This window comes from Podarcis tiliguerta (assembly GCF_965153285.1).
Source record: "Podarcis tiliguerta genome assembly, chromosome: 5".
In the NCBI taxonomy this organism is placed as follows: Eukaryota; Metazoa; Chordata; class Lepidosauria; order Squamata; family Lacertidae; genus Podarcis; species Podarcis tiliguerta.
Window position 1 is genome coordinate 40,842,178 of NC_139538.1, and position 237,340 is coordinate 41,079,517.

At 45.6% G+C, this 237,340-nt stretch overlaps 5 protein-coding genes across 11 annotated transcripts; 4 read left to right on the forward strand and 1 right to left on the reverse strand.

Moving 5' to 3' along the window:
• Positions 1–7,476: 7,476 nt before the first annotated feature.
• On the forward strand, positions 7,477–16,871 carry GOT1 (glutamic-oxaloacetic transaminase 1). The gene is made up of 9 exons (XM_083443855.1): positions 7,477–7,762; positions 10,867–11,048; positions 11,377–11,500; positions 12,375–12,487; positions 13,453–13,557; positions 14,257–14,407; positions 14,695–14,860; positions 15,372–15,514; positions 15,889–16,871. Exons 1-9 carry the CDS (start codon positions 7,639–7,641, stop codon positions 16,026–16,028), a joined length of 1,248 nt encoding a protein of 415 aa, XP_083299981.1. The 5' UTR covers positions 7,477–7,638; the 3' UTR covers positions 16,029–16,871.
• On the reverse strand, positions 16,701–37,329 carry CNNM1 (cyclin and CBS domain divalent metal cation transport mediator 1). Of its 2 annotated transcripts, XM_083443789.1 has the most exons (13): positions 35,249–37,329; positions 31,828–31,971; positions 30,848–30,988; positions 30,330–30,499; positions 29,543–29,642; positions 28,050–28,097; positions 26,724–26,786; positions 23,766–23,932; positions 22,735–22,903; positions 22,305–22,421; positions 21,844–21,960; positions 21,431–21,539; positions 16,701–19,450 (listed from the first exon to the last, which is right to left on the reverse strand). In XM_083443789.1, the coding sequence occupies exons 1-12, from the start codon at positions 36,915–36,917 to the stop codon at positions 21,460–21,462; spliced, it is 2,985 nt and encodes a 994-aa protein (XP_083299915.1). In that variant the 5' UTR covers positions 36,918–37,329; the 3' UTR covers positions 16,701–19,450; positions 21,431–21,459. The 2 variants fall into 2 exon arrangements, with proteins under 2 accessions (XP_083299915.1, XP_083299916.1); XM_083443790.1 differs by lacking the exon at positions 26,724–26,786 and having other exon boundaries at positions 35,249–37,328.
• Positions 37,330–74,534: 37,205 nt separating this feature from the next.
• On the forward strand, positions 74,535–186,836 carry HPSE2 (heparanase 2 (inactive)). Its single transcript, XM_083443819.1, has 12 exons — positions 74,535–75,399; positions 76,274–76,431; positions 92,228–92,389; positions 151,806–151,979; positions 152,799–152,970; positions 163,045–163,092; positions 169,234–169,327; positions 171,499–171,605; positions 175,999–176,113; positions 182,015–182,160; positions 184,520–184,666; positions 185,702–186,836. Exons 1-12 carry the CDS (start codon positions 74,795–74,797, stop codon positions 185,865–185,867), a joined length of 2,094 nt encoding a protein of 697 aa, XP_083299945.1. The 5' UTR covers positions 74,535–74,794; the 3' UTR covers positions 185,868–186,836.
• A 5,457-nt stretch (positions 186,837–192,293) lies between these two features.
• On the forward strand, positions 192,294–208,846 carry HPS1 (HPS1 biogenesis of lysosomal organelles complex 3 subunit 1). 4 transcript variants are annotated; one of them, XM_083443814.1, is made up of 19 exons: positions 192,294–192,657; positions 193,882–193,998; positions 194,441–194,578; positions 195,370–195,512; positions 196,660–196,768; positions 197,412–197,572; positions 197,899–198,013; positions 199,237–199,329; positions 199,631–199,700; positions 200,112–200,179; positions 201,637–201,804; positions 201,882–202,061; positions 202,319–202,386; positions 203,980–204,105; positions 204,714–204,778; positions 205,458–205,603; positions 205,810–205,923; positions 206,270–206,352; positions 207,001–208,846. In XM_083443814.1, exons 2-19 carry the CDS (start codon positions 193,882–193,884, stop codon positions 207,161–207,163), a joined length of 2,127 nt encoding a protein of 708 aa, XP_083299940.1. In that variant the 5' UTR covers positions 192,294–192,657; the 3' UTR covers positions 207,164–208,846. The 4 variants fall into 4 exon arrangements, with proteins under 4 accessions (XP_083299940.1, XP_083299941.1, XP_083299942.1 ...); XM_083443815.1 differs by having other exon boundaries at positions 197,899–198,001; XM_083443816.1 differs by lacking the exons at positions 199,631–199,700; positions 200,112–200,179.
• Positions 208,847–210,614: 1,768 nt separating this feature from the next.
• PYROXD2 (pyridine nucleotide-disulphide oxidoreductase domain 2) lies at positions 210,615–228,072 on the forward strand. Of its 3 annotated transcripts, none has more exons than XM_083443837.1 (16): positions 210,797–210,997; positions 211,820–211,839; positions 212,053–212,146; positions 212,241–212,314; positions 213,887–214,042; positions 214,722–214,875; positions 215,856–215,917; positions 216,049–216,146; positions 217,366–217,507; positions 218,284–218,418; positions 219,984–220,056; positions 222,093–222,249; positions 223,810–223,964; positions 224,450–224,556; positions 224,812–224,932; positions 226,077–228,072. In XM_083443837.1, exons 1-16 carry the CDS (start codon positions 210,865–210,867, stop codon positions 226,145–226,147), a joined length of 1,752 nt encoding a protein of 583 aa, XP_083299963.1. In that variant the 5' UTR covers positions 210,797–210,864; the 3' UTR covers positions 226,148–228,072. The 3 variants fall into 3 exon arrangements, 2 of the variants coding, with proteins under 2 accessions (XP_083299964.1, XP_083299963.1); XR_014512115.1 differs by having other exon boundaries at positions 210,811–210,997; positions 223,539–223,964; XM_083443838.1 differs by lacking the exons at positions 213,887–214,042; positions 214,722–214,875 and having other exon boundaries at positions 210,615–210,997.
• Positions 228,073–237,340: the final 9,268 nt, after the last annotated feature.

Consider the following 237,340-nt stretch of genomic DNA (forward strand, 5'->3'; position numbering starts at 1 on the left):
GGATGCTACCTGGAATTGTTGGCAGTGGCAACAAGAATCTGCATGGATGGCTTTTCTGTAAAGCTTCAGGTCAGGCTAATGGTGCAGGTAAATAATAATGCTGTCATTGCCATTTAATCTGAAGATGGAAATGGTGAGCTTTGCGGGAGGTGGAGTTAGCCATGATACCTATGCTCTGCCTCCACAATTGGAGTTACAGGTAGGTAGCCATGTTGGTCTGCCGTAGTCGAAACAACAACAACAACAAAATTCCTTCCAGTAGCACCTTAGAGACCAACTAAGTTTGTTATTGGTATGAGCTTTCGTGTGCATGCACACTTCTTCAGATACATGCACACAAAAGCTCATACCAATAACAAACTTAGTTGGTCTCTAAGGTGCTACTGGAAGGAATTTATTTTTATTTTGTTTCCACAATTGGAGGCAGTAATGTTTCTGAATGACAGTCGCTGGAAACCCCAGGAAGAAATAGCACTCTTGTGCTCAGGTCCTCTTTGCAGGTTTCCCACAGGCATCTGGTTGGCCACTGTGAGAGCAGGATACTGGACTTAGATGGGCCATTGGCCTGATCCAGCAGGCCCTTCATATGTCCTTGCAGATTTGACCAACTGCGACAAACCAGAAACTGCTTTGCATCTACACTGAGTTCTCCTCTCCTGGGCCCCCTCTCCACTCTGTGGGGAGTCTCTCTCCACAGCCTCCATGGTGGATGTGAAAACATAAACATGGATTCCCTGCCAGGGCATTGCTGCAGGGTGGGGCTCTGTAAGTGTGTGGGGTGGGGGGAGGGTCTCCCTCTCTCTCGGCTCAGGTATATGAATGCTCACATTGACTGGCAGGTCATTTCTCTGCGTCAATCATAGTCAAGAGATTATGGGGCAGAGGTGCCTCCGGGCCTCTTTCTATGTTTTCTCTTTTTACAAACTTTTCCATGGCAGCCTTTGTGTACCTGTGCAAGATTAAAGTACAGTGGGTGGGGAGCTTGAGGGGTAGGGAATGATAGTTCTGGCAGCAAACTGCCACATGCATCATTACCGGAGGGCCTAAATGCCTCTAGTTTGGGGGGAACCTGCATATGCGTTTCCTCCAGTACTGTCCTAATATCCTAGCAACTACACTTGGTTCCAAAATGAGGAACCGCTAAGATGGTTGTTGTCGTTGTTGGTAATTAATTTACATGGTGAAATGGGCTCAAAGCCCGAGAGCAAATATTCCATTTGAGATTTGGATAAATGTATGGATGAAAGCATATACATTTTATCTGAATACAGTGGTACCTTGGGTTAAGAACTTAATTCGTTCCGGAGGTCCATTCTTAACCTGAAACTGTTCTTAACCTGAAGCACTACTTTAGCTAATGGGGCCTCCTGCTGCCGCCGTGCCGCCGAAGCACAATTTCTGTTCTCATCCTGAAGCAAAGTTCTTAACCTGAAGTACTATTTCTGCGTTAGAGGAGTCTGTAACCTGAAGCGTATGTAACCTGAAGCGTATGTAACCCGAGGTACCACTGTATGCCAGTTAAGAGAGAATTGTTATAAGCTGCTGAGTAGGTGGCATATTATAAAATACATAATCAATCAGAATCACCTGTATACGTGTTGGAAATGTCAGAAAAAGGAAAGAGGTTTCCTCCTCCCCCAACGTGTGGTGGAATTGTGAGGAGGCTTTTTTTTTCAAGGCGGGGAGGAGAAAAAGTAATACTGAAGAAGGATTGCTAGAGCCATTGTTATTTTTACTGAATGAAGCAAGAACATGAGGAACTGGCTTCTCATATGCTGGCAGCAGCCAGCATCTTATATGCAAAGAAATGGAGATTAATAACAATGCCATCTATTAGTGAGTGGATTGAGTAAGTGTGGGAGTTTGCTATAATAGCTAAACTAACATATTACATCACTGAAAGAACAAAAACAAAGACAGGATATTTCATGGCTCATAAGATTAAGCTTATTGAATATTGCAAGCAAAATTGGTTACCACCCAAAGTTCATTATGGGTTTACAATATTCAGTTAGCTCAAGGAAGCATATTTATAAGGTACTGAAATAAATTGGGTGCCTGTTGTTATAAGAAGGTAATATAATTCGTTTCTGCAACAGTCTTGGCAAAGGCTAGCAATTTAAAGACTTCTATCAGTCTACACAAAATATGGATCTAGGGATCTCCCTTGCAAATGATCTGTAGAGCCTGGCGATTCTCTCCTGGTATGCAGAAAAGAGAACAATAGATTGACTGCGGGGCAGGATCCCAACATTTTTCTTTCCTGTATCTTGAGGGTATCACTGAGAGTAGTGGGGACCCCCAAGTTTTAAACAACCACAACCAGAGGAGGTATCTTCCTCACCTTCTTTATTATTACATTCAGGGCTTTCCCCCAATATAATTCCAGGTCCTAGTCCAACACTAACCACTACACCATGCTGGCCTTCCTGACAAAGGCACTTCCCAAATTTTACATAATTTCATTGTGAGGTTCCACGATGTGTTGATTAAGCAGCAGAGGATATGAATAGAAGGGTACAGAAACTTCCTAAGCTACATTTTCATTTAGCATGATTTGGTGTGTTAGGATTTTCCTTCAACTTGCAAAAGAAGTAGCAAGGGGACTAAGTTATGGTTTCCGGTCTGCCAAAAAAATATTTGGAGACAAAAATATGGGCAAAGAGGATGAATGTTATAAAAAAGCTTGGTCTTACAAAGCTGTAATCTCTTGTTGAGAGTTTTTTCCTTTTCTTTTTTAAGAACCAAGGGCCAGTCCATAATTGGGATTATCTCTCTGGGAATGGGAGATTGAATTTTAATCACAGAAGCTTGTGTTACGTTCTGTGTATCGAGTCTCTGAGAAAACTCCCAGAAACAGAAGATAGTATCTTAATTTGGATTCATCTGAAACTATTTTTAGATGCATATTTGTTTTATAGAAACATGCACAACTTTGTGGAAAGAAGAGTTTTGTAAGAATCCAAGTTTGATTCTCTTTCTACTACGCTGTGGTTATAGGGGTGGACGTAAAACCAGTCAATGGAAATACTTCTATCCGTTAAAAAATTAGTAGACATTATTTTTATTTCCATGAAAAACCACTTCCACAAGTAATAGATAATTAGGCACTTACAATTTGGAATCTTAAATACTTACACAATTTTAAATATTCTGTTAACACTTTAAACCTTTAAACTTTAAACCACAGGCTCAAACTTTTCTTTTACAACATCCTTTCCCTCTTCTTCAAACCTAGTTTTAGACCGATGTGTCAAAGTACCAGATCCCAGCTTCTTAAATTCTTCATGTAATTCTTAGGGTTCCTTAAAGATGCCGCAAACTTAATAATTTATATTTGGTCCATTCCCTCCCCCGTTTATTGCAGGATCTGTGCTCCTCATGTGTGCAAACTTTTTGTAGCAGGATTAAAAAAAAAATTTAAAAAAAACTTTTATTAAGAATAATGTGCCAACGTATTAGATTTTAGGTCACAAAGAACCACAATACTAATGTAAAATCTAATGTGTTGGCAGAACCTGGAGTTGGTGGCTCAGTCTTTCAGAAGCAGCAATGAGCATGACTTTACTAACTCAATTAGCAGGATACTATTTTTAACATAGAAAAGGTATACTACTGGATTACTTCATTCCTTTTTTTTCATTTAACAAAATTTAGGTACTGCTTGATTGTCACAAAACTTCTCAGCAGTTTACAGAAAATATTAAACTTCTCAATAAACACACTGAAAAGCAAATAATTGGGAGATGGGTATGTTTAGCTTAGATAAGAGGAGACTAAGAGGAGATAGAATGGCCATCTTCAAATATCTAAAGAGCTGCCACATGGTAGATGGAGCAAACTTCTTTTCTCCAGCTCCAGAGGGTAGGACCCAGACCAGTGACTTCAAATTATAGTGGTACCTCGGGTTACAGACACTTCAGGTTACAGACTCTGCTAACCCAGAAATAGTACCTTGGGTTAATAACTTTGCTTCAGGAAGAGAACAGAAATCGTGCTCCGGTGGTGCAGCAGCAGCGGGAGGCCCCATTAGCTAAAGTGGTACCTCAGGTTAAGAACAGTTTCAGGTTAAGAACTGACCTCCAGAACAAATTAAGTTCTTAACCCGAGGTACCACTGCACAAGGAAGGAGATTCTGACTAAACATCAGGAAGAACTTTGACAGTGGAGCGGAATCCCTCAGAAGGTGGTGGACTCTCCTTCCTTGGAGATTTTTAATAAGAGGTTGGGGAACCATCTGTCATGGATGCTTTAGCAGAGATTCCTGCACAGCAGGAGGTCAGGCTAGATGAGCCTCAGGGTACCTTACAACTCTACCATTCTATGGTCATCTAATTAAAACAGTTAAAACTAGCAGTAAACTAAATCAGGTTAAAACATATCAACATCTACTTGTCTGGATAGACTTGCCTAAACAAAAATGTTTTAATCTGGCACTGAAAAGAACATACTGAAGAGGCCTGTATGATGTCAATAGGCAAGGGCTAAACAAAGGGTAGGTGTTCCACTTTAAATTGAAATATTTCATGTATCACTCTCAAAATGATCTTCCCCAAAAGTTAGTAGATATAATTGAATTTCAGGGGCGTATGGATAATGTGGCAAGTGCTTAGTATAGACCTGAGCAAACAAAAAGAGCATCAAATTCACAGTAACTGACACCATCTCCACTAAACAAAAACAAAATACCATTGTGCATAGACGTGGTTTAATGATTGTGTCCTGGAATACTGCTAGTTGGAATTCACTTTGCTTTGGAAAGGAAAAAAAAATCTACTTTTAAAGGAGTAGGGGGATAATCTGCTTCCAGGAAATGTGGATTAGTGTTCCAGATCTAGTTAAGATATGCATGTTGTTGATTAGATCAAGCCTGGGGATAACAAGCAACAAAAGTAGCAGATAGAGGCCAACTTGCTGAAAGTTTTACTTTCAACTCCAAAAGGAAGCTAGAATCTGAATTAGTAAAGCTTTCTAACTGCCTCTTTCTTCTGATAGACTGAGTATGGCATGAAAAATCTAATTGTTTAATTTTGGTTAGTATTTATAATGCTCATGAGCATTATCTGGCTCTGGTTTAGCAAGAATTGAGAGCTGCCATAGAAATCACTATTTAATAAAAACACAGAAATAAATTGAAATAAAAAGGGGTTATTATACAGCATTTGCTTTGAATGTTGTAGCAGTCCTGGTGCAGTAAAGATGGTACAGCAGCTCCCCCCAGTGACCTTACAGAGATAACTAACTCTATATGAACAGAACCCTGCATCATGTTGTTCTGCATCATGTTGTTTATAGCTGAGTTCTATAGCTACAAAAAGTGGACATTTGCTTATTTACCCAGTAGTCCTAGGTGTAACCTGAAAAGCACCTAGTATGGTATAATCCATTTTGCAGTGCAATCCTATACATGTCTATTCAGAAGTCTGGGTTAAGAGGCTGTAATATTGCACCATAAATTTACTATCACTTGCTACACTTTAAGGCTTATAAATGCAGACTTTGTGGCTTCAATACCTTTTTCTTCCCCATCCTGCTGTGCCTAACATCCAGCCGAATGAAGAGTTCTGGTGAACACATTGTCCACCCAAATATTTATTACGGTTATGTTGTACCTACTAGACTAAGATTGAGAGCAGGGATGCCACGTATTTTAATGATATCAGGTGCTTCATAGTTGTTAAATAATAAATAAGCAAACAAGCAATATATGTGTTTCTTTTTATCCCATGTTGTTTTCTGAGAAACAAATATTTTATTTATTGACATAATTTTTATCCTGCTCTTCAGACAAAAAGGGCTCCCAGGGAAGCTTGCAATTCACTACAGACAAGACAATCCCTGCCCTCAGGTTTATAATCAAAAAAGCTGCAACAGAAAAGGAGAATGGATTGGAAAGGAGGGAATGTGCACACTCAGGTACATGATCATAGTTAAAATAATTGTGTTGTACACTCAAATGGTGAGAGAAACATATTGGAATATGGTGTGTGAGAGTGCTGCACAATTGTCAGTCACAGGTGCACACAGAATAGCCCCCAAAGCCCTTAAGATACAACAGCTAAAGAAGTTTTAAAAGATAAATGTGGTAGATTGAGTTTCCTTTCCTTGCAGGGGGCAGTTGTTGACACTAGACATGTACTTTCATGGTGTTCTTTTTGGTGCCTGCTGAAAACGGTTCAGCGTCACCATCAGTGTGACGAAGACCTGGGTTAGGACATCTCCAGCACTCCACACATCAACACTGGTGGCCGCATGCTTGGGGTGGAAGATTATTTTGTCTACCTGGGCTCCATCATAACCAGCAACCTTTCCACCAACGCTGAGCTAGACTAGCATATTGGCAAGGCAGCTATGGCTCTTCTCTCCAAAAGACTATGGAGCAATGTGATGTTAACGGCTGATACCAATATGAATGTCTACCAAGCTTGTGTGTTGAGCACACTGCTTTATGGAAGTGAGTGATGGGCAACTTACACCCACTAGGAGAGACACCCCAATGCTTTCCATATGTGCTGCATCAGGAAGAATTTGGGCATCACATGGCAGGACAGAGTCTCAAAGAAAGATGTGCTCTCTCAAGCCCACCTTCCCAACATGTTTGTGCTTTTTCTGGCTCAGCGACGCCTGTGCTGGACTGGTAATGTCCATAGAATGGAAGATGGCAGGCTCCCCAAGGATGTGCTGTATGGGCCTGTTGGCAGACCAACTCTGTTACAAAGATGTCTGCAAAAGTGATAGGAAGGCTGGCAACATTAACCTCGTTGTGTGGGAATCCCTTGCAGACAACTGGAGTGTCTGGAAATGGTCGTGTATTCACAGCAGTGACTGGAGGAGAAATGACCGCTCCTCTGGGAGGAACACAGAGAAGAAACACCATGGTACACCTGCATCAACACAAGCTGCAACAAAACATTTCTCTCCTGTATCGGTCTCTGCAGCTGCAGTAGGCGCTGTAACTTTCCAATGGGTTCGACTCCTCTCTGGAAAGTGAGGTTTGTAACTGTTTTTTAATTGATAACTTTAACATTTCTCGTGACCCGCTTAGGGCTTTTATTACAATAATACTAGTTTGTTTAATTAATAAAACAAGCGCCTCCTCCTCGGCCCACATAATCTCCTCTCCCAAGAGCAAACACAGTTGACCCTCCACTATTTTGGGAGCTTTCCAGGTGGTTTTTGCAAATTCCAGAATCTCCCCGCCTCGCTCCGCACCAAACCCCGCGCTCCCGCCTTTCCTAGCGGCAGAGCATCTGCCCGCAGCTGGGCCTTATTAGAACTCGACCTATCCCGTTTCTACAACAGGCTTTATGACTCCTTCTCCTACCACGGAGGGATTGGTTATTCGTAGCTTTGTCCCGCCCTTAGAAAGCAGTGGTTGGCTACCCTTCAGGGGCTTCCCTCGTATGCGGTATTCCATTAGCCGGCAATCTCAAAATTCGTGCGATTGGCTGTCCCGCCTCGCCCCCCTCGAAAGCGGCTCTCCGATTGGCGGGAGGGCGCGCCTCCCTGCTATTGGGGAGCGGGGATTCGCTCTCCCCATCTCTCTCTCCCTCTGCCTCCGTCTGCGGTGAAGGTGACACTCTCCGTCTCCTCCAGGCAGCGGCGTTCGGGGGGTTCCAGCTTTCGTATTGTCCCGCAATGTCTCCCGGAGGGAAATCCGTGTTCACCAGCGTCCCGCAGGCCCCGCCCGTGGCTGTGTTCCAGCTCACGGCGGATTTCCGCGCCGATGGGGACCCGCGCAAGGTCAACCTGGGAGTGGGAGGTAAGAGAGCAGGGAGGGAGGAGGGAAGCACGCGTGGATGCGGCTCCTGGGCAGAATCGGGTGGTTGAACTTGGAGCGGGGGGTTCAAGGACCTAAATCTGATCCCAGGGAGCCCTGGGGAGACGGGAGCTGTCATTCTCTGCAGGCAGGGTGCCCATCACCGACCTGTCCTTTTTAAGAGGGGTCCTCCTGAGCCTTTGAGCAGCTGTGTGACAGACAGAAATCCGTCAGGTGATGGCGTCTCTAGAATGGCAGCTCCGTGCCAGGGAACCTTTGCACTTGTTGAATTTCTGCCTACCACCCATCTGTCAAAGAGGCACAGAAGAGCTCTGTCTGAAAAGAAATCGATGGGAGTCTGACAAGGATGCAAGAATCTGACAGTTGGGAGCAGCGATGAAAACAATTTGCTATTTGTATGAATGTTTCACAATCAGCTGATTCAGACATATTTTCTATACTTTCAAAATCCTGCATAAAGTCTAGACTCTAGAGAATCCAGCTCCTGCTGATCGTTGTTGTTTGATTCGTTTTGTTCCTTGCCTAATACCAAATGGTCTCTATGCGACTCTCAACAATTTAAAAATATGCAAAATTGTAAAGCAACATTGCAACAATATTATCAGCAGCACAAAACTGCAATGATTAAGTGCATAGCAACCATAAAACATCATAGGCCATCAAATGGTAAGAGCACTAGTGGAAGGGACCATTACTGAAAAAGCCCTTACGCTTTCAGTTGAACATGCATTGGTGTGTGTTTACAATTTTAACTACATTGATGATCTGAACTACTTGGGACCATCTGTGCAACCTCTGGAAAAATTCTTTACTTCTCTTGATGGCTTTCAGGCTTAGCAGGGAAAAATACGCGTCAGAATACTTTCCAATTCTGTAGATAAAAAATGGCTAACACTCAATGATCCCTGATCTGCCTTGCACACAGTTGAAATCCAAGGTGCTTCTAGACTATCACTATTTTCAAGAAAGATTTGATCACATATTGGCAAATTGAGATTGCACATTTATAGTTTGATTGGGAGGTTTTGTGCCACAAACATGCTCCCCCAAAATATTAGACTGCTTGCGATAAGGCGTGTGTTGGGGGAAAGCACTGGAAAGTGCAAAATAACACTGACTTTTGATGCAGTGTCAACTAATCTTGTCTTCTAATCTCCCTGCAACCAAATCCGGATAAATCAGGTTGTCTGGAAGCACCCCTAAAGATAATCACACTGGCAGGTTGTGGGGATGAGATGCTCTAGTCTCCTGCAATTTGCACCCTTTCTTATGTTCATGCCTTTGCCATTGGATTCATGAAGGAACACCTGAGAAAGTTCAGCAGGAAACTACATGTAATGATTGGGTTGTGGTTATAGGGTTCTGCACATATCATCTGTTTTGCTTAAATGGAAGATTTGTACGCTTTTATCTGCAGCAGACAGAAGAATGCTCTGTATCCTTAAATACTGTTTATACTTTATGGCATGTAATTTCTCACAGCCAAGTTCAGTTTACAGAAATTGTATTTGTACTTCATCTCACCTGCAGATCTTTGGCTGTACTGTTTATAAATATTAACATGGGGTTCTATGGTTGATCACAGCAGATCTGCAGAATACAAAAGGAGGGTGCCAAAATTGATGCTTTTGATAGGTGTTAAAGACCCATATGGACATGGGCACTGTTCTGCTGTTGATCTGAGAGAGCCATTCAGAAGAAGGTAGAGCTACCAGCAAAGGGGCTGTGTATTACAAGGATCGGTGCCTAAATGGGGGACTTCTACCAATGGGACTACTACTGGAAATGTTGAAGCAATATTGCTAATGAAGCTATGTATCCTGGTTTATAGTCAAAAGTCCAATAATGACAGATGGAAACAAATTGAAGCCGTGAAGAGAAAAACAAGAAAATGGGTCAGGCTGATTGTGGAGATAAAAGGAATTGTTGTCTCTTTCTTAATATAACGTTATCAGATCCAGGACTTTTTTTTTGATCTTTACCCTTTTTTAAATTGCACTGTCCCTCCTGCATTCATTTCCCCCTTTCTTCTTTCATCTCTATTCTGTGTCCTGTGACAATCTCGATGTATCCTTTATTTTGGGCTTGCTTCCCCAGTACTTTCTACAGTCGCTACTGATTGGCTTCCCTCAGGTAGGGGGCTGTGATGCTGCCTAGACTTTTGGCACCTGGTGTTCTTATGACTGGGCTACAGCTGTCAGGAGATCTGGGCCGGTGCCCATGTTCTGCTTGGGTGAACCACACGACCTTGAGCAAGTTAATGCCGGGGCCTTGCAGGAACTGGAAAAGGGACTCTGCCCTTAAGCAGCAGAGACCAGGCTGAGTGTAGTGTTTAGTTAGCTGCCAGTCCTGCAGTTTCTAAAGCATTACCCTTTGCTCACAAGTTGTAAAATCTATGGTTGCCTGGTTCCCCTTTGCCCCAAAGTCCCTGCACCTTCAGCAGGTGAATAGCTCAAAGCTTGACCCTCAGCAAACTAATTAGAAGCCAGCTTGCTAGTTCCTTCTTTGCCAGTATCCTCTGGAATACTTGTCGGTGGTTGTTTGTGGTCTCTCTTTCCTGTGCTCTGCAGCTCATGCTCAGGATTTGAAGTCTACTCTCTTTAATGGGCCATGCTAGCCCTTTTGCTGCCTTCAGGCATACTCTCCATGTTCTTGGCCTGAAGATCCCATTAAGCTCTCGACATACCTGAGCCTCCAAACTTGCTAGGTGCAGTGACCAAACTGTCATATTTGATAGCCTTTTCAATTGGAATAAAGTGCTTGGATTTGAATATGCAAGCAAAGGGGTTGTGGGAATGGTGCTGCATTGGAGACCTCCTGTGTGAGATAGGCATCCCTTTGCAAAAGGATAAAGTGAAAATTGGTAAGCGAGACTGGAAGGAGTAAGGGAGAGAAACCAGCTCTCTGCAGTAAGCCTTTTTGGTCCATCCTTTTATTTTGTACCATACCACTCTTCTGAGAAACTCAAGGCATGGCACATGTCTCTCCCAGACCCCTTCCATCTTCTCAACAACCCTGAGAGGTAGGGTTAGGCTAAGAGATGTGTGTCTGTATCTAGAACAATCCCTTCCCCTTCCACCTTGCAGCCTATCGCACAGATGAGGGGCAGCCATGGGTCCTGCCAGTGGTTCGGAAAGTGGAGCAGATGATTAACAAGGACCTCAGCTTGAACCACGAGTACCTACCCATCCTGGGCCTGCCAGAATTTCGTTCCAATTCCTCACGAATTGCCCTAGGAGACGACAGCCCAGCCATCAAGGAGAACAGGGTGAGCCTGAAGAGGAAACTCCTATTACGACCTTCATCCGTGCAAGTTAAGCCTTATTGAACACAGAAGAGCTTGATGGCATGGAAGAGTTAGGGTGGGAATAGATTGGCACTGGGGCGTATAATCTCTCTCTCTCTCTCTCTCTCTCTCTCTCTCTTGCTCACACACACATATGTAGAAACTGGGGTTCGATTGGAACAGACGAATTTGGGGACAAGTATAGTTAAATGAAGCTATTATAGGAAACTGCATTCTTGCTTATAGGATGCCCAGGCATCTTGCTGAAAAGAGCACCTGCCTTCTAATTATTGCTTTCTCTTTGTTCCAGGTGGGGGGTGTCCAGTCCTTGGGGGGCACAGGGGCTCTCCGTATTGGAGCAGAGTTCTTGAGACGCTGGTACAATGGAACCAACAACACTGCAACCCCTGTCTATATCTCTTCTCCTTCCTGGGGTGAGTACCAAGGCCTGGCTGGCACTTTTGGCATGGTTTGGGGTAGAGAGAGAGGGGGGGAGGGAGGGAGGGAGGGAGGGAGGGAAGGAAGGCTGGGCTCCCCATTGTTTGCAAGCCGCCTCAGTAGACACGCGTTGCACATACATGTTCTAGGAGTCTTGTGAAGCTTTAGACAGTGGCAATAGCACATCTTAGTAGGTTTCCCCAGGAACTTAAACTCACATAGGCCTTAAAATGAGGGTTGTTTATTGATACACACACATAGAATCAAAATATTCAGCACTTCTCTTATGGCAGTAGGGAAAGCCCAACTCTCTCTCTCCCCCCGCCCCCCTGACTTCTTTGGTTTAGAAGAATTGGCTAAATAATTATAACCATGACTAAACTAATACACACAATATAGAAGGAGAAGAAAGCACCCAGGGCACCAGAGAAGGAGGGGGAGGAATGGAGAAGGGGGAGGAATCAAGCAGTTTTGACAGAAATACAGTGCTGCTTGAAGCCTGCTAGTCTGTTTTCTGCCCCCTCGGCTCACATTGCAGACTAGGCCTGAGTCATGTGCAAGTGGATTAGGGAGGACCTGAGGGTGGCTTCTAAAACGCAGTGCCACTGCCAAGCCTTGCATGAAGGTAAGAAGTCAAAAACAGATCTAGAAAAGCAGTATTTTCCCACTCTCTCTAAACGTAGGAAGGGGGAGCAGATGTGGAGGCTACAATTTATAGGGTGAAGGACAGGATAGGTGAAATACTTTTCCTAGCCCTGGTGGGCAATTCTGAAGAAATAGATCTGGGGCATTTTTTTAAAGAATCCCTTCTAATCCTGAACAGCTTGAGCTTTGGCTGAAGGATGAATGCGTCTCTTCTTTTCCCCGCAGAGAACCACAATTCTGTTTTCACGGATGCTGGGTTCAAGGACATCCGAACCTATCGCTACTGGGATGCTGCAAAAAGGGGTCTGGACATCCAGGGATTCCTGGAGGACTTGGAGGTGAGCCAGATATCCTTATGGATTGGGTGTAACATAAGCTAGAAGGAAATCTGAATAGGGACTGTGTAGATGTTCTACGGGAGCAACATTTCTAGCCTATTGTAATATTGGATTTAACATCTGGCTAGCCAAACATTTGCTAGGATGGGCTGTGTCTCTTGACTGCAAGGCAGCACCGTCCAGGAATCCCATCTTCTCACTCAGTGGGATTCAGAGAGCTGTGAATGGATCTCCCTGTGTGGATCTGATGCTTTCCGTACCACATCTGTTCATGCTTCCTGAACAGTCATTTCAAACAGGGGGCCCTTTATAGAGCTGCAGCTGGAAGGGGAAATTTGGAGAGCTTAGAAACCTTGATGTGTGTGGAGTTCTTTGGATCACAGTCCACGCTAGTCTTGTAAAAATGTATGTGTGTCATTGTGGATGGCACTGTTCTATGTGAGGGTGCCTTGTCTTGTTAGAATCTATTTTATATACATAGAATAACAGAACTTTATAGACATATAATATATTCAACAATTCTTCACTATCTGATTGAAACCTGTATAGCTCCTAAGTCTTATCCATAATGCATATATATAGAACAGGTTAGTCGGTAGAGCATGAGACTCTTAATCTCAGGGTTGTGGGTTTGAGCCCCACGTTGGGCTAAAGAGTCCTGCACTGAAGGAGGTTGGACTAGATGACCCTTGTGGTCCCTTCCAATTCTACAATTCTGTGTTCATCTGGAACGCAGCATCTTCTATCTGGCTCTTTATTGTACAATCCCATCAGTGAGTATCAAACATAAATGGCTAGTGCCACTTGATGCTTAGGGTAATTTTTAATGTTTGATGTTTTGTCGTGTTTTTGCTATTCTGCTGGGAGCCACCCAGTGGCTGGGGCAACCCAGTCAGATGGGCAGCATACAAATAAATAATAATAATAATAATAGACTGGGGTTTTTTCTCTCTCTTTCTACCCAGAAAGCTCCGGAGTTCTCCATCTTCGTCATCCATGCTTGTGCTCATAACCCAACTGGCACAGACCCCACACAGGAGCAATGGAAACAAATTGCTGCCGTTATGAAGGTATTAGCAATTCTGCAACAAGGTACTCCCAGAGTCTGTGCCCAAAGCCATATTTCTGGACGTTTTTGAATTAATTTATTAGTACTGTTATATTTTTATCCTGCTCTCCTACCAGGAAGCTCAGCTAAATGGTATATAGTCCCCCCCCCCCCCCCAGTTTTAATTTTACAACCACCTTATGAGATTGGGGATACCAAGAGACAGTGATTGATTCAAGGCCACCCAGTGAGCTCTGCAGCTGAGAGGGGATTTGTACCTATATCTCTCCAGACTTACTGACACCCTGACCAGTAGACACCACCAGAAAACAACTTTTTAATTTTTAAAATAAATTTAAATAAGTTTCTTTATAGCCACAAATACACTAGGTTCCATACTGCTGAGTGAAGGAGTGTGTGGAACCAGTGGTTTTGGTTTTTTTCTGTGAAGTGTTTTAATACCTCACTTTAATCCTATTCCCAGGGCAGGTTAGAAAAAGAAGAAAACAATTAAAGTGTAAATGCAAAAATGAAAAGCTTGGGAAGCACCAAAAGGGCAATAAAGTAGGTGCTGAGGAAACCTCTCTGGGGGGGGAGAGAGTTGCATCACTGAGAGGGCCCGGTCTTTGGCAGCCATGTGCTTTCAGGGATGGCAGTTGAGGATGCCCTGAAGTAAGTGCCAAAGACCAATCTTCTCCTCTTAATTATTCATTCCTTGCAGCGCCGGTTCCTGTTCCCCTTCTTTGACTCTGCCTACCAAGGCTTTGCCTCAGGTTCTCTGGACAAAGATGCCTGGGCTGTCCGCTACTTCGTTTCTGAAGGCTTCGAACTCTTCTGTGCTCAGTCCTTCTCCAAAAACTTTGGCCTGTACAGTGCGTATATTCTTTTAACTTCCCTGCTTCTTGGATTTTGTTCTGCTCTAATGTTAAGCTGCTTTTTTATTTTGGCCTGTAAAAGAACAATTACTGCATTGTATGGTTTTGCTGTTTCATGCCACTATGGGAACCTGGTTTTTTGTTGTTTTTGTTTTTGAGAACTACAAGGTGGGATATAACTAAGTACAGATTCAAATAAAGGGTAGTAAGAATTTTCTTTTGCCCTGAGGGCTGTTGCACTGGGCCTAAGGCTTATGGCTTGACTTTCCTTTCTTTTCCCTCAGATGAGCGCGTGGGGAACCTGACTGTTGTTGCGAAGGATGCTGACAATGTGCAGCGCACCCTGTCTCAGATGGAAAAGATTGTCCGCACCACCTGGTCAAACCCCCCCTCGCAGGGCGCACGTATTGTGGCTACGACACTCACGACTCCAGAGCTTTTTGATGAGTGGTAAGGAACAGCAGGGGATGCGGGTGGCACTGTAGGTTAAACCACAGAGCCTAGGACTTGCCGATCAGAAGGTTGGCGGTTCGAATCCCCGTGACGGGGTGAGCTCCCATTGCCCTGTCTCTGCTCCTGCCAACCTAGCAGTTTGAAAGCACATCAAAGTGCAAGTAGATAAATAGGTACTGCTCTGGCGGGAAGGTAAACATCGTTTCCGTGCGCTGCTCTGGTTCACTAGAAGCGGCTTAGTCTTGCTGGCCACATGACCTGGAAGCTGTACACCGGCTCCCTCGGCCAATAAAGCGAGATGAGCGCGCAACCCCAGTCGGCCACGACTGGACCTAATGGTCAAGGGTCCCTTTACCCCTTTACCTAAGGAACAGCAAGAAGTGGAGGGGTTAAGTTGATCCCTGCCACGAAGGGATCATGGGCCCTGTTTACCGCTCAGCACTTCCCCATTCTTGCCATTTTAAAAAAACTGGTGCTGGACTGAACTAATGCTTTTCCCTTGTGACAGGAAAGGGAATGTGAAGACCATGGCAGATCGAGTCTTGCTGATGCGGGCAGAGCTCAGGTCTCGTCTCGAGAAGCTGCAGACACCAGGCACCTGGAATCACATCACGGAGCAGATCGGCATGTTTAGCTTCACTGGCCTCAATCGTGAGTACAGTTTTGGGCAGCGTAGAGAGCCTGGGCAGGGAGGAGGGGGTGTGGTACAGGGAATGAAGCAGCTTTCCTGACTTTGCTTGTGGCGATCTAGCAAAAAATGGTTCTGGCTTCAACAGTCCCTCCTTGCCCTCCACTGCAAGTCCAAGCAACCATCTTTACACAGCTCTCCACTATGAAGAGATCTACCTGTGCATTTCCTTTATCAGTCACTTCACAGGATCTCTTCACATTGCACCCACTTTCTGGTTGCTTACCAGCATCGTTTCCTGCTGTGCCCTTGGCTGCAGCTGGCAAACCTTAGTCAAGGCTGCTCTGGGTGCCTGATGAGATGCCTGACACAATTTCCCCTCTTGCTCTTTCTCCAGCTAAGCAAGTCCAATTCATGATCAAGGAGAAACACATCTACCTGATGGCCAGCGGCCGCATAAACATGTGTGGCCTGACCACGAAGAACCTGGATTACGTCGCCAGCTCCATCCACGAGGCCGTCACCACGATCCAGTAAATCGGTTGCATGTAACTTTCCCCCTACGTTTTGGGTTGTTTTAAAACCAACAGCAGCCTTTGGAAAGTGGGAGTTTTAGGCAAAGAAATAGAACACCTCTTGCCACTTTTCTGGTTAAATTTCTACCACTCTCTGAAGCTTCTACCAGCCCCCTCCCCACTGCCTCAGTGTGGGAGAACAGTACCCATTTCTTCCTTTGGCTAGAGAGAATGGAGTAGAAAAGTGGCTGTGGAGTGAGAAAGGGTTAAGCTGCCCCCCCCCAAGCATCCCTAAGTTTTTGAAAAACCCAAAACAGTGGAAGAAAGAAACACACAACTGCATGTAACATCTAGTTTGGCCCTATGAAACCAGAAAAACTGAATCCCTCCATACTGTAACACGTAGTTTGTCTGCTCCACCAACGGAGCTAATCTCCCATACCTCTTTGCTCAATATGGATTGAGAACAGCACTTTTGTCTGCATAGCTTCTTCCTGTCTGTTCAATGGCCCTCGGTTTGTGTGTGTGAGCAGGTGGCAGTGGGAATTTTCCTTCTTGGGGTCCACTTTGTACACTTGGTATTAACAGCACCTAACTCTGGAATCCAAGCACATGGCCTTGTCTGCATCTCCGTTTGCACTTTATGTAACCAACCCTCTCTGGCCCATGCCTGCTCCAGTGGAAGGGTTGGGCATTGTGGGATATGTACCAAAAACGACTGGTCTCCTTGTATGAGCTGCGCGGGTTACTTCAGGGAGCGAGGCTGGTGCTCCTTCCTTAGTTTCCAGCCTTGCACAAGCAAAGATTGTAATCTTAAGAACCACCTTTTCTGTCAGTACAACCAATAAAACATCTCTTCATGCCATACCTGTCTTTTGGCCAACTTGGGGCTGGGGTGGAGAAAGGAACAGAGCTCTTTGTTGTGTAGAAAACTGTGTGTGATCCTCGACCGCCATTGGAACAACCCATTACTATACCCAGGCAGCTATTCTTACTCTCCACTTGACCTGAAATGACCATTCCCTGCCTCAGTCTCTCCAGTTGTCAGGTTAAGAGGTGAGTCTCTTGTGGTAGCTCCGAAACGAGATACTCTGCCTGGAAACCTTGATGAATGGACTATCAGGAGTGTAGTTTGCTAGAAGGGAAGGGTGATGTTACTGCTGACGTAGTGGGTGAGGGTGATGCTCAGAGTCCACAAACTCCTGATCCTTGACTACAGCACCTGAAGCTGCTTTCTGCCATACAAACTGAGGCATGGGATGATCTGCAGAGAGCTGGTGCCGCTGCTGCCTTTGCTTCAGCAAAACTGAGTGAAGAGGCAGGCTTTGAGCCTTCAGACATGGAATGTGTGTGTTTGTGTGTGTGCAGCTCTCTGCTGCTCTAGAGGAGCACACTATTTTGCCCATTGTTACAAAAGTTCCTAAATTTGATCCTTCTACATTGGAAAATCTTTCAGCGGCTCTTTTTCAGTGGGAACAACGTAATGATCATATTTGCTTTTCCATCTTTGTATGGCTGCAACCATCCCTCTGTTCCTACCAAAGCCACACTTTTCTCCTTGTCCGCCAAGTTAGCCCCACTCTATACCAGAACTGGGTTTGAGTCCCACCTTGGGCAAAAGATTCCTGTATTGCAGGGGGTTGGACTAGATGGCCCCTCTGGTCCCTTCCAACTCTATAATTCTACAGTCCTACAAAATAATAGCTACAATAAAGGACATATTCCAGCTTGAGAAAACTAGAGGAGAGCAGAACATCTTGGTACCTTGACTGCAAAAGTTGGCATTAACCAAACTGAGTATGAAATGATGTAGGATGAGAATTTACCTGCACTCTAGGGGTGAAAAGCCTTTTCCTGCCTGAGAGCAGCACTCCCTTCTGGGCAATGGTGGGGATGGGTGGCACATGTCAGTGGTGGGCAAAGCCGAAGGTAAAAGCAAGCAGAGTAGCTAAGGTGAATCCTGCAGCAAGCAGGCTGCTCCCTTTTAACTGTTGCAATAGGCTACTTACACATACACACCCTCTAAGCAAGCAATAGGTATTATCAGAGTTGAGGAACACATTTCAGCTAGGCAAAAGGCACTGAAGGAGGGTACAAAGCAGGGCTGGTAAGAGATATGGCTGAGGACAGGGTGTGACCTGGGGAGAGTCCCAAAGACACAACTGGCCCCTGGGGTTGAGGTTCCCAATCCCTGTTGCAGTCAAAGTGTTGCCTTGCAAGGAGTTAATGGAACTGAGCATTCTAATGTATTGACCTAGAGATAAAGCAAAGGAAACTCTGGTATTCTTCAGAGCAGAAATTTAACAGATAGTGTACAAGCTTTAGAGGAAGACAAAGGGTGTCCCTTGGGATTATGATAAGCAAGGAGAAGTAGGGCAGTTATTTAAGAGAATGAAGCAATGCTTTCCTGGCTACAGCAAAGGCAGCACAGGCCTGTTTTCCATGCTTTTGCCCGAGACCTGGAGTTGGCATGAAAAGCCACTTCTCACTTGGAAACAAAAGGCTATAAGGAGGAGCTAGGGAATTGTCACCCCAGATGCCTGGACACAGGGGGGAAAAGGCAAATCGTTCCAAGCCTGTGTGATGCCAGCCACACTTCTTTGCCAGTAAAATAGTGCACTTACAAAACCTGCTTGAAAATGGCTCCTGCTAGACTCAGGTCTCTAGCTTGACCACTAAACATTAGGAATGTTAAGACCAGGGCTTTTGGTCCCCCCTCACACCAGAACCTTTAATGCATGTTTGCCCCTTTCTCAAAGACATACTCAAAAGCTACACGTGAAAGGGGTTGATTTAATGTAAAACAAGAACATTTTATTTCTCCCTGACAGACGCTTGATGTCAAAACATTTTTTTTCTCTGAACCTGGAGGACAAGATTGCTCAGTGTGCACAGGTGACAGGTGAGCAGTGCGCTGACCTGCCCTTTGGACTGCCAGCCCAAAGCCAGCTGGTGCTGGTTACAAACAGCAACGGGTCTGGAACAACAGATCTGGGATAATGACCAGACAGACATGAATACAAGAGGGAGCAGATGGTACGATGCTGTTGGCTGCACAAACATGCACTGGGGCCCCCTGTGCTGGACCATGCATAAGGAAGGGTGGGCACTTCCAGCAGGAAGGGGGATGGACCGTGTGGCACCCCCTCCCTCTGGGCATTACCCCATGAAAGTAAGATTTGAGATGGTGAGGACGTTGCCCTGCTAGGACGACCCACAGGGAGCCACACGCACCACCACTTCGCGGTCGCCTTCTCGTTTCCACCTCTTTTGCTGGGCCTTCCTTGCTCAGCTTTCTCCGCGTTTTGGCGCCACCTCTCAAGCTCAAAGGGCTGCCATCTGAACCACAAGCCCTGGAGGTGGGGGGTAGTTGATGTGAGACAGAGAAGCAGGTGCCATCACGCACACATGGATCTTGTCACAGTCGGCTGTCATGCTGCAGACCTGAGAGAGGAGGAAAAACAACAGCTTTTCAGCACAGTAAACTAGATGCAGGGAACCTCTTTGCCCCTGCCACGTTGTTTTGTGCAGCCCCCTGTATTTATGTGATAATTCAGGGCCATGCCCCCTACACACAGCACTTGGAAAAAAGCAGAAGGCCATTGTGCACAGAGCCAAGTGTGCCCTAAGCACATTCCTCTCAAGCGCCTGTTGGTTTTGAAGGAAAACATGGCCACTCCAAAAACAACATGGCGGTTTACAGGTTCTTGAGAATGATATAAAGGTCTGTAGAACTATGAAAGCTGGTGAATGGGAAGGACATTAAAAACCATCACCCAAGAACGACCTGGCAGGAACCCATGAGCTTGCGGAATGCTGATGGTAAAAAAGGTAAAGGGACCCCTGACCATTAGGTCCAGTCATGACCAACTCTGGGGTTGCGGCGCTCATCTCGCTTTATTGGCCGAGGGAGGCGGCGTACAGCTTCCGGGTCATGTGGCCAGCATGACTAAGCCGCTTCTGGCGAACCAGAGCAGCGCACGGAAACGCCGTTTACCTTCCTGCCGGAGCGGTACCTATTTATCTACTTGCACTTTGACGTGCTTTTGAACTGCTAGGTTGGCAGGAGCTGGGATGGAGCAACGGGAGCTCATCCCGTCACAGGGATTCGAACCACCGACCTTCTGATCGGCAAGTCCTAGGCTCTGTGGTTTAACCCACAGCGCCACCCACATCCCTGATTGTAGCTAGACCTAAAAAGGAGAGATTGGAGAAAGGAAATTTCTAAAGCGGTAAAGAAGGGTGAAGGCTAATCATCCCCAAATCACCTTTTAATGAGAGCACCTCAAGACACGGAATGTTCATGTGTGAACTGGGGATGGGACAGAAAAGAAATGGAGGAAAGGGGGGAATTATTCACTTGCTCAAAAACCTGACAGCTCATATGGAAGGGAAGGGGGAGGGAATGCCTTCACAACCTCCAGAACTGAGTGCCTCCCATAAAACAAAAACAGGTTCCCAAACTTATTTACCCCACAGACCACTACAAAATTGCTAAGGGTCTTGAAAAACCTGGTTTTTCTACTTGTTGCAGCAAGTGTAATATGATATGTTAGATGATGTACAATTTAAAACTGCATTTTCACTGCTTTTTTACGGTTTAAGAACGTACACAATAAAATTCAATATAAACAGTAAAAGCAGCAATGAAAAATCAATCAAAAGCAATAGGAATATTTAACGTGATAGATATGCCGTCTCCCATCTTCAACCACAATCTACAGATGTTGTGGACTACCTTATTGAAACTCGCAGACCACACTTTGGGAACTCCTGCTTTAAAGGACTCAGTTCTAGAGCTGGCAGCTACCTGAGCAATATAGCACAGCAGGGAGAAGGCTGACCAGTGATAATGGGAGCTCATATAAAATATAACCATTAAAATATAATAACTCCTCTTTCAGATATCTGGAGCCAGGAACAAGACAATTCCCCTTTAGGGGTTGGGGAAACACATTTTGTGCTTGATCCACTTATTCTTAATGTGATAGTATCAGAAAGCCAATTTCTCCCTCTCAAGAATACATGGAACCGGATGAACACTAACAGTGGTTTTCCACAGCACGGAACTGCACAATTAACACACTACTTTAAAACACTTCTTTAAAACATACTTCTTTAAAACGTACTTCTAAAAAACTTTAAAACTCCACGAAAGTACACATTCATGAAATGAGACATGCTATTTAAAAAAACACACACCACCGCACAATAGAGCTTCAGTACTGGGATTGCACAGCGAACGGGTGAAGGACCACTGAAGAAATAGAAAAATCCCATATACCAAGAAGTTAAGAGAATGGTATTTGTGTGTGTGTGTGCGCGCGCGCACATGCAGAGACTCGTGTGCCTAGCTCACAGCTGATGTACGCAGCTTCATGAGAGACCAGCAGTGCCAAGAACACAGCAACACGTGCCACTCACCTGTGGGCGGGGCAAGGCCATGTTGCCACTCATGTGATGAGAGGTGTGAAGTTGGAATTATCATCTGCACTCTTTTCGCTATCTGCTGACGGTTTTCTCCTCCTCCCACCTGCAATGCCAAGTAGTACACTGTTGCAGACCAGCGCCTAGCTTTAAATGGCAATGTTAATGGGAGGGTACAAGACCCTTCGAGCCTAACACATCAGGCATGACTTCACAGGCTCAGGGAATTTCAAGCAGATTGGTGGCTGGTGAATCTATACAGCCTCTGGGGAGCTTCCTCCCTAGGAGCTGAGTCCAACCATCCCTCCCCAGTGGTGAGCAGGTCTACACTCAAGTGGTCATAACTGCACAGCTGCGTCAACTGCCCCCCTCCCCCATTTACCCCCTCCAGGGCCTTTGATGTGACTTACTTAGGGTCCGGAGTAACTTTTTGCCCAGGGGCTCCTCTGGGCCACTTGGGGATATGCTCATCTCCATTTCTCTGTTTGAAGTTTCAGGTTCCAGCCTGAAAAGGCAGCCCTCGTTTTCTGTAAGGCAACAATATCCAAGATAAGGTACAACACGCTTCTCTCCCTGTTCCTGGCCCACGTAAATGCCACCGTGCTCCCAAGAAGAAGAAGAAGAGTTTGGATTTGATATCCCACCTTTCACTCGCTTTAAGGAGTCTCAAAGTGGCTAACATTCTCCTTTCCCTTCCTCCCCCACAACAAACACTCTGTGAGATGAGTGGGGCTGAGAGAGTTCAAAGAAGTGTGACTGGCCCAAGGTCACCCAGCAGCTGCATGTGGAGGAGCGGAGACGCGAACCCGGTTCCCCAGATTACGAGACTACCGCTCTTAACCACTACACCACACTGGCCCAACATACTTACTCTGCTGTGTGCCGGTCTCTAGGCAGCCTGCCACCTCCTCCTGGATGTGAGGGATTCCCTCCATGTGCAGGAACACAGAGTCTGTCGGGCTCTTAAGATGCAGGTCTGAGTGGCTAACTGCAGGATTCATAAGGAGAAACCACCACAGCAAGTGTGTCAGGACATGTGTACATTTTAAGTGTGGGATACAGGGTGGCAACAATTCAGTGAAGGATGACCAGGGATAAAGTCAAAGGTGGGCTGTTATCAGTTAATTTAGCTTCCTCCCATTTGGCTTGGTTTTAATTCACATTGAGCCTTTGCTCCAGGGCGGGCGCACAAGCAATTTACACATGCAAAATCTGTCAAAATCGGCAGCGAATGTGCTTCACCACGGTGTTCATTACTGTACACCATCACATGATCAGAACATGCCTCAAGCTGTACCTACTTCTCTCATGCAGGAGGATGGCAGGGTCGTCCTTGGGGGTCTGTGGAGTGCCTCTGACAGTGGGCGCCTTTGTGGAATCGGCATCATTGAAAACCTCCATGTCAGGAGTCTGGGGTGAGCTATCCATGTGGCTGGCAGCCAGCGCATTCTGGTACTGCTGCCGTGTGATCTGGGCATGGGAGAGAGGGACCCATATTTAGATGACTCGCTTATGTTCATCATCTCCAAAATCTACCTTGTATCTTCTGCTACAACCCACATCCACATCCCTTTGCAACTCAACTACTGGAGGTTCTTCCATTTTACTGCAACATCTCTTCCGCCTTCGCTATCTTTAAAACTGTGCCACCTTCATGCCCGGCTAGTGGCTTTCCCATTGGCACCTAGTAGGAAACAGGGTGTTGGGACTAGGCAGATCTTTGGTCTGGTCCAGCAGAATCCATCCTCAGGGAAAGACAGCTGTGCCTCAGCAACCAAAGGATTACAAGGATGCCCAAACCTGCCTCAAAACAAACGGTTCTACAGAAGCTCAGAGCCTTGCAAGTTCTGTGTGATGTGCTATTCGTCAACCCTCTCCCTTCCATTTTTCTTTATCAAACCTTGCTCTGCCTTTTCATTTCCGTCCACCTAATTCAAGACTGAAATCTCACCAGGCATCAGCTCTCTGTTCTGCACGCTGTCGATGCTACTTGACTGTTCAACTGATGAACAGCTTTCACATATAGTGGTACCTCGGGTTACATACACTTCAGGTTACAGACTCCGCTAACCCAGAAATAGTGCTTCAGGTTAAGAACTTTGCTTCAGGATGAGAACAGAAATTGGGCTCCAGCGGAGCAGCGCCAGCAGGAGGCCCCATTAGCTAAAGTGGTTCTTCAGGTTAAGAACAGTTTCAGGTTAAGAATGGACCTCTGGAATGAATTAAGTACTTAACCCGAGGTACCACTGTATACGGTAGCCTTGTACCACAAAATGCCCAAAGAAGCAGCAAGGAGTCTGCACTTGCTCCAGTTGCCCAGCCCAGCAGATACCTTGACAAACTGCACATCACAGAGGATGTGCACGGAGTAATCTGGCGTGTAGATATTGTTGCTGCTGCTGTAGAGCTGGGTACTGCTGCCTCCATAGTCATTGCGCTCTCGGATGGGGGACTCGCCCGAGCGGTTTAATCCACTGCAGCGGGATGGCGACTGGTTCACTAGAGACAAAGAGGAAGCAGTAAGCAAAACTATTATCCCTCACAGCGAAGAGGCAATGGCTAATGTGCAGGCTCTCGGGGAAGCATTTCTCAAGTCCCTCCTCCAGTCTGGCATGTAAATTTGGCCACAATCACCTCCAGCCATGAAATCCAGGGTAGGCTCAGCCCAAAACATTTTACAGGCGGAGGACAAAATGTACCCTCTCTGTTTCCATACAGCTGTCAACTAGGCTGACAGCCGAATCTTTAAATCGTGGTGATGTGAGCAGGGTCCTCTATTGGCCCTGAAGCAGCAGGCTTCATGAAGTACATGCAGATGGGAGTGGCTGGGCAACTTAGGAGGAACAGCTCTCCATTCCATTCTGCTACCCGAAGTAACTGCCTCACTTTGCCTAAGGATAGGGCTAGCCTGACCAGGGTAGCTTCTGGGGTTAATGTCACAGACTTGCTCAAGGATAAAGAATGCTGAGCAGGGATGGGGCATTGCAGATAACAAATACAACAGGCAGAAGGCTGGAGGGAGCAGCTTGCTTACTGAAGGATTTTGCCCCCACCCACCAACATCTGCTTTAAACCAACATCTGCTCTTTCAAAAAAGCCAACAGCACGCAAGCCCACACCATGCTTCTCAAGCTGATTTGCTGCAAGACTATGCAGAGAGGATATTAGCAAGAGGAAAATTTGAGGGATTATTCACATGATGTGGATTCAGGTCACCACTGTAGCTCTGCCTGCTTCAAAAATAAGCAGCTTGATGGGGAATAGAGCAAGAAGAGATTGAAGTAAAAACTGGAGAAACTGCGGGCTCTCTCTCGCTTGACAAGGAACAGAAATGGCTCAGGTTTTCCAAATGAGCCTGAGAGCATGTAGCAGTGTTGCTTCCTACAGAGTCACTGAATCAATGGCTTTTATGGATAACACAACCCTTTGCAGGTTTGAGTGGCACCTTTGTCTACAGCAGTTTGGGCAGCATTGAGCAGTTCTGAGAACAAGAAGTGGGTTGTTGATCTGCTTAATTTTTTCTCCTGGTAGAAATTTGGGCACCTCTGTGGAAGTTCTGCTTGACCCATCAACATGCTGAGGTGTGTGATCCCCACATGGTAAGAGAAGTGACTTTAACCAGGACTCCAGTCAGCCTGGAACAGGAGTCTGCTAGCACTGTTCAGGGGAGACCTTTTCCTACTCCATGCAGAAACCTTCCCTCCATATTGCTTTATGGTGCTCAAGGGCCTGGTTTAGGCATTGGTGATCAGTTGCCAAACTGAATGTATTAAGGGGGGAGGTTTCTGAAAGCTGAAAAGCAAGCATCCTCTCTCCTCTTCCACTCACTCCTCAGATTTCCTTGTGCAGTACAGGGAGGAGAGCTCACCATGAACGTCTCCCTTGTTTATGAACGGCAATGGAACCCACCTGAGAGGTGCCAGAGCTGAGCTCTGGCTGGAAAAAAGCAATGCCTACACCCTATTTAAGACTGTGTTTCTCCTGCCTATGAAGAGCACCAGCCTAAAACCTATTAACACAGCACCTATAGCATTGGAGTTTACTTCAATATCCTTTGTTACTATCATTTTCCTCTTCAACACTGCCACCACCACACTTTCCTGTTTTATTACTGACAAAGCTGGTTAACACTATATTCTTTCATTCTCTCCACTAGCTAAGATTCATATTTTTAGCTTCGTGTTTTATGCAGCGTTACCCCCACCCTGTCTTTTGACCATTCTGTCTTGCAACATTTCATGTCAAGTTCTCCACTTTTCTAATTCCCTTGATCTTAATCTTTCTTGTCTCTTTGATTTCCTTTCCTTTCCTTTCCTTTCCCTTCCCTTTCTTGCAAGCCATAGCACATCAAACACCTTGTAGGATACCTACCGCAGTAACAAGAGATTTGTGGCCCTTAATGAGTATTTATGGCAAGAGCTTTCAGAGACTAGAGTCCACATCATCAGATGCAGAAATGTCTCTAACAGTGACTTAAAAAAAACAACCTTACTGCTACCACAAAATTTCCATATAACACCTCCCCGCAATCCCAATTTCCTAATATTTTAACTGCTGTTTATGTAAGATTTACACAGGAAATGCATGTTTACCATTTTCACATGCAAACCTTGCTTTCCCCTTCTTCTTTGACCGGCACTTTCTTAGCTCATTTCCCCCATGTAAGAAGGTCCCTCTTAATTTGGGCACCATGCACGTTGCTTGAAATTCTATTCTATTCTATTGAAATGAGGAAGCATGCACAGTTCAGATGCAACAGTGAGACCACAGCCCATCTAGTAAAGAGGTATGCTCCTAGACCCTAATTTTGGAACTGGCCAATTGAGCGTATTCCTTGGAATCTCTAGAAACATATACAGCACATTTCTGCATATGCACACATTTGTATATGGATTTGTATGCACATATTCTGTATAAGCACACATGCATATTCATATGCAATATTTATTGTTTGCAGCTCCTCTATGTGTATGATAAATTATGGGAAAGTGGCTATCCCTGGTGTTTTATGTGCAGCCTTTGACGTAGATCACCGCTCAGCACAGGCAAATAGGTAACAGTTGTGGAGAAGCACAGCACATGCAAAAATATGAAGAGTGTTCATTTTTGCATGCATGCAGAATATATGCCGATATGTGGACTTAGAGGAAGGGCTCGCATTTAAGCACAGGATCATGAGGTTGCAGGATAGTGTAGTGTGTATTCTTCCATACTCCAATGTGCAGGGCTGGAAAAAGGATCAGCAGGCAGCAGCATGGGAACTCTTGCTGGGTGCTATATATACAGTTACCTGGGGAGCCAGCCAGAGATTCCCCTCTGCTGAAGGCGAAGGTACGAGACACGGACACAGGCACTAGACGGGGGGCCAGAATCAGGAGACAAAAACCAGGGGGCAGGGGAAGGAGCAAGGGAAAGGGTTTAGAAGGAACAGAAAAGAACTAGGCTGGATAGACAACAGAATTACAGCTCAGAAAGTTGCAAGGGGCTTACAGATACAGAGTGGAGCTGTCTTTCCTGCAGCTATTTATAAAGTGAACAGGTAGAAAGTTCTGGCAGGCAAACTGCCAGAACTAGATCAGGGCCTAAGTATCCATAGTATTGTAGGGTTATATTATGGAGAACCTTCTCCAGACTGTGACGGGGGGGTGGGGAGTATAACCAGAACAAGGTCCCTGAAAAGAGATTTCACTCCATATGCTACCAACATTATTTCACAGACACAATGCCTCACCTAGCATCATAATTAGGGCCCAGCCACACTTTTGTTTGCTCTGCAATTTCAAATCATAGGTGCTAGAGGGGTTTTGTTTGTTTGCTGAATCTGCAGATTGACATTTGTTCCAATTCTGGGTAAAGCTGGTGGGACCAGAAAAAGAAGCAACAACCCTCTTGGACCCATGATTTGAAATCATGGGACAAGTGGAAAAAGAGGTTTTAATAAATATGTCGTGAGCGTTTGTTGTAGAACCATGATGCAACTCCGCCAATCACCACTGGGTGGCACCAAATTATACATTATGGTATGAATTGTTTCTGGGCATTCAAAAGAGATTATGGACCCAAGGTTCGGGGCCGTAACTATTATTCCTACAGATTTTCCTTATTTGCATGGAGCATTACTGTCTTGAGGGAGAAGGTGGGTGTTCTGCATGTGAGCAAGGATATTTGTTATGCACACACAATGCATGCATACATGATCAAGTTACCACACATATTAAGTATGTGCAGGACCAGCTCCAGCTTTTTCTGAACCCAGAACAGGAGAGATGTGGGCAGGAGAGGCTTAGGGTTCCTCCGCTTCGTTGCCTCTTGATTGGCTGTAGAGGCAGAGGATGAAGAGATAGGAAGGTGGGATGAAGAGCTGGATGCGGCCGAGTTTAGGACCCTAGTAAATAATGGCCAGCCGAGTCTCTGTGTGCAGCTTGGGAAAACGAGGACTGCCTGTTCTGGGCTGGGAAGGGGGATGGTGACAAGGGGCAGGGGATGTGACAGGGAGGTGTGGTAGAAAGTCCAGTCTTCTATCCAGACTGGGTGTTTCAGGGGATGTCCCGCCTGAGCAGTCCCGCTCCACATTATCCACATCAGCAAAAGATTAGGTTGGGGAGAAAATACGTACACAAGAAAGACGACCCGGCCAAGCTGCTCATTTTGCGCACGTCGTTATCTGAAAATACAGGAGGCAGATGGAAGGTGAGTCTCAAGTCAGAGCTTTGTAGTACCAGCCCTACACAGTACAGGGAAGATACCCTTTCTCTGAAGGGTATGGATATCGATGTTCCGTTTCACCTAAGAGGAACAGATATGTGGATTGTTGTGTGTCACATGTCTGTTTACATTCCAGCACAGCCTGCTGGGAACTTTTGTGTATAGCTTTTGCTTAGTGCCTCCTGCTCTTAGATATGAAGGAGAGCAGACATGTTTTCTTTGTCTTGATCTATGCTGAATAAACTGCTTGTAAATATGCTTTACATATGCCTGTCTGCCCTTCCGTTGCGAAGTTAAGTACTCTGCTGATTAGAGCGTGCTCCAGCTTCTGAAGAGTTCTGAAGCTGCGGGTCGCTGATTTATGCTGTGCCAAGGACTGGAGATCGCCCGGCTACTGGCTGGAGCCAGCTGGGGGCCTGCAAACTGCCCCCGTTTCCTTGGACGCATCCCAACAATGGAAAGCCAGGGTGGTCATACCAGCTGCAGCCTGCCTGGACTGGCCGCAGATTGGCAGTCCCTGCTACAGCGATGCTTTTAGTGTATCTCACAACGTCTGCCAGCTTACAAGGATAAGAGAGCACCCCTGTCGCAGACACTGCTCCTTCTGACTTTCCATTAATGTTTCCCATACTGCAGTTCCAAAAATGTTATGGGGGGGACTTGTTCTTTCACATCTAGATGAGAAGCCATATAGACTGCTGCCAACTATGTGAACAGGAAGCTCAGCGGTCCAGAAGCTCAGTGACTTCCACTTTACCACTGACCATTTCCCTCTGGCAAGGCTGTTCAAACTGTACATGCTCAGGTGGCTGCAGCACAGAATTAAAGGGCAACAGAGAATTAGAGTTCATGAGTACCTGAAGTCAAAACATTGTACTTGGAAAAAGCGTTTAGGCCTTATGGAGAAGAGCCTTCAACGGTGTGGGCTTAGCGGCTCCAGAAAGCTCAGGGCAAGGCCCAGAAATGGGAAGGGGTGGGGGAACTGCCTTTCAGCAGCTGGCAGAGCAATGAACCTAAATTTCACCCTTGTACAGTAGGCTAGTTTCTGCACACATTCCTCCACCTCTCTCTACCCTCCATCTGGGCAAGCAAGAGGCATTATCAGAGTTCAAGGAAGTACCGCAGCCAAGCAGGGACCCTCTGGGGAAGAATCCTAACAGGCCAGATAGACAGGCTGGGAGGACTACAGCTGGCCCCCAGGCTTGTTTGGCACAGTTACCAAGCCTTCGCCATTACTTTTGCTCTACTTTCAGACCTTTGCATTCCCTCTTCCTTTGTTCGCTTTCTGCCCTATTACAATTTGCTAACTCTGCATTTCTGTGAAAAGCCAAACGCTGCCATCAGCAAAAGCCCCTTCCTTGGAGCTTCCCTCAACCCATTCTGTGGCTGGCTCTGGATTTTTACCTGAGCAGACAACAGCCATGATAGCTGGGACTCCGTAGTACGTGAAGGCTCCATTCTCAAAACGCAGGCCTTCCTTCCCCACTTCCACCTCCACCTTCCCCTGAAGAAGCATAAAACAATGGAAAGACAACTCAACCCTTGTCCTCACAATCTTTGGTCATTCATTAAAAAATAGAGAGGAAGGAAAACAAAGCCAGTGCATCTTAGCAAAACTGCTTTGAACCCAAACAAAGGCTGTTTACACAGATAAGTGTGGGTGTTCCTTCATAAAGGCAGAAAGCAGAAGGTGTGAGCCAAGGCTGTTGGGGCATCATTAGGAAAAAACACAGGGTAATGCGAGACACATAAAAGCTAGGAGTGAGGGCCCCTGGACAAACTGGGAGAGCCCATACCTGATAGGTTTGGAGTGACTGCCTGATAGGAGTCTGAAGCATCAACAGAAGGGACACAGAAAGAATGATTCCAAGGTTGGGGGTTAAGGATAAAAGCCAGCCTTGGGCAGGGAGAAAAGTATACTGGAGTATCTAGTGGTTGGCTGTCATAAGCCAAGCTCAAGCTAACAAGATATTTGTTTCCCCCCAATATTGGTAGCAAATTTAGAGCATCGTCAACTTTACTGCAAAAGAACTGAAATCCAACACCTTATTCCTTGATCTAGGCTGCAGCACTTTTAAAATCCAGCTGGGGAAGTAAGGCCTTGTAGATCCAAGGGTGGGTGTAGCTGTGCTATACTTAGCAGTCACTTCACCCTCCGGGACTACGGATTCTCAAGGAATGTTTGACCAACCTGTAGGATGAGCACGAAGTAGTCAACTGGCCGATTGCGCTGGAAGAGGTAATGTTCAGGGGCTCGCCTGTTCTTGTGGTCAAACTTCATCTCTTGGATGACGTTTGGGTGTTTGAGCAGCCGCAGCAGGATCTTCTCTGAGAGAAACGGGGGTTTGAAGGGCTCGACCTCTGCAAGGGAACAATGGGAATGGAAAGCATTTCCAGGTTAGTGAGATGGGGCTTTACACCTTCTATGACCTGCCAACAACAACCCAAAATGCTGACCAAGGGTGCCATGGAAACTCAGGAAGAGAGAGGGAATTCTCCAGTCCCTGCACCCATCAACTTCTCTGTCCAGATTAAAAAAAAGGGAGCTCAAATAATTTCCACTGTACCATAAAGCAGATCAGATCTTGAGCTGGGGAAGCTGAAGAGTATAGCTCTTTGAGGTATGCAGGCATCATGGCTGCTGACAGCACTGGCTCAAGGCAAGGACTGGACCCTCATCATTAAAGGTGCTTTGGAGGGGCTGGGTACCTGTGGCCATGAAGCGGTGGGTGGCCAGTAGCAGCTGCGGGGAGATCTTCACCTTCATCTCACTATCCGAAAGTCGGAAAATGGAGAAGTCATGAGGTTTCCGACCCCGGTGAGGGGCCCGTTCCTTCTTCCGATTGTCAGCTGAAAGTCAGGATAGCACAAACAGAGTTATGGCGCTGCTAATCTACAAATGGTGCCCTGTCTCCATCTCTTCTTCCCCTGAACCTGGAAGCAAAACAAAACTGATGATTTCTGGGACTCTAGATAAACAGCTGGAAGATTTCAAGTGTTTGCAACTCCTCTTCCCTTTCCTCAAATCTTTTATTTGTTGAGTACATGATGGGGTGGGGGGAAGTTCTGAAACTGGAACCTCCTGTCTGCAAACTCAAGAGTTCCAAAGACTGGTGACATTTGTGGATTTCTTGAGCCATCTTGATTATTTTTATATGGCAATGACCAGTAAAATGCAGCCCCACATTTGCCCTGCTCTGCACACTGAGGAGTTCCCACTACATAAGATGTTCCGTTCCAACGTTTCTTCTCTCAAGTGCAACACAGAGCGGTTATTTTATAATATCTGACAAGATGCACATCATGAAAGCACAGAAGTGCAGAAACTAGTTGTGGTGAGATGAAGACATTCTGTACAACCTCAGGAGCTATCTGTTAATTCCTCTGTGCCTCAGAGCTGAATCATGACATTGAAACAAAGTCTGAAGACATGGCTTCTTTGACCACCTACAGCTCTTTCCCAGTGTTTCATTACTTAAGCCCTTAGCAGACCACCCTTTAGCCAAACAGTTCTGATGCAGGAACATTGCCTCAGACCTTTGGGGGAAGCAGCAGCTCCACTTTCTGTCAAGCAGCAAGATCAGTAAGTCATAAAATCAGAGTGAGAAAATTAAAAGTGAAGTTGCTTCTTTCTAGATGCTTGTTTGAGGGTTGGGGGAGCAGTCACCTCTGTGCTTCCAAATACTCACTGTAGAGGTCTGTCTCATCCAGAATCTCAGATTTGATTATCTCTTCAATAACGTCCTCAAGTGTGACGATTCCCATCACTTCATAGAAGGGGTCTCCTTCCCCTTCATTATTCACCCGCTGCACAATTGCCAGGTGTGATTTACCTGCAATGAGAGAATGAACACAAGCAGGCTGAGCAGTAGTTCGAGTGAACTGCCCCACTGCACCCAACAAAAAGGAGTTAGAATATTTCAGGGCCCGTTGACTCAAGTGCTCAGTTGGGTAGCAATCCTCTCCTGAAATGAGTATGCAAAGCAAAAGCACTCCATTTTATCCCATCCGTGCCAAGGACAGGTAAGCAATGTATGTCTAGGGAATACATTCTATTTGCTGTGGAATGAAAGGGCTGTGGGGAAGGTGTCTTGATAGTTGGTACAGGTGAGAGGTCCATAATGGTGTGAAGGAAAAGAGTAATGTCAAGGAAACACTGGTTCTGTGACAATACAAAACATACAATCAGGTGCCCTTCAGCAATGAACCAACCTGAAGCCTCATCCTATTTTTGCACTGAAATCAAGATTAAAGTATTACAGAAAAGGCCATTAATTCAAGAACTCTTCAATAAACAACCAAGGGACCATTATGGGTGCCCAGGAAGATGCTTTGGGAGCCGACTAGGCTTCCTACTTCAAAAGGCGTGTGAAACAGTTAATCATATGATTATTATTTTAATGTGATTAAAAAACAAACCCTGATGTTCCATTTTAACAGGGCCTGAGCAGTGAAACAAAGAACATAGGCTTAAGAGTTCAATGATCATGGAAGAAACACGACAGGTTCCAGACTTACCTCTCATTTTCTATGATTCTCTTCCCCCAGAACATTGCACCTAACTCTGAGAAAATGCTGGCAGCTGCTCTTTTCCATGTATGCTGCTTTAAGAACATTCCAAAGCATCTAAATGGGGAATAATTTGCTAGGAAGTAGCACTACTGAGAGGAAAGCAAGCTGAACATGACTCAGCAAGATTGTGCTCAGCTTCATCAAAAGGAACAATGAAGACAGGCCATGAGATGTCATATTTAGCATTGGCTGCATCTCAGCTTCCATACTGTGGGTAGTTGCTTTCAAATATTTCTCAGCAAAGTGGATGTGAATGAGAGCCAAGATGCATAGATCTAATAAATGCTTAGCCTTGGTCTCTTTGCTGTTAAGCAGTGCAGACCCATTATCTGCCCACCCTGATGATTTCTGATCACCAACATGACAGCATTCAAAGGTGCAGCTTCCACTGTGTGCCTATTCGTTTTAATACTAACTTAAGTGTGAGGATTCCTTTGAGTTCATTTCATCTGCTCACACAACTGGGTACATTTCAATGTATGTATGTACTAACCCCCTCATCAGTTTTTGAGAGAAGCAGTTATTGCTGTTTGCTCCAAGGCTTCTGAACTTCTCCAACTGTACTGCAGAGGCAACATCTTAAAAAATGCTATTAAAAAAAACAAAACAAAAAACCATATAGGGCAAAATTCCCACAATTTCAGCTGCTGCAGCTTTGGCACCAGATACCACAAGGTTCACAATAAAATTGTGAATGCTGGTGACCCTGAACAACATCAATGGGTATTAATGATTTCCATATGGCCAGAGCAAAGCTGAACAGCATCAGGGGAGCCTGTACTGCACACCTGGAGATTAAATAAGCCAAATTCAAGACCAAACATAAAACTCCCTGCCTTTCAAAAGGGCAGCTGCTTTAGATTGCCTGTGTCTGGCACAACCAGCTGCAACTCAGCCAAGTGACCCCTAGCATCACTCAGGGATGACTAAGTAGAACCACCACTGGACAAATCTTAAACATGGTATTACTCTGGTTCAGTGTGCTCACATATCCCTAACAATTAAGGTGCACAATGCTAACTGATGAGAGGTATTGAACACAAAATAAGTTGTCTGATGCGATGTTTATATAGCAAAACTATAACCTTTGTTCTCTCTTCCTAACAGCAGCACTGCACACCCATGGCACAATCAACCATGTTACGAAGCAAAAGCAAGGGAATATGGGCTTTGTGTCTGGAAAAGTTATCAGGAAGATAAGTTATAGTTTTGGGCACTGACAGGATGCCACCTACTCATCCACAATCCCAGTTAAGTCCAGTGCTATTTGGCCCATCTTTTTCATTTAGCTGGACAATCTATACTTGGAATGGGAAATCTGTGGTCCTCCAAATGTTGTTGGACTCCAGTTCCCATGATCCTTGACTACCGGCAGCCCTTGCTGGGGCTGATGGGAACTGGAGTCCAACAGCATTTGGAGCGCCACGCTGGATTACTGACTGTATTGTTCCCTACTGTTTCTTGCACCTTTTTCTGCTCTGTTGCCCCTCTAATAACCTGGTATCTAGCAAGCTGCAGATTCCTACTGTAGCTTTCCCCTCAGATACAATTTTCAAAACCCTTAGCCAACTACAGTTCCCAGGATTCTTTGAGGGAAGTCATGTCCTTGAAATGTGCACCAAATATGCTTTAAACGCCTGGTGTGGATCTGTATATGATATGAGAGGTGCTGTTCTCTGTGATATTTTAAATTGGTGTTAAGAGAAGCCAGGGCTGGGTTATTTGCTTTGCAGCTATCTTGCAACCGCAGGCATGCGCACAGATGACATGGGAGGGGCTATTTTCTGTAGACTCTCTGTTGAGAACCGGCCCATAACTCAGTGGTAGAGCACATTCTTTTCAAGCAGAAGGTCTCAGGGTTAACTCTATATTTCTAGATAGGATTAGTAAAGAGCCCTATCCAAGACCCTGGGGAACCACTACCAGTACCAACCTAGATGGACCCAAAGTCTGACTTGGTAGCTTCATATGCCCGCAGCAAGTATATCTTGCTGTATTCCTAACACTCAGCTGGAATAGGCAGATTATAGCGCAGTCATCTTCCTTACAAGAGTTGCTGAAGGCAAAGAACTGGCAGACCAGGTTCAGGCTTCTGTGAAAGGAGGGCTAAATGGCAAATGCATGAATCACTCAGCTGAGAGCAGAATATTCAGTACATATGCGTTTATGCACACTGTGTGCAGGGGGTTTTTTTTTTGGGGGGGAGGGGAGGCCGTAGGCCTATACAGCAATGCATTCCCTCTCAAGCAGCTCCAGGAGAGCATTGCTTACTCACTTAAGATCTAGGGAATATTAGGATTGCATGAGCCATGCATGACAAGAACACAGAAACAGACACACACACACACACCCTTGCACCTCTCCCAGGAGTCCAGCCACATTACCTAGGCAGGACAAGACTAAGCTAAGACAAGAGGGCAGGCCAGTGCAGGAGAGGGCAATGTGGAGTCCCAGGGTACCTCGCAAGCAGGGCACGCAGGGAGCAGAGAGGCATGTGATGCTGGCGGGAGGCGAGCGGCTGGGGCCCCGGGCCCTCACCCGTCTTGAACTCCTTGAGCAGCACGTCTAGGCGGGTGTCATGGAAGACACAGTGCAGCGGGCGGCGGTAGAAGCGGGTGACCGTCTGCAGCGGGGTGCAGTCATCGGGATCCACGAAGGCCAAGTCCTTGACGAACAGCAAGTCGACAATGTTGTCGCGCCGCTCGCCTTCGTAGACCGGGATGCGTGTGTAGCCTGAGCGCAGGATCTCAGAAATGGTGGCAAAGTCCAGAATGGCATCCGAGTGCAACATAAAGCAGTCACTGAGGGGCGTCAGAATGTCCTCCACCACCTTGGTGCGCAGCTCCAGGGCACCTTGCACCATGGCCAGCTCCTCGCTCACCAGGTCATGGGGCTCCGCTGCGCGCAGGGTCTCCAGCAGGCGCTCCCGAGTGGAGAAGATGCTCAGCTCCTGGCGCAAGGCCCAGTCCAGAAGGCGGCTGAGCGGGTAGCAGATCGGGAAGGTGGCGGCCATGAGCAGGCGCGTGAGGAAGAGTGTGTGCGCCGCGATGGCGAGCCCGTGGCGGGAACACACCGAGTAGGGCAACACCTCCCCGCCCAGGAAAACGACCCCGGTGCAGATGAGCACCGGCAGCCAGGGCACGCCTTGGCTCGCCTCGGGCAAGGGGCTGTGCACGGCCTGCAGCGAGGCGCACAACCAGCCCGCCAGCGCGGCGTTGGCGCCAGCCTGGCCGAGCAGCAGCGTGCACAGGAGGTAAGTGCCGCTCCCGCCGCGGCCGCGCGCCGCCTCCACCTTGCGCGCCTGCTCGCGCTCGGCCGCCGAGCCGCTGTTGCGCAGCACGCGCAGCTCCATCGGGTCGAGCGACAGCACCGCCAAGCGGAGGCCGCTGAAGAGCGCCGACAGAGCCAGCAGCACCAGCGCGCCCAGCACCCGCAGCCACCCCTCGGCGGGCAGCGGCACCAAGCCCGCCGACAAGCCCGCGGCCGGCGCCTGCACTTGCAGCGCGAAGCCGCCTCGCGCGCCGTGCAGCTGCCACGCGCGCCCGTCCCAGGCGCACAGCGAGAAGCGGCGCCCCTCGGGCCCGGCGCCCGACTCGCCCTTGCGCGGCTCCCGGACCCTCACCTCGGCCAAAGCCGAGCCGGCCGAGCCTCCGGGGAGCAAAGGGCCCAGCACCTCCACATCCGAGGCCCAGGCGCTGCGCTCCGGGCAGCGCTCCGCCTTGGTCGGCTGCTCCACGAAGACCAGCCGTCGCTCGCTCTCCTGCCGCGGGCCGCCGCTGCCGAAGCCGTCGCTGGCGTTGCCTTCGGCCGCCGGCTGGAAATAGACGCGGAGCAAGAAGCGGGAGCCCTCCACGGCCCGCAGCGCTCCCCCTTCGAGCCACACGCGCCCCGGCGCCGTGCTCTCCGGCCGCAGCCCCAGCAGCCACGCCGCTCCGCCAGGGGGCCGCGGCGACAGCGAGAAGAAGAGCAGCAGCACCGCGCCTCGGCTCCGGCCCCAGCAGCAGGCGCTGCGGCGCTCCAGCGCGGGGCCCAAGCGGCTCCAAGCCTGGCCCACCATCCTCAGCATCCCGGGCGCGCGGCTCCGAGCAGGGCTCCGAAGGGCAGCCACCGGCCGCACGTGATACTGCAGCGGCGGCGCGGGGGGTGGGAGCGGCTGGCGGGCCACGTGGGCGTGGGGCGGGCCGGCCAGCCCCTCGGGGTGTCTCATTGGCCGAGCGGCGCCCGGCTAGCCCGCCCACGGCCCCCCGCGCTGTCCGCGGCCGAGAGCGTGCGCGGGCGAGGCGGGATGCGTGCAGATTGCTCGGCGCCCTCCGGATTCAGGCGGATGCAAATAGTTGACTTCGAGTCGGAGTTCGAAATTCCGTCCATCATCCGTTGGCCTGGTCCCTTGTGACGTCGCGGGCCGGGGCAGGGGAGGGCGTTGTCCAAGGAGTTCATTCGACCGTCTAAGAAGGCGTCTTGGTGTACAGCAAAAGTACGGGTGCCGTGGCTCTCTGCTGCTCCTATTGCTGCTACTCTTGGTGACCCCTTGGACCAGAGCACGCCAGGCACTCCTGTCTTCCACTGCCTCCTGCAGTTTGGTCAAACTCATGCTGGTAGCTTCGAGAACGCTATCCAACCATCTCGTCCTCTGTCTTCCCCTTCTCCTTGTGCCCTCCATCTTTCCAAACATCAGGGTCTTTTCCAGGGAGTCTTCTCTTCTCATGAGGTGGCCAAAGTATTGGAGCCTCAGCTTCAGGATCTGTCCTTCCAGTGAGCACTCAGGGCTGATTTCCTTAAGAATGGATACCTTTGATCTTCTTGCAGTCTATGGGACTCTCAAGAGTCTCCTCCAGCACCATAATTCAAAAGCATCAATTCTTCGGCGATCAGCCTTCTTTATGGTCCAGCTCTCACTTCCATTCATCACTACTGGGAAAACCATAGCTTCAACTGTACCAAACTAGGTAGACCAATGGTGTGACTTGCTCTATTCCTGTGCTTTTCTGTTAATAAGGCAAATACTACAAAGAGGCTATAAACGCTCAGACATGAAGCACATCCAAAGTCCTACCTCACAATCTGCTTGTGCCATTTGGATGCCAGGACATTACAGGCACCTTCAGCCACTGTCTCTCTCTAATGGTCCCTTTCTTTTTGGAAACTGCGAGCTCATTTTCTCTAGTGAGCTCATTTTTGCCATCTTGGAATGGAAGAAAGGGTGGGATACAGATGTAAGGAAATAGATAAATAGTGCTAAAGTGCACACCTTATATAATTACATGTTTTTACTTGTAGAAGGTGTGCCATTTCCCCTAGCAGCTAAGGAAAAGGGGGCATTGCTTGAAATGCTGCTGCCAGTAAAGTACCAAGAGAAAATTGTATTACTAGCTCACCCTTAGGAAAGATATCTATCTGGCAAAGCCCTTTGTGAAGTTATTCTGTCTTGCTAACAAAAATCCACATTTGTGAAAAACATGTTAGTTTAGATGATTCACTATAGCCTCAATCCTTTGCTGGTATTATGAAATCAGCTTAATCTCTAATCTGGTTAGACTAAATCTGTCCCCGTCTTTCTAAATCTCCAGGATTTAATATAAGTGTTTAGAAGTAAGTTTCACTGAAATTAATAGGAATACTTCCAAGTTAAGATGCTTAAGATCAGGGTACAATTAATTATTTTTCCTAGGAAGAAAACCCTTTATTTTTCATAATATACTACATAATTGTAAATACAAAAACAGAGAAATACCTCAACGTATTGCAATACCATCTTGTTAGACCATTTTATTATTATTAGTGGAGGGGAATGGCATTCTGCCCTGCTTAGGGCTGCATCTTTATGTAGCCACTGCTTAGCATTGGCAGGGCAGAGCAGGGAAATCTGACAAGCTATGTCTAAACAAAATAAAAAAAGTTCCTTCCAGTAGCACCTTAAGGTAAAGGTAAAGGGACCCCTAACCATTAGGTCCAGTCGTGGCCGACTCTGGGGTTGCGGCGCTCATCTCACTTTACTGGCCGAGGGAGCCGGTGTACAGCTTCCGGGTCATGTGGCAAGCAACCAGAGCGGCGAACCAGAGCAGCGCACGGAAATGCCGTTTACCTGACGTGCTTTCGAACTGCTAGGTTGGCAGGAGCAGGGACCGAACAACAGGAGCTCACACGTTTGTTATTGGTATGAGCTTTTGTGTGCATGCATACTTCATTTTTTTTATTTTATTTTACTACAGCAGACCAACACGGCTACCTATCTGTAAGTAAAGCTATGTCTACTTAACAAGCTAATTAGACAGTGCACGTGACACAATGGGGAGTGAAAAGTTCAGACAAGACCGGAGCCAATGCATACATCCACATACTGCATTTGTTTACCTGGGCCAGGGCACAATCTTTGGTGTTCCCAATACAGTTACACAAATCAGTGAATTTGTATGCTGATTCCTTTAGTTTTCACAGAATCCATGGAACAAGGAGAGACATTAGGGGTTGTATTCAGTGTAGTGTCAAGCAGATCACTGGTCAGTGCAAGGATTTCTCCTTGAGCAATGGAATGATCTTCCCCTCTCCTTCCCCTGTACCCCCCTCAATCTGTTCTGGGATTCCCCCCCAACCCTCCAAAGCAGATTATGGAATGGTGTGGGGTGTGCACGAGGGAGGGGGTGGAATTCTCCTTGCACTATTCCTAATCCTTGTGCTAGCTCAAAAAAATGTAATTGAATGCCACTCTGTTATCTAATTGGACCTCTTTCCTTAAGATAATGCTATTTATTTTTAGGATACCTGATGAATTACAAGGCACCACTGCAGTTTGCCAGAATCTTTGGAAATGAGTGACACGCAACTTGCCTTCAGGTCGGCTCAGTGGTATAGTGGAGCAGGGATGAGCAGAGTGAAGCACCACTGCTAATTTCACTGCTGTGACAATAATATCATCTCCTGGAGTGCCATTTGCTACTTCTGTACATAGGGACACGGGTGGTGCTCTGGTCTAAACCACTGAGCCTCTTGGGCTTGCCGATCGGAAGGTTGGCAATTCAAATCCGTGCGATGGTGGTGAGCTCCCGTTGCTCTGCCCCAGCTTCTGCCAACCTAGCAGTACAAAAGAACACTAGCGCAAGTAGATAAATAGGTACCACTGTGGTGGGATGGTAAACGACATTTTTGTGCGCTCTGGCTTCGGTCATGGTGTTCTGTTGCACCAGAAGCAGTTTAGTCATGCTGGTCACATGACCTGGAAAGCTGTCTGTGGACAGATGCTGGCTCCCTCAGCCTGAAGTGAAATGAGTGCTGCACCCCATAATTGCTCTTGTCTGGACTTAACCAACCAGGGGTCATTTACCTTTGCCTTTACCTGACCTATGTAGCAGATAAGTTTTTATTTGAGGGCAACCCTCCAGGTAAGCTAAGCAGAGGTTGCATGCATGACAATGGATTAAATCATTTCTGTTTTGTCCCTTTGTTAGGACCAACAAAAACGTCACAAATTAGGGAGCAAGCTTTTGAATCCGTCAGAACTCGTCATGAGGATCTATGTTGGGCAAAGAATTTTAGGGGAGGAGGTGGAGAAAAAAACTTTTTTGGTCCAAAAATAATTTTTGCTGCATAGTTTACAGCAACACCACTGGTTTTGTTATTGCAATGTATTGCTGAATGTACAAGATGCAGCTTTGCATTCAATATAATGGCAGCTGTCCTAGAGTTTATTGATGCTGCATTCCTTTTGTAAAAAGATTTGGGCTGCACTTTAACATTTGCCCCTTCCCTTCTTTAAGCCTTTATTCTGGCCTCCCTTTCCCACTCTGTATATTGAAAATAGCTGGAATAACCATAAGGTGGCTCCCTTTCTCCATAACACAGGCTCTGCAGATCTGGTGGTTTTCAGAGTGGGCTGTGAAGTTCTTTAGGGAGGCTGACTAGCAACTGTTGTGATGCTTGTGTTGAAGAGAATAATTTTCCATTGTGGCTGAGTCTTTACAGGAAAAATCAATAAAAATAAGAGTGTCTGCAGAACCCAAAAGCTGTGGTTGATCCTTGCCTGTATTCATCTCTCTCTCTCTCTCTCTGTATAAGGAAAGTAATGTTTTTCATGGCAGCAATATATATAAAAAATGAAGATTCAGGGAGTTTTAATGGCAGATTTTCCAACTGCACAAATTCCCCATCAGACAACCCACACTGGGGAAAAGAAGAAGCTGAACCAACACAAAGTGTGCATTACTTCTTGCCTGCAGCATGTACCTGTGGTTTTCCCAAAGGAATCAGTACTTATCTACTGAAAAGTGACAATTAATGTTATGAAACTGTCCACAAAAGGAGTACTTTAAAGGTATTTACAAGGAGGCAGTGAAGTATGAAGGCAGAGAAGAGGAGATTCTGGCCAAAAAAGAAAAAAAGTGTTTTAATATGGGACACAGGAAAGTCTATGGAGCATGCCCACTAAGCTATATCCCTTCTTCTCAGGGACTTGAGATGGAGAAAATGATCTTCATTAGAGCATGTCACTCACAGCCTTAGTTTGTCCTAACAACGAGTACAGCTCAAGTATTTCATTGTCTTAATAACCTTCATAGCTGAAGAGACTTTGTAATAAACCATTCTCCTTGCAGAATGCAATGTAGTGCAAGTACTAATGAAATACCAACTGCTCACAATTGCCTGTCAGTCCACAGCATCAATGTGATCAAGGCTTCTGTTGAGGTATCAAAATACTGCCAGCTCTGTGACAGCAGTATTTCCAGCCTTGTATAACAAAACAAGATGGGAAATAGTATTTGAACACCTTCCTTCCACTAGATGAGATCTCTCCTCTACATGGGATAAACAACTTACGCCCTCTCTTTCTTTGGCATGTGTTTGCTTTTTCTTTCTTTCTTTTAAACTCTGTAGATGACTCAGAGGAGTGCAAGAGGCACCCACAGAACAGTGCATACCAGGGGGGAGCAGTTTGCAAGATCTACTTTATCTTTTGCTGGAACCCCAAGTTCCATCAAAGCCAGGTGCAAAAATGTAGGTGAGGGAAACACAAGCTTAGAATAGGTAATGGGATGCCTCAGAGCGCAAGCTCAGCACAATAAACTGAGCTCCTGCTCCTTTCAAAAGGTCTAATGCTATTTTACTCCCAAACTTAGTTTTGCCAACCTAATTTAGGAGAAAACAACCCTAACCCTTTTTAAAATTAAAACAATAAGCAATTGGGGGTCACAAACCCTTACTGCAAATTACCCAGCGTTTTAGCAGATCTCAATCTAACTTCTGCTTGCCCCTAGTGTAAGGATTATTTTAGGGAGCAGATTGAAACAGACATCCCCAGAAAGGGAAGCTTCCTGCATGCACATTCCAAAATCTTTTTTGTTGTTGTTGTTTGGACTGAGCTGCAGTGCAGTTTATCTGGAAGTCCTCTGGGCAGTGCCTTACAAGTTGTGGGGCAGATCTGGGACAGTGGCCAAGGGCAGTCTGTTCTCATAGGGAAGTTAAGGAGAGGAAATTGTGGGGTTTCATTTAGTTCTACAATTTAAATATATAATCAGTGACAGATGGTAATGCTAACTGCAGAAGGGGCTATTGTACAATTTAACATTTTGCACATACCAAAAAGTAAATAGCCTGAACAACAAGTTAAACAGATCACCTTTCCACTGTGCCCACAGCCCAGGATACAAACTTTTCCAGACATGTTGCCCTTGCCTCGGGATATCAACAGCCAAGAAAGATGACCAATAGAGAGCAGCTTCTAATGTGTACAGTTAATTAGATTTCCATCTATATTCCTTTGTGCTGGAAGGGATTGTGGTGGTGAAACCTTTACATCTGGGGCAGAGGTACAGAGTATGGGCCATGTTGCACGTACAGCAGTTTGCAGTAACAGCTATGTTCCATGTGTATTGTGTGTTGGGAGATACTGCCAGGGAGATAAAGTCCATCTTGACTCCTCGTCGTCTCCGGACATCCATTGATCTCCCGCAGACACGCAGTATCAGCAATTAGCGACAGGAGCTCCAGAAATAGCTTCCCTCATTCTAGAGCTCTTGCACACTCTATCAGCAGAGTTCACACAGCAAAAGTTGCACACAGGAGAGCATTATTTCTAAGTTTATTCAGCGTTGATCAGAACAAAGAAAAATCATGACTGCCTGCATGAGGGAGTTCCCGGCAGTGAGAGAGAAACGAAAGCAAAAGACACAACAGAAACATCCTGTGAGACAGGAAATACGCAGGCTGTGACACAAACATCCTGCTCCCTTTTAAGGTGGAACGGAAATATCCCAACATCCTCCCCCTTTCCGTGTAACCTGTAGTACCTGTGGTTCAACCCAATTGCAACCTCTGTACATAAACCTTAAGTTGTTCTCTGTTAACAACCTTCGACAACAGATCAGCAGGAATTTCATTTCCTGCCATGTAGGACACCCAAATAAGTCCTTTCTGAATACACTCTCTTGCACGATGTAACTTAATCTGCAAGTACTTGGTTCTTTGCTTGCAACTCTCTGAGTTCAGCAAAGCCAAACAGGATCTATTGTCTTGATACACTTTTATAGGACATTTCACAGTAACTCTGATGTCCTTAAACAGTTGCATCAACCATTCACAATCCATGAGTGAAAATGACAGAGCATTGAGTTCTGCTTCACAGGAACTTAGGCTCACTGTCGTCTGCTTCTTGCACAACCAGTCAAACAGACAGTGGTTGTACATGTAGCCAGTGGCGTAGCGTGGGGGGTGCCAGGGGTGCGAGCCGCACCGGGCGCAACATTTGGGGGGGCGCAAGTCCAGAGGGAAGGAGGTAGAAGGCGGACGCCCTTGGGCGCCCCCAGCCGCGGGCGCGCTGCAGCCGCGCGCGGAGTTGGTGCTGCCACAGGATTCCCAGTGCCAACACGTTGCCCAGCAGGCCGGCCGCGAAGAGCAGCGAGCCCGGCAGCGCCGACTGGCCGCCCTCCAGGTGCCGGTTGGCGCGGCAGCGGTAAGCGCCGCCGCCGTCCATGGAGCCGGCGGCGGGCGAGAGTCTCCGCTCTTGGCTAGGCGACGCCGAAGCGGAGGATCCCGAGTCCGGCGGCGCGGTTCCGCCGGGGGCTCGCCTGCTCCTATCCTTCAAGGAGTTTCTGAGCTCCCGCAAAGGGAGGCTCCTGCTGGCCGAGGCGGTAAGATGGGGCGCGGAAGGGGGGGCGGGGGCGAATGCATTGCAAACTCGAGTCAAGGGCTGCGCGTGGGGAAGGGTGGCGGAGAGGACGAGGAAGTGGGGCGGCGGCGGAGAAACTGCAGGCTCTGCTCGCAATCTCTCCTGGCAAAAGGCTTCCACGCCGCGGGAAGTTTGCCAGGAGCAAAGGAGGGAAACGAGGTCGGGTTCCTTTGCCCTGAACGTGACCCTCTCCCACAGCAATCTTTCCTGTGCCCGTGGACTCAGAATCGAGCTCTGTCCAGGAGGCGCTTACTCGCAGGTAAACTGGGCGCGCTGGATCGCAGCCTGAGGCCCTTGGAAAACCAGGACCGGTTCCAGCAGGCGTCGTGTAGGATTCGCCTAGAAACGAGGATCTTTTTTCCCCCCGCCTCGCAGGGACCCCGATGGTGGCCACCACGCCCACCCCGGAGGGGAGAGGGAGAGACAAGAGAAGGCACAGGCCCGGGCGACTTCTGTACTAGTAAAAACAAAGAAAGAGGCTTCCGGCACCCTGGAAGCTAAGCAGTTTATTACGGCGCAAACGCTTTTCTGGGCTAGAGTCCACTTTGGAAGCATGAAGTTGCGGATGTGAATAGCACTCGTGGCGTTGGGGTTGTAGAATAGTGACGTATGAGGGAAAGGAACTGTATAAAGTCAAACAGATAGTGAGGACGGGGGTTATTAACGGTGGCCTTTTCCAGGCTGGCTGTATGTTGCAACTGAAATCAGTTTGCATCCTGTCATATTCAAGTTGAGCAATTAAAGTGGATTTGGCGCTCTTGGGCAACGAATGTGCTTAGCACCCCCACACACCCCACAGTCTTTTTAAGTTGAGGGGGAAATGCAGTGGAAACCGTGGGATAACATTTGGTTGACGTGAGGTCCTGGCAAACAAATCAGAATGAATGCTCAATACATTGGATGTGCCTATAACAGTCCTAAGGGCCGGCCGGGCATGGACTGAGGCAGCCGCTTTGAGCAGTGGATTCCACACAGGTGTGGTGTCCCACCGCCCTGGAGAAGTGAGCAGAGGCAGCAGCTTCTGCTGAGATGTCGCCACAAAGTACTTTGGCACAACCCTTGTAAGCAAGGCTTCAGTGGGGGTGGCAACAGGAGGGGCAGTGAAACAACAGGATGAGCCACCCCTGACATCCCAGCAAAGTGTGTGCAAACAGATGAGGATCAGTGGCGTAGTGTGGGGGGTGCAGGGGGGGCTGGCCACACCGGGCGCAACATCTGGGGGTTAGGGTTAGGGGGCGCAAATTACTTGCCTTGCCCCAGGTGCTGACAACCCACGCTACGCCACTGCATGTAGCATACTCCAGAAGTGCTTGTACCATCCGTGGTGTCACTTCCAAAACTTGCATCAGCAAAGATTTCAAGACCTCCAGTCTTCTGACTGGTGAACCTCAGCCTGTAGTGCATAGTCCCTTTCAAATAGCGGGCTATGCGCTTCAGAGCTTTCCAATCCTGAACAGTAGGATTATTAGCATGTCTGCTAAGCAGGTTAGTGCTTACAGCTATGTCAGGTCTTGAGCATCTAGCAATGAAATTCAACTTGCCTAGAATGCATCTGTACAGCGTTGTGTCAGAAAACGCTTCAGCAGTACTGTCTACCTGGTAACCTGTCACCATCGGTGTGTCTGCTGGGTTTGCATCAACCAAATTCAACCTGGTTAATACATCAGCAATTTTCTGTGTTTGGTGAACCAGAAAATTACCTGCTTGGTCCCTCTCCACCTGCAGAGAAAGATAGTTGGATACCTCACCAAGATCCTTCATGTCAAAGTGCTCCTTCAGCTGAGCTAGGGTGCTTTGGTACAAAGCCTGATTCTTCCAGAACATCAGAAGATCATCAACAAAACATAAACAATACAGTTTGTTTTGCCCCTCCTCCTTGACAAACACACATGGATCAGCTTTGCCCTGGTGAAAACCTAGAGAAAGCAACGTCTCAGTGAGTTTTGTGTTCCAACACCTGGCACTCTGCTTGAGACCATATAAGGATTTCCGCAGTTTACAGACCATTCCCTTCTGTATCTGCATTCCATCAGGTGGAAGCATATACAGCTCCTCCCCCAAAATCCCGTACAAAAAAGCTGTATTAATGTCATGATGGGAAACATGCAGTTTCTCCTCCGCAGCAATCTTGAGCATCAGTCGAATGCTCTCATATTTGACGGTGGGTGAGTAGGTCACGTGGTAATCCTGTCCTGGTACCTGTGAAAAACCTCTGGCAACCAATCTGGCTTTGTGTCTGACAACCTTGCCATTCTGGTCTGTCTTGGCCTTGAAGACCCATTTGCTGCCAACCAGTCTCATTCCTGGGACTACCGGTACCAATTCCCAAGTTTGGTTCCTGTTCAAGGAATCAACTTCAGCCTTCATGGCATCAAGCCATGGCTCAGCATCTTTAGAGGTTAACTCCTGGACCTCTTTGAAGCTTGAAGGTTCCCACACCTTCTTTGAGCTACTAAGAACAGCAGTTGCTGTCTTAGCAAACTCATCAGCAAATCTCTTTGGAGGTTTGCCCTTGGTCGCCCTTTCAGATCTGCGTACTAGACGCAAGTCTTCTGGACTCATCTCCTCCTTCTTAGGAGAAAAACGACCAATGGTGAACAGTGGTTCTTCCAGTTCATTGTCAGACGCATCAGATGGTCTGACTGAGGCCTTTGCGCTCTTGAAGTCTGCTGTGTCATCACTGTCACTGACACCAGCAGCCGCACCGCCCACTGAACTGGAATCCGAACTCTGATCATCATCATCAGCAGCAGCAGCAGCAGCAGCAGCTTCCTCAGCTTCTTTAGCATCATCTGCTTTTTGCACATCACCTTCATCCTCCTCTGGGTAACTCTGGAAAATTCCCACATTTTCCCCCCACTTAGGATTGTACTCAACACTCCTTGTGAACTTAATGGACTTAGAGTCAGTCATCCATACCCTGTATGCTCCTTTTTCGTACCCCATGAACAAACCATGTGCCCCACGCTTCCCAAGCTTGTTGCTTTGTGGGGTGTGTACCCACATGTCAGAACCAAAGATTCTCATGTGCTTGACATTTGGTTTCTTACCAAACATCTTCTCGTAGGGGGTACAACCAATAGGTGATGACAGTCTGCGATTAAACGTGTAAACATACGTCGACAGAGACTCCCCCCAAAACTTCTCAGGGAGATTGGCATCATGCAACAAGGTTTTCATGCCTTGAAGCAATGTTTGCTTTGCTTGCTCACAAACCTCCCATGGGGATCCAGGACTTGAGAGGCTATGCTGAATTCCCTTCTCAGTCAGAAAAGCTTCAAACTGCTGAGAAGTGAATTGCCCGCCTCGATCAGTAAACAGACAGCCGATGCGTTTACTGTGAACATTCTCCAACCAAGCACAGAATGCCTTGAACCTAGGCAACGCTTGCGATTTCTGCTCAAGCATAAACACATGAATGTACCTGGAAAAAGAATCAATTAGAACCATGAAGTACCTTGCTCCACCCAAAGAGGGCGCAAGAGGACCAACCAGGTCCGCGTGAACAAGCTGGTAGGGTTTGGAAGCCTGCCTGCTAGACTCCTTGCCTTTTGGAGCAACCTTCACCTTGTTCTCTGCACAAGATACACATTTCATGTGAAACTTACAGGGTTTGATGTTCAAACCCTCAACCAGTTCAGGCATCTTGGCCAGCGCCTGCCAAGACATGTGACAAAATCTTCTGTGTGCTTCATGAACACATCCTGCATGAAGAACCTTGTTAGTTTGTGCAACACAACAAGAATCAACATTAGACACAGCAACAGCATTGTCATCATAAGTTATACAGAACAACCCATCCATAAACTTAGCATGCAAAATGTCCTCTTTGCCTTTCCTGATGACACAGACGTTCCTCTTGAAGGAAACTTGAAAACCACGCCCAATTAGCTGTGGGACACTGAGCAAATTGTTCACAGCACCTGGAACATAAAGTACATTTTTGATGGTCGTGCGCAGACTTGCAAGTTTCACAGTCCCTTCTCCTGCAATCTGCAACGTCCTTCCGTCAGCCAGGTGGACCTCACCATCTTGAGGTTTGAAGGAGATAAACAGATGCTTATCTTTTGCGAGATGGCGGGTGCACCCAGAATCAACAATAAATCGGGGCTGGGCCTTTGGAGCAGCTTTTCTGGCAAGCAAAACCTTGTTTTCCACCGGCGTGGGCTTAAACTGCTTGCCCCCCCGCTCCTGGCCATGAGGCTTGCCTTTAGCCTTTGGTGAAGCTGTGCCAGCAAACAAAGCCTTGTTTTCCACTGGCGTGGGCTCTTCACCCCCCTTCTGCTTCTGGCCATCTGCAGGTATCTGTCTCTGTTTACCTCTGGCCTTCCGGCCTCTGTAAAGGCGATGACCTTGGTTCCCACGAGAAACAGAGCTCTCATCTGCCGACTCCTTGGCTCCCCCTGGAGGCTGGAATGCTGTCCCACATTGCTCCCCCTGGAGCTTGCAACCGGTCCCCTCGGCATCCCTGCATCCACTTGCATTCCGGGAAACAGCCAGGACCTCCGATGCAGTCAAACTCTGGGCTGGGTTGACTGGTAGATGGGCCAGCTTCAAAGCATTCCACATCCCACGAGCAGTGGTATTGCCAGCTAGTGTGGCAATTTCCTCCAGAGAGACGGACAAGACTATTATGTCAATGGCCCTTGAATCTTGGGTCTTCCATCTCTCTGTCAGAGGAACTGGAGGGGCCTCACTCACAGTATGCCACACTCCAAACTGTTGCAGTAAACTCTGACACCACTCTGCCCATGCCTCATAATTTTGCCGATTTAGCTTTGGGCACTCAACAGCTTCAGAAGCTGTTTGAGAAGCTTGGAAAGACTCCATCCCAGCTTTTCACTCTAGCCGAGCCCTTTTCAACTTCAGGGGCTTCTTATCTTGGCTGTCCATAAATCACGAAGCCTTTGGCTTGGCTCCCAGGCCAATTAAGCCAGCCGGACATCAAAGGCACTTGCCGCGGCAACGAAAAGCCTTACTTTCGCTTTTCCCCACATACCTCAGCATTATGTCGCAGTCTTACTCTCCTGTAAGTGCTGTGTATCTGGGCCCGAAACCTTGTTGTTGGGAGATACTGCCAGGGAGATAAAGTCCATCTTGACTCCTCGTCGTCTCCGGACATCCATTGATCTCCCGCAGACACGCAGTATCAGCAATTAGCGACAGGAGCTCCAGAAATAGCTTCCCTCATTCTAGAGCTCTTGCACACTCTATCAGCAGAGTTCACACAGCAAAAGTTGCACACAGGAGAGCATTATTTCTAAGTTTATTCAGCGTTGATCAGAACAAAGAAAAATCATGACTGCCTGCATGAGGGAGTTCCCGGCAGTGAGAGAGAAACGAAAGCAAAAGACACAACAGAAACATCCTGTGAGACAGGAAATACGCAGGCTGTGACACAAACATCCTGCTCCCTTTTAAGGTGGAACGGAAATATCCCAACATTGTGCACTATCTCAGCTTCCCTCCCATCAAGCAGCTTTAGATAGCTCCATTTGTACAGCTCTCCATGCTTTATTTTTCATTTTTGTTTATTAAATTTATATACTGCCCTTCCTCCAAAGATCACAGGGTTGTTTACAGTACAAAACACAAAAATAAATAACATAATAACTAACAAAACTATAACTAACATACCCAGTTTAAAAGGTCATAGATGGTTTAATTAGCCAAAGGCCTGCACTCCCACCCTCCTGTGGACAGACACAGGAGCTCTCAAGACCTAGGAAGGCAGGTGTGGTGATGCATCTCCTTTCAAGGAGAGACAAGCACAGAAAATAGAAGGAGAGACAAGCACAGAAAATATTGGCAACTGCTGCTACCTGCCTGACAATCTGTGAATCCATGGCAGTGACTGTGATTGGTCGCAATGGTGACTTTAGGTTCTAATTCAGATTAATATTGTTAGGAATGCATAGGGTGCCTCCAGGCTGTCAGAATTTTCCAGGAGTGATTCACACACATACCAGAAATTTAGGTTTGTGCATTTAAAGTACATTAAATGCTCTGTTGCCCTAGCACAACAAATCCACTTAAAAATAAAAGGAAAAACCTAACTAACTTCTGGCAGTTAGTAAAGTGATGGGGAGATGCCCTGAAAAGTGTGGGATGATTTCCTTGCTTAATAAAATGCTTAATAAAAAGACATAATCACCCTGCAAGCAAACCAGGATGAATGCTCATTGTCACATAACCTCCCACTAAACTAATTCAAAATAATCTAACCTTTGCATCGGCTTTGTGCAAGGAAATCAGGATGAATTCTCAATAAACAGGTTGCCTGGAAGAGTCATAGTAACAACACTGGTGCCATTTGAAGTGAAGTGTGGGGCTTTTGTGTGTGCTCTGTAAGAACTCAAATACAAGGACAGCCACCAAACTACTAAAGAGCTAACTTAAACTCACTGGGTGATACATAAGCAAGTCACATTCAGAAAAGATACACTGAAATCAATGGAATTAAGTTTTACTTTCTGTCCTCAGAGGGTGATTGAAAACAGTGCTCTGGTTTTAATCCAGCAATACATTGCAGTACAGTACTGCCTCTGCAGGCTTAAACCAATTAAATTAGTAATAGAGTGATGTTATGTTGCTCACAGAAGTCTTCCCTAACTGGAAAACTAAAGAAACTATGGAAGAGTATCAATAAATGTCTAGAACTAAACACACTACATGAAAGTGTGTCCTGCTGAAAACAATGGAACTTACATCCAAATAACATATTTAAGATCTCAGTGCTGAAAACATTCAATCTGTCTTACTTTTTCTTTGACTTTTGCCATCTGAATTTCTTTACTATTCTCAGCTAAAAAGCTTTTTCCTTGCTTCGCAGGAATAGTTGCATCATTTTTCATACATCCTCTGGGATTACTACTCTGCTGTACTGGAGAAGACCACATATCAGATAGATTGTGCAAAAAGCAAAACAAAACCCCATACACTATGCATTAATAAATGCACAGCAAACATATGTGAAGAAGTGTGAATTCCTGTAATGCAATGACTTCATAATATTTTTCTGCTGAACAAAGTTGTATATTATATAGTGTGTGTCAGACTTATGATCTATAAAATCTTATTTATGGCACAATCCTACGCTACCTTACCTTGAAGTAAGTCCTACTGAACTTGGTGGGACTTACTTCTGAGTAAATGTGAATATGATTACATGTCGGTTTGCTGATTAAAAATGTAAATAAATATACTCCTATAATCTATGGTGCCTTAGAGCTTGCCCTGGAGCTACAGAATGGGCAAATTAAGTTCTTGTCCCCCGAAAGGGGCTTAATTTTTCCCATACAATAATTCAAGTAAATTGCCCACTGCAGACCTGACTGTTACTTATACAACATATTCCTATGCATGTTTACTCATAAGTTCCACTATGTTCAGTACTGCTAACTCCCAGCTAAGCATGCATAGGATTGCAAAAGGGGTCTCAGTGACAACATTTGCAAGTTTCCATAGGTCATTTTGCACTTTGGCATCACTGCTTCAGTCCAAGTACATGAAATCACTGATCAACAACTGCTATCCATGATGGAGGAGAAGAGAGGATAGCTTCTACCTTCCATAATCTCATTAGTGAACAGCAATGACGGATATGTGAACTCATGTGACCGCAATCCTGAATGCTTACTAGTGTTAATACACCATACCAGGTCAATTCCTGGAGGTAAACTACACCCTGTGGTCTTAATGAGGTTTATGACCCGACAGAGAATCTTTCCCATGGTGCATAATTTTGTAATTATGTGTATGTTCACTTCCACAATCTTTTTGACTGGACAGGGGACTTCTGGTGATGGATCAAGAATCTCCATCTTGGGTCAGTTGTAAGCAATGCTCATCCCTTGCTCCAAGAGAACAAGAGCACAATCCCACCCAAATTGCCTGGGATTTTGGGGAGGGAGAGAGTGGTGCTGGTGCCTCCCCCTTTTTTTTCTTTTAACTGTTGGTTTGGGATTTCTGGCTTACTATAGATGCCAGTTTCTTCATGAGAGCTGTGCCCAAACACATTTGGCTTGCTAGCTTGGCTCTGCCATGCCTTCCATCCTGCCAATGCTTGGCCTTTCTGCTTTCTCTCCTTCCACATATAACACTCAAAGTATCTGGCATTCATCTGTCACTGGGGACTTGTTTTTGCCACATTGTGTAAACACACACACACACACACACACACACCCCGCCGCCAATGTTGCTAAACAGACCTACCTCTTCTCCTGGTGCTATTGCCATGGTATTTCTCCATATGGAACGATTCCATTTGCTTGCCAAACTCACTGGGCTGGGGGCTTGAAGTTTCTCAAGCTCTGATACCTTCCAGATCTTTTGGAAACAACATGCTATCTTTGCCGTGCTGCATTCAAGAAACCCGCCACCATATTTGTTTCCTTTTAAGGCACTGAGAGCAAAGAATATAAGGAAAGTGCTGATTGCTGAGCATGATATTCAAATTAGAGAAAGTAACAAATATAAGCTTGAAGGGCCAGTTAGATCCTGTGGCTTAGAATGAGAGATTCTCCCTACGCAACAATGCACAAGTAACATTGCAAATAACAGTCACATCCTTGCTATATACTGGTATGTGCCCCAAACAATTCATCCACTGGACAAATCCTTCCTGCAAAACTAAAGGATCACCATGGAAAAGCAGAGTCAGGAATTCTTATAGTAACCATTGCCATGTCTTTGTGTCTTGGTTGTCACTACGGTTGCATTTTTTATTTTTGCCACCAGCTTCTGTCCTGTACTTTGACCACAGCTTAATGTGCAGACATTGGCAGGTGATCATGCATATCTTGGTGCTCTAAGATGCTTCTCCTTCCTTTTCCTGCATATCAAGTTGCTATCATATCTGCACAGGAGCAGGCCAGGCTGGTTTTTTTTGGCTAGTTGGCATTGCTAGTATCCACTTTTAATTGTTATTTCCTTTTGTTTCATTGTGTGTGTGTGCTCTAGCTAGCTTTCCCAACTTAGCTGTACTGGATAGACTTTCCCCAACAAATAAATTGCAGACACAGCCTAACTTGCTAAATCCTTCACTCTCTCCATATCCCAAGCCATCTGGATGTGATCTACAGCAGTGATTTCAGCACCTGGCTATTACAGCGATAGGGCTGTAGAAATAGTTTAGATAACTCCACTGTTGCAATCTCCGAAGTATTAGAGACTGTGAGGGCATTCTGCTTTCTGCACAATTATCTGTAGTGATAACATCACCAAAACTCTCCTGAAAGTAGAGATATTCTCTGGGCACTGGCAAAAGCTCTGCAATGGTTCTATCCATATTCCTGTTAAACAAAAAGTCCCGCTGATTTTAATGTGGCTGGATAATGCCTATTGCTTTTAATGCTGTAACAAAGAAGGTGTTCAAGTCCTCCCTTTTGGAAGATAATCCCATAAGTGGATAAGTAATGCTGCCATTTGTGCCTTATTTGTACCTTAAATTGGCAGGAAGCAGTGATAGCAGCATAATATGAAACCCAGAGGAATGTAACATCAGCAAACAATACCCAGATGTTCACAAGCTAACACTGCATAACCCAAGTACATTTATGGAATGTGCACCAGCAAAATAACGCTTACACCACCACTATCCTATGCATTTTGATTATGAGGCAAATTCAGCTGTGTCCAATTGATTTTAAGCCCTTGCATGGTTACAAACCCTTGCACACCTCCTGAGAAGTTCTATTGAACTCAGTAGGACTGCTTGCCTATGTTGTGAGTGAGAACCTAGTCAGACCTATATATCAAAGAGGCCCAATGTGCTGTGAATGTGCTTTGAGCACACTTTGAAATGTGTGTGTGATTGCAGCACAGCAGGCAGTTGGACTTGCATATGGATAGAGTGGCCAAGTGCCATACTATAACATGGACAGTCCTCTACTTTTAAGTCTGATTTAAAGAGAAAAGAACAATTAAGAAAGGAGAGCAGGGTCTTTGGGAGTCAACAGGCTGCAGACACAAAGAGATCACCAGCCTTCTCCACTGGTGACGAGTTGCCTTTCTACTTAATTTATAATATTTGTTACTAAACTGGCAGGTAGGCTTAATATCAATTAGCATATGAAAATCCCAGGGCCCTCCTTTGGGGGAGAGGGGCGATGCCTAAATGGTGACTGTATGTATGTGAGAGAAAATCTGGCTGGTCGCTACAATTCTGTGATTCTATGACTGGGCAGAGGAGAAAGGTTGGTGGGAACTGCATCTTCTGTGATCCTGAAAATGATGCGGGGCTGAGGGGAATGCGGCCCTCTCGCAGGCACCGCCCTCGCTTGACTGGGACTTGGTAGGACCCAAGTTCTCTTACCCTCCGGGTGAGATAAGCACCCCAGGGGAGGTTCTTCGCGGCGTGTCGCTAAGGAGTGGGCCGAGGCCTAGGTCTTCCTTTTTGCGCAGACCTGAAGGAAGAGCGGGAGAGCGGCGCCGCTTCCTCGCTTGCCGGGAGCTCCATGCAAAGGAAATGATTGACCTGGCCGGCCCTTCGTTGAAGGCGGGGGGACAACAACAACTCCCCCACTTCCCCACTCCTTGGCCTTCATTTTCCCGCTATGCGGCGGCGGCGGCGGGCCTCCCTGGGGAGAAGGAGGCGGCGCAGCAGCTTCCTCCCTCCTTAAACGCCCAGAACTGAGGGGATGGATGGCGGCCCACACCTCCTCTGCAGCAGAAACGACAGTCTTGCAAACTCCACGTTAAAGGTGAAGGGCTAAAGGGCTTTAACCCCGGACTAATATTTCTTTTAATAAATATATTGGGGTTTTTAACCAATTATGTACGACTTTAAATTTAGGTTTATCTATCTATCTATAAACCTAAATTTAAAGTCGTACATAATTGGTTAAAAAAACCAAAGAAACGGAAAACGGACATTATTCTTGCGATGTGACAAAAGTATACTTCAGGGCCGCACAACTGCCATATCGCGTTTATTTGTCTGTGCAATTGGGGGGATTACAATAATACTGTAACAATATCAAAATTTCTTCTGGCTGTCACACAGCAGCGGTGGCAGCTGAGGTCCAGTGAGAGCAGGTATTTTTAATTTGTAATGCTGCGGGGCCTCTTAAACTTGGCATAGTTTTAGGCCCTCAGCATGTCTTAATTCATGCTGAGAAGTGAGAAGGAATACAGTTGTGGGCAAGCAGATGTACCCTCCAAAAGATGATACAGGGGTGTGCATCTAGTAATCCAGTACAGTGGTACCTCGGGTTACATACGCTTCAGGTTACAGACTCCGCTAACCCAGAAATAATACCTCGGGTTAAGAACTTTGCTTCAGGATGAGAACAGAAATTGTGCGGTGGCAGCAGGAGGCCCCATTAGCTAAAGTGGTGCTTCAGGTTAAGAACAGTTTCAGGTTAAGAACAGACCTGTGGAACGAATTAAGTACGTAACCAGAGGTACCACTGTAGTACCTTTTTACTCTTTCAAAGGTACACCCCAGTCTTAACCATATTGTACTGAGATAGGTCCCATTGAAATGAATTGAGCTTGGTTTCAAATAGAATTGATGGTGTTATGTATATTCTTCACAGAATGTAGTCCAGCACACATTTTCTAGGGAAGTCCCCACTGAACTTAAAAGAGACTTCCAAGTAAAAGTGTGCTTGTTAGTCACTCCACTTCCAGTGAGGAGCTAAGGGCTTAAAGTAGGATTGTGCCTTTTTTAAAAGGCAGCTTTGATGTGCGGACATTAGCAGGTGATAATGCTTATCTCCACAAAAAGCTTTTTCCTGCTGATTCCTGCATACCAAACTTCTGTTAAAAGCACACACAAGGGCAGTTGCTTTTTGGCCAGTTGGCAGCCCTATTTCATTGTCTGCAGCTGACTTTCTTTGACAATGAGCCAGATCCAGAGCTTCTCTGTGCCCTTTAATAGATATTAATTCTTACAAAAGACCAGCAAAAATGCTGGTATCTGATTATTTTAGTTACTAACCATTTCAGAAGGTTCAGAACTACCTTGGGAAGAGCAATAGGAAGAACCCTGCTGGATCAGGCCAGTGGCCCATCTAGTCCAGCATCCTGTTTTCATGGTGTCCAACCATATGCCCTGAGGAAGCCCACAAGCAAAACATGGCTAGTAGCCATGTTGGCCTCCAACTGTCTCGGGGAAACAATGGAGTTGTGCTTCTGGGGTTGAAGCCAAACTGCTGGAGAGTCACAGCGTTGTGACTGCAGAGACCAGTTGCTCAGAAGTGCTGCCTCCCGTGTTGTTTTTGCTGTATTAGCAGCACCAAAGTGAACTCTCTGGGGTACAAGTCTGGGCAGTGTGTATAGAGATCCTGTGCTGCCCAAACAACAAGACCCTCCTCTCAGCCTCACTGATGTGGTGCAAAGGAAAGCAGAACAATGCTTTTGGTAGTACCTTGGCTGAAGGATTTGCCAGAAGGAGGCAGACAAGACGCCATCCGTCTTAGGGACTCTGCTCTGTATTTGTGTCAGGGGGCAGCAAACGTTTTCAGCAGGGGATCGGTCCACTGTCCCTCAGACCTTGTGGGGGGCTGGACTATATTTGGGGCGGGGAGAATGAGTTCCAATGCGCCACAAATAACCCAGAGATGCATTTTAAATAAAAGCACACATTCTACTCATGTAAAAACACCAGACAGGCCCCACAAATAACCCAGAGAAGCATTTTAAATAAAAGAACACATTCTACTCATGTAAAAGCATGCTGATTCCCGGACCGTCCACCGACCGGATTTAGAATGCGATTGGTCCGGATCCGGCCCCTGGGCCTTAGTTTGCCTACCCATGGTGTAGAGTTTACTCCTTTGCCTTTTCTTCTCCTGAAGATATCCCACAATGCAGCAGAGGGTTAGAGTTTTCCTTCTCCTAGATGGGCTACCTTCCCAGGTTGACAAGCCCCATCTGCCCCTCACTTCCCTCTGTGGCACATGCAGAAACTGCCTTCTTGACCGTTGGACCCATTATTGGTCTTGTCCACTCAATCTGCCGGAGGCTGACTTCACATGCAAAGGCAGTCCCTAACTCACCAAGGGTTTGAGACCCCTCACCTGGTTTAGTTGGCCAGTTGAAACTGTTCCCAGGGTGTGGACAAACTACCCCAGAACCCCATACATCACTGATAGCCTTATCCGTGTTTTGCCATGTGTCCTACTTTACAGAGGTCTGTCTTTTATCTAAAGGGCTGTCAGAGGATAGTTAAGGTATCTATTTATCCAGCTTAAGCCCAGTTTATAGATAGCTCTAAGAAGAAAGAACAGGAGACATTAAGTTGCCTATCAACAGTTAGCACTGGGACAGCAAACTGAACAGGCATACAGGTCACCTGGTCAAAGTCTTCTCTACCTTAGTTGGATATATTATATTTCAATTTAAATTTTACTAATTTTCTCTAAATGTGCACCTGTATCTATAAGTTTGCATATGCAAATATTATACAAATCTGTGTCCCATCTCTCTCATCCTCTTTTTTTGTTGCATTTTCCCTTTCTTGGTCATGTGCAACTTGCCACTCCTGGATTTTGCACTGTAAGCAACATATGGATTTTGAAATGAATTGAATGCATATGAAATGAATAATAACATTTCTTTTGGAGAGTTATTGTAATGACTTACTATTTCTGTAGTGCTTTTCATGCATCAGGTCTTATTTATAAGAAATATACATTTCTCTGTATTATTGAAAGAACAATTAGCTAGCTAGCTTTTGAGCTAAGAGTGCCTCTCTGTTTCCTCTGATCTCACTAAGGTTAGTGAGGTTGCAATCCTATTTATTTACTGAGAAGTAAAAATACATAGGACAAACTGCTGTGATTGTCATGTACATCAGTAGGAACCAAAGGGAATGGAATTATCTGAATAAGCATAGGAATAAATTTTAGATTATTTATACAGTAAAGATTCACAAAGGCCTTACGAAATCATATAGGAAAAGTCCCCTGGCTACACTCTTAAGGAAAGTTGAAAAAAAGAGCCTGTGATTGGATGGAAGATTCTTTGAATAGTTGATATGTATGGAGATTTATCCTGCATGTGTATACATTGTGCTGTAATGCAGGTTTATATAGAAGTAAGTGCAACTGAGCTCAATGGGACATTCTTCCAAAGTTCATTTTTCTGAGACAAAGAGATGGGGCAAATAAAGGGCATTTCTAAGGGGACCACACTTAAAGAACACTTTGAGAAATGGAACATGTCCAGAGGCAGGTGGACAGAGATGGTGAGGGTCTTAGAGACCAAGTCCTAAGAGGAGAAGAGACTTCAAATATTTGAAGGGCTGTCATGTACATGATGAACTCAATTTGTTTCCTGTTGTTTGTTTCCTGGGGAGGTAGACCAGATGCAATGGGTTTAAAGTACAAAAAGTGGTTTTTGATTAAATATGAGGGAGAGGTTCCTGATAGTATGAGCTGTTCAGCTGTGGAACAGACTGCCTCAGAAAGTGGTGGACTCTCCTTTGTCAAAAGGTTTTAAGCAGAGGCTGGATAGCTACCTATCAGGGATGCTGTAGCAACAGATCTCCTATGTCAGCAGGGCATTGGGCTTGTTGATCTTTGAGGTTCCTTCCAGCTATATGGCTCGTAAGATAACCCCATGCAATATCACATGCAGTCTTACATCCAGTTTATGTGGGACCTGATTGCATTGGAAGTGGTATCAAGCAGCTGCCTGAATGTTCAGATTAGCCCTGTTACCTAGTATGTTTGCGTGGGATTGTAACCTTATTAGCTAACCCTGCTCTGGATAAAGCTATGTTTGCATCCAGCCCTTTGCATTCCCCTCTATCATTCCGTTACTCTCAAAGGATGCTTTTATGATTAAAAACAGCAAGCTTAGGAGAAGAGAGGGGGTGTTATTTACAAGCCTAACAAAAATCAGTGGGCTAAATATTTACAGGAGAAAATAGTTTAAAAGGAGCCAGGCTTTCAGAAGTAATTATGATAATGTTCCAAAGAAACAACCCATTCACACCAAGTGGGTGCCTGAGTCACAGCTGGTGCAAGCTGATAAAGCTCTTGGCTGGGGTCTGTAAATTGTGAATGCCCCCCCCCCCCCAAATAAGTCCTTCAAGAGATCTTCTGCTCACAGATTCTGGTTAAGAAGAAGGTTCTCTCTAGTTCCTTTGAAATTCCAACATAAAATGTTGCCTCAAAGGAAAAAAACCTCTTACTTTTTGAGCAGGTGGGTACAGAAAACAGTCCTTGAATTTCTTTATTTATTACTTATTCCAAGGCAGCCAACAGCTGTAAAGTGCAAACTACAAAATATTAAGAACATAAAAACAAAGCAGTTGAATATACAATAAAAACAATAAAACTGATAAAAAACAGCAGCCAGTTGAACAAATTGCAACCTATTTGCAGTAGTCACAAGGAGTCAGAATATCATCAGGCCAAAGGCCCTTCTCGATAAAAAGGATTTTTGCTTAACCAGCAGAATTCTCATTTTATCTTACTCTTGTTCTTAGAGGTGATTCTTCAGGAGTTTAATCTTATTCATTCCAAAGAATAATTTCCTCAGATCTGTTTGTTTAGTTCGCAGTGGACCATCTACAGCTCTCAGTTCTTCATCTTCGCAATCCAACATGAAGTCAAAAGCAGCCCCTTGACTTGTTGCTGGTGATTGCCAAAGGGTCATTTTGTGAGGGTTGGAAGTACCGTAATTCTGTGGAAATTGACTTGGCTGGAACACCCAAAGTGGTGTAGTGGTTGGAGCATTGAGCTAGGTGTGGAAAAACCCTGATTCAAGTTTCCACATAACCATCAACTACCGCATTGGCCTGAATATAACCCTCACTTTTTTTCAAAATTCTGACTCTGAAAAGTTAAAGTGTGGCTTAAATTCGTGATCTTGCAAAAATAGGCCTTTATGATATCGCTGCTGAACCAGACATACGGTAAAACGGAATGGGTGTGCACGCCTGTGGAATTTTAAGGGAGCAGCTTATATTCGGGTATTGGTTTTTTTCTCCCCCTCCCCCCTGAATTTTGAAGGTATGTCTTATATTCAGGTGTGACTTATATTTGGGCCAATACTGTACTTTGAATCAGTCTGCTTTTCAGTCTAACTCACCTTGCACGGTTGTTTTGAAGAAAAAGTAAGTGTGTTGGTGGGAGAACCATGTGTGTAGCCTTGAGTTCCTAGGAGAAAAAGTGGAGTAAATAATAATAATAATTAATTAATTAATTAATAGTAAGTGTCCTGGTCTTAGAAATTAATACTGTGTGTTCTAGAATGAGAACAGCTGTGTCTAAAATACGGGAGTTTGTGGGGGGGGGGTGATCCGTCTGAGGGCCTCATTCCATTGTGGAAAAACGTCTCGGGGCCACGCCAGTGATGGGTGAGGCCGGAGAGGAAGAAAAACTTCTCTATCAATGTCATGCATACAAATTTTATAAGCTTTTATAATTTCATCTCTTTCTCTCCCTTTTTTCTAAACTCCCAAATGCTGCCTCTTTTCCTCATGGCAGTGCCCTTGATCTTTTTTGTTGCCCATCTCTGGCACTGTTCCAACTTTACGATATGTACACAATACTCTAAATGAGATTGCACCATAGATTTTTATAACTACATTATATCAGCAATTTTATTTTCAGTTCCTTTCTTAATGATCCCTAGCTTAGAATTGCTTGTTCCACAGCTGCTGCACAACTGGGTTGATGTCTTCATCAAGCTATCTGCTATGAACCCAGGGTCTTGTTCCTGCTCATTTAGCACCAGACCCCATGAACATATATGTGAAATTAAGATTTGTTTGCTCTGACATGCATCACTTTACAGTTGTTTACACTGAATTGCAGTTGCCATTCTACTTAGTTTGGTAAGGTCCTTTTAGAGTGCTTTACAATCTCTTTTTCTTTTAATGCAGGGGTGAAACTAAGCTTTATTTCACCAGGGTCAAAGACACAGGCTGGGAACCTCTATAACCCGCTCCCCCAACTACAGCACTGTTTAAGGACCCTGTAGTGTCATCAGCAATCTTCGCCTCCTCACTGCTCACCTGTTACACTAAGTCATTTATGAACAAGTTAAAAAGCAGAGCCCCTAGTTCTCATCCTTGGGGGACACTACAGTCTACATGTCTCCATTTGGAGAACTGTCCATTTATTCCTTTTATTTGCTTCCTGCAACTTACCGTAATCAATTTGTGATCAACAACAGAACCTCTCCTCTTTTGGATCACCTCTATCTATATGCTTGTTGACACTCTAAAATAACTTTACTTTGTCATGAGACAGGACTAGTCCTTCCAGAAGCCATGCAGGCTTTGCTGCAGCAAGGCTTGTTCTTCTATATGCTTGGCTATTTTATCTTTTTTGGGGGGACATACATTAAGCTAGGGACGCAGGTAGCACTGTGGTCTAAACCACTGAGCCTAGCACTTGCCGATTGGAAGGTCAGCAGTTCGAATCCCTGAGATGGGGCGAGCTCCTGTTGTTTGGTCTCAGCTCCTGCCCACCTGGCAGTTCAAAAGCACATCAAGTGCAAGTAGATAAATAGGCACCGCTCTGGCGGGAAGGTATATGGCGTTTCCATGCGCTGCTCTGCTTCACCAGAAGCGGCTTAGTCATGCTGGCCACATGACCAGGAAGCTGTCTGTGGACAAACGCCGACTCCCTCAGCCTATAGAGTAAGATGAGTGCGCAACCTCAAAGTTGTCTGCGACTGGACCTAATGGTCAGGGGTACCTTTACCTTTTTACATTAAACTAATTAGTCTGCAACTTCCACAATGCCAGTGATTGGTTCATTTTTATTTTGTCTAGAACTTTGTCTCTCTTCACCACTGTCTGCTTCGGTTTCTCAGACTCCCCTCCTCCAAAAGTTAATTCAAAAGTTAGTGCTCTGCTCTACATCTTCCACTGTGAATATAGGTGTACCCTTTCAATTCTATGATTCTATGAAATAATTAATTCAGCTTCCCCCCTCCCCAATCTCCTTATCCTCCTTTAGCACATTTTTGACTCCCTTGTCATCCAAGGGTTCAGCCACCTCCCTAGGTAGTCTGCTGCTATTAATGGATGTAAAGACCTACTTGCTGGTCTAATATGTGTGTGTGTGTTTGCAACATGCTTCTCCAATTCTTTTTTAGCATATATTATTCTCTGCTTACACTAATTTTTTTTTTTGCCAAATTTTGTGTTCCTTCTTGTTCTCTTTGTATGGACAATACTTTTTTTTTTTTTTTAAAGAAAGTCTTTTTGCCTCTGAGAGCTTCTTAACTTTGCTAATTAACCACTTTGGCATCCTCCTGGCCATTGTGAGACCTTTATTCATCTGCAATGTACAGATTAGGGCCCGGTTAACCTGTTTGACATTCTAGCACCAGTCAAACTAACCTTAATCATTATTGTCAGAAAAAAGAAATCAATTGTACACCCAGGTACAAACAAGAACAGCTGACATGTTAGAACAGTTCCCTCCCAAGAGCTGTGCTGCTGCCACTTACCCAGATGGTGCAGGGAGCAGCAATGGCATACTGATGGAAGTGCCAGATTGCCTCCAATGGTGCACCTAGGCTGCCCTAAGCTCACCACCATCTGGCCCCAACTCCACACCATGACACTGCCCTATCACATGACTGCTACTGAGTTCAGATGTTCTCATCTGTTCTGCAACCTGTTAAGGGACCATCTGAATGGAGCTCATGGACCACTAGTAGTCAAAGGACTACAGCTTGAGCATCACAGCAGGTAGGTAGGTAGGTAGGTAGGTAGGTAGGTAGGAGCTTGGTAGGTAGGCAAGCTAGGTAGGACAGCTTGCCTTAGGACTCTTAGGCAGCTATACAGCAATACTTTCTCCCCTGGAGGACAGCAAGAAAGGGTTGCATCTGTATCAGAGCTCATCTATTACCTTCCATCATCAGTTCAAAACAAGAAAGAAAGCACAACTCAGGAAGAAGTGGAAAAATGCCTTGATCATCAGTGATTCCTGAGTCACACGCATTTCAACTTAAATTCTTGGTAGGGGTTCCTTTTCTGCCTGGAAGATGAATACTTCTCTTTCTCAGTGCATTCTGCCAACATAGGCAGAATCTGCTCCAAATTATGTACCTCTTCTTCACTGCGAACCACTTACATCCATATTCAGCAAGCTCTCTGTTAGCTGCTGTTGAAGACCCAGGCTGCCATGTTTTCCCCAATATCCTCACCTTCCTAGCTTTCTGTCCTCATAGAAGTATCCCTCTTTTGACAAAACATTGGCATAATTTGAAATAGTACATTTGAAATAGAGGAGTCCCTGCCAAGAGTAAGCCAAATAAGCTGTTACTACTACAGTACAGGACGCGGGTGGCGCTGTGGGTAAAAGCCTCAGCGCCTAGGGCTTGCCGATCGAAAGGTCGGCGGTTCGAATCCCTGCGGCGGGGTGCGCTCCTGTCGCTCGGTCCCAGTGCCTGACAACCTAGCAGTTCGAAAGCACCCACGGGTGCAAGTAGATAAATAGGGAACGCTTACTAGTGGGAAGGTAAACGGCGTTTCCGTGTGCTGCGCTGGCTCACCAGATGCAGCTTGTCACGCTGGCCATGTGACCCGGAAGTGTCTGCGGACAGCGCCGGCTCCTGGCCTATAGAGTGAGATGAGCGCACAACCCTAGAGTCTGTCAAGACTGGCCCGTACGGGCAGGGGTACCTTTACCTTTACCTTTACTACAGTACAGCTATGACCCTCACCTTACCCTGGATGTGCCCACTTGACTGCTTCAATCTGCAGAAGTGGCACTTTTACAAGGGTTGCAAAACATTTGTTCCACTCTTGTGAGAAATTGATTTGTTTTTACTGTGACATCAGCTGATCTATAGATATTAGGTAGGCATCTTCGCTGTTCTGTTTTTGACTACTGCTAAAAACTTTTCTGTTTTGGCAAACCTTCCCAGACATGTAATTTGATTAGGTGCATTTATTTTTCAGTTTCAATTAGATGCATTTCCCCCCAATGGATTTATCTCTATTTTGATCATTCATTATGTTTACTGTTTCAAAGTCTGATTTTATTACAGTGTTGATGAATACTATATGTAAGCCACTTACGGATTATTATTATTTGATTAAGTGGTATATAAATCTTGTTAAAGAAATAAAATAAATACCATTTGATCATTACACATAATAGTCCCTTTCATTCCACTGTGCATCAGTGTCAGCAGAGCTGATGGCCACAAAAAAGGGATGCCTGTTTTTCTATGGTATCTTTTGCTCTGTGATGCTGAGCCATGAGCTTCTTTGTGTTACCTATCTCCTAGTTTGTTGTCAGGCAAAGCAGCGTCAAAGCTTTGCCAGGAAGGTCTGCTAGCACGGAGGGTTCCTCTTATTCCGTTGGAGCCTTGGGAACCAGCTTCCATGCAAAGGTTTTCTCCAACTCCAGTACAAACACACACAAATACACACCAACTGCTGCAGTTAATTTAAATTTTCTTTCCTGAGGAGGCCAGTGCAAGGCTGGGTTCTCTGAGATTCTGCATGATCTGACACCACATCTCAGCCTGGCCCTGCCCTCCTCCCCCTTCACCCGGCCTGGCTTTCATACAACGAAGAAAAGAAATAGGGGAAGACACTTTCCCCCCAACATTCTCTATTTATCTTAAATGAGGCAAAAAGGGCTTCATCAGTCTGTTTGAAACAATATCTGAAGCAGAGCTGGGCTGTGAGGGAGCGTCACTTCATCAAAGGCTGGGCTGGATACTCCACTGGGGAAGAAGCCCACAGGCCTGGTGGTTACTTTAAGTTTATAATGTGCAGGATTTACTTACATCATCTGCTTTCTGTAAATCTGCCCCCCCCCCCAAGCAACACTTTGCTCCAGCCTCACCCAGTCATGTCTGAGCACCCAATTCCAGAGTCTCTGAATTAACTTGTACCTCAAAGTAAGGCTAGACTGGGGTGAAGGGGGAAATCTACAGTGGGAAATTATAATCAGACAAGCTTGCAATTTCAGGGACAAATCGTGTAATCATATTGGGCACAATTCCAGCAAAGCTAAGCACTTTGAAGGTTCATTTATTTCAACGTGAGAGATCTAATAATGCACTTGAGACTGCAGTCCCATACATACTTACCTAGGAGGAAGTCCAACTGAATTCACTGAGCCTTACTTCTGAGTAGACATGTCTAGGGTTGCACTGTGGCTGTTCTAAATGTTGACTAGATCTAGATCACGTCTTTCATTTTGTAAATCAGTTTGCTTAGAACTTGGATTTCTTGAAGTCAGGCCCATACCTCACAAGGTAAGAGAGTATGATGGGATGGAGTAATTGTACTTACTTTCCTTACTTCATCATAATACATGCTTCATCTCAGTCAATAATCTTAGTGAAAAGCCTCTTTAAAAACAAACCCCCATGTGCTGCTTTTAGGCAATATTTTAGCATAAGTAGTGCGGTAAAAATCAGAAATACATTATTTCCATACTTGCCTAAAAAAGGGAGAAAAGGCTGCAATCATTAGCAAATTTGAGGAAATAAGCCCCATTCAGTTGAAACTTTCTCAATAGGCATGTTTATAGGATTGAGCTGCAAAAGTGTGTGATCCATGGAGCCCAACTAGGAAGTAAATATCAAGAGCTTGATAGGACTCCTATTAAATATAAGTATGCTTATTTTGAAGTAAGCAGGCATATAATTGGGGTATGTATATTTTTCCTGAAAATTTAAAGGGCTCTGAAATCAGTGGTGTATAGTTCCAAGCAGATAGCTACCTTTAGGATCAGACTATAATACACCAGCCTCATTTATTTTAGTGGGACTTCTTTAGGTGAATGTGTTTAGAGTGTGTATAGGAAGCAAAAGGAGAGACATTCAGAATCTACCTTATGCCTCTTGGGGGAAGGGAGAAAGGAGGACTATACAAATGTTAATTTGCATCCAAGAATTGTCATAAACCCATCAAATAATTGTAAATCTTGGGCACGATCCACTGAAAATAAAGCATTGTTTTCAGTCCCTTGGGAGAAAATTGCATACCCACATATAAATAAATGGGACACAAAAGTGCTTTGCTTTGGCTGGATCATGCCCCAAGGTTTCAGCAGATTCAATCCTATCAATCCAATCCACTGTTTTGTTTTTGTTTAAACCCAGCAACTCAACAGAGAGAGAACATATCAGGGGCATTTTAATTAATATAATCGTTCAGGGCATGTAAAATTACACCAAAATAACTGGTAGAAAATAACAATTGACAGTTTCAGTCAAGAGCTAATGACAGGTTTACTATACATTAATCACAACGATGATGACGTGCACATTAATGATGATGAGGGTGATAATCATAAATAAAACGTTTTGTACCCTAAAATCCTGTGCCATCCCTTGCTGGATTGATTCCTATAGGCCACGGGTGGAGGGTAAGGAGATAGTGGAGTCTCCCGACGTGGTGCGGGAATCAGAAAGAGTGTTAAGATAGAAAGCCCCGCCGCGTTCCTCTTGCCAAGCTGCTTTTCCTTTAGTTAAAACAAGAAAGGGGAAAAAAGAGAATACGTGGGCCTCCGGCGCTTAGTGGTGCGCATCCTTTCCACAAGAGAAAGAACTGCGGAGAACTGCTCATTCCTTAACCTATTTAAGCCATTTCTATCCGGCCTTTCCCTCGCAAGCCTTTCAAAGCGCCTTACAACCCAGAAAGAAGGGCAAAATCTAACACAGGGGGCAAATCCAAAACAAGGGCAAAGAAATTAAACGAATCAGTCGATCTTTCTAGCTTTCAGATTTATGTTTTCCAAGACTCTCGATAGGGTCCGAGAAGGAGAATCCCGAGATCTTTACCTGGAGGTTTTAGATTGCAGTAAGAACCCCGCTGCCCTATGGGATTCAGTGGGGCTTAATTCTGCGTGGACATGGTTAGGATGGCGCTACAGTGAGACCCTGGGAAGAGACTAGAACGGTCAGATCAAAATAGATAAGGTGGAAAAGGTAATCTGCATAACAAATAAGGGATTCCCCACCCCAGCAGAAACTCCCTCCGTTACGCAGCTAAATCCCAGCCACGCGGGATTTCCAAAATCTTTGCAACATAACCGATGATTTGCAATAACATTGAATGAATGAAGCCAGTACAAACGAAATCCCACTTTCTTTTGGGAACGAGCCCGGCAGTGGGAATTCCCGGGGAGGTTGTAGGACTCCCTCGACGCCACTGCACTGGGTGGAGGAAGCCGGTTTCAAGCGCCTTGCCATCCAGCCTTCCCCTTGGAGTCTCTGGGCCGCTTGTCAGCAGGTAACAGTCGATGCCATCGGGGATCGGGCGCTATTTTGCGAATGGAGGAGCCAAGGAGACCCGAGAGGTGCATTGGTTTGGGGGCGTGTCTCCCTCACCCAGTTTGCTCGGCCATCGGAGCGGGGAGAAGCCCGTCGGGGTTCCAAGGGGGACTCCGCCATCACCGCCGCGGACCGGTCTTCAGGTCTTCTTGCACACCTTGATCCTTCCACGTCTCTACAACCCCCTTCCCCAGTTTCAAGGCGGATTGTGTGGCTGAATGTGTGATGCCCTGGCTCAGCCGAAGTGATGCCTCCACCCCGTTCCCTCCACACAGCACCCGGCTTAATTCTACCGAATTCAAGCAGGGAATTCAAGTTGCTTCTCGGGGAAGTTACGCATATGTTCTGGCCGGCTGGATTCCGGCAGCGGATCAGCCACTTCTTCCCTTCCCTTTCTGGAGCCATTGACTAAAAATGCTCTTCGACGGAGCATACAAAGTCTGCGAAAGGCGCTTTTGAAGGAGGCCAGCTCCTCCGGCTCGCTCTACCAGCGGCAAATGACCAGGAGGTTCCGTCTGAGTCCCAGGAGGTGTCTTCGGGTTCCCATCCCCGTCGCTCTCAGGCTTGGGGCCCCCGATGGCTTACCGTGTCCCCCTTGCTCGGCTTCCCCAGGCCCGTGGTTCTCTGTCCTGCATGACTCTTTCTCGCAATATCCGCCGGCAAGTTTTTGCGCGCCCTCCTCCAATTCGAAGCGTGAAATCGGGCCGTCGGATTCGAGGCGCGCGTTAATTGTTTCTGCTCAGCGGTACGCCTGATTCTCTCTGCAAAGTCAATCCCGTTGGAAATGGGATTTCATGCTGTTTTCCTGGCCCGGTAATTGATCTTCCGAGCGCTGCTAAGTGGAGAGATTTCGGACAAATCGAGCTGTCTAAAGTTGCTAAAGTCGATTCGATTTGAGTCCCACGAGGGTCTGCAGCGGAAGGGGGGTGGACAGACGGGAGAAGGGGCAAGAGACCTATAGAGTTCGGGTCAAACTCCGGTATTTCGCCCCCCCCCCGTGATACCCAAACTCTTGTTCAGTTTCCCAAGATTCCCCCCTAAAAACCCGACGGTATAGGCAACATGCCCAAGTTAACGGAGGGAGCAGTAGGTGAGGGTTAGAAAAGACATTTCTAAGTCTGGGCTTTTGCAGGCAGAAGGGCAAAGAGCAGTCGTTTAGGGAGGACTCCAATTCCCATCAGCCCCAGCCAGCACGACCTGCGGAGCTTTGGTCCAGCAACCTCTCTAGAGGACCACAGGCTTTTAGATCATTCCCGCTGGAAAAGGCTCCCCCTTTGATCTTGACAGGTGTGAAAACAGGCTATCCGGTATTTGCACCATTCTGAAACGCAGGACGGTGATCGTTTGGGAGGCAGTGTTGTACAGTGGTTAGAGTGCTAGCTAGGACCTGGAAGACCTGAGTTCAAACCCCCATTTGGTCATGAAGCTCACCTTGGGTCAGTCACTGCCTTTCTTCCTAACCTACCTCACAGGGTTGTTGTGGGGATTAAATGAGGAGGGGGAGAAGAACCATGTAAGCCACCTTGAGCTCCTTAGACAAAAAAAGGGGGGGGGTATAAATGCAGTAAAATGAAGTTTTACTGAAGGAATGTGCCAAGGGGGTTTGTTACCCTGTCGCGCATTCGTTTACTCCCTTGCGTAAAGGACAGCAGGCTACCTTCCAGGAAGCCGGTGCCCTGCGGTTATACAACGGGGACGGATTTCCCCTGGCAGTTCCTGGGAATGTAAACGCAGCGGGATGGGGCTAGTTCACACACGGTAGTGTCTATTCCTCCTTTTCACATCGCACCAAACGCGACGCTTTACCGCGGAGTCTTAAACGTGTCATCACCTAGACGGGGCCAGCCTCAGGCAGCTGGAACTGGGTGTCATGGAAGGGCAGCAAATTTAACTGACTTAAGGATAATTGTATCTCTGCTGCCAGGGAAACGGAAAGGTATTTCTGTCCCGGATGCCCAAATTACTTGGCTGGCCTGGCTGTACGTGTGTGCCATTTTGCTGTTTGGCGTAGGGCAACGAGGTGTCTTCTTGCGCCGTCCTTGTGAACAGAGATATCAAGAGATGGCGCTTCCTGGAACCGAGCAAGGAGTCAGCTGGGCTTACCCAGCGAAGCCAGGCACCTGCTGTTTGGGGATTTTCTTTTTCGACCAATCTAAATTGTGCCCCCGCCTTTTAAAAATGTGGCTGGCCAAGGCCAGAGTGTCTTAGTTAGAGTAGCATTGTTTGACGGATCTTCCCTTCTCTTCCTAGCCCTGCAGAAGGGGCGCTCAGAAGGATGGACCGGAATGCTAAGTATTCCAAGTTTATGCCCTAAATGGCAACGCATCGGGCTTTCGGCCACCAGGAGGCGCTCGTTGAACACCATCAAGCTCTTGGTTGCCGTCTGTTTTGTACTAAAAGGCCTTCGGAAAGCCAGAGGCTCCGTGCAGTGCGCCCCCTGCCGGCTAGTTCTCTTGGCAATGCCTGCTTTCGGCGAGGATCCCATTAAGGATGGATGGATGGGGCGAGGGCACCGCTGCGGATGCGACAAAGGGGGGTATTTGGGAGAAAGAACTTCGCTCCTGGCTATCCTTTCTTTTCACCTCGAACAATGGCTGAGGAGATTCAGCTTAGATACATCAGCCTGCCCGCTGGCAACCCGTGCTGCCCAGTCCCACACCCACTGGGGATTTTGCCTGACTATAAACTCGGTGGAAATGCCCTTATACGGGATCTCATGATTCCAGCGAGGGGTCAGGCTGGGAATTCAGGATTCTGCTTTCCAGGGTTTTCCTGGAGACTCCAGCCTCATTTGCAAAGCAGCCAACGTCAGCACTTCGTCCCTCTGCTAAACATCTGTCCATGCGAAAATGCGTTTTTAAAAAACAAAACAAAACCCAGGTTTCCAGACACCCACTCCACCCTCGATATTTATGTCTGCAACATCTCATTTGGAAATGCCATCGACTCAGTTTGCAACATCCCATTATAGGGGGTTAAATCCCGACTTCCCAATTTGCAGTTTATTATTATTTTTATATATTCCTCTACTTAGAGGTTTTGGCCTTGGAGCATGTGTTACCAGTTAGAGAAATATCAAAATAATGAATGACAAATTCCGAATTCTGAGGCCATGAATCACAAACTGGAGAGTCCAGACTGAGTAAACGGGGGCCATGGAGATTCCTCACGGATCACCCAAGCAAATACATTTCATTTAGGAATTATAAGACTTCAGTCCTATACCCGCCTGCCCATTGAGCTCAATGGGACTTCTGATTAGATACGTCTGGACTAGCATTGCACTGTAATTATTCCCCCTCCCATAACAGTGTCATAAATATGGATAAGAGAGACTTTGTTCATCCTCAAGCTGTTCAAAATCACCCCGTTAACTCCGTTCCTCATGAAAAGCAAAAAATGAATTTAAAAAGATCAAACAAACAAAACCCTAGGAAAGCACCTAAAAATCATGACACGAAGGGAGCACGAATTTTTCTGGATTCCCCGGCTGGATAAAATATAGGAAGCCAAGACTGGTCAGGCATGAACGGTGAATTCACCAGGAGCTTTTTAAAAACAAAAAATATGTATTCATTAATGGCCTGAAAAAGGAAGTAAGAATGTGACAAGATTTGCAGTTTATCAGGTCATTTAAAGCAGCTAAAGCAGCCAAATCTAAAGCAGACTGAGGCGGTGGTCTTATCTGGTACCTGGAAGTAAGTCCCGTTGACATCAGTGGTGCTTACTTCTGAGTAGACACGCGTGGCCTTGCACTGCAAAGACCAGTCGCCCTCGGTGCTAAGGAACGCAAGCAACGAAACAGCAGATGGGATATAATGCTACTTGGGAGGAGGAGAGATGGCCAAAGAACATAATAAAATCTAAAAATGAAGGCAAGGCGTCGTTGATTTCAGTAGGTTTTACACAAGGTATTGAGGGTTCGGGAAGCAATTGCACTTATGCAGAGCCAGATTCATACAGCCTGTGAGTATTTCATCCAGCATTTCATCCCAGTCCTAAAAAAAATCATATTGTTTTTCTTCCTGTGAAAAATGTGCTTAGGATCGCAGTCCCCTCCACTGTGTTGGGAGGTAAGTGGAACGCAGCGCCTAGCGCACCTTTGTTCCCCAACAAGTGTAATGGGAACCTGACTGAGGTGGCAGATGAGAGCCCCGCTGAAAACAGTGGCATTTCCTTCTGAATAAACACGCGGCCACAATCGCCCCTTGAAACCACAACAGCCAGGAGCCACCATTCTGGGGAGATCCGTCGAAATGTCGGTCCAAGAGACTGTAGCTCCCCAGCCCAAAGAATAAACATCACGTTAGACTTCCGAGCGCGGGTAGTGCGTTGAGTCTACTGCAGCGGAAACAACAAAGAGCCCTGTCCTTTCCTTGAAGAGGACAAGACTTGAGAGTGGCATTTGCTTTCCTGCGCGTCACTTCGTCGGATGCACGACGGCCGGGTTATCTAATGTACAATGGGTCTTTCTTAGTGCAGAAGAGCAAAGGGGCCGTTGAAAAGAAGTTCACCTTCATACCATTATGCCTCGAGCCCTGAATAGTATATTTCTGCTCTCCCAGTTGATTTTAAGGCAGTAAAGAGAAGCTCAATCAGAATTATTTGGTCACAAGCAAAGGTTTAAACACTTCATCTTTGGGAAAAAAAAGAAGAGAACAAAGGAAGGATGTGTCTGAACCGCACAAAACCAGGAATACCTGAAAAGAAACTGCCCCATTTATATCCGAAGGCATCAAGCTTGAAACAGATCTGATCGTTGCTTCTCGCTAGGCCCAGTTTTAGACTATGGAAACTTGAGATATTAGGCACCCCTTGCCTTAAACATTAGAGTCTCTCAAGGGAACATTTGCTGATAATTCCTATGTTAAATGTATGTATTTATATTACAGGGCATCAGGCTTACAGGACGTAAAACAGTGGTTCAGGCTGCGTACAGGCCATATATTAAAAACCCATTCTGCAAGAGTCCTGGGGATCCTGTAGTTTATCCACACCCCACCCACAGAGCTACAGTTCCCAGCACCCTTGGCAAACTACACTTCGCATGGTTCTTTAAAAGAGAGTTTCCCAGGTGAGCCGTGCCTTGAAAGGAACCACTTTTTAATTTTTCTTTGAGTCTGATGCCCTTTAATATGAATATATGCGTAGCATTTCTGATATTGCTTACATTTACAGAGGCCAGCCGTGATGGGAATACCCCCCTCCTCTCACCGCCCCCTCCTTTGAAAGCGCTTCCTGGCGCATCTGGCTCTGGACACTGTCAAAGACAGGCTACTGGGCTCGATGACCCCCTCAGGCTACTGTTGTGAATTTGGAAAGTTCTTCAGTAGTGTCAACTTGAGCATAAATACTCGTGAACGAGGAGAGGAAATTGTCCATGTCCACCGTTATTTTCTTGCAAACCAAGGGCCCAGCCTAATCCCCCCCCCCTCCACCGCCCCAAGATCTAATCTATTTCTCCGGTAGTCTTTTGTCAGCGCCAGGACTAAGTTCTTCCATCTTCGTGATTCCAAACAGCAATTTTACGCAGCACCTCTACCATCCTGAACATTTTAAAGCTCAAAGCCGTTTCCTCCAACCCCAAGTACAACTGGGCATCTCCGAAGGCAGAGTTGCACCCACAGCTCGCACATCCCGAGAGCATGTTCGCACAAGCAGGACTTGGATCATTTGGAGACATTCTGATTTCATGAGAAGGTCGCTCTCCTGAGATCAAGGACAAGTTGTCCATCAGTTGATATTTCTGCGGTGGGATAAAGGCGATACAAAAACCGCGCGCGGATTTGCTCAAAAGCCTTATGGGGACGCGATCTTACACACACTTACTTGGGAGTGTAAGCCTCAAGGGGCACACTTCCAAATTAGAAGGCGCAGAATCCGGCACGGCTGGGGTGAGATCCGAAACTCCGGGAGATTTCTTTCACAACCAGCGAGTCTTACGACTTAAATAAAAACCTTCTGCAGTGTAAAAGAACAACAACAACAACTATTATCTCCAGCGTGCGCACACAACGACAGTGCTCCTAGTGAAACTTGTTTTCGAACACCGGGAAAGTGCAAAGAGCCAGTTGGACACACCATCTGGGAGCTCTTCGCATACCAAGGAAACCCAGAGGAGGACTGAGGCTAACCCTCCCCTATAAATGTTTAAAACTAGGCTTAGAGATCGCTCGGTCTCCATAGCAGGGCTCCAATCTATCGAGGTCCGCAAGGCTGACTACAGAAGAAATGTGACGGACTTCACCGAGAAACAGCAACTCCCGGGAGGCAATAAATCGAGCCGGTCTCCTTGCCAAACCGACCTGGCCTTTTGCACTCCCACTAAGACAACTGAAGAGCTGGAGGGCGGATGGGCTGTGGGTGTTTGTGTTCTGCATCCCTTTTGTTTTACCCGGGTTTTCCTTTCCAGGAAAGGAACGAGACTCAGACATAAAGAACGATTGCATTGCTTAAATGGGTTACTCTGCTTAAAATATATATTCCCGCACTCTGGGACTAAGCAGTTCCAAGCCGGGACAAATCCTGTGGCGCGCGGTCCCGGGCGACCGGGATCAGCTCTTGGCCAATGCTCGAGCAATATGCATTTCTTTGGCAGTAAAGTCGCCCCTTCTGGACTCGGTTTCCACCGGAGTGCTAAGCACGAGATCGCATTCCTGCAACCTCGGGCACGTTTACTCGCAAGTCACTTCCGCGGCGTTGAACTGGCGGCTTTCCCGCAGAAACAGGGCGCGAAAACAGCCCAAGTGAAGACGCCGCGCGTAGTTTGACAGGGAGAGGGGAGAGAAAGACCCTTCAGTCAAATAGGGCTTACAGCTGGATTAATAAATGGCCCTGTGACACCCCCTCTCTCTTAGGCCCCCTCCCCGCAAATGCAAAAAACTCCGATTCAAAGGGAAGCACATCCCGCCTGCCCTCTGGCTCATCCCTAAGCAAACGGATGGAGAACCTGTCTCTCTCCCTCCCACAGTCCATAGCCCATTAGCCCCGGCCAGCGTGTCTAGCGGTAAGGAGCGGCGGTAGTTGGAGACCTACAACATGTGGAGGGTCACAGGATCCCCGGTCCGTTGCGGGGTGGGTGGGGGAGATTCCCTTGGCCGGGGTAAGGCCCCTCCACCGAAAACGTAGCAGAAGGGAGAGAGATCTCTTCTCCCGTCGGGGAGATGCCGCGTTACCCATAGATGAGAACCATCCTCCCGGGAACGACTCACCCGCGCTGCGTCGGGGCTCGGATTCTTTCCCCTTTTTCTCCTCCCGGGAGCGCCGGGACTTCCTCCTTTCGTCCACGCCAGTCTCAGCACCGAAGGCAAAGGCTGGCAGTGGGGTAGGGTGGGGTGTTGGTGGAGCTGCAGGGCACCCCTGCTCCCCTCCAGCCCCCAGATTTTTGACTGTCCAGAGCCAAAGGCCGGCGGAAAAGATTGTGTGAACGCAGAGACAGACCCCTGCTTACCTACCCATCTCTTGGGCTACTCTTGCGCGAGGTTTCCGCGTCGGGGCTGGGGAGAGACGAGGCAACGACGGTCAGGGGGTTCCCATTATTCGCCTCCGGTTGGACTGCTCTTGCCAAGCCACCTTTTTGTAGCGAGACTGTTAGCAACGGCGGCGGCGGGAGGCCTCCTACCCGGCAGTTGGAGAGAAGGAAGCCCGGTGCGCGCGCGGAGGGGGGGAGGCCAATCCCCTCCCCATCTCCCCCTTCCCCCTCCCTCCGGATGCGCGCAAGCCCCCTCCGGGAGCCGGCTTGGCCCCTCGGGGAACCCGTGCCGAGAGGGTTAACCCCGGAGCGACTCCCCTTTACCTTTGCGAGAGCGAAAATGTCCGCAGGCGGCGGCTCTTCCAGGGGCGGCGCTGGCGAACAAGGCGTCTTGGCACCGGCCCCGGGGAAGGCTGGTCAGGGGCGTGAGCTCCCCTCTCCCACCAGCACCAAAACATTGGGGGGCAGGGGAAAAAAGGCAGCTTCGCCCCCACGCTTTGCACTCCGGACAATTAGCCGCCCGCGACTGGCTGTGCCCGGCGCGGGACTTAATTCGGGGAGCCCCCCTCGGCCTCGGCCCAGCATGCCCTGCCCCAGCGCTGGCCCTCCCGGCTTCCTGGCCCTCTTGGCCCCTGGACTAGCGCTGCTGGCTCACCTCTCGCTCCCCTCGCAGGCCGGGGTGAGGCGCCTTCCCGCCGGGACTGGCCCGCAGGGCGCCCCGGGCCGGACGCTCATCCTCCTGGACGTGAGCGCCAGGAGCCCCCTCCGCGTCACCAGCGAGAACTTCCTCTCGCTGCAGCTGGATCCCTCCATCCTCCACGACGGCTGGCTGGACTTCCTCAGGTAAGGAGGGGCGGCAGCGGCTCCCCGGCCTTCCCCACCCCACGGGCTCGCTCCCCTCCTGCCAGCCCGCCTCGGCGCCCCTCTCCGCCCTGCCGCGCGCTACCGCAGCGCGCCCTTTGCGCTCCGCGCGTCCCCCCTCCACGGCCTCGCCGAGCCGCGGCTGGGACGCGAGGAGGAGGCCGGGCCATGGTTCCTATTAAGATGCACATGTTTGCAATGGAGAAAGCATCTCGGAAAGGCTGGCTGGAGGGGGGGGGGGGAGAGAGAGAAATGCTGCCGCTTGCCTTAGCCCCACCGCCCGCGCCCGGTTCTGGAGCGGGTTTCAGCCCCGAAAGGGCGAATCTGAAGCTGATAACCGTCGATGTCCCAGGGGGCGGCCACTCCAGGGCTTCTTTGAGTCAGGAGAACCGCTCCCCTACGCGATCAACGGGGCCCTGATGGGAAAGAGTCCGAAGGAATCCCTCCAGAGCCCGCGCCGATGCCCAAGACGGGGCGGGCTTGCCCTCCAGCCGCTCCGCGGGGAAAGGGAGAAGGGCGTCCCAGGGTCGCGTCGCTGCCCGCCGGGAGAGCGCAAGCTCCAGGTATCATTTCTCAGCCGCATCTCTCCCGGCTGCCTCCGGAGGGCTGGAGAAGATGCCCCGTCGTCCCTCTGGGCAGTCTTCCGTGGGGCGAAGGGTGGCTTTCTGGTCCCTGTGCTTCTCCGGGCAGCCTCCTCTTTCCCTTCGGGGCCTTTGACGGCCTGACGGGCTATCGGCGCCCTCGGTGTGCACCGGGGGAGGCGCGATGGCGGCGCTCCGAGCGCGGCTTGCCTCTCCGGTCGGGCCCTGGGCTGCGCAGGATCCGTCCTCTCTCACGCAGCTCCTTGTCCGCGCAGCTCCCGGCGTCTGGTGACCCTGGCCCGTGGCCTGGCGCCCGCCTTCCTCCGCTTCGCCGGCAAGAGGACCGACTTCTTGCAGTTCCAGAACGTGAAGAACCCGGCCAAGAGCCGAGGCGGACCCGGACCCGACTACTACCTCAAGAACTACGAGGACGGTGAGGCTGCGGAAGCGCAAGTAGGGGCTAAGCCGGGGAGAGGGCAGCGGCGGGGAAAGAGGGGCGAGGCGGCGATCATGGGGGGGATGCGATCCCAGAGACGGAGGAAGGATGCTCACTCTGCAGACCCCGGCAAACCCTTCCATTATCAGTGACTGGGCGATGGGGAGGAGAGGCAGGCTCTTCTTATGGGGGAAAGGAGGCTTATCACGTCGAGCTAGTGATAACGATAAAGAGATGGCCCCTAGTGAACTGGGGCCAAAGTAAGCTCTCTGCTTATTAGGGTCTTTTTGCTGCCAGCAGTGGCTGAGCCCATGCAGGTGACTTTAAAACGACTCACACATTTACACCTGACTTGTGATTAAAAGCCCTCCTATGCTGCTTGGCAGGATGGTAAAGATGCCTAAGGCTCCCAAGCAGGGCGGCAGGGAGGGTCAGATAATTTGGTCCCTGGTATCTTATGCAAGAAACAGTTCAGGTGGTGATGGGTTGCTACCCCAGAGCCAAACAATACCCTCCTTGCAGATGTGCACCTGCTTCTGTGCCAGCATGTTTGGAGTGTGGCTGCAGAGAGTGTTGAGGACATCAAGGCATATATGCTGGGATGGTTGCATGACACAGCCTGGCGTTTCTGATGGTGCATTGGGAGGGCTTATGCCAGGCAGACATCATTAACCCTTTTGCTCTGTGTGTATTTTGCAAGAGAGCTAAAAGTGGTTGCTAAACTGTGTCCACGGGTTGTATTTCACTAAGCTTTACTCATAATAGACTCCTTGAAGTTGATGGACATCAATTAACACATGACTAATGTAGGTGTGTTAATGTTAATGGGTCTACTCTGTGTAAAGGTTAGTTGAATGTCACCCTATAGGTCCATGTGTGAGAAGAGCAATTTGGTATTCAACTGGTGGTTCAGGACCCACATTAGGTTGCATCCTGATTTTTGGTAAATATGTGGTTTTTTGGGTGTGTGTTTTTTAAGGGTCACCAAATTCATGTTTGGGTAAAAGATGAGCTGAGGGTCTGAAAAAGTTGAAGACTAGGGGGAAAGGCAGAGGAGAAGATTCCACCTGTAAGAATGCAGGAGTAGCTTTGCTGAATCAGAGGAGACACCCATCTAATCCCCACACTCTCCACAGCAGTAGGCAGTCAGTTGCAACGCAGGGAGGAGAAAACCACCCCCTCTTGTTTACCTGGTAATTGAAGATACATTGCCTATAAATAGGAACATTTGGTTTTTATGCTAGCATGGCCAATGAAATCATCTTTACCCATGAACTGGCTTAATTCACTTTTAACAGTGGACTCCTACCTATATTTACCCAGAAGTTCCACTTGGTTCCATGGTGCTTACTCTCAGATAAGTGGGACTAGGATTGCAGCCTAAAGTGGTTGCTATCAATTATGCTATCAATTATGCCGTTTGCCTGTCCTCTGCTTATTGCCAGTTGTTACACCAGGCACAACTGGTGGGCAAAACTAAAAGCAAAGTACATGGAAGTACAAATTACACTTTGTGAGTGTGTGATTTAGGCAGAAATCCAGAATATGCAAATATCAATATAAAAAATGGAAAGCAATAATCTAAACAAAAACCTCATGGTTACCATGCAACAAAGGTCGGTCATACAAAGTGTATGGTGTCTCAAAATCTACCAGAATTCACAACCCTCCAAAATCTACCCCTCGGACGGGGTGAGGCAAACTCTCCACAAGGATTTATTTATATTTAGACCATTTCATAATTAATTGTATATTTAACTTTTCTTCTACTGTGGAATTGTGGCTGGATGAATATTTGACAAAACACTTTGAGTTTAAGAGATATAACATACAAAGAAGTAAACAGTGCATCTTTCCCCAGGAACACAGGCAATTTCAATGGATTAGTCAGCTTGTTGAGAGAGACATAGAATAGTGTAGGACACAGTAATCTAAGGAAACAAGGGTAGATGGAGATGCTTCCTTGCCTGATCCTTCCCTGCCATCCGTGGTATAGTTGGTGCTGTGATTTGTGCACTGATCTCTCCCACCTTTATCCTCTGGCTGAGATTACAATATTCCCTCATCCTTCATTTTTATCTTGGAGATTGCAGGGTACTTTACCTTGGAGGCACCCGCGCAAAGGGGTAGAGAGCACAAAAATATTGGGGAGAGTGTGGAAGGGGCAAAGTGCATTTTGGGATGGGGAGAGCTTTGTCCCACATGCTATATTTTAAAGAAAAAATATGGTATATTTCATACACATTCAGGTTGTCATCAACGTCTTTTCTCTGGTGTGAGTCCGTTGATTTTGATGGAGTTTAGTTTTCCTGTAAGCATGCTTGGGGACTGCAGCCTTATTTTAATTTCTAGTGTATGATTCAGTTACAATTTGTATGTTAAAAGTGCATTTTCTTCAAGCAGCTGTTGGACTCTACCAATGAGGTGGTGCAAGGCTAAGCTGCTTGTTTCCCCTCCCTACGTTTGGTGATACCTATAGTACTTAAAGGCAGAAAATCTGAACTGCGCACATTTCCTACATTTAAAGGACATTATTTCACCGAAAGTGTCCTGGGAACTTTAGTTTACCCTACACAGAGCAACAGTTCCCAGCATCCTTAACAAATTTCCCAGGATTCTTTGTGGGAGATAATGCACTTTAAATGTATGATGAATATGCATCCTTGGTTTTTAACGCCTGGTGGTTTTCAAGAACCTGCAACAGTTCTATCACACCAATTTGGGCAAATGGAATGCATGCCAGCATTTCTGGTGAAGCTGAGTATTTCCGGTGAAGCTGAGCAACACAGTAAGGGGCAGGCTTGGGCCTGTCTGATGCTAGAAAGGCCGGGCTCCATGTTACAAGACTCTGCTCTTTCTCTTAGCAGGAGCCTGCCCATGGCTTCCTTCCCCACCCACTCCTTTGCCACTTCTTGAACTCAATAATTCAAGCTGTATATATGTGTGTGTGTGTGTGTGTGTGTGTGTGAGAGAGAGAGAGAGAGAGAGAGATCCTCTGCCACCACTACCAACTTAGAAGTGGTATATGAAGACTAAGGGCTATGCATTAGATCAGTAATTCTTACAGAAACCATATACAGCAGACACACAACTACAGCAGGTCCTGCTCATTTTGTTAGCTGAACTGAATTTATAACTGGATCAGAAATGAAGGAGAACATTCACACAACACCTCTAGACACCTCCTTTTACAGCACACATTTTCTCTCCTTTACTTACTCAGCTCAGGGTGCTTCTGCTCCACTTCCTGACAATTTGGGGAAAATATCAGTCTGTACTTCTTTCTCCCTGTTTCAGGGGTGAACCTTGGGAGTGAGGAAAGACACAGGGCATTTTCTTAACAGTAGTAAACTTCTTGCTCAATACTTTAGCATCTGCTTAGAGTCAAGACTTCAGGTCTGTAGCTGAAATAAATGCTGGTAAACACATAGGGCTGAAAAGGTTTTCCATGAATGCCCAGTTTTCCCAGGTAACCTTTGGCTTGTTAGAAGCAGCTTTTCTAGCAAAGTATATTTGCTTATTATCATTTAACCATCATTTAACCTAAATAGTTATATGAACATTATGTCCCTTTTCTAAATACTGATTTCAACTTAACTTCTTCCTTCTAAGCAATATATGTAGAATGGCCATTTTTCTTGGGATTTATTATTTTCAGCAGGGCTGAAAGCTGCAATGACTAATTGCTAATTAAGCAATTAAATCAGAACCACTCCCCATCAAAGGGAATTCCTGGCAGCTGAAGACTTTGATGTAAACCATCCATGTGCCCTTCTTGACTTAGGAATGTCATAATGATCACCCTAACAATAAATTAATAGTATGTAATATTTGGATAGGAGTATTATCTTGAAATACATTCAAAAGTCCATCTGCCTGTAATATTTATTTACATAGATTGCTCTGGGAATTAACTTTCTAGCTTATTTTTGAAAAACAGTAATTAGTTTTAATATTTTTATTCATCAAAGGTTTTAAGCCTCTCTTCTTGCCTAGACAGATGACCTGGTTGAAGCTTCTGCAACTTCCCAGATGTTTTGGGCTCTGTTTGCCTCACCGCTAGCCAGCAGATCCAGTGATAAGGGATTATACTAGCTGCAATTCAGAATATCTGAAAGGCACCAGGCTGAGGAAGGCTGGTCTAGACTTCTGTTGCATAAGTACTGAGATTTGGTGTGTGGACATTTTGGCTCACACTCTTCATTGCTGTGATACACTGGCTTTCACTGTACAAGATGACATGCTAACTCGGGATTAATTAGTGAAGGGTAAATACAATCTCTGGGTGTGAACTCACAGTTTATTTAAAATTGGAGGTATCTAGGGTTCGTATTGACATATTCAGGTTATAACTACTCAGTTTAAAGCCACAATCCTATGCAAACTTAGGAAATGTAAGAAGCTACCTTAGTTTACACCAGACCATTAGTCCACCTAGCTGATAATTTCTGGTCCCCAACCTTTTTTGAGCTCTGGGGCACATTTGCAAAATCTAAGCAACTATTGCAGACACTGCAAAATGACTTTCACAGAAGAACTGCAGATGCTTAGAACACACCCAACCCTGACCAAAAACCCGGCATAACACCTACATGCTCCAAAACAAAGAAGACAAAAAAAGCAGCTAAGCCCCACAAACACTGACAAGAAAAAGGCAAAAAAACAGCCAATCCAACTCTCAATTTAAAAACTACACAAATTGGAACCTTGGGGAGGCAGGGAAACCTTAGTGCATGCCCAAGTGAGTGTCTGAGGATGCCACAGTGCCCACAAGCACCGTATAGGGGACCCCAGACCCACAACGATTAGCAGTGGCTCTGCATCATTTCAGGCAGGAATCTGTCCCAGCCCTATTTGGAGATGCTGGGGAATTTAACTCTTTTCCTTTCCCAGTGAGCTATAGCCTCTTCCTTACATGGGAATAAGCTTCATTCAGTAATAGTGGTATTTACTTCCAAGTAAACATCTACAGAAGGGATGGGACCCCTGTTTGAGCCCCACATTGGGCAAAAAGATTCCTGCATTTCAGGAAGTTAGACAAGGTGACCCTTGTGGTCTCTTTCAACTCTATGATTCTACTTTATAATGTGATCATGAGACATCCAGAAAGTATAAAACAATGCAGCTACATAAGAACATGAATCATTCCCCAAATATAATACTGATTGTCCCTGAATCTTCCTGCCACATTTGCCATCCTCCCCTGCAACTCCAGTGTGGCCTGTCACACCCTTTGAGAACCACTGCCTTAAAGGAACAACATAATCCACACTTGCCGATTCTCAGTATAAACCAAAAAATGCATCACTAGAATCTAAATTTAGAGATGTAAATGTATATCATTTTAAGTTCATAGACTTTTAGGATGAGTGTCCTTTTAACAGAGACTATGCAAGAGTTGGTTTGTGAACTGCACCTTCGGTATTAAGATGATAACCTCTGGTCTGGAGAAAAACAAATGAGGAATCAGACTTTAAATTCCAAAGGAAAGTAACAAGATCCACGTGCGTGCACACACACCCCTTTCAGCCTTTCTTTGGCTGCATGACCCAGGAGGCTGTTAGCTGAAGATTTTCCATAAGTCATTACTGAGGAAGCCAATTAATCCCAGACAGACCTCAGCGGGTAGGTCGGCAACAGAGAGGATGTCTCATAGAGATCTTGTCTGCCTGGACAAGAGGCTTCCAACCCCAGTTCCTTTCTTTCCTCCTATGGCTTCTTTTTGATGCAGATACCTCAGTCAGAAGGGGTGATACAAACCTGAGATTCTCTTTGCAGGCACAGATAAAGTGCCCCCACCCCCCCGCATCCTGCTTCACATATACGTACTTCTGCCTGCTCCCTCTCTCCTTCCCACCCAAACTTGCTTTGTTGAGGCCACTGCAGTTTAAAAGCTAAAGGAGAAACTTCTCATCGGTAGCATAAAACTTCTCTGACCAAGAGCTGTGGTTGGTTCACACTAAACATTTGCAGAAATAAGTGTTCGCTCAGCCCAAAGGTCAATATTTCAACAAGTTGTGGTAGGGAACTTACACTTATTAAATGTCTTCGCCCAGGTTCCTTTGCTGTTGAGTGACTGCGGCCTTTTGTTTCTTCCATTTTTCCCTCCTGGCAATAAAGTTGAAATGTAGCAGCCCTTCAAAATGAAGTTTCTCATAGAAGTTGTAACCACAGGTCTTAACTTTTCATCACTTAAATGTGGAACAGAACCATTGCAAATGGGGGAAGGAGGGAGGGGACACATGTGGTGTGTATCAGAGATCAGTGTAAATCAGAAAGGTGTGGTGAGGGGGATTTCCTGCCCACAGGCCCAGTGTTCTTACTGGCTCCCCTGCACAGGCTCTTGGAATTGCAGACAGGACCTTCTTCCCACAGAGTGTTACAGAGAACCATTCTTTTTTGTGGGCGAGGGGAGGCAAAGATCCTTGCAACACCCTCAAGACAAATTGGCTGGCCATGGCATGGATGCATGTGACGAGGAGATCCGTATTTGCAACAACATCTGACCTAATGTGCAGGCTGTGTTCTGCAAACATGGGTCTGTTGCTGGCTGCTCTGGAAATGCCTTCTGCTTCCCTTCAGATAACAGTGGAAATGTATGAAGGGGAAATGCACACCTTCCCTTCTGTACAATGCTTTGCATTGTCCTGGCCACTATTGCAAATCCCGCTGCACCTTCAGATCAATCATTGTTAAACCATGTCAAGTACCACATTTTTCTTGAGTAGGAATAGTTTTGTTGGCTTGCTTTCTTGGAGCACTGCCTGCCATTATGGAACTAACTTTTGTTTCCCAATTTTCAGGCAACAGGTGTAAAACTAACAAAAAGCCTCGTGGCTCAATGTAGATGAACAAATGTCACGTTTAAGGTGCCAGAAGGCTCTTAGGGCTCTTCTAGATGAACTGTTTATTGAGCATTCATTCCAATCTGCTTGTGTGGAGGTTATATGATGCTGTGCCAAGGGATTGCACATGATGTGTGATGCTAATTATTTCCCCCCAAGAGTTAAATGATAACTAATCAGAGGCAGCTACAGGTGAGCTATGAGATTCAGCTGAGGGTCAGATGCCTTGTCAATCCCAGCAGGTATATAAGAGGAGACTGCCCAAGCCACAGAATGCATGTGCAGAGTTTTGGAGATCCAGAATGCATGTGCAGACTGCTGGAGATCCAGACACAGGAAAAGGAATGTCCAGCTTTTGTGGCCATTTATAATCTTGTCTTTCCCCCCAAACAACCATCTCATGCCCATTCTGCTAGTTCCTGAGGCTTGTTTGGTGGCAACATGGGGGAGAGACTTCTCAGTGGTGGTGCCCTGGTTTGGAACATCCTTCCTGCAGAGATATGACTGCCACTGATGCTGATCTTTTGGCGCCAGCTAAAGACGTGGCTGTTTGCCCAGGCCTTCATTGGAGTTAAATGTCAGACTGATGGTTGTGATTATTCTGATTTATTGGCCTGGGCAGGCTGTGTCGGCCTTTAATATACCGGCTGGGATTGACAAGGCATCTGACCCTCACCTGAATCTCATAGCTCTCCTGTAGCTGCCTCTGATTAGTTATCATTTAACTCTTGGGGGCAAATAATTAGCATCACACGTCACGTGCATGGAAGTTGCTGAACCTGTTAACCAACTAGAAGGATTACTGTTAATAGCACCCGTTTTCCTATAACTTGATATCGCTAGATAGTTTTGATGAACTGCAAAAGCATTTTTAGTTTGCTTTCTGTTGCCTAATAACTTCTGCTGCCTAATAACTTTTCTTTATTAGTGCCACTTGGTTTTGTACGATTCCTTGCAAATGAAGGAAAACAACTTTTCTGCTTGTATATGTTGATAATATAATTTTGGTTACTGAGGACAAACAAGAATGTACAAAAACAAGATTGGGTGCAGGCCTGGCCAGGACATAGGTGTCCTGACTGTGACAAAGGTGACCTGTGTGCTTGCTTGCTTGATTAACAGCTGCTGGGAACTTCAAGGTCCCTTCTCTCCCTTCTTATGGTCTTTGTACTGGACCTGGAGACTCCAATAGAGAGCATTCCATGTCAAGAAGGAGGGCAAGTGGACACTCTATCAAATGACAGGACAGGAGTTACACGGAGCAGGGTCTTTTCACTGGTGGTGCCCATTGTATGCCTCGCTCTTCCCAGACCTGCTCCCTTTTGGCCTGTATTTTGGAGCTTTATAATTTAGGAAGCCTTTGGAAGAAGTGGTTGACAAGTCTTATCAGTTGCTGACGTATGAGCGGATTTTATTTGCTGCTATTCTGTGCTTCTGGTGCCAGTGTAATAGAGTTGGCCAGGATGCCAGAAGGGATACAATTTACGAGCTTTCTCCATTATCTGCACAGCAGGGGGTGTTCAGTCAATAGTGCAAAGGCTGAGCTGAAGCATTCCCTGTTGGTTACCTGCTTTCAGCAGTAGGGTCACTGTTTGGTAGTACCCAGTTGGTTAGCTGTCAGATTCTAGAGCTCCCTATTGGTGGCTCTTAGGTAATTCACAAAATACAGAGTCCATTCATAAAACACAGTGTTCATTCATAAAGCAGTAACTTAAATCTCCATTGCTACATATTGGGTGTATATTTCAGCAGTTGAGCGTACAAGTTTATGGCCATGCTGTAGTGTAGTGCTTATGCGAAGAAAAGGTGGCTGGGGTCATTTTCTCGGGGTTTCGGGGTTTGGGGGGGGGGAGAGGTGACAAAACTGATTTCCAATAAGTGCCCCCCTTTATTTCCATTATAAGTCCTTGAGTCTGTACTCTGGTGACACCAGAGACCTAGAAGGTGCTGGGCTTGTCAGTCCAACCCCTGCACAGTCTCATCAGTGCTGACAATTAGAGCAATTGAGCCAAATTGGGCCCCGCGGGCCGATCCTAAGGGGGCCCCTGCACCAGGGCAATCTAGATGGATTTTATTTATATCTATAAGATTTTGCAGACTTCGGCTGTGAACTGGGGCCCTACAAAAAAAAGATTCAAGTTGTGCCCTACTGCTTCAAATTGGGCCCCACTGGCTAGCCCTGAGTCTAATAGTTGCTGGGCATGTGTTGCCCTGCCCTTGTATGAAGTCTTGGGTTTACAATTTTGGGAGAGGGGAGACTGCACTGGGGAGCAGGAGGGCTGGTGAGGCCCCCTAGATTTAGAGACCCCAGGCTTCAGCCTACTTAAAGGTAAAGGTACCCCTGCCCGTACGGGCCAGTCTTGCCAGACTCTAGGGTTGTGCGCTCATCTCACTCTATCTCACTCAGTCTGCCTAGCCTATACATAAATCTGGCACAGATAGGTACCTAGTTTGTCTAGCTTTCGCTGGACAGTTCTTACATTAGTGAACTTGTGCTACCTTCAGAAATTGAATAGTGCAACTAACTAGGCAACAAAGAACGGAGGAAAGACACAATAAATTGTAGTGTAAAAGGAAGGTCAAGTGCTGCTTTTCACATCAACTGCTTGTGACAATTATTGGTTTTGCAATAAGCAAACTGTGTCTACTTTGGTTTCTTATATGTTGGTTATTTTTAGTTTAGCTTAAGTTAAACTTCAGAAGAAATGGCTGAACTAAGAAATCATTAAAGAATGAAGAAGCCCAACATTGTATGTGCTTTAAAGGCAATTTAATGGTGAGTATAGTACAGAGATTATAGTTTTAGGACCAAGATAAATTTGACTTAGTCTGGTCCAAAAAACCTTCTTGTCATTGCATGATTAATTCAACTTTCTGAGCCTTTGAGTCTGCTCAGGAACAGACACATTTACCAGAACAAATACATCCTCCCTGCCCCCATGGCTCCACCCAATTAACAGCTTTTCATTATGGTAGTTAGCAGAAATCCCCTTGGGGTAAAATACTCACCTTATCTGATTTTATGCCAAGGCCCAGACACCCTAGTCACCGAATACTTCTAAAAACTTGGCCAGAGAGCTGAGAGAAATCACAGAAGCCATTTTAATGACCATGACCTTTTTAACTAGCTATTTTCAAAGCTTTACAGCTTTCCATTTACTGGCTCTCTTGTCTGATGACCAAGAGACAGTGGGTTTGATCCCTACAGGATGTCTCACTCTCCAGTGTCGCCCTGCCTCACTTATTTCCATACGTGTTGGGGTTTGTTTGTTTTTTGTCAAACAGAAGGTACAATTAACGTTTCTTTTACAATTCATTTGGGATTAGTCTGAAAAGTTTAAACAAAGCCCCCCTCAATGTAATTTTTGGGCAATTGCTGTGTGGCGGGCATTCTAACTCTTGGGAAATATTCGCTCAGGTCTTTAGGCATCCCAAAGGAATGCAGGGCTCCACCCACAGAGGAAAGCCTTTTCTGTGGACTCACACGCTCTCTCTGTCTCATACTGGCTGGATGTTCGCCTGTCCCTTGATACCAGTTTAGAGAAGGCTGATGGATGGGGTGTGAGATGTACCAATCTCTGCTGGAATTTCTCCTCCCACTGCAAAGGGGATCTCCCTCTGGGAAATTATTTGGGATGCTTTGAACCCAGAGTGCAGAGTGCACTCTTCTGCCATGGCTGGAATGGGACAGAACTTCCAAACTCCCCTGGTCTGTGCCTTATTGTGAAGGTGGGAGCTTTCTAACTTACCCTGGGCTGATATGCCGAGATAACATAGAGTGACTGGAGCATGCTGCCTACAGAAGGCCTCCTTGTGCCTCTGCACTATGGTGTGAGGAGTCCTTTACTTTGCTTTTCCAGTCCCCCAAACTCTGGATTTTGTGTCCTGCAGTCAGCCGCAGCTCACCCACCTGCCACACGGGTGTGCTCCCTTCATACTGCATCCATCTGCATCCGTCTGCTGTATCAAGGACTGCACACAGGATGGTTGCACATAGTCATGATTCAACATTCACAGCAAGGACCTGGTGATCCATAGCTGTATTGCAACCAAGTCCAAGAGCTCTAGGCAGAGCTCAACCCACCAACCCAACCCCCATCTTTCATATGAGATCTTGGGCTAATTCTTTGTCAGTATTTGCACACTTAGGTGGGAGTAAGTCCCATTGACAACAGTGAGACTTATTCCCAAGTAAACATGCACACATTTGGGCTAAATGGCAAACCAGCTAAGAGTCTGGTTTCCTGGAAGAACGGGTGGGACGCAGGTGGCACTGTGGGTAAAACCTCAGCACCTAGGGCTTGCCGATCGCATGGTCGGTGGTTCGAATCCCCGCAGCGGGGTGAGCTCCCGTCCTTCGGTCCCAGCTCCTGCCAACCTAGCAGTTTGAAAGCACCCCTAAGTGCAAGTAGATAAATAGGTACTGCTTTATAGCGGGAAGGTAAATGGCGTTTCCGTGTGCTGCGCTGGTGCTGGCTCGCCAGAGCAGCTTCGTCACGCTGGCCACATGACCCGGAAGTGTCTCCGGACAGCGCTGGCCCCCGGCCTCTTAAGTGAGATGGGCGCACAACCCTAGAGTCGGACACGACTGGCCCGTACGGGCAGGGGTACCTTTACCTATTTGCACACTTAGGTGGGAGTAAGTCCCATTGACAACAGTGAGACTTATTCCCAAGTAAACATGCACACATTTGGGCTAAAGGGCAAACCAGCTAAGAGTCTGGTTTCCTCAGTTAGGTAGTTTTAACTCGTTAAAATGATGGGATGAGAGCAGACAAAGTGGGTGGGGTTTTTATGTCCTTTTCCTTATCCAGCTTCATATTCTGTTCCCCCCTATATTTCTTCTTCCTAGTTCCTTCCTTCTACCATCTCAGCTGGCTTTTACCCTCCTTGGGAGGAATTGTGAGCTATAAATCCAATAAATAAAAATAATAACCTTTTCCCTCTTTTTGCAGTCATAATTATAATTGCTCAGAATGGGGGGGTGGGGTAAGGGGGGTGGAGAAGCCCCAACAATAATGATATCAAATGTTGGGAATCAAATGTTGGGAAATCAGGAAAGTTAACTTATTGGATTAAAGAAAGGGAAAAAACCTAGGAGGAGTTGGCAGGATGGATTATTTTGATAATAAAAAAAACTATTATAGGAACAATACAGTTTTATAGCATATTGGTGTTTATTTATGGATATGGAAAATTTCAGTAACATAAGCAGATTGTTGTATTCAGACTAATGCTTAACTATTAATTTAAATAATTAAGAAATTTATATTATTTGGAATTTGTGAACATTGTATTTATATGGTTGAATAATTGAATTTTAAGTAAGTAAGTGAAATTGCTCCTGAAGGGATGTGGTGACAGCATCAGCACTGCTTGATTTGCTTGATGCCACCACCAACATATTGGGTAGTGGCACCTACAGAGGTCTCTGTAGGCTGGTTCCAGCCCATGGGCCACTGGTTCCTATCCCTGGCTTAAACAAACCACAGATCCTTGTATTCAAATATCATGGAAGATTGGGGTCAGTTTAAAGCCAGAAGTGGATGCTTCCTGTCTCCTTCTCTGATGCATGAAAAGGTAAGCGGCACCAGCCTGAGACTTGTTGCAGCTCGTTCACATAATAGGAAACTGTGGCTTCCTGTTGTGTCTGAGCCAGCATGGTGTAGTGGTTAAGAGTGGTGGACTCGTAATCTGGTGAACCGGGCTCGCTCCCCCCCCCTCATGCTGGGTGACCTTGGGCTACTCACACTTCTCCGAAGTCTCTCAGCCTCACTCACCTCACAGAGTGTTTGTTGTGGAGGAGGAAGGGAAAGAAGAAGAGTTTGGATTTGATATCCCGCTTTATCACTACCCGAAGGAGTCTCAAAGCGGCTAACATTCTCCAAAGGAGATTGTTGGCCACTTTGAGATTCCTTAAGGGGAGTGAAAGGCAGGATATCAAGTCCAAACTCTTATTCTGAACTTCTGAACTTGGCTACCAAATGAGCTGAGCTGAGATTTGAACCAAGGATTTCCTGGCTCCCTGGTTATATGTATGCTTAGTTACTGCAGCATTCCAATTGTCTTCCCTGAAATGGGTCCACCATTAGAATTGAATATAACTTTTATTTTAAAAGAAAATATAGACTGGACTCAACTTAGTTAGGCACGCCTTTCTCAACCTTGGGTCCCCAGATATTGTTGGACTACAACTCCCATCATTCTTAGCTAGCAGGGCAAGTGGTGAGGGATGGTGGAAGTAGTAGTTCAACAACATCTGGGGACCCAAGGTTGAGAAAGACTGGGTCAGACAGTGCTCCCGAGTCTTAATTTTGTGAAATGGGAATGATAATCAGCCTATCTTACAGGTTTTCTACTGGGTATGCTGAAGGTAAACAAGGAACAGGAGCAGCCACTTGAAATGGAGCAACAAATGGTGCCCTCTATAAGTCGATGAGCAGAGTACCAAAAGCTGGTCAAGTTATTTTGGCACCCGAGGCAGAAATTGTCACAGGTGTCTCTTCCCATAGCTGGCAGTAATGTGTTATCTATCTATCTATCTATCTATCTATCTATCTATCTATCTAATCTCTCTCTCTCATCTATCTCAATTTGGTGGCCTTTCATGACACCCATAATCAGATACTTGAAGTGGACACTTCAGTCTGACTCAGCTACACATTTATCTTGCATGATTTATAGATACAGTGGTACCTCCGGTTACGAACTTAATTCGTTCTGGAGGTCCATTTGTAACCTGAAACCGTTCTTAACATGAGGTGTGCTTTCGCTAACGGCTTCTTCCACTGCCACTGCGCCGCTGGTGTGTGACTTCCGCTCACATCCCTGGGCAAAGTTTGCAACCAGGAACATCAACTTCCGGGTTTGTGGAGCTCGTAACCCGAAGCATTTGTAAGGAGGATGGTACGTAACATGAGGTTCCGCTGTACACTAGAATATGTGTGCTGTTCTATATTCCCTGGTCATATCTGTTTATTTACATGAAACTTAAAGGATTAAATGATACTGGGTGAGGCAAGGAGGAAGGCAGAAAAATATCTCAGCTAGTTGCCTAGCAACTAGACCACATGATTTTTGTTCCCTCTCTTCTCTTAACTTCATGAGCAGATGAATAAGGAGTGTGTGTGTAAAAGTGATGCCCTTCATGCATAATGTGAATTGTGCTGGTTTTGGGTTCACGCACGCAGAATGAGGGCTGGCATAAAACATAATTTTAATCTGCAGAGTCAATCAACAAGTTTGTACAGCTGTTTCAGGGCCACCTCTATTTCAGCAGCCTGATGTCACCTTATGAAGGCATGCCCAGAAATTATCATTTTTTAAGAAAGGGCTGACCATGGTGCACCAAATAAGGGAATGTTTTTAAATTGCCATCTATCATTGCAGGGAGGAGGTCCTCTCACTCACTGGTGGTGGGTAGCCGGCTGCCTGCCATTAAATTCTCTTCCTGAGCAGGCTAGCTGGTAGCATTGAGAGGTTCATCAGCGGCTGTTAATTATTCCGGGAAGAATGTAAAAATATGGCTGTTGGCAAAACCTTAGCTGCGCATAGAAACCTTGCCTTCAGATAGCCTCCAGTCTGTGACTTTTGTTCTGAGCATGGGACTGAGACAGCACTGATTGGCATTTGGTCATAAATTCTTGCAGCTTGACAGGCACTCTTTTATTCCATTTGTGGTCTTTTACAAGTATTGATCATGAAGTGTTTGTGACATGATGACTATATAACCTAATAGGAAGTTGTGAGACCACTCTTGAGTGATTCCACTTAGTCCTGCAAGGTCTCTGGAATGCTGATGGGAAGCTGCTCATCTATTCACTGATACCTTTCCTGTGATGTCCTGCAGGGGTCATCCTGTTCTATTTCCCATTTATAAGTCAAGGCAGGTAGCCATATTAGCCTACTGCAGCAGAACCAACAGAATCCTGTGGCACTCTGCAGCCTAAGAAATTATCATGGCCTAAGCTTTCAGGTAACTAGGGCCCACTTCCTCACTTGGTAGATACACACACAGAGACACACACAGACCTGAACAGAGGGGGAAATATTTTAATACTAGAACCAAAATGCAAAAGGTATCAATAGGTCTTTTACATTTCTAGGCAGAGTCAAATGTATACACGCTAACAACAAAGCGACCCATTTATAACAGTACATCTCATGTTAACATGCTTTTCATTATTATGTCAATGGAACACCTAAATGCACCATCTCAGCCCAAATTCGCTAATAAACTCTAGTTCAGTAGTTTTATGCTGCAGGCAGCCTTATTCTTCAGTTGTATCTGAAGTGCCTTGGCAAATCTCTCTCTCTCTCTCTCTCTCTCTCTCTCTCTCTCTCTCTCTCTCTCTCACACACACATACACACACGCTTCCCTTCATCAAAATATCTCAGGGCGATTGAAATACTCTCCCACCAGTTTCTGTGTTTTAAAATGTAAGATTTCTAGCCATTTATACTCTTACATAACTCTTACATTACTCTGGTTTTTGTTTAGCAGCAGCAGCAGCAGCAGCAAGACTCTGTTGGCTGGCTATAGCATGAATCCCACTGGGAGATGTGTACATGACTAAGCCCCTGTTGGTATGACTGATGTTGTGAGGTTCTGCCATGGTGCAAAAACATGAGGTTGTCAATGGCCATGTGCTGCTGTGTTTGGCTTGGTGACTCAGAACTTGTGCAGGCTTGGCCCAAGCAAAACTTCTCATTAGAAAGAAGGCATGAATGGTGAATGAAAATGCTGGCCGTCAGGGGTCTGAAGCTGATAGAGACATGAGATGCTGAGGAAGATTGATTGGAAGGAAGCACAGACCTGCAAGGGTCAGGTGGGAATGCATTGCCCATCAGGCAAGTTTGTCTGGTTTCAACTTAAAGAGTAGAGACTTTTGCTAAGGACTGAAAGTTGTGAGTTTTTTGTTGAGCCTTTTGTTCTTTTATACCACAGACATCATTCGCAGTGATATTGCCTTGGATAAACAGAAAGGCTGCAAGATTGCCCAGCACCCAGACATCATGTTGGAGCTACAGAGGGAAAAGGCAGCTCAGATGCACCTGGTTCTCCTCAAGGAGCAGTTTTCCAACACTTACACCAATCTCACACTAACAGGTAAGGTTGCAAGGCCATCATGAGCCAAGGATCTGCCCTCATTGCTGAGACTCTGGTAGGACAAATTGCTGCTTGTTTCATGGTGAGAAGAGAAAGCAGGTGGCTCCTGAGCCATGGCAGCTCACAGTCGGCAGGAAATGTTACACAAATTAAAATGTAATCTAGAGTGTGTCTCCTCACTTTGCTGGCAACTTGGATGTTGCCAATTTCAGAATGCAAGAGAGAGCGACAATCTGACCGTGTTACACATAAACCAAAATCTGTGCCCAATAAGATAGAAGTCAGAGAAGGGGAATAAATACTAGGAAAACCCACAGTGTGTTCATTCTTCTATCTGATAGTCTCATGTAACAGCAATAATGGGTTGGGTTGCTTAACAGCTTCTTGGGACACAGACAGACTCCTGGATTTGATTTAAGCAGCAAGAGGTGATCTGTGACTTTGAGCAGCGTTTTGATGCAGCCAGAACAACAAGAAAAATGATTAGCACATGCCCTTTAAAATGAAGTGAAAAATAGCTGTTCCATGAGTATTTATTTATTTAAAAATATGTGTATATAGCCTACCCTTCATCAGAACTGATACCAGGGCAGCAGGGTATGACATTAAACAACTGAATTTATACATGAACAATAGATAAGCCCATAAAAATACATACACATGGGGCAACAATGAAAGGGCAGTATAGGCTAAAACAACCATTCCCTTACAAACATTTAAAATTCCTGAGTGAACAGGTAAGTTTTAATATGGTGCAGAAATGATATCAATGTCTGTGCCACTTGGGTATGTAATGGGAGGACATTCCACAAATGGGGCACCACCAAGGAGAGGCTTGCCTTCAGGTATTTGGGTCCCAAACCATTTAGGGCTTTAAAGGTTGGCACCAACAAATTGAATTGGACTTGGTAGTGAGTAGGAAGATATATCATTGTTAATCTGGCAGCACCTCTTTATATGTCATATTCCTGACTCATCTTAGGTTTCTGCCTCAATTTAAATATCTCTTATTACACATCCTAGGCATAAACCAGGGGCAGTCATCTTCTCTGGAAGGGCCACTCTATACTTCAGATAGTGATCTGGGGACCAGAAAGGTATATGACTCAGATTTGACCTTTCCACATTCAAAGCCAAAGAGAGGCGTATCATTCAGAGAACAAACTATCACAACAAAAAACTAAAGGCAAGCTTTTTACCGCACACACATTGATTAAAATATGATCGAGTTACCAGTAGAGATGGGAGAGAAATCTTAATGACAAGCTACCTAATTTGTACTTCCTTAAATAATACTTGAACTTATGAACCAACTGCCCATTGGAATTTTCGCTTTGCCAAATTTTGCAATGAAGTTCTCCATTCGTATAATGTGTATTAAAATATGCACATTAGGGAGAGGCATGTCTAAAAATGCATATGTCAGTGAAAATGTGAGCTTCTCATATGCACAGTTTTGTGTGTAATTTTGTGTAACAGACATAGTTTTGCAACCAGTTTTCTCTAAAATGCTGCATTTTTATTTGTTAGAGAAAACTGGTTGCAAAAATATGTCTGTTATGCAAAATTACACACAAAACTGTGCATATGAGAAGCTCACATTAACATGTTGATCCTTTTTTTGTGAGAACCTTTTTTTAAAAACTGCAAGCTGATATGTAAATGCCAAGAGGTGAACTTGAGACTGGAAAAACGAGAGACCAAAATTGACAGTTTTGCCCATCTCTAGGTGCCAGTAGCTAGCTACGTTGCTGGGTGCAGCCAGCCTTCAGACGAGCGTTTGGCCACCTGTGAAGTAAGCTCCCCTTTATTTGAAAATAAATAAATAAATCTGGTGGGGGGCTGCAGTTTTTATGAGAGATGTAGCCCTGGGATGCTGTTCTTCAAGAGGCAACAGCTACTACTGCCTTCCTCTAAGATGCACTTGGTTGAGAGGAACGTTAGCAGGCCTAGCAGAAATTGTCTGACGACTTTCACCCTGGGCCTCTGCCCTAACAAGCAACCCAAGTCTTTTTGTAGCTCTTTAGCACTCCTCAAAATAGCCGTGCAAGGATTTCAAGCTTTTCCCCCTCTCCCTGCCCTCACTTGCTTTAGTAGAAGGGATGCAGCAATTACTAAATTTGGTGTCCTTGAAACCAAAGCAGCACATGCACTTTGTGTGAACCCAGTAAATATTAAAGAGCAAATATAAAAGAGATAATGGTCCAGATGGAGCCGAGTGGCTGTTTCTATTACGGGTGTTGTTTGAATTATCCATGAAATGGGTCCTGGAATGACTGACAGGCTGTGAGGTAGTGGGGAGAGCTGCAGGGCACTCGTAAATGTCCTGCCTGGCTAGTGGGAGGACAGGAGAGAAGGATCTAGTTCTCCCACCTCTGGCCAGTGGGTGGCAGCGGAAAGCCCCACCAAGAAGTGCCCAGGTTTTCACCAGAAACGAGGCCCAGGTTTAAAAAGAATCCCTAGTTCCCAAGGTTTTTGGATGGATGCTGAGTTTGTGTGACATGAACATCTATGTCAGCCTTTTGAACATGACAGCGCCCCACGCTTTGTGGGGAGAAAACAGGAGGCATCCAGGGCTGGAGGCTTTCCCAGTCTCTTGAGAAGACACCTAGCTGTGACAGATCCCCAGACTTGTGCCTGCATGATGTTTGGGCAGGATCCCTTCAAGCCATTTATCATTTTGTGTAACATAATCCCCTCAGCTGTTTATTCCCACTTGAGCTCTTGGAATCTCCCCTGACAACTTGCTTACTCTCCAGTAAACAAACTTCCCCCAGAAAGGAGGGTCTTCCCCTCCTGTGCTAGTCTGCACGGCAGTTTCAAAGAGGCCTAGGGCATTGCTTGCATTTTTGCCTGGGACCTAGCGCCCGAGGGGGCACCCGGTTATTGCAGTCTCTTGGCCTTTTAAAGTGTGTTTATGTTGGGAGGGTGGAAGACTTCGGCTCCAGGTGCCTCTGTGAGGCAAAACGTCTTTCAAGTGGCAGGGCTGCACGCAGCCTCCTTGGGTGAAATCGATGTAGCCTGATAATTGTTAGGAGGTTTAATCTCTCATTTCATAAATGTAACTTAGCTCTGTGTTCTTAGTGGGTAGAACATAATATTTACATATAACTAGACAGAGCCATGTAAATATTTCTCTTTCCTATGATGGATTCTATCATTTTGGTTGTGTGTATGGGATGGGATGAGATGACTGGCTGAGGGGGCAATTGCACCTGCTCCTTCAGCATCAGAGGACAAATACTTGCAGGAGAAAAATGCATCAGGCAGGGGTTTTCTGGGGCAGAGTGAGGTGTAGGGAGTAAACTGTACAAGTGTCAAGGGGCCCCTCCAGCATGGTGTGTTCTTCTTCACACAAAAATATTGCCTTATTGGTGGGTTTATTCTGCTTTAGTATGTTCTGTGATTTCCCCTCAATGCTACCACATTATTGCTGCCCAGAGTGACTATAGTGCAACAAAAGGGGGACAAAAATAAACCAGAACACTTGTGGTATAAAAAGTTACAGGGTTTCGGCAGGAAATTACAGGATAGCCACTGACCAGGGGCGAACCGGTATCACCTCTCCAAAACATTCGCAGGTGCAAACAGTATTGAAAGTGGGGCCATGTGTGGCCACCCGAAAAGCATCATGAGCACAAATAATCGTGAATGCACAATTAAAAGGATGCCTGGAGGAACCCCAGGACATTCACAGCGTCACCACTTTCTTTATCAAGCCTTGTTTTGCCACCAGATGAACGTAGACTACACAGCTGCCTCTGAGCATGAAGCTCAACCTCTTTCACAAATGGCATCTTCCTGATATTCCAGAGAAAATAACAAGCTACAGTAGTTAAAATGTGTTTTGTTATCCTTTCCAACTACCCTGCCTTGCCATATGGCTAAACAGAAGAGCAAAGATAAGAGGTAGATATCTGTGAAATGGCTGCGTTTGTACCTATACTAAAGGCTTTGGATCAGTTTCTGACAGAAAATCAGCCTTCAGTGTGCAGCTTTTATTTGACTATGGCTTGATCACCTTTCAGCAGATGACAGACTGCTTTTCCCACACTCCATTTTCCTTATCATACACCAACAGCGAGAATGATATGGCCATGAAATAAAGTAATTTAGATTCTCATCTTGCTGTGTGGCCTAGTGTAATGTGTTTTGAACCTGCCACAGGCCTAGGAATGATTGTGGGCCATGTGAATTGGCCCTCACTTCTCTCCCAAGTTAGGTGCCCCAGTGCTGGTCCTCTGCCAATTTCTGAAACTTGGCTGTTTGGACAGTGTCCTATTTGGAATGCAGCAGAGCCAGTTTTGCTTGTGAGTGAGTGTCTGAGAAAGCCATTCTGGGATGAAAACATCACCTCAACTGGGACCTAGCAGAGGCCACTTATATTTATTTTCAGTGCTTATATCCCCCACTTCAAACAAATTTTCAAGTGCACTAGTAACATATTTCAAGTTTATCAAATACTGTAAACTGAGTATGAGACTTGCCGCCACCAATGGCAGAACCATGTGTGCTTACCCTACAGTTGTGACCAAGGGTGAGGAAGTGCAGGTGGAACAATGAAATATGGAACAATGAAATATGACTCAATGTAGCACCACAGGGCAGGGAAATTTCCTTCTACTTCAAGGATGTGGAAGCTTTTTCAGCCTGAGGGCCGCATTCCTTTCATAGAGAAACGTCTGGGGGCCACCTGCCCTTGGTGTGTGAGGCAAAGGAGGCATGCAACAGTCAGAGGTTGTGCTAAAATGTACATCCTTTCTGTGGCTGGCTGTGGAAAGATTAACATTGACCCTGTTTTTGCTTTCCATAGGGGGAGTTGCAATCACTTCCAGAACTATATTAATTGGGACTGCAAGGTTTCATCTGTAGATTAGTTACTGATTAATTGTGAATTAATTGGTGGTGGGGAATCTTGTGCCTTAATTGGTGGTGGGGAATCTTGTGCCAGTTTTGGTTAAGTTTTGTTCATTTTTGAGGCTATTTTATTTCTGGTATGTTACCATAATAGGGAATGTACAAGAAAATATTAAAGGTGCCTGTTCTAACAAAGGATGGTAACATTTGCTTTTTATACTATGAGTTATGTCAACATACATCACTGTGTCAGAGAAGCAACAAAGAAGTGACATGCTTATTTATTTAGATTTAATCAATTAATGGATTAGTCAGCAAAAGCATATGAATAAGCAGCTCAAATTTGTTTTGTGGCCCCAGCATTTATCATGCTTGAAGGGACAAATTACTTCTTGGGGCTTAGACTGTGGATATGAAACACTCCCCCAGCACGTGACTCTTGGCCCCATGTGTGCAGACATCCGGCTCTGTGCCTGGATTGGAAGCCTCATGCTGATTTAACTAATCACTTCCTTGAGAAGGGCAAAATGAGCATTTCTCTGCTCGTCTTGAAGGCAAGAGCCTAGGAGACCCTGCAGGGCTTCTGTTGGGGCTGCCCCGAGGAGGAATTTACTGCCAGAAAGGACATGACCTGACTGCAGGCTCATTAATGGCAGCCAGATGTGGTGCTGCTGCTGCTACCATCCCAACATCCTGCAACTAGGAGTGCCTGCTGTGGTGAGTGAAAACACGGCTGACCTGTCAGGCCTCAGGCTGGCCATGTACTCTGCAAAGCCCTTGCCTAACACTAAGCATGGGAGAAGAATTCAGTGTGCATTTAAAGCCAGATTTATCAAAACATAGCCATCCTTGAAAATTTGTGCTTGACTGAATGCTGTGATGCAGTTCTCCAACTAACCAACTAAGTACTGCTTACAGAAATGCATATATTAGGCAAAAATGTCCATGAAAATGAATATATAAGTGAAAATAATATACCAAAATGCATTGTACTGGGAGAAGTTGCTTGCATAAATTAGTCAAAATTGTGTACAAAAATGTGTTCGCTAGGAGAAATTTGCACAAAAGTGCTGAAGAATTCTCATGTGGATTTTTTAAGAGAAAATTTTCAAATTGCTGCAGAAATGTGGAGAACTGAATTTAAGACTGAAAAAATGAGAAACTGAAGGAACCAACCAAGATCTTTCTATTACTACGTAACACTTGCTGTCACTGCAAATATCTCATAGTCTTACGGCTTTCCCTGTGAGAAAAAGCTTTTATATGGAATTATCCTCCATGCATGCAGTGTGGCTCAGCTCTTAAGTGCTGCTCTTCCATGGTTCATATTGGGAAGAGGATGGATGGGGAGCCAACACAAAGGACGTTATTCCTGTTCTACAGTGGAACCTCGGGTTGCGGACGTAATCCGTGACGGAGGCCCGTCTGCAACCCAAAGCGTTCGCATCCTGAAGCACCGCATCTGCGCAGGCGCTTCTGTGCGCTTCTGTGCATGTGTGAGCGGCGCGTCTGGCGCTTCTGGTGCTTCTGTGCATGTGTGAGCGGCAAAACCCGGAAGTAACCCGTTCCGGTACTTCTGGATTTCCCACGGTCTGCAACCCGAAAACATGTAACCTGAAGCAGCTGTAACATGAGGTATGACTGTATCTTCTTTTACTGCAGCAGACTCTAGTGCCACTGTCTGTAAACATAGTCACGTTGACTAACAGACAAAGAGCTTGCCCCTGTTTATGTAAGTATACTTTCACCAAATGTCTTGCAAACATCAGCATAGTTGCACATGCCAACCATGCCTAGCTCTGCTGAAGGGGAAAATAATATTGAAATGTCAAATGGAAATAAATCCAGTTTTGCCAAAGCTTCCATTCACAAGAGACCAGATTTTAATTAGTGCCTTCCAACTTCCTTTAGAAAGTTATTTGACTTCAATTAGCTGAACTGGCACATTGTTAGGGAGCAGGACAGACTGGATAGCTGAGCTTTGTGTCAGGCATAGCAGTGGCCTAATTTTTTCCAGTGTTCAGTAAAGCACTGTGCAATCTCTGTAGAAGCACTTTACTTATTTTAAAAAGGCACCTTCAGCCATCTAACTTTAAAATGGGCCGAGATGAATAGAAATAATAGCCAGTGAGATATTCACATTCCTAATTTCTTATGTATCAGGGAACATCCCCTGGGTTAGAGGGTATACGGAGATTCTGTCCTAACATCAGATTGACTTATATGTATACAGTGGTACCTCGGGTTACATACGCTTCAGGTTACAGACTCCGCTAACCCAGAAATAGTGCTTCAGGTTAAGAACTTTGCTTCAGGATGAGAACAGAAATCGTGCTCCAGCAGCGCGGCGACAGCAGGAGGCCCCATTAACTAAAGTGGTGCTTCAGGTTAAGAACAGTTTCAGGTTAAGTACAGACCTCTGGAACGAATTAAGTACTTAACCTGAGGTACCACTGTACATCTTATACACTGTAAAGTATTCTGTCTCCTCCACTTTGAAGAAGCTAATGATTGGCAGCATGAATCTAAAACCTGCCCCAGTATATCCCTTTCTCTAATCAATCTTTGATAGCGATACATCCACTTAGATGTGACTTACACATGTACATATATCACTTTATCATTAATGCTCAGTGACGCCGGGGTGTGTGTGACCAGTCAACATTGAAAAGTATTGTGTTTGAGTTGACAATCAGGCAATATTATCCTCTTTGCAGTTATTAGTCTGGAATGGCTCATTCACTGATGCAAATCATTAGCTGTATGTGCAAAGAGATAGAAGTGATAGATTTTGTTTATTACACTGTGCATAGTACTGGACATATCTAAACAAAAAATAAATAAATCATTTTGTTTAGTTAAAAATGGTTAAACTCTCCATCTATCAATTTCCCTCTTATATTGGAATGACGCAGAACCAACATGTTCACAGGTCATGGTTGTTGTCTTCATCAATTTCATGTGAACATGTCACAGGTATAGTGCCTCACAGGAACAACACTGAAAAAAGAATGTTCAAGCATATTTTGAAACCTCCACGGGTTCTCCCTCCTTTTCCGCTGACTGGTGTGCACATGTACTCTCTCCCTTCGTCTCTGGTCCCTTTGCTTCTCATCTCTTTACCTCTCTTATCATTGGCTTATATGTACTGATGTCATAGCAGGGCATTTCAGGAACAACTGCCAGAGCCCCTCTATCTGCTATTGGATCCTGCAGAATTCATAGTGGTCTGGGTGAATTGTATTTTATATTGTCATGATCTGCCTTGAACTTTTTAAATGGAAGGTGGTATATAAAATGTTTTTTTAAAAAAATGAAGAAGAACTCTGTTGCAGGCAACTTTTATTAAACTGTACAAGTAGGACATCCAGATTCCAATGGCCAAGAATTCTGAGGGAGAAAGTTCTCTCTTTTGGCCTCGGATAAAAATTCTGGCCAACTTTACAGGGCCCTTAAAAGTGTCATTGAGATTATGCTTGGAACCTGATTTGAACCTTCTTTAAGCATTACATAACCGGTACCACTGTCACCTGTCCTTTTCCTTTGACGTTTGTCTTTAAGACATTTGTCGTCATTTGCCTGTCTGAATAAAGTATTCCTTTCCAACAGAGCTGCTGGGTTAAGATTCCAAAAGAGCCTTGAGATCTTTCAGAGTTGATAAAAGGACTTATCTTGTCTCTGCTGCTTTGTGAGGGAAACACTGTGCCTGCCAGTATCATTTGAGAGGCTTCACTTCAAGCTGCTCTGTGGGCAAAATGTTTGGGTGACAAAAACTAGACCCTCGTTTTGAGCTCATGTGCAGCACTTGTGCTTAAATATATGATCCAAAGCTCTGTGCACGTGGGATCATTCCTTTTTTACCTGGGAAAGGATACACTTTGCGCTTGGATGCGATGTGCAAGCTCCTTTACTTGGACGGGGCATTTTCTTTTCTTAAATGAAAACAAGTAGCCCAAATGTATAAGAGATTCTGGATTACACTCCAGCTATGATAATTATCTCCTGCCCACCTAGCAGTTCAAAAGCACGTCAGAGTGCAAGTAGATAAATAGGTACCGCTCCGGCGGGAAGGTAAACGGCGTTTCCGTGCGCTGCTCTGGTTCGCCAGAAGCGGCTTAGTCATGCTGGCCACATGACCTGGAAGCTGTACGCCGGCTCCCTCAGCCAATAAAGCGAGAGGAGCGCCGCAACCCCAGAGTCAGCCATGACTGGACCTAATGGTCAGGGGTCCCTTTACCTTTACGATAATTATGTTACTATCTCAATTTAAACTGAATCAATTTACTGATATACTTGGAATGTATTTTTCTTGAAGTTTTTTTCCTTTTCATGTAGGCTACTTATATTTGCATTTTAAAGTGTTTATTTTAGGCAGACAATGATTTAACCACCACTACCCTCATGTTCCTTGAGCTGAAAAACAAATGGTATGATCACATGTTTTAATTATTGTCTGTAAGCAGCCCTGATTGACTCATGTTAGTAAAGTGGGTTGTACTCGTAAATAAACACACAAATAAAACAAAACGCTGCCTTCTATTCTGGACGTGGGAGTCTGGATCTAGGCATATGCCAGCTCTAATTTCTTCATGGTATTTGCAATGGCTGAAGGCATCTTTGCATACCCCATCCTGATTCTGCTCAACAACACAACACCTCCATATTAGTGCATATGAAATGGTTTTATTTTGCATTATGAAAATGCTCAAGCTTTGCAGAACCTCCAGGAAATACAAGATGTGCCAGATCTGTTGGGCAGGTACTCAGAATACTTCCCTTTTTGCTTAGCCCTAGTAGGAATGCTCACTCAGAATAAACCCCACTGAGATCAGTAGACCATATTTCCTAGACAGCATGTCTGAAAAACCTTGTAGTTAAAACTTTACCCTCAAAGGGCTATCACCCACAGAGCTCTCTTAGCCAATTTTAAGGTAGGATTTTGTTCAAGGGGTGAGATAGTTAACTGCTATACAACAGCTCTGTGCAACGGTATATGTAAGCTGCTGGAGTTCCTGTGAGGAAGGAGAGTGGGAAGGAATGCTGTGGTCATGGTGCTGATGGGGTCATTGCTCATTCTTTCATCCGGGTCTTGAGGGACATGTTTCTGATGACAGATCAATTCTTCATTGTCGGGATTCCTGCACAGTTTAGAAGGAAAAGCAAAGGAAGAAGGAACAGTGGGTGAGTTTGCATCTGGATTATCATTCAAGTGGCCACAGGGGTTACTATAACTGGTGGGGGCGCTACCTGCTGCTAGGAATACAGTCTGACTCCAGTGCTTTGCTTGACTCCAAACCACTTCCCCATCTGTCTAGCCATTCCTTTTCTACAGCTCCTCTTGCTCTTCTGTTTTGGCCAGTTCCAAATGAGATCCTGACTTAGTGGCTGCTAAGGGCTACAGCCCATTTTATTTTATTTATGTTCCCCCACCCCTTTCTTCTCTGATGAACTCAAGATGGCATAGGATTTGCAGGCGGTTGCACAGTGAATTTCAAAAAAAATAGACAACCATATGTAATTATAGCCTTGACATTTTTTAGAAATTCATCTTTTAGCCAGGACAAGACTCATAGTCCTGATGTTCTAACTTCCTATTGCATGTGCACCTATTAGTGTGCATTATTGTTCCAGTAATGTCCTGAGGAGCACAGGGCTTTGCAATTATGGAAGCTTAAGTAGGTCACACTAATTGGGACAGATCAATATGACTTTTTATAGACTAGAGCTGTGGTTGGTATTTGGCATACTCAACTTCTGATTGATCTCTATGGTAGGGACAAATTAATAATATATATGGTTGTGATCTTGTAAGTAACATTTGCATGAATTCTGGATGCTACCACCACTGCTTTCATGATATTATAGCGCTGCATGAAATGCTTTTTCCTACTAATGTACTACAGGCTGTGACTGGCAATTCACACTGGACAGAAGAGTAGTTGAGTAACATTTAGAGAGAAATGGGCTTCAGAGGTAGGTCACCTTTGCTCCTTCCAGCACAGCTGGGTCATCACGCCAGGAACTGCAGCTATTGAATTACCCAGAAGAAACAGAACGGGTGGGGAGACTCCTTTTCGGAGTGAAATGCAAACCCATTGGCAAGGAAGCAAGAGGAGCAGCTTTGAAGGGAGAAGTTAAAGCAGATTCCAACAACCCTCCATTAAGTAATTAGGGGGCACGGGGGATGGATCCGTCTGAGATGCTCAGTTACCCCTTTTCTTCCTTCTGCTGGGCACTCCCTAAACCGGATCACCTGGGGAAGCTCTTTTAAGGAGCTCCAGATGGGCTGTGTGTGTGTGTAAAACGCTGCCTCCAGCTGTGGCCAATCACTCCTAGCCAGCCAATCTGCCTTTCTGCTGGAGCCCGCGGCAGCCACACTGCCCATTCGTCACGCTTCTCCGATTGCAGCGCTCTGGATAGCTTCTCCGGGCCTTGTCTGGCTCTTCCTCTCTTGTTTTATCATCCACCCCCTCCATGAGCTAATGTAGTAACATCTCTTCATTGGCTATAAATTCAGGGAAGAGCCATAGATAAAATATGGCTCTGCACAGGAAGATGGGGAAACATCTGGTTTTTAGCCCTTCGATTCAGTCTTCACTTGTCTCCTATGACAATGTCACTGTTTGTGCACGTGTGAAAAAGAGAGCTGATACATCTGAGCCAGCCCAACTGGATAATTTGGAAGAAGCAAATGGCGGGTGGGGGAGCAGAGTAAAATGTTTTCATTTGGATATGCAAAGAATCACGTTGAGTCCAAAACTTTTCCTAACAAGGGAACTGTACAAGCTGCCTCCATGGCTAGTTTGAGAGGCTGGGTGGTCCAGGCCTCTTCCTTCTCCTTGAAGGGCTGCTGGATCTCTGAGCATTCAGTGAGGAAACAGCTGATTAGATGCCTCAAAAGCAGCAATGACGCGAGAGCCCTGGGAGAATTCTAGAAGAACATCAATAGTTTATTTAATGGTGGACTCTTCAGGCAGTGTTCCACTGTGTTTCAGTGTGACAATGAGGCACTGGGTTTAAAAAGAATGAGGGTGTATGTGAGAGAGAGTGATTACCTTAATGAGCAGAGAGTGGGCGAGTAGGTATCCAGAAAACTATTGAGCTTCCACAGTTTTTCTGATTGGAAGGAGGTGAATCCTTGTGGAAATTCTATGCTTTTTCAGATTCACCTCTTTCTGATTTGAGCCCTAAAACCATGAATCCAAATTTGGCTGCATTTTGTGCTATATCTGCTTGCCTGATAATTTGGGGAGTGGAAGGAGGAAAAGAGTTTTTCCGCTGGGTGAACTGTTCTTATTGTGTCTAAAGGGCTAAGTTGTACAGATGCTCAGTCTGCATATTCTTTGTTATTCAAAACAAGTGTCAAAGTTCTTTGGCCTTAAATAGCAAAGGCAGAAGCAAGAGACCTTTCTAAGTCTGTTTTAAAACAAAATTTACATGTGGGTTGGAACAAGAACTCACCCTTTCCAGATGTTTGGTAGTTGGTGTGCTTTTTTTTTTTTTTTTTACTGACAAGGAAATCAACAAATTGCCTTCAGTCATTCTTTAGACTCCACCCAGGTCTAGATTCTGCCCAGGCCATATTTTAGCACCTCCTAGAAAGAATACTGCCTCCTCCCTCCATAAGCTATAGGTAATGAAAGAACCCTATCAGCGCTTTCCTGCAGGATCACAACCAGTTGCCAAGGGAAGGCAGCTTCCAATACCAGGCCTTACTCTGCTTTATGTATATGGAGATAAGTGGAAAATAAAAAGTTGGAGAGAAGCAAAAGCAATTGGGGCGATCAATGAAGCACAAAAAGACCCATATCTGATCCACCTTTTATGGCAGTAACATGCCAGACCAGACTGAGTTTCTGCAACTCACCTTGGAATGTCTTGTTGGAATATACTACAAGGAAGTGTCTTCCCAAAAAAGGCAGCAAGTTGAAGTTCACCAACCTGTCACCCTTGATTTGGTACCCCTGCAGCCTTGTGCTGCCTTCCCAAAGGCAGGTAGGGAGGCGGACAGCTTTGGGAAGGAGGCATGAGGGCTCTGGCAGAGTCCTGGAGCCCTCCCACTTCCTTACCAGATCTGGGAAAGCGTTAGCTAGGTTTTGGAGAAGAGGAAGGAGCGCTCCAGGACCCTTGCTTATCGGGCTTGGAGACAGTACCCCTTTGGCTAAGGGCCCAGTGCATGTGCACTGCTCGCACAGCCCTAAATCCACCCTTGCAGATTCATGCTGCCCAGGACTTGAACAAATCTATCTGCTTTCCACTTGACAGTCATAGAAACTGTAGAGACTTGAGTACACTTGCTCTTGAATCCTAGTAAACAGAATATCAATGTATATTCGGTGGCTTCTATTGTTATAGCTGTCTACCTGTTCCTATCAGAAATTATCAGTTGATGAGAGTTATCTGAATTATCCAAGGAGGCTCAGGTCTTCATAGCAAAGCTCTGCTGGATTAAGAAATATCTTCCTTTGCCAACTGAAGCACGATCTGCCTTTATCTGTTGTCTCCAGATACTCTGAGATATTCCAAATATTTAAATAGCCCAAGACCATCTGCTGAGTACAGCAGCCCATAAGGTTGTAGCACACGTCAAAATGCTCTTAAGAGCCACTGTGCTAATAAAAGGCTGGATAATCTTGATCTCTAAGTATACATGCATGGCCGCTTGCCTCACTTTTTACCTCTGTTGGTGAACTTGCTTGCTCTGCTGGGGGGCAGGGTAGGAGAAAGAAAGGAAAGATTTGGCTGTGTAGGGGTTAGATTAAATATTGTGGCCTTCAGTGTTCTGACACCTTACCTAACAAAGATCGAGTTGTGGGATGAACCCCCCCTCCAACCTAACTGCAACCTGGCTTGCATTCAAGGATTGCTGAGGAAAGGCTGCAGCTGACATCATGAGCACATTTTACTTCCTTTTAAGAGCTTCTTTCTCCAATTGTCAGCCATTGTAGATGGAATTGCTCGATGATTTAATTGCATGATCACATCTAGGAGTGTTTGGTCTTGGTGTCCAACAGTTCATTTATGTTTGTCCCAACTCTGAATTCCCAGCCCTAGAAGTATTGCAGAGAAAAGAGTCTCCATTTGATGGAATGCCATGGACACAAACTTTAGAAAACGAGCCTCCTGAGCCATCTTGAAGGTGTCTGGCACCAGGACAAGTCATTAGTCAATCCTGAAATAATCATCAAGCAGAGGAACAGCTTATTTTATATACTGTTTCTTAGAGTTAAACACTTCCCCATATTCCAGCACTGATTGGAGCCTTGAATTCTTTCCAAGTGTTCAACCTGTAAAGATATTTGAGAACCCCGGGACCTAGTAGTAGCTTTCCAAAAAATGATAGATTTCACTTGAATTTTCACAAATGGAAAACCACAACTCCCCCATAGCTGCAAAGAAGCAGCTGTCACACCAGGTACACTGTATGAGAAAACACTTTTTGAAAGCTTCAGGGATTTCCTATTATCTGGAAGTCTGTAGTGCTCTTAAAATTTGTGAAGAAAATGTTCTCCCCCCTCCTTTTACAGGCACATTTGCCTGGGATAATCAGCTGCACCTGTTTGGAAGCTGCTCTTCATGTTTTCCCCCTCATTTACAAGTTGCACGTGTTTTTGTTAATTTTTCCCAGTAACTCGTAAGTGTCAACAAGCTTACGTTGCAATTCTGGAGCAAGCTGGACATTGTTTTGTTCATGCCATCGTGTTGTGAAACATTGTGAAAGTGTTGGATAAGGCTGAAGTCGTCTGCAGAGAATACAGATTTCTGGGAGGTTTTCTCCCAGCCCTACCCGAGTCCAGGGTCCAGGAGGCAATGGGGTTAAATTCTATTGCAGTGGAGTTAACTGCTCTGTATTTAAAATGATGGTAATAGGATAATCTTCATCTGCTTTTATTGGCCAATTCACTGCCAAAAAAAATGTGAGAGTTGCTCTCTACTGGAAAATGGTTCCTATTTATAGGAGAAGAAGCTTGTGATGTCCTAGGCTCAGTATGTTCCATTCTCCCAGATCCTGTTTCTGATCTGGGTTTAATAGTGTGTGACATGGCCAGATAGGAACCGTATGGTGCAAGGCCCTGGCTTGGCCTGGGGCCTGTGTGTTTAATTCACCCCTACTGCCTAGTGTGGGAGCAAGGGGAGTTTGGCTGTGCATCTTCTCAAATGTTTCTGTCATATCACCTCTCCTTTTCCAAGGCAGGCTTGACAGTGGGCCTTTTGCACATGTTGGGAGGTTTCTACCCCCTTCCTGTTGGTATAGGCCCCCACAGTCCTGGAAACACAGCTTCTAGGGAGTTTCTCTGATCCCATCTGTGGTTGGACTAAAAGATAATCTGTAAACTCAAACCTGTACCAAAGGTTCTCCAAGTTGACCTTGTATCCGGAACTGTTGCCATCCATGTAAGGAGTTTGCCTATTCTGCTGTGTCTTTGGCCTCAGGCAGTTCCCCAGCCTACATTCTTTTCCCTTCTCCTTGGCCTCTCAGATTTTTTTTCTTTTAATTTTATGGCTGTTGCCTATCTGGGGACCACACAGCCCGCATTGTCCAGCTTTGGTACACAGCCAAATAGTTGACTGGCAGCAAGTTCGCTACACTACATCTGGTGGTTTCCCAGCAATGGAATCTTCTCCCAGGGCTGCTTCATATATTACTTTTATCAACACAGATGCTAATCCCAGTCGAGGGCAGGTTTCAGGCACCATGAATGCTTTGCCCACTAGCTGGCCCTTCCTAGTCTCAGAAAGGAAATGTACATTTCATTTCCCTTCTCAGTTTGCCCAAGCACACCCTGTTCTTAGAAAAGGAGCAGGGCCTCTTACAGGCCCCTGGATGCAAGGCTGCAGAAAAGACAGTCCTTTGGGTGAACAGGGCCAGCCCTACCTTTAAGCAGAGTGAGGCAACTGCCTTGGGTGGCAGATGCTCAGGGGCAGCAGTAGCAGCTCCTGGTTGTTCCAAGCCCCAGCCATTCCCCTCTGTGGTTACATGGCCTCTCCTGCCTCCCCAAATCTGTTCTAGTACCTCAGGTGTGGTGGAGCATGCTATCCCATCACCAGGGTTGAAGTAAGATCCAACTGCCAGTCTAGTCATACTCTGTACATGAAATTGGGAGGGGGTCCAATCTTGTAATTTACCTCAGGCCACATAATATCTTGGGCCAGTCCTGACTATGGGTTCACTATGGCTCTAAAAGCCTCAGCACAGTTTCACCCTTTTTTTGAGGGGAGGCACTTACAAGAAAGTTAGCGATGATAACCACACAGTGGCTTTGTCCAGAAATGTGAGATCCATCAGTAGTGAGGGCTGTGGGGTTCGTAATTTCTCTATCTGTTAGGACTCTTCTCCACCCCTGCTTCATTTCCAAAGCCTAGCGGTTGGAGTTGTAGTCAAATGCGCAAGAGAACTGGGAAGGTGTATGTTGTGCCACTAAGTCCAAGTCCTGACCTAAGGCAAGGGGCCCTCAAACCAAAGCACCCCAAATACAGCCTGTGCTTTCCCCAAAAACATATATGCAGGGCCAGCAATTCTACAACTTGTTCATCTGACAAATTGTTCTCATGAATTATAAGTTTTCCGGAGGCTTATTCTCTATCTTTTATTGTTCAAACCTACAAAGCTCAGTCATCTTTTATGAGGACACAGAAAAGTTTGGAGTAAATGGAGAGATTCTGAGTTGTCCCTAGTCTCCCTTTGATGAAATCCCAGTGTAGGAACCCCCCCCCCCCACTTAAGTATGGAGAGCAGTATATTTCCCTATACTATTAATACATGAATTGAACTGCCTCTATAAACATGAGCATCAATGTACTCTCAGCACGAAAACCCCAGCACTTCATACATTACAACATATATACATGGTTTGCTACATAGAGATGAATCTCTGTGTAGGAAATTGTAACATATGAAGCAGCCTTCAGCATATGGCAAAAATGGCACAACTCCAAAGATATCCATTTCTGCTTCCATATTCCTTCCTCCAGAATAACCCTCTCTCCTTGTAGACTTAACCATTTACTTTCCATGTAAATTATGGAAACAGTTTGAGGAGATGCAAGGATGTTGAGCAGGAGAAATTTTGCCTGTTCAAGTGTTTCTTTCTTTTCCCTGCATCTTTCCTGCTAAGGCAAAGCTGCCTTCCCTGCTTAGCTGAACTCTATCCCACTGAAGAGTATTGCCCCACTGCTAGAATCAGCTCTACTCTGCAGGAAGTCCAGGGCACTCTTCTTGTCCCTGCTATTTGCTCAGATATGCAACTCTAATGCCCTTATACCTATTTGAAAAGGATTAACGTCTTTCCTTGCACATTGAAAGCACATTTATCTCTGTTCTTAGTGCAGGTCTCTATGAAACTCTCATGAAATTCAAGGTCAAAGAAAAGCACCTGCACTTTGCACTGCAACCTCTGCTCTCTTTGTTTAATTATTCTATGTCTGTCCCAGGATTGATGGCACAGGATTGATGCCTTTATCTTTCCATGTTTTTCATCTAGCTCGCCTTACTGCATTAATGTTTTATAAATTCTTCTGCATTCCAAATGTCTCACATGCTCATGCCTCCCTATTCTTTTCTGATCTCTCTCTCTCTCTCTCTCTCTAGACAGCAGCAGCACTAAGACCGTAGAATTTGAAGAAAGCATGATCTAGGATCTTAGACATTTTCCAAACATTACACTTCATGGAAATATTTTTTTCTGTGAGAAGCAGAAATGAAACAGCTGTCTCCTGCTCCTGCTGGGCTTGTTCCTGTGCAGTCTCCCTCTGAATGTATGCTGCAATCCTGTTGGGCAAGGGACCAGTGGCCACCTTCATGGTTGTAAGACTATGTGCCAAGCCCTGGTGTTTACATCCTTAAGTGTGATCTGGGTGGGCTTGATCAATACAGCCATTGAGCTAAAGAGGCAGCCACCACATTCAGACCCTTCATTCCAAAGCTCACAACTGACAGATCTCAGACTAAAATGCGTTCTCAGTGTCATTTGTAAAACCAACAAATCTCAAACCCAGAAGCCTTAAGTCTGATTGTGGGGAGAAGTCTCTTCTTTTGACTTGGAAAATGCCTCGATGTTAACACCAGCTCTAACTTGGAAGCATTCTTGCTTCTGCTTTATTGTACGCCAAAGGCCTTGACCCTTTCTGCATTGCTTCTCTGTAAGCCTTATAGGCTAGTGAGTACAAGATGAGATACGTACTTAGGCAACAGCTAAAATTAATGAACAGGTCTATTTATATGAGTGTCCATCAGAACCCTCTGTTTCCATTCTCTTACAAGTTCATTTCTAAACTTGCCCAGTAAATGTCATCCTGTAACTGTCCTCCTGCAACTGCTAACCTTTCATGAGTATTTTGTTTTCACCTAGGTGTGATATTTTATCACCCCAGTTATGGAGAATCGTGATTCCTTTTTTCTCCAGTGCAGTGTCTCGGGGCCCCTAGTTTTGGTACTCCTGCTTCTATGATATTTTTTTCATGGTTTGGCCATTATTCTCAATGCCATAGTTCTTCATTAACCATCCAATATAAAGCTGGGACCAAATTAATCTGTAACTTTTTAATGAGGCATCCAAAAACTATCTTTCTGAAGAAAGAAGACTGAACGCAATCTTAGCAGCACATCTGGAAGCTTTGATCCTAGCTACTGCGTAAAGCTGGTTGCATCATAGATCTGAAAGCTTTGCTGCCTATGCAGATACTTTCTGTAGTGACACAGTGTGATGATAACCGACATGACATACTATGTCATCAGAAACTGAGGAGCCAAAGAAACCCACCAGATTCTAATAAGTTTCTTTCTGGAACTGTGGCATTTGGAATTTCAAATGGATTCAGGAAGGATGGGTGAGAGAGCATGGAGGGCAAAATTTCAGAAGATACCTGGATAGAAAACCAGTGACTCCCATAATGTTTCCAGAGAAAACTGGGGGGATTCTATCGACTTCAAGACTGTCTCTTTTGGCATTGCCCCCAAATATACAAACTTATCTTTACATCAATAGGGACTAGAAAATTTCATTTAAAAAGCAATCAAAAGAAAGTGATTTCCAACACCAAATTCTGCATTCCTGTGGCACTGTAATTTGTTAATGAGTTCATGCTGAGCTAGTTGTGTGACCGCCAACTGCTGTTTCCTGTTCACATTTTGACCTGAGCAAACATGCCTACATGCTAAATTGAGCCAAATGGAATTTTGGTGCTTTGTCACAACCATAATTTTGCAGGTGGGTTTCACTGCAAAAAAAGAGGGGGGGGGCAATCTGACTTGAAGTCAGCTTAGCACATGTTGGGTAGCCACATTCATCTGGCAGATATGTGCACCTATAGCATTCCCACTTCATTTCCCCAAATCTTATGGAAAATAGGTTTATCTGTATACACGTATTAGAACTTGTACCATGGGGAATAGCAAAGTAGGACATAAGACTAGATTATGTCCAGGGTCAAATGAAATCTACAACTATGCTAACTTTAGCTCCCATAGTTAGTAACTACAGCCCACTTTAAAGAGGTGCCTTGTGAATCATTTGCATTCTTAGGGCAGATGTGGCTGGTAAGCTGCATGCTAAATTTAACACCAGCTTAGCAGTAATCAACTGGGCAGTTCACAATTAATGTAGCACCCTTGCAGTTCCCAGCAGGGCTTTTTTTCAGGTAGACGCCTTTGCCATTCTAAGAGAACAAGGGAGAAGTTCATGGTGAGCTAAAGCACCACTTTTTCTAGAAAAATAGCACTAGTTCCCAGTATCTTCCTTCTCAACAGACAGTTGTATAATGTTGTGTAGAAAACATTAGGCTACCATAATAGCAAAAAAATGTTATGCATAAATATCTGTCTGTTTGAAATCTTACTCTTGGTTAAAAAAAAACTATTTCAGACATCCAATTAATATCAAGAGCATGAATTTTGTTTTGGCTGTTTTTGCATAAAGAAAGAGGCATGTGCAAAATTGGACTGGGAGCAAAATTGCAGTATCTGTCTTTCCTGAAGGGTCTTGTTTGTCTTGGAGTCTACACAAAGTTGGAGTATGCTCTGTCATGGTGCCAAACAATTTGGCAAAGACTATGAACAGAGTTTCATTCAGAATGGATTCTTCCAATGTCCGGTGTTGTATGTCCTATCCCTGCATGCTCTCACAGACACGCACACACACATGTTGCATTCCTGATATATGCACCACTTATCTCTTGGACTTATGATAGTTTTGTGGCTTGTATAATTATATAGGGCCATGTGTATGTGGTTGGCTCACCTACTCCAAAGGCCCCGTGGTAACAATTAATAACGGAAGGGCGAACACGGTAAAACATAAATCTTCTCTTAACTACTAAGAACATTTAACCTTTTATTGAAAAAGAAGAAAAAAACCCAGAAAGCCAAACCTTGGCCTGTAATTTCCATAAGTGTGTGGCTAGGGAAGGATAATAATTCCCAATTCAATAGTTAGCAGTGATTTATTTAGGCCTAAAAAGAATACAAGAGCTGCTACACTGTGTTTAGACTATATTTCCACACATCTCAATGGAAGGGGGGGGGGTAGAGAAAGAAAAAAGAAAAGAAAAGAAGAGGAGAGGAGAGGAGCTTGTATGTTAAAAACCAGAACTATCTGGGACTCCATATATTTACAGATCTTGTATCTCTGTGCAGACCAGCTTACTGAATTTCATTTTCCTCCTTTCCTTCCTCCTTGTCTTTCTGGAAAAAAGATTGTGGCTCTGAGCACTGTAGTGTGGAGTGTTTCTTCTTCCTGTAAGGAAATTCTGCAGGCTGTACCACACATTGTCACCAATGGAAGAAGGGGAAGCCATTGGCCAAACAGTGCAGGAGATCCATGGTCAAATGTCTGATCTTCTTTTCCCCTTAAAAGCAACATCATAGATCTGAATCTGACTACTACCCCACTCCAGTGTAATAAGAAGCACTGGAGAAAAATGCAGCAATTAGCAGATGTGTGTATATGATGTGAGGTTTATGTCAGATCAAGAAATAGCATAGGTACTGGGAATCCAAATTTGGCAGCCTGGAATCTTACTCTTTTTTTGGATAAAGAGGGGCAGCTAGATCATCAGATCAATGGCACCAGATGCAGAGGTGCTGGAACTGATATAGACCAGGCCCAAGACAGAGCCCAAGTCTGTTGGATTGGGGCATTTGAGCCAGGAAATCCCTGACTTGGGCTCTTTGGATTCTATCCTCTTAAAGCTTGTACCCTCTGACAAATTAACACATACACCAAGGACTCACAATGCCGGGTTATCCCCTCAGCATAGACTACAAGCCTGGAAGGAATTGTCAGGGAGAAGGAGAGGGCTAGGCTCCAAGCCAGATGTTTTAAAACATTCCAATCCTCAAGCAAGGCGCTGAGCCTGGGAAGGGTGATCTGGCTGTGGAGTCCCAAAAAGCTTCAGTACAGTCCTTCCCCCAAAGAATCCTGGGAACTGTAGCTTTCCTCTCACAGAGCTACCATTTTCAACATCCTTAACAAATGACAGTCCCCAGGATTCTTTGCTTTAAAGTTTTTGCTTTAGAGATGTGCTTTAAATTTGTGCCAAATATGCTTTAAATGTAGAGTGTAGATCTTGGTCACTTGGAGCTTTCCATGGTGCTGCAGCCACTGACCCACCTTGCTGCCTTGCCCCATTGTGTCCGGTAGGCCTCTTGTCCAGCTCTGGACAGCACAGTAGGGGGTTAGGGCTGAATGTGTTATCTGCCACAATCACTGCTCTGATCTAATTTGGACCCTCTGCCAGAGCCAGCTTTCAAGTCGAAACCAGTATGTCATGAGATCCAGTTATGGATCTTCAATATAACATACAGATTGGCTTTTCTTGAGCAGGAAACTCTTTCATTCTCTAGTTTTCTCCATCTCTACCCCTATAACTGGTCAGCCTCCTGTCCGTCCTCCAGCAGCAGGAAAAAGCTTTCATGCCAATGGCCATAGGTATATACACCACACCTTGTTTTCCTCCAGCAGTTGCTGTAAGTTGTCAGTCTTGTCTAGACTGCCACTGCCTTTGTCAGGATATTCTCACTTGTGGTGTATGTATGCATATATGAATAAGGAGGGGTAATGCATTCAGTGCATAGGGCCACCACAGAGGCCAGACTTCTGATGGTCACATAAGTAAGGTTTGTTGCAGGACAAGGGAATTCTGTATCAGGGATGAGGAACCTGTGGTCTTCCAGATGTTGCTAGACTGCAACTCCCATCATCCCACACCACTGATTGAGCTGGCTGGGGCCGATGGGAATTGAATTGCAACAACATCTCAGAGGGCTACAGGTTCCCTACCACTTTTTCTACATGTGTAATGTGGAGCAATGTATTAATTTTCCTTTCCAGCTTCCTGAAGAAAAGACAAAGTAGGAAAGGGAGAGCTGGCTCTGCATTATGCTCACAATGTGAAAGGTTACATAGGATACATAGGAGCAAGCATCTTCACCACACTGCCTGACAGCAGCTCCCCAGGGTTTCAGGCAGGGGTCTCTCCCAGCTGTACTTGGAGATGGCAGGGATTGAACCTGGGACCTTCTGAATGGAAGGCAGATGCTCTAACACAAAGCCTTCCCTCACATTGCCACATCAAGTATGTTGGCTGTTGACAATTCTGCAGGTGGAGATAGGCAGAGAAAGCAAGATGTCATCATGCACAAACACACAAGGAACAAGGGATGGCTCTTCTTCTATTGTTCCTCTCGTAGCATCTAAATTTCTCTAGGAGTTGGGGGTAGGGAAATTAACAGCTGTGCGAAGATATAAAAGGGGAGAAAAAGGGCGGGAGGGAGAATGGCTGCCAGTGGCTCTTGTGTTAATCTACAATCTGCTCCCCACTCCCTCTTGGGAGCTTTCAGAACTCTCAACATACTCTTTGTGGTGAGTGTAATGTGTAGCCAGTCTCTGAGCTCAGTTCTGTGTATTGGACTGAAGGCTTTTCTTCCAGCCGTTCTAGAATTCTAAAACTCCCAATAGGTGAAACAGTCTCCTTTCTGTGAATTACGTGAATGGCCCCCACTGCTGGTGGAGACACATCTTGAAGTAATATGCATCTCTTGATGACACCTCCTCAGCACTTAGTAAATCTGACCTCCCCTTTCATCTGTCATTACACCGGAGCACATGGCTCAGCAAGCGGTTAACACATTGCCTCCAAACTTTACATTTCTGAGAGAGGAACATGTGCTCCTTGAAAGTGACTGGTGGTATTAAGTGTTTAAACCCATTTCCTGTTACCTTAAGATCAGGAGGTCAGACAACAGGAAGTCTTCTTCTACTTCCATCCTGCCAGGCTGCCATTCCACTGCCTTGCAGAAGTCTCTGTGCTACTGGCACTATCTTGTTTGGAAGTAAGCCTTCATTCATCTTTGCATATTACAATCACTGCATTAGAATGTGTTTTGGAAAGAAGTTCTCAGATTTCCTTCTACTTAATAGAACAGACATTTCCATTATGCATTTAAGTATCCAAATGTTTTAATACATAGCCAAAAGAATAGATTTTCTGCATGTTTAGAGAAACAGTTTTATTAATTTCTGGATTCAGAGAACAGCTTTCAGAGGACATGCTGAAGCTGGAAATTTAACAATGAAACAAATTTCCTACTATAGATTTTACTTAGGATCCTAGTGGAATTATTTGTCGACCATTTTCCCTGACCATTTTTAGCTTCTCCGGGTCCTCATTTAAACCAGACTAGTAATTTGGTCCTTAATTTGGCACCTGTAGCTCATTGAAAGTTGTGGGCTGCGTTTGGAAGCTTTATTGCTGGGTAACACAATATGCTTTTAGGATCTAAATAGCACCATTAACAGAAAATTGGCTTCTGCTCAGAGTAAAAGTATTTATTAGATTTATTTGCTTAATGTTTATTGGAAAAACGGTTGCCCAACAGCCACAGGGAATGCATTTCCTCTGAGGTCCCAAGACAGGGTTTGGAAATTCTTCCTTACTATTTCCAGGAAGAGTTGAAGGGGTTGGTTAAGAGTAGTTCTCTTCAGGTTATGAGTGGACATAGCCCAAGGAAATAGCTGTGGGGAGTATGAGTATATTTTGTGGAGGATTCTGCCTCTCTGGACCTCATGAGACATTTGTGGTGTATATGTGTACCTGCTGCTGACCCAGATCATCCCATTCTTATGCCTCCTCAGTAATGCTTGGTAAAAGAGAGCTGACAACCAGTGTTCCAGCTGAGATGGTTTCTTCTTCCCCTAAGTGCCACCACAAAGCAACTCAGGAACTGTCTAACTCTGTAGTTTTCAAAAAGATTCCCCCACCCCTCATAGCTTGTCTTGACTGTTTTCTTATATTGCTTTCATGCTTATTATTTTAATATTTTCATGTAATCTTTTTAAATATTTGTCTAGCAAGTGGTATGTAATTAACATGCGTACATTAAAAAATAAATAAAAATTGTACCAGTCCTTGCTACAATTTATTGGCTAAGCTCTAGCTTGCAGGAGTTAGGAAGGCACTGAATGGGATGACATTCCAGCAACCCAGTTTATTGGGTTATGGTCTGAGCAATCCCAGTTTTACTCTGAGTAGTAGCCAATTTGCTCCTAATGGTGGTATTCAGATCCTAAAAGCATATTGTCTTACAGAGCAATAAAGGCAGCCTACTACTGTCAAAGAGCTAGAGGTGCCAGAACTGATGCAGCCACACCTTCACATTTATGAAGACTATAGCACTGGTCTTCACCCCTACATATGTCCATTGTCCCCTGTCATATTGTGCAATCACCTTATGTAGCCAAAATATCACCATCAGTGCAGAAGAGGCAGGCATCAGCAGGTTTGCGGAACTCTAAGGTTTGCAGAAAAATGTGTGTGTGTGTGTGCATGCACGCACGCACGCACACCCACCCACCCACCCACACCCTTCTGAAGGTACTCTTAAGGGGAAGGACCCCAAAACAGTCCAATGAGAACTGAGCATACTAAGTAGATACAGAATATTGTTGTTCAGGGGAGGAATGGAATCGAATGGAGTGGCTGGAACTTTGAGCAGTCCACACTTCAAGAGCTTCTTGCAAGTTCCATTATTTTGTCTTGGCAAAGTGAGAGTGCTTTCCAGTTAATTATTTTAGTGATTTTTTGTGATTAGCAGTTGCATTAGAGTGTCACAGGCCTCTACATGATTTTGTTTGTGCTGTGATTACGTGAAGTAACACAAAGCTCCCAGCCTCCATGCCTACACTCTTTTTGCAAATCTTGGATATTAAAAGAAATATTTGGAGTGAATACACATGAGAGTGTAGAGCAGCTGCAAAGGTGTTCCTTTGTTCTTCCCTAATATTAACTTATCACTTTATGAACCTTCCTTCCTAATTTCATTTAATTTCTTCTAAAAATATATATTTGGGGGCTGTGATCTGAATCTTTCCTGCACTGAATGAAGGCAGGTTTATTTTTTAAAAAGGAGATAAAATGCAGGATGTCTATTTGTTACATTTATATACCGTGTGTCTGCCAAGACACCCAAAGTGGTTTACAATTTAAAATAAATTTAGATCCAAGAAGTTCAATACATAGTGGAAAATGAATGGGACCTCAGTTCCAGATATATCTCTTCCACTGCACACTTAGGACTGGTTTGATACTTAATAAGCAGTGAATTCAGGAGGACCACCCTTGATTTGACCAAAACTTTTAAGCAGATTTCTCGAGTCCAAAATACAGCAAAAGTTGCCTTTGTCACCAGTATGATTCTGCATGACTTTACTGCAATTCCTTCTATGCTAGATGACTGTACATTCATAGAATTGTGCATGGAACCTCAAGAGAGATTGCTATATTTAGCCATTTATGGGAGTACTGTATACATGACACACACACAATTCTGGGGAAGATGGGCTTTCTGCCCAAGTGGCCAAATGTGATTGGGAAAGGCTCAAGTTCCCTACAAATGACAGTGGGTTGGAAAGAAGACAAAGAAAGACGCTCTATCTTTTATTGAGCTGGCAAAGTACTAGGGATGCTTTATCAAAGACTTAAGTGCTGCGATATCCCCTATCACTAATGCATGAAAAAAGGATTCGCATGACAGGTTATTTGGGGCTGAAAAGTGCCAGATGGGATTTGGAGCCATTAAGCAAATACTGTCCCAAGTTCAAGTGCTTGCAAACTCTGATTTTGATAAACCTCTTGTGGCGAGGACATATAATTCAGATGCAAGCTTCAAACCTATTCTTCTGCCTCAAGTGGTAGTTGGCTACAGACATCCTTATCTAAGCAATAACCAGCTGTCTTGAGAGTGTAGCCTTGCCTTGCAATTATACAAGAATGTACGTTTGGGCTGTTAAAGACCATGGAACTTTACTTGCCCAATAAGAATCTGAGAGTTTGTTTGGACTGTTTCTCTGTTTGTTGTGACTAATCTTTCCGAAAAAATGTGTGAATTTGCCCACCAGTAGAGATGGGATAAAAATTTGCTTTTAAAGGTGAACCTACCTAGCAGATTTGCACTTTCTGAAAAAAATACATGAACCAAAACAGCCATCCTTTGACATGTGCACGTCTCCAAATTTTGCAATGCAGTCAAATAATGTGTACAGAAATGTGTAAACTGGAGGGAAAGTGTGCATAAAGATAGATATTTGTGAAAATAACATACAGCAGTGTATTGCATGGGAGTAGGCAGGATTTTTGTTGGGGGTTAGGCCTTTTGTTGGGGGGGGGGGCAGAACCTCAGTTAGCTATGTACTTATATTGATTTTTGTTAATTTAGGAGAACAGCTGCCCCTCCCTGCCCCCCCCCATGGCTATGCCCATGGTGTATTATATTAGGAAAACCGCTCTGCAAAAAGGTGTATATTAGGGGAAACTGCATGCAAATATGTGTATATTAGGAGAAAAACATACTGAAATGCTTGTGAATTTTCATGAGAACTTTAAAAAAAAAAAAAAAAAAACCCAAGCAAAGTGATGTGGAACTGTGCAGGCCTAAATTTAAGATTGGAAAAATGAGAAAATTAAGAGAAAATCCTGCAGTGAAAGCGTGTGGTGCAGTAAGGGAGGATTCAATTCCCCTCACTTGAAATACTTTTTCTTTTTATATATATAAAAACAGAATCTCTCATCCACATCCCCTGGTTTATAACTGAACAGGTGTCCTGGCCCGCCACAGCCAAGGAAGGCACACTTCTGATAGTAAACTCTCTATTGACAGGAGGAACACTTGCAGCAGCTTCCAGAGTGCTCCAGATACACATTCTTCTGAGCCTCTAGGCAGCTGTCCACAGGTCTGTGGAGCAGTTGCAGCAACAGGGAGACCCTGAACCTCTGCCTGCTATATACCCTCCCATGACGGGGTGTGCACCTGTAATCTGAGACTTCTCCTGCATGTTGTTTAATTATCATTGGAAATTTTACGGTAGTCAACACCATACATGATTGGGGATGTGTTTAATAATGTTATTATTCATTTTTATTCGCTGCCCTTTATATCCCTGAAGCTCAGGTCTGGTAGCAGTTTTCTAGCAAGGCTTAAATATAAAATAGTTGCATAGATATAGCAACACTTTCAGTTGTAATGATTTGAAGACACCAGGATGGTGCAGGTGGTCACTAATAGGCCTCTACTGCTCATAAATAATTGTCATCATCTTTCCATCATGTATAGAAGTGGAAGATTCAAGTATTAGAGCAAGAATCACGTGTCTTGTCTTGGCACTTTTTCAGATATGCACACTATGACTTTAAAAAGTCATTGAAAAGAGCCAAGAAATATAGGACAGCAATCTGATAATGCAATGGTGAGCAGGATCTAACTGCTTTTAGAGAGGAAGGTGGTAGCTCTGGCCTATAAATAAGCTTGTCCTCTGTTTTGCACCAGATTGGTTAGGTGAAATGGAAGCAGATTTTAATGCATTTTTTGTCACCATACATATGTGGGTCACAGATTTGGCAGGCTGCTCTAGAACTGAGTGTATACAAGAGAGAGGGCATGCCCATGTTTCCTGAGATGAGAAAGAAGCTCAGGAATCTCTGTTAAAATATATTTAGCCATGTTAAGTCTTGTAAGAAACACCCCTTTCACCCATCACATCTTCTTGATACTAGTATGCAGTCCATCTGCCCTGAACATGCTGCAGGCTTGTTTGGCTCATTGACCTGTTGGTAGGCTTTCTGGCTCTGGTGTTTGCATGCTGGGCACTGTGCCAAGAGGTAGGCAACTTCATTTTGCAAGTGAAGTTACCTGCCTTACACAAGGTCATTTGTGCTAGAGCAAATGTGACTAACCAGTCCGTTTGGCCATGTGGCACCTGAAAACAAAGGGACCAAAACAATGTGCCTGTCTGTGCTGCCTGCAACCATTAGATTTTTTTTCTGCAGACCCTTTAATTCCTGATCCTAAGCTGTCTGCGCTTAATGTGATTTCTAACTATTAGCTCTCTAAGATGCAGCTTTCCCACACTGTTCCTTATAGCAGAAAGGAAGAAATGGCATTACCAGAAGGAGGAATGTAACTGATAGACCTTTGCAAGAGAGCTATCCGTTTACCATCTGAGCGGATTCAACAAGGCAACTCTCAAATCCAAATATGATGCCAAGGCCTAGGAGAAGAACCTCATGTTCCTCACACTCACAGACTGTTCTGGCACTTCTAGTCTGTGCAGTATGACTTCTCTTGCTGTGTTCTTTTAAGTGCAGCATAAAAACACACCAATTTTTCTCAAATGCACATGGGATGGAGGAGAGAAGAAGGTCTCCTCTTGGGCTTTTCTCAGATCTTTCCCCTCTGTAACTGTTTACAGGTCCATGCACAAGATTGTCTGTTTTAATGTTTTAACATTCTAGTTTTAAGGGCTCTCTGTGTCCAATTATACAGTAGCATATCTCTGGAATATTAACACATTAAAAGCAATATACTTCCAGCAAGGAAATCTGATCTTAATTGGCCCCGGAATATTGTATTTTCCAAACTGAACTGTGAACCGTTCAGTGTGGAGTTTCCCCCCCTCAAGACTAAGGAAAACATTAGATTCTCTGTGAATAAACTGCTCAGAGGAACAAGGATTTGACTCTTGGCATTTACCTGTCAATCTTCCATTTTCCAGCCTTTCCCCCAGAAATGAGCACAGGAACTAATTGACTCCTGTCCCTTTCTGTCTCCTTTTCCCCTCCTATTTAACATGGTGACTCAAGTTAAAGCAAAGATAAAATTCCTGGGGAAGCTGGCATTAATCAAAGCTTGGGTTAAATTAAATTAAAGGCTTTTTATTGAACTCAGCAGTATTAGTTATTAAAACCAGAAGGCCCTTCCCAGCCAATGTAAAAAAAGCAAACAATGACTCACACTGTGGCACAGAGTTTATTGGGGAATTAAAAGGCTCGTTTTCTCTTATTCTGCTGAACGAGACTTCAGACAGTTCCATGTAAACAACAGCAGAGATGGAAAACCTGGCAGCCAATTTCCCTCCGGCGCCCTTTCACCATTCCTGGGTAGTGGGATTGGCACTGGTGGAGAGGGCAAGGTGGCGGAGATAAGTTAGTTTTGGTTTTGGTAGTCTTCTTTCTCTGCCTGAAGTTATTATTGCTATGGTAGTTCAGGAAACTATTTTGTTGAACAAGCAAAGTTTGAGGAGGGATTGTTTTTCTCTTGTGGTTTCAAAACCATTAGAACTGCTCTCTCCCTCATGTTTTCCCAGGCCGCCTCTGCAGGCAGGTGAATGAAAAGCATTTGTTTTGTTTCCAGTGAAAGACAGGGTTCTCACCATTTATCATGAACCTTATACATTAGACCAGAGTAAACCCGAGAGAATTAAAGTGTATTGGATAGCCCTGCTGGTGGTCCCAGAAGTTTGGGTAGCTTGACCCCAGGCTACAAACTCAGGGTGTAACTATATCTAGCAAAAAAAGAAAGAAAATAACCAGCTCATTTCTGATTACAGGCAGAATTTAGAGCTGATCTAACAGGAAAAGGTGGAAACCTGGTTGTACTTGAGTAAAACAATTAATTGTGCTGCCAAAGAGCCCTGCAGAACACCAAGCATATGTCTCCTTATGAATTGGGGGTACAGTTTTGAGGATCAAATCAGCCACTCACCTGCTACTTCATAGCACTAATTTCCGCCACCAGCAGGTGTATCGTATTTTATTCCCAGGGCAGAACTTGTATGTTAAGAGGCAACCCAGGATTTTCAATCTGAGTTTGTCTGAGAACACTTTAATTCTGGGTTTGGTGGAGGGCATAAGCAGGAGAGAACATCAGCAGGTGAGAAATGCCTGTGAATTCTACCCTGTGGCTCACCCAAGACTTTTAAAACTGACTTTTCCTCAACTGGACTCAGACTGGAAGTTTCCAAGCACAATTCAAAGTGCTGTTTTGAACTACAGTGGTGCCCCGCAAGACGAATGCCTCGCAAGACGGAAAACCCGCTAGACGAAAGGGTTTTCCGTTTTGGGGGTGCACGAATTTCTCTATGGGCTTGCTTCGCAAGACGAAAATGTCTTGCGATTCCTGGGGGTTTTCCCCCGCTCCCCACCCCCTTTTTCTAAGGCACTAAGCTGCTAATAGCCTTTTAGCAGCTAATCCGCTAATCCCTTAAACCTTTAATAGCCGCTAATAGCCGCTAAACCGCTAATAGCGCTAATCCGCTAATGGGCTTGCTTCGCAAGACGAAAAAACCGCTAGACGAAGAGACTCACAGAACGGATTCTTTTCGTCTTGCGAGGCACCACTGTAAATGGCTTGGTAGCTGGGGATCTAGAGGCCTCTCTTCTCCCATATGAATCTGCTTCAACATTAAGATCCTCCTCAGAGGCCTTCTGTAGGTCCCCCTGCCACTGGAATTAGAGCAGATGATGACTGGAGAAATAAGGCCTTTTCAGTTGTGGTGCCCCATCTCAGAACTTCCTATTGAGAGAAATTTGCCTGGTGCTATCTGATTTCTTTTCAACTGAGACATTTTTTGTTTGTCTAGACTTTTTGATTTCTCTGTTTTGTCATGATCTCCTATCCCCTCCCTTCATGTGCTGTTTTAGATCATTTTTGTTTTGTTTTAATGAAGCTTAAGTTGAGGACACTTTGAGGGTTAGCATTTTCCCCTGCTTTGACTGGTCCCTGAGGTGCACTTCTTGCCTGGTCTCCTTTTGTATTCTTAATCCTTTTCCTTTCTCCCTCTTCCCTGCTGCTCCCACTCCACTTGGCCTGCTAGTCTTCTCCTGTACTTGAGCCTGGAAAAGGAAGAGCCATTGAAATAATGAGATATAGCACATTATTTATCTCTCTTTGCAATTCTTTCCAGACCATGTGCTGGATTTGCAAGCACTGATAGCCATTAATTGTTTTCTTGGGTTTTGCCAGATGGTGAAGGGGTGCAGAATGAACTGATACCATTTTCACAAATCCTATGTGATGGGCTCGTCAAGTTGGGAGAGCAGCATGTCTATTAGGACGGTGGATTGTCTGTACAGGAGAGTACAGCAGCTGTAGGAGTTTCTCCTCTGGCTACTGTTAGCACTTTCTATTCTGCATGCGGTCTTTGGGCTCCCCTCAGGCTTGCAGCCTGTGCTGCTGGTTTTGTGATCAAACACTTTTGCCACACTGTATGGCCTTCCCTTTGATTTGCCTGTCAAACAACTGGAGTGCACTTTTGAACTAGCAATGGGGACCCATGCCTTTCTTGCAACAACAAGCAATCAATTTCCTGTGAGTTTTCAACCCTTGTGGCAGTTTCATTTCTCTCTTTCCCACCTGTTGACTTGTAAACACACCCATCACTCAGTCCTGAGTCGTTCTGGAGTTTCCAGGAAAGCAAACATTTAATGAAATGGCAAAGGCATGGAATATATCCAATGCTCTGTTGCACCAAAGGCATTGAAGGCCTGGAACACAGTTGCAGTTTGAAGAGAACGGCCGTCATAGTTCAGTTCTACACTGAACATTGCAGAGAATTGCCACAATTGCCTACAACTTGCCAATCAACCAATAAAATAAAAATAAAATTTAAAAATGGAATGTTATTCTTAGCAGTAACATAACACTGCCCTGGATCCAAAGGTAAGTCTAACCTTTTAAAAATATTTGAGAGGATATTCAAGTAGATGTGGTATACAAGAAGTTTCAAAAAGCTTTTCATAAATCTCCTTGCTAAAAACTCCCGAGTTATCCATAGGATAAAAGGGAGACATCCTTTTATGGATTACTCTTATGGTAATTGGCTAAAGAACAGGGAAAAGAGAGTAGGAAGAAATGAACAGTACTCACAATGGACAGATATAAACAGTGGGTTCTCCCAAGGATTGGCACTGAGACCAGTGCTTTTAAACTTAAGTTTAAGTTTTGGAGTGGTCATACTGCTTGATTTCTCAATGCTTATGTAACTTCCTTATGAAATCCTGCAACTTTTCATAACACAAATGTTCTGAGGGGTTCTGTTTTTGTTGCATTATAGCCCCTACAGACAGTAGCAGCAGTGGGCAAGCATTGCAGAACAACTCATAAAGCAGAATAAATATACAACTGATGTGTTGTATTGTGTCAAGAACATTGTGCAGAACACACCCACAATAAAACACCAGGCTGGAGGGGCTCATATGTGTTGAAGGAGTGGTGACTGACCAAGAAAGAGTTATTGTAGTCATGGTGGACAGCTCAAAGAAAATGTCAACCCAGTGTGAGGCAGCTGTGAAAAAGGCAATATCTGTGTTGGGGATCTTTGGGAAGGCAATAGAAAGTAAAATTTGAAATGTCTTTATAGTTCCATATAGTTTTGGTCAATGCATCTCAAAAAGGATGCTGTAGAACCTGAAAAGTTTCAGAAAAGGGCAACCAAAATTATCAGGGGGCATGTGTAACTCTCCTATAAGAAAAAACACATTTAGGGCATTTTAGTTCAGGAAAAGTAAGCAGGGGCATGAAAAAGTTGGCGTGGAGAAAGTGGATAGAGAGAAGTTTTTTTTCTGTTCTCTCATAATGCTAGAACCCAGCAACATCCAATGAAGCTGAGTGGTGGAAGAATAAGGACATACAATAGGAAAGACATCTTCATAGAGTGCATAGTTAAACAATGGCAATCATTACCGTAAAATGCAGCGATGGCCACCAACTTAGGCAAACTGGTGCAATTCACATCCCATGGAAGTCAATGACAAAGGTCCTATTCATTTTAGTGGACCTGGAATCTACTTACAAACCTGGTAAAAAACTGTATCATGCACTGCAAGAAGCATCTGTAGAAAAAGAAGTAACTGTAGTCAAGCATGCACTGTTTTATCTGACACAGTGGAAAAAAAGAAAAATCTGTAGGGTCACTAGTCACTCTGACTGAGGGGATGGTAATCTATCCCTGAACCATGAAGATAAAATGTTTTTTATTTATTTATTTAAAATAAAATATTTGTATACAATCTCTCATTTAAATGATACCAAGGTGGTATACAGTAAGTAAGAAAACCACCACAACAAAAACAACAAAGTTATAAAATCCAGTAAAAGCAACATATAGAAATTGCAGTAGCCAGCAGAATAAGAAATCAGGAAGATAAAATATACAAAGAGGATTGGAAAATATTTATAGATTATATAAGAAACCAGTATACATAGATGAAAAGTTTAGCAGGTTTTATGTAAAGTTCATCTGCTTAACCTAAAACAAGAGGTTAAGAGAGGTAACAAGATGGGTTTGGAAATCTCAGAAGATCCAGATAGGAAGGCTAACAAAAAGAACCCTGAAAAGAGAGGAAAGGAAGTCCATTCACATTTTCTTCTTTTGATTTTACACACACACACAACCAAAGTTTTCGTAAATGTTAAAATGTATACTTTTTTCTTTAGTCTTGTATATGTTTAGATATGTAATAAGTTCAAATAAATAACAGAATGCAATAAAAATGATTGTCAAACCAAAGTACAGTGGTACCTCGGGTTAAGTACTTAATTCGTTCTGGAGGTCTGTTCTTAACCTGAAACTGTTCTTAACCTGAAGAACCACTTTAGGTAATGGGGCCTCCTGCTGCTGCCACACCGCCAGAGCACGATTTCTGTTCTCATCCTGAAGCAAAGTTCTTAACCTGAGGTAATATTTCTGGATTAGCGGAGTCTGTAACCTGAAGCGTATGTAACCTGAGGTACCACTGTAATAACAATAACAATAATATGCAGTAGCCAGGAATTGTTAAATTGGTGTGTGAGGGCCCGGGAAGTGACTATATATAGTGGAACCTCGGTTGTCAAATGCTTCGGAAGTCAAATGTTTCAACTTTTGAACGCCAACAACCCGGAGTGAATGCTTCTGTTTTCGACTTCCGAGGCACATTTCTCCATTTTTTCAATGGATTTTGCCAACCAGCAATTGCACCTCCGTTGTTGAAAGTTTTGGAAGTCAAACAGTTTTCCGGAACGGATTCCGTTCGACAACCGAGGTTCCACTGTATCAGTTTTTAACCCTCTTTTCCACCATGGCCATGCTATCTGATGTCACAGTTCCATGTGAGACTATTTCTAATGCTTCAGAGTTATACTTTTATAGCACTCTTGCCACCTTGCACTTAAACATTTCAATTTGCATTTTACAAGACCATTTTCACATGACACTACAGAACATTTCAATTCGCATTTCACAAGACCATTTTCACAAGACACTCTCTTCTACGGCTGTTGGTGTCATTTGTGAATGTAAGTACTAAATGTAACAGTGGATAAGAACTACAATCAGACATGACCCCCAAAGTGAGCAAGGTAGCAATAAAACTGTAGATATATGTGGATCTGCTCCCTTAATATTGGAGTAGAAAACAGAATGTAGTGAGTCAACAGATAGAATGTGGTGCCTATATAATTTATTCTTACAGAATGAGGAGATAGTCATAATGTGTCAGAAGGATCAGAGCATTTTTTTATATATAAATACAGCACCAGACATGAGTTGGTTAACCATCTGGGAAGCATTAAAAATGATACGGGTTTTTGTCAGATGTTTTTTGGTTGCACAGAGGTTCAAAACTAGGATGTCAACTTTCTCCATTTTTCCATTTTATCAACAGGAGCCTTTTAACCATTGCTATTGGAGACAACATTAATACTGAACAGACAAAAGTGGGCAGGGGTGACTTTAAAAAACTAAATCTGCTGATGATATTACTTTATTTGAGAAATAGAAATTCTTTCTTTCTTGATGTTCCTTATGCCTGGAATCCTTCCTTCATTGAACACGTACATGAAGGATGACGGGAGCTGTAATAATCTGAGGGACCACAGTATGAGCAGAAGTAGTAAGGATGACATTTCAAAAATCTGCTTTGTCTCCTGGAGAGAGGCAATAGTTAGATATTAGGATTAAACAAAAACTAGATAAGCATATTCAGGAAAACCACAATACTGAGAATATGGAAGATTAAAGTAGATTTGTTCAGGTGACTTATGAATTGAACTGAATTTTGCACTGTCAAAATGAGCAAAATACCTGAATACTCAGATTTTGATACCATGGCAAAATAGTGGAATTAAATTATAGCACAACTCTATGAATATCTACTCAGAACTGCATTTCAACTGAATTCAGTGCAGGCCTTACTCCTAGGTTTGTGTATATAGGAACTGCAGGTGATTTACCTGACAGTAAGCTCCACTGAACTTAATTCTGAGTAGACATGTATAGGATTATGCTGTTTTGTTTGGGCAAGAAAACGTTTCAGGATAATAGTTAGCACTCTTTAAAATAAAAACGAATGTGCGTACCATTAAAATATACAATATGTGTTTGTGTGTGTGTGTGTATTATATATATATATATATATATATATATTCAGATCTGATTCATGTATTTAAGTCATATAGCGTCGTAAGTTTATGCTATTGTTTTAGGAAATATTCAGACATGGGCAGAATATTACATCCCATTAGACCTGCTAGTACAGGTCAATAGTATTAAACTGTACACTAAATTGAACAGCTTTTTAGGTTAGTATTTAACTAGTTAATGGAAAGCACAGGAAAGGGAGAGTGCTTTTGTACTCAGGGTCTGCTTTCTTGCAGGCATCTTGTTTTGCCGCTGGCCTTTAGCCTGATCCAATAGGCTCTTACTATATTTTAGTTGTAATCAGAATATACTCATGGAAATTCATGGGCAAGTTATTCATGACTAACCTCTCTCCATTGATTTCAGTGGTTCTAATCTATCATGAAGTTTGATAAAACCCATAGATTACTTATGTTTCTGTATATTATTAAGAAACATTCATTTCTAGTAGTAACTCCAAAGGTATGCAAAGTATAATTACTACAGATGACTTTTGGATCTGATTATTGCAACATATACCTTGATTAGTATTGTGTATGAACATGGGGGGAAGGTTTTAAATATCAAATCTAGTACTGATAACACTTTACTCTGTTCAGATTATGCAGATTATATACACTAAGGGTACCACATTTTATGGAGATGGAGATGGCTGTGAGCTAATCTTGCTCATATTTTATGGAACTATCAAAATATTTTTTCCCATTTTGGAAACCAGTCTTAGAACATGTTATTTATTTTAAGCAATTCTTATCGTAGCCTTCAATCCAAGAATCCCCAGAGCATTTTGCAGTAAAAACCTGAAAACGATAACCAAAAAAGTTAACACGGCTTAGGAAAATTAAAAGAGTTTCACCAGGTGTGTCCAAAAGATAGCAGAATAGATGTCAGGTGAATTTTCATAAGGAGGGAATTCCAAAGCTGGGGTAGACCCTATCTCCCCACTCAGCAGTTATCAGAAGACCATTGAAACTAATCTTAATACATGGGTAGGCTTGCGGGAGAGAACACAATCTTCATGTTACCTGGTTTCTGCTCATTCAAGGTTACTAGAGTAATAATCAGATATTACATACGATTAAACTTGCTTCCAGTGTCATTTGGATATGTAAAACACATATTGTTTTGGATGACTGGAGAAAACTGTACAGTTTTTGACATTAGGCAGAATGTTAGTCATTTGGATATGAGGGGTAAGGGGACAACATAGTTCTACCATCTACAGTAGAGTGTGGGTGAGAGATCCATGATCAGTAGAAATATTACTATTTTTTTAAACTGGCAACATATGAAATCATATGCAACCATAACTATAGTCATCTGATGATTATGGAGTTAAATATGTTATTATGGGGTTGAACAAGACTCCATCCTTAAACTTTTCTACGTGGTTCCTTTCCAATTCTGTCCTGTGCTATTCCAGCAATAAACAACCTGTTTTGTTAGACTGTAAATAAAGTGAGTAGAAGTTTTATTTTTATACAGAAAAGGTGTTCCTATATAAAAGTAGTAGTAAGAAATCCTAGCATTCTTATTGGAAAGTTGAAGAATTTGATCCAGAGAATGAGAATTTGGCAGCAATACGTTGAAAGATTAGGCCACTGTTTTAATGATCGGGACAAACAGAAGTCAGTCTTCTTCTGTAAAACACGCTCTCTCTTGAGAAGTTTGTTGCAATCTCAGACGCCAGAAGACAAAATCTGGCGGATCTGCAGAAGATTGTAACAGAACATTATACCCCACAGTCTAACATTACTGTAGAATGTTTTAAATTCCATTATAGGATAAGAAGGGAAGGGAAGCATATATCTGAATATGTGGCTGAACTCAAAAAGTTAGCTGCACGCTGCTCACTTGGCAATGTCCTGGAGGATATGTTGAGAGAGGGGTTTGTTTGTGGAGTGAACAACGATAAAATTCAAAGGCAGTTTGCTGGCAAAAGGAAACCTGACTTGGTCCAAATTGGCAACAGCGGTGAGGAACTTAAAGGATTTACACCTACATTCTAAAAAAACCCCAGATGGAATACATGAACAGCGTACAAACCTCACAATAGCTGTAACCCCTTCTAGACAAAACAGCTTTGTCATGCTTATCCATTGTCTGGTAACCTCAAAATTAGACTACTGTAATGAGGTGTGCATGGGGCTGGCTTTGAAGATTATCCAAAATAGTGAAGGTCATTCAGAATATAACTGCAAGGTTGCTAATGGGGATTGGACACTGGGAATGTATCCCTTCAGTTTACTTTGATCATTGCCAGAAGCTCTTCTTAGGTTGCCCCACTGAATGAGGTTGTGGTGGATGGTGACTAGGTGACTAGGATGAGGGCCTTCTTGGTGGCAGGACCTCATCTATGGAATGGTCTCCTCAGAGAGGCTTGCCTGAAATCAAGATATATACAATGTCCATAGCGTTCCCCTGATCCACCAAGCTTTGTAACTCTATAAAAAAAGAAAGAAACCAGAAATGAGATTGACCAACTGTGGAATTATCTTTTCTAAGACCTTTCTTGGTATCAATGTCCAGCTCACCAGTCAGTAGTTACCTGAGTCTTCTTTTTATTCCTTTCTGAGGATGGAGACATTTGCCCGCCTCCAGTCCACAGGGACTTCACCTATTCTCCAATAATTCTCAAAGATTATAGACAGAGGCTCTGAGATTAAATCTGCAAGATTCTTTAGTACCCTTGGGTGCAGCTCACCAGGCCCTGGAGATCTGAATTCATTTAAAGTAGTTAGGTGTTTCCTTGCCACCTATTTTCCTATCTTGGGCTTCAGCTCCCTCCTTGTATCATTTTTTCTGTTATCACCAGTTGATCACCAGTTGGGCATTGTTTTCCTTTTGGAAGAAAAACAGAGCCAAAGTAGGTGTTTAGTGGTTCCACTTTCTCTCTGCCACCCAACAGCATTTCTCCATCTTCTCCATGCATATGACTTATTACTTGCTTGTTTCTCCTCTTGCTTCAAACATAGCTGAAGAAACCTTTATTATTATAGTGCAGTAACACTGAAACACTGGCTGTCCCTGTTTTGGAAATGATAACAAGAACAAGTGAAATAAGAAGCATTCCAAATATCAAAGTTGTTAACTCAGATCCTCAGAGCTCTTGGTGCATTTTAATTCCATAAAGAAGCAATCATTTCCTATATATTTTTATCATGAAATAGGATCAGTGTTGCTCATTGAACAATAAGGTGGAATGTCCCTTTAGATACGACCCATTAAGTATAAATAAAAAGTGCCGTGATCTGTAGCTTGAAGAAGAGAGCTTCACATTAAAGAATTCCATCAATTTATGTACTGGAAACTTTTCACTATTGTAACAAACTGTGAAGTGTGCTGGGCTATGGTAAGCACAAACTATATTAATAGATGTGAATTGGGAGAGCAGAGCCAGTTGTTTCTGATAATCATCACCTGATCCTGATCTCCGTGGTGGATGGGGAGAGGAAAGGGAGGGCCGCCTTTGTCACTAGATGGGTGATGCTAAAAAGGCCAAATATATATAAATTTTCTTTCTTCACTTATGAAATATTGGTGTGTATTTGTGTTTATGTAAGTGTGTTTGTCACTAGATGGGCGATGCTAAAAAGGCCAAATATATATAGATTTTCTTTCTTCACTTACGAAATATTGGTGTGTATTTGTGTGTAAGTAAGTGTGTTTGGGATTATATTATGTTCAGACTTTCCAAAGCTGGAGCAGGACTTAAAGCCAATAGCACAACTGAAGCAGATGCTTTTCTTTCTGAGAATGGGGAAAAAATCCAGTCCATGGAAAAGTAGCATATTCCAGGAAAATAACCTCTTGCAGGGGATGGCACTGCAGGGAGCCTGGCTTCTCCCTTTCAAAGAAAATGCAAATAAAAAAAAGGAATCAGAAGTGGTCAGGCAGCTGGGGAAGGTGGCAACTGGCCAATGAGGTTTCAATATTTACTTCTTTCCTTACTGTTTTCCTTTCTGTTGTTCTGTTTTTAGCACCCCATCATGAATTCAAAATGTTAGCTCGGGTGCCTGTATCGGGTGCCTAAGACTCTTTGCCACCTTTATTAGGCCAACTCCATCCACTCCAGTCCAGAAATAAACTGAGACTCCCTGATTATTTAGTCCGTAGACTGTTCACTGTTTTCACTACACCTCAGCAAAAGTATTGATGAACCAATGCAGATTGATATAGTGAGGTTGAATCCTGACAAGACAGAAGTACTGTTTTTGGGGGACAGGAGGCGGGCAGGTGTGGAGGATTCCCTGGTCCTGAATGGGGTACCTGTGCCCCTGAAGGACCAGGTGTGTAGCCTGGGAGTCATTTTGGACTCACAGCTGTCCATGAAGGCACAGGTCAAATCTGTGTCCAGGGCAGCTGTTTACCAGCTCCATCTGGTACGTAGGCTGAGACCCTATCTGCTTGTGGACTGCCTCACCAGAGTGGTGCATGCTCTGGTTATCTCCCGCTTGGACTACTGCAATGCGCTCTACGTGGGGCTACCTTTGAAGGTGACCTGGAAACTACAACTAATCCAGAATGCGGCAGCTAGATTGGTGACTGGGAGCGGCCGCCGAGACCATATAACACTGGTCTTGAAAGACTACATTGGCTTCCAGTACATTTCCGAGCACAATTCAAAGTGTTGGTGCTGACCTTTAAAGCCCTAAACGGCCTCGGTCCAGTATATCTGAAGGAGCGTTTCCACCCCCATCGTTCTACCCGGACACTGAGGTTCAGCACCGAGGGCCTTCTGGCAGTTCCCTCACTGCAAGAAGCCAAGTTACAGGGAACCAGGCAGAGGGCCTTCTCGGTAGTGGCGCCCTCCCTGTGGAATGCCCTCCCACCAGATGTCAAAGAGAACAACAACTACCAGACTTTTAGAAGACATCTGAAGGCGGCCCTGTTTAGGGAGGCTTTTAATGTTTGATGCAGTACAGTATTTTAATTTTTTTTTTTTGGAAGCCGCCCAGAGTGGCTGGGGAAGCCCAGCCAGATGGGTGGGGTATAAATTATTTATTATTATTATTATTATTATTATTATTATTATTATTATTATTATTATTATTATATACCGTATTTTTCGCCCCATAGGACGCACTTTTTCCCCTCCAAAAATGAAGGGGAAATGTGTGTGCGTCCTATGGGGCGAATGCAGGCTTTCGCTGCACTCACCCCTCTCGCTCTCCAGGCTTCAGGAAGCTATCCGCAAGCCTTGCAAGCCCTGTGGGAGTTCCCACAGGCTCACAAGGCTTGCGGGCAGCAGCCTGCCGCCCGAAGCACGGGGAACCCTCCGGAGGACTCCCCGTGCTTCGGGCGAGTGTCCCCAAGCCTGGCGCGCCCGACGGGAGGTCCCGCCGAGCGCGCGAGGCTTGGGGCGGCAGCCTCCCACCCGAAGCACGGGGAGCCCTCCGGAGGACTCCCCGTGCTTCGGGGGCGTGTCCGCAAGCCTTGCACGCCCGACGGGAGGTCCCACCGAGCGTGCGAGGCTTGGGGCGGCAGCCTCCCGCCCGAAGCACGGGGAGCCCTCCGGAGGACTCCCCGTGCTTCGGGGGCGTGTCCGCAAGCCTTGCGCGCCCGACGGGAGGTCCCGCCGAACGCGCGAGGCTTGGGGCGGCAGCCTCCCACCCGAAGCACGGGGAGCCCTCCAGAGGGCTCCCCTTGCTTCTGGCGGGTGTCCGCAAGGCTTGGGGCGGCAGCCGAAGCTGAGGGGGGGAAATAATTTTTTTTTATTTATTTCCCCCCCCAAAAAAACGAGATGCGTCCTATGGGCCGGTGCGCCCTATAGGACGAAAAATACGGTACTTGACTTACATTTCCATTCCAAACCATTGCCCCCAGAGTTGAGGTTTGTGCTGCTTTCATGAGTGTGGCAGCAGCAACAGGGTGGCACTTATTTGCGGAATATTTCTGGATCCCAGATTGTTCCTCTTTAGAGTGCAGACTGTCAGTTGCCATAACAGCTGTATAACAACATGAAATAATACTTGTAGCCTTCTAGCCTACAAGTACAACAGCCTGTGGAGAAGACGGCTGCTGATTTAGCAGCTGGGCTACCCACCCAGTACCTATTCAGAATGAAATACGTTGTGTTCCTTTCTAGGTTTTCCTGCTAAAAACAATTTTTTAAGACTCGTCTGGGTTCAACAAAAACATGTTGTTTTTTCTCTTCCTGAGATAGCACTATTTAGCTTTGCCTTTGGATGTGCATATAAATGATGCCATGGACATTTGAATTTTTTCTCCAATGAAGGAGCTGAAGGCCTTTCCTCCCTCATTTTCTTAGTGATTATTGTTTTAGAAATTATGTTCTTAGTGCTTATGCTTTGAGAATGACCAAGGCCTGTGTGGAGAGCCTAAAGTTGAAACGGTGTTAGAAAAGGATAAAAGCAAATTCCCCAACTTCCTGTTTCATATGATCCCATCCACAAGGCCAGAATGATCAAAAATAAAAGTTGCCTAGAGAGCTTTTCTCCATTTGCACCAGGTGTGCTGGATCACTTCCTTTTGTACCCAGGAAGCCCAAGGGCAAAATGTGTACATTATCTCAGCAAGCACATGTTTTCAACCCCGTGTTGACTGAGATAATGGTAATACTGTAGTTGGATCAATGGACAGATAGGTGTTCTTAATTCACCCTGTCCTGTGCCCACTGATTCTCCACTACATATCCCCCCAAACAATTTTACCCTAGTTGGCTTTCATCCAGTTTTGAAGCCTGGCTGTGGGAAAATGATTAAAATTTCCTGGAATGTCTTCTTTGCAGGAGGATAAGCACCCTATTTACTTCAAGTTTTGCCTGTAAATGCTCATGTTAGCACACTAGCCTTCTTAGAGCATACTTACCTTGGTTCCTTGCCCCGGTTCCTTACAGGCCTGTTAGCTGCTACTCTGTTGCTTTGCTTCATGAAGTACCTTTTTTGCAAACCATTAGCCTAAATTAGCCACCAGGTTCTCTAACACAGTGTGGACACCTGCAGCCCACTGTATCTCTCTAACTTTATTCTCTCACATTGTATTCTTCCTAACTTTGCTTGTATCCTTTGACTTGGTATTTTGAAACATCTGTTCTGGCCCAGATCTGCGTCTGGACCTTGTTTGGAATTGTTAGCCATAGGCTGGGAATCATCCTTTCAGTAATGGCATCATGAGATGAAGAAGTATTTAAGCATTTCTATTAATTATGAGGCACAAATTGCTATGTCAATGTTTGCTGAACATTCCCTGATTATACAGGCAATTGGTTAATTGATATTAACAGTCACATGCTTGTGTTAATTACTGTAGTAATATTTAATGTCCATATTATCCAAACATTTCAAATCTCCAGACATTATGAGAGCACTTTTTTCTTGAATTGTGTGTGCTGGATTTGGCAGAAGATTAGCAGGCCCATTGGCATGTGCTTCATCCTTGTGGTCTAGGAGAACTGATCATACTCACATAAAGTTCTCTCTCGCACAACTGCTGTCTGTAACAATGCTGAGGCCTCCATCTTGAGTATTCATGGGACTGAAATCCAATATGCATCAGTGTTCTTTGTGCAAAAGCTTTTAAAAATGCTTTCCTAAATTAAACAAAAGCAGAAGGGAGAAGAGGCATACAAAGAACAGCAGAGAGCTCTTTCTGCTAAGATTGGCAGTGAAATGGTGTCCATGAAGCACAAACTCTTAATGGATGGAATCCTTGTTGCTTTGATAAGTTGAGGCGAGTGGAGGGACCAAGGCAAGGTTTTCATGCCAGCATAATTATATAAAGCGAACATAAGAGCCTGTGGTGAGTAAGATGGACTTTATGATGTCAGCTCTCCGCTAATGAGTTCCCTCCATTTTGTGGGACAGAGTGTCTTTTTGAAAACATTTGCTCTCTAACCAGCACAAAGATAATCCTGCGAAAATATGTTCTGAAGATCCCATTAAAAGGGAATGTGTGACCTGGCTTCCACAGTCAACTGCCCAGACTTATCCTGTGTTATTGTTTCCAAATGGGGACACTTGGTATTCTTATTTTTCTGAACAAGCCAGGCTAAGAGTGAATAATAGCCCCATGCAAGTAAAGGAAAACTTCAACAACATGGGTTCATCGGGGAGTATAAAACCTTTTTACAGCCTTGGCAAATAATGAAGAACCCCTCTGAGCTATTTTGCCAGCCTTATGCCAAACACCCAGAACATCTTGAGCCATTACAGATAGGCTTTTTGGAGACCTTCTCTTGGTCTTGGCTTTTTCTATAGGCGGGGAGAGGGGAATGAGCTGATCCCTCTGGCACCCGCAGAACAGCATTTCTACTGGGTCTCACCCTGTGGGAGGATATTGCATGCTGTGCTATGAGGGTCATAGAGTATTATTTTACACACATGCACTCCACCCTTTTAAGATGCCTCCAGAACCAGAGTAAGACAACAGTTCATGGCGCTGTTGATTTGGGTATTTCATGTCCAAATACTGGTCAAAGCCTTTCCAGACTATGATATTGCTGCTAATTTCACCGTCTGCCAAATATTACTGCTTGAGGGTTTGGCACTTTCAAGAGTAGTGTTCTTTCTGATGATAAAACTAGCTTGGAAAGCTCTGGTTGCTTTGTATAATATTTGTATAACACTGAGTCCTGACCTGCTGGCACAAACAGTCTCCTTCTGGTCCATTGTGTCAGTCACAAGCTGGATAATTTAGTCGTCATAGAGCTATGTACCAATTTATTAAAATCTGTATATTTTGGCTGCATTATGTATATGCTTGCAGCCCTATAAGCAGCACCTCTTCCAGCAGGAGGTAACAGAGCACTGACTGCAGAGGAGCAGCTGGAATACTAGCTATGGGCTGTGGGTAATCAGAAGAAAAGCTGCAACTATCTTCCAGAATGTAAACACCCTTATAGCTTAATGGACCTATTTACATTGAAGGAGACCAGGAAACGAAATTTGTTATGTTGTTCCAAATAAGCCTGTGCAGATGGTAAGCAGAACCAGACGAGCCAGTGATCTTGAGTGCAATGGATTTTCCTTTGGAAAGTGCTTGATTTTATCAGGTTGTTTACTAAACTGTCACAACAAGGCATGAAACCAAGGAACCCTTGTACATGCCGATACTGGCAATGTGTTCCTGAGAGTGGGCAGTGATGGAAACATGCCTTAGTTGGCTTCCCACTGTGAATTAAATGAGTTAAAGTGAGTCAGGTTTTTCTCATACCTCTTGAGAATGTCCTGGCACATTTGGGTAGGTGTGTGCATGGTGGGAATCAGTCTTGACCAAAACAAATGGCTCCACTGGATACCTGCTGCATGTCTTCTACAGGCAAGTCAGGTGGGATTTTCCTATTGTCTCTAGGAAAAATAGTCCCTTATTTTATTTTATTTTATTTTGCCCAGGGCATATTGTAAGGGAGCAACGTCTGTCCCAGGTTGGGAGGGGAGCTCTTGCTCAGGAAACTGGGAAGTTTACTACAGCAGAATTGAAAGCAGTTAAGTTGCACTCTTGTCTCCCAACTGGGAGCTAAGAACCATTGCAAAATATTCCATCCACCCCCAATCCCGTAGGCTCTGCGTGTAGATTTACAATTAAATTGGTTCTGGTTAGCAAACGAGAACAGGACAGTTAAATTGAATTTTCAGAAGAATGTTGTGAATCCTATGTGAAAAAAATAACCTCCCTCCTTGCTTTTCCTGCTCATCTTATTGCTGCAGTTCACTCTTATCCATCTCTCTCACTAAGAATCCTTTCTGCTGGTGAAGGTTCGCATGAATGAACCTTTCCTCTTCTGTCTTGCTCGTCCCTCTTGCTCATTAAAACATTAGAAGAACAGTGCTGACTAAACCCTAGGACCCATCTAGTCTCACAGAGGCCAGTGAGATAGATGCTCATAGGAAGCCCATACGCAAGGCATATCACTCTCCCTCTTATGATTCTCAGCAACTGGTATTAAAGGCATACTCATACCCATGAGAATGATTACCAACCTTGCAATCCTAAGGTTCCCAGATGTTGCACTTTTGAGATCTTGCTCTGGAGACGAGTGTGGTCTGAATGTTAGATGCCTTGAGGATACATCCTCTTTGAAGCACTCCAAGAAACCTCCCTAGTTCTGTTTTGTGTTGGAGGCTGGTTTAAAGCTTTCGGTGGCAGCAGGAGAAGAGAGCTAGGACTTCTTGCTTGATGGCCTTTGGAATGGGTATCACTTAGTTGTTTACGGCTCTTGCTATGCAGTGAAATGCTGCAAGTTACAGGAACTGACCCCAAACCCTCCCATTGCTTAGCACATGCAGAATGATCTGATGCAATATGAATTTTAAGCATGTCAACTACCAATCCCTTCTTCTCCAAAGTGTCAGGTTATAGAGCTGCAAGCATATACACAATGCAGCCAAAAGTGGGTTCTGGATCACGGGCTCTACTGGTCAAAACGGGAGCCTCAGTGATAGCCCTCTCCTGCCGGAAGCAAAGCAGGACTGTTAGAAGAAAACACATGTGGCATAAATGAGAATTAGGCCCTGGTGAGCCACCCCCTTACCCGCTTGTGATTAGCCAAGCAGATAGTCAGTCAATCAGGATTTTTTTAAAATTTAAAAATGATATTTTTTTTCTTCACTTCTCACTTCCCTCTGTGGCCCCCTTGGAATATTTTATTTATGTTATTTTCACTTTGGCCCCCTTGGAATATTTTGCTGCCGCCCCCCGAACCATATGGCCCCCGGTTGGGAAACACGTATATAAAATCTTTAAAAGGCTGTCAGCACTTGACTTCCAGTGGCTCTCCCTCTCCCGCAGGAGAGCTGTTGGCAACATTTAAAGGGCCTATAGCCTATTCTGCAGTCATGTGCTCCAGCATGGTGGAGAAGCAAAAGCAGCTGCAGCTGCTTTCTCAGAAAACACTTGCTGATTGGATAGGTCCAATATTTAGCATCAAATCTATATAATTTATTTTCTTTAGAATTGCTGAGTGCCATGCATATATGCTCGCTGACCAGTGTTGTTCGGCTGATGCTTTATTCATTTATTTATTATTTTATTAAATTTAAATCCCACTCTACTTCCCAGAGGACCCCCAAATTTGGTGATTCAGTTCTTCAACCAACCAACAACCAGCCAGCCAGCCAGCCAGCCTTACAAAATGCGTTGGTTGGTTGGTTGGCTGGCTGGTTGGTTGGTTGGTTGGTTGGTTGGTTGAAGAACTGAATCACCAAATTTGGGGGTCCTCTGGGAAGTAGAGGGCAGGCTTCCTCAACCTCGGCCATCCAGATGTTTTTGACCTACAACTCCCATGATCCCTAGCTAGCAGGACCAGTGGTCAGGGATGATGGGAATTGTAGTCTCAAAACATCTGGAGGGCTGAGTTTGAGGAAGCCTGATTTAGGGGAAATGAATATTTGAGGGGGGGGGAGGAGTACACACACATACATATGGTTTGGAAGACTGAGCAACATAATTTCTACCAGTGCTCCTCCTTCCACCCTGAGATTTTCAGTGCAAATTAGATATTTTTAAAAAAAAGAATTTTTATTAAAGATTTTCTTGGTTTACAAAAGTACTCTTTTTTCAGGTTGTAGAGTCTTTTCTACAGATCAATTAAATTTGATGTGGGGTAGTAAAATTTATATTCATTTACTTAGTTTATATGTGGAGGTTTTGTGTCTGCGTCATTTGGGTAGGTTCTCTTTCTATTCATTTATTATTTTTCCTGGGCAGTGAGATAAATTAGATATCTCAACATTAATGATAAGAGCCGATTTCCTACAGGATCACGCGTACAACAGGATTACAATTCTATTGGAAAATTCTTGGTAGCAGGTTTTATTACACATCAAAGCAAGTTCTGTATCTTGCGGGCAATTAATTAAGCAAATGGGACTCTTCTGGCTAAGTACAGAGCTATCAGGAAAAAAACTTGGAAACTGATAGCTCTGCCATTAAAATGGGAAGATTCAAGGACAATAACTATACAGGGGAGTCGAACCAGACACCTTAATGCTACTGTACACATCACAAGCTCTCACCTTTTTTCATGCCTGCTTCTTCAAACGCTGCCCATGTGCTCTGCATTTAAGGAGCCTAGAAGTCCCTGCCCCCCTGCCTCTATTACATGCCATGTGTGGATTAGATGGATGGTTTGGGGAGTTATTTAGTTAGAAACTGCTGTTCAGTTTTGGAATATTTGTTTGACTAAGGCGATGTTCATATTTGTATTACTTGATTTTAAAATGTGGCTTTAAGGAATACTGTAGTAGATAAAGCTCAAGATGTGTTCAGTTAAACCTGAAAATGCTTTACTCCGGGATGTTGACCTTTTGCTCCCCTCTCTGCCAAGAGCTGTCTCTCCTTGCAAGTTGCTCTGGCAGGAATCAAATTCCTTTGGGGGCTTTAGTAGCAGCTCGTTCTTTCATCTAATCAGGTTTAAACTCTGACAAGATATTTGTACAATCCCTGTCTCAAAGGGCAGGCCAATGACACCATTAACCTAATCCTCCCTTCTTGTTTTCCACTTTAATGGTACTCATAAGCTCCAAACAGGGAAAATATTTGGGCAGTAATATTTGTACAAAAGACAACAGTAATAAGAATGGCGTGTTGATAGAATCTGTGCTGCGTTTCTGTTGGAGTTGGGGAAGCCATCTCATTCCTCTTCCTGTGTATTAAGAATTGCTTTGAATGTGTTTGCCACCTCTCTGGAGCAAAGGCACCATGGCCCATCACTTATCATCCACTGTCTAACATAGAGGCTAAACTTTAGAAAGTCGTCCTGTTTAAAAATAGGCCAGGAAGGGGAAAAGACAAATGGAGAGATATCAGAGGATAAAGCTATATTGTAGGAACTGGGTTAGGCAAGGATGCCCACTATTGCATCGGCCATTGCTATAGCTTTTAGTATATTGGGTACCATCTGTGGGGGGTTGCAGATCTGAGGTTATCCGTTTCTGTTGGACAAGTGGAAACATGTAGTGGGTCAGTTGTCTTTCTTTAGAAGGGTTAACACAAGTGAGCTGATGCCAACAATGTAGTACTTGAGAAATAAGGGCTTTCTCGGCACACTGTACGCACACAAAGCACACTGATTAGATTGGGATGCTGAGCCAACTTATCACTGTAATATTGTGGCTAGGGAACTGAATTGCAAAATTTGGAGAAGTGCAAATTTCAAAGGATGTCTGTGTTTCAGTCCATGCACTGTATAGGATAATGTGGATTAGGTAAATTCTCATTTAAATGTGAACTGAATACAAATTCACCGCCACCTCCAGTGCCTTGTTCTAGACTTCAGATACAGCCGATATCCTACTCTACTGCAGTTATACTAAATCATAGGGCTGTTGGATAATGTCAACAGAGTTGCATTGAGCTGTAATATTATAGAATATAGTCCAAAAATGTTTTGTTGATATTTGGTAATAACAGTCCGAAACAGTACAAAAATGGGAGGACGCATTTGATCCAGCCTCTGGGATTTGCTTTTATGACCATTTAAGTTCAATCAGATTTGAGAAGAACTATACAATCACTGGGTTGAATCATTAGGGGGGTAGATAGTATGGATATGTGTCATTTCCCAAATTATAAGACCTTTGGTGCTGGTGATCAGGTACATAACACAAGTCTTCAGGGGCTGCTTTCATGTAGCCAGAGGCCATGACTTCAGCTCTAGGTGAGCATTTTCCTGCCATGACTGGGTTTATTCAAATGCTGCCTTGGATGTATGTGCAAAGCAACATTTCTTCTTTAACTTCCTTCTTTAAAGGCTAAGTCAGCATTTGGAGCATGGTTTTAATTAGGGATTTCAGATCGAAACATTTCCGGTTTCGTGTGTGTGTGTGTGTGTTTTCCTTAGGACAGTTTTCAGTTAAAATGTTTTAGAGTTTTGAAAAATACCAGATGCCCAACTCTCAGTGTGCAAAAGAAATGTAAAAAATCCACCAGTCCCTCTTGGTTCTTGGGCAGATCCACGTGTGTGATGTTGGCAGAACCACAAGAGTTGGGGGTGACAGAAAGGAGGACAACAGGATCAGGCAAGCCACAATAAGGTTTGTTTGTAATGGCATTCAGCTGCAGAGCAAGGCTAAAGAGAAAAGAAAAGCACCCCAAACTATCCAGGTACAAGCTAGAATGTATTCTCATGTTGTTTTCTCAATATCAAGAATTTAAGGTGCAATTACTATTAGACCACAGCCATCAGGATCTCAAGCAAAGCTTCTTTGTGCAGCTCTACAGGGCTTTTCAAAGCTGGAAGGATGCAGATAGCCATATTATCCAGAACACATAGATTCAAATCTAATAAAATGTCCTGGAAACAGAGGTGGTTAAAAACTAAAAACAAACTCAGTTTGCAAATCACTTTCATACATTGTTGCAGCATGCAATAGTAAATGACCGCAGACTTAACCTGCAGTGATCCTCTTTGCCGGTGATACCATTACCACCTGCCAAGCCTCCTCTAGCAGGAAGGAGAGAACACTTTCAGTGTCAGGCTGGAAGGAGTTAGGGCTGCTACCCATCACCAACCTGGGCTCCCATCCAGTACTACTGCATGCTGCTACCACCATGCAGTAGCACCAGTCACCCATACAGGTGGCAATGGCGGCCTCTGCCAGCACTTTTGAATGGAACTGATTTGTCATATTGGTTTATATAGAGCCCAGATTGGGTCTACAGTTGGATCCCAAAGGTGGAACCCAGCCATTGTGGGTAGGTATTGTTAAGTTGTGGGTTGACATAGCAGACGACACAGCGATTTCTCCAAAGCAGCTCTTTATTTTGTAAGCTGGAACAGAACTATGCTGAGGAGCTCAGTCAGCCTGCTTATATAGAGCTACAGAACAGTTGTGACTGTTGCAACGTTCTAAAACTATCCAATCACTGAACGTCACTTTTCGATCCTTCATTTGCATACAAAACTATCCAATCACTGAACGTCACTTTTTGATCCTTCATTTGCATAACTATCTACAGTATCCCCCTGCTGGCCCAGGGTGAGAACTTCAGTACATAACAGATATGAAAGAGAGGCTAGCAAAAAACCTGTGCACTCACCTGGTAACTGATCCCAAACAAAACACCCAGCTAGACCAGTGCCTTTTTATTTATTGATTGATCATTTGGCAACTCTGCCTGCAGCTTAGAATAATCATTCTGATAGTGATGAGTGGCTAAAATGATGGTGGGTGTGTTGCTGTGACTGGTCTGTGTGGAGGGAAAGGTTTTCTCAACAGTCTACATGTTCATGTACGTGGACCAAGTGGAGGCTGAGTCCTGTGGAAATAATACATCCATTAGATTCTTGTGGTGTCTGGAAATGCAGCTGAAAGACTAGCAGCCTCTTGCCCTCACTTGAAAAAGTGCATTGCTATGCGAGGACCAAGGAACAGCCTTTGTTGCAGGGATAATTTTGTGGGCTCTGCCCCTTTTGTGCCTGTGTGGGCTCTTCCTGAGAGAGCTCTGTCGGGCCTTTCAGTAGTGATCTGCTCATTCAGTAATTGTTTTCCCAGTGGGCTGCAGGACTGAAGGGGAAATGGCTGATTGGATGTGCTAATTTATTGTGGCTGGTAAGCATTTTATTATGATTAAGCAAACACGCTGAAAATGTGCTCAGCATTTGTATGATTGGTATCATTCCGAAGGCATTTCGTATTTTCGCCACAGGCTGTGAGTTACAGGTCCTTCTTCAACCATGCCATTGAAGCAGCTGTCTTCTGCAGTGAATGAGCTAGGATGGGGGATCTGCAGCATTTCCACTCAATTCAGATTTCAGGGTTTGCATATAGGGGTGCAAATTCCTCTCAATGGGTAGAATCATCATGTAAACCAGAGAGATCAAATGTTTCTGAGACAGGGAAACAGCTTTGCTCACCTTATCTAAATGGTATATTTGGACTGGTGGTTCTTGTGCCTTCGGATCATAAGGGAAGAGTTAATGCAAATAACTTTCACTGCTACTGCACATCCCATTGTCAACATGCAGTTTTCTCAGTAATAGTGATTCTTTGGATTGTATGCAACATTAGTGCTAATCAGAGTAGAAATTAATGGGGAGTTTTTTTTCAGTCAGTCTACTTTGTATGAGTAGTGTGCAACCCTTAAAATTTAGACACAGGAATCTTCTTTATATAGTTTGACATTTAGCTCATTGAAGAAGGTATTTATCACCCACTGTTTCCAGACTTTACCATTATTCCACATTTCCCCATCACCTTCTTTACCACAAAATACAATGTTTTCTTTTAGGAGGGGAAGTTGGTCTATTGCCCAAGAGCACCAAATCCATTTTCATCACACAACCTAGATTTGTCATTATGTGATTGAATCATACCCACAAAATAGTCACATTTTGTAAGCTGCTCAGGACCTATCATACTTGACAGTGCTGCCATGCTGTTTCCTTTTCTCCACAAGTGAGCTGCAACTACCTGCCAAATCTGATTTGAGAATGCTATGTGTGAGGAGTCTTCCTTATATTCTGGAGCCCAGCACAGCAGGACCATAATACTGAGTGCCTCTAGGAATGCCAAAATACATGTAAGCTAAATATAGCAGACTACTTACATTAGTGACATGCATTCTGCTTCTCCGCTTGCCCTTTCTTGCCTTTATTTGGCAGAGCACTGCTCACATGACACATGCAATATTGGGAACCTTGTCAGGATTTATTAATATTCTTGCTACAGCCAAGCAGAATTCTTCGTATTGTGTCTCAGTGACTTCCTTTGTGATGCTAGTTACCATCCAACAACTCAATAACTGTTCAGAGATAAGTCCCCATTTTTGTTCCTGGAATATCTAATAGCTTTTCTTGGAGGCTTGGAGTGGAGTGATCTAGCTTTAGCCTTTTAGTTTGGCACAGGGATTTAGGCTGAATGGTTGAACTGTGGCAAAGCACAGCTATTCATTTGTGTTCTCAGCACTGCATTTTGCTTCTCTGCCCCCGATCATATTTACTGTAGCAATAGCCTTCTGATGAGCATGAAACTAACAGTTTGACGACAGACCCAGATGAGATGTGGGCAATGGGGGTCACAGGCAAGAAAATTGCAAGAGTGAAACAATTTGATAAAAATTGCTATCCTGTGTATCCACAGGAACATATCCACTTCTCCCATTGATGAACTGATATCAATGAAGCCTGCAGTTCCTTGTAAAAATAATTCACATAATGCCTGCCTGGAAGCAGGTATGCTTTTCCCACCCAGAACTTCTCATGACCGCAGGACACCAGCAAACATCGTGCTTGTTGAGTACCTCATACCAATTTGGCTGTGTACGTCACTAAAATTGTCCACAGCAGAGTCCTGCTTTCTCTGTGGCATAATTAACACCTATGGATGAATGGTGCACAGGATGGGAAGAAGGCTGCATAGACCCTGATCTCTCACTGTTTGCAAACTCTATTCTGGCTATCTGTCTCACGGGTGTCAGTGTTCCAGTGTACCTTGGGGGTTCGCTTTTGTCTATGAGGACTTCTCCTTTCAGGTGTCTCCTCTGCTTCTCTATCTCTGCATGCCTTGGCTGATTATAAATCTGGAGTCTTTTCAGAAAGCAGCCACTTCTTGCCTACTTGGGAATGCTTTTAAACCATTCCAGAAACCATGTTTGTTGATAGATCAGGGTGCTCAGAGAAGAGCGGCTGATCTAAGCTGTATGAGAGCCGGCATAAACTCCAGCACGGCAGTACCAGCTGTCACTGCTTAGAAACACATAATAGATTCTGCTGCTTTTCAGACAGCAGATCTTACAGCCACATAAACCAGTCATTCTGTCATCAAAAGCCCTGGCAGCAGAGAAGTGTTCTCTCTGCAACTGCATTCCTGGGGCAGTTACAAGTGCGGAGCCAGAGGGAGGCAAGCTTTGCAATGTATTATTTCCTGAACTGGCCTCAGTAGCAGGAGGGAAAGAAAGGGGTAATTACAAGAGCTGTGGACTGCATCCCTCTGTCAGTTGTTTCATGGCCTGTCGTGGCTGGCATTCAGTTAAGATATTGGATGCCGAAAGCAGAATCAGAAACTAAGTTGTCAAAGTTCAAATAGAGTTCTGGTTCATGGCAAGATCAGCACTGGGGTGCTGGCACAAAGTGAGTCCCATGGTGTTATGGCAGATAGTCCATTTTTTTCAGTAGGCCTTTCCTATTATACCCTTATATATAGGAGTAGTTAATAACATTGAGAGTTGAGATCAAGCAACTGGAATTGCAGGTGGTAGGATGTGTGCCTTGGAGCACTTCCAGCCACTAATTTCAGCTGGTTTGGAGCTCTTGTGCAACAAACCTGCTTCCTCCAAAGTCATCTTTATTGGACTTCTAAGCCACCTCCTGTTCCTGTAGCCCACTTCAGAGCTGATGTCACCCTCTTGGCTCCTTCCTGGTGATTCAGAGAATTGCCATTGTTAATGTTAAATTATGTGGCAACGGCATAATTCTTAAAGCCGAGGAAAACAAATGGAAAAAGGGAAATTATCGTATTTAGTGTCTCAGTCAATAGCGTCAACAATGTGCTTCAGAACTGCTTTTTTAACATTTAATTTAATAACACCCCTAGAAAATGTTCTCTTTCCAGAAGTTCCCAGATGCAAGTTAACCCTGGCAGAGTCGCAAGGCAGGCAGGAGTGGAGCATGCTGACTGCATCTTCAGAGCATATAGCTTTTGGGATGAAGCCCAACAGTATTTTGCTGCATTGGCATGGATAGCAGTAGGTAGCTTACCACACTAAGAGTCAGAGAGTATTAAAATTATGGCAATAGATTATTGCCCATCTTTGAAGAAAATGCATCAAGAGGTTCTAGTCTCATGCACATGCACACAGACAGGCAGCTACGACTATGTCACAACCCCATGCTTCCACTTGGCAGCAGTTCTCCAGGGTCTCAGACAGAGGACTTTTTCCAGCTTTGCTGCAGGAAATACCAGAGCTGAACATGGACCTTCTGCATGCACAGTCACAGATCTTTGGTCTGTCAACCAAGTTACTTGTTGCAACCCTGATTTAAAGCAATGTTTCTAGCCCTTGCAGTTTCAGAGAAAAACATGATCACATCATGTACTCTAAGCAACATTCGCCAAAGTAAAGAATAAATGAATATTTATTTATTTTGCAGTCCATTTATAGTGTAACACCATGTTTCCTAGCAGCAACCCCTTCAAATAGTAGTGGGATGGTTGAGGAGGAAACAAAATGCCTGCTCCCCAACATAATGCACATTGCCTCCATCCCACCAGCCCACCACATTTCCTAACAGAAGGTGTGGAGAAAACCATTGGGCTGCTTAAAAGAACAAAACAAATATGTATGTAACAGGGAGGAGAAAAGAGGGTCGGGAGAGCAAACACAACAACCCCAAGTGGGCATACAATTCAAGGTAAGTCTCTAAGTCACAACGTAGGAGGGGATGGAGGCCTGTGATCCACAGGTCAGTGACAGGTTTCTTAGACCTCTGTCTAGCATCAGATTGTTGGTTGGTTCGGTAACATTGGGTTGTATTCAACATAGTGCTAAGCAAATTGTTCCATAAGTGCAAGGATTTCTGCTTAAACAGCGGAACGCTCCTCCCATCTCCCCCGCATGCCTCCCCCAAATCTGTTCTGGGTTTCCCCACAACCCTCTGGTATGTGTGAGGGGAGGAAAGGGTGTGGGGAGTCTCACTGTGCTAGCACCTATCTTTATGCAAGTACAATTATTTTGTTGAATACTGCTCATTATGTCTAGCTCTTCTGGATTTGCACTTGAGGTTTCCAAGCCCCTCGTGGCTTGACAAGCAAAGCTCTTCTGGAGCTGTTTTCTTACCAGGAGCAGGTGACTGTACAGTTCCAGTGACTTCAATAGCTGCATGACAGGCAGAAATACAGGAAGGGCAGCTTTCCCCAGCATGCTAAAGCTTTAGCTGTTATTAAACATTAAAGGTACAAGAGGCTTTCAGGAAAAATCTCTTAAGTGAACACCATTATCTCTTTGCACTGGAGAGAAATATGTTTTTTGTCCCTGTTTTCAGTGCCTGGCATTTCTGTTATGGCTTTCATTAGATTGTTCTTGGGTTTTATTTTTGTTTGCATTCACTTTTATAGATCTGATGGCATACTGGCATGTGAACGCAATGTGTGGGCAGCTGGCTGGCTGGCTACCTAAATTAAATTACAGTGTATTAAGTCTTGTTGTTCTTTTACAATGTGAATTATCTCCTGCACTCAAACCAAATGAATTGTTTCTGGCTTGGAAGAATAAATAGTATTTTTTTAGGGTTGGCAATCTTCTTCTTCTTAACTGTCCCTTTCCCTGTGCACTTAAAAACAACCTGACAAGCAGGAATTATCACTATATTTTCATTCCACAAATGCTTCATTTTGCATGGCAGACTGCTCTTAACAACATGCTGGAGTAGGACCAGATACAAAAGGGCTTTTGCACATTTAATAGTTGTGTAGAAAGGGGAATTTGAGCAGATGCACCTAGCATTTGAAAATTTCCTCTGGAATTCCATCTTCTCCACAACTCTTAAAGGTACAGGAGCCCTGAGCAGTTTTGAATCAGGCTGCTCTATGCATGAGCTGTAAAAAGGTCGGTGGCTTTATGAGGATGGGTGGGAAACCCTAGAAATGGGCCGGTATCTTCATCCAGGTCTTCCCATTCTATAAGTGTGTGAAATCTCATGACGCATCACTCATGTCTTTAACAAGTGGCAACAAGTGGCTGCTCTCTTAAATTTCCATGGACAACATGTTTCTTCAGTTGAAAGACTGGAAAAAAACAGTGTCTTGAACTTTTGCAAAATAGCCCCATCCTGAGCGAGATGGAAAAAAACAATTTAGCAGTTTAATTTAAGCCCTGGTAATTGAGAACATAGTGTTTCCTCTATTTCTGCTGGTACTTTGCCCACTTTTCTGCATTCATTATGGTATATCAAAAATAGTAGTCATGAGTAAAATCCATATCCTGGAGCTAGATGCAAGCTCTGAGCAACCAACAACGGCCATTAGGGTTGCTGGGCCCAGGTCCTGGCATCCTGTTTCCTATCACTGCATGACATGGACAGGAGAAGCCCTCTGGCAGGTGCAATATTTTTTCTCTTTTATGCAGTGCTGCTTTTAATACTACTGGGCTGCAAGCTGTGCCTGAAACCTAACCAAACAGAAACCGGGGCTTGATATTAACAGGGTTGCCAACTGTCGAACCAGCTTTTAAGAGCAGCTTGCTATGCAGGAACTGGCAGGAGATAAACATGATCAGTTGCTCATTTCTGCAGGTCAAGTTGGTGTAAAGAGTGCCCAAACAAGCAATAATGTTTTCTTTTGATCAGTTGACAGCTCAAGGTATAAAGTTGCTGAGTATTCCCTGAAGACCGTAGCTGTACCTTCTAAATGTTTGGAAGCCCTAAGACAAGGTGCAGCTACTGAAGACCTGGCAAACATCCAGGCCCAAACCCCAGAGACAGAAGAAAAAAGAGGGGCAGCTCTGTCAGACCCTCTAGCGAGCAACTGTTTTCTAGCAAGCGCTGGTCCCTGCCTTCAGGAAAGAAATTCATTACATTCAAGGGCAAAGAATGGCCCTGCAGCTTGCACTGAGCCAGATAAATTTGTTGTATTACATCAGCAGCAGCACAGGAAAGGAGGAGTGGGAGGAGGCGAGCAGCTCTCTGTGCTGGAAACTCACGGCTTCTCTCTGCATCTCCCTCCTGCTTTCCTTCACTACTTCTTACTTAAGAAACACAATAGTGATCGCCATGGCAACACGTGCTCCCCTGGTACCTGCGCACTCACAGGTGGGATCCTCTGAGCCCTGAACGTGGTTCCCGGCCCCAAGCAGGTGGGGCTTGGCCCATCAGAGATGTAGTTGCTGCTAGGATGTTAAGCACTCTGGGTGACATCTGGGCCCCACCTTTTTTGTCTCAAAAACATTGCCTCATCCTTACGCCTGCTGCTGCCAGTGGGTGCCAGCTTCCCAGAAGGCGGCTGGTCTATCTGACGTAGCCATGGACCTCCGTTCCAAGGACAAAGGGCAGGATGCAGGATTCCGAGAGGAAGGAGGCTGTTCTGTGTGGGAAGTGCTGGGCTCATCTGCCAGTACCTGTTACTCCAAGGACTCTGACATTTACCAGACTTCCCTGCAGGGAAACAACACCTGATTCCACTTAAAGCTTGCAGCATCTCTCCTCCCTACTCCCACACCTCACCACAGAAAACATGGAGCTCTCCGAGAACAATAATGTAATTGGCTGGGAAAAATCTCCTCAGGATTTTCCATCAAAACCTGGAGCTGGCTCAGACAGCGCTAACACACAAACACATGCACGCTGCAGGCCCCAAGATACTCGTGAAAGCACGGGTTCCCCTAGAAAATGCGTGACCCGGACAGAATGGAGCCCAATGTAACAAGGAGTGACTGAGACCTGAGAGACAGCAGATTCCCCCAGGGGGGGTGACCCAGCCTTTGGCCCCATAAAGAACAAACCGCCAGCCGTATGGGCCTATTTAGCATCCCCAACCTTTCACCTCAGAGATTCCCACCTCCTTGCCTGCTGTGCGCAGGCCTCATTTACAGCATGCAAGGACATCTTGGAGCTGTTTCTAATGCTAATTCCCTCCTCCCCTCCCTCCAGAGGTGCACATTTAAGTTCTGTTCTTCAGCTATCTGCAAATGTCACCCAAGAATGGTTTATATGCACATCTATTTCCTTGCTCAAATAAATAGTTTGGAGGGGGAAGGAGAATTAGTGGTGTAGATTGGCTGAATGAAGGCCTCTTCCATATTCGTTTATGTTCCAGTGGCTCTAGCACTGAATTTACGTCTAGTAGGCCCTTGTCTGCCATCATGAGGCAATAGGCGAGTCACCATCTTTTAGCCTTAGCTCTTCACCAGTAACATGGGAATAATAGTGACTTATCCCCTAGAATTGTTATGAGAAGAAACAAGTAAATGATTGTTAACATGCTTTGGAAGTTGAGCCATAGAGCAAAGCTCCCAAGAGGTCGCAACAGTGCCTTGCTTCCTGTAGGCCTGCCTGCAGCTTGGAGCCCATTCCTGATAGTAAAAGCCATCCAATTCCAAGGCCGAAAGCTATTTCTTTCCCCCAATTGCTTTTTAGTTTAATACAAAACTATTCCTTTTTAACTGTTCTCCTTCTTCAAGAAGATAGTCCAGGCTGTAAAAATGAATAATAAGGTATAACTGCTCTTCGGAGACCTGTCTGTAAAAAAAACGATTCTCAGAAGCGGCTGCAGATGTATAACCTCATTAAACTGGGTCAGAGCTTCCAAGGAAAGCAGACTGCACAGAAAGGAGCCACTTGGAGATGTCTGGTGTCATTCTGTAAACCACAAGCCACCTTGGAGACAGCCTCCAGGAAGCCACAGAAAGCGATAAAGGGCTTTCTCACACAGCCAAATCCCCACACACGTCTAATATCTAGTATGATACTCCTTGTAACTAGACAAGTTTGGGCATGTTAGTGAGATGGGGGTAATCTGAATGCTGGCGGCGGGGGGGGGGAGTGATATCCTCACAACAGGAGAACCTGGGAAAGGATGGAGTGGATCCTCTTTTGCTACTGGGTAATAAAATAAAATTTATAAACAAATAGCAGCTGCTGGCCATTTATAGCACACTGTAGCCTTCCCCAACCTGGGGTCTTCCAGATGTTTTAGATGAGAGGTCTCATCATCCCTGACCATTGGCCAGATAGGCTGGGACTGAAGGGAATTGGGTGTCCAAAACATCTGGAGGGAATCGGGTTGGGGAAGACTGGCATAATGAACTCGTCATCTGGACCATTTTGTTACCACCCTTTTCTGAGTTCCCTAGGACAAAGAACTTCAGCAACTATGGGGGTTACTCTCTGGACCTTGGAGTTCTTTGCACTTGAGTTTCAGGCTGGTTTTGTTTCTTCCCAGCCAGGTCTCTAGACAAACTCTATAATTTTGCTGACTGTTCTGGCCTCCACCTCATCTTTGCATTGAACGCACTGCGCCGGAACCCCAACAATTCCTGGAACAGCTCCAATGCCCTCAGCTTGCTCAAGTACAGTGCCAGCAAGAAGTACAACATCTCCTGGGAGTTGGGCAATGGTGAGTGAGGTTTGGAGAGGGGGATTTGGAGAAGGAGGTGGACGGGGAGGAGGATTGGAGAGAAAAGAAGCACTGGCGTCACCTTCAAGGTTAGGAAGAATTCTTAAGAACAGCCCAATGGATCAGCCCAATGGCCCATCTAATCTAGCATCCTACTCTCACAGTAGCCAACCAGATGCCTGTGGGAGGCCTGCAAGCTGGAAATGAAGGCAACAGCAGCGTGCCCACTTGCTGTTCCCAGCAACAGGTATTCAACGCCATAACGTCTCCAACAGTGGAGATAGAACATAGCCATCATAGCTAGTAGCTGTTGAATGACACAAGTGGAACACTGCTACTCAGGGTGCTCACTGCAATTGATAGCCATAGGAATCTGCAGGCAAAAAAGAGATTGATATCTTGATGGTACAGGGAAGGAAGGAGCTTGTGTGAGAAAGATTTGAAAGTGCTCAGTAAAAACAGGGAACAAATAGTGCAATCCTAAAATGTCTCTCCAGGAGTCCAACTGTGTTGAATATCACTTATTCTGAGGTAAGTGTGCATATGTTTGCACTGTAATGAGCTATCTTCACCAGTCCTTTCTGCATAGGGTCTCCACGCAGGGAGAGGGGAGAGGCGGCAGGGAGGTCAACACCATGTAGGTGCATCAGTGAAATCACTGGATTTTCTCTGCCAATGTACCCGCACAGTGCCAACCTCCCCTCCCTCTTTCCTGATAAGTGGCAGTGACTCCACCTTCTCACTCATGGCTTTTACGGGGCACCATCTTCAGAGCAGTCGGGTCAGAGTTGGTGAATGCTTGTTTCTGTTTGCTTCCAGAACCAAATAACTACCGCACCCTGACAGGGCGAGCAGTAAATGGTACTCAGTTGGGCAAAGACTACATGCAGCTGAAGAGCCTGTTGCAGCTGATCCGCACCTACTCCAGAGCCAGCCTGTATGGGCCCAACATTGGGAGGCCTAGGAAGAACGTTGTGGCTCTTCTGGATGGGTGAGTGATTTGATTCATGGCCAACAATGCAGGGACCTATGAAGTCTTTCTCATACCAGAGACATCAAACCCATCTCTCAGGTTCAATCACTGCACAGCAATGAAAAGCTCTGCAGAGGTGGCTTCTTTGCCCATGATGGTGCAGTAATAGAAAAATCCATGCTTACCCCAGGCATACATCTATGAAAGGCACAGTAGCTGCTCTTCATGTCATATGAAGCAGTATACTATCTAAACTGACTGTATGTGCCCTGATTTCTAGCTGTATGATGTCCAGAGTGCCAGGGTGCTAGGCAGACCAGGTTCTGGCATTTGAAGGTCCCTGAGTATTCCATGACATTTTAGACTTAAGTTGGTAAAATTGTCAGGACAATCAAAGCAAAGTGTCCATGCCTCATTGTTGACCCTCCTATAAGATCTCCTTTGCCACTTCCCTTCCCTATGTTCCAGTACTATTTCACCACTTTCCTGTCAAATTCTTAAGGCATTGGCGGAAGTTTTCATTGGCTGTCCCTTTCAAACACCCAAACCTTTCCTTATTAACAGTTGCTATATAGACTCTTATTCCATCTAAAGAGGAAGAAGCCTTGAGCAACCATGACTTGTATGAGAAAGAGGACATTGCACAGATTGGCCATTGCTTCTGCACCAGCCTTTGATACAAAACTGGGACAACTGGCAAACACCCCAGAAACAATCTTAATAAACCTCAGAGCTTAGCACACAGCAACATGGTGAAAACTGACCAAGTAAAATGCAAACAAAGAAGACTCAAGTGTGCAAATATCATATCCCTGTCATTGGAGCCCCAGGTAACCTCAGTGGCTAGAAGCACTTTTTACCAGCTGTGACTGACGACACAGCTACAATCATTTCTGGACCAGCAGAGTTTGATCACATTAGTTCAGCCATTGATGGCTTCAATATTGGATTGCTGCAATGCACTCTTTGTTGGGCTTCTCTTCCTACAGAAGCTACAGTTAGTGCAGAATGCTGCAGCACAGTTGCTGAAAGGAGTGATACCCTGTCAATATATAACACCTCTGCTCAGATATCTGCACAGGTTATTGCTATTGGTCCAAGTTCACGGTGTTACCATTAGTATATAATAGTATATCATTAGTAAAGGTAAAGGGACCCCTGACCATTAAATCCAGTCGTGACCGACTCTGGGGTTGCGACGCTAATCTCGCTTTATTGGCCGAGGGAGCCAATACAGCTTCCTGGTCATGTGGCCGGCATGACTAAGCCGCTTCTGGCGAACCAGAGCAGTGCACGGAACCGCCGTTTACCTTCCCACCAGAGTGGTACCTATTTATCTACTTGCACTTTGACGTGCTTTCGAACTGCTAGGTTGGCAGGAGCAGGGACCAAGCAATGGGAGCTCACCCTGTCGTGGGGATTCGAACTGCCGACCTTCTGATCGGCAAGTCCTAGGCTCTGTGGTTTAACCCACAGCGCCACCCACGGCCCTAGTATATCATTAGTATATTGTTAATATATAAAACCATTAGCAGCTTGGGACCAGTTTACTTAAGGGTCTTCCTTACCCCATATATGCCCTTTTGACCAGTTTGATCTGCAGAACTAGCACTGTTGCAGATGCCACATAAGACTCATTCCACACAAGTCAGCATACATTTTGGAATTCCCTGTCTATTGACACCAGGCAGTACTATTTTCTGCTTTTGTTTTAAACATTTTTGTTTAGGCGGGCCTAAAGTTACACGTGCTTGATTTCATTTTAGCTACTGTTGATTTAAATCATTTTAAAAATAATATTAAATACCTGGCTTAAATTGTTTTTACTGATAATATATATAATGCTATATTTTCTGTTTTTCTAAACGGCTGAGGTTTTTTTTTAAAAAAAAACAACAATCAAGCAGTATATAAATTTTGTTAAATACATAAAAATAGAAAGGGGGCATATGTGGAGTTGCAGCAAAATAATGTAATATTGGCAGCAGCATTAGCTGTAATTCTGAGGAAGAAAGCATGCTGCCACATCTTCTAGGTAGCAAAGCTGATGAACAAATTGGAAACATTTCTGGGGCAACCCACAAAGATGGCAAATAGGCTAGAAGGCAAATTCTACAAGGAAAGGCCAAAAGAACTGGGTTTATTTAGCTTTAAAGACATGTGTGTGGAGAGGGTATGGTGAAAATTTTAAATCTGGTTACCGTGTGATCCTGTTCATGCTTAGTCTGAGGCAGGGGTAAAGGAGAAATTTGTTGCAGTTTTCATTTAAAAGTGAATTTGTCAAATTTGAACTTTCTGAAACAACATGCAAATGGAAACAACACTCATCTGAATTTTTTGATGCAAGTTCTCCAACTATATAATGCATACATTAGGGGAAAGTGTGCATAAACATGAAATTATTAGCAAAAACAATGTACAGAAATTCATTACAGTGGGGAAGATTGCAAAATGTGTGCATTAGTCAAAACTGAATATAAAAATGTATTGGGAGAAATTTGCACTAAGATGCTGATGAATTTTCATGAGAAGTTTTAAAAAAAGAAAAGAATTCACAATGTGGAGAACTGAATTTAAGATTGGAAAAATGAAAACTGATGTTGACAGATCCTTCCATCCCTATTTTGAACCTGGGACACTCTCCATATAAGGCACATGTTCTGCCACTGAGCTATGGCCATTCCACACAGTAGCCGTTTTCTCTGGATCTGACATAATTTATGCATTCACTCATTTATTATGGAGAATACAGGCGATGCCATTGCTGAATTGTGACACTCAAGCATTTTCCCTGTTGCTCTTTCATCACTTTAAAGACTTGGTGTTGATTTCTCTAACTTTGTGTGAAATTGTGCCACTGTCCTCTCTACTGTGGAGCAGGAAAGTACTATTTATTCATATGGCCTGCCCTTTCCCTCAGAGTGTTATCACATCCAATTGCTCTTCCCAGGTAACTGTGGGAAATTATAGCTCTGTGAGAGGATTAGTGGTCTCCTAATGGTTCTCAGCACCCTAAACCAACTACAGCCCCCAGAATTCTCTGGTGGAAACCATGTCTGTTTCAAGTGGTATCATAGTGCTTTAAATGTCCAATGTGAATGTGGTCTTGGACTGTCGACCCTTGGGTTTTTCTTTTTCTTAAAAAGACCGACTATCTACATGTTCAAAGCAAACTGATTCCCTGTGTCTGCCCAGCCAGAATTGTGAATCAGGTTTCCCTGAAATGAACACTAACACAATATTGTACCTGAAATCTTGCTGCGTTTGGGGAAGGAGAGATGCTTTGGGAACTTGGGGTATTTCGTTCCTTTAGTACTGCTGAGCTAGTTGGCTGCAGGGCAGAGAGAAGAATCAGAGACGGACATGTGGTCAGGTGCAAGGGAATTTCCACAGATGGGACAGCCAGCCCCACTTGATGAAGTGTTAATTAGGCTATTCAGGGAACCAGAGCTGCTCAGAACAGTCTGTATCTGTTCCCTACTTTGTGGGGTGGAGGGTCAGGAGTTGTAGCATTTCTCAGAGTTCCCAAAGAATCAGTGGAGTTGTTAGCAGGGAGACTGAGATGACCTCAGCCTCGGTTCAGCCCCTGTGTGGAACTTGGTTCCTAAACGATGGATGATATTTGGTGAGTAGACTGTGATGTTATATTTTCCTCTCCAGAAATATCAGATAAAAAATTATTTCCCTTCTCAGAAGTGCAATGGTTGCCTTCTGGCATCCTTGTATATAGGAAACTGGTGTCACTCTTTCACTGTGTGCAGCCTTCCTAGGTGTGAATCCAAGATAGAGGATACTAGTTTTCTCTGAAACTATTGCTTTTAAGCTTTGTTGTTTAGTCGTGTCCAACTCTTCATGACCCCATGGACCAGAGCACGCCAGGCACTCCTGTCTTCCACTGCCTCCCGCAGTTTGGTCAGACTAATGCTGGTAGCTTCGAGAACACTGTCCAGCCATCTCATCCTCTGTCATCCCCTTCTCCTTGTGCCCTCCATCTTTCCCACCATCAGGGTCTTTTCCAGGGAGTCTTCTCTTCTCATGAGGTGGCCAAAGTATTGGAGTCTCAGCTTCAGGATCTGTCCTTCCACTGAGCACTCAGGGCTGATTTCCTTAAGAATGGAGAGGTTTGATCTTCTTGCAGTCCATGGACTCTTGCAGTTCAAGAGTCTCCTCCAGCACCATAATTCATAATTAAGCTAAAACCTCATAATTATATTTCCTTCTCTTACACTGAAGGCCACATGGCCCTTTCTCTCCAGCTTTCTGGTCTCTAAATTATACTTCTACTACTATTACTATTAGTAGTAATAGTAGTTGTTGCAGTATTTACATTTATATCCCACCTTTTGAGATGGCAGTATGAATATAAACTCAGCTGGGCAGAGGGAAAGAGAGGGGAAGCATTGGAAGCAGAGCTGAAAGATGTCTTAATAAAGTACAGTACATGCTTTCCTCACTCAAAGTGAGCCTGGATTCTAGTCTGCATTTGCACTGCTTTTGACAGAAGGCTTTATCAGTGAATCAAATATGGACTGAATCCAATATGGACTGAGTCATCTATCATGCCCTTTCCCCCAACTTCTGGCAATGACCAGTGTGTGTGTGTGGGGGGGGGAGTTTGCATGTTTAAACCATCAAAACTTCATGTATGCCACCCCCCCCCTTTTGGGTGTGTGTGTGTGAAGGGGTGGGAAATCTGCTAAAGTGCTCCAAGGAGGGAGGGGGGATCTGTGATGTCAGAAGATAGCAGCCAATCTGTGTTGTGAAAAGCTGGCAATTGCTTCAAACTAGCAAAACTGGTTTTCCTGGACCACAGCCCTGGAGAGGGTTAGGTACGTGTGACGAGAACTTGATGAGTGTGTTTCCAGAGTGCATCAGTTCCTCTTTTTATGTAAATCCATACACATTCTTTAAAGTGGAGTTATGCCTCAGTTGTCTCACTGAGGCCAAGTGTTCATCGTATATGTATTTTGGCATTTTTGTACTCTTTAGTACTCTCCATTTTGACTGGAATACTTAGCACCTGAATAAAAATTTAAACCAGGCTTTGTGAATGAGATTCTTTAAAAATTCACAGACCCCATATCTTAAGGGAGGAGGCATAGAAAGACATTACACCATATCCCCCCCCCCTTTGTAAAATAAGATGTGTTCCAGATTTTTCTGCTTTCTTTGTGTGAGAGGGTTGTGTTTTTTCTGGTAAGGTGAACATAATTTTTTTTCTCCAATGGTTAAAAAATACATGGAAGAATTATGTAAATGATTATTTTGTTTTTATTTAAGTATTCAATAATTCCTCTGCCTCTGCTTAGCAAAATATATAAATTTATGAGGCAAAATATTGAGTTTGTTGTCACATAATCTGCTGACTTCCTAGCTGTGAGTCTGACCATATGACCAAAAAACCCTTTGAAGTACCTGGACCAAACACTGGGCCTCCCCAGCAACGGAAACCAGAGTAGTAAAAACACTTTCAAAGTGTGAAACTGTGTGGAAATGTATTACGAGGCTCTCTTATGCCATAGATATTTGGTCATGTAGTACAGATGTACATGTAGAAAAACTGGATTTAATATGGGAATAAATATTGGGTAGTCTTCAACTAGCTGTTACTCAGAGTAGACCCATTGAAATTAATGAACCTAACTTAGTCACATTCATTAATTTCAATTAATTTCTAGTGAGCAAAAGTTAAAAGTTAAGCAAAAGTTACTACCCACTATGTAGCTCTGAAATAAATGAGTCATCTGTGGAGTGGTAGCAGAACATCATCTATGTATGCTTTCACCATATTACTGTGAATGCCATTGTTACACATGGTATAACATATGAAGCAGCCCTTAGATTCCCATCCAATGACTGACTGTCACTGTAGATATACAAGTAGGGAAATGGTCTAGGACTTGAGGACCATTCCTTCCCAACTTGCTTGTTCATAACCCACTTACCTGATGCCTAAACTGCACACTCTGTGCTCTTCAAAGTAGATATATGACACACAGGGAGAGAAAACAGATGTGGGTCAGGGGAGAAAGTCACACATCAAAGAAAAACCATCACGTGCCAAAGAAATCTCATGAGGATGTACCAATTATCTCGAGTCTTCATGGAAGAAAGAAGATGTCTCAGAAGAATGGAGAAGGACAGATATATAATGGCTATATTTAAGAAGCAAGAAAGGAGAAATTGAGGAGTTATAGGCCCATTAGTCTGACTTTTATACCCTGGAAGTTATTAGAATGGGTTATAAATCAATCTGTTTTAAGCACCTATGGGAAAACAGGGTAATTGCTAGTAGCTGGCATAGATTTATGAAGACGACAACAGGGAAAGCCAACCTAGCAGACTTTTGGCAGGGATCTGCTCTATTAGATCAGGCTAGAACAGTAGGCATTGTATTTTAGCAAGGCTTTTGATGTCATTTCACATATGCAAAATGGAAATACAAGTAGAAGGAAATATCATCAGGTGGGAATACAAGTTGTTAAACAGTTGAACATTCAGAGTAGATTAATTATTTCAACTAGGGATAGGACAGGTGTTCCAAGGGAATGTTGTGTATATCCAACAATCCCATTTTTTACAGATACTCAGCTGTTAGGGTTGTTGCCATGTGGATACCAGAGAGGGAGGTATGGAAAATGTAGATATGCCTTTTGGATCAGCAGATGACATCTTGCCTATGAACTTGTGTTATCAAGATCTGGCTGGATGAATCATCTGGTCCAGTGTTTGACCAATTGGTTCCAGCTGGATACTTGATATGGCACCAGCTTCGCCTTCTGAACATTGTTCCTGCCACTTCTATTTTTCAAAGACTCTTCTAATCTTTGTAAATGAATTATCACCTAGGAGGCTCCCTGTGGGGGTAAGAAATATCACCAGGTGGGGTAGAGATGAAGGGATCAGGGAGGGGTTGCACATAACGTGATCCCGTCAACATAGGGAAATCATAAATTGAGAAGTGGTCCTCTAAATATTTCAAAAGCTTGTCTGCTCATGCTGACAAAGACTCGTCCACTAAGAAGTAGATCACCTTTCCTATTTTGCCACACCCCCTACTTCCATTTTGTTTCCATCAGCATAAAGGAAACAATGCAGCCTGCCCTTTTCCTTGTTGCTATGGGCATGTTCGTGGAATTTTTATTTTTTAAAAAAGCTCTTTTGCACAGAACTGCCCTTGCACAAAAGAGCTGTACTGAAAGTAAAAATAAAATTTGCCCTTGTGGGTACAGGAAGTGTGAAAAGAAAAGAGGAGGAAATGAAGTGGTAGCCTTTTATACCAGCAACTCCAAATCCTTGCCTCACTTGGAGTGACACATTTATTATTATTATTGTTGTTGTTGTTGTTGTTGTTGTTGTTGTTGTTGTTCTTGACTGCTCCTTTGTGCAGATCTCATTTTCTGGTAAGCTTGATATTTCAAAAACGAAATAAAAAAGTGTGCCTGGACAGGTAAACAAGTGCCTGTGTGCATACCCACAATGGACCTTAGGTCCACAGCATTCATATATCCAATCAAGGAAAATCCACTAGTGTGGACTGGAAACATGGAGATAGATTTTAAAGTTGAAAGTGCTCTGGTTTGGATATGAAGGTGCATAAATGTGCACATAGAATGTCTTAGTGTGGACACGATGCTTACCAAATGTGTACTCAGAAGCTTTGCAGGACAGAGATAGCATGCAAGGCAATCATGATAACTTGGACAGCTGGATGGGCAACAAATGAAATTCAGCAAAAGGAAATGGAAACTATTAACAATCAGAAAAGATGAAAGAAGTGCTAAATATGCACATATTGGGCAGAGGTATTGCTCTTTTAACAAGATTAGCCATGCAATGGTACTCCAAATTAGGAGAAAGCTAGCCTTGGTTTCATTAGCACAGACAACCTATCTAAAACAGTGGGAGTAACAGGACCATGGTACTTGGCTCTGCTTTGGCCTCAGTAAAGAACACTGTAGATTGTTTGGGGCATCAAATATAGTGGGACATAATATAATTCATAGGAGAGCTAAATATGATGGTCTGTATGGAAGAGATAAGAAACCCCCCACAATCCTGACGGCATTAACCTTAAGAAAAAGGACATTCCTGTTGAACTATACACACATAGAAATGAATGAAGTCAACCACAAGATGTGAATGATAAATACAGTAGCCTTACCTACCAGATTATAGATTTTTTTATAATGTATCATGAAATTATTTGTAGCATATGTACACAATGGTACAGATGGTGTGCACTCTGTTTAAAATCACCGCAACCAAAGAAATACAAATATAAAATAAAACATGCTCCTCCCCTGGCTTTGAAAGAAAGAGGAAAGAACCACAGGGAGATGAGCTACATATAAATGTTATTAGTTGGGGCTGAACTTCTCCATGTCTTTAATTTAGTAGCACATATCATTTCACAGGACTACAAATTAACATTTCATTCCATGTGGATGGGCATGGGGAGAACAGAATGTATAAATCACCACTAGAGCACACTGACTGCCCATTACTCTGCCCATCTTTGCTATTTATGTACACAGTGAGGAACTGAGAATTACATTAAATGTGCATACTTTTCTAGATAATGTTGAGACTGCTCAAACAAATAACTATTCTGGCTGCCTTCCTGACAGCAATGAAGGGGATGAGTCAAACATCAGTTCTATGGGTCTCTAGATCATGGTGAGCCAATGTGGTGCCTTCCAGATGTCATTCAGCTCTCATAACCCCAGCCAGCATGGTCAGTGCTCAGGGATGATGGGAGTTGGAGGGCACCATGTTGGCTACCCCTACACTTGATGGTAGAAGAGATGGAGATGCCTGTATTCCAGTTCTCCTATGCTAGCTGAAAAAATCATAGCATCCGAACTATCTGTGTTGTGAGCATCTTGCACACACAATGAACTTAAGTGGAGCCCTAGAACCTGAAAGACTTTGTTTTTCATATTCTCAACCAAACTGACACACATACTCACAAACAAACAAACAAACAAACAAACAAACAAACTGCTGTCTGTCGTGTGTGTGCGCGTGCGCATAGCATGTTTCAAGTCACAGAGCCACAACATATGATACGAGACATGGTATTACCCCCACCCACCCAACGTGTTGCATCTTGCCCTTGTTCTTTTTACATGGCTGTCATGGCTATGGAGAAGATTTGAAAATGTATACACAGAAAAACCAAAGGAGCTTTTGGGGGAAGGGAACATCCTATTGTCTCCCCATATCTTATTACCCCTGTTCCAAATTTCTCCTGATTTTTTGGGGCTTCTGTTGCCCCAGTTTTTGCTAAACCAAAACACTGCAGTCAGAATAATCATGCAAATTTGAATAAGTCAGTCTCAGCAATGTGTGGTGGTTTCTGCCATGCAAAACTGGCAAAGTTGCAAGAGGTCTACCAAATTCTGACTTTCCTTATTGTCATGTACAACTTTATGATGTGCTGCTTGCTGCAAACCATACTGCATGCATCATAAAGCCTTGGAAATTTGCTATCTAAGATAACATAGCATGGTTTTTGATATGCATGCTGGGTGCGCAACACCAAACTACAAGGAAAGAAATGTTTTTTGGTTCTTGGAGATGCCGCGAGCACACTTTAAGCTTCCTTGCCTTTCAGAGTTTTTGGGGTGCAGGCACTCTAGGAGATTCATTCTTGGATCCTTCTGATTGTCCCTATTCCCTAGTGAGTCAGTTCTTGGAGCAACTGCGATACCAAAGGGCTAATCTGAAGCTATTGCAGTAGTATCATAGCACCCTGAGAACCTTCACCAACCCCTTCAGAGAGTTTCATTAATGGGTCCAGTTTAGCTAAGGTTCTCCTTTCCAAAAATAATCTTCTTTCCAATCAGAACTGGAGTAAATAAGAGTATGGGTTTTGCTATATCCAACTATTTAAATTGACAAAAGCCTACTGATTCAATGTTGATGTGATATTGCATAGCAGAAGAACAGTATGTCATACTTGGACTTCTTGGGAATGTTAGTGGCCTGTACTGATGTGAGCTGTGAGTACATGTATGTATGTATGTATGTATGTATGTGTGGACCACTCTCATTTCCAGAAACTCACATATTTTCTGTATCTCACAGGTTCATGAAGGTGGCAGGGAACACAGTGGATGCTGTTACCTGGCAACAGTAGGTATTTTTCCCTTTCCCTTTCCAATATTTCTAAACGTGCATTAATTTGGGCAGAAGTCAAGAACTGAGCCAGACATCGATAGGACACTATCTTTAGACAAAGAACACAGAGAGAGACTTCTAAGACTACCTTTCCCATTCTATTTTCTTGAGTTCACTCTGTTGGCTAAGGAGAAACCTTTCTGGTTATATGGACGGGCTAAACTCTTGCAGACAGCAGAACTTTGAGAAGAATACCAGCTATGTAGCAAGGAATTCTACCACTCATGTTGGTTTTGGTGTCAGAGGCTTCCCTAGTGTGAAGCTCAGGGTAGGCTAAAAATAAATCCTATAAGATAAGCCTTGCACATTTCAGTATCAATGCAAGAAGATATTCAAAGAAAAGGATGCTGCACACCAGTGCCCTATGTGTGGTAGAGGGATGATGTCCTCACAGAAACCTACTGTGTGATGAGTATTTCAAAGGGCAGAACTTGTCTGCTAGCACTGTTCTTTCCTCACTAGTGTGAGAAACTGGCAGTCACAGGACAAGCTGATTGTGAATATACAGGGCTGTTTTCAACTAACTTTTACTCAGAGTAGACCCACTGAAATTAACAGACCTAGTCATAGGCATTAAATCCAACAAGTCTACTCTGAGTAAAGTGTGGGTTGAGTCACAGAGAGGTACTTTTATTTACATTTCTGCCTTTTGTGCCATTTACCTTAGCAACCAGGTCTGTCTACTCTCTGGGGTCATGTGATAGCTTTAGAAAGAAACATGTGCAGAATTTACGTAGCCTAAATGGGATATTGTCCTGGTTTAACCATGTTGCTGAAAACAACCTGATCAGGACCAAGAGCCACTTTTAGAAATGATGGGCATAGAATTCTTGCTGTGGCAAAAAATGGGATGTGATCCACAGGCAGTTCTCTTAATGAAGAGTTTGCTCAGGTTAGTGTGACTGGTGTTCCTGCTGCCTAACAACATAGCCTGAGAGCAAGCATGGATTTAGTGCCAAGTAATGACAGTCCCTTGTCCTTAGAAAGTTGTTGATGCTCTGTTGTATTTGTTGGCATCTTCAGAATAAAGCTGTGCCAAATTGGTATTGGCTTGTACAGACATTTTTGCCAAAATAAATTTCTGGCTTTCCAGGATTCCATAGGGTTGATCCACTAGTGGTGCTGAAACTATCCCTTGTTCCAGAGATAGACTGTCAGTAATCTCTAGGCTAGGGGTGTCTAACCGGTGGCTTTCTGGATGCTGTTGGACTCCAGCTCCCATCAGTCTCAGTCAGCATGGTCAATAGGCCCCACATGAGGAAGAGAGCTCTCTCACTCAAACATTGTGATTTTGACTGAACAAAGGCAGGATGTGTGTTAGCCTTTCTCTAGTGATTGACAGAAAGTGAAGCTTTATAGAATCAGATAGAAAGAAGGGCCCTCAAAACTTGTCAAGATTTACACTTAGGCAAGATATTATATTATGCAAGACCCCTTTATGGTACTTTAATGTCTTCAGCTACACGGAAGCACCATTAGTTTTGCATTCTGAAGGAAGTTCTGTGGTGCATGCAAAAGTGTTTCCCAGGTTATAGCCACAGAATTGCACTTACAGAGAACTCTGTGTTATTTGGAATAACATGGGTTCATGATTCCAGACTATACCTGCTTCATTTGTGTGTGAAACTCCATGATAATCGTGTTGGAAACAATTATGCATACCATATAGCACTCCATTCATTCTTGGACTCCAGACTCCAGTGAAGCGTCTTTTCTAAATTTACAGAGATTCAGGAGCGCTGCGCTGATCACTCTCCCAGGCACAGTGGCTACACAATGACTATCTTACCTGTGCATGAGATCTGTTGCTATCACTCATTGAGTGCCGTGGGGTTGATGACAGAACTTTTGCAATGTATTTGTTCATGAATCAGAGCCTTGGTTCATATACACTGATGTAAGCACATATGGTATTGTAGCATACCAGTGGAACAAATGAAACATTTGTTGTAAGAATGCATTGAGTATTTTGCTGCAGAAGGATTCACTCTACAGGAGATACCCTTAAGACTGAAATGGAGGAAAGGAATTCAAAGTGGAAAATGTGCAATATCCTGTAGTGTGTGTCTACTCATCTGGGTGGTTAGTGCCCATCTCTCTATCACGAAGGACAAAGCCCATCCATGTGGGTCACACATTCACCCCCCCCCCAATCTAACATGAACTGTGAGAAAATCAGCACTTTTAGATAGCAGCAATGGCATGAGTTTAATTACAGAATGTTGTACTAATGCTGGGCTTGATTCTTTGCTACTTGTTCCATACCTTGATTCCATGAAATAGATAGCCTTTTCAGGGGGAAGTTCTGGGAAAACTTCACCCACACACCCTTTCCCCATCAAATAAGCTCCTGCTTTTTCTGGGGAAACTTCATCTGCCCTCCCCTTTCCCTGTAAAGAGCGCCTGCTGCCATCCTTGCTGTAGTTGCTTTGTAGGGGAAAGGTTAGTTGCTAAAAAAGTAGTGTGTGTACCCCAGCACTGGAGCAAAACAGCAGGCACAATGAATTTTCACTGAAACTGGACAGCATCGGAGGTGAGGGATATGTTGTAGGGAATCATGTGAATTTGTTTTAGAAGTGATCAAAGCAGATTGGGAGACAGGCAATTCAAAGGGGTGGGGCTCACAAACACCACCATCCACATCACAGACCAATCGCCCCAGAGTCAGACTTCAAACACTTGCAGAATTTCCAGAAGTGGCTAAAATCAAAAGTGTAAGAGTCCGGGATCACACCTGAAAAAAGGAAATAGCTTCTGAGAAACAAGCAGAGGGCTTTCTCGGTAGTGGCGCCCGCTCTGTGGAATGCCCTCCCATCAGATGTCAAAGAAATAAACAACTACCTGACTTTTAGAACACATCTGAAGGCAACCCTGTTTAGGGTAGTTTTCAATGTTTGATGTTTATCGTGTTTTTAGTATTTTGTTGGGAGCTGCACAGAGTGGCTGGAAAACCCAGGCAGATGGGCGGGTTATATACATAATAATATATCATCATCATCAGCTAGATTTTCAGGAATTGAGAGGGAGCAAATGGTGGCAATACCAGAGATGGAGGAAGTACTTTGTGCAGGAAACCTGTGCCTTGCTGAATAGCTGCAGGGGGAAGGTGCCAGTTTCCCCTTTCCCAGCTAGTGAGAAAAAACCGGGAGGTGGGATGAAGAGAGGAGGTGGTGGGGCTCTAATTCCAAGCAGACCTTGCTGGAGCAGGAATGGATTTGGAAATTCCTGAGTGTTGGGAAATGGCTTTAATGCAATTAACTGAAATAAAAGGAGGGGGTCAGATAATGGGGCAAAGGTTCCTCTACCATAAAGAGGAGTAAAACAAAAACAGCTGTTCTGAAGCCCTCAAACTCTGCTCATTAAATCCCATCTGAGGCTAATGGTTTGGGCCGTTAATTGTGGGTGGTGTCTTAAAAAGATACTGATGCTTTCATAGTTTTGCTTAGTGTAAGAGGCAGCTGGCATCCCGACTCCCCAGAAATGGCTTGCATGGGCTTTTAAGCATGCCGGTAGGCAGCAAGCACAGTGCAGACAGTGATGTGGTGCTGAATTGCATGATTAGATATGTAATAGACATTTCTTGTCCATGACTCAGCTTGGGCTTTTGCTGCTGAAGTTAACATGTTGATGGGGAGAGGAAAAGAACCCTTCCAGCCTTCTTTAAGTTCCTGAACTGGAGAGCTGCCAGCAGAGCAAATGCATTGTTACATACCACTCAAATCTCCATGAATGGTGTGAGATTCTAAGGGATGCAGATGCACTAACCAGGGTCTATGTTTCCTTTTGGGACAATGTGTCACAACAGAGACTGTGGTATCTTAATGATATATGAAAAGAATGTTTTTTCTGCTACCACTGAAGCTGATATTATTTTGCTCAGAAGCCTGATTGAGCTTCAGACTACTGCTCTTGGGAAGGAGTGCGGTCTGTTGGGCCTATGCCAAACTTTAAACAACTTCTTCATTAATTTCCTAACCCCAAACCTCACAGTAACTATACCATTCAGTTGTAGGGCTCAACTCCTGCCATATTTGTCCAAACAGCATTCCCCACTATGCTTCCAGATGTGCTAGCAAACATTTTAAGTCAAACATGCTGTGCAGTCCCTTTGTTTTAATCCAAGGGATGTGCTGACATGTAACACTAAGGCAAGGTGTGCGACTTGTTTATCCATAATGTGCACTAGCACTCCTGTTTTGCTCTTCCCAGCTGGGGAAAGCAAACCACAACCCTTGACTTTAGCATTATGTCCAAACCAGTGTGCATTATTTGTTCCTCTCCAAACTAACCATGCTGCGAAGCCAAGGTTTATTATTCTTGTCTTGCCGACTGTGGTTTGTTTGGGAGCAATGTACTAGGAGGAGCACTTGCTAGGATGACATCATGCCAAGCCAGAACTTGTGGTTTGTTCCTCCCAGCTGGATGAAGGGAGGAGCAAAGCAGGAATGCTTGAACTGTATGCACCAGCATACTACTTGTGCATATTATGGTTCAAAAAACCAACACACATCTTGGCTTAGCATTACATGTGAACGTGCTCAGTGGTTCAAACTTTTCACAACAGACTTCCCTTGAAACACATGCAGAGGAGCCACACAGTTTCAGCATCACAGCAGGTGCTAATCTTGTAGCATTAAGAAAGGTCTAGGACCCACCCACCCCCTTCTCAGCAGGAAAGGTCTGTTTTGCCTGTCTCAAAAGCCCAAGGACGTTTTTATGCATCATGCAGAAAAGGGAATGCTCCAATAAAAGTAAATGGGAGTCTTGGAAACAACTGATTGCCATTGGGCAGCTGCCTACCAGACCTAGTGGAGCAGCCAAGAGAATCACCAGATGTGGGGTCACTTTGCTCTGGTGTTCTCCCTATCCTTGCAAAGAGACACTTAAGCAATGCAATAGTAAAAACACTGATAAAGTTCTGTCCCATCTTGCCTGCCTGGTGACCAGTCTCTCATGTTTGGAAAGAAAACTCCTAAGTGTGTCTTATAACCAGCATATCCTTGCCTGTCATTTTCTGATCTTATGTGAAACTTTCTAACCCAAGTCTAAATCCATCCAGTACTTTTTCAGAAAAGATCCTCTGCTGACATTATCCTTCAGCTTACACTGTTGCCTCTGCAATAAATCTAGTCCCATTTACCCTCTCTTTTCATTCATGCATTGGATTTGTTATACCTATATATTGCACTCTTTCATGGGGAAACTCAGTGTGGCTAATGGAGGGTGGTAATGGCGTGGTCAGTGTATGGTTTCTGAAACATTGGTCCAGCTATTTCTTTACAGGATCTGGTGATGGTAAGAGCATAAAAAGAACTCCATTGGATCAAATCAACTATCCATCTAGTTGAGTACCCTTTCCCCCACAGTGACCAACCACATGCCTTTGGGACACCTACAAATGCATGAACACAATAACCCTTTCCTGTTATTGCGCCCCAGAAACTGGTGCTGAGGGACACACGGCCTCTCAAATCTGGTGAAGAATTGTGCATTTCCTGTTCTTTCATGTGTCAGAAAGAACAGGGTGGTGAGGTTAGTTGTAGCAGTGTATTCATACTTGGTCAATCAATTAATATGCACAATGTGAGCAGAAGGGCCTGACTGGATGGGCAAGCTCACGGTTGGGAACCTTAATAATATTTTTCTCTTTCTTTTGCACCAGATGTGGTGCCAGGCACTGTGCGGAACATAGAAATGTGTTTCTGCCCAGAGGGCTTGCTGTCTTCATTAGATGGACAAGTTAGTAGGAAGAAGAGATCAGGGACTAATTGCACAATTACTTGTGCAAATGGAAGTGGAGGTGCAGGTGCAGGCAAAGACTTTGCTGATGATATGGATTATGGAAGGGCTTTTAGAAGAGAGGGAAATTGTGGGGAGGGTCCTCTGGGCACAGGGAGCATCCTGTGGCAGAAGACACAGAGAAGAAAGTGGTAGAAGAAACAAAGGTCAGTAAGAGCAACTCATCTTATGCAGAACAGAGAGCAACCTTTGGGGAACCCCGAATGTGGGCATCAGAGGCGCGGTCCTTAGCCAGGGTGAGGGAGAGCACATAACTGCAGCCCCTCTCTGACTGTTGCCTTCTCATTTTCATTCCAGTTACTACCTTGATGGCCGAGTGGCCAAGGTGACGGACTTCCTGAAAACGCGCCTGTTAGACACACTCTCTGACCAGATCAGGAAAATCCAGAAAGTGCGTGAGTGAGCTGGGGCAAGAGGGCAGCATGTCTCCAAGGGTGGGGAGCTTTCTCCTGGGCTCACTCTGCCCAGTGCTAGACGCACCTAGCAGGGGTTTCAGTTGGGACCAACCTTGCTACTTATGGGCCCTGCAGGATCCCAGCTTTCAAGTCAGGCTAAGCAAAGCTGGGAGAGTAGGTATGAAGATATCCAAGATATGCCCCATAGACAGGCTCTGTCCCTATGGGAGCATTGGGAATGGCTACTTTGGAGTCAGTCAAGCTGTAGTAGTATCAGAACTTCTGGTAGATTATGGCAGTAAATGTACTATAGTCTCAACAAGATAGGAATTGAGGGTGAGGCAATAGACCTTTGGAAATTAAAATGAAAAGTAAGATGGAAATATGGCTCTTCTTTATGGAATGCACCTTGCTTAGCTATGAGGCTTCCTGGCAGGAATGTTTGATCCATTGTTGACTAGAATGGTTGACACATCAAAACAAACATGATTTATCAGAAAGGACTTTTTAAATCTCACTTTGGGGTCAGATTTTCATCTGGGCTATCAGGCTGATCCTAATAGGGGACCAATCATTCTGTTAGAGAACCCAACACAAATATTAGGTGAAGTGTCACTAATTAAAGTTATGAGCCCCTTTCTATGCTCTTGCCTTGTTTTATTGCTACAAGATGCTGCCTTCAGGTAATGAAGCCAGGTCTGGCAAGTGGCCATATCTCCTAGGCACTCTGACAGGTCTCCTGTGCAGAGGCAGAAGGAGCTGCAAGCTGGCATCCCCAGTCCTTGTTGTCACTGATGCACTTTTGTTTGCTGGCGCCGTCTTGTCCTGGGCATGTCTGTGCTGCCAAGGTTTGTCTTGTGTTACGATGGCATTTCCCAGGCCGGTACCTCTGATGCCATGCTCATATCTCCATTTCACCACTTCAGATGCTCAGCAAAGTACCACCGCCCAATTTGGTCTTAGAATCAAGGCCTTGTGAGAAAGTTTTGGCTGCTCCAAAACTAGCAAGTTTGTTTCCACCCTGTGGCCAGGACTATTATTACTCTCATTATGCAATCTGGCATGGTTGTGACGTGAGATTGCTTCATAGTTGCTACCACCATAGTTCCTATTCTCAGTTTCTCAGGAACAGTTTAGAGTCTGAAATCCTGTCCTGGCTTATGGAGGAGTTAGACCCTGTGCACCCATGTAGATTGACCATCTGAGCACTAACCAGATTCCCACCCCCCTTTCATTTGGCTGCTATTCCTTTATTTAGTTTTTTGGCAAATTTACACATTATACTTGTACATACAGTAAGGAGCTATGTCTGATCCCAGCTCCATGGTGCATTGTATTTATATCATAAAAACAGTGAAAAATGTGTTAGCTGTGCACATATGTTTATGTATATACACATGACAAATACAGTGTGTGAAAGTGGCCCTTTTGTGCAGTGCTGGTTGAAGGGCAGCTTTCAGTGAACATATATGCAAAGGAGTCACCATATGAGGATCAGAGATGATCAACTTTTTAAAACTGAGAATGAGGGCAACCTTTGCTGCATAACTGCTATGTGGGGATGGGTGGTTGTCCAGTCAGGAAGATGGTAGGGTTGCCCCATGGTTAGATGGCATGCCAGCCTAATGTGATGAAACTTGGAAGGGAAGTTTATCTATGTATATGGGATATATCCTACACAAGTTAGTGTGTGCGTGTAATTTCTATTTCTGTGAGGAGACGGGACTTTGAAGAAATAACAACCCCGTCTTGCAACAGTGGGGTGCTTTCTTCGCCAGCATGCTATGTGGTGCTTCAGATGGGACACATAAGCCTAGGGAAGGGAACCAGTGCTAGATCACAGGCTCCTTGGGCACTTAAGAAATGGTCGACGTGAAAGCCTGCAAAGCCCTGTATGTTAAGGGGTTGGAGTAAGATCAGTGCAGGTACTGGAAGTGGGGGAGAGGTGAGGAAGGTTGATGCCAGGCAATGGGTGGTGTTGGTAAGATATTTTTTTTAGCTCATGGTGTTTCCCATCTATTACTCACCTGTACTCTGTGACCTCATTAAGCCATGCGAAGCCAAGCAATCCTATTTGTGCTAACCTGTCCACATCCATAGCATTTTATGAGTACTAGCTGCCTCCTGAAGATTACTGACCATCCTTGTCCTTTTATTTTGGCAATAGGTTGTCAATACACATGTGCCTGGAAAAAGGATTTGGCTCGAGGGCATCGGAGCCACCTCTGAAGGAGGCATCACCAACCTCTCAGATTCCTATGCTGCCAGCTTCCTGTGAGTCAACCTGAGTGTGTTTTTGTTGGTGATGGTGGTGTGTCTGATGTGGAGACAGGGAATTAATCAATGGATAATTAATCAATAGGTATGTCAGCTGGTTGTCCCCTGGCTGCTTGTCCTTGAGTACAAGGATCCCTCACCAGTTCCCCAATCCAGCACCCCAAATCCAGTTTGGAACCCTAGCAAGGAGGTTGGGAAGAGGTTAACTCTTTGTATCTTGCTGCAGTCCCAGTCTGGATTGGGGAGGGAAGCATACAGTGGTGCCCCGCAAGACAAATGCCTCGCAAGACGGAAAACCCGCAAGACGAAAGGGTTTTCTGTTTGCAGAGGCGCAGCGCAAGACAAATTTCCCTATGGGCTTGCTTCGCAAGACGAAAATTGACGAAAATTTTCGGGGGTTTTTCCCGCTCCAAAACCCCTTTTTCTGAATCGCTAAGCTGCTAAAAGCATTTTAGCAGCAAAACCGCTAATCCCTTAAGCCTTTAATAGGCGTTAATAGCCCTTAAACTGCCAATAGCGCTAATCCGCTAATGGGCTTGCTTCGCAAGACGAAAAAACCGCAAGACGAAGACTCGCGGAACGGATTCTTTTCGTCTTGCAAGGCACCACTGTACATTGAAAACAGCAAAAACAAAAAAAGATTCCGACATGGTTTTTTGTTTTGTTTTGTTTGCAATGAAAATTGCAGGCCTAGGAAGCACAATCCAGATTGAGACAACAGCAGAAGGGCAAAGGATTAAAGCCCCACAAATTTAGGTCCTGATAAGGGTCATGTCCCCCATGGAAGCAGTGTGTGTGTGTGTGTGTGTGCATGCGCGTGCACATGGACAGAACTCCACAGTTAGGGTCACATGCAGTGTCTCTCTCCCCCCCCCCAGTGAACTGATTCTCTGCCTCATTTCCAGGATAAAAGTTTCAAAACACTTTGCGCATTGATCTAGACCCACTTAACTGGACATAAGTCCCATTTAATTTAATTAGTAGTCCCGTTTTACTTCTGAGTAGACATGTATAGAATTGCACTGAAAAGCAACAGCCCCTATGCACACTTTCACCAGAATGAAATGCATTGAATACAGTTAGACTTTCTTCTGAGTAATCATATATAGGATTTCACTGTGAGTGCATTATTGTAAATTCTTCGTAAGAAATTTCCAACCAAAAGCATCTGTTTACCAGAAAGAGACAGGAAAAACTTTATGACCACTTGGACAATGGAACAAACTGCCCCAAAGTTATGGAATTTCCTTCCATGGAGAAACTTTTTAAGGATAAACTGGATGGCTAGTTTTCAAGATCTAAGGAAATCCTGCCAGTGAAAGAGGCTGTTTTCAATGAGGTCCCATTCCATCCCATTCACTTATCCAAAGTGCATATCTTGCCTGTTCTTCAGGACGGTTTTTTACAGCTTGGACTTTGCCATTGACAAGGGTGTTTCAAGGCTATGTGTCTTTTCTCCCTTCTGTACAAGTATAGAAAATTGGTCTAGTGAAGCACAAAACTCAATTTCATGAAAATTTTAGCTTTCTTTACCACCCAAGTAAGGCGGCTTTGGACCCTTATGTGGTAGGTTTGGAACATTTTCTGGAGACATCTCTGACGTCAGAGAATTGAGTAATTTAATATTTTCTGTGGTCAGAGAGAAGGAAGGACATCGGTGCCTTGCAGAGCTCCTTGTGCCTCCCAGCGACTTACAGAAATGGAATACATTTTTTAAAAAGTAAACACCAATCTGTTTTATCTGTATACTTTATATCAGCCTTCCCAACCAGGTGCCTTCCAGATGTTTAGGACTACAAATCCCATCATCCTCAGCCCATTCTGGCTGGGGCTGGTGGGAGTCAGAGTACAAAACATCTGGAGAACACCAGGTTAGAGAAGCCTGTTTTATATAGAGTCCAGCTTTTTGAGCCATAGAGTTTGGGATATCTCAGCATGATGTTTGTTTGTTTGTTTGCTTGCTTGCTTGCTTGCTTGTTTATTAAGCACAGAGTACACATACCTCTGGCTTCCTTTCCCAGCAGCTTGGTCAGAGTGCTGATTGGCTGAAAGTTCCCGTGCCCTTTTTCTCTTCCCTATCAGCACCCGGCCCGTTTGTCTTTGCTCATTAGAATGTCAGATGTACAGCGAAGATGGTGTAGCTGTACATCAGCAGACAGGATTTACTTGAAAATTGCTGCCTGCTCTGTGCTATTTTACACGTGCAACCCAATTCTGTGCATGCCTTCTCCCAAGTCAGTCAGTCATGCTTACTCCCAAATTCACTGGGGTTCACTAAGCATATAAGTAAGATTGCAGCCTCGCAGCTAAAATGAGTAAATAAAAATGACTTCTAAAATTGCATCTTTTCTCTCTATTTTATTTCTGTGCAATCGCTTTGCTTCTCCCTAACCTCAGGGACCATCACTGATAGTCATGGAATTGTTTTTTTGGCTATCACTGAATATCTCAGCTGGGATCTATATAACTGTGTACAGTAATTCCAGCACAGCCTTTAATGGAAACGGGGAAAATGTGTAGCATTAACTGTGTTCCCAAAAGTGGTTTTCACCAGATAACTTCACAACATTTTATCACATTAGCATCTATCTCTTGAAAATCGCTTGAATTTCTGTTGCCAAAAGAGCAGAGGACTTTTATCAGAGTGCAAGCTGGATAAGAAAGTAGTGCTGTGTGCTGGATAGGGTGTGGTAGGGATACTCGAAGAATTTGTTTTTTGCAAATTCCAGTTCAAACTGGTCTGATCTGGATTAATGTAATTATTCACAAACTTTCACACTTTTCTGAATGTTGCAACTCAGTTTTCAGCAGTTTCAACAAGGGATTGATTGGGTGTGTATTTTAATGTGAATCTGTGTGTTTTCATGCTGACTTAAAATCACATACAAACTGATGGAGAAATGAACTAAATTTTAAGATTGGCAAAATGAGAAACTGAAAGAAACTAAATTCTCATGTTTGCTCATTCTTGGTTAAACGTGGCAAAATGCATTTAAAATGAATATTTTGAGAAAGAGTATATTAGAAAAAGTATTTTAAGAGAAACGGCCTTTAAAAATAAATATTTAAAAATTGGTTTTTACCTAATTAGCCCATCATTACGTACATGGAATGACTTTTGTAAGTACAGTGGAGCTTCCCCTACACTCGTCTGCCTCCCACGACCCTCTGGAGCAGATCTGGGGGTGACATGGGGGGAGGAGAAAGGGAGGTATTCCATTGCACTTGCAGAAGTCATTCTGCACATTCACTATATAGCTGGATTCAATCCATGTCTTTAAAATGTGAATTTTTGTGCAGGTTTTTAAAAATATTTGTTGATCAATGCAGAAAAAAAAAATGAATCCATGCAAAAGTGACACGGATGAACACATGCAAAAGCAACATGGACTTCAATTGATTTGTCCATTGCTAGAGTATCGGACTTGAAAAAGAGACATTGCACTTCAAAATTTCATCCACACTAGAACCCTTTTGAATTAAGGCATTATTTTTCCACAGTTAGCAAGTTCCATATGGCGCTTATTATAGCACTATATTATCTGAAGATGCTGGTCCCTATGGCCAAGATTCTTCTATAATGTTTACTATGAAGTAGTACGTCTCTTTCGGGGAAGGTTGCCTGTAACTTTATGAAGAAGCTTCCTCATTGTGTCTTCTGCCTCTAATTGCTTCCTATTCATGAAGGCAGCAGCAGTGTTGAAGAACTTCTTAATTAGTCTCTGTTATTTGGTGTGGGGTGCTTTCTTTTCATTTTTGAATTTTCTTTTCGATTGTAAAATAATGCTATTTCAGAAAATAAAAAACAAGAAGAAATCCATAGTTAAAACTCACCAGGGTACAAATAATTGACTAATTAAGGGGTAATGAAAAGACAGATTGTTGGTTGCACTGAACAATAAGAAAGCTTATAATTAAAGACACAGTAGCCATAGTGCTTTGCTAGTCCACATTAAATATTGCAATTGCATTTTACCTCTTAAAAACCAAACAAATCAGCTCTGCAAAAAGGCAACACAGACCACACAATCATTCCAACTGGTTGATTATGAGCTCATTTGAATTCTCCATAAAAATGATTGAATAAAGAATAGTAATTCCACACTATAATCTCTGCTCAGCAGTGAACCTCAATGGGTGACCTCAGGCCGGTCACTATTGCTCAGTTTAAACTACCTCACAGGGATGCTGTGAGGAAAAAATGGAGATGAAGACGTTTGTAGTGTACTTCCTTGATAGAATGAACTAAATCTGTTGTTAATACTTCAGTTGCTCTTAAGTATGGGAGCCAAGAATCTGTGGGGCTGAGGCAGAATGTAGAATAATGTTCTGGGAATCCATCGCCTGCTACTCTCTGAAATACTGATTAAGTCCTCTGTTTTTTTGCCAGGTGGCTGAACTCTCTTGGGATGTTGTCCAGTCAAGGCATTGATGTAGTAATGCGACACTCATTTTTTGACCATGGGCACAACCATCTTGTGGACCAGAACTTCAACCCTTTGCCGGTAGGTGTGCAACACCATGTTCCATTCTGCATCTTTTGAATTTGCCCCATCACCAGTCTGTTCTTATTGGGTCTCTGCCACACCAGACTGCTTGGTTTCCTTATCTATTTACTATAGGTATGCAGTGTGACCATGACCTCTTGTTTTGCCCTATTCTCCACACCTCTTTTTACACACACAGACACACACCATCCTTTCTGCAGTTGCTGTTCCAGAACAGCAGTTATTTTCTTAACCAATAAAGATATATGACACGTTGACCCCCACACACTATGTCTTGTATTCACATATTTATTTATTACTACATTATTATATCCCACTTTTCCTCCAGAGAGCTCAAGGTAGCATAGACAATTCTCCCTCTCCACATTTTATCCTCACAAAACCCCTGTGAGGTAAATTAGGTTGAGAGACAGACCCAAGTGAGTTTCATGGCTGGGTGAGGTTTTGAACTCTGGTCTCCCAGGTCTGAGGCCGTATTCACACCATACATTTCAAGCACTATGATACCACTATGATACAGTCATGGTTCCCTGCCAAGAATTCTAGGAGCTGTGGTTTGTTAAGGGTGCTGAGAGTTGGTACGAGGTCCCTATTCCCCTCACAGCAGTACAATTCTCACAGTGGTTTTACAGGCATCTCTGGGAATTGTAGGTCTGTGAGGGAAACAGGAGCCTCCCAGCACTCTCAGCTCCCATGATTCTTTGGGGGAAGCCATACCTGTTTAAAGTGGTATCACAGTGCTTTGACTATATGGTATGAATGTGGCCTTAGTCCAACTTTCTAACCACTAAAGTACACTGCTTCTCCACTGTACTCTGATCTCCACTGTACTAGCTCTGTCTCCATCTACATTTCTGTGTCCCCATTTCAGGCCAGGGCTGGCTATCCCCTTCCCTGTTGTCAGATGTGCAACACAGGACCCACCCCTTTCTCTTATCTCTCTCTGCCCGTCCACTTGCAGTGTCTCTGCCATATCAGTCTCAGTTTTTCCTCCCTGCCTTTCCTGTTCCCAGTCAGTAAATCAGGGGATTTGTGCTTGACTTCTGTGCCCTTGACCTGTTCCTCAGACTCTTGGCTGCATCACAAAAAAAAGAAAGAAAGAAAAAGCTACGAGCAGCTGAAAATCCACTGCTCCTTGTGGCCTGTTTGAACTCGGCTTGAAAATACATTTTTCCAGATTGGTTTCTTTCAGTGCTAATAGGAGACATTAGTTAATGTCAAGCACAACATGTTGAAAGCAGATGGGGGCAGGATTACCTCTGGAGCTGGAACTTGGTCCACCGTGAAAGTCTCTGTGGGACCCTTGTGGGGTACACAAGAGCAAGAGAGTCAGGGGTTTCGGGGGGGGGGGGTGCACAAGCAGGAGAAGGGGGGGGGCAGGAGAGGAGTCTTAAGAGTCCTGAAAACATGCTGTAGTAACAACCAAAGTCAGGGCAGCCGGCTCCTTAGGGAAAGACTAAAGAGTCAGGAAAACGGAGCTGAACGCAGTTTAGATTTATAGGAATGAAGGTGAAAGGAGTTCACAACTTCACACAGCAGGGCAGTTCCCTCCAGTTTAATGCAAACCCGCTCATTTGTAGCTCTTCAAAAATGCTGAGGCCGTTGCTGTTCCAAGCGCTCAGGACTCTAATAAGGAAACCGTATGTAAAAGGTCTTTAAAAGTAGCAGGTTTTCTTTTCATCTTTTTTCAGTCTAATAAATTCTACACCTTGCAAGTGGAACTCTTGGCAGCGCCGAGAAGCTCTGGATCTCCTCGGCCAGGAATTTACAAGCCTGGTCCAGGGTACCAATCTGAGAGACACTGCCAGCAGGCCCCTGGAATGCAGCGGTGGGGATCTGGGAAGCAGAAGGGCTGCCGCAAATGCAGAGTCCTGCCTGTAATGAGCTGTAGATTTTGCATTCTTCTGCAGCTGAGTCCCAGGGAGACTCTGGACTTCTTACAGTTGTCTCTCAGATAATCAGCTGTTGGTTCTGGCTCCTTCAGCCTCACATCTTCGGGCATCAGGAAAATGGATTAGAGAAGTCAAAACCCCCTCCCCATTAAAAAAAAGGAAAAGAATTGTCGAGTTGGAGGTGGCTGTGAGGGTCATCTAATACAAGACCCTGCAACGCAGGAATCTTTTGCCCAATGTGGGGTTCAAATCCACAGCCCTGTGATTAAGAGTCCCATGCTCTACCAACTGAGCTATCCCAGGTTCTTTGGCTGGATCCACAGCACAAAAGGACATCATGTTTTTTCCAGTGATCAAGGTACGTTGGAAAAAGCAAGTTATCCTTAACCCCCAATTCGTATTCTTCCCTAGAAAGACTGAGAGGGGGAGCATTTCTTGGAGGCTTTTTTATTCATGATGCCTTGGTCCAGAAGGGCAAAAAAAAAAGGGGGGGGGGTCGGATAAGGATATATAGCTTACAGCTAATGATCAGCCTTCCAGGGGACACATGCAGAAGAACAAGTGTTACATGGTCCCAAACCAAAATCACACATGCCATCAACTGAGCATGCAAATATAATGTTTATTTGTGCTTTTATTTTGTAACTTTATCTTGTGAGCCATCCTGAGATCTTTGGGTGAAGGACAGTATATACATTTAATAAATAAAATAACAATGTAAGTCATTTTCTCCATTCACCTATACCAGGTGACTGTATGGGGCCCCCAGAAGGGTCCAAGTCTTGGGGGGGGGGTGTATGTGTGTGAGAGAGATGTAGGAGAGTTTCCTGTAGGATTTGCAAGTGTTTCAAGGTAGTCCTAACAGGACTTCCTCTTCTGTGCTATTTATCTTCAGGGCACTGTGAATGGCTATCCTTCCATTTCTTTTTTTAAAAGCATCTCTCATTACACTTTTAGCCAATATATTTCCTTTTTGCCCTCAGCAGGTGAGTTGCTAGAGGGTTTTTTTTTTTTTTTTTAAACCAGCAACAATAAGAGCAAGGCCAGACTGAACCTGGGGTGAGGTGTGGCGGCCGCTCTTTTCCCGTGGGAGCTATCACCGAGATGAAAGCAGCCGTTTGGGCCTGTGTAGGGCTGCTGGGATGTGAAACCAAATCCTCCCTCTCGCTCGGTGACAAAGACTTTTCCACATGCTGCCTTTCCTTTGTGCAGACCCTTAGCTGCTGAGAGAAGCCGCGGCATCAATCACTGCCTTAGCCTGGCTGCCCATCAGCTGGCAACGAACTCAGGCTGGGCGCCCATTGCAAGAGCTCCGTTCCTTGGCTTTCCATGCCATGGCCCATCCAGCTCAGTCAGAATGAAAGCTCCAGCTACAGAGATGCTCTGCCGAAGCAGATGCTCTGATAGCTGAGCTCATGTGGCTGAGTTCAGAGATCCAGGGATAATTCAACCTGCCAACATGAGTGTCTTTCAACTCTGCTGCTGCTCTGAAGATCAAAGATAAAAGACAGTGTCTTCAAATACCACCCATATTCTAATGAGCAGAAAATATATAGTGCAGTGGGACAAAGTTTTCTGGTCCTGCTAGATGGAAAAGTCACAAATCTGCACTTGCTACTTACGTGGAATAAACAGCTTGAACCGGTGGCCTTTGGATTGCCAGGAGGCTGGCCACTTGGCTACCCTAGAAATAGAAGGGGCCATGGTAGTACATCTTGCAGTAGGTACTGACTCAGTTACACCTGCATCTTGGGTCACAAAGGCTTCTACACACACACATCCAGCTCTGTGGATGTAGAGAATGAAGTGGAAAGTGCCTTGTACAAAACAGCCATGGAGCCTTGATTGCCAATGGCACTGAACTCTGTTCCCATCCACCCCCATGCTCTGGACTCTGTCAGGAAGAGGTGATGACAAGGTACAGCTCAGCTATTCCTCCAGCAGCTGCAAGAGCCTGGGAGACTCTCCGCTCCTACCCAGCAGCCACCAGGGCAGGATCCAATTCCTGTCATGTCACAGTAGTGCTTAGACTCCATCCAAGGCAGTCCTGGGCTGATCAGCACAGCTTCAGGTTCTGTAGCACATCACATGGCCACTCATCCCACTGAACAGATTTCAGCATCTACCCAGACCCAGGAGAACTTGAAGGGTCAAAGTTGCTCTCTTGTCTTCCTTCTCCTGTCACGTCCTGGTTTGAGGGAAGGACTGTGGCCCAGTTGCAGGCAAAAGGTACTAGGTTCCACCTGTGCAACCTCGGGTAAGGCTGGGAGAAACCCTTGCCGGAAATCTTGGAGAGCCACTGCTGGTCACTGTAGACAGTACTGAGCTAGATAGACCAATGAGAACAACACACACTTAGCACTTAGGATATGGCAAGTTCCAATGTTCTCATAAGGGACGGGTTCATCAATTAGCTGAGCAGCAGTACTAGACTGGATACTAATGGTCTATGCCAGAGGTTTTCAACCTCTTGACCATTTTCAGCTCCCTTGACCAACTACCTTCTTTCTGCAGCACTCCTGTGGGGCTCAGGAGCCCAGTTATGTCACCCCTTGCCTGCCAAGCTGGTAGCATCTCACCCTTTTCCAAACACCCTCCCTTGTGGAGTGTTCCCTCCTCCTCTCCTCTCCCTTCTCCCTGGGAGTCCTCCAGGCAGTCGCTGCAGCCACCCCTGATCTCTGAGCTGCCTCAGTTCCTGGAAACTAGCAGCTCCTGGCCAGACCCTGAGGCACCATTCACCTGGGGAGCTTATAGCCAGGGCTGCTGCAACTAACAGCTGTGCAAACCTTTGGGGGGCACAGATGTGAGAGGGCATCAGAGGAGTGAGGGGAGGGAAGATGGACAGAGGCCAGTGCTGCCCGTGGCACCCCTGACCATCATTCAAGGCATCCCAGGGTGCCACGGCACACTAGTCGAAAACCACTGGTCTATGCAACACTCTGTCCTGTTTCTAAGGGAAATGAAGGCCAACAGGTGCTTGAAAAGGAAAGTGTTAAGTGAGTTTCCAGGAAGAACATGACAATGGCAGCCCTTGGGAGATACTCCCAGACTACTCTCAGCTTGCTCCCAAAGGCTGCCTTTGGTCAGGGTCAGGCGTACTGCAAAGTTCCCCTAAAGTTGTCCTTGATCTGAAATTCTGTCTTCTCACACCCCTTGGGTGATATTGTTCACCACAAATACTTTCGGCCTTTTCTTTTAACACTCTCACAGCTCAGAACTGTGCTGCAGCTTCTGAAAATGAGTTCTGGGCAACTATTCTTTGTAAAGAACAGAGTAACACACCCAGTAGGCACTTTGGCTGGGAGAAAACACCACACTGTCTGCCTCACACTTGCGTGCTAAGTGTGTGTTGTTCTCATACTTGTGGCTGATGGCACCCCTGTTGCTGCGCCTCATCTCATCTGCAGGCGTGAACATGCGTCTCTGGAAGGAACAGGACGTGAAGTGTGGAGAGCAGAACCACAAGTGACATTTAATGTTCTCCTCTGTTTGCCAATAATAGCTCTCAGAGGACCGCAAGTGAAGGGACTATTATGCTGCTGCTACATGCCAGATTACAGCAACATTTATTCACCATGTGGTTAGTGCACAATTTCACAGCCCGGCTGGCCTGGTTGTAAAGCTATACTGGGCCCCTGGGAATGTATCCTGTAATGGCTCTGCCAGGAGACAGGCAGGTCTGCTGAATAGGACTGCATGGCAGGTCATCTTATTCACACCGTTCCCAACACCTTCTGCCTCTGGACATGTACCTGTGCAAGGAATCCCCAGGGTCCTCCGGCAAAACTCCCTGCAGTGGTATAACTGAGACGAACGGTCACTCATTCTACAGCAGCGTAATCCAATATAGGGCAGAGCTTGTAGGTTTTTGGTAGTTATAGTGAAAGGGAGAATTTGAGCAGATGATGCAACATGGGAGAACAATATTAAAAGTAGATCTCTGACCTGTATTGAATGTGGTGTAATGGCTCACCTGCTTTTATGTTTTTCTTTTTCTGTGGGGCAGGATTATTGGCTCTCCCTGCTCTACAAGCGACTTGTGGGGCCCAGGGTGCTCTCTGTGCACGTGGCCGGGCTGCAGAGGAAACCTCGCCTTGGCAGGGTGATCCGTGATAAACTGCGCATCTACGCTCATTGCACCAGCTACCACAAGTGAGTTACCACATGCCGCAAGCAGGGCTTCTTGGAACAGAGGTAGGGGCTGGGGCACTGGCGACTGGAAGACCCAAGAGGGTGAACTCAGCATGGGCCACACCCTCGGATGAAAATGTTGCTTGGCATGGAGGAGGAGGAGGAGGATTTGGTACTGCCATCCCTTTTGCCTGAGGTCGCAGGGCAGGTTACAACAATAAAAACACAACATTAAAAACAATTCAAAACAACATCTCGGAAGCAAAAGTGGGTCCCAAAACGTATACATCTCTAGTGTCAAAACCCAGAGGTGTTTTAACACTAGAGAGGTGTGTTCGCAGCCAAAAGCTATTTAATGATAGCGATGCCTTCCTGCTCCATCCTTCTGAGCAGCTATGACCCTGTCCCTGCCAAAGAGCAGGTCTCTTACTGACACTTGGTGTCCCAGGGACAATTAATACAGCAAGGGAGTAGTAGCTCTTGTCTATAACTCACCTTTTGTCTGCCCCCGCAAAAAGGGTTTAAGTTCTCCTCCTGCTGCAAGGAGGTTATAACGATTGTTTGGGGACCAGGATTTAAGGACCTGCTTCTCTTCCCCCTGCTGCCCCCGCAATCCCTGTGCGCATATCTGCATCTTTACTTGCTCTGGTTGTGGCCGGGGTGGGTGGGGAATGGCTCTGGTGATGATAGGGAAGAGCAGCTATCTCTGGGACTAGGGTGAGTGCCTTTGCAGCCCAACTTTTATCAGGATGAGATCAGGAGAGTGCATTTTCCTCTAAAGGCCCCGGGGGTCTGGTTACAGTTCCTCGCCCCCCTCCACTCCCCTCACTTGGGGCACCCAGCCTAGCTAGGGTTTCTGTGATAAGCCTTTTCAAAGCATCCTCCTCCGAGCGCAGGGCCTGGGAGTCCCCTGTGTGCACACAGGTCCCCATTGTTGCTTCCTCATTTCGGGCAGAAGCTTTCAACAAGCTTCCCCCTCCAGGAGGGAGTCTTGGCCAGTGACTGACAGGTAACTGGCAACTGGGATAGGGACAGGTGGGAAAGGAAAGGCAGCAGGAGCGGGCACAGGTGGGCAGGTCATCCCATGCCCTGGGCATTTGGAAGAGAGACTGCTATTCACTCTCTCTGTCTTCGGTTTGGGGCATTTCTGGCTAAGCTCGCTGCAGAAGCATGAGTACTGTAAAGAGCTTTAGACTCTAGAAATATGGACCGAGAAAATAATATTTATAAAGCTCTGAGTGCCTCATGTTATCTTTACAAAGATCCTGCAACAGAATTGTATTATTGTCCCCTTATGGGGTCCAAGGCTGAGAAGATAAGTGATTTGCCTAAGGCCACATAGTAAATTCATGCAGTTGAGGGGAGGTTTCAGCTGGGGATTCCCATCTCATGCTCTTAACCTTTCCACCATTTTTCAAACATTCCAAAAGGTGGGAGCTTCCTTCAGCAATGTAGCTTCCTTCTGCCCTGTAAATTGACCTGCTTTGACAGTCTTAATGCTGGTGGCGCTTCTCAGGGCCAGCTGCAAATTGTGGCTGATTCAGAGGGATTCGCTTAAAACTGCAAGTGCCTCTTGTCATGCATGTTGGCTGCAAAACACACATTAATGACTCTAAAGCCCACTTGACCATCCCATTGGTTAGAAATGCTAGAGCAGCAAGTTTGTTACACACCCACCCTTTCACAGGCTGAAGTAGCTGCCCCAAAGAGCAGTGGACTTGAAAGGCTGTCTAGTCCAGCTCCCTGCTGCAAAGCAGACCCCTCCTTCCATCACCCAATCAGCCTATGCACTCTGGACCAGAAAATGCCATGTACATAGCACTGTCCTCAATCCTTTACCTTACCAGATTGGAACTACACTGAAGAATCCATCCGTAGGTAACATCACCTTGCGGTTACTTAAAATGCAACAGTTCCATTTTGTGCCCTGTCTTCACCCAGGCTGGATCACTTGGCCACGACATTTTAATAGCTCCACCTTACTGGAGAAATAGGGCTCTGTGTGTGCTGAGGAGTTCCGAGGAGCTGTGCGTTTCATTCACATCATCACACTGCCCAGCTATTGCAGGATATGTCGGGGCCATTCTCTTGCCAAACTTTTCTTTGCAAAGGAGAGAGAAAAGGAAAGCAATGTGACAGGGCAACTTCCTGAATTGGAAGGGCAGGAAACATTTCATACTGTCATGAATTTCAGCTAGACAAAAAAGTCAGCTGCTTCTGCATAATATGGCCCCATCCTCCAGTTCCTTTGACTGGAGTGATTTTATCTTGGGATCTGTGGAGCAATAAGGGAAGTCCTCAACCTTAATACTAACAGGGAGGTATCTAGGAAAGTGTGCACACGACTGACCCTAAGCCACCTTGTCTCTATCTCACACAGCCACAACTACGTCCGCGGCTCTATCACGCTTTACATCATCAACCTGCACCGGTCCCGGAAGAAAATCAAGCTGGTGGGAACTCTTCGGGACAAGCTTGTCCACCAGTATGTGCTGCAGCCCTATGGGCAGGAAGGGCTACATTCTAGGTGAGCACTATCATCCTGGTAGGCATTGAAAAGTGGTATTAGAATCCAGCCTCTCCCGATTGACAAGAAAGACCACTGCTGCTAGAGTTCAGTGCCTTGGCCGGGGGCGGGGGGAGAAGGGAAGCTACTGATGCAGGTATCAGGCTTGTGATGCTCCCCATCAATTTCCCATTCAGTATATGCACCACCTTTACAAGATGCTGAGCCTGCCTAAATTCGATGTAAATTGTACTCCCATCTTTCAGCTGACCAACAGTTGATCCCACAATAAATCTGTTAGCCTGTAAGGTAACAAAGGGCTCCCCCTTTCACGGTCTTTTCCTGCGACAGGCTAATTTAGCTTCTCTAATGTCATTCAACTTTACATTACCACTGTAGTACCAAGCAGATCCTTTCCCCCAACAATCCTCCCATGATTGACCAGACCTTATGCCCTGTAACAGGACTAATTTGTAAATTGCTACACACTCTCCATTTGTTTACTGTATATGCCTTATAATCCATCAGGTCAGTGAAGCAACAGGCACCTAAAATGAAACAACATGTGCTGGTGCACATATCTTTAAGTGTCTGACTGTGTTAATTGGGGGAGGTGTGGACATGATACACTGCAAAGCAGCAAAGAGAGCACAATGTAATTGTCACCCCCAGGAAGATTCTCAGCTCTGATGGTCTAGAGCTTCATTTGACTTGCCCACTAGCATATTTGCTACTGTTATAGCTGCATAGTTCGTGCACTGATGTCCAGTGGGAAAGTGTTGCCTGCTAGTATGGAATGAGTCTTACCACTCCCATGTGCCCCAGCCAGCCTTCACATGACATTGTCCTCAGAGTCCAGGCCCCTTCAACTCCTAGAGGTGCGAAGCTGGTGTGGCCACCCTCTTGAATATCAGTTTTCCTGCATCTTTCCTCCTAGCCACAAAAGACACCTGTGGCCATCTCAAAGCTGGGCCACCATTCCTTTGTGTCTAGGACCAGCCTTTCCCTTGTGCTTCCCTAAGGTGGTTTTCTCATGCATTTGCTCTGTGTGTGCAGGTCAGTGCAGCTTAATGGGCAGCCGCTCACCATGGTGGACGACGGGACTCTGCCCACGCTGAAGCCTCGCCCCCTCCGCCCTGGCCGGACCCTGGTCATCCCACCGCTCACGATGAGCTTCTATGTGGTGAAGAATGTTAATGCCCTGGCCTGCCGGTACCGGTAGCTCCACCCACCCCACTGCCAAGGACAGACCTGCTAGGCCTCGGGGTGGGGGCATCTGCTGCCAAGGGCTTCCATCTCGGGTAGACTAGGCAGGTAGCACAGGGAAAGGAGACTGAAGAATCGCTATGGGTGCCCGCAAGCACTGGGCATCATTGGATGGCGTGTGGTTATGATGTCAACAACACCATATGCAGTGGCTCCTCCATGATGAATTGGGAGAGAAAGAGGGGGGTTTCAAAGTCAGATCCCCCTCTTATGGAAAAAGCATTAAGCCAGAGTCAAGAGGAATTGCCCAGCAAGCTGTCCCACTGAAGGATGGAGCACTGAGTTGCTGCTTCAGAAACTTGGAAGAGCACAGAAACTTGAACCTTCTGCAAAATGACAGATCCGGGGAAGCTGCCCAGAGCATCCTGCCCTTGACAGCCTGGGAAACGTCTTAAACCCTGTGCAGAGATGATGATCATATAGTGGAGACATTGTGCCACCTTGTGGGCAGGCGGAAAGGCTCTGATTGAGATAGGAACCCCGGCTTTATTTGCTAAACATACGCAAGGGCAGGATGCAGAACTGATCAACAGGAAAAGCCTCAGAATCATCCTGGGCCCCTTCAGCTTTATTCCTTCGGGAGCTGCTCCCTCTGCTGGCAACTGGCAGTAGAACAAGCTATGCTTGTCAGGCGTGGGGTGGAGCACACTGGCTATGCAAACAGAGGCAGTTGCACATGGCGTTATGAGGCATGTGCGCATGCAGGAGCCAGAAGAGCCTCTTACAGAAATAAGTAGCCAATTGGGCTGCCGGGGAAAGATGTGCAGCATATGCCCATCCGGATAAGACGAGCCACTGGGGTGTCTGCAACTGTTTTGTGGCATTGTGGGGTGGGGGAAGAAGAGGTTTGGTCTTGGCTACTGTCAAATTATGCTGCCTTCTGGGAGCATTTGCTGTAAATGTTAATTATTAAATTATATTTTCTGAAGAACTCTACAAGATCCTTGGAACAGAGTTGGGGACAAGGGTCTCTATTGGACCTCCTGGGGGATTTTCAGATATTTGAATACTGGGGCGCAAGGTAGGGGGAAATCATAAGGACAGCCACTTGAAAGTTGGTATAATATCCATATATTGAGCCTGGATAAGGGTCCTTCTACTCTCTGCAGTTGGTATTTGCATGCAGCCAGGTGTCACACTTAGGACCAGATGGCAACCAGATTCTCTTATCAGCACCCCTGCCTCTGTTTTCTTGGGACCAGCACCATCCACACCCCTAGATCCAACCTAGGCATCAAGCCTGTTACACTCACAGAACCTTTGCCAACCTGGTGCCCTTCAGTTGTTCTGGACTACAACTCCCATCAGTCCCAGTTAGCCAGCCATGCTGACTGGTAGGAGTTGCAGGGAATGAACACACTGTATGATAATATGCATTCAGTGATGGATGCAGGCACCGTTTTGGGAGTGCTGTACACACAGCAGCATCCTCATGCTGCCCCAGAGTCACACAATTTGTCCATCTAAAGCGAGTTCTGCTGGAATGGTTATAATCCATTTGGTTCCAAGAACGCACTTCTCAAGTGCTTGCTGCACATATGTGGATACAGAGAGTGCTTTATCTGATCACGTCCTATTGAGGCAGACCTACTGACATTGCAGGGCTGTGCCACTCCCCCTCACTGTGTTTAACTTGCCTGTGGATGAATTAGGCAAAATAGGAAGTAGTACTTAGCTGCCTTGGTATATCAATATATATCCTCTGTACACAGTTTGCAGCCCCTCCCCTTCATATGACTATGATTTGTTTTTCTTAAAAAAACTTCTGTAGAAGCACTACTTGAGGAAAGGGAAACAGAGAACATTGTTGCACACTGGTTTGAAAATGCGCCTACTTGTGTGTACAGACAGCATGGGTAGTAGTTGCCACTTCAGATGACATTAGCAACTGTGTTTAGCAACTCAGAGTATTTAAAGGTGTAGGCGGTGCCTCCTAGATCATAGAATTTTAGAGTTGGAAAGAACCACAAGGTCATATCTTGGCAACCCAAGAAGGCAGCATTTTGAGATTTGGATAGAATGTCCACATTTGCTCACAGGTGTCAGTCCTCACATTATATTATGTTCCATTTTATGCTGTGAGTCACTAAGAATGAGCTTCAGCTTGTCCTCTCATGAGCAAGCATGCCAATCTCTGCCTGTACAAGAAGAATTAGGGAAATGCTCATGCCTAGAGTCACTCCATGTCCAGTTAAACAATCCCGCAACACCTTTTCATTGAGCAGAAGGTACCCAACTGATTTAAATCAAGTGGGATGGGGTAGAAATGGAACTGTTGCGCTGCAAAATGAAACAGCCCCCTGTTCTAGCTTGTACAGTCGTACTTTGGTTTTCGAACAGCTTAGTTCTTGAATGTTTTGGGTCCCCAACGCCACAAACCTTGAAGTGACTGTTCCAGTGTGCGAACTATTTTTGGAAGCCAAACATTCCTGCAGCCAATCAGAAGTTGCACTTGGGTTTCCAAACATTTTGGAAGTTGAACAGACTTCCAGAACAGATTCCGTTTGACTACCAAGGTATGACTGTACAGTACTTGATTCCTAGAATGCAGGCATAGTAATCTGAGCAAGCTGTAGGATTTTCCCTGTGATTCACATCATGGTGTCCAGTAAGCAGCCTTTGGGCAGATTACCTTGGTATCCACACATCTCAGCCCTTTATTTAGAGAGGCTTGTGCAGCTCTCTGCCGTGACCGGCTCCAACCCTCAAAATGAGCTCTTCCTCAGGTCTTTACTTGCTTGGCTTCTACTGCAGAATTTGAGAAATGGCAGCAATGTCTGCCCTTGATCCAGAGCCCTTTGAAACCATAAACAGGGTTACTGCCTCCCTGGAGCTCTGTGCCCACTTGATAGCCATACAACACTTTGTGTTCAATTATTGTAAAAACAGCAACTGAGAAATTTATTACTAGTCGGAACAGCTCTTTTGGAAAATCCATTATCAGCCCCCTTCTGCAATTCTGCTGTTGCTTTGTGCAAGACCCATATCTTAGCACAGTGTGTGGACCCTTATGGGAATCACTTGGTTTATCTCAATATAGAACTGAATAAGCAAGAGAGCAATGCCGGGAAAGAACAGCCTTTATGTCTTTGTTTAGACAAGTATTGGATGTCATAGCAATGCCCTTGCATAGTCCACAGATGGAACCCAAGGGAAATCTCAACTTTTGTCAAATGAAAATATTCCAATCGATTGATTCAAATTATTTTTAAAACAATAGGAGGTCAACACAATCTAGGATAAAACAAGGGGAAATACAACAACTGTCATAAGCCATCACAGTGTAAAACAATAACCTGAGAGAGGGGATGTCAATATAATACAACCAACGTGATAAACAATTTTTAAAAATCATAATTAGTACAAAGCAACTCAATTAAAACTTGGTGGTAAGAGTGCCGTTTGAAGTGCTGGCTTAACTCCACCTCAGCCGATTATTTGCCTAGATTTAAGTTTCTATCACATTAGTTTCAAATTTTGGTTTGTAGTTAACTATTGGCCGTAATGAAACATATAAAAATAAAATAGAGCTAATGATGACAACCAAGCTGTTTCAAATATAGCTGGTAAAATATAGCTTGTGTCTTGGCTAATACTACTAAAGAGATGGCTACTCTTCTCATTATTGTAATAGTCTTGTAATGGTAAAAAGGTAAAGGACCCCTGACAGTTAAGTCCAGTCATGAACGGCTCTGGGGTTGCGGTGCTCGCTTTACTGGCCAAGGGAGCCGACGTTTGTCTGCAGACTGTTTTTCTGGGTCATGTGGCCAGCACGACTAAACCGCTACCAGCACACGGAAACACTGTTTACCTTCCTACTTGCACTTTGACATGCTTTCGAACTGCTAGCTTGGCAGAAGCTGGGACCGAGTAATGGGAGCTCACCCCATCGCAGGGATTCGAACCGCCAACCTTCTGATTGGCAAGCCCTAGGCTCAGTGGTTTAGACCACAGCGCCACCCACGTCCCAGTCTTGTAAGTACTCAGCTATTTCTGTCTGATGCCTTATATCTCATGATGCAGAGAGTAAATGGAAACCATATTGTTGTAAGTCACCCCAATGTCTGAGCAGTGCGAGATTCCAGGGGTTTCAGGCACCTACCCAGGGTTAGTGTTTCCTTTTGGAATGAGGCACAGCAGAGACTATAGTGTCTTTAGGATATGTGGTTTATTAATGCATATATACAACCTCAGCCTGCGATAGAGGGGTTAACAGCATTAATACCCCAAAGTGTATTATTTCTCCCATAGTCACAGCCCTGGATTCAAACAGATGTCAAACATTGCTCTCTGACCCTCTCTCCAGCTTGCTGCTTTACTTCTAGGTCACATTAATCCTACCTCTGCTCCAAACTCTGGCTTTTTTTCTGTTGAGACTCATTTGCCATCTTACACCAAGCCCCTTAATGGTTTATCACCCAGGCTATCACTTCACCAGGAAGCTAGCTTGGCTATTCCACCAATTAGAAGCCTTGATTAAATTCTAACACTTACTGGATCCAGGGATTAGAGGGGGTCTGGCACACATCTTAACACCCCAAACTCATAACAATATGCATTCACTGTTATTACATTATGTATATTTTTGCTTCGTTTCATTGGTGGAAGAGAACTTTGCTGTTGTGCCAAAGTCTTCACAATAAATATACATTTTGAGATACGACTTTATGGAAGACCTGAAAGAAGTCCACCATATGGCAGTCAGAGAAGGAGAGGTGCCAGACATGACAGGCACCAAGGGAGAAAAAGAAGCCATTTAAGGAAGCAGGAGATGGCTGATATTATTACCAATTACAATAAAACAGATAGTTGAAAATAAGCCAGCTACCATGAAACACAGTTTAAAACACAACCAAGCCTAGAAAACTTCGATAAAATCTGGCAATGGTACATATAATAAAGCATTTCAGTTAAAAGTGAGAGAAAACACAAACTACTTTGAAGTTCTCTTTAAAACCAGAAGTAATGGGAGTCAGCTGTATTACCCCTCTTGGGAGGAGATTCCATAGGATTCCACCATGACATGACTTGCCTGGAAAGGAGACAGAGGAATCAAAGATAAAGGCAAGGCTGTCTGTCCCTGATCAAGAGGATGGATGGTGGTGTCAGTGGAGATGGAGTATGTACAAGGAGAGGAAGGCTTGTGGGGGAAAAGATAAGAAGTCTAGCCTTGACTATGCTGAGACTGAGACAGCAATAAAACATGGAACTATCAGACAAGCAGCTGTAGATATAGGACTGGATGGAGACGCAACGTTCTGAGGTGAAGCTGGATATCATTATTGTATAGATGGTACTGAAATCCCATAAAATTTGATGCGTTATTTTTATGTTTATACCTCCTCCTTTCCTCTGAGGAACTCAAGATGGTGGGCCTGGTTCTCCTATTTTGTCCTCACAACAACCCCGTGAGGCAGGTTACACTGAGGTGGCTTCCAGACCGCTGCTCTTTCCAGGTGGGATTCAACCACATGCCAGCAAATCAAGGCTGCCCAATTAGAATTGATTTGGAGCCACTTCCCAAAAGATTTGACTTCTTGCGATAAGGAAAGTGTGGGTCAGCGCTTGCATGAAGCAACATCTTCTTACCTCAAGGTCACCTAGTGAGTTCTGTGGGTGTTTGAATTTGGTCCTAGCCTGAACCTCTAGCCACTAGGCCACACTGCTTCTTGATGAGGTCACCCAGAGACATGTAAGGCAGTGATGGTGTGTGTGTGTGTGTGTGTGCTGTTGTCCTCCACATCTTGCTGGAGCCCCTCTTCCATCAGTCGTAGCCAGCATGGCCAGTAGTCAGGGATGATGGGAGTTTTAGTCCAACAACATCTGGAAAGTCACAGGTTCCCTATTTGGGGGGGGGGGGGCAGGCTGAGGAGAGTTTCCTGAGAACCCTAAGCAGCGCTGAGAAGCGTATGCAGCGCAGGATCCGCAACGGGAAGTAGCGCCTTGTAGCATGCTTGCCACCAATGAAGCCACAGCACCAGTGCTATCGTTTTTGTTTTTGTTATATCTTATAAATTTTTGATAATATTTTACTTTTATTTTATATTTTGAAGAATCTTACCATTCCTACCATACACCTGTTTTTTGAAAATTTGAACTTAGCAAATTTTGGAGGGCGGTGTAATTAGCTAGGGCCTTGCCTGGGGTGCAAGACAGCCTAGCACTGTACGAACCTAGGGAGCTGCTCCCCAAATGTAATCAGCGAACCTAGAGCACCGAAAAGCCCTTCCTTGCCAGCCCTGCGTTTCCAGGGGCGGGTCGCGCCCAGGTGCACAACCGGCCTCCCTCTCCCTCTGCGCCCAATCGCTGCAGGGCAATCCTGTCTTCGCCCCGCCCCCGCCCCATTTCAAAGGACGTGGTTGGCCGAGCGGGCGCAGCCACCGCCCAAGATCTTCGCAGAAGTTTAGTTCCGGCTGAGTTTGCGCCTCTCCGCCCCTTGCGCCAGGTGAGGTGACAGCAAGTTCCAAGGCAGCCTCGCCAGGCGCCTCGACTCAGTCCCGGAGGAGGAGGAGGAGGAGGAGGAGGAGCTCCTAGTCCCGCCCCGTCCCGGGCGGAGTCGCCGCGGCTGCTGACATGTTTCCCCGGGACGGAGTCACGCGCGCTTTTCCTCGGGGCTGCTTTCGTGGAGCCCCTTCGGGACAGGATCGCCCAGCAGCCTGCGCGCTTCCCGCCGGCTGCGTCTGATTCCGGGGAACCGCCTTGCTCGCCGGCGACTTGCCTGGAAGGGGGTCTCTGGAGCGGCGAAGGTAGGGCTGTCGGCGCGGGCCCGGAGGCGCCCCTTCGCCTTCCGTGGGGGGCGGGGAGGGCGATCTACGCAGGATCTTGACCCTTCGCAGCCAACGGGGCTTCCTACCCCTCGCTTGCTCCCGCTTCCATTTCCTGCAGCGAACAGTGGACTTGCCTGAATTTCCTCTTTCCTCTTTCCACCCCAAGTTTGGGGGGAAATGGTTTAGTTTCGTTGCACCTGGCTATTGGGAAGGGAGGCTTGGATCAGGCCCGGATAGCCCACGACGATTCCTTAAGAGAGCTTCCTTTCTTTTGGGCCGCCCCGCTACTAAAGTAACCCAGTTTTCCGTTCAAAGCAACAGCAGCCCTTGTTTTACACGCTGCGTTTTGCTCAGCTTGCAGTCGCCTCATCTGCAACAAGACATGTCTCTACTGTATGGGATTTTACAGCCACAACAGGCGCTGTAACTCTCCAACGGTTTGACTCTGCCACCAAAGGCACACTCCTCCATTGTCTCTGTAGACAAATGGATGCCAAAAAAAGTTGGTTCAGTGCTTTTGGATGGTCATCTTGTCCCTTTTATATTTATCTTTAATTTATGCAATACACAATAGGGAAGAAAATTCTACCATTTCATACCTTCAGAGAATTAAATACAAATACAGTTGTTCCAATTGCCCAATAGCACAACGATGCCTGTTTGTGAGCAGTAGGGGAGATGCACACTATTGGAAATTAAGCCTCCAAGCCATCTATTGGCAGGGGGAGACAAGGAGTGTTTGTCAAAGGCAAAGAAGCCAGGACATGTATTACTGTGGTGTGGGGAGTGGTTCCAGTGTCTCCTGTGCAGTGATAACCTTCAGCTTTTACAAATGAGCTTGCAAGCCTATGTTGTGTTCCTCAGCCGCCTCCTTCCCCCACTCTCCAAGAAAGGTCACCTCCAGACTGTCAGAATTTTGCAGGGATGGATTCACATGCACACTGAAAATGCATCATAGGACTGAGCTGAGCAAAATGGACTCTCCTCCCTCTGTTAACTCTAAATTTGCTCTGGTGTTCCTTCTAGTCCTCTAGAGCCAGTCTGGGGACAGGGTGGGGAATCCCACTGTGCTAGTGTTAATCTTTGTGCCAGTGCAACTATTTAGTTGAATACCAGCTTGGGTTGACATTTGGACCAGGAAGCTAAGGAGGGGCCTTGTACCAGGGGCCTAGGTGATGCATTAATGCATATATTTATTTGCAGATGAAGTGTGTGCTGATTACTAGTGAGGTGGCAGAGGTCCTGTTCTACTGGGCTGACCCAGAATTCATGGCGATTCTGCACCAGCGCTTTGGGGGCCATGATCAAGGTGGTGGTGAGGTGAGATTTAAAGGGAGGGAGGGAAATGGACCAGAGTAAATGGATGCAGGGCCAAAATGGCATTGCTGGCATTGCGTTCAGCGCTTGAGAAAGATGTTCTGCAAAGTTCCTGGAGTGATGGGGGAAAGTGTACTGGAGGTGGAAGTGTGTATGCTTATAAAAGCTTTGGGGCTTGTCTGAATAGGATCAGGTTATTCCTCTTCTTTTGCTTTTGTATTTGCTTTTTTAAAAAATATGGATGCTATGTTTTAATTGTTTTCAGCAGTACACTGCCCAGAAAACCCAAGTTCTTAGATGGCTAATGGATATGATATATAGATATGTAGCTGGGAGGGAACTGGGTTATGGCCTGTCCATGGGTGTCCATGCATTTTAGCATGGGATGTGGCAGGACTTGGCAGGGCACAGTGACTGCTGCTTTTCCCTCTTTTTCTTTCCACAGGCCCCCGCTCTGGAAGACAGCATCAACACATTGTTTGCCCCCATGATCATCTCCTGCACAACACTGCTAGAGAAACTAGGAGACACATACACTTGCTTCTCCTCTGAAAATGACAAACACCTCTATGTGTTACATATGGTAACCGAATGGGCCACGTGCTTAGAAATGTATAGATGTTGATGGGAATTTAGTGGACAGACTAAGTCACCTTGAGACATTCATTAGCAGTAGAGGGTGGAGGCTAGCCAATGCAGCTACATGAGGCCTCCCATATTATTTAAACTGGGGTGGGTGGGTGTCATCGAAGCTCCTTTTCTTTGTTCCTGCAGTCACAGGGAGGTCATCTTCTTTGGCGATCACTCGTAGCTGAGTAAGATTGTCTTACACGGTCTTAACAGGGAGTCCATAAGTGACTGTGGAGGCCAGTTCTGGATCCACACGTCCTTCCACAGTGGGGACATAGGTTTCTGGATGGGAGTTGATACGGTGAGGGTTTGCCAAACGTGCCTTCCTATTAGTGAGTTTCTCCCTTTTTTCCTGCGTTTGAGTGTCTTCAAAGTCCATGACACCTTTGGTAAAAGCTGTTCTCCATTTGGAGTGCTCGCAGGCCAGTGTTTCCCAGTTGTGCTGTTTATACTACATTTTTTTTAAGATTTGCATTGAGAGAGTTGTTAAACCTCTTTTGTTGACAACCAGCATTGCGCTTTCCATTTTTCAGCTCGGAATAGAGTAGTTGCTTTGGAAGACAATAATCAGGCATCTCATCCGAACAACATGACATTACGCAGATCTGTTTTATTTAAATAAACACCAAAATGCATCAATATTTTTGGAGCAAAGGGGACTTCACATATTTCCATGATCATTTTACATCTGTCTTCATCTTCCTTGTAATGACTGAGATAACAATCCTCTTGCTGCTTCTACAGTTTGGCGAGTGCCTGTACATTGCTGTGAACGGCGATGGCTCCGAGAGTGAGGATGACTTGCGCCGTAAGCTGTATGTGCTCAGGAGACTGGCTGAAGCTCACTTTGGACTAGTCACACTCGACAGCCACCTCTTCCGCAGAGAGTGAGTTACTGTGCCAGAGCAGGGATTTCCTTGCTTCCTTCCTTTATTGTGATGAGCGTGTTTTCCTCCATCCCTGGATGGGATGTTTCGTTCACAGCATATGGGTCCTGCTTTCCATGTGGTCTTCTTAGGCCCCTGTAACACTAAAGTCCCAGTGTGCTGAGCCACAGGAAAGCAGCTTCTCCTTGGTGCTGTTCCACACAGCTGGCGCATGTGAGACTAGTTTGTATGGAACTGTCATACTTCTGGGCACATGAAGGAAAGGGAAGCCTTAGTGCGACAACCTTGCCCATGTGAGAGCAGTATTCTTGGAACACTGAGCAGTAGCTGCATGGGATGTCACCATAGTGCAAATTATGGTTTATATGCGCATGAAAAGAGCCCGAGGCAGCAGAGCCTGCCTTCCCTATAATTTGCAGAAAAGTAACAGCAAAGTAGGATCTGTTTGGGGGTTTGAGTGCAGCTCTCAACAATGCCTATGTCTGGGGATGGTTACACAGGTGAGATAAGACCAAGGAGAGATGAACTGTATGGCCTCTCTGCTCCACAGGCAGGTAGCTGACTTTGCCCTGGGTGCCATCTGAAGATTATGAATGTAGCCCGAAAAAGTTCTCTTTGATTTGACTATGTAGAAATAAATTCTCCGCATAAGTTTTAAAGCCTTACTTGCAGAAACCTGGTTTAAACTTTACAAAAGCAATAAAAGATACATTGTCTCAGTTATACATTTCTAGTATTACATATACTGGACTCAATCTTTGCCAAAACACAGTCATTTCAGCTAAAAAATAAAAGATTCCTCTCTCTTTTCCAGCTTACTGCATTTTGATTAATGCTCAGGGAGATCTGTGTGTACTTGAAAAACTACTCTGAGTGGTGTGGGCTACTTCATTAACATAAGTAAACACTTTGGAATTCTGTCCCAAAAAAACATAAAACTTAACTTACCCCATTTTTGTAGTGGAAAAATACAAACCTTCAGCTGTGTGTTCATTCTTCACAGTAACTTGAATACAATACGACAATTACGCACCATTTTATGTAACATTAAATAATTTTAACACAATCTGTAAGTTTGAGGATTTCTGTCTCTGCCCTGGAGGTAAACCATTGGCCTCCACTGATTTTGTGGGTTGTTGCTTTGTAGGCTGCGCCCAGGGGATTCTGAGCAGCGGGCTCACATTTGGGGACTGTTTCAGAGCCTCCTTCAGACCCATCACCAGCTCCGCCAGGATGACCAAAGCTTTGCTGTGGAGGTAAAGTGGACTGGGGCAGTCGATAAGTGGTGGTTGGAATGAAGCCAGGGATGCAGTTGTTCTACTGGGTAGCCTAGGATGGATGGAGCAAGCTAGGATACGTGTGTGTTGCCCCCTAGAACAGGGATGTGGCATTTTTTCCAACACACATACGTTGAGCCAGAAGCAAAAGAGCGTCGAGCAATGGCTGTGTCTCTTACCATTGTCTACTAGGCTACATTCCAGGCATGCAAAAACCAGAGGCTACAACACACACCCTCAACACCTCTGCATCCAGGGAAGCAAGATGCATTATCAGTATTAAATTGAATTTTTGATCTATATCCCACCCTTCCTCCCTAAGAAGCCCAGGATGAGGAGGGGTGTGTTTTTGGAAGAGTCCTGGAGGCCAGACTAAGGGCCTCCCAGGCCTGGGTTCCCTACCCCTGAAGTGGGTAGCATTGTGGATAGTTCGTCTAGTCAGGCCTAGAAGGGAATGCATGTCCTGAATCTGCATAGACTGATGGAGCTGGGGAAGTGGGCTTTTCATGTTGTGTGCCTCACGATAATTGCTGCCTGGGCTCTGCACAAGGGACCATACATCCCAGGGCTGGGAGGGAAGACCTTGCGCTGCAAACCTGTTCCTCTGCACCACCCTCTTTAGGCCGTGGAGCGACTGATCCACCCTCAGCTGTGTGAGCAGTGCATTGAATTCCTGGAGCGCCAGGTCGTGCAGCACATCAATGGCAGCCCAGAGCGTGCTGGGCACGAAGTCGTGCATGCCTTCCTGCTCGTGCACACCAAGCTCCTTGCCTTTTACTCCAGGTAAACCCCCACTTCCTCTCTGCAGTCTCCTCATCCTCCCCTGAGGCACGTCCTGCTCATGCCAGCCCAGCATCTTCCACTGTGCCCATTGCCTCCTTTGGCACCCCGCACCTCTGCTTCCGTGCCAGCCAGACCACCCTGGGTCTCTGGTTGTCCTCCTCCCTCTGTCTCTAGAAGGATACCCCCCACCTTCAGATATGTAATTTCGTTGTCCCCGAAGGGGGCAATGACAATAAAGATATTATTACTATTATTATTATTATTATTATGTGGCTCCCCTAACAGATGGCCGTGTCTTCACCTCTTCTCTTTTACCTGCCTCCTAGCCGGAATGCCAGCTCTCTGCGGCCTGCTGACTTGCTCACGCTCCTCCTGATTGTGCAAGATCTGTATCCCAGCAGCGCTTCTGAGGAGCTGCCAGCCTCCCAGGTACCTGCCCAGGTGGGGAAGGAGACACATTCATACAAGGGGCTCTGTGTTTGTGGAGATTCCTCTTTGGGATCTTCTCAGACAATGACCTTGAGCTGGACTGAGCTGTGTGGAGTTGGGCGTAAGTGAGATTCTGGGAGCTTGGTGGTATTTTACTGTCACAGAGCTGTCTTCCAAGTGAATTGCACTTGCCTCTGCAATACAGGCCTCCATGCAGAATTTTTAGGATGTGGCTACAGGCTTTGGTAAAAGGTTTAAATTGTGTTTTATGCATTTTGAGGGGTGTATTGACCTATGCTTTATCAGGCTACTGTAACTAGATTTCGCATTTGGATGGGTTTTTAAAAAATGTACATTATATTTGGTGTTTAAGCTACCTTGGGAGGGCTATGACCTAAGTGGCAAGCTTAACATATTTAAATAAAAATCAATTAAATCTAAACAGGAGCTGGGATGGGTACCTTGGATTAATAGTAATAGTAGTAGTGATATTTGCATTTATACCCCACCCATTTGGCTGGGTTGCCCCAGCTACTCTGGGCTGCTTCCAACACAAAAACATAATAAAACATCAAACATTAATTAATCTGTTCCGATATAAAAGTCACAATAACTTTAAAATAAATAAATCATATCAAACAAAGCAACATTCATTAAGAGCTGTTGCGCTGTGTGAAGTCTGTCTAGATGCCTGAATAGCTAAATGTCACAGAGAATCATTGTGGATTAATCATTAGAGACCACAGAGACCCAGGTCCAAATTCCCACTGAATGAATTTGGTTCAGTTTCTTATATGCCTCAATAGGCCTCTTAACCACCACTTTAATTTCCCATAATGTCCTGGGCTGACACTGAGCCCAGAGCACTGTGGGAAATTAAAACAATGGATTGGCACAGTTTCCTTGTTCATTTGTAGGAGGTCCTCAAACACTTCTTTAAAGAAACAATTCAGATCTGGAAAATTTCAGATTTGTAAAATTTCATGGAGCTCAGTGTTTGCAAATTGTTTGCTGCCTATTTTAATGTTAGTATTTTTCATGATAACGTTTCGTGCTGCTTTATTAGAAACGTGCTATTTCATAGTATTAGAAATGAGACTGTAAGCTGCCTTGTGAGGACAGAGACACTATCAAAGGCAAGATTTTTATTAATAAATGGGCAGGAAGGAGCATGGCCTACATTGGTGGGTGAGTCCTGGCAGCTGTCCAAAGATGGCTAAGCCTGTCTCTTTCAGGTCTCAGAGGACGAGCCAAGTCTCCAGAGGCCCCATAGCAGTGAAAACATCCCAATGAACAGCCCTTGTCCCCATGCATCTTCCCAAGAACAGGTAAGTATCAGCTGGGCTTTGGGCCTCCCATCCCAAAGGCCCAACCCTGGGTCCTTGGAATTTGTGGTTGATCAGGAGTTGGGTTGTAGGCTTAGCTTTAAAACCTGAGGGAAGCAGGGGAGACTAGGATGTTGTTGTGGCAAATGATATGCGATTCATTATTTGCTAGGAATGGTGAAACCCCCATCATTGTCCTTCTGGGATCCCATGGTGGAACCTATTTTGGCAGATGGGGAGGGAGCCATCCTGGGCTCGTGCTGAGTCTGTTCCCTCCCACACCCTCCCTTACGCCCTCCCTCAGGTAGCAGATGATCTCTCTATGCCCGAGGAGTTCTACACCCCCAAGGCTTCCCCTAGCCAACAGAGCACAGGTGAGTTTGGGGTCAGTGCGGAGGAGTATGAGAAGCGACTGTGGTCTCCTGTAGATGTGGGGAGAGCTGTCAGAATGCAAAGAAAGAAAGAAAGGAAGGGTGACTTGCACGTCAGCTGGCTTGACTGAGTGGTGACTGCGTGGAAATCTGATTTCCCCCTCCCTGTTTTGGAAAGGGGCATTGCCCCGCTGCTTGACTGGCACTCAGAAGGTGTGCAAGTGTGGCTCTAAAAGCAATTTCCTATAGCACCTGCCAAGGGATGGGGTTAAGCGTAGGTGCTGCCCCAGCTAGGAGGTACCTGGATCAAAATGATGTTCCGAGTCTTTTGTTAGTTGCTGTCGGCAGCCGCCTTAACTGTTCCCACTTGTGGTGCTGGGGGTATCTGGTGTCTCTTCTCTCTGTTGCCTGAAGGAAGCACGGCCTGGGCTGATGGTGTGGACTTTCAGGGTGAGGGGGAGACGAATTCTGCTGACATCCAGGTATGTGCTTGGGCTTGGGATCGCAGCTCTGGATTTTTCTGCTGGGCCTCCCTTTCTGCTCTCTCCATTTCCACTTTACATTCTCTTCTGGGTCTGTCTTTTTGTTTTGTTTTTGGCCACCTTTACTTCTCTTATAGCCAGATCATATGGAACATGATCAGTTTTTTTTCACCACCCTCATAGCATCAGCCTTGCAGCTTGTGGTTATGCCCCCCACAAATGGGGAAATGAACGGAAGCAGCTTTCTCAGAATTGTGCAAAGCACCACATGCGATGAGAAACGGCAGCAAAGAACCTCGGATAATGAAAGCTGGACAAAGAGGATCCATTCCACAAGGATTTTAGGGCAGCAGGATATTAGGGATCCCTTATGATCACATTTCCCAGTTTGCTTGATAGAGGTGTTGCTTTCTTTCTGTATACTTAGATGTTTCTATACTTTCTATACTTCCCAGTACTGTGAAATCTGGGACAACCTTCCCCACCACCTGAACCATTAACATACCACAAATGCAACCTTCGTGGTGTCATTAAGATTGCATATAAAGCTCACCGAAGCACATTGTAGTAAAGTTAACATTCCCTATGCTGGCAGACCAGGGTGTCTGTGGGTGGATGACCTTGGGGCTTAAATGAGGGGAGAAGAATGAGCAAGGGAGCCTTTAGAGATCTCCTGGTCTTTCAGGGAAAGGGTTGGAACAAGATCCCCTCAGTTGCCCTCTCCCCCCCCCCCAATGCAGATGGGAAAAACTGGCAGGGGAACTGGTCTATGCATTCATACTGCCCCACAATTACCAGCAGCATGCGGATGGGAGCAGTTAGCCAGCTGGGATTGGGAGCTAGGCATGTCCTGTTTTTCATGTCTGTAGTCCCTAATCCCATTCCCTACCTCAGCCAGGATCCCATCAACAGTGAAGGGGGCTCTCCCCTTCCAGCTGAAGGGATCCTGGTGGTGGTTGAGGGCAAGGAGGAATGGAATTGGGCTGTGAGGCTGCATGTTCTTTGAACCCAGGACCATAAGCCTGTGACCCTCCAGATGTTGGGATACAGACAAATGGTTTTGCTGACTGGGGCTGATGGGGAGTGGAAGTCCAAGGACATCTGGAAGGCCACAGGTTTCCTCGCCCCTGCTTTAAACTAGGTGGGGCGCTGTCCCGCCTTGGCTTAAAGGATGATGGGGGGTGAGGTGGGTGGACTAATTTGACTCCGGAGGCCTCTTTTGCTCTGAGCTCCTTTTCCCTCCCCACTTCCTTCACCTGTGGAATTGAGTCGCTCTGCTTGTTTCCTAGAATTGGCACTAGATGGAGCTATTGCTTCACTTTCCTGTTAAAGGAGCAGCCATTTAGTTCCTAAAATTGTGGAAAACTGAGTCCTTGAGGAACTTCACCCAAGAATGCTCTATGTCCGGTCAGACAGATCCCAATTCTGTGACAACGGCATGCTAATCTTTTCCCCAGATGGCTGAGGATTCGCTGCAGTTTCTGGCGCCTCCAGCCCCAGAGGCTACCAATCCACGGAGAATTTTCCTGGACGCCAACTTGAAGGAAGGCTACTGCCCCATGATGCCCCACATGATGTACTGCCTGCCTCTCTGGCCAGGAATCTCGCTGGTGCTCCTCACTAAGGTGAGCCAGCTCTCCTGAGAGGTGTTTATGACGCCCAGCCTGCCTGGATCTCACTGAATGTCCCCTCTGCCTCTCAGAGCCCCAGTTCCCACGTGGCACATTCCATCTACCAGCTGCTGGATGGATTTCTGGTGCTGGAGAAGAAGCTGAAAGATGGGCAGGAGATCAGGCCTCACCTGCGCTCTCAGCCGGTCCTCGTGGAACTCCGGCATCGGATGGACAACTTTGTCAAGAGGTTGGGTGGGCAAGAGCCACAGGTGAGATTTGGCCGATTTACACAGGAGCTGCCCAGGCACAAGGGTGCTGGAGTTCAGACCCTTTCCCAGAACACACTGCTAAGAGGGGCTGGGTGATGTAGTGTCTAGTGGGGCAGAGCTGGGCAGGCATGAACAGGCCTGAGCTATGGGTGAGTTCCCATTTACAGGAGTAGGAAAGACAATAGAATTGCTGGGTGATGCTGCACCTTGGAGCACATCTCTCTCTCTCTCTCTCTCTCTCTCTCTCTCTCTCTCAGTTGCAGAATACCTGGCTGGAATTCAAGAACAAAGCTTTCTCTCGGAACGAGACTGGGAGTTCCTGCGAGTGAGTTACTGGTCAGGCTGGGCTGAAATGAGGGAGATTAGAAATACAGGGTTGGGATAAGAATTTGGGGGTAGCATCCTGGGGACCAGTTACTATACCTTGGCCTCATCTGAGGATAAAATGGAAAAGTGGCAAGGCTGCAGCCATGTGTGGTCCCTTCACGGATGCAAATGTAGTGATGAAAAGGATGAATGGAGGTCTATGAAGCTTAAGGGCTCTTTGGACTGTGAGTGTTGTAGTCCTGGGACAAGGAAGCAGCTGGCTGGACATGCTGTGAGGAAAGGAGAACGTTCCTGGTCTTGCTGGATCTGAGCAACGAACAGACTCCTTTGCTGTCATATTTTGATTTGTGGGGGGGGGGTGCATGCATGCCGCAGCAATTCTCTTTCAACAGCTGTGAGACACGGTTGCAGACAAATCTGGAAGAGCAAAAAATAGGAGGAAAAAATAGGAACCAATTTACAGAACAACCCGTTGTATAGCACTCCCGGGACTGTAACACTTACGAATGTGTGTTTGAAGCTCCCCTGTGCGTGCACAATCAAGCAAAGCTTCCTCTGCACATAGTGAAGAGGGAGAAGGCTTGGGTTCAAACCCTCCTCCTCCTTCCAGACATGCAATAGACTACTGTGTGCTGAGTTCAAACTTCGGCAGGGGCCAAAGGAGGCCTGGCTGGTAGCTGAAGGGGGAAGATTTGGGGTGCATTTGGAAAAGGCTGGAGGGACAGGGGAAAAGAAAAAGATTCCAATTGAATAGAGTGGGGGAGAAATGGCCAAAAGGACCAGTCTGGCCTTTTCACCTATTGATTTGTACTTGGGACACTAATGGAGTTACCAGCTGAATGGATTTAACAGTCTTGCAGCTTGGGGAAAATGTTAACAATACCAAGTTAACCTCTATAGGTTAACAAAGATGATATATTGACGGAGACTGCGTACAAATGAAACACAGTTTGAACTCTGGGGCCATTCCTACTGCTTTCTGCTTAAAAGAAGCCATTTTCTCTGCATGCCTGTTGCAGATATTCCCTTTACACAGGTGTTTTGTGGCGGGTGTGTCCTGCAACATGTTTTTGACAGCAGTCCTAGTGCACTAGTAGTGAGTTTGTTCTGCAATGCTTCCCTAATGCTACCACGTTATTGCTGTCCAGAGCAGCTGTAGCACAACAAAAGGGGGGGGGGGTAACTGAATTCCAGAACATCTGTGGTATGAAATGTTGCAGGATTTCAGCAGGGATCTGTGGAATCTGCGCTCATTGGAAATGAAGCCATGTGACACACACACACCAATAGCATAATGTGCACAAATAATCGTGAACGCACAAAAAAGGGACATGGGGGTGTGATCCTGAATGCCCTTCATAGGTGACAAAATTCAGATAATGCTTCTGGCTTGCCTGGATGGGGGACAGAGGTGGGTGTGAAAACTGGCATTTCTGTACAGAGGTAAATTTTGCATTTGTTGCTCTGGCTTCTTTTGCCTCTGGCCCCACCATCGCTCCTGCCATGTGGCCCCTGGGAAGGGAATGTGGCCCTCAGTCTGAAACAAGTCCCCCCACTGCTTCAGAAGCACACTGATCTCTCTTTGGCGCAGGCTACTGCAGGCCTTCTGCCGCATCCGGAGGCAGCTGTGCGCCGTGTATCGGCAGCTCTTTCTTGGATCCTCTGGGACGCAGGGCCTGCCGCAGAACTTGCTGGACCAGGTGCAGCAGCTGACGCGGTGAGTGGGATGGAGCGCAGTGGCAAAACCACACGGGAAAGGGTGGCGGTGGCATATCTGAACTTGTACGCATTTGAGAGTTTGCACCTTATGCTGGATATCCCGTAAGGCAGTATTGGTCTGTTGTTGTTGGACTACAGCTCCCATCATCCTTGGCCAGCTTAGCCATGGATGATGGGAGTTGTAGTTCAACAACACTTGGAGACCTGACATTGAGGAACGTTGCTGGAAGGTCACCCTGAAGTTCCCTTGAGCACAGCTCTCTTCCACTCTTATATCTGTTCAGTTCTGTTCAGGAGAAGCTGGTACACCCCAGTCATGCTCCACTCCTTGTGGCAGCTGCTGAGAGGCTTCTTGGACCCTCCACCTGAATGCCCATCTCTTCCTACCCCTGCACTTTAGGGTCTAGTGCCTGCTTCTCCCCATGATAGTGGCCAACCAAGGAAGGAACATTGGAGAGTTGAAAGGCTTGCTGTCTTTCCCCCCCAAGGTGGGGCTGGAAACTCCGGCTCCGAAGCCAAGCACCACTTGCTGCGAGGGCAGGAAGGCAACATGTGCACCGAGCTCTTGGCCCTTGTAGCTTATTCCCGCTTCCTTTTCGTTGGCAGGGACAAGCTGCAAGACTGGAGAGATTTCCTGCTGGTGAAGAGCAAGCGCAATGTTACCATAGTGTCATATCCTTCCATGCTTTTCCCCGGTCCCATTCACTTCTTTTCTCCCGGAGGACTTTTGAGCATCCCCAACCAAGACCAGGAGGAGGAGAGCTTCCTAGAGAAGTGATTGTGAAGTACTCCCCCCTCCCTGGCTGAAGATACCTTGGTGTCATGGGAGAGTACTCCCCGCCCCCACTTTGCATAGCAACCTTTGGGACAAGAACCTCAGCTCCCACCCCCACCTGGGCCATTTCCTGTATCTCAGCTGGTAGAGCCTGAGACTCTTAATCTCAGGGTCATAGGTGTGAGCCACACCATGGGCAAAAGATTCCAGTATTGCAGGGGGTTGGACTAATTGACCCTCACAGTCCCTTCCAATTCTATGATTCTGTGTCTTGGGCACAGAGCTGGAGCAGGTGAATGTTGAGCTTAGTTCTTTCCTGGGCTCCACAGGTGTTGGGAACAGGTTGGCGAAAGTTCTCAGGTTGTACCAGGAAAGTACACTGTCCTTGGACAAACGTTAAGGTCTGGAGGTGGGGGGTGGGACGTTGAAGGATTTCCATCTCTCACTTGGGTCAAGAACCCCATCCCTGTTCCTTGAGAGGTTTTTGTGGGGAGGATCCTAGTGGGGCAGGCACCCAAGTCGAGAGGGGCAGCTGCCTTCTCCCCAGCCACAGGCCCTTAACTGGCTGCCATCCACATATCTGGAGGAATTCCCAGGGCTGGTGCACTTCATCTACGTGGACCGCACAGTAGGGCAGATGGTGGCTCCATCCCTTGGTGCTGCAGAGGACTCTGCTTCAGAGCTAGGCAAGGGGCCTTTGCCTGCCTTCATCAAGCAGAAGGTAAATCTCCCCAGCCTATGCAAGAGCCCCAGCCTATGCAACAGCTCCTGCTCCCTTCCTGCCTGCAAAGTTTTCGCTGCAGCTCCCAGTAACATGAGCATGTGATGGGAGTTGGAGGAGAGACCAAGAGTGGTGATTCGGGGCTCAGAAAGGGAGGTCTTGGGGTGCCAGGTTTCTCTTTGTCTTCCCTGTCTCTTCCTCCCCAGGTGTGGTCCTTGGTGGCGCTAGCGAGAAGCTACTTGCAGAAGGGCTATACCACGGTGACAGTCCGGGATGGAGACTACTATTGCACCTACTTTCTTTGGTTTGAGAACGAGATGGTAGGTGCAGGAGCTTTGAGGGAGAGGGTGGGTGGGCTTTGGGATGCAGATATCTCCTGCAACTTCCTAAGACGTCAAGGTGATGCCCTGTCCTGAGCGCTTACTCTGGATGGAAGAATCCGAGCACCAAGTCACCCTAACTTGTTCAGAGCTGATTTGAGGCTACAAATGATGCATTCAGGAGGAAGGATAGGGTATTGACATGGTGCATAAACAGTGTCCTCTGCTATGGTGTGGATAGTATGGGATGAAGACATTTGCCTCTACATAGCCTAAGAATGCCTGCAGTGGTCCCTAAGCTACCGGCCTGTCCCTGACCTCTCCTTTCTGCTGCCATGCCTTGCAGGGTTACAGGCTGGAGGTTACGGAAGTGCCAGTGCTTTCAGATGATTCAGCCCCCATTGGGACATTGGCCGGCGACTATTACAGGTGAGCAAGGATTCCAGTGCCCCAGATACTATTGGATACATGAAGGGCTTGGAGGGAGACTTCAGCCAGAAGATCCAGGTTGGAGAAGGGCAATCCTTTTACAGCTTGGCCCATCACCCAGCCTCTTCCTCATCCTGGCACCTGTATACAATTCTTCAGAGTGCTGCCTGCAACCTCATGGGAATTTCTATTGCATATAGTATAGTATATTTTTATGAACCACCTTATGTCTGTGGCTGTAAGTTGTTTTTAATTATTTTTAATGTTCTTACTTGCCCTGGGATGGGATAGGGTGGGTAGTAATATTATTTATCCTCATTATCCCATGTTTCGGGATTTCCTAAGCTGGGGGTGGAAAACCTGTGACTCTTCAGATGATGTTGGCACTACAAACCCCATCATCCCTTGACCATTGGTCCTGCTGGCTGAGATTGGTGGGGAGTTGGAAGCTCCATATAAGCCAGGGAGGAGCAACACAAGCCTTCAGCTTGCCTTGGATTACATGGATGGGCTTCAGCTGCTCCCCATCCTGTCTCTAGTTTAGCAGTGCATCCTCTGCTGGCTGGGCTGGGGAAGCTATTTGGAATCCTCCTTGTCCCAGCAGCCCTGACTCTTCCCCATTTCCTGACCACCATCTCTCCCCTGCAGGAAGCTGCTCCGTTACTGCAGCAGGACCCATGCGAACGAAGTGGTGAAGTGCTATGAACTCCTCACCATCCACCTGGGTGTTGTGCCAACTGAGTTTGTGATCCAGCAGGCGTGTGACTTGGCCCGGCGACTTTGGGAGCCAACCCGCATCCCCTTGCTCTAGGGGTTTCATTTGCTGCCTCAGCGCCATGCTAGGGACTCCACTTTCTGGACTCTGCACCTCAGATCTCTAATATCTGCTTCTTTTGGGTTCTGTTCTGCCTGCCATGCAGAACCCAATATCCTTGTCTCAAAGGAACAGTGGCTTTCCTCAGGACACTGAGACTAATGGGACCAAATTGCTTTCAAGGTAATGCTAGAGACATGTGGCACCCTGACACTATGTGTGAAGTTTGACTCGAGCAGCTCCATCTCCTTGCACACACATCCCCATACAGTCTTCTCCATCTGTGTGAGAAAGCCAGAAAGGTCAACCTGTGGCATGAGATACCCACAGCCAATTTCCCCCTGAAGTAGCTAGGGAGCAAAGCTTTTCTTGAGACCATCACTTGTGGAAGGGTTTTTGAGAATGGGCTCTCAAACCTGGTGCCTGGTACATCATCAAACTTGCTCCGCTGTTGGGAAGTTTGTCTTTGTTGCCATTGGGGAATCTCATCTTCCCATAGTGGAGAAGGAAAAGTGCGAGGAGAGCCAACTGCATTTAGCCCTCCCCATATTAAAAGTGACAGGTTTCAGCTGAACAATTCTGTAGGCTTGAGTGCCTTCAGAAATGAGTGATCTAACATAACAGATGGAGAGTTAATCAGCAAATTAAACCCTGCACTTGTACTTCTGAGATGGAAGTTTGGTTTGGAGGGTGTGGGATGCTTTCCCACAGCACAGATAAATGCAAAGTGTCCCTTTCAAGGAAGCAGCCCCTGGAAAGAGGGAGATGAATAAACACAAATAAACCTTTAACTGAAAGCATCTTGCATACCAAAAAAAACCCATTGACTGTCTGCAGTGCAGGGTTGTAGGACAGAAATATCTCTTGCAATTGGTATGCAAGTTGGCTACAAACTCTAGTAGCATTTTTAATTGTATGTTTAGGAAACTGGAGTAAGCTAAACGTTTTATAAATGAACTGTATTAGCTGTCTTAAAATAAATGTTACCCCTAGGTCACTATTTCTCTCTGTTGCGATATTCATGTCCCAGATACAATACAAATTCAGTGGCAAAAAGGAGAGCTTTTATGTCTGTGAGGAATTATGATTTCTTATAAAATGTTGCAAAGGAGAATAATGGGGTGGGGTATGAAAATACCCAATATAATCTACATTACAAAGCTTTACGAAAGACTGTGTCCTTATTGCAGTGCTTTCTGAATAGTGACTCAGACTCATGAATAACTTCAGAACAAGCTCCGCTGTTAGGAAACAAAGAAACAGGAGGTTGGACTAGGTCAGGGAAGGGGAACCATGCTGCCTTGCAGACATTGTTGGGCTCCATCAGACTCTGCCAACTGTCAGAGATGGTGGACAGTCGTAGCCCATCATTTTCTGGAGGGCCACAGGTCCTCTAGACTGGGGTTGTTGATCAGTTGCCATAAAGCTCTTGTCTGATACAGTATTTATACTGCTGAACTCCCAGCTGAGTTTGTCACCTTTTCCTCTAAGCAAGCCCTGTGCTCTTAACAGCTACACGATGGACAGATTTTCCAAATGGGATGGCAATAAAAGGGAGGGAGGGCTGTGCTTGCTGAATTTCTGCCTGCTGTGCAACCATTTATTCATTTTCTCTACTATTTATATCCTCCTCTTCCTCTGAGGATAGCTTTCAGCGGAATAAAGCATTTGTCAGGAAAAGGTTTGCTGCTGTTCTTCCAAGGATGATGGGCATAGAGCAAAGAGGACCTCGGCGTCAGACTTTTATTAAACTTTTATTATACTAATAGTGGACTCCTAATCTGAGTGCGGGTGTTTGTTTAGCAAAAAAAGATACCATCCATGTGCCAGGAGGGTCTGAGAAACTCCAAGCATTGAATGAAATACTAAAAACCCTTTAGAAACAAAACCTGTTAAAACGGGCAGGCGAGACCAAGAACAGCCAAATGAGGTCCAAGTATACTTGGTGACCGTACAGTGCTGCTATTTTGTTACAAGGTGGGGGTTAAAAGTGTAAAGTGGGAAAAAGGGGAGGCGGAATGGTGTATCATGGATTTGGGGCATGGCTGGCTGCTTGGAACCCTGAATCAGGCACAATGTTTTGCTGCAGGTCCCACTTGTGAAATAATCTAAAGTATGCTTCCATTTCATCAAATATTGGTTTTCTAGGCTGAAAACAGTATAAAGCTGTGTTTTTCTACATTGGTTTCCATCTGAAGAAGGAAATGGCAATCTGTTTTTAAAAAAATTAAGTCACATGGTCACATTCTCATTAAAATGCTAAGCAGAAATATTCTTCAATCTCTGAGAGATCCCTATTTGCAAAGGGATGGTTTGGTACCAAAAACACTGTATAAGATAGTGGATATATCAGCCTAGTGTAGTATATAATTATACCAATAGATATCAGAGGTTAATTATTTCTTTAAACGCTTGACTGGAAACCCTTCTCATCTCGGCTGCCTGCCTGCGTTCGCATTCAGCAAGGGGAAAATACTCTGCAGTGCTCTGAGCACAGTTCCTTGATTTGGTTTAAAGTCTTGCGTCACTTTTCCAATATCATACTTGAGCTCAAGGTGCACCATAACATTTTAAAAGTAAAATATGTCAATCTATAGCCACATTGGCATAATACCCAAACACAAAAGATGAAAACTGCAAAAACAGTAAGCAATTCAATACACAATATAGTTCCATATGCTTAAGTTCCCCTGGGTGCTTTTATTTAGAAGGTGGGGTATAAGTAAAATAATTCAAAACTAATGTATCAGAAAAAAATACATTTATATTATTTGCATTACATTTATATCTCACTTTTCCTACAAGGTGGACAAAGTGGTATGCAGGATTCTCCTCTCCATTTTATCCTCAAAACAACCCTGTGAGGTAGGTCAGGCTGAGAGATTGTGACTTATCCCAGGTCACCCAGAAAGCTTCATGGCTGAATAGGGATTTGTAGCCTAGTCTCCCAGGCCCTAGCCCAACACACCAATTGATAAGCCTGACCAATGGCAGTGGTTTACCCCTGAGTAAACATGCATAGAATTTCACTGTTGAGTCTGACTGACTGCTGCTCCCTGCCTGGAAATAAGAAATCTAACAAAACACTGTGGCCAAGCCAAGGAAGCCCTGGTGTCTTTGTAGGTGGATTTCACGCCCATCTTTTTTTAACCGAGGGTCGATTTGAGTCGCCTCTTGCAGCCCAGACACAGATTTACCGCCTCGGTGAGCGCCAGGTTAGCCTTCCACATGCTTCAAGCTGATCATTGACGTTGACAAGTTCTAAGGCTGACTCTTGATCAAGACAAATAGGCAGCTCGCCTGGAGCCGAATTAGCGAGGCTTTGCTTGTCTCGTCCCTGGCTGAGGAGCTGCTTTGCGCGCTCACGTCGCAGCTCGGGCCCTCTTGCACTTACTGTTTAGTACTCCCCACAACTCTCTCCATATGTTTCTTTGGCCAGATAAGGGCCCCCTTCGTGCATCGGATGAAGGCAGCTGCAACTTGCAGCCCAGGAAAGCAGATGTGTCCCCCAATAAACTTAGCGCGCGCCTTCTCTCCTCTCCTTCCTCCTTTCCCTGCGGACCTTTGCATTTGGGGCGGTTCACTGCCCTCCCTCTTCCTCTCGGCCCCTCCTTCCTTGCAAGCTCCCCGCCCCACGCCCCTTCTCCCTGGGACTGGACTGGAAGCGCCAGGCGAATGGCAAAGTCCTTCCAGGCGTCATGATGGCCGCGAGGCCCCATCGGTGGCTGCGCGCTGCTGCTCTCCTAAGGATCCCGGGGGGCTGCAGAGGGTGCCACGTTGGGGCTGCAGCCTCCCTGAAGCGGGAGTACGACGCCGTCGTGATAGGGGCAGGTGGGTGGCTCAGGCAGAAAAAGCAAGGGCCCGGGGTCCAGGCGGGAAACATAAAAGTGGGGGTTACCCCGTGCTCCCCCCCGAACAAGATGCCCAGGGCAGTCTAGCACGGGGGCCGTGCTCATGACTGCTTCCCACGAGGAAGAGGAAGGCGCACTTTCCTGCAGGAGAAGAATTGCGAGTAAGTGGGCAAAGAATGGTCTTAGGCTGGAAAAGAGCAGAAGGTTGGTTTTGAAAGACGATTGGCCAAATATAGGGAGGAAAAGACTTGTTCGAAGCATCCAGCTGTGATGGCTATGCTCATCCACAGTCTAGGCAGTCTGCTAGATGGGCCTCTGACCTGATGCCCCAGGGCTCTTTATCTATCTAGCCTTTATATCCCACCTTTTTCCCCAAGGAGGTGGCATACATGGTTCTCCCCATCCACAACAACCCTGTGAGGTAGGATAGGCCAAGAGACAGTGACCGACCCAAGGTGAGCTTCATGGCCTAGTGAGGATTTCAACCTTGGTGCCTTGGTTCTGGGTCCAACAGGACATACGGTACTGGCTTAATGGTTTGGTGGTGTGCTATGCAAAGGGAGGATGCTTTAAACTGGAGGAATGGTGGGTGGGATTGCCCATTTATTTGAGAGAAAGCTCCATTGATCTCAGTCGGGTTGACTTCCGAGTAAACATGCTTCACTTCAGACTGTGGGACACAGTTTTGGAAAAGAACAACTTTAAAGAAGCCTTTAAAAAAAACAGAAGTGCATTGTGGCTACGTAAATTGTGGGAGGAGGAGGTGGCCCAAATCAAAGCTGCTCATCTTGTCTCTTTGCAGGACACAATGGACTGGTGGCTGTGAGTACTGAGAACTCCTGAGGGGACATGGCATCAGGCCTTTTGGCCCTCTGGGAAGAGATTGGCTCGGAGGGAGGGGGCTGCTGGTCCCTACCTGGCTTGTCATCTGGGGAAGACCATCTTCTTGCCTGGTGATTGTTAAGTTCAGCAAAAGGCATGGGGTAAGCAGCTGGGACTTATTCATGGCTAAGGGGATGCTCCTTGCATCTTCAGGCTGCCTACCTGCAGAAAGGTGGTTTGAAGACAGCTGTGCTGGAGAGAAGACACCTTGTGGGAGGTGCAGCAGTCACCGAGGAGATTATCCCAGGTAAGAGCTGTGCTTCCCGGTTGCTGCCCTCCTGCTTTTCCAGGCAGCATCCGATCGCTGCTCCTCAATGCACCTGACATGTCCTCTTCTACAGGGTTTCTCTTCTCCAGAGCCTCCTACCTGCTCAGTCTGTTGAGACCCCAGATTTACTCAGAGCTGGAGTTAAAGGTATGGCCCGTTTGCTTGTGCTGGTGGGGCAGGGTGAGCAATGACAGTGCGAATTGCTGGGTTCCTGCATGGTTTCTGCCCATTTTTGCTTGTCATTTTTGGGGCACCAACAACAACAAAAACAAATCCAAATCCAAATATTGAGATTGCTCTGAACCTCCTGACTTCCCCCCATCCCCTCCATGGGTCCTAATGATCATATTTACAACTACCTATCAGTATTTGGGGGACGCGGGTGGCGCTGTGGGTAAAACCTCAGTGCCTTGGACTTGCCGATCGTATGGTCGGCGGTTCGAATCCCCGCGGCGGGGTGAGCTCCCGTCTTTCGGTCCCAGCTCCTGCCCACCTAGCAGTTCGAAAGCACCCCTAAGTGCAAGTAGATAAATAGGTACCGCTTTATAGTGGAAAGGTAAACGGCGTTTCCGTGTGCTGCGCTGGTGCTGGCTCGCCAGAGCAGCCTCGTCACGCTGGCCACGTGACCCGGAAGTGTCTCCGGACAGCGCTGGCCCCCGGCCTCTTATGTGAGATGGGTGCACAACCCTAGAATTGGACACGACTGGCCCGTAGGGGCAGGGGTACCTTTACCTTTATCAGTATTTATCCAAAAAAATTTCCTTCTAAATTATCCATCCTTTCTGTTAATTTACAAGTGTGATTAAAATCCTGCTAATGTTTTAACTTGCTTACAGTGGTCTTGTAAATAAATTATAAACTTTTCCCATTCTTTTTTAAAGTTCTTTTCTTCTTGATTCCTGAGCTTCTCAGTTAATTTTGCCATTTCGGCATAGTTCGTCAACTTGGTTTGCCATTCTTCTTTGGTCGGTGTTGTCTCTTACATCTTTTAATAAATTAATATGCTTGGATGACTAAGCTACCTACACGTTCTGACTGGAGTACCTCTGCCACCCAAGTTGTACAGTCTGAAATAGTCATTCTCCATCCCTCAGTCTTGGTATCCCATTTGTCACTGAGGTAGATAAATACTTATAATCTAAAGGCTATCAGTTACTAGGTTTATGCTGAGAAGGTGAGGTTTTTATTCATTTAAGTTGAGAGATGACATGCGGTACAAGCCTATCCATGTTTGTTCAGAAGCGAGTCCCACTACATATAGGTCTCACTTCTAGTTAGGTAGGTGCATGTGGGACTGCAGCCTTGGTTGGCTGATAATAATAATCAATAATAATAAAAAATATTTATACCCCGCCCTCCCCGGCCAGAGCCGGGCTCAGGGTGGCTAACACCAGTAAAATTACAGTAAAAATATAATAGGAAAAAAACAAAACAATTTAAAATACAGGTTAAAATGCAATTTAAAATGCAGCCTCATTTTAAAAGTAGCCCACAGACACAGTTCATAAAATTCTGAATGATATGACCAATGGGCACAAATTCTAAGGCCAGTGTTCACAACGTGGTCTTGGTTGAGGCCTGTGGGCCTGTGACAATGAAGCCTCTCCTAAAATCCAAGGACCCAGCGGTTTATATCTGTATCTGCCTCACCTCATGTGTGTGATAATTCAGCATGTTTTGTGTCCAGGCCTAGAAGCCATGCTGCCTTCTGTCTTCCAGAGACATGGTTTAAAAGTGCTTCCGCGTGACCCTTATTCTTACACACCGCTGCTGGAGGATGCTCGGGCCGGAAAAGCCCCCCGCTCACTGCTGCTGGGGAACAACATGGCTGACACACAGAGCCAGATTGCTCAGTTCTCTGTAAAGGATGCCCAGGTATTGTGGGGAAAACTTCCTCAGCCCAAGACATTTTGTTGCTGGAGGGGAGAATGGTCAAACACAGTCTCCCGCCCAGCCAGGAAATTTGGCCCCTGAGGGAAATGCCCAAAGCATCCCTCTGGCAGTAAAAAATACAATAGTATTAATCATAGAAGTGGCTTGCTGGGTGGGCCAAAACCAATATGCTAGCTTCCCAGCAGGTGAGTTGCTGTTGCTTACCAAGATGGGGAGCAGGGAGGCTCAGCACATTGCAAACACACTGGCAGGAGTGTTGGATTGGCTTCGCCATTGTGTTTACACCATGACATCCTCCCTGTAACTTCTTGTAACCCACGTGCTGGGAGACTATTGTAGCATCTCCACCCCATTGGGTGAGTTGCTTCTGAATATTAAAGTAAATAATTTGCTTTCATGACAGCAAAAATCAGCTGCCTTAGGTAGCTTCCTCATTCTGCCTAATGGTAGCATCGGCCTGGGCAAAAGTGTTGAATGAGTCAGGGCCACGGGGCACAGGAAACTGGGCCCAAAGACCTGCAGGGACTGACTGGGCCCCAAACACTCACAACTGGCCTGTGAGAAAACATTCCCTTGGCAAATGGAAGTTGTTGTCTTGGGAGAATCTCTGCTTGACATGACTGATAGAACAGCACACAGCAGTTTTCTTTTTCCTTTGTAGGCCTTTCCCAAGTATGAGGCATTCATGAACCGCTTGGTGTCAGCCATAGACCCTCTTCTTGATACCTGCCCTTTGGACGTGGCTGGTTTCAGCCAGGGCTCCCTTCTTCAGAAGCTCAGAGCCTTACGAGGCTTACGGGCCCTGATCCGTGCAGGTAAAGGATGGAGGGGCTAGACCAACATTCTTGGGCTCAGGGTGGCCTTAAATCAAGAATGTGTGCCCACTGGATTTTCCCTCATGGGCCATTTTGTGTGTGTATGCGTGTGCGACTGAACCTCTGACCTAACTACTTAAAATGGGGTAGCTAACCTTGTTGATGTCAGATGCACATTTGGAAATCTAGGGAACTGTTATGGGCACCACAAAATACCCATTTCACGAAAGAGAAATTGGCAATGCGCAGCCTTCCCCTTCAAACAAATGGAAAAATTGCACTCCCCAAACAACTAAAACAACTAAATACGAGCCAAAACAGCAGCCCCCCCCCAAAGGGTATCCGATGAAAGCAACACTCAGTTGTTAAAAAATAAAAATTGGGAGGAGCAGGGAGATTGGCGGGCATCAGGGGGTGTCTGTACCTCCTGTGGTGCTTGTGAGTGCCGCATTGGAGACCCCAGATGTTGACGGTGCGTCAGAACCTCTATATGTGTTACCCTATGCTGGTGATGGGTCAACCTGTGGGCCCATAATCCCTGACCATTGGTCATGGTGCCTGGGCCTGATGGGAATTAGAGTTCAACGGTGTCTGAAGTTTAGCAGGTTTCTCAACCCTACCCTTCATTTATCTCTCTACCAGCCCTTTGTTGCTCTAAACACAGGTTGTTTACAACCGGAACAACCCCCCAGGCAGTGTGCTTGGAGGGGCAATAGTGGCAGAGGGCTGCTGTCTTCGTGGACTTCTCAGAGACATCTGGTTGTCCACTGTGACAAAGGTGATGCTGAATTTGATAGACCATTTGTTTGTTCCAGCAAGGCTCATTCTTTGACTTGGCTCAGCTGCTTGCCTGACCAGCGGGAGAAGCAATGCTCACCTGGTTAAACCTTTTGTTAGGGACTGACAGAGGTTCAGGGATGCTTTTTAACCTCTGGCTCTGTATTTGAACTACACCGGACCCCTGTTTTCCTTTTTGCCAGGCTTTACTCTGGGGAAACAGCTTCCGCAATATTATCAGGTTCTGACGGCCCCCATTTCCAAGGTAAAAACCACTTCATGACCCAGTCAGAATCCCTCCTTCTCATCAGAATGGTTTCTGCTCCTTCTATAATCAATCGGCAGGTTCCTTTAGACGTTGCATACTGAGCCTGTTCCTCTTTCACCTTGTTGCAGATTTTGGATTTGTGGTTTGAGTCAGAGCCCCTGAAAGCAACACTGGCAACAGATGCGGTGATAGGTGCCATGGCTGGTCCGCACACACCAGGCAGTGGGTAAGGTTCTGTTCAGGTGCGCACAGCCTTTGGTTTTTGCCCATCCTGCCTCTGTGCACACCCTTCCCACTCCCCATTTCAGGTTGGCCCCCAACTCTGTTGCTTATGTGAATACCCAGAGCAGAAGTGGGGAACCTGGGGCTCTCTAGATGTTGTTGGACTCCAGCTCCCATCAGTTCCAGCTGGTGTGGTCAGAGGTTGGGGATGAAGGGAGCTGTGGTCCAGCCACATCTGAAGAGCCTCAGGTTCCCCATCCCTTGTCCATCAGAGCCATCAGAGGTCTGCAGATGGGCAGTGCTCAACACAAGCAGAGATGAGTTATTCCTTACTTAAGAACTTTGTGGGCCAGGTTCAACTAACTAGCTGCACTAGCAGAAGGTAGCACAATGAGTCCTGCCAGCACAATGGGACTCCCCACCTTCCCAGTGCTGTTGTGCCCAGGTCCTGCTTGTAGGATTCCCAAAGGCATTGGGGATACTGGACTAGATGGGCCAGTGGTCTGGTCTAGCCTAGCAGAGAGCAAGTGTGGTATAGTGGTTAAGAGCGGTAGACTCGTAATCTGGTGAGCCAGGTTCGCGTCTCTGCTCCTCCACATGCAGCTGTTGGGTGACCTTGGGCCAGTCACACTTCCTTGAAGTCTCTCAGCCCCACTCACCTCACAGAGTGTTTGTTGTGAGGGAAGAAGGGAAAGGAGAATGTTAGCCACTTCAGGTAGTGATAAAGCGGGATATCACATCCAAACTCTTCTTCTTGTTCAGGTGCTTCTTGCACTCTTACCTTATGTTCCTTCCCTGCCCCCCCCCTTCCCATCAGCTTTGGCTGATCAGGAGAACCCCCCCCCCTCTAGGAGGAGAGAGGAGATTGTTCCATCAGACAAGCAGAAATGCTTGCGCCGACAGAGCGATCTCCTTAGCGCTGCTTTGAATTCCGCCCCAGGCTTTTAATTTTTTTGTCGGTCCTTTGGGACTGAAAATGTAGGGCATTAAATATTGTAATAAATAAAGCCATTAATGATAACAGCGTGCACGAAGGGGGAAGTGCCGTGCATTGTAACAGAGCCCTGCTTAGATGAATGCAAGCAGGAGGTAAAGAAAGCTGAGATGGCGCCAAGCCTGTCAAGCACTCCTGGCCAGCTTCTGCCGGGGAGATGCTTTGTCTTTTGCTCTGGGAGCTCTGAGCCCTGCCCATGGCAGCCCTTAACTCTTGGTCTTTCTCGTAGGTATGTGCTTCTGCACCATGTGATGGGTGAGCTGGAGGGGCGCCAGGGGGCCTGGGGCTATGTGGCTGGGGGCATGGGAGCACTTTCCCGGGCCCTGGCCAATGCTGCAACTGCACTCGGGGCTGAGATCTTCACGGAGAAGGTGGGTGGATCCAGGGAAGGGCAAGCAGTGCAGTGCGAGGGATAGTGACATACTGGGATGGCACAGGGGAAAGAAGTTATCCTGGCACAATTCCCAGAGGGGTAGCTGTGTTTGTCTGTGTGGCAGCAAAAACAATCAAGAGTCTTGTGTCACCTTAAAGATGGACAAGTTTGGCAAAGGCTTTATCTGACGCACAAAGCCTAAACCTCAGTCGCTGCGACATACATATTTACAAATGAAGGCGAGAGCCTTGAAAGCAGCGAGGCCAGAGGGAAATTAAAAGCAGAAAAAGTGCAGGCAGAAGCAATGCAATTATAGCCAGAATGCACACAGAGTCAGTGTAGTGCCCGTTTGCAACTGCAGTGTGAGGTGACAAAACTCGGCAAAGCTGAGTTAATTAACGTCTGTGGCGGGACAGGAAATCATTGTCTCTATTCAGACCCAAATGGATAGAGGCAAACCTCTCCGTGAATTGTGCTTCAGCAGACTCTGGTCCACAAAACGCCCTGGTGATTTTCCTGGAGCAGTGAATGCAATCGCTTTGTTCCAATGGGATGCCACGTTTGGCATGCACCAGAAGACAGAGGCAAAATGACACCCTCCAAAATGACAGTGATGTTGGCATCTCTGGAGATTTTTGTGGGGAGGATGAGAAGCTGAAGCCGGGGTCCTTCCTATCCCTGCTGGTATCTTGTTGATATGGGGCAAGTGCGAATTAGCTTTCTCCAGGAAGCATTTTTACTCCCATTTAATTATCCCTCTTCTCAACCCTGCAGGCTGTTGCTCAGATTCTTCTGAGCTCAGATGGGAAGGCGCAAGGTGTTTGCCTCCAGGACGGAACAGAAGTGAAGAGCCGCCTGGTCCTGTCAAATGCATCTCCGCAGCTCACCTTTCTGGAATTGACTCCTCAGGTGAGTCCTCCTCCTTGGCATAGCATGGGAAGCCTTGGGGGGATTCTCCAGACTTTTCCACTCTCCTTGCTTTTTCCTATCAAGCAGCAGGATGCCCAGAGCTTGCAAAGGATGTAAGGTAGGTCTATTTGCACTCTGGTCCTTGAGGGACAATTACAGATACCCTAGATGAGTGGGGAGCAGCGGGGGCTAGAGACACCCCCTTTAAGATTTGCCAGTGGGCTGAGCCCTCACCTAGGAATGATCGAGCAAAATATACTGCTGTTCTGGTCCAAGCTAACTGAGAAAGCCCAGTTTCTACAACTCAGTATTCAGTTGCACCGTCTTGCTTTCTGTACCTGCAAACCAGAGTGTTGCTGTGAAAGGAGGAACTGAGCTGACCAGAGACTGAAAGCATGGAGAGAGAGGGAGGGAGAGTTGAGGATGAGAGTGAAGAAGCTGAGTCCCAAACAGTGTGCTTCTGGTTTCTCCTACTCTTCCATAATATCAATGAACTATGTGTTTTCAGTACAGCTGGGAAACCCTCTCAAATTTAATGTTTAATCTAATATTGGACCACTTTGAGCCACCCTACCTTAAAAACACTTCAGGGCTCTCTGGTCTGCTGTGTTCGGGGAGGTGGGGGAGGTACTGTCTGGGAGTGCTGCCTTCATAAGTAGATTATTATTATTAGCTTTTGATGTTTTGGTGTGTTCCTTTATATTTCATTGGAAACCGCCCAGTCAGATGGGTGGGGTACAAGAAATGTATTATTATTATTGGTGGACTTGTAAAAAAGTATTGGAAAATGATAAATAATGAATTGAAAAAAATGTTCAAAAGTACTTTTCAGGGGAAAAAACCCCCAGTATCTTTTCTGTTGGGGATAATTCAGACTGAAATTCCCAGGTGTCAAAAAAGGTTATTTATGTATGCCACTACTGCGGCCCATGTTTTGTTAGCCCCAAAATGGAAAATGAGCAAGGTCCCAACCAATGAAGAAGGACAACTTAAATTGACAGAATATGTGCAGCTTGCAAACTTAACATATGGAATAGGAGAACAAGAATAACATACGTTTAGAGAAGATTGGAAAGTGTTTATTTAATATATGGAAAATAACTGTGTACAGCTGAAAACGCTGGCAGCATTAAGATAAATTCAACAGTGTAGATAAGTTTTGATGGATGTAGTAATGGAATACTGAATGGTATAGTTTTTGTAAAAAAGGGAAGTCACTGATAACTTAAGGATGTAAAAATCAGTACTTTAGTACTTTAAATTGTAAAACAGAAAATTTAATTAAAAAATTATATAGTGTGTGTGTGTGAAATGTTGAAATATATTATTTATTGTTGTTATTATTATTATTAGCATTGGAATCAGAGGCAATGAACTGGCTGCCTAGGATGCTAGGACAGCAACACCCCTTTGGGGGACTGATTACCAGCTGTTAAAGTGTGTATGTGTGTGTGTGTGAGTGAGTGAGTGAGTGAGAGAGAGAGAGAGCAGTTTAACCTCCAGTTTTCTTCCAGATACCAAACTATATCCCAGGAGCTCATTCTGTGTTTGGCTCTTCTCTCTAGGAGCAGCTGCCCCCGGAATTTGTCCAGAGAATCTCCCAGTTTGACTCACGCTCTCCAGTCACCAAGATCAATGGTGAGTATTTCATGGAGGCAAAGTGAGCCAGATGCTTACATGCAAAGGTTCTGCACTTCCATGGTCCTGCAAACAGCAGGCAGGAGAAGAGTCACCCTGTGGATGAAGAACGTGAGCATTTACTTGTGGAAGAGAACGGAAGTCTTTCAATGTCTTGCCCAAGGGCAGTAGATGCAAACATGGACCTTGGGATCAAGTGAGGCCAGCAGCACCATGTGTGGCCAGTAGAGGGAGCAGCAACACTACTAATGGGTGGTTTTTCAAGAAGGTTTCAAGGAGCAGGTTCATTCATTTGTATGTCTCTTCCCTCCGCTTGCCCCCACCCAAAATCATGCTCAAAGCGGATAATAACAAAGAAAACAGGACTGCATTTCAAGCAAACACTACAAAAACAATTCCATCACAACAGCAAAACAATAGCAAATGTAATAACATTTTTTTAAAAAATGTATTTCGATACAATAAATATAACAAGATTGCTTAAACAACATGCAACATTCAATAGCAAACATAACAAGGGGGCATCAGTTTCACCTTAGTCCTAGAAACACCCCTTTCCCTGATGTTGCTCAGGGTCCCTCCCCTGCAGCATTCGCAAGGCTTCCAAGGGTGGTGGTGGCTGGAAACATAATGATGTGGTCTATGCCTTCCCAATAAAATGCCCAAGCTGGCTGCTGGGAGAATAGAGGGAAGAATTGGGGAAGCAAGACTCCAGGGCTGCCATTTTCCCTTCCATAAGAGCCCTGGGTTCACCCTGCTCTCCCCTCCCCGTGAATATTTATGCAGCTTTCTCCTAAAACCTCTTAATAATCAAAGAAGTGGTTGGTAGCCTTCCCCCCCCCTTCCCCTGCTGTTTCCTTGCTGGTAGTGTGTTGGTGGCAGGGGGGCATATATCCAGCCAGGGCAGAGGGACTGGATGCTCCCCTTCTCACAGATGACTGGCCTGCCTGCTCTTTCCCGCTTTCCTGGAGAGGCTGTTAATAAATCCAAATACCACTTGGCTATAAAATAACAATGAGTTCATGCAGCTGCACCCGGACGCACTATAATAAATTCGGTGCAATGTGCTAAAAAGTGCACCTCCCTCTTGCACCAAAAGGCAAGCCACTCTGACACCACAGAGGGTGTTTGTGCTTTATTTGGAAATGGGGACATTGCTTTTAGAACTTGAAAGCAGGTCCACCACACAAATGTGCGTGGAGGCAGAGCAGGGGTGGGGAATTGCAGGCCCTCAAGTGTCCTTGGGACTCCTCCCAGAATGCACCCTCAGCCTTACTTTACATCCTTCTTGTTTTTGCCCAGCCGGAATGAAGATCATGAGTGGCTGGGGTCTCACTGGCACTGTACCACGCAGAGGCCCAGGTGGCCTGAAAGCAAAGTAATAATAATTTATTATTTATACCCCGCCCATCTGGCTAGGTTTCCCCAGCCACTCTGGACAGCTCCCAACAGAATATTAAAAACACGATTAAAGATCAAACATTTAAAACTTCTCTAAACAGGGCTGCTTTCAGATGTCTTCTAAAAGTCAGATAGTTGTTTATTTCCTTGACATTGGATGGGAGGCGTTCCACAGGGCGGGCGCCACTACTGAGAATTCTTGCAGTGAAGGAACCCCCAGAAGGCCCTCAGAGCTGGACCTCAGTGTCCGGGCTGGACGATGGGGGTGGAGACACTCCTTCAGGTATACTGGGCCAAGACCGTTTAGGGCTTTGAAGGTCAGCACCAACACTTTGAATTGTGCTTGGAAACGTCCTGGGAGCCAATGTAGGTCTTTCAAGTCCAGTGTTATGTGGTCTCGGCGGCCACTCTCAGTCACCAGTCTAGCTGCCATATTTTGGATTAATTGTAGTTTCCAGGTCACCTTCAAAGGTAGCCCCACAAACAGCGCATTGCAGTAGTCCAAGTATTGAAAACGAGGGGGAAGAGGTGGGAGTTGTGGGGCTTAGCACAAAAGACTTGGGCCTTGGGCCCCCTTTGCCCCTCCCCTGACATCCCCCCTGTCCAGCCTCAACCTCCGTTCCTTCTGTCCACAGTGGCTGTGGATCGGTTGCCTGATTTCCGAGCGGCCCCCAATGCCAGGGATGGCTGCCCCTTGCCCCATCACCAGTGCTCCATCCACCTCAACTGTGAAGACATACAGCTCTTGCACCAGGCCTTTGAGGATGCCTGCCAGGGGAGACCGTCAAGCAGGTATGAGTGGGAATGCTAATCCCTGCAAGGACTGACTGGCACAGGTGGGCAGAATGGGGAATCCTTTGGCTAAAATTGGCCCCATCCTAGCCAAGGAACAAGAACAGCTAAGGGAAAGAGTGTGCTTAAAACTGAGTTAGAAGGGGCTCTTGTCTCGTGTCAAACAGCTGTGAATGGACCCTGGTTGCTGCTTTCTTGCATCTGTAAAGCCCTGCCAGGCAAGCCCCCTGAGTGACCCAGGGCCTCATGTCCTGTTTCCTAACACTGCACTTGTTTGCGAATCAGAAGAGCCCAGATTTGTCTCCCTTGTTGTTGCCAAAGCCCAAGCGGAGATCAGCTGTAAGAAGGGAGAGGAAATGTAAAAATTGCAGAGGAGAGCTGACCGCTGCAGAAACCCACATTGCTCACAGCAGCCTCGTTCTGGCATAGTTCCTAGTCTCAAGACCTTACCATGATACGATTCTGGTCTAATGAGATAAAACTCCTCTTCTCGAAAAACAAATGGATATTGTCAAGTTCTTCTCCAGCATATTTATAATCCTGTGTGTGCTTTGGGAAGCACTGTTTCCTACACACACAATTAGCTGGAGTGTCTGCCAGCCATCTGCCCCAGGGACGAGTGCAGGGCAGACACTTTCATTTAGATGCACCTCCTGCATCGCCGGCTTTTGGCAACCGTTTTGCTCTGCCTTCCGTTGCAAACTCCCTAAAACAGCAAAAGGCTCTGCTAGGTGTCTGCACCCCCCCCCCCCGTGTCGCTCTGGTTATTATCATTTGTTCAGCCCTTTAAGAGCAGAATATAAATTACATTCCCTCTTGCAGTTCACCTTGGAGTTCAACCTCTTATAGTGTCCATTGTACAGAAAACAAATAAACATGCGTGCATGCTCAGTTCCACTGAGCTTAATTTTACTTACTCCTAGACATATGTGCATAGAATTGCATCCTTGGGCTTTAAGCATCTTTTTCTTAACAACATGTTAGATTAAGCTGGAAAATGGAAAGCTGCATCTTTCAGATTCAACACTCCCAAGCCCTGGGCCACATCTGTCACAAATACAGTGATTCCCTCCTCAACGTTTACTGTATTAGTTTATGGGAATAACCATTGCTCAAAACCTTTTTTTATTTTTGCAAGATCAGCACCAAGCAAGTAGGAAGTATGCAGCATTATCCTGCATTGTTATCGCTCTACATACTACGGGTCTTTTCAATGAGTTATTTCCAGGCTTGTGGCCATCTTCTCTTCTAAATATGTGTCCCCCTTACATCCCCTTCTACTGCAACAGTGATGGTGGCCCTCCAGAAATTGCTGGACTCCAACTCCCATCATCTCCAGCCAGCATGGCCATTAGTCAGGGTTGGTGGGAGAGTCCAGCAACATCCACAACATCCAACCCTGCATTTTGCGATACCTGCAGGTCTACAGCCAGAGTAGAGTCACTGCTGGAAGCTTTGCTGGTGCTAGATGGAAAGTTCAGTAGGGCTGAAGCAGCTGCACTGAGGTTCTTCTGGACTTGACCCCAAGGGTTCCTGCTTGGCCTCTCTCTGCCGTTCCAGGCCCATGATTGAACTGTGCATCCCGTCTGCCCTGGACCCCACACTGGCTCCGCCGGGCTGCCACGTCGTCTCTCTCTTCACTCAGTACACCCCCTACACACTGGCCGGAGGGAAGCAATGGGACGACCGTGAGCGTGAGGACTATGCTGACCGAGGTACAGCCTTTGCACGGAGGACTGGCAGGAGCAATGGTGGTTTTGCGCTGCCTCTCAAGAAAGGGGAGAATTTTCCATTCTTGGGAAGGCTTGCCACCACCCCAAACCTTACTCCTTTGGGCCATGTCTCCCATTTGCACACCCTTCTTCCCTATCCTTCGCACCCCTTCTCTTTGGGGAGAGAACCCTCCTGCTTAAAACTGTGTAGCACAATCTTCTCTGGGTCTAGATGTTGCCCACTGCTCTTCCATGAGTCTCAGGGGTGGCTGGAAACCAATGTGCAGGGTCAGCTGAGAAGGGATTTCTCCATGGTGCCTAAGTGTGATTGTCTAGTCTTAGTGACTCTTGGGTGCTGAAATTCCAGTTGAATCCCTGTCAGAAAACCAGGTGTTTTTTGGGGGTGTGTGGATCCTGGGTGACTTAATACTTAGCCTTCCTTGAGGCAACTCTCAGTCTTTCCCATGTGGCATCTCTTCCCTTTGTAGTCTTTGATTGTGTTGAAGCCTACGCCCCTGGGTTCAAGGCCTCTGTCGTCGGCAGGGATGTCCTGACGCCTCCAGACCTTGAGCGGATCTTTGGCCTACCTGGTGGGGTATGTATTGGCTGAGAATCTCTGCCCATAGACTCTCCTGCCCAGCTTTGCCTTGCCATGCCCTTCCAGGCCAACCTCCCCAAACTCACTGATACGGCTTAGATGTTGCAGATGAGTTTTAACACCCACACAGACTTCTGCCCCAGCTGCCTCCCATCTCCCAGCCTCCACTTCTCGACTCCTTTTGTACTGGGAAGCAGAGACAGGGACTTCTGCTTCCCAGCTACCTTGTCTGATGCTGTCTCTGGTTTTCAGAACATATTCCATGGAGCGATGTCTCTGGACCAGCTGTATTTTGCCCGGCCAGTGCCTTCCTATTCCAGCTACCGCTCTCCAGTGGAAGGCCTCTACCTCTGTGGAAGCGGCGCCCATCCCGGTACGTATCTGGTGGGGGCAGCGCAAGGCCAGACAAGGCGTGTCTGTGCTGCTGCTGCAACAACGAGGGAGAGAGCCTGGCCTCGGTGGGAAGGGGATGGCTAGAGAGGACCAGGGAGGAGGGTGGGGTGTCTGGTTGCATTCCTGGTCCACATTTCCCTAAAAGCCCACTGGACGCAGCATCACTGTGGGGTGAGTTTGCCATGCTCCTCTAAGGTGTCTCTAGAGCTGGGTCTCAGGCTGTGCCTCTGGGGAGAGGAGCAGAAGACCTTTGCCCAAGGACAAGAGAGAGAGGGCCCTCCATGGGTGCCCCACCCTGGAATGGGTGCAAACTGCTGCTGTTTTTTTACTCTTAAAGATCCTGCATGTGTATGTAAGCCTGCTTGTTTAATTTTTCAATGTATTTCTTTACATTTCAGTTTTGCCTTTTGCCCCGCCCACTTCAGCCTTTTGCCCCGCCCACTCTTGGAATGTGACCCTCCTCAGAAGGTTGGGCTCAAAGGGGTTTCCCACCCCTGCTGTAAAGGGCAGACATTTGTCTGTGCTAACCTTTCCCCCTGTGCTGCAAATTCCAATGAAACTCCTCCTCTCCTCTCTTTTACTTCACCTCAAGAAGGGGTTTTTCACTGTGACAGGAGAAAGGGTTAACACCACTGACCCTCTGCCCCATAGCTTCTATTTAAAACAAAACAAGCAAAATTCAACATGTACATCAAATGCAAGCACATATTTTATGTGCTATGTCAGTGGCTTTGGCTTGGGTCTGCCTGGGATAGGTAGAGCTTTTGGTGTCTGGAAGGATAATTGGAGACATTCCCTGCCTCGTCTTCAACCTCCTCCCTCCTGGCTAATACTGGCTTGGGACTGGATTGTGAATCTTCTCTGTGGGGCATTCTTAGGTTGTTTGAATGCTTTCTTACGACACAGCTAAGAAGGGGAAGGAAAGGAGGTGCTCTCCCTTCTCTGGGTTCTTGCTGTGAGGAATTTTGGTCCCTTCCTATTCCTGCCCTGCTAGGGGGTGAGTGAGCTGGGTTCAAGGATTCCCAGTGGCAAATACCCACCAGAGTTCTACCCTTTGGCTTGCTGGCTGTGGACCTGGTTAAGCTGCCCACCCTATTCTTGCAACATCTCCCTTTTCTTCCCAGGAGGAGGTGTCATGGGAGCGGCAGGGCGCAATGCGGCTAGAATGGCTCTGGAGGATTTTAAGAAGCTGTGACCTCCCCAGTAGGACCCTTGAGCTGCCCTGGCTCAGGAAAAGGGACAGACGAGAAGCCACTCTGCTGCATTCTGTCTCTGGGCCCAGTGCTAGAGAGAGATCTTCGGTCTTTTGCTCTGGGCATTGCAGAGCCATGGAGCATGAGGTGGGCACTGCTCTTGGAGATAGATGGACACAAGTGTGCCACAAGCGTGTTTGCAAAATGCTCTTGCTACCACTACCACTACCAGCTTTATAAATCAGCTAATGCACTCCTCCTGGATGCTCCTATTGTACCCGAGGCTGCAGTTTCTTTCAAAGGCTCCGGTTTCTGCTTCCTTCCTCCTTGGGCTGGTTGAGAGATGCATCCTGTGCTTCCTGCTACAGGAAAAGGGGCAAAGTTTAGAGTCCTGGGTGAGGCTGGCTCCTGAGTAGAGACTGGGTATTTTAGTAGAATAGGGACCCACTGGGTAAAAATGCCCAGCAGCAGCAGCAGCAGCAGCAGCAGCAGCATTTCTTCTGAAAGCCCGTCTCTGCTGCCAGACTTAGGAAATAGGAATCTGCCTTTGAGAGTCTGACCATTGGTCCATCTAACTCAGGAGTGTCTGCACCGATTGGCTGTAGCTCTCCAGGGTTTCAGGCAGGGATGCTCTCCAAGCTCTACCTGGAGATGCCAGGGATTGAACCTGGGACCTTTTGCATGCAGGCAGATGCTCTGCCGCTGAGCTTACATCCCTCCCACCCCAACTTACAAGACAGCATCTTGGCTTCTGTTCCTTAATGCGCTATAACACAGACATTCTGCAAATGTGGCTTCAAACACTGAACAAACTGTCCTTAGAAACAGCTTAAGATCTTCACATCTCTGGAAGCTCAGTGTTTCATGCCACCCCAATCTCAGAGCGGCGCAGGATTCCAGAGTTTCCAGGGTTTGTGTTTCCTTTGGAAATGAGGCAAGGCAGAGACTGTGGTGTCTTTATGATATATGGTTTATTTACACACATATACAACCTGAGCCTGTGATAGAGGGGTTCACAGCATCAACACCCCAAGAAGGTCTTGTTTTTCCTCATAACCACAGCCTTGGCATCCAGCAGAAATCAATCATTTCTCTGCATCTCTCCCTTTCCAGCTTGCAGCTTTGCTTCTAGTTCACATCACTACAACTCTCTGCCCTCCACTCTGCCTTTGTCCTTCTAAGTACCCACGAGTTGGGGGAGGGGCACCACCCACTTGCCATCTTGCACAGAACCCCTTTCCTTTGTTCCCCATAATGGCCCATTGCCCGTGCTATCGCCTCAAGAGGAAGCTAGTCTGGCTTATGCTTTAACACTTGCTGGGTCCAGGAGTTAGGAGTGTTCTAGCATATAGCCTGTTCCCCACCCCCAATTCATAACACAAGAAACAAGGCCAAGTTGTTACAGTGCTGCCTTAGCTAAGGGGCAAGGAGAGTCGGCTGCTGTTCGTGTCTGTTGACCTTGTGCTCCCTATCCAAAGCTGGACATGCCTGGCTGAGCCCCAGTCCAAAAGAGCCATATTTCTCACTAGCAAAGAGCAGCTGCTTGCAAACACCTCTCTGCATTCGGACTGCAAATCCAGCTTAGGAAGTGGCTGGTAGCCAGCTGTCCTCTCTGGCAAGAGCCACTGTTGGGTTTTGTGCCCGAGGCAGCCTGAGGATCCCACGAATCAGTTGCACTGGCTTTCATCCAGTTCCATCCCATTGAAATCAATGGGGATAAATCAGCTTAAATCTAAATACTCTGCTTTAATTGGCGGATGGAACCTAGCCAAAGTGTGTTGACACAATAAGGAAAAACCGATAGCTAACTTTCCTCCCTAGCTATGATGGATTGATTTCATGTGAAGAAATGATTGTAAAATCATTGCCAACGGTACACTTAGAAAATATATGTCCAAAGATTAAAGAGTTTTTAAAAGACTGAGAACCCAATCTTCCTTTGTAATAATCTTTCTCACTTTTTGGGGGTGGGGGAGGGGGGGGAACTCTGCCACTGACCCCTGGGATGAGAAAGGCAGCCAAAATGCAACAGCTTTGCCGGTGAGGTTGCCAGCAGTCACAAGGTGCTGTTTTCCCAGGTATTCTTGCTGAGCACAATATCCATTCATTCCAATGCGGCACAAAACTCAATTGAAATAAATGGGGGTTGTGTGCAGCAGTTGACGGACTTTCCCAAGGAGAAAAGTCTCGTGCTGACGGACGTCTTTGTGTTATGTAATGCTCTGCAACTGATGCCGTTTCAGTTAAGCGTCTTACACAATGAGGATGTCAGAAAGTTGCTTTGAAGAAATGGAAAGCACGTTCTATACAATAAATAAATGCCAAGAGCTATGAGCAGAGCTCTCTCCTCCCCACCCCCACCCCCCCGCCGGAGGGGCTCCCTAAACATTGTCAACTCCAGAATATGCTGGCTCAGTCAAAATGCAACCCACGAAGCTTCTCTTGCTGCACCATTGCCCTGCTGATTCATAATCTGGCATCTTTCCCCTTGCAACCTCTCGATTCCTTTCTTTTTAGTGTTTGCTTTTCCAGGGTATGACAGTGACTGGAGTTATAAGAGTAAGAGCAATTAATTTTGCCTAATGGCAAATTATAAGCTGATAAATTCTCTGTGCCCCGGGTCTCGGTTTGTAATGCTGCCCCAGCATTGCCATATTTTGAAGAGAGAAGAAAGAGGACACATTTGCCGACTGCTGCATTTAACTATGGATCGCTATGACAACTCTACCCATGAAAAAGAGGACATATGGCTACCCTAGGTGTCTGCCAGTGGATGCTTCCGCAGACAGGACTTTCCCCTCTCTGAAAGAGCCACAGCACAGCCTGATGAAAGCGACACAAAACCCACCTTAACTCCTTTGAATGTCCGCTCCATGCCTGTTGGACCAATCGCTTCCGCTAGGTGGAAGCATTGCTCCTTTAGCATAATTTAGCAATGTTTAACAAGCGCAAAGCCAAATACAGCAGCGATAACTACCTTGCTAAGGCAGTTCCATACTTCTCATTGTTTTATGTCATGCCGGCCTTATGTACAGCTATTTTAGCATCGCCAGCAGTAGCTGGCAAGCACTGTGCCCGCTGCATCGAGGCTGACGGATGGCCTTCCTGCTTGAGATATAGTGAAACGTGGCAGGGATGATGAACGCGGAGTTGGAGCAGGGCCCTGGTAGGAGCTGAGAAGCAGGCAGGTCTCCCATGGCCTATGAGAGCCACAACTCCCCAAAGCAGGAGCTGCTGATCCTGGCTAGTGCCTCCTGACAGTTCAGGTTCCTTAAGCTGGTGGAGCAGGTCACCCAAGGTAATACTAACCTCAGCGCTCCCAAGAAGTGGAAACCCTTCTTCACTCAAGGTGTCCCTGCTTTTCCGACACCAGAGGGCAGATGCATGCGTCATGATTTCCTGCATGGAAACCAGTATGACTGACGGCCCTTTGTGGACGTTGTCTTCCCAGTCAGCTTACCCAGGAGGAGGAGGAGAGGGCTGAAATGTCATATGCTGCACTTCAGGGTTTCAGACACACCCAAAGCACTGAGGCTCCTTCTCTTGCTCAGCTGTCCATGCCTCCCTGCCCCTCTGCCTCCTCCCTGGCCTCTGCTCACCCATCCTTTATTTGACTTTGGGTTAAGCATCCCTGCAGTCCCAGGGAGATGCCACTGCTCTCTTTGCTCACTCCCCACACCCTGGCTGCCTCTGGGCCAATGGGATTGCTAGAAGGCACAGCTTCTGAACTGTTTTTAACTCACCCCCTAAATGCTGAAGTACCTTGCTCAGTTGTTCTATACATTTTATATTTGAATTATTCGCTATGTGCAATTGTTTAAACTGTTTTTCTATATGTAGTAGTTTTTTCATGTGTGGAAAGTATTGTAAGTCATTCTCAGATGCCGGATAGGGAGAGATTCATAAATGAGAATAATAATACTGGATGCATAAATGAAATAATGATGTTCTTGAGGAGCATAGGAAGCTGTTACGATAGTTACACTGTTTTAAAAATACAGTTGAAACAATTTACAATCAGAAGACTGAGAAGGGTCCTAAGACATCACCTATAAGGAGATTCCGACTAAAGATCAGGAAGAACTTTCTGACGGCAAGAGCTGTTTCCCTCAGGAGGTTGTGGACTCTCCTTCCTTGCTGGTTTGTTTTTTTTAGCAGAGGTTGGATGGCCTGCTGTCATGAATGCTTTAGTTGAGATTCCTGCATTGCAGGGGGTTGGACTAGATGATCCCCAGAGTCCCTTCCAACTCTACAATTCTATGTACTTATCTCAGCTGTAAAAAGTCAGGGTAAAGAAATGCTTCTTTAGCATATGTTGAAAGCTTTGCTAGGTGTGCCTCTATGTGGAGGGAATAACACAGCTTAGGGGCTGCCACAGAGAAAAATCCCTCTCAGGTGGTCACCCCCCAAAAGAAACCCCCCCACCACATTTGGGGGGGTGGAATTTCCACTAGCACCCCCCCAAAAAATAAGTATTGTATGAAGAAGTTCATAGACCCTGCTGGGCACTGACTGCAGGCTTGGCACTCTGGGCAAGGTATGGCTTACAGCACAGGCTTCCCTGAAATACCCGTCAACTTTAAATTTTAATCCAAACCAGGCCACAGGGTGCTTTCTGAAGAGGAGATGGCAGCCTCCAGCCTCCTATTGCACAGCATCTTGCCCTGAGTCTCCCTCCTCCTTGCCTGCCTTTGTGGGAAGAGGAGAAGCAGGGAGTGTTTGTGTGGCCTAAGGGTGCCCTCCCCATCCCTGCCAGCTCTCGCAGGCCAGCCGTCAGCCTCCGCGGGGAGCTGAATGCTCTTCTATCCGTTGGCTCGGCCTCCGAAACCTCTTCCTCCTGCTGACGCTTCTTCCAATTGAACTCTGCGCCCTGCCTCCCACCGGCCCCTAAATAAAACGTCCCTGGGACGAGGTGCTGCACCTGAGACAGCTATATAAATATTGACGGGATGAGAATAGCTCCAGGCGGAGCTGTTTTTAGTGCTGCCTGAGCTGCTCCCTGGCCTTAACCACAGAACATCCCGGGCCAAGGGCCTGACACGTGCCGAGGCAGCAGCTGGACCAGCTCGCCTCCTCCGCTCCGCCCTGTGCCACGTTGGACTGGCAAACGGGCGTGCCCAGCCCAGGCAGTCAATGACACAACAGCTTCCCAGCCTTGAGCTGCGATGGCTGCAGAGCTGAGTGCTCTGTGGGCAGGTCAGAGGAGGAAGAGGAAGCACAGCAAGCAGGTGCAGGGGGAAAGGATGCTCTTATTGCCATGGGCAAAAGGCCTGCAAGGGATCTAGGGAAGGAAATTCTGCAGCTTAGTAGGAAATGGTGGGTTTTTATTTATTATGTATACAGTCCTGGGTTTAATTTCCCATTGAAGATCTCAAGTATTGGGGCTGGGAGGGTATCCCCCCCCCCAAAGAGACCCGCAAAGAGATGCAGCCAGTCAGCGCTGGGCTTGATGGGTCTGTGGGAAAGCAATAGGTAAACACAAGAGGGATTAATTCCTGCCTGTCCAAGGTGGGCCATTTGACAAATATGGATGAGGGTAAAGCAGGTGGCATTCCTTTCTACTTTCGAGATTCCCCAATCATTCGTCCTGCTTTGTGTTCCGCGTCTGAAGTGAGCTGTGCTAAATCAGTGGGGTGACAGGGTCCCATTAGAAGCCATGTGGGGCCCCGAGATATTTCCTTTGCACATGCATCTGCGCAGGCAGGTCTGGCTCTTGATGGATGAGTCAGAAGGAAGCGGCCCAGCTGGACTGGGGTGGAGAAAATGGATCTCTGCTTCTCTGCAATCCTTTGGAGAGTCTTCTTGAGCAAAGCAGAGCCATTTTCAAACTGGCCAGCCTGCTATATTTGCAGGCTAAGCTGTGAATCGGCTTGTTCTCCTTTTCTTATGCAGGTTGTATAGGTTACACATATATTTCCTGATGTATTTCCATTGAACAACAGGTTTCTTTCCTTGCTGTTTGATTCACTGCCAGTGTTTAGTTTGCTTTGAATCATAACCAGCATCCATTCTGTTCTTGGCTAAACCACGCAGGTTTGTGGTGTCACCAGATTCTCTGTCTCAGGTCCAAAGCAGATGTGATGTGAGTCGCCCGTTATCAACCACCCAACACCCTTTTCTTGGGTTAAAAGCACCTGTGAGAGAAGGAGTCATTTGAAAGCAGGCCATGGTGACACTTGAGGAGGGGGCTAACATTTCCCCCCCACACCACAGCTCTAGTAAAAACCCACCCCCGCAATTACAGTTGGCTGTGAACAGCAGGTGGGGGGGGGCAGAAAAACTGATACCCATATATTTCCTGTCTCTCCTTCTCCCACCCTCATGGTAACAGCAGGTTGGGGGGATTGAGATCAGAGGTGCTACATGGGGGAATCTGGTTAAGCCCCTTACTTTGCACCATGGCTCTGCTTCACCCTTTCAGCTGATGGGAGGCCTGATCAAGAATCTCCCAAATCATGTTTAAATTGGTCCTCGGTTCATGTAGGTTTGTGTAGTGTTTTTGTTGTAATACTACTGGATGGCACTTGGCTAAGTTTTAGTCAGAGTAGACCTTTTAAAATTAATGGACATAACTTAGTCATGTTCATTAATATTCAGTTAATGATTGAATATGTCCATTAAAGATGACATACTGTAAAAAAATTTTTTTACAAAAATTAATATCAGTGGGTCTATTCTGAGCAAAACACAGCAGAATACCACCCATTGTGTACTGTTTTTATGTTGCATGCTTCCTAGTGCTCTTTTAAAAATATTAAGCTTGTGAGTTTATAAATGTTTTAAATAAATAAAACAACAGCAAATCTATTTTGCATTAAAAAAGTGCTACCTTTTGACCTCAGTGTGTACCTCTGAATTGCATTACTGTGGCAATGAGGCATGTGTGTAAAGCTGGAGCAAAAAAAGAGAAGTTAATGCCTATCTGCATTCATAAATTTATTATACCTTCTTGTAACTCAGAGCATGAGTATCAGCCCATATTATTCTGGCATGTTCTTTTGTCTCTGAAACTAATTTGATGCATAGCTAAGCTGGAATGTGTTTTTAATGCTTCCTTCATCTTATATACATGGTTTTATGTTCTCTTCTGTTGTTCCTAAATAACCATTTTTGTTTCGTTTGTGTGATTTGCCTTGGTTATACAAAAGCTCCATCTTCCCACGCAGTTCTGGATTTAGACCTGAGGCTGGGGCGACGTGGATTCAGATCCCCAGTTAGCCGCAAAACTTTTCTGAGTGACCTTGGGCCAGTCACTGTCTCTCAGCTTAACCTACCTCACAGGGTCAGTGTGAGGATAAAAGGGGGACTAAACTCCTTTAGAACAAAGGCAAGAGAGAAGTGCTACAGAAACAACAGCATTAGGAATAAGTATGAAAGTTGAGCTTGGAACCTTCAGTGTTGCAAATAAATAGATGCTGCTGTGATTGAGTTAACCAGATTTACCTGTGTTGAGTTAAAATGGATGGTAAAGTGGTGGCAGCTTGGTTGAGATGCCATTGAGGAATTGGTTCAGCTCACTCCTTTTTTTCTATGCTATGACAAGTCTCTCAGGAGAGGGGATCTGATTGTAAGAAATGTGCAAAGCATCTGAGCTGGATTGAGACAAGCATCCCAGATATTTGCATATACTTGGCCAATGACGTGTCCTGGCAAATCTTCCCAAAGCTGGCAAGACGGGCAGGAAAACAAATTATCATCAGCCCATGTGGCAGGAAGAGTGTCCTTTTCTGGTTAAATGATGCTTAGGATGGGCAGAGCCTCCCTTTGATTCACCCCAGCCAGCCAGCCATCCAAAGGTCATCTATCTTGCCTATTCTCCTCATGTTTTGCACAGAGCAGCTGCCCTGCTGCTGACAGCTCTGGGTCAAAGGCAGTCATTTTTGGAAGGATCTGGTATTTTGGCAGTTGCTCATGCCTTGACATCATATAGCCAGAAGCCACGTGCTGGGCAGAGATGCAGAAACTGTGCCACTGGTTGACCAAGCTGGGCACAAGTGGGTAGCCACAGGACTCTGCCAATAGACATGGGAGGATGCTCCCCTGTGCCCTTCTCATAAGAAATAGGGGCATGAATTTTTCTTCCGTGGTCTCGGTCTTTCCCTGCAAAGGATTGCCAGAATGGTGAGTTCACGGGGTATTTGGGGCCATGCTTTTTCTGGCTCCTCATGCCAGGAACCTACTCCTTAAACTCTAAACAAACAGCCTGTAGCCACTGGCACATTCCTGCCTGGGATGTGGACTACGGCATGGGCAACGCTACTTCCTGTTTATTTCCCAACGGGGCTAGTTGCTGCTAGGCGGAGGCCACAGACCGTGATGGGCAGGGCCAGGATGAGTCCCAAGGAAGTGTTGCATGGGGAAGGCAGCAGCCCAAGGAGACACCTCGCAGGAGTACAGCTGTGGACCGTGGTTAAGGAGCCTTGGCAGAGCTGTCAGAAGAATCCCAGGAGCGAGAAATGCAGAGCTAAATTAAAGCTGGCTGCAACTGATGAGTCGTGCATCTGCTGATGGTGTCTATCTGTCTTGGGAGACAATGGAGGAGTGTGCCTTGGGGGGGGGTGAGGTCAAGCTGTTGGACAGTTGCAGCTTCTGCTGTGGTTGTAGAGACCAATGCAGGAGAGACATGTTTTGTTGCAGCTGGGGCAAACGAAGGCATCCAGTTGTGCAGATGCACCACGGCATTTCTTCTCTCTGTGCTCCGCCCAGCAGTCATTTCTCCTCTGGCCACTGCTGTTGATACAAGACCTGACTGTCTGTTTCCAGGCACAGCAAGGGATTCCCACAGGGCAGGGTTGATGCTTCTAGCCTTCATGTCACCTTTGCAGACATCTTTGCAACACAGAGTTGGTCTGCCAACTGGCCTGGGGCCAGAAGCCAGCTCCCTGTAGAGCACATCCGTGCTCTACATGGAGTTCAGAAGTGATTACAAATCAGGGGAACGAGGTCTGTTTTCTGCTCCCATGTTTCTTTCTGTTTTGGATTGGTGCCTGTGTCTGTGTGACCCTTAATAGAGCCTATTTTAATGCATTTTTGTACACATCATACACCCACGGTCATGACCTGCAGATATCCTCACATGTTGCACAAGTGCCCATAGGCTCACTTTTTTTTAAGCCCATAAAATTGACACACACATTGAAAACAAAGCATGCATCTTTTTTCACGCAGCGAGCCATTAATCTTCGTGGCTTGCAGCTAGAGGGCCAGCATTCCTAAACACGGTTAAAAGACATGACTAGGCAAAACGAGGAGGAAATGGGAATATCGGTGGCTATTATTAAGCAAGACAGATGGGAGAGAGTTGCCCCCGTTGATGGTGTCCCCAGTCAATCAGCTTCTTGAAGGTAGAAATGATTGACAGAGAGCAGAGCTCTCTATTAGTATCTTGAGCTGTTATCCTCTAAAAGCCTTTGCTGGAGAGAGCAAGGAATACTCCGAAGGGACAAATGGTCACAACCTGTAAAGATGAAAGTTTACCCTGAAGCCATTTTGCAAGCAGAAGAGGAGGTGTTCTCTCCCCCCCCCCAATATACCAATATAATAGCACTTTAATAGTTGCTACTAGGGAGTTTACTGGGAATTTGGGGAGCAGATTTATACGGAGACAGATCATTGGCCCATCTAGTTCAGCACTGTTTACATCAGGGCTGGGGAACCTTTTCTCTATCGAGAGTTGAATTGCCACAGGCAATGCCAGAGTATGAGCTGTCTGGGCCCACGTGTCAGAGGTGGGTGGGGCTGGAGCCAGTGTTAGGTGGGGCTGGAGTCAAAAGGTGGTGGACCGCCCACTCTTGCCCTCCCTTTCTTGCCATCAGCATGGTATTAGGGCAAGGGCTGCACGTGGCCCTCAAGCTGACCCTTGGTCTACACAAGCCGCTATCAGCGGTTCTCAACCTGTGGGTCCCCAGATGTTGTTCGACTACAACTCCCATCATCCCTGAGCGCTGGCCTTGCTAGCTAGGGGTGATGGGAGTTGTAGTCCAACAACATCTGGGGACCCACAGGTTGAGAATGGTTCTCCAGGATTTTGGTCAGGAATGTCTCCCAGTCCTTCCTGGAGATGTCAGGAATTGAATACGTATAGGACCTTTCTACAGCCAAAGCCTGCACTTTGCCACTGACCCACAGCCCCTTCTCTGGCATTTCATTGGTGCATTCCTCTGTCAAGTGGAAGCATGTCCCTAAGAGCAGATGGGGCTCTGCCCCCCAACCTTAGCCTGCCTTCTAACCAAGCAGGGGCATCTCTGCTTGTCACTGGTTCTGGCTTCGCCTACTGTTGGTCTCATGACGCCTGCCCCACCAATCCCAATGGGCACTGCACCAGCCACCACAGCCTATTTGCACATAGTGGAAGAGGGCAGATCTAACCTTGTTGCTAAGGAATTACATGCTGCAGATGGGGTATCCTTAAAAAAATGCACCAGAGAAGTAGAATTCTGAATCTCCAGTGGAACAATAACAGCAAGAAAAACTGGAAGAAAGTAGTTTATATTGGCACAGCATTCACAATGTCTTGGGGACCATTTTTTCTCTCTCCCCTACCCCAACAAAGTTGGGAAAGGAACCTAGCTTGGGGAGAAGGCCTGGGGGAAAGGTTACAAAAGAAATACTGCCGGATAAATCTATTGATTCTCCTTGCAAATGCCTCCACATTATAATTAGACAACAAACACATTTGCTGAAGTAATGCACAGTTCCTCCCTGTGGTGGATAATGTGAAAAATAAGTATGTTTAAGATTAGTCACAAAGCAAACATTCCTCACAAGCAATGGAATTATCCCTTGAATGAGCATCATTGCAGGCTTTTTTGTTTGCATAAATGCCATTGGATGTCTCAGTTCTACAAGTGGGCTCATCTTCCATCAGGTCTTCCTGGATAAATGAAACAGAATCACCACCTCAGTTCCTCTTTTTCCTCTATTCAGCCTGAATGCATCTGTGATTTTCTTGACTATCCTAAAAGGAGAGGCGTCTAGTCTGTGGACTGGTGAATTCCTTTGTATCACCAGTTCTGTTATTATAGAGGACGTTCATGGGAGAATTACATTTTGCGATCAAAGGGCATATCTAGACTGTTGCTATATTCGGGTGGGATTCCATCACACACCTGCAAATTCAGGTTGTACAATTACAGTTGACTGGGAGGTCTTGTGCGACAAACCCACTTCCTCAAATGGTCAGACTTTTTGTGATA

Bases quoted from the DNA above. Each gene is read 5' to 3' on its own strand.
- PYROXD2 (XM_083443837.1), top strand. From the start codon at position 210,865: ATGATGGCCGCGAGGCCCCATCGGTGGCTGCGCGCTGCTGCTCTCCTA. The intron at 216,147-217,365 runs GTAAGGTTCTGT...TCTTTCTCGTAG, and splicing joins CCGCACACACCAGGCAGTGG to GTATGTGCTTCTGCACCATG. The intron at 224,933-226,076 runs GTACGTATCTGG...TTTTCTTCCCAG, and splicing joins TGGAAGCGGCGCCCATCCCG to GAGGAGGTGTCATGGGAGCG.
- HPSE2 (XM_083443819.1), top strand. From the start codon at position 74,795: ATGCGCGCAAGCCCCCTCCGGGAGCCGGCTTGGCCCCTCGGGGAACCC. The intron at 163,093-169,233 runs GTAGGTATTTTT...TTTTCATTCCAG, and splicing joins GATGCTGTTACCTGGCAACA to TTACTACCTTGATGGCCGAG. The intron at 171,606-175,998 runs GTGAGTCAACCT...TTTTTTTGCCAG, and splicing joins TCCTATGCTGCCAGCTTCCT to GTGGCTGAACTCTCTTGGGA.
- HPS1 (XM_083443814.1), top strand. From the start codon at position 193,882: ATGAAGTGTGTGCTGATTACTAGTGAGGTGGCAGAGGTCCTGTTCTAC. The intron at 196,769-197,411 runs GTAAAGTGGACT...CACCCTCTTTAG, and splicing joins ACCAAAGCTTTGCTGTGGAG to GCCGTGGAGCGACTGATCCA. The intron at 204,779-205,457 runs CATATCCTTCCA...GGCTGCCATCCA, and splicing joins GCGCAATGTTACCATAGTGT to CATATCTGGAGGAATTCCCA.
- CNNM1 (XM_083443789.1), bottom strand. From the start codon at position 36,917: ATGAGACACCCCGAGGGGCTGGCCGGCCCGCCCCACGCCCACGTGGCC. The intron at 31,972-35,248 runs GTGAGGGCCCGG...CTCTCATTGCAG, and splicing joins GCTCAAGGAGTTCAAGACGG to GTAAATCACACCTGGCAATT. The intron at 22,904-23,765 runs GTATCTGCTGGG...TCCCATGCCCAG, and splicing joins GTGATGTGCAGTTTGTCAAG to ATCACACGGCAGCAGTACCA.
- GOT1 (XM_083443855.1), top strand. From the start codon at position 7,639: ATGTCTCCCGGAGGGAAATCCGTGTTCACCAGCGTCCCGCAGGCCCCG. The intron at 7,763-10,866 runs GTAAGAGAGCAG...TCCACCTTGCAG, and splicing joins GGTCAACCTGGGAGTGGGAG to CCTATCGCACAGATGAGGGG. The intron at 13,558-14,256 runs GTATTAGCAATT...CATTCCTTGCAG, and splicing joins AAATTGCTGCCGTTATGAAG to CGCCGGTTCCTGTTCCCCTT.